General features: G+C 33.0%; 5 protein-coding genes across 5 annotated transcripts in view; 3 read left to right on the forward strand and 2 right to left on the reverse strand.

The window, feature by feature from the left end:
• Positions 1-1,180: 1,180 nt before the first annotated feature.
• Positions 1,181-95,416, forward strand: LOC140452307 (uncharacterized). The gene is made up of 10 exons (XM_072546475.1): positions 1,181-1,397; positions 74,584-74,854; positions 78,851-78,988; positions 79,044-79,166; positions 79,282-80,153; positions 81,999-82,134; positions 82,215-82,996; positions 83,528-83,624; positions 91,450-91,732; positions 91,813-95,416. The coding sequence occupies exons 2-10, from the start codon at positions 74,615-74,617 to the stop codon at positions 91,980-91,982; spliced, it is 2,841 nt and encodes a 946-aa protein (XP_072402576.1). The 5' UTR covers positions 1,181-1,397; positions 74,584-74,614; the 3' UTR covers positions 91,983-95,416.
• Positions 95,417-103,746: 8,330 nt separating this feature from the next.
• Positions 103,747-141,602, reverse strand: Nup188 (nuclear pore complex protein Nup188). Its single transcript, XM_072546483.1, has 13 exons — positions 141,357-141,602; positions 138,274-138,502; positions 130,159-130,748; positions 129,869-130,100; positions 127,871-128,134; positions 124,862-125,548; positions 120,572-121,096; positions 118,083-118,367; positions 115,158-115,747; positions 110,615-111,182; positions 107,046-107,330; positions 106,846-106,988; positions 103,747-104,654 (listed from the first exon to the last, which is right to left on the reverse strand). The coding sequence occupies exons 1-13, from the start codon at positions 141,365-141,367 to the stop codon at positions 103,913-103,915; spliced, it is 5,151 nt and encodes a 1,716-aa protein (XP_072402584.1). The 5' UTR covers positions 141,368-141,602; the 3' UTR covers positions 103,747-103,912.
• A 6,416-nt stretch (positions 141,603-148,018) lies between these two features.
• LOC140451965 (protein immune deficiency-like) lies at positions 148,019-152,098 on the reverse strand. The gene is made up of 3 exons (XM_072545952.1): positions 151,743-152,098; positions 150,972-151,255; positions 148,019-148,266 (listed from the first exon to the last, which is right to left on the reverse strand). The coding sequence occupies exons 1-3, from the start codon at positions 151,963-151,965 to the stop codon at positions 148,135-148,137; spliced, it is 639 nt and encodes a 212-aa protein (XP_072402053.1). The 5' UTR covers positions 151,966-152,098; the 3' UTR covers positions 148,019-148,134.
• A 2,969-nt stretch (positions 152,099-155,067) lies between these two features.
• Positions 155,068-195,652, forward strand: LOC140452313 (ras-related protein Rap1). The gene is made up of 5 exons (XM_072546490.1): positions 155,068-155,238; positions 155,976-156,167; positions 156,422-156,550; positions 186,365-186,517; positions 191,290-195,652. The coding sequence occupies exons 2-5, from the start codon at positions 155,985-155,987 to the stop codon at positions 191,374-191,376; spliced, it is 552 nt and encodes a 183-aa protein (XP_072402591.1). The 5' UTR covers positions 155,068-155,238; positions 155,976-155,984; the 3' UTR covers positions 191,377-195,652.
• Positions 195,653-208,409: 12,757 nt separating this feature from the next.
• Ca-alpha1D (Ca[2+]-channel protein alpha[[1]] subunit D) overlaps positions 208,410-288,358 on the forward strand; it is a 960,824-nt gene continuing 880,875 nt past the window's right edge. The window contains exon 1 of the mRNA XM_072546534.1: positions 208,410-208,556. The gene's annotated coding sequence lies outside the window, so the exon portion shown is untranslated. The remainder of the gene's footprint in view (positions 208,557-288,358) is intronic.

The raw sequence follows: 288,358 nt of genomic DNA on the forward strand, positions 1-288,358 counted from the left end.
ATATAAATATAAATAGAATATAAATATATTCTAAATTTATTAACTTACTTCTCTTAAAGCATTTTAAGGTAAAAAAAGGCCTGACATTATCTCGTTCTTGTCCAAAATAATCTATTAAAGAAGGAACTAGCTCTTTTAACAATTTATATAAGTAGAATTATATAAATATTGCAAATCAAATTGATGAACAAATCAAACCAAAAATATAAACAGAATTATTACTATAAGATTGTACGAAACATACGAAATATAATAATAATTTTTAATTGTTTACTTACAAATAATTGAAACAGAATGAAGTACCATTAAGATTATATTGGCAGCGCAGCATATTTTGTTTTCCAGTGATTTGGTTGGGTCCTTGTTTAGTTTAGTGTAAGGTCTATTTGTGATCAATTCTTGTATTTCGTATCCTGATATTCACTCTTGTCCATAACTACAATTGCATTGCCCTTGGCGACTGGTATTGTTATTATTGACTCATCTTCTTTTAGAGCTTTAATAGCTCTGAGTTTCTCTTTACTGACATTTGATTTTGATTTTGTGCTTTTCTCCAGTCGTTTTTTGCGTAGTACTCTATATTCTTTGATTCCGTGTGTTGGTAGTACTTGACAGATTTTTTCAACTGCACTGATTATGTCAAGTTTAGGAACTGATGGGAATGTTACAGCATAATTTAGACATTTTGATAGCATCAGGATCGTTGCGTTCAAGGTTCAACTGTCTTTTAGATAGATTGACAACTGTTGTGTTGTTTGCATTGTGTCTTGTTAAGATATTGTATTTGTTGTTCGTGATGCTTTCGAAAAGGTTGTTGAATTTGTTAACGTGCGTGGTTCTTTGTCAGTTGTATGTGTTCAACAATCTATTTACGTCTAATTATTAGATATTTCTAATATATAATTAGTATGGTATTATCTCCATGTAACAAATAGATATTGTAAAATAAACTATACGGGTAAAATTAAACTGTTAACATCGGAAGACGTGCAGATAATTGTTAACAAACTTCTTCAACTTAGATGTCTTCTGTAAAGAGAAGTGTAAAAGTATGTTTCTCAGTGTAGATGAGGAACGGATTCAGTGGGTACTACTACTATACGTATGAAAAGAGAATGCCTATTCTCCCATCCCACCATTGCGTTACTAGGAATACCGAAATTCAATATACCGCTAGCAAGGTGTACTGTTTTAACTGTTGTAGTGTAGTGTAGTTGTCAGTACCAAAGAAAAGTGCACGGAGAAAGTACTTCTTTTACCAATCGATTTCGGTACCACCGTCGACCGACGTAATTGACGATATTCGGTGTATTATAGTGTATAGTTATATGAACTCGTCTTTTCACACTCTAAGGAATTTCGCTCTGTTTGTTCAACTGAATAGGAACAAAATTCAGGTAATTTTAAATGCTACGGTATGTTAGTATCGTACTATTTCTATTTAATGCCCACGTATAAACAGGTGTAATGTCAGCAATGCTATTTTAGACAATTTAAAACAACATTTATCAAAACTTTAATTGATATATTGAGATCAAATATTAATATAAGTACGTGATTCTTGTTTACTTCAAATCTTTAAAGTAATCTTGATTCTGCACAAAAATCAATTAACTTTTATATTAACATGAAAGTTACTTTATGATAAAAATAGTTTTATTTATTCTTTCCACTTCATAGTACATCTTCGATCTAACTTGTGTTTCTTGAAATTGGAATATAGTTTATATATTTACTCTTTTCAGATGATTGCATCGCATGATATGTTTATTAATATCATTTTACCAACTATAAAGAACAGTAAATGAACTCATAACTCTTAAAGAAAATGTAGCTAGTTTATACTTTTATGGATAAAGAGTTTAATTCCTTTGAATGCAAACATATAACAATTGAATTAAAGTAAATAGATATGTCAAGTAAGGTGAGATTTACATTTCTACATAAAAAAAGAGTAAACGTAGATGTACACTATTTCAATAGTTAATCCAATATCTCCGCTTCTAGAGCTCTTCTAGGTTTCTTCATTTTGTTGTATGTATATTCTTCTACTATAAAAGTATATAATTGATATCTTTCTATTTATATGTATATACATATAGTGTGCTTTTAAAATCGATTATATTATTCTTCATTATTGTTGTCCTCTCTAATATCGTCTGTTGATACATTCGTATATTTCGTATTTTTTATTTCTTCTTTATAATCTGTTTATGTCATAATTGATTTTTCTACGTCTATACACATAATAGGTATTCTGTTATAGCAATAAAAATAGCCAAATATAACTTTTTTTCCCGTATTTCAAGCAATATGCTGTCTTAATCAGCTGATGTATCTGTTTGTACTTGTTTCGGTGTTTAGGGTTTGCTGTCCATTTAAATTTTATATAAACGACGAACAATTATTCTCTGTAATATTATTATATTTTTACACTGTTGTCCCTGACTCGATTTAAATATATTTGTTATATCATTCTTAAATTTTATATGAAATTCATTCCATTTCTAGGCTCGTTTCAGAGTCCTTTGTGATCTCATTGACTCTATAGCTAATTCGTTTCCTTCGTTTCTTCTTCGTTGACCATGAAGATTGGCTCTTTATGTGAAAAATAGTTCCAAATGCTTAACTTAAATCAGATAAATAAAAGTTTTCATCGAATCTATAATTTTTATTTACGATAATATGAATCGTTCTTTAACATAAATATATTTGTAATATATTAATGCTCAAGTGGTACCTAATAACACAGGAATCTTACCTTTCGATAAAGATGAATTAGACCGTAGCGCGCAAATAGTTGATATACTTCCTCGACTAAGTTTCTATTCCGTAAATTCGTATTTCCTTCCTATTATAAGATATTATTATGTTAATTATGCAAAGCAGCTTCATATATATATATATATATATATATATATATATATATATATATATATATATATATATATATATATACATATATATATATATATATATATATATATATATATATATATATATGTATATATATATATATACTATGATATTGAAATTTGATCTTAATTTAAATATAGTAGTTAAATTAATCTGTATTCCATTTAAAATATATCACCATGGTCTTAATTACAAACGCCAACTTTAAATCAAATGCGTTAGGCTTTCACGGCCATCGTCCAACTTGTTAAACTGTTTGTTCGGGCTGCTAGGCCGTTGTCTTCTGAGATTAGTTCTCGACGTTTCTCCAACACTAGGGGCTGGCATCTTCTGGAGATGTTACTGCTTCGCTTGTAACCTGAAAATGTCATGTTAACATGGGATGTCGGTAGGAATGCGAGACCTTCCTTTTTTGCGCCCCTTAGAAATATTCCCTTTGCGCGGCAAAGCTTTTGGAATGGGACGAACCTCATATGGTGAAATAAAACTTGACATAACAGGAATTGGTTCTTGAAAATCCAACTTAGCTTCTGGTGTGGAAGATGACGTTAAACCAGAACATTAAGGCTTAGGGTCTGTTTCGGAAGCATCACAATGCGGTGGATCGGGGTCAGAATAAACAGGAAGGTTTGATGAAGAGTTGTGTAAATATGGATCCTCTCGATCGTTTATTTTAGATCGCAAAAAGTCTTGTTCAATAAAAATATCACTGTTTAAGGGGTATAGACCTGATACTTGAAAGCCCTTGGTTATATTGTTTGGACTAAATGCCTTCAAGTATGCCGTATTTGCCAACTCTGCTACGTCGTAAATGGTAACTGGTTTCCCTGCGTTATCAGGAGAACTCATCCAATTAGTCATTGCATTATTGTAGAAAGACTTAAAGGGTCCAAAAACAGATAAATCAAGAGGTTGTAATCGGTGTGATGTATGGGCATGAAAAGTAACTAAAATGACTCCCGAACGTGTTGCCAAGTTAATAGTGGGTATGGAAACATGGCTTTGATGGTTATCTAACAATAAAATAACCTTATCCTGCAAAGTAAGTTTAACATGTGATATGAAATGTTCTAGTAATTTAAAAAATACATCTTCATTGGACCATCCACTCGGATTTGTAGCTCCTATTGCTCCAGGTGGTGCCCCTTTCAACATGTGACTTAAAATTTACTCTCGGAAACACAAATAAAGGCGGCACAGTATTTCCAGCTGCATTAATAGAACTTATCACAGTAACTAGAACACCTCTTTGTCCAGATGTCATTCCTCCTATTTGCCTTTGTCCTTTTGGTGCTAAAATTTTAGGAGGTTGCTGCACAGTAGTAATACCCGTCTCATCGACGTTAAAAATTTTTGATGGTTCAAAGTTTCCTTTACTCAACGCCTTTTTATATGATTGAAAGAAAATAGCAACTGTGTCTTTATTGAATGCAGTTGCTCTGGCCAAACGTGTACCCTCGGGTTTTGTGACAGAGATGCAGAATGTCTATTTCGGAAACCTCTAAGCCAATTATTTCCTGCTTCTTTTGTATCGTCCCAGCAAACAGGATATTTTTTTTTATTTTGCTTTGCATATTCATATGCCAGTTTTTTAACGTTCATCAAACTTAGGCCATAATGCATTCTAGCAGCTGTTTTTAAATAGTTTACCAGCTCCGTTTCCTCGGCTTCATTAAAAACTTGCTTGACTTTATAATTCGGACTGTATATAAAATTGTTTTGACCTGACGTTTTAAAATTTTTAATGTGTCTTGCTAATGCAGACTTTGCAATTCCAAATTGGCTCTCTGCGGCACGAATTGAAAGACTTAAATTTAAAACTTCACGAACAGCATTCTCTACATTGACTTTTAAAGATCCCGGTCTTCTCTTCTTTTCTTTACTTCTTGGCATAATGAGCTCCTGAAACAAAACATTGTTTGTTACTAATACTTTTAATAATGTACCTGGGACTCACCCAATTCCATAGAGAGGGACACTGTTGCCGATATGTTTTGTAAATCTAAGGTTAGTCTGATATTTTGTTTGCCGTTAATTTAGCCTGTCCCTAGGTACAACCGTCCCTAGGTATAGCATGTTCCCCTAAGGGTTCCTTTTTGAGTTCTGAAATACCTATGCTTTATAATAGTGTGAAAATACACTACACACATATAACACAAGCAGAAGGAAGTAAAAGAAATGTAAATGAACTTTGAGAAATGTTTATTACACAAACAAAAACATAAGCAAATATAGATATCGCTTGGTCCCTATTCTGACAATTGAGAAACTGCGCAGCACAAATTCAATCCGCTTTTCTAAATGACCTATAAACTTTGTTCATTGAATTTGTTTACACACAAATTTGTACCCTAAAATACCTTTTAATATTTACTGATATCCATCAAAATAAACCGGCTGCGGTGGTTAGGTCACATAAAGAGAATGAATGAGATGGAGCCGCCAAAACATATTTATAATCAAAGAATAGATGGAGTGAGAAGGAGAGGCAGACCCAGAGCACGATTTAAGGATCAGGTGGAAGAAGACTTAGAATGTTGGGAGTACGAAACTGGAAAGCCAAGGCGAAGAATAGGAGAGAATGGAGACTTGGCCTGCTCCTTGAGCAGGCCAAGACCCACCATGGGTTGTGGAGCCAATGATGATGATGATTTACTGATATCACATGCTTATATCTAGAAATAACAACAGTCTGTCAATTTTCTTTGCATTTTAAAACCTCGTGTATATTTCCGAAACAGATTTCAGCAAATTGATAAATTGAACAAGAGCTCTTTGAAGATGGCTCCTTGTAATTAGTTTTTTTTAATATCTAAAAAATTTTTCAACTTAATCTTTTTCGACGTTAAATAAACCTTCCGGCAAGCAGAACTCTTTCTACTTTCGATGTTATTCTTTCTATGGCCAGGACCAGACCATCCTCCATTCTACTTTCAAAAACACACCAAACATACCACTTTCCTTTCTACTATCTCTTTCTAAACCAATCATATCTTGGCATTTTTAAACACACATATCAATTTTTCAATTTCAATGAAATGCATCACATATGAAATGTTTATACTTCCTGCATCTCCGATAGGTAATACTGAAACAAACATACTTTGCATAAAATAATTTTCTCTGTCCACCGGCTTCCGAAACAATGGGTCGTTAGTCGGTTTTGGATATTCCAAACGTTTTTAAAAACCCTAATCGTTTTGTTCAAATCTATGAAACGAAAATATATTCTATTCATACCTAATTTCTACCTTCTTCCTAAGCCCTGGTCTGCCTCAAAATATTCTTCCATCCTTCCTTGTCGAGTATCTATCTTCTTCATCTCCTTATTACAATCTCTCTTAAATCGTTCTGCACATAATCAGAATACAAAAATCAAAAACGACGGTTTCAAATCACCACTCGGCGGTATAGTAAAACGTGGTACTAATTGTGGATTTGATCACAACTTAATTGAATTCAAAGTATGAATAGGTACTGCTTATATAGATACTTTCAGAGGTTCTGTAACTGTTTTGTTGTGGATCCATGTTCATTCATGGATTTTGTTGTAACCATTTTTTAATTCTTAATTACCCTTTCTAGAAATTTATAATGTCTCATCGGTTTTACTAGAAGCTTCATCGATTTTACGGGACATTTCAGAGTACTAATACTAGGAAGTATTTTCAGAGTACTAGTGTGCTGACTGGAATTTGAATGCTTTTGGGTCGCGATAGTCTCCATTCTTAATTAGATCGTTCTTGATATTTTTAAAACCACTAGAAACTTCATCACAGTCATCAAGCTATTCGTGCAACCGCTTCACGATAAACTATTTTAGCAGCATTGTTGATCGGACAGTGTCAAATTTTAAAAATATAATAAATAGTCTGTACCAAAAACCTGATATATTTTTTTAAAAAAGACAAGGTTTTTTATCTTGGTTGAAGTGCTAATCTCGCCCAAGAACCTTCCTTCTTTATCCGGACCGGCAACAAGGGCATTGGGGTAGTAAATCTACTCAATGATCTGGTAGGCGGAGTTAAAAAACTTTGACTTACCGAGATGTAAAACTACTAAGCTAAAATTAATATTTCAACAAAAAATAAGAGCATTACGTTTTCAGAAAATTAACTAAAAGTCAACAAAGTCTTAATCAAATAAAAAAAAACCAATATTACACTTTTTTACCAACACCAACTTTATTAACATTATAAAGAATGTTCTACGACATAACACTAAGTGAAATTAAAGGCCTCTATAAAAAACGAAAGACAAAAGTTTTGAAATTTCTAACTCCCTGATAAATTAACTTTCATATATTATATCCAACTTAACTACGCGTTTAAAACACGAATGATATCACAAAAGATATATCAAAGAGATAAGATAACAGTAAAACTAAGAAATTACAAAAAAAAAAGAAATTCACGTACTTAGAAGACTCCATAACTTTGTGAAATTGCTAAAATGTTTAGAAGATTTTATTTTTCTCGAGGAATCACAAAGAGCCGAGATAACTGATATTCCAGAAGAAAGATTCAGTGTTATCTATACCACCCTTAGGTTTCCTCCGAAACATTTCGGATATCGCTGTGGAAAGAGCGCCGAAGACTGGGTTATCACTGAAAGTTTTTTCTAGAATACCATTTACCATTTGTGAGTATCTATGGGGGCAAATTTTGAATTTGGTAAGACAAATTGAACCTTGTTTTATTTAATATTATTGATGACGAAATAATTTTGCGTCTAAGATAAGGAACTACAAAAGTCGAGATAACTGATATTTCAGAAGAAAGATTCAGTGTTATCTATACCACTCTTATTAAGATGAAAACTACGAAATTACAAAAAAAAAGAAATTCACGTAATTCACGAAATTCTTATAAGAAATTGCTAAAATGTTTAAAAGATTTTATTTTTCTCGAGAAACACGCTACACAAAGAGCTGAGATAACTGATATTCCAGAAGAAAGATTCAGTGTTATCCATACCAAGAAATTAAGAAGAAAATAGTGTGATTGACTTTACAGTGGCATGGGATTTGACTGTCATTAATGCTTTCTTTAAGAAGACTAAAGACCAGTATGTTACCTATAGTAGCGGAGAAGGGAAAGTCAGGTAGATTTTGTGTTGTGTAGAAGAAGTCAGCTGAAAGAGGTTACCAACTGTAAAGTGATAAAGCCAACAGTAAAGTTGTGGCGCGAGTGGAAGTGGAAGTGCTAGAAAACACATCTGGTAAAGAGCCTCCTATAGACAAAGAAACTTGGTGGTGGAACGATGAAGTGCAACAGCAGGTTAGAGGGAAGAAAGAGGCTAGAAAGAGGTATGACAGGTCTAAAAGAGAGAAAAATAAGGATATGTACAAGGTAGCAAAGAGGGAAGCAAAGCGCGCTGAATGAAGTACGTAAGTTTTCCACTGATGGTTGGTTTGCATTAAGGCTGTTCACTAAATCCCTACCTCTTTAATCTTGTTGTGGATGTACTGACAGAAAAAGTAAGGAAGGGAGCTAATAGGTCGATGCTATTTGCGGATGATATCGTGTTGGTAGAGGAGAGCAAAGAAATATTGGAGGAGAAGTTGGGGTGGGAGAAGAACTATTTAAGATGGTGGACTTAAGTTTAGCAGGTTGAAAACGGAGTTTATGTGATTGGGAGGAAGAGGAATGGTTGGGTATATAGAATCGCTTGGAGAAAGGGAGTAGAACGACTAGAAGCATTTAAATATCTTGGCTACTACACAATGGAAATTGTGGCACTAGATCGAGAAATTGTCCGCAGGATACAGGCTGGTTGGTTTAACTGATCGCGAATGAGCGGGGTACTTTGTGATTAAAAGAGGGCTGAAAGAAAAGATATAGAAGAGTGTGCTGAGACCTGCTAAGTGTGCGGCGATGAAGTGTGGCCTGTAACTAAGATTCAGGAAAATAAGATGGAGGTAGCTGAAATAAAAATGTTACGGCGGATGTTGGGTAAGGCTAGAAGGGACAGGATCAGGAACTACTTGATTAGGGAAAGACCCGAGGTGATTAAAGTCTCAAAAAAGATTCAAGAAAAAATACTGCAATGGTTTGGTCTATTAGACGTAGGGATTAGAACTATGAATGAATACTGTGAATGTAGGGTGTTTTATTGGATAAACGTCAATCTGCATATTGCCGCTCTCTGGAACTAAGTGGTGCTGTAAAGCAGTAGTGTCAGAAGAATTTTCTTCCTTTGGGTGCTGGTTGCACCAAGCCCGCAACTAAGTAAAAGTCCTGTTGGAAAAACGGTCCTTTTCAGATTGTTGGCCTTTTTGTTTTGTTCGGTTTAAACGCGTAGACGATAGCTGTGGCTGTGTCCTATTCCTAGGATCAGGTGTCATTGTGCAATGAGATTGAGAATCCAAAGAAAACCAATCTCCGCCTGTCGTTGTAATTTTGAATGCGACTCTTAAGGAGTGTACGGGGTGCTCACTGATTAGTGTTTGGTGTGTGTGAATTGTGCGGGTTTGTGTAGTTATTGGTTGTGTGTTGTTGGCTTTTTTTTTGGTGTTTGTATGTTTATGATTCGGTTCAATATATAACAAATCTGTGCAAATTTTAGCATATGCTGATGATATCAATATTGTTGGGAGAACGGAAAACGCAGCACGAGAGGCGTACGTAGCATTAAAGGAAGCGGCTACAAAAATGGGTTTAATAATAAACAACAATAAAACAAAATACATGAAAATAGGTACGCAACCACAAACACTACGGCCACTTGTTATAGAAAATGACGTCATCGAAGCAGTTAACGAATTTGTATACCTGGGAACGCTCGTCAATACTGAAAATGACACTACCGCAGAGATAAACCGCAGAATTTGCACGGCTAATAGATGCTATTTTGGGCTTAATCTCCTTTTTAAATCTACAGTTATATCAAGAAATACAAAAGTAAAACTCTACAAAACAGTAATACGCCCAGTCCTAACATATGGTTCAGAAACCTGGACTTTAACAAAAAGCAATGAAAGCATGTTAGGATGTTTCGAAAGAAAAATACTAAGGCGCATCTATGGAGCGGTAAATGAAAATGGTGTCTGGAGAAGACGATACAACTTCGAACTCTATAGGATATACCAGGAACCAGATATCGTAAAACACATAAAGATAGGACGTCTGAGGTGGGTAGACCATGTAATGCGGATGGAGCAAACCGACCCAGCTAGAAAAACGCTCCTTGATAGACCTATTGGTCAAAGAAAAAGAGGAAGACCCAGAACAAGATTCCTAGATAACTCGATGAAGACATGAGAAATATGGAAATACGTGCTTGGCGGAGGAAGGCGATGGATAGGGACGACTGGAGAAAAATTCTTGGGGAGGCTAGGACCCACACAGGGTTGTAAAGCCAAAATGATGATGATGTTTATGATTTGTGAGCTTGGGTGGAGGTAAAGTGTACGTGTGAGTAAAGAATAAGTGTATATATGAATAATGAATGTGTGTGTTCTATTGTGTGTCTATCTGCGAAGTTAAGCAAAGGTTTGGTTAATGGAATTGTAGCGGGAGGTTGATATTGCATACCTATACAGTGCATTGGACATTTGATTTAAATAGTGGATTGTGTAACTCCTCTTTTCAGGGAAGACATTGAAGAAGATCATGGATGTAAAGTGGATTAGGGATTTCATGTCCGAGAATAGGTCGTATGAGGGGATTTGCTTGGAAATGTGTACGGGTTGTGTTTGTTTTGTGTCTTTTGGTTTGATTCTTCGGTGTGGGCATTTTTCTGAAAATGCCCGGTGACCTTCATTACAGTTCGGACATTTGGGAACATCTATCTTGGGGCATGCAGTAGAACTGTGTTGTTGTCCACAGTATGGACAGATAATTGATTTTTCTAGGCATTCTAGATTCAAGGGAACGTTCTTTCAGAGAACGATATTTTAATACCATTCGAGAGTACATCAGCGAATTTAGTTTCAGGGTGTGTAAAAACTCTAATGAACTATTTTGGTGAACGGGAATTTGTTTTCGGATAGATTATCCTCGATAATTTTTTGGCATAGGTTTTTGTCGACGCCGGCAATGACTAAATGTAAGTTTTGTTGATGATTTAGAATAAGTTGTAAATTAGCTGGGCTTTTAGATTTTAAACCTGAATTTATGAAAATATCGCTCTCTCCGGTGATTTGTCGAAGTTTTGCCGTGAGATCTTTGAGGTCTAGAAGATTTGTGGTTCATACGGAAGCTGTCTTTTGGGTTTGGACGACTTTTATTGAGTTGAAATCTGGGATTAGATTGTTGTCTTTGATAAGTCGATAGAATGGTCTTCGCTAACAGATGTCTGGCTCGATTCTCTAATTTTGGGTGATGTGTGGGGATTTTTGTGTGTTTTGTGTTCTGGGTTGTGTGGTGCTTGTTGTAGTGTAGTGAGTGAGTTTATGGGTGTGTGTATGGGTGATGGTATTGGTTGAGTGTGTGTTGATGAGAATATGTTTTGTGTTTGTAGGGGTGTGTAGGTATGGCGGTTTTAGGATAGAGGATCGTGGTAAGGAGTGGATGCTTTGTATGTAGATGAAAACTATGTGGTATGACGGATAGAGCTGTTAGAAGTTAATGGAAGGAGAGGTAGAGGAAACCCGAGGAGAAGATGGAAGGACTGTATGGCAGAGGACTTGAGAACCCCTGAAAAGGGAAAAGCTGGGGAAGAAGAAGAAGGATAGGAGTTGTAAAGCCTTGCTTTAGGCTACGTGCCTCTTCAAGGTATGGAGTTTTTGTATATGCTTGGGACGATTTTTTGTTAATGACTTAAGACCGTCGTAGGTGTCGAGGCAGGAGTTTGATCGGAACTTATCGTCGATCGTATCGATGTTCGGTGGGCAACTACGTCGTGGACTATTTGAGGTGGTCCGTTGATAAACATGCCACATGCATCCAAAAACGGAGCGATTACTTTGAGAATTGTTTGGACTTTCTTTAGTACGAAACGCGTGCAGGTTGGCTGTGGCTAGTTCCTCACCTAGTTACAGGTATCGGTATGCAATTAGATTGGGAAACCATAGAAAACCAATTTCCTTCCTGTTCTTGCGTAAATTGAATCGACTCTGAAGGAGTTATTTGAGGGGACTGACTTTCCAATTTTGGGATTTTGGGATATTTTGAAAGATCTCAATACATAGATGTTGGTAAGAGTTTTTTCAGGTAAGACGTTGAAAAAGATCATAGACATGAGGTTAATTATCGACTTTATGTCCGAGGTGAGTTTGTTTGAGGGAATTTGTCTAGGTAGTGACTGTCTGTGTCTTTTTCAGTGTTATGGAAGCGCGTTTTTTGGCTTGAAATTTGTGTGAATATGCTGGGTGTTTGCCGCGGCAGTTTGGACAGGATGGTGCATTTGCCATTCATACGATTTGTGATTTTGTCAGCAGTTTGGACAGAAAGTGGATCTTTGTTGGTATTCTGTGTTGTGTTGTTCGCTTTGGCAGCATTTAGAACAGTACTTTAAGCGCAGGGGGATGACGTTATTTGATCCAGGGATTTCACAATGTATAATCTCCCCGTTCAGCTTAATACAGTACTTCAGTGCTTCCGCGAACTTTTGTTTTGAGTTTGCAAAGACTCGAACGAATTACGTAGGGATATGATTCTAGAGGGCAATTATTCTGACGATTTTAGTGTGAGGGAAGTGTTCATTGTACCATGGGTTATAATAAAACAAATGGCGCTAACTTCACCTACATCGAAAAATGTCCATTCCAAAGGTGGCTTTGTGTTATTAGCTACATATGGAATTGAGAACTACGTTCATTGTGTACATAAATACTAATGGTTCTATATATTCTGGCGCCAATTTTTAAATTAATGCAATTCGCCACATTTGGAACAAAACTTAAAATAATTATGCGGTTAACTGTGTAAATAGCTCAAAAATGGAAAAATTGTAGTTAGGCACATTTGGAACCAAGCCATTGATATATATATATATATATATATATATATATATATATATATATATATATATATATATATATATATATATATATATATATATATATATCTTTCATACAGGCTTTTGATGTTCCAAGTCGTCATCTGATATCATTGTTTGCTTTAATTTTGTTTTGTTTTTTATTATGTTCTTGCCTAGAATTCTTAGCATCCCCTGAACGTGTAAATTCTGCCGGGGACTGGGGGCCATTAGTTTTGTTCCATTTATCATCATTACTTTCTTGGGAAAAAATAATGAGGCAGTTTCCCATTGCCTTCCTTATGTTTTCTGTCGAGATATATATATATATATATATATATATATATATATATATTTCAGAGACAATTTAATATTTGCTTAAATTAGATTAAGGTAGGGCGGCGTAATATGCATGTAAAAGGCACGAATGCCCTGCCAACCTATAAATAAAAGTTTATAAAAAATGTTAATAAGCACATCATCAATAAGTTACATTTATCATCATCATCGTTCTGGCTTTACAACCATGTGTTGGTCCTAGCCTACTCAAGAATTTTTCTTTCCTATCCATCGCCTCCCTCCGCTAGGCACATATTCCCATGTTTCTCATATTGTCATCGATGTTATCAAAGAACCTTGTTCTAGGGTTTTTTTCCTCTGACCAATGGGTTGTTTTAGCTGGGTCCGTTTGTTCCATCGCATTACATGCCGTACTCATCTCAGACGTCCGATCGTAATGTATTTTACGATATCTGGTTCCTGGTATATTCTACAAAGTTCAAAGTTGTATCGTCTTCTCCACAGTCCATTGTCATTCAAAGTTCCACAGATTCGCCTTAATACGTTTCTTTCGAAATATCCTAATATGTTTTTATTACTCTTTGTTACAGTCCACATCTCTGAACCTTATGTTAGTTTTACCTATGTATTTCTCGATATAGTTGAGGATTTAAAAACTAGATAAAGCCCAAAACAATGTCTATTGGCCATGTAAATCTGCGGTTTATCTCTGGTAGTGTTATTTTAAATGTTGACGAGCACTCCTAGGTATACAAAATCGTTAACTGCTTCGATGACGTCGTATTTGTGGATTATAAGTGGATTTGTGGTTGAGTGCTTATTTCCATGCGTGTATTTCGTTTTGTGGGTTTTTATTATTAAGCACATTAGGCAAGGATTTGCAATGATTTATTATATATTGAACTAATGGTTGTGATGTGTGATATACTTATTACTTTTTCCAAAGCCAGCCAGACTGAACAGTATACAGGAAAGAGGGTCTCCCTGGTGCAGCCAGTTATTTGTTTTAAAAGGTTAAGACAGTTTTTCAAGGGTTAGTTTTAATAAACTTACCATCTCATTTGGTACTCCTAGATCTTTCATTGCTCTTAACATTTCTCTACTATTTACAGAGTCGTAGGCTGCCTTTTAGTCTATAAATATGTGATGAGCATCTATTCCTTATTCCAATGATTTTTCTAAAATGTGTCTCTGAAACCAGCCTGGTTTTTTCAATATTCGTATATATTACAAGATACAATGAATGTGCTTGTTTTTGAATTGTTTATTTTACAATATCTTCTGTTTGCTGGGGTTTTCTTCCTATTGACGTTTTCAGTGGCTTCTGATAGGCCATCGTACTTCACTCAAATCTAGAATGTCTATATTTAGTCTGTTCATATCTTGGCATACATTTGTTAGCTTTCCAGATTCATACAGGCTTTTGATGTTCCAAGTCGTCATCTTGATATCATTGTTTGCTTTAATTTTGTTTTGTTTTTTATTATGTTCTTGCCTAGAATTCTTAGCGTCCCCTGAACATATAAGTTCTGCCGGGGACTGGGGCCATTAGTTTTGTTCCATTTACCATCATTACTTTCTTGGGAAAAAATAATGAGGCAGTTTCCCATTGCCTTTCTTATCTTTTCTGTCGAGGTTTTCTCCCTTAGCCGGAGTGTTTCAGTTTTAAGGCGCTGGAAGCTCGCCATTACCCAGGAAGTAACACGTGGAGATGGGAATCGGACTTGCTAACAGACGTACTGTTTAAGTATCATCTAGGTTTTATCGTCACATACCTTCTGGTGAGACATGTGACCGCAAAGGTCACTTAGCCATTTACTTTCCAAATAAATTGTGCTTAATTATCATTAAAGATTATAAATTATATTTGCCAAATATAACAAGGGACAAATTTTGGAAAGTTTGGCAAGATAAAACGATTGCAAACGATTTGTCTTACATATCTCTGCAATTTGTGCCATTTTATTGTAGAACTTCTTTGAGAGTCTTTTATGTACAGATATCGCGTTGTGCTGTCTCATTTAAATATGGACTCTTAATTTTTATTTTTAATTGTTCACATTCACAGCAGGTGTCTACCTGTGGACGTTTAAAAGTTCTGTTCCTGGAAAATCTTTTAATAAAATTTATACTTCACTGAATTATTATTATTAGAAAATTTGATATAAAATAGGTCATACATGATACGCACATTCAATTTTTTGTCTAAGTAATGCTGCTCTTTTCCTGTGTAATGTGCAATCTTAGTGGCAAAACTCCCAATATGTTATACTAAATTTTCAGACTTAACATTCCATGATATATTTTTCCACGTTTATCTAGTGGTGCTTTTCATTGCACAAGAAGCTTAGAAAATCTTCGAATTCGTTCATGACTCACAATATGAATTCCCATGAAAGCTTTTTGCAAACAATAATTTTGCCACCTGAGCCTGCCACGGAGTAACTAATGTTATTTGCTCTATTATTTGGATTTTCATTTCGAGGTCGTCTGAGTTTTACTTCACACTTTTCCATAAACCCTTGTAAGTATAAATTTTGTGCATTCTTGGTAAGCATGCTTCTGAATTTGGACAGTATTTCAGCTTATACATCTGCATTAACTTTTTCAAAGCACTTCAAGTGACGACTACAAAAAAATATATAATAATTTTAGTTTTTAAAACTAACGTAACCTTAAAACTTACTGACAGTCCCGTCCTGATTTTCTTGCATGTATAACATCACCTTTATAATTTTCATATTCGTCCTTACACAGCCTCGCTTTCTTAATAATTTCTGACTTATAATTGCCTTTTTTGCTCTTTCTTTTTTCACTTTTTTCCGAATTCAGATCACTATTCGCGTCTTTCATTGCAGCCATCTTGAAGGTTTTGTTTACAAATGACAATTCCGTGCCGAAACAACATCAGTCTATGACTAAGGAGGTTTTAAAATTGAATAGATATTTATATAAGCTGCAGTTTATTACAGCAAGTCGAGACTGATGTTGTTTCTGCTTCGAATGGTGCGTTGACATATAAAAAACAGATTTATGAAAAAATTTTAATATTGTCAAAAATTGACTTTAATACATAATAAATAATTTCTTTTTTAAATGTAGTGATGATAATGATGATGATGCTTTCTAATCCGAAGAGAACGACATATTTAATTAAGTATGATGTAATAAATGTATACGGTTATTGACATTTTTTTCTCTTTCTCTATGATAAAGTAAACTCTGTTCTCCGCTAGTTTACAATTCTGCCTTAATGCTTTAAAGCTTGCACATTTGCATTTTATATCTGACGTTTCCCACCTCGGAAATACTGACCAAAAATTTGTGTCTTTAAAAATTGGTTAACTTAGCAAGAATATCAGCAATATCATTACCTTTATGTCCTGGTACTCATGGTAAAGTTGATTATTTGTGCTTTGTAAGCTGCTTAAGAAATTTTTTGTAGTTCCACGCTATTACGCACGTAAAAGTTGTAGACATCAGAGACTTGCTCTTTTCTCTATGAAACACGAGTAATCTGGTCGCTCATATACGAGCGATGTTTCAACTAGATGTTCAAGGACAAATACCACGCCTACCTATAGATAATCTTTCCGATTTAAAACCTTACTGTGAATGACCTAATTATATAACTGCATTAATTTTATTACTAATAATACATTGTTATAGTATGTTTTAGAAACGTGTTTAGCAGTTCAATATTATAATCACATAAGCATTTTTATACTGATTTTTCAACGAGGCAGTATTCTCAGACGATTAGATAAAGTAAGAAAATAAATTCCTAAAAATGTTGGAATAGAGCCTATGTTGAGAAAAATAGTATATCGGGACGTACAGTATAAAAACTATTTTTTATTTTTCTCGAATCTCTACATTCAGAAGTCGATTACATTGACACTATTTACATCTTTCGATAGTTTTTGTAATAAATTGGACATTCACTAGTATCAAGCATCGATAGAATGTGCATTCCAGTAACATTCTTTATTGGTGTGAGAAAGTGACGAGGAGTTACTTGAAGTCGCCGCTTTTCCTAAATTCCTATAACGTTCAGCTTCAATATAACTTTCCGGATAAGAAATCAATATCAAGTTTATAGCCAAGGGCAATTTAATATTTTTTTCCTAATTTAATTCCAGTCAATTATATCAGAATTTATAATGAATCAGACGCTTTGAACTCGAGACTAGTTTAATGGGTGTTGGTTTCAATAATCCTTTAACTTTTAATACCATAGTAGAAGTATATAACAAAAGGCCAGTAGTGATTTTGAACTCGAGACTAGTATAATGGGTGTTGGTTTCAATATCCTTTAACTTTTAATTCCATAGTAGAAATATATAACATAAGGCCAGTAAATGTGTAGTGATTTTTTATTTTATTGAAAAAGTAATTTAAAAGTATTATTCTTTTTCTGTGTACCAATTTTATAAGCTTGCTCCAGTTTTCCCGTCAAATTCCTTTTTATGTCATATTGATATGGATGTTTTTCTGGTGATCAGTTAATTTTTTTCACTGCTTTTTGACTTCACGCTTCCAATTTCCGGTAATATTTGCGAGTTAACAGTTTTTATTTTTAGTTTAAGCTGTTTTAGTGTTTGGTACTAGAATTTCAGTAAGGCTTAGTCTTGGTTTCCCTCCGTATACTCCAGCTCCGACTCCTTCATCGATTTTAGAGCCATTTGTACACCAGCATTGATCTGCCATTCATCAGATTCGTTTTATTCGACTCCCATTCGCCCCTCTCTGGAAAGACGATGTATATGGGCTTTTCGAAATTATATTTAGGTTGCATTGCATCTGATACCATTTCCAACTCTGGATGATTTTTTATTATCAATATTTGGTCCCGGTATCCTTTTGCCTTCTGTATTCTCCCACATTCTCCTCCTTCTACATCTATATACGTAATGAAGGGAGTGAGGTCAAGTATGATCCCCATGGAGGCGGTTGGGGTAGTCAACATCGCTCCTGTGAGGATTAAGCATGCTTGTCGTTAAAACTTATTCAGATTCTCTCTAGTGGTCTTTTGTTCACATTTTAATTACCATACTAATACTTCATACGTAATTATAGGCAAAATTTGAGGAAAGCGAAATGTGTGAAGATGAAGAATATCGTGGCTTAAGAACTTGAGGGAATGGTTTGAATGCAGTAGTGCAGAACTATTTAGAGCGGCAGTCAACAGGGTCCGCATAACTATGACGATTTCCAACCTTCGAGAGAAGATGGAACTTAAATAAGAAGACATCTGTTTGGGTTTCATACCCCATGATCTCCCACATATTTTTCGACATGTCCAAAGCGAAAGCTTAGCTATGTTGTTAGCTTATCTAGTCTTACTCCTAGATATTTGAACTCCTTCGTCTCTTTGACAGTTTTACCATACAGAGTGGGTTATCATCTCTCCGTACAGATGTTATCTAGGTTCCGTCTCCTTGTAAAACTGACTACTACTATTTTTCCAGGATTGCCACAGAGTTTTTCCCTGTCACACTACCTATTAAAGATATTTAATGTTCGCTGGAGTATGCTGGAGAGAACATTTCCGTATTTTTCTTTTCCAATAATTACTAGATCATCTGAAAAGTCCTGCACGTCAAGGAGCGAGATCAGGTCATCCACTAGTAGTGGCAACAGGAGGGGAGAAAGCACTCTCCCTGTGGGTACCTCTTATTTTGGTCACAAGCTCCTCTCCTTGCAGGTTTATTAGAATCAGCCCATTTTCCAGCATGCTTTGATTTAGTTGCACACGGTAGTTGATACCACTTTTGATGCTGCTGCATCATAAAGAGAATTTGGTAGTGCATTATAAAATAATGAGTGACTAATTTTCTGAAATACTTCGTCCAGTGCGATTTCTCTTGATTTTTCTTTTTCATAGGCATGCTGGTTACCATTGAGAAGATGATCCATTAATGGTCTTTCCTTAATATATCTATCAAGAATTGTTTTTATTGCCTTTAACAGAAATGATGCAAGGGTAATCTTTATTATAATGGACAACAAAAGCTAACACCCTTTATAAACTTCCTAAAAGAAGACTCTATACGTGGCAATCTTTCCTGGGTAAAAATAGGAAAATAGTGCGAAATCAAATAAATTACATCCTAATTAACTGAGAGTTCAAAATGTAATTTTATCAGCAAAACTTATCCATGAGCTAAAAAATGTTTGTTAAAATCCTTTATAAAAGGTATATAAATTAAAAAACCCAAACGCGCTATGCTTGAAGACAAAACGTTTTCGAAATCCATATTCCATCATCAGTGTCTAGGTGTACATGTTTTGAGCCATGGTATACAGCCAGCTACAGGAATTTAGTTTCCTTGTGGATTATCCATGAGCTGTTATTGGCTCAGACCACAAGCCAGTAATAGCTTGCTTCCGAATAAAACTTTTAAAAAGTCTGAGGGTTCAGAGATAGATATAAATATCTTAAATGAAGATGAAATAGAAAAGAAACTCACAAAATTAACGAAAACTTTAAAAACATTTACGGATGATAAGCAAAAAATAGGCAACATTAAAGAAACAAGAAAATCGACAATGGAAAATAAATGAGCACCCCTAAAAATGAAATAAGGAATAGGTGTCAGAGGAACTATTAATGCTTATAAATGAAAGAGGGTCCTTTAATTCAATAGACTACAATAAATATAAATTGATAGACAGGCAAAACAAAAGAAAAATAAAGAAAACAAAGAAAGAGTGGTTGACCAATCAGTGCAAGAGGTTGACGAGCTAAAAAGAAAATATGACTCTTTGAATATGCATGAGAAAATCAAAGAAATAACAGGAATGAGTAAGGCAAAAACAATAAGTCTACTAAAAGATGCAGACTGAACATTAATAATGGATATAGAACAAAATCTGAAAAGCTGGTCAAAATCTGAAGAGAATCATAGAAGGAATAATTTCAGTCTGTGTTTGAAAAAGGTGCAAACCATATTGAAGGAGGAAATCAAACAGGCAATTAAAAATACTAAAATACCAAAGCAAGCGGACCTGATGATATCATAGTTGAGTTGATAAAACTAGTAGATAGTTAATAACATATACTTAATATTATCTCTGTCATTGGTAACTATGACCTCATCCTCTACAAATTGGAGAGTATATAAGCAGGTATTGTTTACCTTAACTGCCAATCTATGTACTTTCCTCTTCCTACCTTTAAGGACTAGTTGCAATGTAGATTTGAAAAACAGATGGTGAGACACAGCATCCTTGTCTAACTCCTTTGGCCATTTTCTTGTGGCATCTTAATGAGATTTATTATTTCTATTGGGAATAAGCCATAATGTTACTTTAAAATAAGTTTATTTGACGTTTAGATTTCCACTTCGGAAATCGTCCTCAAAGTATAAAATATTAACGTTTGACGATACTTCACACTTCCTGTCACTTCCAAGACACTCATCAACCTCTAATCATAATTTTGTTATAAGAATAAATGGTCTTAAAATAAACCTAAAGAAAACTCATGGTTATAAAGAAGACACAAAGTTGGGTAAGAGATCTGATTGTTAGTGAAACAATGATTGATAAAATATAATACTGCGACTATTTGGGATGTTGGATAAATGATAACTGTGATACAGGATATACAGATAACAGAATAAAGAAATAAAAAATAGAACAAAAGTCGCAAGTTCGGTCTTTAGCAGAGAGAAAGTGTTCTTTTGCAATCTGGACTTACATCTTGGCCTAGGGATTTGTATGTTACACCACTGTGTAGTTTCCGTTCTTTTGTATGATGTTATGGCATGTACCTTAAGCATGGACATTAAAGAGAAGAATATAAAAACCTTGAAATCTTTGAGATCCCTTAAAAATTTAAATTTTTTAGTTTATACCCATCTATAAAATATTTAGTAAACATCATTAAATATTTTAGCAAAATAAGAGAAACTTATAAGATTAAGCTGGTACTTTAAGAAAAAGATAATTATTAAATATTTATTTGCTGTCACATCGAAGATAAACCTCATTTTTATAAATGACGTGTAACACAAAGTGTCACGCTCCATATAAAGCTTATATGCACTTATTTACTAATACTTCAGTCTGTCGTTTTTGCTTACTTACTCTACATTATTAATTATTACTCATTTGTTTTCGAGAAATTGCATATTAAGCGAAAAAGTCAATGATTTCACTGGCCTACATTATTGTAGAAAAATTAATATATTTTAAGTATTTTAAAAATAATTATTCAACTATTCTCTTAGACATTCATAAATATTTTAATGCAGACAATTAAAACCCGCCACATGGTAAACTCGATAAAGATTCTTTTCATTTAATCATTAAATAAATTGGATATGAAAGGAGACAATCCAGGGGCGTATCAGAATAAAATCAAAATTACAATATTACAAAACATTTTTTAAACTACATTATTATATTCTTTTTTTAATTGCCTCAAAAATTTTATATAAACTATATATATATATATATATATATATATATATATATATATATATATATATAAGAAACTTCCAAATATTCGTAAGGTTGCGGTCAAAAGACCTAGTGATTAAAACACTAATATATGTAGACTCTTTTATTGAAAGTCGAGCTTTCGAAAACTGTTTAGTTTCTTTATCAATACAACTAAAATATATTATAATAGTTTTATGACATTCTATTCGTAAAAAGTGTTTACTAAATGTTGAGATTAGAATAGTCCGCAAGCCATCTTAAAATGAAAAATAATATAAGACATAATTGTAAAATGTTATTATGTTTTTCTTTCCTAGTTTCGATTTGGTGCATTTGAGACTTCGGTTTTTCTGCATGACTTATTCTATACGGTCTTCTTGACGTTTTTTAATTCCACTTTTGGGGAGTAATTCAAAGATGACTTTTCTTGACTGCTATTGGTTAATTAATCGTTATCTCGTTCGTATGTTCTACTAGTCTGAATTTTATGTAATTTTTCTATGATGAAATTGTTACGACGTGAGTGAAACGAACTATTTTTAGAAAAAATCAAAACAATGGGAAGATAACATATTAATCATTATTATCATCATCATCATCATAAGTCCACTGTAGGATATAGGTGTTCCCTGTTTATATCCAGAGTTCTGAAGCTATTTTCTTGTGGCATTTTAAAGTAATTACTATTTAAATGGGAATAAGCCACAATTAAAGGTTAAAGTACGTTTATTGATGTTTCAATTTCCACTTCGGAAATCCTTCTCAAAATAAGTATTTTGAGAACAATTTCCGAAGTGGACATTGAAACGTCAATAAACGTACTTAAACCTTTAATTGTGGCTTATTCCCATTTAAATAGTAATTAAGTTTTCATCATCTTTCGCAGATCATCTTGCCATCGTGTAGGTGGTCTTCGACTGTTTTGTTGATCTATTCTTGGTATCCATTAGTTTATACCTCCCCCAGAATTGTTAAATACTCATCTACCCACCTGAGGTACACATCGATATGTTTTAAAATTCGCCGTTAGAAGGTTTTGGCAGTCAAAACACTGCGCTTGCCTTGCTGGTGAGTTTGTTTTCAGCCGCCCATTCTTGGTCAGACGCTGTTTGCAATCCACTGTGGATCAGTTGCTGCATATGTTCTAGTTTTGGTTCACCCCGGGTATGATAATTCCCCGGTATTATATTATGTGTTCTAATATTATTTCTTAGTTATTTCCTATGTATACATAAGTGACCTATTTATAATGTGACATGACATGTAGTGTTTACTATGTAAAAATTGTCAATAAACGTATCTATCTATCTATATATCACCCATATCTGGGAGACATTCCCCTATCCACCACCTGGGGAGGCGCCCGATGAGGGAGTAGTACCCTATATGAGTTATATAGTACTAGTAACATATTAATACCGATCAATAAAAAAATAGATCGGACACATACATAAAACTACAGAACCATTTGCCTTTCAACAACAAGCTTTAAGGTTTATAGAAGAATACTAAAAAAAAGATTAAGTGAAATAGCACAAAATAAATTTGAAGACGAGCAAGCCTAATGTAGTGAGCCAAAAAATAATAAAATACGTATTTTGATAAATATATGAAAGAAATGTATAAAAGGAGTCTATAAATCGAAAAACAAATAATATTTTCATTTATAAACTGCGTTTGATACAAATATTTCAGATATTATAATAGAAATGTCAAGAATGACTTCGATTGTCTATCGAAGAAAATGTTATCAAAAGCCTACAAGCTGTGATATTTGTGGTGAAAAACTTATTTTTCATAAACCTACTTATTTTTATTTGATAGATAAATAACATTAATCTGATTTAAAATTAAACGCGATATCTCTACCAATCTAAATTTAATGCAATCGAGTTACTAATTTCATACGGTCCGGTATCCCATTATGAGTGTTCACTGATCGCTAACACGATTGGTAAATAATTTAGCATGCGAACTACTGAAAGATGATCTCCCAGAGATGTGTTAAATAGTTATCAACTAGTTCTCAATATGGAATTGTTTATTTTAAAAAAATAATTTAGGAACGAAGCTTGTAATACAAGGAGTGTTATTTCTTCCTTTGATCTTCCTTGTAATCCTGGGTTTCAGATCATGAGATAGAAAGCAGAAGATTTATAGGACTGATAATACACTGCATGATAACATAAATATATCAAATTGAATATTAACGAGTCGTATACATTGTAGTCCAAATCTACAAAAAATATGAAATAAAATCATTTTAAGATGTTGAAATTTTATATGACGAGATAATCAAAGTGACAATTGAAGTAAAATGTCAACAGAGATTAAAAGTTTGAGATTTCAATCTCCACCAAAGGGCAAAGAAACAGGCAGGAGGAAAATATTAACAATTTTTCTTGCACAAAACCAACAATATTATTATTAGTATACAATGATATCGAGCCTCAGACGATGTCTGAATGGGTTCTAGATGGCATTTATCTAAATAATAATCTTAATAATCTTAATAAAATGTAAGACATATTAAATTTTGTACCCTCTAAAGAGTTTTTAACACGTATTTGGTGGCTTAACTCTAAAATATTTTATATAAACTTTTGTAATTGATGGTATACAGCCAACTACAGGAATTTCATTTTCCTCGTGGAAATTAATAAATAATAACAGAAAAGATTTAATATGACGATATCGGCCGACCATCAAAAAAAAGGAGTGACAACCTTCCACAAAGGTAGCAAATCCGTTAATTAACAAGCAGAATTGCCTATGACTATACTTAGGCAAATTTGGAAAAAAAAAGTGAAAAATATGCGCATAAATATGTGCTAATTTACCCAAAAATATGCATTAAATATGCATTTCTTTTAGAAAATATGCATTAAATATGCATTTTTTTAGAAAATAAGCATATTGTCAATGGAAACATATATTAATTATGTATATTAATTAATGTTTATTTTAATAATTAAAAAACAATATAAATAAATTTAAAAACTAAGTAGATAATTGTAATGTAATAATTAATTGTAATAAAAGTAGTAAAAAAGTAAAAAACTATTCCTTTGAATTATAATGAATTATAATAGACTTATGGCTTCTATCTGTATATATATATATATAAAATGTTCGGAAAGATTTCCGCGGTTAGTACAATTAAACCTAGAGCTAAGATTAATACTATTATAAAAATTAATATTAAACTCACCAGTCTTCCGGGTTGAACCGCGTCGATATCCATTGGGCCGAGCTTTCGACATCCTCTCTGATGTCTTCTTCAGGGCTTCCGAGGTCTCTTCTCTCCGAGGTCTCTTCTGCTGAAGAACGTTGTTTTTAAAAATTTGTTTAGCATCTAGCAGAGGCCTCCAACCATGTTCCTCATCGTGTTAGAGCGGGTTCTGGTGGAAGTGAAATATTTGGAAGCATTTATTTATAAAACTGAATTCTTATATGAGATCTGAGGAATACTTTTTTATAATTTCTTCCGCAACTCTGTTCATTCCACGTGTTAAAAGTAACGTGTATTAAGTTGGTATAAACTATTTTAAATTTTGTCATGCCTGCCCATATATGGTGCAGCATCGGATAAACAAGGCAATTTATGGCTAAGAACAGTTGCACGAAGAAAAAATGTTGATATTTTTTTTTGTAGAAAACATGATATTGTTGAAATCAATATGAATATATTGAAATTAAATAGGATTTTGGTAAGATCTGGTCGCTTAGAATACCAATCGTTAAATAAGCGATATATCTTCCTGACGAATCAGTGGTTTTGTGTAAACACAAACGTAGAAGTAATTGTCACTAATATTAGTTTTTATATATTATCTATTACTGACGAGTACAACGAGTTGACATGGTTTCTCTTTAGAGTCCTTTCACTTGGAATATTCAATTTACAATATTTTGTTTCAAAGAGAAGTTTTATTGGATAATTTTAAAAGCAGTATATTTGAAGAGTTCAATGCACGGCACAGGTTTTCATTAAAAGTATCTTATTCATTTTTTCCTTCGAACTTGGCCGAAAAGACTTAGAAACCGAAGCTTAATATTTTTCTCCAGATTTAGTTTTGTATTTTTGGGTAAATTTGACGCAGTTCTGACATGTTGATATATCTGAAATTTCTTTTCGCGTGCAGCCTGTGATAAATTTTATAAATTTATAAAAAGAAAAAGACAGTTAAGATTTGATTTCGAGTACAGGGCGCCTGCGCATCCGCTTATACGTATTTCGGCCTAATAGGCCTCATCAGAACGGCTTTCGCAGTCGCTCTGAAAGTGAAAATAAATCTTTTCTGTCTTAGGAAGCAACTCTAACATGGCTTCGTATAGACGCAAATAGCGACATCTGATAATAAAATCCGTCAACTAATTTTCGAAACCAAATTCAGAATTCTGATTTAATCTGTGCCTTCTAAAAATTGCAAGGCAAAACAGACGTTGATAAAGATGTTATTAGAGACATGGGGAATCTAAAAATTGCATTCCACAACATATCTCCTCAACTAAGCAAAATTTTTAGCGAATTGGTTTCTAGTACTCGTACAGAGTATATCGGAATAAAAAGAAAAAGACAGTTTAACTTTAATCACATCTGTGACCATTTCCACACCCAAGTCTCAGTATAGGTCGCTACTTTTTCTGTACCATTTACAATGTCCCTGTAATTTATTCTGAAATTTTTGTCACATCAAGCTCACATCCCCAGAGCTGTATGCCATATTTCCATAGCGGCTTCAGTACTTGTGTTTATACATCATGAGCTTATTATGTATTTACAGCTCCGATTTTCTTCCAAGGAGCCAGTACAGTTTTCTATAATTGACGTTCAATTCTATTTCCTTAACAACCATAAAAGTTTAATCAAAAATATTATTAAACCGGCAAAAATGAAGTAATGGTGTTAAGCGAAAGGCAACAGGCATTTGTGTGATAAACCATTGAAGTAAATATACAGCGAAATTAAATGAACTGGCACTGAAACTCTTAGAAGATGTACATTCAATGAGAAAAAATATTTATAATGGCAGAAACAAGTTATTCCCAAAATTCCGAAGTGCGTGCAGGAAGTACATGACTCATTAAACTCCATGGAAGTGACAATCAATCAAAAAGAACAATTTTTTTTTAAATGATCCGGTATAGAAATTTGTTGCTTTTCCTTGTGTATCCAACTTAACATTTTTAAGTAAATTAAAAGCAATTTATGTTGGAACTTTTAAATAATGTACAAAATTTTTTACTCAACTATTTATTCACTGACTAGATAATTATCACTATGTGCCGTTGGCATTCTTTTTGCTTTCTAATAGGTTAGCAAATTCATATGTGACTGCCTTAAATTGTTTAAAGACGGAGTGTCAAAAATTGAACCTAAATTTTAGTCCTAAAATTGTGTATGCCGATCGAAGCGACCCATGCAGCTGTATGTGAAGTATTTTCATCTGCGAAAATAAAATTATTTAAGATTTCATCTCGGACAATCATGGTGGAGAAAAATTAAAAAAGTTGGACTGGCTACTGAGTATTCAAACGACTATGACGTCGAGCAATACCTTAGATATATGTTTGGTCTACCTTTCCTAGATCCATTGGACGTAGGTGAGTGTTTTGCTTTAGAGTTCAGTCAGATATTACTAGCACAACACTATTGATGACTACTTGGTGGACAACTATATTTCTGAAGAGGCAAACTTTCTTCCTGTGATGTGAGTGGAGACCAGTGCGTACAACCAATCCCTGTGAGAGTTTTCATTCTAAATTTAATTAATTATTTTACAATCGGCATCCTAATATATTTCAATTCTTAAAATTTTCAAAAGATATTTAAATTGACACTTCTGTGAAACCAAAAAAAGTGTACCGAAAAGTACTTCAAAAGCGTCAAAAATTTGTTGATTACAATATAGTGCAATTAAAGCAAAATAAAATTAGTAGATTTGATTTGGACAAATGTATTTCATTTAGATACATGTTTAGCAAAAAATGCCTTGTTTTAATTTATATTTGTCTAATTTTGTAAAGGTAGAGGATGTCCCGGATCTTTTTGCATTTGTATTGCTGTGTCTCATATATTTTCTCTCTATCCCACCCAAAATCATCGCACCGATCAAAACAAAACGTAAAATAATCAGAGAGTATAAAAGATTTCGGGACCCCCTCATCAAAACAGAGTATAACAGGCTCTCGGCATCGATAAGGTTGGAAGTTAGTTGGAAGTGAACAGGCTGAAACAATTACAGTGGATGCGTGCCACGGCCAACCTGAACTACCTTTCACATCTCACAGTCAATAACATCATTCTTAGTAATCCACAAGACAAGGCTGAAGCCTTCAAAAATACACTCCAGGATGCTCCTTTAGTTTCCCCCAATAATCCCAATTTCAATGAAAGATATATTCTATTACCCTCAGGCACATTTGGGACCTCATCCTCTCCCGATGATGGCCCCTGTGACTGAGGACACCGTCAGGCAGATGTATAACATTGGTAAAAATACATCTCCTGGCCCAGATGACAACCATAGAAAATAACCTTAAAAATCTTCCAGAGAATATAATCCCGTTATTCACCAACATAATCAATGCATGTCTCACGCTGAGCTATTTTTCAATGCCATGGAAAGTAGCTAGCACAGTTATGATTCCCAAACAAGGGAAACCCCTGACCAACCCTGAATCGTATATACCCATTTTTCTACTGAGCACCCTAGGTAAAGTCTACGAGAGAATCCTTAAGGAAAGACTTGTAGAATTCCTAGATGCTCACCTCGCCATTCCAGATTACAAATTCGGATTCAGGGCTGGACATTCCACGCAAAATGCATTGGTTGAAGCAACAACTTTCATTTCACAATCAATCAACGAAAGAAAACACGTCATAGGCATATTCCTAGACGTCCAGAAGGCATTCGATCAGGTCTGGCACACAGGCCTGATTGAAAAACTCCACCTTGCTGGATTGCCCACACCTTTCGTTAAGCTAATAAATTCCTATCTCTCCAATCGAACGATCAGGATCAAAGTTGGCGACATTTTATCCACCCCCTTTACTTCTCAAGCTGGAGTACCCCAGAGCTCAATTCTTGCTCCACTATTATACAGAGTCTACAATAGTGACAACCCCCGCCTGCAGAATAGATCGGAAATACTTCTTCTGTATGAGGATGATACTGCACTCCTCACGTCAGGGCCACACAGAGAGCGTGGACAATTGTCTGTATTCGAAAGAGCACAAAACTATTCAGATCGAGTTATTAGGTGGTGCAATAAATGGAGAGTGACCATAAACGTCTCCAAAACACAACTTATCTTATTCAAATCCTCCAATTGTCGCGATTTTCATGGCCGGATGACATTGTTAGGAGAGGACTTTATTCTCAGAAACTCGGTTTCCTATTTGGGAGTTTGTTTTAGCAGGACTCTCAACTGGAAAACCGACATTCGAGATACCCTAGACAGGGTGAGAAAGAGGTTTAAACTCCTGGCAGCGTGGTCCGGTAAAATGGGCAGGACGTCATCTAAAACATTATTGCACACCTACAAAACCTTTATAAGACCGCTATCGAATATAAGGCATGCGTCTACGCATCACTTAACAGCCGCCAAATTAACACCATCAGGACCACCGAAAGGAAAATCCTTAGATTCTGCATGAGGAACTGCAGTCATTATCCATCAGCACACATACATCAGATAGCCAATCTAACACCGATTATGGACAGAATCCTAACCCTCAGCAGGAGGTATGTCCTTCGAGTCATTACAGGCTCGAACAACCGAGCCAAACAAATATAAAGACGCCATGCAATCGCCGAAGGCAAATACTCACTAGGGTTCCAAAAAGAAAAGTTCCATTCCCTCCAGCTAAACTTCTACACAACACTGGACACGAACTTCCTGATGAGTATTTTGATATTCTAGAATCATTCCCCATTAAATAGCGCAGCTAACAACTGCCAAAAAAGCTGATTAAGAGCCGTTCCTAGTATGGCTGGTAACCCCTGAAGTACCTCCTTCGAGTTGTTTGGCCTTCTTCACCAACAATTCTTCTTGTGCGCTTCATCATATATCGTCCATATCACACACGCCACCTTCTGAACCCCAGCTTTTTAGCAATCCACCTACATCTCCACAAGCATTGGTCATCACGTTTAGCACACCCCCCTTACTCAGAAAAAAAAGGAGTACCCCTTCCTTGAAAAAGCGAAAGCCTAAACAAGGTAAAAAAGTTGGATCGATCATATATTTTCGAATTAGCACAAATTAATTCAGTAATTTTTAAAAACAGAATTAATATCAAAATAGCTAACAAAATTTTTAAACCAGATCAAAATTTCTAAATCAATCACCAATATTTTTTAAATAGGGACAAAACTGACGTGAATATAATCTAAAAAATAGTCTAATTTTACTGTCTCGTATATAAATATGTAACAACCAATATTTTATATAATTTCTATATAAAATACAAAAGTCAAAGTACCAATGTTGCCGATATTAATTAGGGTACCAGGGGAATTAAAGCGAACTAGTCTTTGCTTTATAGTGGAAGGTGTGGAGGTTGCACCGGTTAAATCTATTAAGTATCTGGCAGTCTGGTTGTCGGAAGGACTAAGGTCTGAAGTACACATCCAAAAGACGGTAGAGAGGCGAACCGAAATTTGGAGGCGTTGATACGGCTGATGCCAAACATTGGAGGCCCAGGTAGCACCAAAAGAAAGGTGTTAAATGGAGTTTTTCAGTCGGTGGTAACCTACGCTGCCCCCGTGTGGAGTAGCGTACTATACACTGCGAAATACGCTAAGCGGATGGAGACTTCGCAAAGGCGAATGCTCCTCAGGGTATCTAGCGCATATAGGACAGTTTCAAATGAGGCTCTATATGTCATTGGAGTGGTGATACCGATCGTTTTGTTATGCAAAGAGCGACCGAAGGTGTATGCGAGGATGATGGATGTAAATATAAATGAAAATGAGAGAGAAAGGATGATAGTAAAGTGGCAGAGAGAACGGGCGAATGATAGCGGAAAGGCAAGGTGGACGAAGGAGCTTATTCCCGATCTGAGGCCGTGGTGGGAATGTAAGTTCAGGAAACTAGACTACTTCCTGATGCAGTTTCTGACTGGACATGGTAGTTTTGGCACCTTCACAAATAGAATAGACAAATCTGCCTCGGCAGACTGCACTGTTTGTGGGGTACCGGACGCTCCCGCCCACATTTTTAACTGCCAGAGATGGGCAAATGAGAGGGGAGATTTCGAGAGGCGAATGGGTTTCGGGCTGGATGAAAGAAACGTTGTAAAAATAATGTTGAGAGGAGAGAAAGAATGGAGAGAAGTACACTGTCTGATTTCTGGGGTGATGAAGAAAAAGGAGCAGGAGGACAGAGGAGGAAATTGAGTCAGGTATCTGAAATTTATGGTTAATATTATTTATTAGTTTATGGCCTAACGTCTGAAACATTTTCTGATTTACAGTAACAGGTATGGTTATTTATAAATTTTTAGTTTTTTATTTTAGTTGTTCATTGAGTGGCAAGACCTTCTCTCTGGAACGGTGGTTAAGGTTTTAACCGGAACACGGCTAATCCGGCACTACCCTGGCTGGTACACAAGATGCCAGGGTGTCTTGTTCCGTGACGTAGATGTCCAAAAAAGATTTCCGCCACCGTTGCCTGTCAGAATTAAGGATACCTCCTTAGGCTCTTACTGGAATCTGGCAATACGGTAATTAAAAAAAAAGTATAGGGTCTTCGGAGCAAACTAGTATATAATTAAAAGGGTTTTTTAATCTCGGGAGCAAGTTAGTGTGCTCCGAAAATTTGTATTAAGCCCATATTTTAGAGGCTTCTTGCATTTATTATTTTTTGTTCAAATACACAATATATTAATAAATATATATATATACTCCTACCGTTCTTATGCTAATTTTTTTTACTAGAAAATACCATTTCATCATAAAGTGAAGTTTTCTTAAATATTTCTACGCGTGTCATGTGGAATTATAAAACATTTGGTGAATGAATTTAATCTGGGGTTATCACTCTTTTGCATGATATTCATATTTATCACTTGTTTCGTGTAATTTATGTTAATTTGCCTAACGTGTCTGATGCATAATAATTACATATTAAAGATCGTGTCACTTTCATTTTTCAATACCCGAATGCCAGCCACGCCACTGAAAGACGGCATGGTAAAACAGCGGTTTCACAATAGGAAACAAACTTTCCTTTTCAACAGATGATGGGCATTTCTTGTGATGATAGTATTAGTTCACCAAATGGTGCTTTTATTATAGCATATAATTTATAAAAAAATAATTTGCATGCGGTTGGGGCAAGAAGGATTAAAACTTTCGTAAAAAATAAAAATTTGTTTTTAATTGCGCTATTTATCGATCCGCTCGTTCGTAATTTTCGATTGCTGGTATATTAGAAATAAAATTGGTTTGGCACACTAAATAAAATTGCTATGAAACGATGATTGCCCAACGCAAAAATTCTTATAGAATAATGATTATGAAGACTTATGGTAATTTACTAATGATATCTCTAGAAAACAAATAGGAGATATGGCGCAATTTTCTTTTATTTACCCAAGGATCTTACCATCTTTCTCTCATTTTTCACAGCTCATTGTGGATATTCTTCAATTTTTTTTACTCATCTATAAATTTAAGTGGAATATATTTTGCATTTTTAATGATCTTCTTCTTCTTGTTTTTGTATAGAGATGACTCTGACTGTTTTTCAATGTGCCTCCCAGTAATTTGTCGTTCCATCGTTTTCATGGTCTTCCTATTAAACGTCTTCCTATTGGGTAACCGTCTTTACTACACTATTTGTTGTCATTCAGCTTATATGATCGTTTCATTCTACTCTTCTATTTCTTACCCAGTCCTTGATGTTCTCCACCTTGTATCTTCGTCAATATTTGTACTTCTAGCTCTGTCTCATAGTGTCTTACCTTAGATTTTTCTAAGGGTTTTTATCTCTGCTGTTTCTAGCCTTCTTTTTGTTCTCTCTGTCAGGTCGTGTTTCGTGTCATTATTAGTCTGATGGTTGTTTTGTAAATTCTGCCTTTCATTTCTTTCCCCATATTTGTATTTCTCCATATTATTTCATTCAGGAAACCTATCGCTTTGTTTGCTCTATTCTCTTGATCTTTCACTTCTCTTTCGAGCTTTCCATCTATCAATCAATCTCCATCATTTGTGTCTTTTTTTTTTGAGAAATTAATACGTTGTAAATTACCTTTACTTTGGGAGATTAGAATTGCGTCGTCTGCAAAGCACATTATATTAAGTAGTTTTTTTTTCCATTTGAAACTTTTTTTAGTTCTTACTTTTTTTATCATTTCATCCATCATCAGGTTGAACAATAGAGCTCTCAGGGAATCACCATATCTTATCATATTGCCAGCTTCAATTGGATCAGTTAGTTCTTCTACTTTTACTTTTGTTGTGTTGTTCTGGTAGATATTTTTTAATGATGATTCTGATAATTAATAAGGAATGGAATAATTAATAATGAAAATTATTACTAATGTATTTTGTTCAGAGATATGGTTTGAGATAAGGCTTTTACCAATAAAAAGATCTCCATGTCTCGATGTTGTCTTTATATTGGGTAGTCCTAATCATTACTTTATTAACGGATTTCCAAATTTTTCATGAATTATCGTGACCAGAAAATAGTTCTTCCAATGGTGCCATTCAGTGATAATCTTTTGATGCTATCCATTTTTCTAATTTAGATGCTCTAGTTTCTTTTTGCTCTGAGAAAACTACACCGTAATTTTATCCTACGTGGAGCCGTATGATGCCATATAGAGGGCATCCGGTTATCTCTATTATTCTCTCTTTGTAGCTGGGCGCCTTCTATTAAAGTCTCTGTGCGATTTCAGTAAAGTGGTAGATTTTATCAACAAAGTTTATTTTGGGCACTCTCTAATGAGCCTACACGTTTAATTGAGTACTACGTCTACTTTTTTGACATAAGCGGACTTAAACCAGACTGAAGTAGCCATCAGAAAAAGAGAATGTCAGTGCCCTTATTCTCAGTTATTTGTGTTGTGGACCTCAGTTCGAACCTGTAATCTAAGGCCTTTCATTTTTGTGTCGATACAGTGGTGTTTATACGTCAATGCTTTGTCCAAAGTAACACCCAAGTATTTAGTATAGTGGCAGTATTTCAGCAGCATTCCCTCTGTAGGTAATCTGTAGTCTTCTATACTTATACTTCGTTCGCCAAAGTATTGTTTGACTTTCTTTAAGGCTGTAGTTTTGGCCACTTTAATCTCTTCAAACGTATTATCCTGAACTGCCATGGCGCTGTCATCAGTGTAGATAAAGTTCGTCGTATCGTTAGGTAGTAGCTGGTCATTGGTATAAATATTGAAAAGAGTTGGTACCAGTTAACTACCTTGTAGTAGGTCGTTTTCTGTATTTGCCACCTACTTCTATCATTTCGGAATTTAACAAAGAACATTCATTTCTCAACAAGGCTTTTAATAGCCGAGGTGAGTGCATAGTCTTTCGTGATGAAGTCTTGTCTGTGTCACAGGCGACCGTTAGGTCTATGAAAGCAACACCTGCGATTGTTCGATTTTCGTAACCATTGTCAATATACTAGATTAGGTCTATTATTTATGAGGTAGTACTTCTTCCCCCACAAAGACTGGTCTGTTGCGGGATTAGAAGTGACTCTTTTGTAGTTGATACACGGTGTTGAATCAGAATCAGGTGATAAGACAGAAATACAATTTTTATAGTTTTAAAGTAGCAGTAAGCTTGGCTTTTCTCCAAATATTAGAGATATGGCCAATTCCTAGGCAGTGATAACGGGTGCCACTAGCCATTCTTTAGTTTTTACTCCAAAACGTTTAATTTGAATGATTTTAGTTTATTTGGACTTTTTCTATTGCCCTATTTAACTCTTGTATGTTAAAGGGGCTAGCAATATTGGTTAATTCTTATTCCTCCTTTCTCTGATTATTTTGGTACTTATTTTGGAAGGTTTTTGTTCAGCTCGGCCGTTTTCTAGGATCTAGCGGGTTATTTGATTGGCGGTTACAGACGCACGACCTGGAAAATATGTAGGATAATTCTTTACATGGTAAGTTTTCTGGTTACTTTTGCCCATATATAATTTCTCAACTGTCTATGTATATCCAGCTTTCTCTTTTGGCGGCTGATATTGAATTAAATAATTTTTGATCGGACTCAATCGTGTTCTTGGAGAAGGGATTGGCTTTGAATAATGTTCTGTATTTACTCCTGTTCCGATTCTCGTGAAAGATCAGTGATATATTGGCACCTATACACTCTAGAAATCGATTTTCTTGATTTTACCATTCTAACAAAGGTGTGATAGTACCTTGGTTCTGAAGCAATCTTAACTGGAAGTTGTATCTTCGTTGGAATTTATCAATGTTAGTAGTATCGGAAAGAAAAATACTTCGAATGATATTTGGCGAATAAATGATAAACGATCAGTGGGCAAAAGAGTAAGAACAATTATATAAGGAGCTTACTATTATTGCAGTAGTAAGAGCACAAAGACTTAGATAGTTAGGACATGTCCAAAGAATGACCCAAGCTAGAGTTCCAAAAATTTTGTTAGAATAGGTGATAAAAAAAGAAAGGGAAGACCTAGGACCAGATGGAATCATGAAGTTATTAACGACCTGAAGTTAATAACGATCTGAATGTAATCAGTTGGAAAGAAAAAAGCGAAGAAAAACCAGGAATGGAGATAAATTGTAAACCAAGTCATGAGCCTGTTAGGCTCGAAGTGCTATTATATTATTATAATTAATAATATTGTTATAAAAGAATTTTCTGAAACTTAATTTGAATTTAACTGATATCAGACGATACCGTCTTCTTTCGAAGGTTGATGATCATCATGACTATTTGTATTCTGTTTACAACTGCTCTAAAAAGTTGATTTGAAGAACACTTGAACCATTCTCTAAGATTGCGGAGTCTTGCTCCTACGCTACGTTTTCCAATAATCTTTCTCTGAACGATATCTTGCAGAGCTGGTATTTTGTTCCTCCCATCAAATGGCCTAGATATTGTAATTTCCATATCTTTGCCTCTCTAACCTCTTCATTGGTAACTCGGTCCAAGTAATATATTTTTAGTTTTCTTCTGTAAAGCGACATCTTACTACCACCTTTTTCATGATCGCTTTAGTCAGCGTGGGTGGTTCTACACCATATACCAAGATACTAAATATGTAACATCTCAACATGCGCATTTAAAAGTTATTACTTAAAGTTCTGTTACGAAAGAATTGTTTCATTTTCACAAGTGAACTATGTGCAATTTTAATTCGTGTTCTTAGTTCTAACAAAAAATCATTATTATCTTTTATTAGCGTTCCAAAATACTTGTATTTTTGAATGCGTTTCATATTTTGGTTAGTAATAATGAGTTGAGCATTATTATTTGGTCTCTTGGTAAATACGAGAAACTTTGTTTTGTCTAGATTCATGTTTAGCCATAGTTTAGAAAAGCCGTATATAATTTTTGGAATATTCTTTGAAGATCATCAATATTCTCCGCTAAGCACACAGTATCGTCTGTAAATCTAAGGTTGTTAATAGGGATTCTGTTTACTGTAATTCTCGTAGTCTCACGACCTCTTTAGAGTACAAGTTAAATAGTAAGTACGGAGCAAGAATGCACCATTTCCTTACCTCTGATTATTTATTACCTCTGGTTATTATATAGATTTTCTATAATTCTTATATCTCGTTTATCTATTTGTTTGTGTTTTAAGATTGCCATGAGTTGTTAACCCTATCGAACACTTTTTCATAATCTATAAAGCATGCATACACATCTTTGTTCACATGCAAGCATCGTTGCGTTAGTACGTTTAAACTGAACAATGCGTCTCTAGTTCACATTCCATTGCGACAACTGAACTGGGTCAACATGAATGAATTTTCTTATTTTTTTTGCATTTCTTCTGTTTAACCATTTTAAGTAACAAAAATCATTAAATATATTATTCAACTACATCAAAATTGTCAGTTAGGCAGGAATGTGTCTATATTTCACAAGTATTCCAAACAAAAAACAAGCAACTGCTTGCAAATTTTGTCATTTCGTTGTTGCAACTATATTTTTGTTGAGTAATAATTACTTAATTATTTATTGTTATTACTTAAAAAGAATCACACAAATTAGACAATTTAGTTTCTATTTACCAAATGAGCATAAACTTTTAATTGATGCACAAACTATTCCGAAGCTATTTTCTTGTGCCATGTTAGTACAATTCACTGTTTATTTTTACTGGGGATAAGCAAGCCACAATTTTACTTTAAAATTTTATAAATTTTAATTTAAAAAAAGTTTATTTTGATGTTTCGATTTCCACTTCAGATGTTTCATCATCTACCTCACAGAATTAACCACATCTGCTACCTTCAATGTTTTCAGGTGCTCTCGCAGTAGATAATGACCTATAAATATTTCTGTTAAAATACGAATTACTATTTTATTTAAACTAATTCAATATTTTTTATTTCGCAATATAACACGGTATCCAACTAGCGTCATTTTATCCTAGATTATCCTACTCAATTCCGACTCTCACCTTCTCATGGTGATCCCTAAGCAACCCTGTCGAATACTGGGGTAACCAATCCCAGTGGAAAACAGGATCTGAGCGCACGAGAGCGGGAGAAATGGTCTTCCGAAAAATATAAGGCTAGACTAAAGTTTAACTACGTCCTTCTAGAAAAAATTAACAGTTCAAATGAACCTGAAATGTTTAAAAAAAGAAAGCCGGACTGATTTAACGATAACTACAAAATAAGAAGCAGGATTTTGGACGTAAGAAATAAATAAACAAAATATCACAATATTAAAAATAAAAACTGGAAAAGCAAAGCGCGAAATAGATCAGAATGGAGAAGAGTTCTTGAATAGGTCAAGATCCAAAAAGGAAAAAAAATGTATGGTTAAATTTCACTAAAAATAATTTTAATCCAAATTCTTCTCTCCAAAGTCTCCCCAATGTTTAGATCTTTTGTGATCCACTTCTCTTCGAATGAATCCACTCTTCCAGAATTAATCTGTTACTACTTTTGCAAAATGGCTTCGGTAGAATAAATGGTGTCTTGTACCTCTTTTGGTTAATCAGTCGGTAATTTCATTTGTATGTACCAAAATTTATAGGACAGCAACTAAATTTTCCTTGCTTATAGTATTTCATTTGCCTCAGCATTCCCATATTACTTTGGAGCTGATCTCATCTGATTTCAGTGATTTTAGCTGCTTGACTATCGGATATATCTTATTCCCGATCTTTTTGTCCAAGTTAAATTGGAAGGATCTTCCAGCAGCGTGAGTTCTCGCTTTAATAAATGCTTAGCATTTTGTTTGGCCCATACACTCATATTCCAGTTCTTTTGGCTACTTTAGAATAGTCTATACCACTGCATATTTTTATCGTTTAGGTTAAAAATTGTGTCTTGTCTCATTCATTTTTGCAGCTTAACTTTGTAGTAAATTGATTCACAAGTTATACTTCTTTTCCATACCAAAGTTCACACTGCAAAGTAATTTATAGGACGAGAGGTGGACTGGAAGGAGATAACATGTGTGACTGTGCAATATCCAGATGGGTGCAGAATTTTCAACACAGCTCACGTAATTCAGAAGGCAGAGAAAATAGTGCCCTCAAATTATTAATTCAACTACGCAAGTTGAGGAGATGACTCCATACTAGAAGTACAAAAGAAGAAAGTAGCAAACATCATTGATTAAATTACCGTATTGTTACCGGCGAACAGAGAACACCAAGCAGAACTACGACAAAGAAATAACACAACTTTAATCAAAAGAGACAAATTAGATAGGGATTTACATTGGAAATAATTAATGACAAGAGTATTAATTAAACACAGCAACAAATACCATATGCAAAAACAAGATAAAAGCAGAATGATACAATGAATAATGTTAAAGGGTTTACAATAAAAAAAACGGGTGTGGCAGTCCAGTGGGACTGCCGGTAGAAGTTATACTTCTATACACGCGGTCGTCGTTAAAAGTTTATATAGGAGTCAGTCTGCACAATCATTACATATGTAATGCTATATGTAAGAGAGAGCATAAAGAGAAAAAGAATTAGTTATATAGGTATATGGTGCATCGTTTGCTGTATATAAACATTTGACCTGTAATAGGAGTATAGTAAATGAAGGATTGTATCAATATTTTAATGAAAATATATATATTTTTATTTAGCACAACTGGCAGATCAAACATGTTAAAAAGAAACAAGAAAATTCGAAAACACACACACACACACACGCACACACGCACACGCACACGCACACGCACACGCACACGCACACACACACACACACACACACACACACACACACACACACACACACACACACACACACACACACACACACACACACACACACATCTTACCGTCCGCTCTGTCTGCTGGATACAGCTGGCAAGATATTAGAAAGAATAGGCCATCAAAGAATCGAAGCAGCAGTCAGTATGGTTTTCTAAAAAGGGCACTCAACACTAGATGCGATTAATCTTGTCGTTAACACAGCTAAGGTGGCTATGGCAGAGACCAGGTGGAAGAGGGGTACGAAGAAGTATTGTCTGGTAACCATATTGGATATCAAATATGCTTTCAACTTCGCCAACTGGAATTGCAATAACCAAAATACGGGTACCGGCTTATCTAAGAAGGATAGTGACTAGTTACTTCATTGATCGACTTTAGAAGTATGACACAAAGTCTGGTCCAAAAGAATATAAAATTACTGGAGGAGTACCACAGGGCTCTGTGCTAGGCCCTCTTTTGTGAAATATTATTTATAATGGGTTGCTAAAGCTAGAATTACCAAGGGATGCTAGGCTCATGGCATATGCCGATGCCGTGGCTGTGGTGATCGTCACAAAGCACCTTGACGAAATAAATCTCACGTTCAACGTCATCTTCGAGAGAATCTGCCAGTGAATGAACATAGTCTAAACCTCAGAAACAGGTGGAAACCGTAACACTGAGTATTAAAGAACATGAAATCATATCACAACCATTCCTTCGGTATTTGGGAGTGCTGATTGATGCTAGACTCAGCTTCAAGCAGCAAGTGGAGCATGTCAATGCTAAAATGTCAGTAGTAAGAGCAGCCTTGCTGAATGTAGTTAGCCTAAAACAAAGTAAGAGGAAGTTATTGTCGTCATTAGTAACGTCAGTATCAACGTACGGAGTATCAATTTGGGCTGACCCCTCGGAACCCAGGAATCACAGTGAGGTCGCATCAGTATATTATCTGAGCGCTTTAAGAATTTGCCAGCACATACCGCACAATATCTCAGGGTGCAATTTATATCCCCATAGCCGGGATGCTACCCAGTGGAGTACTAGCTGAAGAGAGGAAGACCCTTTATCGGCAAAGAGAGTTAACAACAACTACTAGGTCAACTACTATCTGACGCTGATGCTCTCAGGATATGGTTGTTTTCGAGCATATCTTTATTGCTTTAAACATGACGATTCTTCAGAGTGCCCATCCTATCTCGTGGTCAGTGAAGACGCGGAACACGTGTTCTTTGCATGTTCTCGTTTCAACTTGCTACGTATTACTCTGGAAGCAGTTATCAACCAGAAAACTTTCATTGAAGGCAGCTTGGGATTCAATTAGCACATTCGCGATGGAAGTTCTCTAGGATCTTCGCTGCATTGAAAGGAGGAGTGCTGAAAATGGAGGCGGTTAGAGGAGAGAAGCAATGACTTCAAAAATATGAAAGAGCAATAGCTAGATCCCCCCCCCCGTGCCTTACGGTAGATCCGCGAGGAAACAGAGGCAAAAGAAGGTGAACGGTTTTAGTCGGTATTGTAACATAGAGTCCTAAATACCAGGCAGTACATCTAGTCCTAATGATGCAAATGTATTTTCTACCCAAAAAACACACACACATACACACACAACACACACGCGCGCGCAGACTCTAAAAAAACTTCGCTGGATTGGTTAAGTGATGAAGATGAACGATGAACGATTACCAAAAAGCCTTGAGTGTAAAATGCAGGGCAAAAGACCAAAATGGAGGCCACCGAAAATATAGGAGAACAAAGTGGTAGCGGAAATTCACAATTTGCTGAACATCGGAACTCGGTGGCGAGCAGCGTGGGACAGTCTATATTAGAGGCAGAAATTACAGGAATCCAAGGCTCAATATGGTATGTAGCGCCATTCGAAGAAGAAGAAGAAGAAGGGGGAACACCAGGGTCATATATTTACACATTCGGATTTTTTTATTGGTCTATGATTATTATTATACTCCTCATAGTACATAGGTAATTTGACTAAGATTATAAAAATACATAATTATATAAGTGTCTAATATCAGATAGTATGTAATCAACGTATTTTCTAATACCAAAAGAAACAATTTCAGGAAATTCTTTGATTATAAAAAAGTGTTTGTAAAACTTCTATAAAAGTAATACTTTTCCGCCTAGATTAGTTTTACTTTTTTCTTATTTCTATTTGTGTCTTACCTCTTGTGTAGGTCGCTAAAGAATAAATTAATATGAGAACGTTAATAGCGTTCAAACCATATATGCGACATCTTCCCCATTATTGCCTTTTAGAACTTGCTTGTTAGAGGCATAGGTGAGAGTCGTTCATTCCAATGCCCATTTATATGAGGTTTCGAATTCGGTAGTAGAAAGTGTTTCCTGATGATCTATCAAAGATTGTTATCACATGCGTATTTATTTTCCACTTTAAAATAAACATTTATTCGGACAATTGTATGATATATAAGAAGTTTATTCATGAAAAAATAATGATATATGTTTTTTAATACAAAATATTGTTACTTCATTCAAGATTTACTACGTCAGAACCCCACAGAGTTGCCAAAACATTAGAAAGGTAAATAATTGTGAGAAATTTTCAAAATGTCGACTATTTAAGAATACACTAGTCCATTGGATTTTTAAAATGAAGAAAATAATCACATTTTTAAAATTTCTTTTTCACTGTTTAATAATGTGGAAAACGGGAAAAAGATACGTTTAATCCATAATATTATGAAAGATAACACCAAAATGTATAAATTTTAAAACTCAAATATTGAGGCACTGTAAATAAATCAATAACTTTTACTATGCAATATTGCATCTAAATTAGGGAGAAATTAGACATTAGAAATTACTGGGAAAGCCAGTGTGACAAAAAGTAAATAGAAAATGGTATATTAAAGAAAGAAGGGATATTGTAAAATAAATGGACATAATTGGAAGAATGTAAAATGGAAAGAAAGCTCAACTGATTTCAGAAAATGGGTTGGATAGCATTAGGGAGAATCTAATCGAATTTCATTCTGAGGAGACCCTCCAAAATAAACTGAGAAGTGCACCAAAAGCTAATAATCGGTCTCGAGGTATAAACTACCATTTTTAAAGTTATCTCAAATATTAACTTATTCTTCAATAATATCATTAACCAGACACACCCATAAGGTAAAGAAAATCCATGCTATATGCACGCGGTGGCTTATTTCTAAAAAAGAATTATTTTGAGGTTAAATTTATCGTTTTATGTAGCAACCAGTGGCGGCTTTTGGGGGTAGGCAGGATAGGCCGGGCCTACCCAATAATTTTAAGAGCTTTAAAATTGAAAAACATATATTCAAAAATTATGTTAATGCATGTAAATAACTTTTAAATGTACTAAATCACTCAATACATTAGCGTCCGTTAAAACAACTATGTTATTATATTACCACAGAAAGCATCGAATCGTATTCAGGCATTTTAAATATCATTAATAGGCCCGATCAGAACTGGCCGACCCAGCTCACATAAGATCCCCGTACAAAAAGCGTTTGAAGTTAAGCAGCTTGCCGGACAACGATTTATATTGTCGTGTTTATGCTTGCTGTTTAGGCACCAGACGATCGGGCCTAACACCGACCATCGTTGTCACTTGTAACGTAATTATCGAATTGTAATATAAATTTTATTTTAAATTATGATAAAAAAATATGTAACATAATCTATAATTGTAACATATTTTTAAACAAACAACACAATTGCAAACAAGCGCACAGTTGCCCAAATAAATTTTAAAAAATTCATAAAATTCGAAGAAAAAAAATCTCATTTGCATGATTTCTATATCGCCTGATTGTATGCAACTTATATACGTGAGATAGTTTTATAACTGATACATAAAAATGATAGAAAAAAAATTTTTATGAATGAAAGGCCTACTCCAACATTGCGTATTTACCAATAAGATGGGAAAAAGGTGCGTACTTTTAATTGCTCTTGGTATGATGTCTACAAATGGTTTTCTGGAAGTATTATGAAAAACAGACTATATTGTTGGCCGTGTTTGTTATTTTCTAATAAGAAATGTGTATGGAATTGTGAAGGATACTTTGATTTAAAAAATATGCCTGCATCCTTAAAAAACATTCCAGTTGCAAGGAACATTTAAGTAATTTCCTGTCCTTTAATTAAGGATGTACAGAAGAGGGTGTTTTCTGTTCGCGATTTGTTAGATGAAAAATCAAAAATCGCAAAAATTAGATACAACGCAGACGTTAAAATGAACAGAGAAATCATTAAAAAATTAGTTAGAGGGGGGGGGTCATGACCCCGTGACCCCTCCCTCTGGATCCGTCACTGATTACACTATTATATCTAGTATGTAATTTGCTGGCTTGGCCTACCCAAAATTTTACCACACCAGCCGCCACTGGTAGCAACATGCTATGATATGAATCATTGTCCATAATAATTATCAAAGGATGTACTTTAACAACTGCTCTTCGAAACAGTGTAGAAAGTTATCGTTATTCTTTTTTCCATTCTAATCAGACAGATAGTTTGGTTTCTGAAAAATATTTTGCTTGTGCACCGTCAATAAATCAATCCTGACTACCAGCATTGATTATATTATAATACATCTGTAAAAAAATGAAAACTTTTATAAACTTAATAAACCCAATGCTGATATAATAATATATAATTAACCTTGTACCATTTGTTTCTGTAATTCTGACATTTCTTTTGTCATCATTTTGCCATGAACGACCTATTGTTCCATTTTGAAAGATCCATGTTTCATCAATGAAAACAAACTTATATCAAGATGCTTCCTTCTCTGCAATATAATTTCATAAACATAAAGTTCTCTTTACTGCAACGTTAGGAATTTCCATAAGTCCCCTTGATGATTTTTTTCACACAATACATATCAATAATCAGTTCATTAAAACTATATATTGTGAATCAAATTGTATAAACAAATCAAAATATACAAACAAAATTCTTACTATTAGATTATACATTGTCGGCAACACTGTAGCATTTATGCCAATCCCTGAAATGTCATTGAAGCTTGAATTATATCCCTATCATTGGAGTACGATTTTCTTTTATATTATTAATAATAAAAAATATGTTTGGTTGTTTAATCAATATGATTATAAAGTTCTCAATGTAATCATTTACACGGTTACATTCTTTTTGTTAAAATACCATGTTGACGCCTAAGTAATTGCGTAAGTGAATACTGGTCTGATTGCCATCTTGTATATTCTGATTCTAGTTTACCGGCTAATATTTTTGGATTTAAGTGGTTATTTATATCTTCCGAAAGCTTTAGTACCCTTCTTAAATCTCTCATGCATTATATCCTTAGTTATTTTTCCTATTAATACTCCTAGGTAGTTAAAGTGGACTACTTTAAATTTGTAAATTTTCATTTTAAAAAATCCTTTTTGATTTATCCCACGTATTTGGTTTTGTTTCCATTTATTAATATAATTTATTTCTTAATAATTGACAGCATGCTAAAAGTTCAGAGAAGGAATTTATTTACTATAATATAAATACTCCATCTGAAATACAGGTAACAAAAATTGAACATAGATCTCTATGAGTTAAGTAATTGTGCAAGTATATTGCCTGAATTTATAGGGACTGATACATGGCCCGTGGTACGTCGAGACTGCTCAAGTCTTGTGCTACATCGACCTGGCCCGTGGTGGTCAATCCTCAGAAGAAACACTTATAAAGCATTTACTATTCATTATCCGATAATCCCTACAATACAATTAAAATTTTCCGAAATTTGATAATGACATTTACCAAGAGGGTAGGGTTAAATGTGCATGATGCTGTTGTACAACAAGCTTACAGCTGGCTACTGTTAGAATGATGGCCCTAACATGTACCAATATCATAAGAGTGAGTGAATCTACTTTTTACAAGCTTCTTGCCAAGAGGAAAAATGCAAATATAGCACCTCCTAAAAAATCAATAGGTATAAAACCACTTGACATTGATAAAAATATGCAAAATATAATAAGACGAACACTAAGAACAGTAAATTACTTTTATTTTAACAAAGAGGCCTCCCAACACTTGACAACATTATAAGGATTTTAGAGGAAGACGAAAATTCACATAGGACGGAAAACCTTGTGGAAAATATTACACAGATTAAATTTTTTCTTGGGAGAATCAAAATCATAAGTCACTTTCTGTTTGATTTGCATTCGCAATCACATTAACTCCATGAACTTCTATGCTATTTTCATCGCTTAATTTCACATTATTATCAGATGACACGTATTCATAATGAACGTCTATAAAAAAATTAATACTTGATCAAAATGTCATCATCATCATCATCATCAATGGCGCTACAACTCTTCGTGAGTCTTTGCCGCGTTTACTATTGCCCTCCATGTTTGTCGGTCCTGTGTCAGTAATTCTCATTATCGCACTCCCATTTTCTCTAGATCTTCTTTGACTGCATTTTTCCACCTTTTTCTAGGCCGCCCTACAGGCCTTCTTCCCTCTGGCCTTTCCCAGAACACATTGTTTATAAGGCGATTGTCGTTACTGCGTATCACATGCCCTGCCCATCTGAGTCTATTGGCCTTTATATATCTGACTAGATTTTCTTTTCCGAATAGACTCTAACTCGTTATTGTATCTGCCCCTTCATTCAAATGATCAAAATGTCGGGTAACAAAAAGTATTTAACGTATAGATATCTTCATCATCTAATAAAAAAACTTACCTAAATCGTCACTATCCGAATTTTCGAAAAATTTGAGGTTATCTTTATCATTTTTATTGAATCGTTCGCAGTTTTTTGACTTCTTAATGACATTCTTCCACGATATTTTTATATTATTTCTATAGTTTTCACTTTTTTTAATAAGTAATTTTACGAACGCTGTCGCCACAAAATACGTGCTGTCACAGTAATGACACTTGTGTGATCTTTGTATAGGTTATATTTCGCGTGACAAGTGAAAGAAGGTGTTAACTGCTTTTAACGCCTTCTTCCGCTGAGTTTATGTAATGATATATACAGTTAACACCTTCATGCACCAGGAATCTGAAGCTGCTAGAAAATAGGGCCAAACGCTTAGCTATTTGATAAAAACAGATCAAGATCGCATCACAAGACCCTTACACACCAAAATCTATAATAATCGTGCCAGCCGTTTCCAAAATAATTGAGGCATTCCATACTTAAAACTCACCCGGTAGATTGTGATTAAAGATAAAAACAAAAGCATAATTTTAAAATTATAAAAAATTCTTTCATTTTTGTTTTTTACAAATTTTTGTAGGTGCTTTTGAACAGTTTCTACAGTGATTTTAATTCGCGAAAATTTTACACTCAAAAATCACAATTATTTTGTTCATTCAATATTTTAAATCTCGCAAAAAAACTTAATTACCCTAGTTTCGGGTGGTGGCTATATTTTTTCCTTCAGTTTCAATCACAAAACTATTTCTTACACACCAAAATCTATAAAAATCGTGCCAGCCGTTTTCAAGATAATTGAGGCATTCCATACTTAAAACTCACCCGGTAGATTGTGATTAAAGATAAAAACAAAAGCATTATTTTAAAATTATAAAAAAGTCTTTCATTTTTGTTTTTTACAAATTTTTGTAGGTGCTTTTGAACAGTTTCTACAGTGATTTTAATTCGCGAAAATTTTACACTCAAAAATCACTATTATTTTGTTCATCCAATATTTTAAATCTCGCAAAAAAACTTAATTACCCTAGTTTCGGGTGGTGGCACTATTTTTTCCTTCAGTTTCAATCACAAAACTATTTCTTACACACCTAAATCTATAAAATCGTGCCAGCCGTTTCCAAGATAATTGAGGCATTCCATACTTAAAACTCACCCGATAGATTGTGATTAAGGATAAAAACAAAAGCATTATTTTAAAATTATAAAACAGACTTTCATTTTTGTTTTTTACAAATTTTTGTAGGTGCTTTTGAATAGTTTCTACAGTGATTTTAATTCGCGAAAATTTTACACTCAAAAATCACTATTATTTTGTTCATCCAATATTTTAAATCTCGCAAAAATCTTAATTACCCTAGTTTCGGGTGGTGGCACTATTTTTTCCTTCAGTTTCAATCACAAAACTATTTCTTACACACCTAAATCTATAAAAATCGTGCCAGCCGTTTCCAAGATAATTGAGGCATTCCATACTTAAAACTCACCCGGTAGATTGTGAGTAAGGATAAAAACAAAAGTATTATTTTAAAATTATAAAACAGTCTTTCATTTTTGTTTTTTACAAATTTTTGTAGGTGCTTTTGAACAGTTTCTACAGTGATTTTAATTCGTGAAAATTTTACACTCAAAAATCACTATTATTTTGTTCATCCAATATTTTAAATCTCGCAAAAAAACTTAATTACCCTAGTTTCGGGTGGTGGCACTATTTTTTCCTTCAGTTTCAATCACAAAACTATTTCTTACACACCAAAATCTATAAAAATCGTGCCAGCCGTTTCCAAGATAATTGAGGCATTCCATACTTAAAACTCACCCGGTAGATTGTAATTAAAGATAAAAACAAAAGCATTATTTTAAAATTATAAAACAGACCTTCGTTTTTGTTTTTTAGAAATTTTTGTAGGTGATTTTTAAACAGTTTCTACAGTGATTTTAATTCGCGAAAATTTTACACTCAAAAATCACTATTATTTTGTTCATCCAATATTTTAAATCTCGCAAAAAAACTTAATTACCCTAGTTTCGGGTGGTGGCACTATTTTTTCCTTCAGTTTCAATCACAAAACTATTTCTTACACACCAAAATCTATAAAAATCGTGCCAGCCGTTTCCAAGATAATTGAGGCATTCCATACTTAAAACTCACCCGGTAGATTGTGATTAAAGATAAAAACAAAAGCATTATTTTAAAATTATAAAACAGACCTTCGTTTTTGTTTTTTAGAAATTTTTGTAGGTGATTTTGAACAGTTTCTACAGTGATTTTAATTCGCGAAAATGTTACACTCAAAAATCACTATTATTTTGTTCATCCAATATTTTAAATCTCGCAAAAAACTTAATTACCCTAGTTTCGGGTGGTGGCACTATTTTTTCCTTCAGTTTTAATCACAAAACTATTTCTTACACACCAAAATCTATAAAAAAAATCGTGCCAGCCGTTTCCAAGATAATTGGGCATTCCATACTTAAAACTCACCCGGTAGATTGTGATTAAAGATAAAAACAAAAGCATTATTTTAAAATTATAAAACAGACTTTCATTTTTGTTTTTTACAAATTTTTGTAGGTGCTTTTGAACAGTTTCTACAGTGATTTTAATTCGCGAAAATTTTACACTCAAAAATCACTATTATTTTGTTCATCCAATATTTTAAATCTCGCAAAAAAACTTAATTACCCTAGTTTCGGGTGGTGGCACTATTTTTTCCTTCAGTTTCAATCACAAAACTATTTCTTACACACCAAAATCTATAAAAATCGTGCCAGCCGTTTCCAAGATAATTGAGGCATTCCATACTTAAAACTCACCCGGTAGATTGTAATTAAAGATAAAAACAAAAGCATTATTTTAAAATTATAAAACAGACCTTCGTTTTTGTTTTTTAGAAATTTTTGTAGGTGATTTTTAAACAGTTTCTACAGTGATTTTAATTCGCGAAAATTTTACACTCAAAAATCACTATTATTTTGTTCATCCAATATTTTAAATCTCGCAAAAAAACTTAATTACCCTAGTTTCGGGTGGTGGCACTATTTTTTCCTTCAGTTTCAATCACAAAACTATTTCTTACACACCAAAATCTATAAAAATCGTGCCAGCCGTTTCCAAGATAATTGAGGCATTCCATACTTAAAACTCACCCGGTAGATTGTGATTAAAGATAAAAACAAAAGCATTATTTTAAAATTATAAAACAGACCTTCGTTTTTGTTTTTTAGAAATTTTTGTAGGTGATTTTGAACAGTTTCTACAGTGATTTTAATTCGCGAAAATGTTACACTCAAAAATCACTATTATTTTGTTCATCCAATATTTTAAATCTCGCAAAAAACTTAATTACCCTAGTTTCGGGTGGTGGCACTATTTTTTCCTTCAGTTTTAATCACAAAACTATTTCTTACACACCAAAATCTATAAAAAAAATCGTGCCAGCCGTTTCCAAGATAATTGGGCATTCCATACTTAAAACTCACCCGGTAGATTGTGATTAAAGATAAAAACAAAAGCATTATTTTAAAATTATAAAACAGACTTTCATTTTTGTTTTTTACAAATTTTTGTAGGTGCTTTTGAACAGTTTCTACAGTGATTTTAATTCGCGAAAATTTTACACTCAAAAATCACTATTATTTTGTTCATCCAATATTTTAAATCTCGCAAAAAAACTTAATTACCCTAGTTTCCGGTGATGGCACTATTTTTTCCTTCAGTTTCAAACACAAAACTATTTCTTACACACCAAAATCTATAAAAATCGTGCAAGCCGTTTCCGAGATAATTGAGGCATTCGAGACATTGCGAATGAAGAAAAGAACTAAAGCATTATTTTAAACGTATAAAACAGATCTTCATTTTTATTTTTTAAAACTGTTGGTAGGTGCTTTTGAACAGATTCTACAGAATCTCGCAAAAAAGCACGATTATCCTCGTTTCGGGTGACAGCACTATTTTTTCTTCAGTTTTGAGTACTAAAGAATAAAAAAATTGAGTGTGCTCCCAAAAAATCAATGTTTTTTGCATCAAAAAAGTCGATATTTCCTGTGAAATTCATCATAATTCATAATATACATTTACTACTAAGAATCTATTTCCTCCTGTTTTATTCTTAGCGTCTTGCGTCTATGTAATAATTTGTTTTGTGCATGGAAACCTTTGCATCTAATTTCTTGTACTGTTGTGACATCTATATCATAACTTGTTTATCTCTTTTCCTACTTTCTCCAGCTTCTTTATTTTTGCATCCTTTTGATGTTCTCAGTGGGTATTTTTGTTTGCTTGTTTTATTTTTGTATTACTTTTTGCACCACTGTAATGGTAAACTTTACCATTTTTTCCTTTATCTTATCCCAACTTCATTCATTTTTGTTTGTAGTGACCTTATTGTTACCCATTCTTGTTTCTTTTCCTTTCTCCTTTTGTATTTTAGTAAATTTTTGCGGTATTCTTTCTTCCTTCGTTACTTCATTATTTAGAAATATTCTCTTATTCGGAATGTCTCTTATTTTGTATTTCTTTATATTATTTGTATTTCCTTTTTTTCTCCATTGATTAATGCTATTAGACAGTATCTGTCATCTATTTTGTGCACATTTTCAAACTTATTTTTAGATTGCTAAAAGTTTTTTATGCAAAGACAAAGAATAACGAAGCAATACCTCATGAGACCACTGAACCTTCAAGCATTAGGGCTTCCTTACAGTTAATAGAAGTAATACGCAAGTAACTGTACGTAACTGACGTGCCCGTTAAATCAACATACCAATAGCAACAAGTAATATCTAATTACTCTCAATAATATGATTAGTACGGTACTGAGAAATCAGTGAGATGTATTATTTTTAAAATACTCTTATTTAAGAAATAAGTTAAAAGAAACAATTGTTACGTGTGAAAGAGGTGTGGCTACATAAACGAGATTAATATTTTTATATCAGTAATATCTACAACTATAACTTGATACAAATACACAACTAAGTACTCAGATACAAAGAAAGCCACTACAATAACGAACAACCGAAATAAACCCATGAATTTAATCAAATAATTGTATGAAGAACTACATTACATTCATGTACTTATCAGATAATTATAATATTACTTCACAAAATAGAAGCCAACCAATCACTTTAATGATAGAACGGCCAGTGGCTAGAAGGCTCTTCCGGCAGGACAGTTGGAAAAAGATTATGTCCTGTCAGAAGAACTCAACGATGTTTATATGATGTGTCCTTCCAGCAGGACTTAAAAAATTTCGGCAGTACAAAGACATTTATCTTTTTGGTTGGATCTAAATTTTTATTTGTAGCAAGAGAAAGGAAAAAATAACAAAAAAATCTAATTCTGTCATGTTCTGAACTTGTCAGTATTTAATTTTTGTTTATATTTAGTGTTATTATACTGATCTATTCTTTTTTCATTACACAAATTCCAAGTTGCATCGTGCGCAATTACTTTGTTACTGTCAAAAACATTGTTACTTTGAGTCACATGTTGTGCCGTTTCAACGTCACTTGAACTTTTATCTTCACTATCGCTTGAAGACGAAAAAACTTCTTGATCAATTATGCTACACTTATCATGTCCAGAAGTATTTGACACATCGTTGTTTGTTGATTTTGTTCGTCGAGGTCTATTCGCTTTTTTCCCTTTCTGATCCACAAGAGTGCACGAAAAAAGTTAATAATGAAGCTAATCCAAGGTAATTTTAGAATGAGATTACTTATTTTTATTCTTCTTTGACAAATTTAGTTTAATTTGCATTTTACTGTTATCTATATCACATAAAACAATTACAGTGTCATCTAAAATGGACTTTATAATGCCATGGCGTACTGCAGAATTGAATTTCAGTCCAAAAACAGCAATACTCCATGAGTTATTGCTATTATTCTGCAAGACCTTCTGGACTTTTTATCGTTAAAACCATCGACCAATTAACATATAATACTAACAAAAATTATTAAAAACGGACAAATTCAAGCTCTGCCTAACTTTGGGGTAAACAACTTTTCTTAAATAATTCAGTATAATAGATAAAAAATCGAGGTAGTTCATGGTCCATGAGTGCGCCACAGGCGCTAGTCAAATGCACCTGTTCAAAGACGCTTCAAATAAACGCATTCGTCTAACATGGACCTCATTCGGGAAATTAAATAACATTCTAGGAAACTTCTTCTTCTTCTATATTTATTTTTTGTTCCACTACTTCAGTTCATTATGTGTTTAAGGAGTCTTGTTTCTGGCCTACGTGTATATGTCCATACCATTCAACTATTTTTTCTCGATATCATCGATCTTCAATACACATAATTTATTTAGTGGTATTATTTTTAATCCTATTTTTTCTTGAATTTCGGAGTAATCTTCTGATTGTATCCATTTCAACAGATTCTAATCATTTTTTATATTTCTCTGTAAGTCTCCAATTCTCAGATCCATATAATAAACTGCTTTTTATGAAAGTTTCATCTATATTAAATTTACTTTTCTTTTTAATATTTTTAATATTTTGAATGAGATTGTGCGCTGATCAAGCCAGTCAGCAATGTTACTCTTTTGGCCAAGAAACGCATAAGCGCCCAATACTCCACGAGGGATGAAACTAAAGAGAGAGAATGACATTGAGACAAGATGTTGCTTTTTTCGCTGTTATAACTCTTCTTTCTATTTGTTTGTTGTCCGTTCCAGTGTTTTTTGTAACTTCTCTGTCGAAGGACAATAAGCGTTTTTTTATGAAGAGGATTGATGACATGCAGAGTGTCACTCCACTCTCACCTTTAGAATTAATTAAATCTAAGTCTACATTTTTTTATGAATTTGTCTTAAAATCTAAACTTATCTGTCTGCTAAAGGCAGGTCGGATGGCAATAGATATTTTAGCCTTCGGACCTCATTGACATCTGACACGTTTAGTTAGGTGACTAACCAGTTTGGAAGCACTGACACTCTTTCACTGTAACTGACACTAAATTGATGAATAATATTCTTCACGGATTCTGAAAGAATGTCATACTGGATAATTTCGTTGGAGCCGTAGTAGGGCAACGATAGCTTTTCCTTCTTAGTTGTTAATGCAGGTTTCGTGATATCATGAAGATATTAGCTAATTTTCCCAATGTTCCTCCACGTCTGTCTATTTTCAATACGATAGCTAGCTACACTTTATTTTGGAATCCTTGTAAAATTGATAAGTTTGATGATTGATGATTTTATGATGGTTATGTATAATAGTATTTTGTTGTATAATAAAAGTTGTGATTTGCGGTGAATAAGCCAATACATTTTGTTCAACTTAAGGTAAAGTTGCTTGCGCTTGGCGAATATTTGTTTTCTCCATGATAAACGTCGATTCAGATACCGATGTATATGGAGCTATCAGATTATGGTTTTTTAGGCACATTTATGAATTGCTTGAAGCACAGACATTTCCTGATGCTTGGAGGACATCAAGGTTGGTACTGCTTCCCAAAAATGGGCGGAAGTATCGCCCCATATGTCTCCTCCCATACATCGGTCAGTTGTACGAGAGGATGCTGCGAGGAGAATCGACAACACGATTGAGAGATTAGGAGGCTTATCCCCGAGACAGTTCGGATTCTGCAAAGGGAAGAGCACAATTGACGCAGTCTGGAGTGGAGCGGTAGAGATACCGACCTACAAGGGGCTGATGATGCAAGTGGACAGAACGAGTTTGTTGCGAGTAGCATGCGCCTAGAGGCCTTGTGGACACCTACCGGTGGTTGCGTTCCTCTGCATGTGTTAGCAGTAGAAAGAAGACATCTCTATGAGAGAAGAAAGCATTTGACTACAGCCATAAAGAAAGAAAAAAGTGAAAGATCAATGGAAAGACGGCAAGAAGAGTGAAACAGCACGAAAGAACACCCAGTGAACTAAGATGTTGATCCCGAACCTAAGGGAGGTAAACTTTCTGAAAGGTAAATACAGACAAATCCCTATACTGCGAATACTCCTACACTTTTACACACACAATGCTGCAGACAGTATGCAGAGAAACAGAATGTATAGATAAACACGTATGAACCCTGTTCTTCAACACGATCTTGAATATTCGAATGGTCCTCAGAATGGTTACTTCCGCTTACCATTGAACAATGCGTTGTGCTACACATCGGCAAAAATAACCCATCACTATAGTACTTTATTAATGGACTTCCCTTAAACTCAGTAACCTCACACAACAATCTCGGAGTGATAATTAATAGTGACTTAAATTGGTCTGATCACATAGTATCTCAGTTGCGATAAAATCCTACTTGAAAATGTCCAGCGTAAAGCCACGAGACTGCCATACGGCCGTGTAAGACCTAATTATGAAGATAGCCTATCAATGGCTCATCTTACGACATTCGAGCAGCGATGTCTTCGAGGTGACCCAATTATGTCCTTCCGTATTTTAAAATATAATTTTGGAAACCTAAACACCATATTCACTTTAGAACCAGACGAAAGATTAAAAGGCTATCGTTGCAAATTTAAGAGGAAACAGACTGCTGCAAGGTCCAGGGTGAACTTCTTATTAAACAGAATATTTAATATCTCGAACAACTTGTATCAAGTCACCATATCGGCAACTAGTAAGTGTTAACATCTTTAAAAATAAACTTAAAAGCTCTTTATTTCATTTATAGGACTGTGTTATTTTAGGACTGCATGATTTATTTATTGTTTTGTAAGTTGTATGTACTTAAGTGTAACTTTATAATTGGTAATAGTTTTATAATGATATTTTTCTTTGTTTTATGGGCAGAATTTGGCAAATTAAGCCATAGTCTAAGAATTTTAATTCCCATGTGTCCCAAGCGAAAGATTTATAACCAATGTGATCTCCCGTACACACTTATGAAGCAAAGACTTTAATGCTGAGGCAAAGAAAAGATCCTCAAATAAACTAAGAGTTACATAACAAGCCATGGAACATGCAATGGTGGGCATGAGCCTTCCAGATCACATAATAAACCAACAATTCAGGCAAAGATCAGGCGTTCAAGATGGAGACTCAGAAACTATAAAAGGAGCTGGGAACGACCACCGACTAGATGGACCGACGACGTGCGGCCCAGTGTAGAGAGTATTGAAAGAAACTGATAAAGGCCTATGTTCAGCAGTGGACGCGATTGGCTGAATGATAATATCCTTTAACTAAACTCAATTTCTCTAAATAATAGTTTTACGGGTTTTTAAGCGCAATGCGATTATTTATATGTATGGTATATCTCAGCTTGTGGAGAATCCCTTATTACAAAAGAGATTCGATCGAAAGCAGAAATCAATATTTAATTGAAAGTATGGTATACTCGGACTTATCACAATCACTTTCTCAGATAGGTGTGTTCTTTCCGGTTAAAATAATGAAAGTTACCGAAATGCATGCCTATACTCGTACGATCGATCGTTCTTAACAGTGTAGCCTTAGGCCAATTTTCGTTTTCACTTTTTATCCACGCTTTTATCTAGAGCTGGTCAAATCGTTCCGTTTAAGATTCGATTCGTTTAAATTGACTTCTTATTCGGAATTAGTTCCTTTAATACGTGACTGTTACCACCGATTACCTTTAATTTTATTTTTAAATTTTAGAATTCCATAATAACGAATTTATTAACCTTAGTCGAAACAACGAGAACCGATTCCTTCAATCCCCACTGCAGTATCGCTCCTCCTTATCCATTCGTTCAGGTATGTCTCACCTCTACTCTATAAATGGATTGATCTCGAAATTACAACACAGCATGTTATATGATATTTATTTTTGCTTCGTTGAGAATACAGGTGCATTAACCAACACTAACACTCCTACAAGAATTTGAAGACATCTTTCACTTCCGGCTACGTTTTTTATTTATATGAATATGAATTCCTAAAAAAGAGGAAATAGTTATGTAAATTGTTATATGTACAGGGTCACTGTCAAAGCATATGTAATAGTGGTTTTATTGTTGCCACTAAATAGTACTAAAATTTATTGTGTCTACACCTGATTTTATATTCCTATGTCGAATTTATTAACGAATCAGCGAAATATTGAGTTCATAAGAAAATATAATCGTATGTGGTTTTTTGTAATTTGAAATACGATGAAACGAGTTTATATCTATATCTGTAGAGTAAAGAGAGCGAGTTAAGTCTCACAGCACTTACGCCACAATTCTCAGAAAGCTGTCGTCCTTAGCTCATTGTCCATCCTGCCATCTCTAGGAAGGCGGAAAGTCACCACGGGACATCTCCCTTATGTGGGCAGGTGTGGGTCAGAGCTCGCCGAACGCGTACTCTCATATTAACTATAACTCCGGGCATTCACATAGGACATCTTCTTCTTCTTCTTCTTCCTCTTTATAAGCAATTCTGCTTGTTTATTGGCGGATTAATTCCTCTTTGGAAGGATGTCACTACATCTTTTGCGCGGTCGTCCTATACTTCTTTTGCCGATTGGTGACTTATTTCTTGCTATTTTGACGACACGGATCTCCTTCGTCAAAATCGCAAGAGATAAGTCACCAATCGGCAAAAGAAGTATCGGACGACGGCTCAAAAGATGGACTGGATGGAGCTTAGGACATGCTCTACAGTTTCGTTTTCTCGTTCACACTTCCTTCATATCTATGATGAGCTCTAGTGTGTGGAAATGTTTGTTTAGTTAACAATGACCAGTTTAAAAACCAACAAGTCAAGAATAGGTTTCTCCTGGTCATTCCCAAATACTTCTTTGATGCTGACTTTTCAAGGTTGCTTAATGTTACCTTGGCAAGTCTACATCCTTGTCCTTCTTCCCATCTTTTCACGGTTTGCATATGGGAGTGATATTTGTCAATTTCCACGATTGTTGTAGTTAACCAACTAAAAAGATCCTCAGATCCTAAGAGTATTAGGCCTGCCGCCTTCCTAGCTAATTGGTCAGCAATGCGGTTGCCTTTATTCCTATTGTGTCCTTTAACCCACCTCACGATGATGTTATTACCATCCGAAACTTGAGTGAGTGACTCGTGACACTCCATTACTAATCCTGATGTGATACTTGATCTATTCAAGGTTAGTAGCGCTTGTCTACTATCTGTGCAGATTATTATAGTTTTCACGGCTACACATTTTTGGGATATCTCTTTTGTGGCTATGTAGATACCAGCCAGTTCTGCCTGAACTACGCTGGCATCTTTGCCCATACACTACTTTATTCTTAGGTTCAGTGATCTGGATATATCCCGCATCCTGAGCCTTCTTCCATTTTGAAACCATCAATCTATATGCAATACGCATTTTTCACGTTTGACTCGCTATTCTATCTTGTTTTGATTTTATAAGGTTTGTTAAAAACAAACTTTGGTTTAACTGAGTCACAGCCTGTCTGTAGCAGGGGTAGCGCATCCAGCTCTCCCTGCCAGAAACGAGTTCTCAATTATCCCATTCCTACATTGAGGTTTGCACCGACTGAGCGCAGTCACATCATTGTCACCAGCGTCACCTCTTTGACATATATGCCTAGAGGGGTGATGCCAATGAGCAGCTCCATTGCAGCAGTTGGTGTTGTTTTCATGATACCTGTAATATTTAGGCAAACCATCTGCTGAATATGGTTTAGTTTGTTGATCGCTGTTGCGTGTAGCACAATCAATAGCTCCGAAAGTTAGCATTGGCCTAATGACAGCAGTGTAGATCCAATATATGCTCTTTTAGCTCTACCATCGAAGTGGTAGTTCCATGTTAACTTCCTGTCAATGTATTTCACTCCGTCAGAAACGGTTAGATAGTATCCTTGGGAGTATTAAGCCCGAGATTCTTTTTTTTTTTCTGGTGAAGAAGACCATCTCTGTATGCTTAGGATTTATAGATAGTAAGTGTTCCTTGCACCATGTTTCTGTTAGTCTGAGAGCAACTTGTGATTTTATATTATAAATTTTTGTCATATTTTGGCGTTGAATGAGTTTAATAATAAACACCAACAAAACGAAGTATATGAAAATAAGCACACAACCACAAATCCTACGACCACTTGTTACAGAAAACGACGTCATCGAAGCAGTGAACGAATTTGTATACCTGGGAGCGCTCCTTAACACTGAAAATAAAACTACTGCAGAGATAAACCGCAGAATTTGCACGGCTAACAGATGCTATTTTGGGATCAATCTCCTCCTTATATCCACAAATATATCGAGAAATACAAAAATTAAACTCTACAAAACAATAATACGACAAGTCCTAACATATGGTTCAAAGACCTGGACTCTAACAAAAAGTAATGAAAACATGTTAGGATGTTTCAAAAAAAAGTACTAAGGCGAATCTATGGAGCAGTGAATAACAATGAAGTGTGGAAAAGATAATACAACTTCAAAGTTTATATATCAGGAACCAGATGTCTTAAAATATATTAAGATAGGACGTCTGAGGTGGATAGGGCGTGTAATGCGGATGAAACAAAATGACCCAACTAGAAAAACGCTCCTTAATAGACATATTGGTCAGAGAAGAAGAGGAAGACCCAGAACAAGGTTTCTTGATAACATCGATGAAGACATGAGAAATATGAGAATACGTGGTTGGCGGAGGAAGGCGACGGATAGGGACGACTGGAGATAAATTCTTGACGAGGCTAGTACCCACGCAGGGTTGTAAAGCCAGAATGATGACGTTGATGATTTTAATACCTAAAGTATCATAATTTAGCGGTAACTACTGCCTGCTGGTATAGTAGTTATTTTCTACAATACAATATATACCAATATTTATCTGTGTTTTATCTTGTTGATTTATATATTCCCGTTTTGTATATTTCTTCTAAAAACCTTGGTTTTTTCTTCTTTACAGTTCCTTATTTATTATTTTCTATATATCTTAAGATCTGCTCCTCAGACTAGAATACGCTGGTGTATCGGATTGACCTATGGATGAACAATTTGGCAAGAGATTGGAGCTTGTGTCTCGGAAGAAGCTGAAGAAGCGTGTCTGCTTAAAAGACAGGAATGTAGTTGTCGGTACTGTTGCACTTTCCAATATGTTCAAAGTTTTTTTTGTTTTTGTCCATCAATTTTTTATAGGAAATATTTTATTTCGCCACTTTTGTCCTGAAGAAGTCTGTTTTTTTATTTTATTCTGTAATTATAATGCGTATTACTCGTAAAGGGATTAATATAATAAAATATACGCCTGAAGAACAGGCACGCCCAACAAATAACCATACCTAGCCTGTTACATATTAAAAGGTAATAAAGATGTTTTACGACAAACTATTGAAATCTTTTAACTAGATATAGATACACATAATGTCATATCAGATTACAATTTAGGCGTCAAGGGTCGATTCAAATTACTTGTTTTTTTGGGGCGATTCAGTTTTTTCCTTTTTTTAGCTTGACCTAAATTAACTGACGATTCAAATATAGACAAAAAAGAAGTCTGGAGTTGCAGGTGTAGATTAAAAACAAGTTGAGAGATTTATGAGACATTTAACAAACTATTTTTCGACCATTTTTTATAGTAGAATACATTTAAAAATAAATATATTGCAAGGAACCATGGTACAGAGACGTACTATGTATTACTAATAAAGAAATATATCAGGACCATATTAAGAGAGAAATATAATTTTGAATTCAAAATAATTATGAAATTTACCAAATGGATGTAGAGGGATTAGGTACTCTAAACCTGAGTGATGCAGGGTTATACCTGGTCCACAGACGAGAATAAAACTGCAGTAGGGTGGGGTGGAGGTATATTCAGTAGTGGTGGAATTTTAAACATTTCTATTTCACTATCCACTATAATAAACCTCTGCATTCTAGGCAGAGATTCTTGCAATTAACATGAGGGCTATTGAACTTCAGTGGATGAATATATGCACAGATAGTCAAGTGACCATGGGGGCTGTTAGGAGTCCTAAGGTAGCCTAGAGGTAGACTCTAGGTTAGTGTGATAATGTCGAGAAAACCTTGATAACCTCAAGGAATATAAGAGTTTACACTGGTGTAGGTGCCAGGTCATGTCATCGGTGAATACCTACACAACAATGAAAGAGCTGATAAACTTGCCAAGAAGATCAGCTATAAAATACTTCGAACCAGTGCTTACCGGAAAAAAAGAGTGTATGCGATCATAATATATCATAATATATATATATATATATATATATATATATATATATATATATATATATATATATTATATATATATATATATATATATATATATATATATATATATATTGTTATGATATGTAAAATCGAGAAAAATATTGGTTTGTTTAAAAATATTTCAAAGTTCAAAAACATTAAAATAATTCAGATAAGTAGGATAATAAACAACAAACATTTCGAAGAAGGAAAGTTATTAAATTCTTGGATTACCTGTACTAAACAAAATGTAAGCTTTGCATAAATTATTTCTTTGTTATACTTGAGTGACCCGCATAAGTTTAAGTGAAATCCAAAGACAATTGAACCGGGTTTTACAAATACATTAATGCAGTGATTAAAGACAATAGAAGAGATTTTAGAAAGAGGTTTTTGTTAGTTTTTAAGAATTATAGAAAAATATTATTTGTAAATAAGTTTTAGGAAATTGTATAATTATAGGTAAAAATTTGTTTGTTATCGAAATGAAAAAATGGGGGAATTGTGACGAGTTTTGATTGGCGGAGATTGAAAAAGGTGGGATAGGTATGTAGGAATGAAAGTTTAGCGAGATTGAGGAGAGAGAAAAGATAATCAGTTGGTTTCCAAGTCTGTAAGACGAACAGTGATTGTTCTCTGGCGGTTCCCGAGATGTAGCAAGCAGTAGTGTTGAATGTTAGTGAGTTTTGTGGAGTTAGTGTATCTGACAGAAGCTGAAGCAGCAAAATATTGTAAGTCATATTTTCCTACTTATATTCCAAGAGTCACTGTTCAGGCCAACGAGAGATTCAGTTTATCGTAAAGAGAAGATATTCCAAGAGTCATTTTTCACTCGGGCCAACGAGAGATTCAGTTTATCGAGAGGAGGAAGGCTATCATAATTTGAATGATTTGTGCTTTTGAAGGAGATCATTAAGGACGATATACTTGCAACAATCTGTTGTAAGATTGCTGATTACATAGGGAGCGGTTGAGAGGAGATAATATAGTCTACAAGGAACAAGGATTTGGACCACTCATCATCAGAGAGAGATATTTTTGTTTTCTGCAATTTTTTCTTTTATTGATAACACAATTTTACACTTAATTTAGAAAGGATATAAATATTTTGATTAGGAGAGTTAGAATAGTTTGGGATTTTGAGATTTCAATTAATATGTTTTGTACCATTAATTTTGATTGTTCACGTACGTAGAACAAAATTTTGAGAATCATTATATGAGATTTGTTTATTGAAAACTTTTGAGTGTGAATTATTTCATTATTTTTATTTCAATATATAGTGTTAGATCATATGTGTTTTTTATTATTCCGATATTCTTTGGACCTTACCTTTCACATGTAATAGCATAGATATTGGAGCACGAATTTAACCCTGAGATAAAAGAATTAAAAATTGTGATAGAGTCATAATCATATCATTCAAATAATTTTAATTAATCAAAAAAATTAATTAGCTAATTATTGCTTGGCGCACCAAGACTTTAAATATCACAATAATATATATATATATATATATATATATATATATATATATATATATATATATATATATATATATATATATATATCATAATCTCTCACTGGGAAAGTATACTTGTCAAGCACATACCAAAATACATATTGGAGGAACATATGCGGAAAACAAACAGGAATCAGCTCAGAATTATAAGACGCTTTCTTACTGGACATGGGCCAGTTAAGGGCAGAAGTGGCTTAGTTTGGAGACCCTGTATCGGAGAATCTGAGACAGTAAATCGTATTTTAGACTAGATATTAGACAGCAAAAACTTTTTGGAAACTACTAGATGACTTAAAAACATATGGTCCCATCCACTAGACATTTACAAGCTGATACAGGGTTCCAGAATTCTAGAGTGGGTACCATTAATAAATAGAAGATCAGATGGTTTCCAAAAAAAATCTTTTACAATCGATAAGGAAAAACCTCACGATAATATTCCTAGACAGTAAGTATTCGATGTAACATTTAGTTTACTATCAATATTAACATCTTCAATTAACATAAATATATTATTTTAAATAATAAATGATTCATCAGGCCCTATTCACTACTAAACTGGCACTAGTCACCGCACTACTACAATGTAAATGTAAATTTTATAACGTATGTTACTACAATGTCCCCCGTACTATATTACGTAAGAATCTCTCTAATTACGTCGTAATTCATAACACTCTAATTACCGCATTAGCATATTCTTGTATATTTCTGGTGTTAGAAGGTTCGGCTCTTCCTGTCAGTTTCACACGTACTATTACCCATTTCCTGTAAAAGTTTCTTTCTTTTATTGTGGTATTATTAGACCGTTTTATCTTCCTATAGTTCATTTTAAAGAAATTATAGACACGGAATAGTGGTAATAACCTTTACTATAGTATGTTTCACCAATTTGCGACTATCTTTGGATTAGTGATGAAAGCTTTTAATTAAATGGTCCGCTGTGCTGAGAAAGTTAATAACAAATTCTCCCAATACAGTAGAATCCGGTTATAACGATGGCCAAGGGACCGATCACTTCGCGTCGTACTAACCGGGAGTCGTTCTAAAGGGAATGACAATTTTAATTTTTTTTTGCGACATAATATTTGCATATTAAGTTTACATGATACGTCACAGAAAAAAAGACCTTAAAACCAAAATATTTATTTATTTCACATTACCTAATAGGAATGAAAAGAAATGAAAAAATAGTTTCACATAAACTTTGCCAAATACATACATCTATACATACATTGTATAATATAACTAAAAATGAAATATCTATTGGAAAAACTCTGTAATTTTTGATTGTTTTTGATTTTTATAGTAACAAGTACGGACTGCATTATGCAAACGAGACATAAGACTTTTCATATTGTCGTCATTAAAATTAGAATGTACAAACACATTCAGCACTTCTGCAGCTTTGAGAGCTTGATTTACACTCGGAGAGGTACAATTTTCTTCCAGGCAGTCATCTGTATTATCTTGGCTGTTGACGATAATATTTTGTAGAATATTTTCGTCAGTAGGCTCCTCACACGTTGCTAGATCATCATCAATAGCAGAGTATTGTTCAAGTTCTTCATTTGCTGTAGGTAGTCTTTTATTCAGACCTCTCGCCCAGAGAGACAGCGGAACCTGATCATCATCATCGTTGTCGCCAGCCACTGGAACACTGGCACTATCTCGAACAAATCCAGCAAGTTTATACCAGTTGGAAATCCTCGCTGCCGTAAGCTTATTCCAGGCATCATAAATCATTAGAATGGCATGCAATATTGTGATCTTCGGAAACTTGGCACTGGTGTCTTCATTTGCATCACGACTGACGACAATTTTCAGAACCAGATTTTTAAGAAAGTTTGATTTTAACGCTTGAATTATTCCTTGGTCCATAGGTTGCAACACAGATGTTATGTTAGGAGGCAGGAAAGTGAGAGTTATGCTACTCAAGTCATTTATTGAGGGATGAGCTGGACAATTGTCAACCATAAGCAGGATTTTTTTCTTACTCTTAGTCAGTTCACGGCCCCAATCGCATACCCATTTGATAAAAATATCAGATGTCATTCAGGTTTTGCGATTGCTCTCATAATTTACCGGCAGAGATTGTACATTTTTAAAACATCTTGGGTTCTTTGATTTGCCGATAATTAACAACTTCATCACAGTTATTCTCTCTTTCGAAATTTTTCCTCCCGAGCATTTTCCCCTCTAAATTTTAATGTTTTATCTGGCGTTATTTTATAGAATAATCCAGTTTCGTTTGTGTTAAATATTTCGTCGTCATGGTTATAATGGTTAGCCATTCTCTAAACGTTGGTATTATAACACTTTTTTCTTCAACGTAGAAACATTTTCGTTTTCTAGAAGCTGTTTTTGTATGAGTAATCACTAATCGTCTGCAAATTACTGCCGAATAATAAACAGTCGTATTTCAATCAGCGGCGTTGGGGAAAATTAGGTGCATGGGGCGAAAACAGCTTCTTATCTATGATTTTTTACGTGTGGTATCAACGGTCATCGTTGCTGTAACCGGACAAGATCGTTTAAAATTCCGTTGTTATAAGCGGAGTCGTAATAAATGCATGTCTTTTAATATTGGCTTATGTTAAAACCAAACATTATGCCTTATTTACGTCGCTAAAAACGGTTAGTTGTAATATGCAAAGTCGTACTAAACGGACTACACTGTATTTGAAGTACCGTCGAAGACAACCAAAAATATGGATTTAACTAATAATGTATTTTACAGTTATTAAGAGAAATATACAAATTATTAGTTCTATAAAATACAAGAAAATTACAAATTCTATTGTTTCTAAATTGTAGTGATAAGTATTTACTGATAAAATAATAACAATAACACTCAACATTGGTTTTCAAAATAGTAAATGGTTTATCACCTGAATATTTTCAAGAATTCATTTGTTTCAACAAAAATATTCATTCTTATAATACCAGAGGTTTAGATGACATCTAGGTATAAGAGTACGATTAATTCGGTGTTTTTTAAAAGCTTCCTTAAGTTTAATCAATTGTTAACGATCTTATGAAGTACCTATATCTATAAGATCGTTCACAAGCCATATATTCCTGGGTAAAGTGTCATGTTGGTGTTTTTTCCTTCCAACAAAAAAAGTGATATGGTTTTTTACATATATTTTTTAACTTTGAAGATCTTAGCTTTTCAATTCTATGTATTGGTAAAACAACTGTCCAATACAAATGTCCTTTGGTCCATATGAAAATAACATCCATGTCCATTAAATTAATTTCAAAAATAATAATATCCTTAGAGATAAACTGAGACATTTTGATTGTTGGAAGTATAACTTTCCCTCAATTAAATGATTTGTTAAAATATTTAAAAAAATCAGTTTCACTAAACGCATGCAAACATATCACTTGCGGTAATTTTCTACATCTTATTTATTTTTATCATTAACAAAAATGTAGTACAAGAACATATAGATACGGAATGTTGTTTATACAATCACCTTCATTGTCGACGCAAGTTAACAATAATACTATACGAATATCATTAACATAACATAATGAAATCAACCTGTCAGTTACACTTACTATCGAAAGTGGAGATACGCATAGATGAGCAATGCTACAAAAATATTTTTGTGATAATTGCGAAATATACACCGGATGAAATGAATATTAATCTATAAATTACTATAATTGGAAGATTGTAAAAAATATTTTGAAAATTTGTACAACAAAACGTAAACACCACAAAAAAAGAAGACACCAGCTAACATAAACCCAACCATGCAGCAATATTTGGTAGTATCAGATAACCTCGTCTGGTGCTTTATTATTTTTCTTTTGAGTCAGAGCGCAACCTATTTCATCTATAGTTATTTCTGGAACCTCTTCGAGCTACGGTCAAATTTTTTCTTTAGTGTTTAACTCTATTTGGTGTATTCTATCTTTGCTCTATAGAATTTTCTGTAAAATCCTTCATTATTTTTTTTATATTTATTTGGTCGTGTTCTATTTTTCAATCTTGATCGTTCAGGGCAGTAATTTGACATTTTTCGTTTGATTCTCTATCTGATTTGTATTGAGATTTTCTTCTACGGTTTTTCCTACCAGATGCTCATGGTGAGTTTGTTATTAGTAGCCTTACTGTATTTTTGTATGTCTCTATATTCTTGTATACTTATTACCGGATTTATTTATGACTGATCTTCCAGCAAGTTCATCAGCTCGTTCTGTATTACCTGATGACCTGCCACCCATACCATGTGACATGGTTATACTTCGCCAGTCAATCGAGTTTTTTTCGGTATTTTTATACTAACCGAGAGACTGCTTTAGGGCTCCTGAGACTCCCATAGCTGCTTGAATATATGAACATTTTTATTGTTGCACTTAAGTCCAGAAGCACTCATATTAGTTTATTTTGCACAACGTGCAAGATTGCATAAATCTCTGCCCATATCTAACATTTATATCTACCAAGGACGACTGCCATAACCATACCACCAGAGAGAAGTTCTTTATAATTTCCAAAAATCGCAGCATAGGCCAGTAACAACAAATGTGGGCATTACTATACCTATTATAAACTCAATTGTTCTGCATGATGGAACTTTCGTAAGACAAAGTGAGATAAGTATCAAGTCCAATTGGAGAAGCCCAAAGACCCAAACGTAAGAGAACAACTTATAATCTCTGAATCTCAAAATTCTGTAAGAACCACCGGGTGGAGGGAGACTCTCGAAAACCTTAAGTTTACGCATACTGGAACCTACTCAGAAAACTAAAAACAGGCCCTAACATCCCGACAACTAACTCTTCATTACCAAACTCAGAAGATGTAGCTAAACTCATTGCACGGCTCTACAAACCAGCCATAGAAAAAGTTCATTAAAGAGAAATACGATATCAGCTCAAAAAGATCAAAACTGCACATCGGTAAAGCCTGCCAATCGTGAGGAAAATAGAGACCAAGGAAGTTTTCAATGCACTAGACTTAATTAAGTATCGCAAAGCTGCAGGAGTTAACAAAATATTTCCCTAGTTCATAAAACACACTGGTCCAAAAACTCGAAAGTGGCTCCTAGATTTCTTCAACCATATAATGAGAACCATCGCAATCTGCAAACCTGGCAAAGACACTTCACTACCAGAGAGTTACAGACCAATCGCTCTAAGTGTCTGCTACAAGATCTTTGAGAGGACAATCTACACAAGGCTTTTACAATCTGTCAGAGAAAGATTGCCGTAGAACAAGCTGGATTTATGCCAGGAAGGAACTGCAGTGATCCAGTTCCTTCTCTAACAACTTTTATTAATAAAAGCTTCCAAAAAGGAATCAAAACGGCAGTGACTTTCATTGATCTGAGTTCTGCTTACAACACGGTATGGAAAGAATGCCTACTACTTAAATTGTACCAGATGGTACCATGAAAATCATTTAATCACCTAGTAAATCAAATGCAGTGCAGTAGATTATTACAAGTTAGCGTTAATGTGAAAACTAGCAAATTCAAAATTTTACAGAATGGCTTACTCCAAGGGTCGATTCTATCACCGCTGTTGTTCAACATTTACACCTCAGACGCTCCTACTACAACCTCACACAAAAATTTATTTATGCAGATGACATGGTATATAAGAAAGAAACATCGCAAACGCCCAAGCTATTCTAGAAAGTGACCTAAATATTATTATCACATGTTTTAAAAAATGGCCTTCAAGAAAATCCTACAAAGACAGAAGTTACGGCTTTTCATCTAAATATCCGCGAAGTAAACCACAGACTAAACATAGAAAGCGCAGGAATTATTCTAACATAATCCAAGGCCAAAAAATTTTGGTATAATACTAGAACGCACTCTAACTTTTGAGCAACACTGCAGCTAAAGAAAAACTCGCAACAACATCATTCATAAAAAATTAATTAAAATCCTTTGTAAATGGTATATATTTAAAAACCCAAACGGGCTGTGTTAGACAAAACGTTTTCGGAATACATCATTCCATCATCGGTGTCTAGGAGTACATGAATGTAGCCACTAAATATATGGGTAAAAACCCGTTAACAAATAATTAGTTACATTTGTTCGACATTATATCTTATAAATACTTATGATGTTAAAGTTACCGTTGGATTAGGTAACATGGCGACATATGACTCCACGTTGAAGTTGCAAGACCTGAGACGGTGTGTCTACGAGGACTTTATGGAAGCAACTGATTGAAATGACCTCAATGAAAATGAAAAGTCATTTGGTGTTACTCCGAAATCTGAAGCTGGACCTAGGGCGTCAAATGTAAATGATGAATTGGAGTCCGATTTTGAACCTTACTCCCCAATCAATTCAGAATACAATCCGAGTTCATCAAGTGAATCTTCTGATAGCGATACTGACCTAATAAACCCTACACCAACAACATCTATTCAATTAGATGGAGGAAACGCCAGTAAAAACAGACAGATCGAGAAAAAGAAAAAGAATGCGTAATCCACGAGCATGGAAAAGGAGTGTTGCTAAGCTAAAAAGGCAAAGGCGAAATGTATATTTCTGCTAAGGGTAAACATATACCAGGAGTTGCAATGAAAGATCCGTGTCCAATTAGCTGTAGACGAAAATGTAGTGAATAGATCTCGCACGAGGAGAGGCTGATGGTTTTTAGAAAATACTATGGACTCGAATCGTATGAAAGAAAAAGGGATTTTATCCACGGCTATACCGAGAAGACACCAAAAAAAATGGCACACTAAGGAAAACTCAAGACGTAACAATACGATAACGTTTTTCTTACCACAAAATACTAAAAGCATTTAGGTGTGTAAAACAATGTTTGTTAACACACTTGGAATTAAAAAAGGGGTCATAGATATTGCCACGCAGCATAGAACGTACGAAAATACAAGTTTAGAGGACAAAAGGTCACACGACCCGAAACATTAAAAACTGTAAGATGTCACATTGAGAAGTTCCCAGTAATGTCTTCGCACTACTGCCGTTGCGAAAACACGGCGAAAATATTTATCTTCTGATTTAAATATAACTCTAATGTACTCGATGTATAAAAAAGAATGCGCTGAGAACAATCAAGAAGTTGCTAGTGTTTCTATTTATAGGAAAGTCTTCACTGAAGAATACAACCTTGGGTTTTACCGTCCAAGAAAAGATCAGTGCCGCATTTGTATGGCTTATAATACCCCTACAAATGACAAGACCGCCCTGGAAACTCAATAGCAAGCGCATTTAGTAGCAAAAGACAGAGCTAGAGATGAAAAAAAGATCACGAAAACAGATGGCAGAAAACTCTAATGGAAAAATTGTGAGCTGTAATTTCGACCTCCAGCAAGTTCTTCTTGTACCCAGTGATCCTACCAATAACGCATTATTTTATAAACAACGTCTGAAAACATTCAATTTTACTATTTATGATGTTGTTTCGAAACAGGGAAATTGCTTTATGTGGACAGCAGTGGCGGCTTTTGGGGGTAGGCAAGATAGGCCGGGCCTACCCAATAATTTTAAGAGCTTTAAAATTGAAAAACATATATTCAAAAATGATGTTAATGCATGTAAATAACTTTTAAATGTACTAAATCACTTAATACATTAGCGTCCGTTAAAACAACTATGTTATTATATTACCACAGAAAGCATCGAATCGTATTCAGGCATTTTAAATATCATTAATAGGCCCAATCGGAACTGGCCGACCCAGCTCACATAAGATCCTCGTACAAAAAGCGTTTGAAGTTAAGCAGCTTGCCGGACAACGATTTATATTGTCGTGTTTATGTTTGCTGTTTAGGCACCAGACGATCGGGCCTACGACGACCATCGTTGTCACTTGTAACGTAATTATCGAATTGTAATATAAATTTTCTTTTAAATTATGACAAAAAAATATGTAACATAGTCTATAATTGTAACATATTTTTAAACAAACAACACAATTAGAAACAAGTGCACGGTTGCCCAAATAAATTTAAAAAATTTCGTAAAATTCGAAGAAAAAAAATCACATTTGCATGATTTCTATATCGCCTGATTGTATGTAACTTATATATGTGAGATTGTTTTATAACTGATAGATAAAAATGAGTTTTTATGACGCTTTACTAGGTTGCAGTAATAGTAATGTTGATAATGAGTGTTTGGACATTGTTGTTTAACTATTGGAATCGCCATTACTAGAAGAACTGAAATTGATAGAAAAAAAATTATTATGAATGAAAGGCCTACTCCAACATTGCGTATTGACCAAAAAGATGGAAAAAAGGTGCGTACTTTTAATTGCTCTTGGTATGATGTCTACAAATGGTTGTCTGGAAGTATTACGAAAAACAGACTATATTGTTGGCCGTGTTTGTTATTTTCTAATAAGAAATGTGTATAGAATTGTGAAGGATACTTTAATTTAAAAAATATGTCTGCCTCCTTAAAAAACATTTCAGTTGCAAGGAACATTTAAGTAATTTCCCGTCCTTTAAGGGTGTACAGAAAAGGGCGTTTTCAGTTCGCGATTTTCTAGATGAAAAATCAAAAATCGCAAAAATTAGATACAACGCAGAAGTTAAAATAAACAGAGAAATCATTAAAAAATTAGTTAGGGGGAGTCATGACCCCGTGACCCCTCTCTCTGGATCCATTACTGATTATACATAGCTATATGTAATTTGCTGGCTTGGCCTACCCAAAATTTTACCACACCAGCCGCCACTGGTGGACAGAAGTTGAAGGTAAACGTGGCAGCTGTGAGATTGCTAGTTGTCTTTATAGCTTCTGTAAATCTTTACCTAATTCTGTTAAACAAATTTCGTGTTTTAGTGACAGATGTGGAGGACAAAACCTTAATAAGTTTGTTGCTGGGACTCTATGCACTCAGCAACAGCAAAAAGGGTTGGTAAAGCAAACTGGCCTCAAGACTGGAAAACTATTGCTAGGTGCGCTAGACGAAAGTGTGATAAACCGTATATTGTACACGACTTAACACAGGAGCAAATACTTGACTCGATAACTCATACAGAACGGAATATGATTTTTAGAAAAGAACATGAGAACCGCCAAAGAGTGCGTTGGCAGAAAATTTGTTGGATGAATGTTTCTAAATCAACCCCTTTTATTCTTAGATTTAAAGAAAACTTTGACGGCGATTTCAGAGTTCTAAACTGCATAAGGAAAACTAGAGCTACTTCACTAAATTCTCCAAGACCCTTGTATCAATCCAAAATACCGATTCAGTTAGCAAAGTATAACGACCTTACATCACTCTGTCTCATGAATCCTCCGTCACTTTCAAACGAATATAGACATTAATACGAAAACCTTCCTTTTGTGGGAGATACACGCGGAAAACCTAACGCAGATTCTGAAAGTGAAATAAGCAATAGTGAGTAACTTGTGTTTTCTATATTTATTATATTAATATGTTTATAAATGTATCTTGTACTACTTTTGAACTAATAAAAACTTATTTTTATTATTATACAATAATATTTATTAACGTATTAGAACCATATATGTCGATTTTTGTCTATTTGTCCTAGTGCTACAAGTGGATATCTCGCATTTTATCAAATTTGTTTCAAAAAATTATAATATTTTTGTTGTTACCACTAAAAAGATTTTAGCTCATTTAATATACTATGATTTTAGAACCAAAAGCACAAGTTCTGCCATCATTTTGTGATTTTTTTTTCTGCTCAAAACTTTAAATTGATATCCTGAGAAACGACTATTTTAAAGTTACCTAGTTATAGTATTCAGGGGACCATTTGGTTATCAAACTGTTATTTCCTGAAATGCTGATATGACTTAGTTTTGTGTTTGGTGTTAACGTGAGCGTGTGACAAAAAATATGGAATATTGTGTTCTGTTTACTTATATTTTTACAAAATACACAGGTACCTACATCTATTTTCTTTATTCTGTTTTTAAAACAGGAATTGTAGCTTTTAATCTAACAAAAATCAACTAGTCAGGAAGGGAATAGAATTAACAAATTGTCTTGTTAAAACCTGCATAAACACAGAAAGAAAATCTGTTTTTCTATTTTTATTTAAAAAAGATTTATGTATATGCTTTTTGTGAAATAATAATATATTGTTCTGAAGCTATTTCCTTTTGAAATCTAATGTAATTTACTATTTTATTTGAGAATAAAATAGTAAATATTAATATAGGAAAGAAGGAAAGAAAATACAGAAAAAGTTTGAATAGTTTTTTATTTTTAACTATTACAATTATATACATACTGCTTCATTTTGTTAATACTAGTAATTTTTTTTGTTAACCTGGTATATTGAAAATTGTAGCTGGCGCTGGTAATTCTCTGTAGGTCTGCCATGAACGCCTGTTCTTTTTCCAAATATTTTTCCATTTTTTGTTCTAGAGACATTTTCTTTTTCATTTTTTCACTCAATGCCTTGCTACGTATGTTAATAATTTAACTACAATTCTTTTACCTTCTGATCCTCTGCTTTTTCCAGTTGAACTTCATTTTTATAGTTAAATGTTTCGTTCAGGTCTACAGAGCCGTCGGTACTGGATTGATATTCTTCATCATCGTTATCCTTTTGTGGAAAAAGAAATTCTTGGGCGTTTTGTCGAGGTTCGTTTGTTGGTGGAATAGGCGTTTTCTCACCATCTGCCTCTGATTGTTGAACTTCATTATTAACTTCAGCATGTAGTAAATATTCTTCAATTTCTGAATCACTGGAAATTTGGTCGTCATCACCGTTATCTTCAATTTCTAGTCTTTCAGGGCTGGTGGCATCAACTTCTAGGTTGGTATCAAGTCTTTGAGGGCTGGTGATATCAATTTCTGGATCGACTGGTTCTAATTTTATTTTCGGTGTTGATGAGGCTATAGATCTTTTCATAAAGGATCCATAGCCAATAGGTTTTACGTCAGCTGGATCATCTATAAAAACTAGAGTCACTACTTACATTGAGTTTTTCTACTCGGTTTGATTTTCCCATATTTTATAGTGGGAACTCAGTTTAACTGATTTTTTGGATTTTGGAGGTAGGTACTACACAGTTTTTAGTTTTCATTACGATTTGAAATAACTTTAAAATGACAAGAAAATCAAAGTTGTTGTATTTATACTTAAGATTTACCGCTAAAATATATTAAATCTGTATCTATTCCAGAAGTTCCAAACTTTTTTTCAGTTGTATAATTTTTTTCTAACTATTCACAAAAAGAATATATGTTTAAAATATTGCCAAAAATTTTTATATTATACATTTATTTCAGTGATTTCAGAAATTTGTAGTAAACAGAGTGAAATTGACAGTTTATATTTTTTCATAGAGCGCAGCCCTGTCCCACTGTTTGAAAAACGCTAATTTAATATTCAGCTGTTTTGTTTCCATGATTTGATAATCATATTTTAATTATCTTGATTTTTGGTTACTATATTTAAAACAAATTTTTAGATAAAGCCCCAATTTATAGGATAAAAGCAATTAATTACTAATTCCTTTAGATTTCCTTTGGCTGTGTAGTAGATATTTTAATTTACTAAAAATGATATGAATGGCAATTACATTATTTTTTTTTACCTATTAGAAATAAAAACCTTAGGATAATTTTTTTGAAGATCATAGACAAATACACAATTTATAAATATAAATTGTGTATTTACACTGTTTTGGAATTGATATATTAAACTTGAGTATACCATTGAGGTTAAAAATGAAATAAACCTGTTTGTATTTCACTAAGGTTTATTATTTTCAATATTACAAAATACACATATTTCTGTGAAAGGGCCACATTTGTCACTCCACTCGTGTTTAAAATAGTTCTTTTAGCGAGGTAGATATTGGTCCAGTTCATTTCTTATTTATTTCGGAATTTTCCACCAAACAGAAGGAGTAATGTACTCCAACAAAATTGAAATGTTTTCTAATTGAAATTTTTTCTGAGATACTACTACTGAATTAACTCGTTTAGGTTCTATCATACTATTATTCTTTTTGAATCTTTGGTAATCTTGAAATACAACTCTCCACTTTACACTTTTCTGAACACATCCATTTTACACTTCACTGAAAATTGATATATCCTATTAGCCTTTCTGAATGTTATTATCGCTGATCCTTGTTCCACCGCCCGTGTGTTGTTATCGCTGATCCTTATTCCTCTGCCCGTGTGTTGTTATGTCTATAGGCGGTAGTTGGGATGACTTCCGATCTTACTGTTCTTATCAGTGATCTTTCCTGTAAGTAGGATTTTTTATCAGCGATTCGTGGGCGGACAATAGGATCTTCCTAATTCTATATAAGTGGCGGACGATGGGATCTTCCTAATCCCATATAAGTGGCGGACGATGGGATCTTCCTAAGTGGGCGGAGGATTGGATCTTTCCGGTCTTGGCCGGTCTTACAGACCGGACCGGAAGTCCGATCTTCCGCCTATTTATAACTACTTCCCTCCAAATCTCACTCTTATAAGTATAACCTTTCAAATGATACGAGGGGGGAGGGGACTTTTGGCTAGTACAGTATGTATCTAGGTGACCAAAGTATAAACCTAAAAATCAACTAAAACCTTGCGAAAATTATAATAACAGGAGGACAAATACACAGCAGTGGAAAACATCCACATGATTACCTCTAGAATAAATGCTGCTCAAAAGATCATAGAGACATTAAATTCGAGTATGTATGTAGTAAAATCTGTAAGATATAAAACAAAACTTTAAGCTCAACATAAAAGCACTTTCTCAGAAGATCAGGTCGAAAATTAAATCTAGGAAGAATTAGAAATGTAGAGATCAGAATGCTCGGAAAAGAAAGAACTGTTAATATTATAGGCCTAAAGCAACTCATATGGTAAGGACATGTAAACTGGCCAAATACCAAAACAAATAATAAACAGGAAACCAAGAGGAAAAAGAAAAATAGGACGCATAAAATAAAACTGGCAACAAGGGAATAAGATTTATAGATATACTTCTGGCAACACTATAATATATTTTACTCTATTTGGAGTTTGTCATATAGTAATCAGAAAAAAATGTAAAAAAATTGTAAAAAAAAATGTAAAAAAACTATAAAAAAACTGGTAAAACAGGTTTTACCCTGTAATAACTCCTTTCATAGAACAGCACACAAAGACTACCCTTGTCGAGGATAAGTAAAGATGTAGGTGTACTTGGTGTTAGACTTGTTTTTTAAAGACATAGTTACTTTTAGTACCAATTTATAAGTACTTCTTTATACACAATTAACATGTATTCGTTTTCAGAATATGACCCAGCTAAGGACCAAATAGTGATATGGGCAATAGTGGAAGTCAGTATCCAGCGGTTACAGAAGTACAACCAAACGAACAATGGGTCCACTCGTTCCCAAGGACGCAGCATCCGCAACCAAAACACAATTTCCAACACAAGGTACTGCCAGAAAGAAACGCTCATTTAAAACTTAGGTCGACTAATAATGGAGAGATACTACATTCCGGTGGCACCATCAGCGGAAGACATGCTAAGTTTACGGACGAAGTTAAGGAAAAATGTGTAAGTAATTTTCATTAGTTAAAATCTTCGTTTTCATTATATTTTTAGAATCAAAGATTGAGTCATTAGTTTTATTTGTTGGGTCGGTTTCCCGTATTAAAATTCGGTATAAGTTTATATCTTTGCTCATACCAAAATCAATCTTCTTCACACCCATGACCTGCTTAAACGTCTTCGATCAATTTTTCTCTTATATTACTCTCCTAATGCTTCCAGTGACTTGCAATTCGTATTGGATGATTATTATTTCTATATTGAATATGCTCTAACCATCTTAAGATATAAATTTTTCATTTTGGAATCAATTAGCCATCCCTAAACTCTATTCATTCATTCAAGCATTTTCATTTTCGTCCCATGCATTCGTTGTTCTTCTTTCCTTTTAACTGCAAAACATTCAGTTCCATACATAGTAGCTGGCATTATAGCATGTTTAAAAAGTGTGCGTTTTAATTTCATTAGAATTTTTCTGTTACACAACACAGCATGCGCCTCCTTAAATTTTGTCTATTCCGCTTTAACTATACTCCAATGCATCTCCATCTATTTTCCCATATCTCTCTAATACCGATCCTAGTTACATCAAACTATTACTTTCCATAATCATTTCACAATCCAAAATTATCATCTTATTTGTAGTAGCAACTACATATTTAAATGAACATTTTAGAGACTCCTGCTATAGATTTTTGTTTAAAAGCTTTTTCTTCAGGAACTTGTCTCAGTGGCGGATACATATGAAAGGGGAAGCAAGATGCGCCCATCCCCTTGCTGTCCCACTTTCATTACTGCCCGCACCAGTCAGCCTGCACTCTATTCATTCGTTTCTTTCTTTAGTCCATGATATTATTAACTAACATGTCACTAACATGTTAGTCATAGTATCATGTATCATGCTTCAATCGACTCTAGCGAGTCCGTGAGTCGAGTTATCAAATAGTTGTAGAGATAATGGATTTTGACAAGAGCTATGAGTCATACCGATGCAGTACACAAGTTTACCTGTTATTTACAAGGTCATAGCTCTTGTCAAAATTCATTACCTATACTATCTTATGCAGCACGCTCCTCCTCGTCATCGGACTTTAAATTTCTGTCTAACACATACCTACGAGAAAAGTCGCGGCCATTCCAGTGATCTCGATACGTTATTCTGTCTGGCATTGGTTCGAGCAAAGTCACGAATATTCTAGTGTTTTTTGTACAGAGAACCTTCGATAGTAACTTTATAAAGACGGACTATTTGCTAAATGGGAAGCTAGTTTACATTTAAAAGCAGAAATATTCAGTGCGAATAAGTGTTTATTCCAAAATAACTGGTATCTAATTTTCCTACTTTGTAACAATATATTAAAATGGATCGTTAAGTAATAAGAACAAGAAAAGTAGAAACATCTGAAGATTCCGGTAACTATTCATCCGCAAAAATATCACCAGATCTATATGTAGAACCTAGCACTTCGAAACTTCCACAAGAAAGTTCATTAACTGATTCTTTTAATCCCAGGGATATTGACAATTATTTGGATACATTAGCGTCAGAAAATATTAGTGATGATATAAAATACAAGCTTCTTACAGCTCCAAAGAAACCTGAAAAAGGTTACATCTTTCCTACTTCCGAGCACTACAAGAAACGACGGGTTCAACGCAGACAAGTGCATGAGAATCACTTTGAACAGAATCCATGTCTGGTGTTCTCACAAGTTAACAAGGGACTTTTTTGAATTAACTGTTCAATTGTTGTGAATATTAAAATGATTGAAGGAAAGAAATCCATTATCGCCAAGAAACTTGTGACTAACTTGTGACTAACAAAGTTTGCCAAACTTACTGGATAAGATGGTGACCTTGAGACCCACTCTTGTAGCGTTAACAAATGCAAAATTATTTTTGGAAAGACGAGACAACCGCGAACTTGAAGTTAAAATATAAATCAATTATCAAGACAAAGAATGGAAAGCAAAGAAAACAGAGACAATCTTGTACCTATAATCAAAACAATCATATTTGGGATGATGGGAGTCTAATAGAAAACGAAAATGATCGTGAAAGTATAGTGAGTAACGAGGGAAACTTTAGAGCTCTTCTAAGATTTAGAATTTATGCTGGAAACTTGCAACTAAAACATCACCTTAAGACCACTAACGCGAACGCCACTTACATAAGTAAAACAACGTGTAATGAACTTATTTCAGGCCGTGAAACAGTAATGTGATCGAGAATACTGGAGGAAATCAAAGATTCTCTCGTTGTTACAGGATGTGACGGGAAATTACACGAAAGACTTTTAAGGTTTCGTTGAGATTTATAACGACAATGAATGTAGTGGAAACATTAACGATGAACCTCAAGAGAGTCAAGAGCGTAACATTATTAGTGACGTATTGGGTACTACGATTCTAAGGAGAATGGTAAGCCTTTCTCGCTCACTGGAGAACTGTGTGTGTGTGTGTGTGTGTGTGTGTGTGTGTGTGTGTGTGTGTGTGTGTGTATTTCCTGTGATAGTTGCTCAGTTAATATGTCAGAATTGAAAAAGGAGCTGTGACTACAATAAAAAAGTCACTTGGTACTATTGAAGAAGTAGTATCAGTCCTTGCAGTCATATTGTCAAACGAGATGGGTTGAGCAACATGATGCTGTTATTAAACTTGCAGCTGATCTCTGAATTGTTTGCAAAGTTCTTAAAGAAATACAGTGTTTGAGAGATACAGACAACGGCTGTCAAAGCCAATATTAACCTTGGAGCTCTCTATAATTGCGAGTTTATTATTACGCTCTTTACAATGAGTGACATTATGAGCATAACATATCCAGTCAGCACAATCTTCCAAGACTCTAGCTTAAACGTCGCGATGGCAAAAGCAAAATTAGATTCGACGCCAAGGTGTACGACAGCATGAGAGCTAATGCTGATAGCCACTTCACTCGTAGACGTGGAGATAAGTGTTTCTCGTCTTACCGGCAGACAAAGACACAGGGAAAACTGCGATCATAATGATGATGCTATAACATATTGGAAAAGAACTGTTTTTATTCCAACAGTGGACGATGTTACTAATGCCATTAGAGAACGTTTTGCTAAAGAAAATATTTATCATTTAAAATTCAACATACTTTTGCCCTCACAACTACTGAAACATGAGGGTAATGATCTGGCACATAAATTGAATCGGTGCTTAACTGAACTACCATTCTTTGAAGAAGACTCACCATTTGTAGTTAAATAGTGATTAATGGGAGAGATTCTTCTATACAAGCAAACAAGCATAAACGCCCTTAATGAGCGTGATTCTATTATGCAAGCGTTGTCTGTTTGTCCTAGATCTGACTACCCTACTTTGCACACGCTGTAAAAATATTTGCTTGTCTACCTGTATATATTGCTACAGTACACAGAAGTTTTTCAACATTGCGGCAGACAAAGACATGGCTAAGGTCAACAATGAAGGAGGAACGACGCATCGTTTAACGAAGAGAACCACAATTGTAACTTTTTTATATCATAAGATGGCATTGTCTTGTATATGTGTATAATCAGTTTAAATAAAGCCTTCTTAAACTTTGCATTATCTTTTTATTATGATAAAAGCAAAGGTAGCCCAAGATATCTTTAGCGTCCTTGAGTTTTTTCTGTATCCGCCACTGGCTTGTCTCCAATATTCCAATCTTTGCTCCAAATCCTTTTCACTATATCATCAGTATACATTAAGCACGAGGGAATGTTACCTAGTAGTTTTCCTGATATCTAATACATCAAAAATGAGATTAAATAAAAACTAAGCACTGAGCCCAGATACAATCCTTTCACGTTAAATTTATCAGTCTCCTCCACATCTATCTTCACACAATCTTCACATACTCACCGGGAACCCATATCTTATTAAGAGCCCACCACAGAACCTCTCGAGAAATTTTATCATCTTCTTTGGCTAAATTAGTAAATACCATAGAAATGTTTTTTATTTTATTTTATTTACTATATTTTTCCATCAGGTGAGAGAACGTAGTGCACCTTTTGACGACAGTAGTTCCAACGATGGAAGAGAGTTGATAAGAGAGAAGGACAGTTCCCGCAAAATCGCTCACCAAGGAGTCAAACATAAGCTCAATAATAATGTTTCTAGTCAACAGGTAAATTATACAGTTGCTATTATGTATGGTAAATCATGATTCGTTGATATTTTAGATAAAATCTTTTGCATCAGAACCCGATCTAAGGTATACGCCGATGCATGGTAATCACGATTATAGAGACAAGAAATCAAAGAAAAAGTACAAAGCACCTTCTCCTCCACGAAAATATATGATGGTAAGTGATCTTCTACGTTAAAATACGTAATAGAATGTCCAAGTTTGCACTATCTTTAAATGATTGCAGTTGTGTTATTTTTTATGAATTTGTTAATTGTATCAATGAATTTTAGGGCAGCGACAAGCAATCATCCGGAAAAGAAGATTTCAATCCTGGTCTACCCATTAGAAAAGCAAGGTTATTTAAAACCAGAGCCGAAACGAAAAAAAAATCTAGTCATTTAAATGAAACCTCAGACGAATATGCCAGTCCCAATAACACTACTAAAGCCAACGAAAAATCTAAGCGACTCTCCTTGCCAGAGGTTAAGCTGATTGACTCCAATGACTTTTACAAAGAGCTTAAAGATGCAACAAATAGATTAAGACACGTAGAAATAGATGAGTGTAAACCAGAACCAAGTAGTGGTAATAGAACAAAGTTGCAGACTCTCGATCCGAATATTTCTAGTAGCAAAGATTTAAAAGAAAGATTAATGGAAAAAATTGAAAACCGGCAGTGCAAAAACCCCATGATAAACTGTACTAGAGATGAAGCGTCTGGAAAGGAGTCTACCACTCCGGATATGTCTCCATCTCCTACTTCTAAAGATCTAGTATCTAAAGATAAGCGCCCAAAACAGCTCTTTTATTTTGGTATGGATGAAAATATAGAAGAAAAACAACCGCGTAATGGAGTATTTGAAAACTTCAACACAAATATTAGAGTACAACATTCTTCTGAATCAGATATATCCAGCGACATTGAATCTGATGAACACGATATTTGTAGATCAGGGATAGACCTACAATTGCGACCTATATTACCCAAGAAACAATTGGAAATTCCTAGATTTTCTCCAGCAGCAGCTTGGAGACTTCTCTCTTTAGACGCCAACGATAATACGACAGGGACAATGATAAGTGACGATACACCTTTGCTGATGGAAGATCACATTGAAAAATATTCCAGACCACCACCACCATTAGTCAATGTTGGTCAGAGGTAATGAACACCCTTATAATTTTTAACAATAACAAAATTGTATCAATTTAGTTCTATTAAGTCCTATTCAAAATGTAGATGTTATATGTCATATTTATCAGTATTATCTCCAATTTGTCGTCGTTTCTGAAGTTATTTTTCTTCTTCTCCTTTTTCGTCCAAAATCAAACGAGACACTACTTATTTTTGGCAATTAATCGTGAAACCTTTATACCAAAACCTTTCATTAAACTCCACCAAGAAGAAGTGTCTAGGTTTTGGTTACACCAACAACTTTCTTATCGGAATTTTAAGGATAACTACTGGATCAATATTTGATTTACATCATGGTTCCTTCGTTTGACCTATATTGTAGAATATTTCCTCAGTTTACAGTAACCACTGTCGCCACCTTCAGCTTTCGTCTGCTAAGACTAATTAGAATAGTCGAAAGCGTCTTGTCAATATTGTTAAGAGACACTTTATTACCTCGTTTCAATTGATGAAGGAGATCCCAATTATTTTTACGATTTTTGATTGGTTAAATGGGTTCTTTTCCGCTAATATGGTTTCTTGACTGTCGGTAATGATATTTATCTTTTCTCCTGTGGCTCCTTTCATAATTTCATCAATGTAGTCTATCAGTGTAAATACTTTATGAACACTTGTCTTGTCTTAAACTGTAGCATTAGCTGAAAATAGTTGTCTCTCTGGTTCAGTTCCACATACAATTTTGGTCCCAGTGAACCATATTTGATCTCCATTAATGTTGAAGATTAATTTTCTTAATGTGTTTGTTCAAAAAAGATGGTGGCATTAAATAACGTACAAATATATTAAAAACTAGCTGACCCACCGAACTATGTATCGTCTTAAAACTAAATAATGTATCAAAGTTTAATAAGCTCCTCTTTAGAGTCTGTTAAGTAACAGAAATCACTGGGTAATGAAATAAATCCGATCGAGGTGTCAATAGCAACTTTTACCATTTCCAATATCTAACAACTGCTTCTAAAACACACTTGCACTTTGATTTTGTTATTTATAAAACACTCGCATGTTATTTGTCAATGAGAGCGACTTTAGATGCGCCATAAATTGGATGATGTTAGACATGCGTTTAGTACAGTCTGAAAACAGAATCATGGCTTCGCCAAAAATGTTTTTAATTGTCACGAATATCTTCTATCAAAGTTCTGTCCAGTCCCTGTAATGACCTCTTGTCTGCCAATGTACCTTCACCCCAAACGATTAATTTGCAGACCTGTAAAATCTTCGCCATTGCTCTCATCGCCAAATAATGTTTATATGTACAAAAGTGCTGAGTATACAAGGGTAACTTGAAGTGTAGCGAAAGTATTATAAAATAGGTAAAAAGAAAAATAGGTAAAAAGAAATAATAAATATAAAATAATACACACATGTTAAGAATAGATTTGTGTGCTCTAGTTTCTAATTTTATTAATTAAAGTGGGTAATCAATTTACGTAACCTATAATAAATATTCTTTCGGGACTTTTTATGAATCTTTATTTATTATTATCTCAACTTATATGGCATGAGGTCTTCTTTTTTGATATGTTAGTTTTCTTTCTTTTTTTTTACTCCAAGAGCTTATGTTGCTGCATTTATTATGTTATTTTAGCTTTCCTCCATGTTATCGTTTTCTAGCAATCAGCAATTTGATGTCCTCATATTATTTACATCATAGATAGTTTCATTCTGGATTGAAACATATGAAGTCTTATAAAGGCGTACACAAAAGTATGTCAACAGACGGTAATATGTTTGTAATGTTATAGTTATTATTATTATATAAAAGAAACTATATTTATAGTATATAATAAATTGATGGATTGTTTCTAGATTCAGTAATGATAAATCTGGAGATTCTGGTATATCTGGAGATGATGGAGATGCTGTGATACCTATTGCTTATTGCTACGACGATGTTACCTCTGCCAATGATACCAATACGGCAATGCAAAAAAACAAAATTCCCGTAAGTTAAAAAGATATAAAAATATTGTTAATTATAATCTAAATCTAAATAATTTTAAATTATCTAATTCTATATTTTAGATCAAATACTTAAACAAACCCGAGAGGATCTCCTGGACCCCTCAACAAGATTTGGGAGATGATTCTAGTATAGATGAAGATCTTCAGAATGAAAAGTTGTTACAAACAATAAGGCCACGTGATGGTCCCCATACTTTTAGTTTATCCTTACCCAGAGATAATCGTCTAGCGTCGTATATGGTTGAAAAGAACAATATACCCCATTATAGTGGTTTGCAAAAGTTTAAAAAGTCCTTAACAGGAGTCCTGGGTAATTTATCAAACAAAAAAGAATTTCTTGAATCCAGCGTGCTAGATGAAAAAAGTGCCAATTGGTTTTTGAGCAAATCTGCTCCAAATTCCTTAACTCACACGTTCCATTCTTTGGAAAGACATCGAATGCAAGACACTGAGGATCAGCCATACCCCTCCCATGCCAATGCATCAGCTAGAATCATATATTTACCTGAAATAGATCTTGATTTTAACAATGACCGATACCAACGCCCTATGAAAAACTACAAATATTCCCAATATTCAAAATCTTGTGAAGATATCGGACTAGAATTAGAAAAGCATCATCCACAGGAGCTCCAAGATCCTCCCATTAGCCACGATGACTCATCCTGGAAAATTAAAAGAAAACCTAAAAAGTATACCTTTCAAAGTACAATAAGGCAGATAGAAAAGAAACGGTTGTCAGACAAATTGTCAAGGGAAGCCGAAAAGCGAGAGAGAAAGAGAATAAGAGAATTAGAGGCCATGCAGAAAGTTGAAGAAGAATTTCAGAAGAAGAGAGCAAGGTATATATCATTATCTTTTGAATTATTTTTAGAATAGTTCTATTAAATTAACCTCTTACCTAATATTAATCATTTTTGAGCATTTTTGTGATTTCAACCTAAAGTAACTTCGCCTCAATCTTACTGAGATAATGACTAGGAGCATATTAATAACCTTGGCTAATCAAAGCATTTACCAAGGTCGTTACTCGGAAGGCAATCGCATCCACGTTAAACTGTAGATTCCGTACATCGGTGTACTCTAACTAAGGTGTCCATACCACAATTGTGCACAGGAATATGCTACTCTCAATTGTTGTATGGCACCACACGAAGATTGACTTTTTCCTCAAGGGACACGTGACATCGTGAGGAATACTGGCTGGAGAAGTTTATAGGAACAACTTTGTATATTGGCTATGCCTTCAAAAGACTGATCAGCTATTTAGAACAGGCCGAAAAGAAGTTAAGTTTAAAAATGTGGTGTAGGAGGTTCAACTAAAATTATTACTATATGACATCAGTTCTAATGGTTTTAATATTTTATTTTAGAGAGAAGGCTAACATTCGGCAACAGTTAAGGTTATTTTCGATGGATGATAATTCTGGATGGCATAGTTTACCGCCAAACTTTGAACTCGATCACAAAGTAAGTTTTTTTGCATTAAATTTTACTTTTAATTTTCTTAGTTCCATGACTTTATTACCTAGTCTGAGGTCTTTAAAATAAATACGAGATAAAAAATAAACTTCTTGATTTGAAAATTAAATTGTCACCTATGATATGTTCGGAACATGATAGACAAGAGGTAGAACTGATATATACAAAGCGAATTCAGTATTCAGTTTATTTTTGTATATCGATAACGCGACAACAACGACAACGAGAATAAAAACAGTTCCCTGTGAGAGTCCCTGGTGAATATGTAAAGATTGTGAGAGACATGTATGAGAAAGTAACTAGTGTTAGTACAGGTGTGGGAGAAACCGATAAATTTCATGTGAAAGTAGGATTGCACCAAGGCTCGGTGCTTAGTCCTTATTTATGCTCATTAGTTCTGGATTAAATAACAGCGAAACTACAGTACTAACAGAAATAGTGAAAGCGACTTAGAACAAAAACTGAAACAGTGGAGACAAGTTCTTGAGGAAAAGGTTTAAAACTTAGTAGGACAAAAACAGAGTATTTGGAATGTTCATTTAAAGATGGAGTTAGTACAAATAGAATAATATATTTGGATGGTGAAATGATTGTGAAAAGTATTAGTTTTAAGATCCTAGGATCGGTGTTACAGAGTAATGGGAGAATAGGTAGAGATGCATGTAGTAGAATTACGGTTGGATGGATGAAGTGGAAAGAAGCGAGTAATGTGTTATGTGACAGAAAAATTCTAATGAAGGAAAATTTTATAAAATAGTTATAAGACCAGCTGTAATGTACGAAACTGAAGTTAGCCAGTTAAAAAGAAAGAGGAACAACGAATGCGTGTGGCGGAAATGAGAATGCTTAGATGGATGAGTAGAGTGATATAAAAGAATAAAATTAGGAATTATAGGAAGTCTAGAGGTGGCACCAATTGTTGCCAAGTTGAGAGAATATACCTAGATTAAGATGGTTTGGTCATTTTCAACGCAAAGACGGTTATCACCCAATACAAAGAATTGCTGATCTGTCTATTCCTGAAAGTAGTAGGAGAGGAAGACCAAAAAAGACCTGAAGGGAGACGCTTAAGCAGGACATACTAGTAAAGGGTATTAATATTGTTATAACCCAAGATAAAAACTTATGGAGAAATAAAATTAGAGAAGCCGACCCCGCATATATAAAGACAAAGAGAATGATGATGATTATTGGAGAGCTGTGTTATATATGAGTCCGGCAGCGGAATAAGAGACACTGTGGAAAAGACTAGGGGTCGATAGTGAGGTTAGGTGATGGAACGCCGTGGGTCTACGGATCCATCCATAATGTATGTTTGTAACCACTGTATCTTTTAACAAATAGTTTTGTGCAATAGTCGGTGCCTCATTAAATACATAACATATTTGGCGACGACTTACAGAAAGAATCCACGCAAAAGTCGAAAAATGTCGTTAATTGGATACATTGAGCAGTTCAATCCTGCGAAAAGTGATATCACCTCTTATATAGAGAGACTTGAGCAGTTTTTTATATGTAATGTAGTGGAAAAAGACAAGGAAGTTCCATTATTGATTTCTTTAATTGGCGGAGAGACTTACAGTGTCTTAAAAGACTTATTAGCACCAGAGGTACCAAGTTCAAAAACATTTGAGGAGTTAAAAAGAGTTCTGATTGAACATTATAGTCCAAAGCGGTTAGTTATCGCTGAAAGGTATAAATTTTACAATACAAATCAAGAGCCTTAGGAGGATATTAAAAGTTTTGTGTCAAAACTGAAAAGTGTTGCTCAATATTGTAAATTTGGGCAATTTTTGAAAGAATGTCTCAGAGACAGGTTTGTATGTGGTGTACGATCAGTCCAAATAAGACGTAAACTCCTGGCAGAAGACAACATTTCCTTTGAAAGAGCTTATGAGATAGCCTTGTCGATAGAACTTACAGAAGGTCAAGTTAGAAGGATGGAACAGGAAAATGTAGCGGCAATAGAAGGGAAGTTAGATAAAGTAATGTTCAGAAAGAGGGAAGCTACAGTGAAGAAAGATGATGGCCATCAAACTGGTAGAAGTAATGTCCAACCCAAGTCATGCTTTAGATGTGGTAGAAAACCTAGTGGGAAATAGAGTAGTTATTCCAAATCAATTACAAGATAAGGAGTTAGACTTATTTCACGAACAACATAATGGTATTGTTCGTACTAAAATGTTGGTACGTTTATATTGTTGGTGGCCAAATGTGAATGAACATATTGAAAAATTCATATCATGTTGTAATGTATGTCAACAATGTCAAAATTTCACAAATTCAAGCAAGGAATTATGTCCGTGGCCGTCTGCACCACACAACTTTTACAGAGTATATATAGATTTCTTTGTTAAATTCAAAGAATCAGAAATCAAAATGGTTAGATGTAAAATTAATGTCAAATGATACAGAGGCATCAGAAACTATATCAAAATTAAGAGATATGTTTACTGTAATTGGTCTTCCTGTCGAATTAGTCTCAGACAATGGACCTCCTTTCAATTCCAGTGAATTTGTGGCATTTTGTCAAGCAAATGGAATTAAACCATTGAAGACACCTCCATATCACCCAAAGTAATGGTGCTGCGGAGCGTAGTGTTCAAATAGTAAAGAAAAATTTGGAAAAAGCCCTGTTGACTATTAAGAGAGAGGAGATTAATAAACGATTGGTTATTCAGAAAATTTAAAACTTTTTATTCTCTTATAGAACAACTCATACAATAGCTACAGGGATTTCTCCAAGTGAAAGTATTTTTAAAGTGCGTCCAAGAACTAGATTTAATATGTCGAAACCTTCTTGTCATAATAGTAAGCATGCATCTATCCCAATTAAAAATGGGCATACATGGTATAAAGTAAATGAAAGTGTCTATATTAAAAACAAACAAACAAAATTATTTCAGAAAGGAAAGATTATAAAAATTTTAAGTTACTGTACTTGTCTAGTATGTAGTAATGGTGTAATAAAATTTACACACGCAAATGATATGAGAAAAGACAGAGGTGAAGATAGAATCCCAGATTCTAACGAAGCTCAAGCAGAACCTCCTATAGTGAGTGATGATGTGCCAGTTTTACGTGACAGTGTTACAATTGAAATCCCAGTGAATCCAAATTTGAAAAACGAGCCTATTCAATTAGAACCGAAGGAGCCCATTCCAAGTTCATCACAAGAAGAAACAAACACATCTATACCGAGTGATGAAACATCCAATGATTGCAATATTAGAACGCGCTCTGGAAGACTAGTAAAAGCTCCCATTAAACTTGATCTCTAACGAGGGAGGAGATGTTATATATGAGTCCGGCAGCGGAATAAGAGACACTGTGGAAAAGACTAGGGGTCGATAGTGAGGTTAGGTGATGGAACGCCGTGGGTCTACGGATCCATCCATAATGTATGGTTGTAACCACTGTATCTTTTAATAAATAGTTTTGTACAATAGTCGGTGCCTCATTAAATACATAACAAGCTGCATAACTAAACTTCTACAATGTGTAGCGAAGAAATATTTGGATACACAAATAAATTAAGTGGGTTGTATCAGACAGTAATACAGTTGTATCAGATCAGCTACATTACGCATTGTAGGGTTAAGTATATATTATTTTGTACCATTATTCTAATATACATTCTTCTCTACCATTCTGGTATCATAGTATTCTATATCTACTATATATTAAAAAACCATGAGTCTTCAGCTAAAAATCTTCTCTACATTTATTTTTAATAAATGCGCTAAAATAAATCAAGTTTTCCGCAGTTTAAGAATTAAAATACGAAAATAAATCTTTCAAGCTCGAAAATTCCAAGCAAGCAAACTCGTCGTATGTAATATAAACCAGATTTAAAAAAGGCCGTTTCCGAATGAAATTTGATCCTGTCTTTGTGATAGCTATTGTGTTCATGCATTATAATCCTCAAACTTTTGGTATTTGCATAATGCAATAATACCTATATCCAATTATATTTCACTGCAGTATAAGTTTTACGATATTATGTATAATGGATCATAGTTGGTAGATTTACACTGCTAAAAATCAATACAAAAATTTCGGTCAAACGTCTATTTTCAATTTTTTACCTTCTAAAATAATGTATTTAAATATCTAGGTTGTTAATATATTGGAGGCAGTTTAAATGATCCTGTAACTACTACCCACATAAATATGTTACTTAACCACTGCAACTGGGTCCTCGGGACTACTTACAAAAAGAAGCAGAAAAAGTGAACTAGTTTGTAAAAATTTATTTTAAAATAAAAACAAATATTCCATAATATATTAACCCATATTAAGTTAAAAAAGTTCTTACAAATACTTTGCACAATTTTTTTGGCACATTGCAAAGATATAGGGTTTTTGCATGTCGCAATTCAAGTTTGTTTTTCGGTGTTTCTTCAATGGATATACTGAACATGTTTTTTTTAAATTTAGGAACTTTAGGAAGCAGATATTTTAACAAGACGGTCTGAATTAATTTTAAAGATATAGGAGGCTGTATCTCGGATATAGACTATGAATTATTGTCATCATCATCATTCTGGCTTTACAACCCTGCGTGGGTGCTATCCTCCTCAAGAATTTCTCTCCAGTCGACCCTATCCATCGCCTTCCTCCGTTATGGACGTATTCCCATATTTCTCATGTCTTCATCGATGTTATCAAGGAACCTTGGTTTGGGTCTTCCTTTTTCATCCGCATCATCATTTTGTTTCATCCGCATTACATGTCCTATCCACCTCAGACGTCCTATCTTTATATGTTTTACGATATCTGGTTCCTGGTATATTCTATAAAGTTCGAAATTGTATCGTCTTCTCCACACTCCATTGTCATTCACTGATCCATAGATTCGACTTAGTACTTTTCTTTCGAAACATCTTAATATGTTTTTATTACTTTTTGTTACAGTCCAGGTCTCTGATCCACATGTTAGGACTGGGCGTATTATTGTTTTGTGCAGTTTTATTTTTGTATTTCTCGACATAATTGTGGATTTAAGGAGATTCAGTCCAAAATAGGTTATTTATCTCTACGGTAGTATTATTTTCAGTGTTAAGGAGCGCTACCAGGTATACAAATTCGTTTTCTATAACAAGTGGTCGTAGGATTTGTGGTTGTGTGCTGATTTTCATATACTTCGTTTTATTGGTTACAACAATACACTTCTCGTACAGCGTTTTCCGTTCTCTCAACAATATTGATATCATTAGCATGGGCAAGGATTTGTACTGATTTATAATATATGGAACCAATGGTTGTGATTTGTGACACACGTATTACTTTTTCCAGAGCCAGAATAAACAGTATACAGGAGATAAGGTCTCTCTGGCGCAGCCCGCTATTTGTTTTAAAAGGTTCAGACAGTTCCCCCTGAATTCGTACATTCAACTTTTTCAAGAGTTAAGTTGACTTTACACCACATGATTTATCATATGATTTGTCATATGATTTGGCCATGAAGTCAAATTTCCATGTTTACACTGTATGATTTGTCATATAATTTTGTCATAAACACTGTCATGCGGCTCGTCATAGCTTGTCACAGAAGAATAGGACGTTACCTATTCCGCATGATAAAATCATATGATTTTCGGTAATAATACCGGTAAAACCAGCATATTCAAATATCCTTTATTTATTTATTTTTTGTTTGTTGCATTGATATTGAGCCTATTGTTTAATATATGCTATTGTGTCGTATTTTCGTTGTCGTTATTGTGTCGTTTTCTTTTATTATTTATTTAGTTTATTTTATTCTTAGTTTAGTGTTTTATAGTGATCTTAGTCATAATTTTAGTTTAGTTTCTTTATTAAATATTTTTAATTTGGTATAATATCATCACTAAATTTAATATACCCCGTCCACTATTTCTTCGTAAGAGCCACCTGCGAGCCTAAAGGCATCTGATCTTTTCTTCTTACAATGAGCTGTACGCAGTTGTTGCCGGCATATTATTATTAAAAGTCCGCAAGCCAATGCAAGCAAAGATTTATTTTCCATTATAATAGTTTAAAAATCTAATAGTTTTTACCTATACTGTGTCTAACATCTCTACATAAACAAAAATAAAAATCAATAAAACCTCATTGTCACTCATATCATAAGTCATAACTGATCATTCAGTGTAAACACGATTTTTTAAAACATCACAGAAACTAGGAATCATAACAAATCTCATATAATATTGTCATATGATAAAATCATGTAGTCTAAAGTCGACTTTAGTTTTGTTAAATTTACCAACTGATTTGATATTGCTAGCTCTTTGATTGCTTTAATCATTTTTCTTCTATTTACAGAGTCGTAGGCTGCTGTGTAGTCTATAAATATGTGATGAGTATCTATGCCATATTCTAAAATTGTTTTTTGTAAAATAAAAGTGTTTTTTCTAAAATTTGTCTCAAGGTTGCAATTTGATGAATTGTCGATTTACCACATCTGAAACCAGCCTCTTATTTTTCTACTATCCGTTCTGAATATGGTGCCATACTGTGACATAGTACTGTGTAAATTATTTCATTCACTGCATTTATAAGCGTAATTCCTCTATGGTTAGAGCATTCAAAGATATCTCCTTTTTTGTGTATGGTCCAAAGTATTCCAATATTCCAATCATTGGGGAGGGATTTCTGTAACCACATTTCTTTTAAAGCTGCTGTAATGCCATTATGATATCGTGGCCACCTTCTTTATATAGTTCAGCTGGGAGATTATCTATTCCGGGTGATTTGTTTCTGACTAGTTTTTAACTTCAAGAATCGTTGGTGGTTCCTCTTCCTTTTCGTCTGTTCCCTTTACCTCATCTCTTTCGTCTTGCAGGTCTTCTTCTTCCTCTTCTATATTAAGTGCCTTTCTATATTAAATTCTTTTTTGTTGATGTTAACTTTTTTATAGAATGATCTGATTTTTTTCTCTCTATTGAGGTTTTTTTATATATTTAAGTTCCTTATTTAAGTGTTTTCGTTTTTTCTTTTGTGTATCCGCTTTTCTTCTCTTTTCTTTGTCTGGTAATTCTCTACAGTTGTTCTAGTTCGTCAGTTAAGCATCTTTCTGTTGGCTTCATTTTTTTCTTTTGTTGCTTTCTTGCATTCATCGCCAAACCAATGATTTTTACGGGCACTGTTCTATTTCTGTTCCTATTTCCTCTTTTGGTACTGCTTCAATGTCTTCGTTTATTTTGGTACAGTAGGAGTATATATCTGTCTGGTCTTCTTCATTTACATTTTGATTCCTTACAATTTTTAATTGAGTCCAGTACCAGGGCTGCTAGCTATAACTTCTGAACCAGCCTCGCTTTACTCCGGTTATAGTAGCTACGCATTTCATCCAGGCCAATGGTGTTATATTATGTGTTAGGTTAGGCTTATACCACCCATGTTATGTCAGTGGCTGGGGAATAGGATAAAGGGTTAGGGCAGTAGGAGTGCTGCTCTATTTAGTCTTGCCTTTTACGACAAGCATGACAAACTGTGGGGATATTCTTTTTTGGTGGCCCGTGCCCCACACGGGTATAAAGGTAACATACAATACCGCTTTTTAATTTAAATTAAAATTCTTTTAAAAGGAGTAGTACGTGACGGCTACTAGGAGCGTGAATTAAGTAAAGACTTCCGCATTGAATATTTTCTATTTACCGGTAGAACTAGATTCAGCTGCCTAGGTGCTAAGTTCAAAAACATACGTCCTCGTTTAAAATTCTAACTTGCGTGTATCTGACAGAGATGTAACTCTAAATGTGCCTCGAATATGATTTCACTGATGTGAAATGAAATATATATTTTAAAAAGAAACATATTTTTGTAGGAGCGGCGATCGGAACCAGATGGGGCATTTTCTTCAGTGTGTACTTCGTCGTGTTCAACTAACAACAACACATACAATCAAGGGTGCCAAGATATGAGCTATCATAAATCTTCTAATACGGAAACGAAACCGACATCTTACACACGTGAATTATCTGAATATAGACAAACACAACGAGACTATAGAGACTATAATAGCAATTTGAAGTATACTCACGACAAAGTACATTCAAGGCAAACCACAGTTCATCCTCAAGTCAGCTGTAATATGCCGAAAGTGAAAGGTAAGCCCAGTTTACTACAATTATTAAAATAAGAGAATTTTAATAAAAAACACATTTTAATTTGTTTTTTTTTTATATAGGTTTAAAAGTAAAGGACGATCACAATTATCGAAAAGAATTTGTAGCAGGAGTTAGAAGTTTGTTATCTACAGGAAGCAGTCACTCTGAGGATTCTCAAAACTATTCAAATAAAAATCCGCACAGAAACAAATCAGTTGCTCCAGGTTATAACAGTTACTTACCAAGTTAAGACATATATTTAGTAATCGAATGCTTCTCTATGTACCTAATTTTGTAATTAATATTGTTAGTCGACGTGAAATAGCATACAACGTCAATATTAAATTAATGATATTTTGATAAACTTGACTGACTTCAAGAACAGATGCTCTTAAAATATACCTACTATACTAAAGATTACCTAAATTACTTCTAACTTATATTTACCAAATAAGATTTTAGTTTTTCCAAAGATCTGCTGTAGAAAAAAGGATCGACTTCATTTTGTAATATTAGAATATGACTTGTGTAGAATATAAAGAGACTGATCATTTTTATTTCTATACAATATTAACGGTAAACATTCTTTTTTATCTTTTTCTCTAATTACGGTTTTGCTTATGTTTCTTCTTGGATCAAATCAATATTAATCCCCTTCTCAAACATGTATCATTTTGCTGTCTCCCAATATGTTTCCATTTATTCTCCATACTATCTATTTAAGTAACATATGCATTCGGTCTTTATTTGTTTAAGCACCGATATTCAGTACCATACAATCCATCTTACTAAACTCTTATAGAATTTACCTTTAAGTTTTATTGAAAATGTTCTAATGAAAATAAATAGATCTAAATATGTAAAACTATAATTTTAACAATCATTTCACCATATAAAATTAGCTTCTTATTTGTAGTAGTAACTCCATCTTCAAATGAACATTCTAGATTTCTCTTTTTGTTATTGTAAGTTTTTACAGTCCTGACCGACTTCTCTAATATTTGCTTTTAGTCTCAAAGATTCGTTGAAGTTTCCCTTAGATTATTATTTTTTTTTAATGGCATAGACATTAGTCATTCAGCCAGCTTAGATTATTATCTTCCTTTGGTCTGTTCTTCTTTCTGGTTACCATGCTTACCTTAGTATGCAGAGTTTACTAGTAGGCAGAATAGAAATCAAGCTCAAAGAAGTCAGAAGGGAGGCCAAAGAACTGAGGTTAAGAAGCTTCTAGATGAAAACACTTGAACGGTGCTTGAAAATTCACTCAATGCACGTATGGTAAATATAACAGATTCGGATGATGACCCAACGGAGAAATAGAACACAATTAAGCTGATTGTACGAAGAACAACTTAAAATAAGAAAGCAAAATCTATGTGATAAGGTTTTAATCAACATAAAATTGTACATAATAAAAAAAAACAATAGGAGAATAACTTGGCAGTGACACTGACTTATGGCAAATACTGACAAACAGGTTAAAGTTGTCTACCTATTCAAAGTCTACAGCCAATTCAATACAAAGAATATTAATATCACATAATTCTCCCACATTATCCTCTTGCAAATACCGTGGTAAACGACGAACTCTTTCAGATCTTCTAGGAGTTCCTGAAGGAGAAGCTTATTTTTCCACAGCAGAATGATTTAGCTCCCTAGAGTTGAGCGATCTTGAAAAGAAAGCAAGTCTGAAATCTTGACTCGATATAGCAGCAATTACGTGTTCTGAATCATCAGTTTCAACAACAAATGGCATATTTTCGTTGATAGCGTAAACAAATGACTTTGCGACAATAGATTTCAGATTTTCAAAACATGATAAACCACCTTCGTTCAAAGGAAAATTGTTGACATGAGGTAATTGTGGACCCTTTCGGAAAAGTTGGGAATCCACTTTGAATAATAGGCAAAGATAACCAATACCCTACTGAGATGCATTTGGCGGAGGAATTTTTAACAAAGTTTGGTTCTATAATATAACCAAGTAAGTTTATTACTGGTTGATGGAATTTACCAACAGTTATGTCATTAATGTAGGCGTATGTCCCTTCGAGGTTATCTAGGTGTATGAGCAAGTCGATTATTCTTTGGAAATTGGATTCACCATTTGTAACACCAAACGGGTGTGTAATTGTGATACTTTAGACACCATTTCCTCGATATTTGGTAGCGGATAGGCATTAAAATGAGTGAATCGATTATTTTTCTGAGAATAATCAATGACAAGGTGCTTCTTGTGAGTTTCGTTTTCGGTGATTTGCGGTCTTGGACTTGCGCTCTCCAAGGGAATTGACTTTCTTCAATAATGCTATCGTTTAAAAGCTTTTTCACCTCTTTTTTAATAAAAATCTGATCGTCAGCACTGTACCTGCGTGCTTTCACCTCGATCGGTTTACAATTCGAAGTCAGATTATAAAATAAGGGAACTGCAGGATCTGCAACTACACTACACACATATATTTCTTTAGGTCCTCCAAATTTAAACTCCAGACTTAAGTGATTAGATAGAACATCAAGACCAATTATCATATCAGCACAGAGATTTTTAACTTAAAGGAATTGACAAGGCGACTTCAAAATTGATCAAGATGAAGCTAGCAGGGACTTTTCACTGCCACTAAAAGTCAGATTGTTAAAATGTTATCTATTCCCGGATTTACTGAATGGGGTAGAAGCATGGACCACGACAGAATAACTTATGAAAAAGCTATATGGCACATAACTAATGAAGAAGTATTGCGAAGAATCGGCATGCAAAAAAAAGTTACGTTTACAGTAAAGACGAAAAAGCTGGAATACTTTGGTCATGAGATCAAAAAACAAAATCACCTCCACGAACTTATTCTTCAACGAAGAGGTCTAGTGAGAAGAAGAAACTCATGGATTCAAAACCTACGCAAGTGGTTTGGTCTGACATCTGTAGAGCTTTTTAGAAAATTTGCTAATAAAATACGAATCATTGTTTTAATAGCCAACGTCCGTAATGGATAGGGCAATATAATAAGAATGTTCTTAAAGCTTCTATAAATGTCTATCTAGTTTGTCTATCAACTACTTTTCAAACTCTATTTTTAGTTGTAGTTTTTCAAATATATTACTTTTTCTATTCCTGGCTTAGTCATTTTGGCTTCTGGCCTTTACTTACATCTTGTTTGAATGCGCAAAATTTGAACTCTTTATTTTACACATTATGGTCTCACTGAGTACGTCTCACCAGGATATCTGAAACGGGGTGGTTTTTATTTCTAAAATATTTTACCACAGCTTAATTTTGGTAACACAGTACCTAGTCAACCAATGAACAATATTACTCTGTACCAGTTTACATTTTTCTGATCGGGTTAGTATCATTACTTTAAGGACTACTGCACTCGACCCTTGCCTACCTTTTTCAAAAATGTTTTTAGTAATTGATGCTTATCGTGTTTTACTTCAAAAATCATAAGTAAATGTAGAATAACAACTTATTTGGTGAATAATTTTTTTATTCGTCGACAGTGATTACCAATTTTTTAAATATTGATCATATTTGTTTTATGTAAAAAATGAAATGAACATAATTCTGGTAGAACAATTTTCTCCTAAATATACCATAAACTAGAGATTTTTGTATATTCTATTTGAACGTGTAATATTCCATTTACATTGTTAATAAAAGTGGATATTTATATAAAAAATAAAGATATTAATTTTTTTGTATTATTAATTAATAATTTAAATACCATCCTTCCCATCGACCCATCAAAAACGAGTGATTGTTTCTCGGCTGGCATGTTTCTTGTCTAATACATGGACTTTAAAGATGCACAGGGTCTCCAAACGTTAAAATGATCCAAAGAGTGGAAAATATTTTCAATGTTCCTTGGTACTCAAAACACAAGGGTATCCACCAAAATCGTAGGAAAGTATCCGACAGGGAATATTGAAAGAACGTTGTTAAGTACCCACAAAGAGTTGTAGCGCCATTAGAAGAGGGAGAAGAAGATTTACTGGAACATAATCTATCTAATTTCGGACTGTGATGTGGATTATCTCGTGATACCTTCCATATATAAATCCTTCTTTTTTGTAGTTTAAACCAGGTATTATCGTATGTACTTAACAGAATTGGTAAAACCTAGAACCTCGTTCATTGCTCTCTCCTAGTTCGTATTTGCCTACCAGTCAGATCTTTTGATCTTTTCCAATTTTCGCGTTAAAATCGCCAAGGATATACATAACTTTATTTTCTTTTAAATGTCTGTTTTAACTGACTATAAAAATATTCTACTTCATTGTCGCATTTTTTTTTCAGTACATTAAATGGTCTGCTATTTTATTGTCACAACCAGGTGTAAACTTTTTAACGTATTTTTTAAACTGCGATGTTATAAATATACAAACTCCGTTCCTGTGTTGTGTGTCGTTTTCCTTACTCACAGTTACAGAGTAGTACAGTGTGCCTTCATCATGTTCACATATTTACCGTATGGTTACCTCATGATCTCTGGAAATGCACCAGTTGGTGAACACTGGACAATTAGATGTCAAGGATATAAATTTTAATAAAAAAAAACTATATTTAAGAAATTAAAGACTCCAGGAACTTCTTTAAGTAACTGTAAAAACAAAGTAAAGTGAAAAATTCCAGTGGTTGGCTGTATATCATAGTATAATAAACTTACATAGAAGTAAGAACTTCTTATGTATAATGGTATACACAAGAAGTATATTTATTAAAAATAATTTAAAAATTTTATCCAATTACAAATCTTCAAAACGTTTTCGGTCCAATCGAACCATCATCAGTGAAAAAACCTGAAAGTATATCTCTACTTTAAAATGACGAGAAAACATATGGTAACATTATGTTAAGGTAAAAAGTTACAATGCATGTGGAAAATACTTACATTAAAAGTAGTTCACACTAGCTACGCAAATAGATGTAGAAATCCTTTTCTTACATGAAAATCATTGTGAATTACAATATATTAATGACACTAGGTCGATGTTATAAGATTTAACATGAACAGAACATACATCTTTCCCCACGAAAGGGTGAACAACCTTGTCCAACTAATGGTAACACCGGAATGATTAGACCGGGGAGGAAGTAAAAATTTTGTGTGGAGTTGAGTGGATTTTTGGAGACCACTCAAACAATAATCCAATAATGTTTTGTGTAAAAATTGATTGTAAAGCAACATATTGCTGTAATTAAATTTTTTTATATAATTATGTTTATTTACAATCTACATTATTACTAGTATTAAGTAAACGTGTTACAGGTTTTGGGCGAGAGACATCCAATGATGTCTCACCTTATTCTAGTTTGGTTTAGTTTTGAAGGAGGTCTTGGGGCCAGGTTCTATCTAGTCTTCTTGTGGCTTAACCATTGTTGAATAATTCCCTTACTAGCTCATTTTCATGGTGAATGGTATGTTCATTTTGTGACTCCGTGGCTCGATGGATTTCTTCTCTTATGAAAGGAATCTTTCAGTCGTATTGAAGTGTGTGATTACTTACGTACCATGGTGCATTCACTATTGATCTTAGCACCTTAGCCTGGAATCTTTGGATAATATTCAGCGACGTTGGCTTTGCACAGCCCCATAGGTGTAGTCCGTAGAACCAGATAGGTTTGAGTATGGCTTTGTATAGAAGAATTTTGTTTTGGATGTTAAGTTGTGATTTACGTCCAAGCAGCCAATTAAAATTTGATTTTTTTTATTTTTAAAAAGAAAGATCAAGTTAAAAAGTTGAATTTAATAAATTTAATTATGAAGTTAAATTGTTTGATAACAAAAACCAGTAAATTGCACGAATGAAGTCAATGTGTGATCCTGCATTTGAGCCATGACGTTATCAACTTGGGTAATAGTGTATAATGTGGTATGGTTATGTTTGCATGCTAATGAATAAAGAAGATTGAAAATGAAATTCATTAGTGATATTTTTCGTGAGGTTGGTTGCCCATATGGGTGGTGGACAAATTCGTGTGTAATTATAAGTTCGAATTGTTTCTAATTCTCTTTGTCCGATTCTTCTCGATCGACGATAATAAAATAAAATATTAAAGTCGTGGAGAAAAATATAGTTTTATTGACAGCTACTGAATTATTCCACTCTAGTTGTTGTTGAGGTAAAAATTCATAATAAAATGCGTCCCAAACTAGTAACGAAGCTATATTTATAATCTCACTAAAATGCTACAATTCATCAAATAAGTGTATTGCCCTCTGCATAGAACAAAAAACTTTGACTTTTGAAAGCTGGCAAATATAATTTGAACCGAGGAAATGATTACAGACATTTCCTCAATAAAATATTAGGCAATAGTTTGCAGGAAGTTGAACAAACTGTAATTAAGCTACTAATCGATATGTTTCACAATTATACACCGTGAAACTATACAAATTCAGGAAATTAAGATTAATGGGAGATTACAAATTAATGAACTAATTTATGATTGAACATATTGGCCACTCTACAAGAACCAGACGACCAATAGAAAATATCTAAATATACATAAAATATAAAATAATATTAATAGTTTAAAATAATCACAACACTTCATAATATCATAATACTAATTTACTCGATTTTTGAATTATTATCTCACCCGAGTAGTGCTACCTATAACTTGAATATTTAGAATTTATGATTCAGTTATACTATCTAATTCAAATCTAAGTTCATTAAGTGAAACTGATCTAGGTGGGACTGACCCGAAAGTTCTACGTACATTTGGTTTTGATATTATATATCTTCGAGGCGCTGGATGAGGTTGGATCTAGGAACCTTGATGCCTTTGTTTTTTGACTCTCTTGGCAGTCTGAAGATATCTGACTACCTTCCATATAATGGTAATTAACATAACCATGAATATAGTCACTAGTCCTGTGATTAAATGAGTTTGGCAATGGTTTTCCAGGTGTGTTAGGATATGTCTTGGTCCAACTGCTCTGCCTCAAGTACTATATTTGGCAACTCACCTCCTCGAATGTCTCTATTATGTCTGAGAATGTTGATCTGATTTATTATTGGCCTCTGCATAAGCTCTTCAATGGGGCTGACGGGAGTCTTTAAGTAACTTCCAATTGCTATTTCCAACCCATTACTGGGTGGGCAGCCTTCGGCAAGCTGAACCATATTTTCAAATCGTCTGATATACCAATATGCCTTAAAAGAAAAACGTTTAATCAGTGTGTTTTGCCAGTGTTAACTTACGGTGCCGAAACGTTGACCATGACAAGGAGAACAGTTCAAAAGATCCGTGTGTGTCAAAGGGCGATGGAGCGTGCTATGTTGGGCGTTTCACTACGAGACAAGATCCCAAATCGCCAGCTACGACAAAGAACAGGAGTGGCTGATGCAGTAGAGAGAGTAGCAACACTGAAATGGAACTGGGCAGGTCACGTGGCTCGAATGACAGATAATAGATGGACAAAGCGGATACTGGAATGGAGACCAAGAGATGATGCCTACCGAAGCAGAGGTCGTCCACCAACACGTTGGACTGACGATCTAAAACGTTGTCATAGGAATTGGATGCAAGAGGCACAAGATCGAAATAGATGGAAAATTATGAGGGAGATCTATGTCCAGCAGTGGATAAGCGAAGATTGAATGATGATGATGACTGGGTGTGAGTAATGTTATGTTCCGGGTCTGAGGAGCGCATTTTGGTGACAGCTTTATAAAACTCGTTTGATTTATTATATGTTCAGATCGAGAATTATCGACCATTGTGTGTGTGTGAGAGAGAGAGATGGCATTAGACAAAAAATCTTTTTGCCACAGAAAACTGTTATAAGGATGTTTAAATTTTTATTTTAGAATCGTTTATAAACTTGATTAGAATATTATATATAGATTTGTCAGAATAAGATAACAGATTGCTGATGTTAACTGGTAGGCTAATATTGAGATCAATTAAATCTAGATATAGGCTTCGAGTCTGTTCCCTATGATTAGGACAATCGAAAAATAAGTGGTTCAAATCTCCGACAGATTTACCATCACAAGGACAGAAAGGGGTTTCATAGATTCCAATCCTATGCAGATGCTCTGGAAAGAGGCCATGGTTAAGTTTTAACCGGGTTATTAACGAAGAATGTACTTTATTATAGTTAAAATTAAAATGGGGAATATTTTTTGGTAGGCATGGATGAATAGAAAAGTAATGGTTTCTTGAAGACTTCTGAACCTCTTTATATTTTGACATCCATCTTTCCCTGCCAATACTCCTGATAATAGAAAAAAGATCTTTAAAGTAGTAAAAATTTGTAATTTCTGATATCTCAGATGTATTTTTTGCCATACCATCCACTAATTCGTTTCCAATTACTCCATTATGTCCTTTAACCCAGAGTAAAGTAACTGTTTTTTTTGTGAATTTTAGATCATGTAATAATTTTTTGATATCAAGTATAATGGAGTTTTGAAAACTATCCAATGGATGGCTACGAATAGCTTGTAATACTGCCTGAGAATCTGATACTATTACGATGTTCTCACAATAATTAGTGACACACCAAGTTAGTGCTTTCTGTATAGCAGCAGCCTCGGCTGTAAAAATAGAACAACATTCAGGAATTCGATATTTCTCAACATAATTGCTGTTTGAAACAAAAAAAGCGAAACCAGTACTTTCAACAGTTTTTGAACCATCTGTATAAATTATTGTTAAATCTTCCCCTAATTTGCTTAGTATGGATTTGAATATAATATTAGTTAAAATTGGCAAATCTGAATAAGAGGGCATTATAATGGTTGGTTTGTCTATCAGAACTTCAAAGTCTTGTATGTAAGAAGGAAATTTTGGGAGCTGTAATATATAAGATTGAAATGAATTCGTATCGATAAAAGATTCTACAAGAGGAGGAGAATTTTTTATTCTCCCATAAGAATTTGTTAAATTTTCTGTCAAAAGTAAACCTATTTTGTGAACCATAGTTGTATTAAACGATCTGTATGTTATTAGACGTTTGTTGGCTAACATTTGCCTACGTATGTGTAAAGGTGGTTCCTGGGCTTCTGCTAGAACTGCTTGGTTTGGTGAAGACATCATAGCTCCTAGACAAATTTTTATTGATTTAAATTGTATTCTGTCAAGAGTTAATAGATTTGTTTTGCATGTTGAACCGTAAAGAACACAGCCGTAATCCAGAATGGATCGTATGTAGGATCTATAAAACATTAAAGAGATATTTTGATCTGCACCCCATCTTTTTTTAGAAACGAAACGCAGAAGGTTAATTCCACGCTCGCACTTTTGTTTTACGTACTTTATATGGCTGGACCACAAGAGTTTTTTATCTAGGATCATGCCTAGATACTTATACTCTTCTGCTAAGGGGAAATTATAATCACCTATCTGGCATTTGCCTGTGACTCTTTGTCTACGTCTAGTGAAACATACAATCGAAGATTTTTCTTGTGATATACTAAAACCCATTTGTTTCACCCACTTATCTAAGTTACTAAAGCTAAGTTTTAGATTCAACATACAATCTTCATAGGATTTATGGCTGGTATATAAACATATATCGTCTGCATATTGAATTATTTTGCATTTTTCATCCATCAAACCATGCAGATCTGCAGTATAAACATTAAATAATAAAGGACTTAGAATTGAGCCTTGTGGGAGACCGTTATATAATATTCTTGGACCGTGTAATACATTTCTATGGTCCCGTAAGTATATTTTTCTATTCACATACAAATTTATTATATTTACAGATAATCTTTTATCAATACCACACCCCACCATTTTTGAATATAATATATCCAAATCAACCACGTCATATGCACCCTTTATCGACCATTATAGCTAAATTTATAGCGTACGGTGGAATCCCTAGTCAAAGGTTCGGTGTGCTCATTTTCAACCAACTGGCTTTCTTTATCATGTACTCTACTATATTGCAGGTGGTGTTGGGAATTCTATAATATAATTCATTTAAGATATAGTTGGGTTGGGTATCCATATTAATGATTGCCATAGGTAAACATGCCAACTCTCCTTTGTTTAATGCTATACGCCTTTCTTTATCTTCATATGTCACTTCAAAATAGTGTAAATTATTATGATCTACTGCAGGTAGATTCCTTGGGACGAACAACGTCACTTGTCAGCGACAACGGAAGAGCTGTGACTCAGTAGGTTGTATCTAGTGTTGTCAATTATTAGGAAATAGCCAATAATGACGATGTCTCCTTCATTTTGTACAACCGTATCTATTATTGGCTGCCTTCTTATATTTACTCCTTGTGGAAGGAACTTTGTAGCATTCAACATAATTGACTCTATTTGTCCGGGTTTTATAATATCTAAGAAGTGTCCATGATTGTAATGAAGGTTTAATATTTTTTCGTATATGTTCGTATATTTTCTTGCATATTCCATTGCACGGTCATAGGTTTAGTCCCGCTAAGACTTTCAGTCGTATGTACTCTTTTTCTAATGTGTCAGCTCTATATGAGACATCACTTAGGCCTTTAGAAATTTCCTTGGTTCCTTTTATCAGTGCTTCTCGGAAATGTCCATTTATTCTTTTTTCTGTAGAATTAATCGAAGCTATTGTTTGTAACATCATCTTTGTCTGATGTTTTGAATTTTTTATTATTTCCTTCTGATTTTCGTCCAAGGAATCGATGTCCCTGTATACTTCATCATTTACTCCAAATAATGGAAACCAGACTGATTGAGAATCAATGTACTGTTTTGAAAAATTGATACAACTAAGATGGTGTGCAGATTGAAATTTATTTTTAATGAGAGTGGAATTAAGTGTGAAATAATTAATTTTGAATATTGGAACAAAAAATATACTAACTGAATAGGCACAAATATAAGTGACTCAAAAGCACCATTAGGTTCAAACACTTAGATGTATCTAAATATGTCGGTAAAATTGTAGTACCTTATAGGTGATGGTTGAAATTGTGTGTGGAATGAACGAATTGGCAGTGTCTGTAAGGGTGGGTTTTGGGAATAAAGGTTTTGTTGATGATGTATGTAAAAACCTCAATTGGAGACCGAAAAATTGGAATTGAGTCCAAAGTATGAGTTAAATTGACAACTAAGTTAAAGTAAACTTCAAGATGTGTGATTCAGTAATATTCTTGTTTGAGAATCTAAGGTTATAAAGCTATTGATTAACGATAAAGTTGAATAGTTGGAGAATTAAAATGTTTAAAAATTCGAAACACTGAAGGTGAGAAATGGACATTGTCAGAGAGCGAAGACTATTAGGGAAGCTTGAGAAAATGAATGAAAATATTTTTAAAAATTATGGATACAAATAAAAGAAATGTTACTTGTATTGAAAAGGATAAAAATGAGGGTTGGAATTGGGGTGTCAAAAGTTAGGAAGGATAAATTAAATTGATGTAGAATAAAATGGTGGGCTAGATAATTAAAGATTTATAATTTTAATTGTTATGTGAGGAAATTGGTAGAAAGGTGAAAATTGGGAAAAATATGCAATGAAACAAATTTAAAGGTGGTGTCAGTGGGTAATTAGTGAGCCTACCCGGCTAATCAGTCGGCTGTTACCATTAGTTGGACACATTTGTCGACCCTTTCGAGCGGGGAAGATGTATGCTATGTTAAATCTTATAACATCGACCAAGTGTCATTAATATATTATAATTCATAATGATTTTCATGTAAGAAAAGGGTTTCTACATCTATTTACGTAGATACTTTTAATATAAGTATTTTCCACGTGTTTTTTTCAGTTAAAATTTTACAGTATGTTTTTTATTATTTTAAAGTGGAAATATACTTTCAGGTTTTTTCACTTATGATGGTTCGACAGGACCAAAAACGTTTTGAAGATTTGTAATCCTTTTGCATAAATTTTTTAAATTATTTTTAATAAATAATATACCATTATACACAAGAAGTTCTTCCTTTTATGTGAGTTTTTTTACTGTGGGGCCTCTGGTGAATATTCTGATAAATTAAACTTGCCCTACCATACATATTGCAGTGCTTAAGTGTCAGTAGAATAATGAGAAACTTGAAAGTTTACAAGTTATTTATTTACAAATTTTATACAAACAGAAACATTATCACTTTACATATATCAACCAATATATTCATTGGAACGTATAGTTCACAAATTCAAGTCAAACAATAATTTATGAGGTTTAAAAATTTTATACAGAATATCATACAGAACTTTATCACTTCAACTTACTTATACCAATGAACCAATTGGAAAGTACAACACAGAAATTAGTGTCAACAATTTTATCGTATTGTCCCGTCTCTCTGTAATACAACAAAAACTTTTTAAGAACATCCATTTCGAACTGCCCTATAGGTGTTGCGTTAGATTCGGTCAATATCAAGGAGGTTATTTTTTTAACATGTTCGTAGAAGAACTGTAATTCTGAATGAAGGTTCTTTCTGAATTTGAAGAAACTTTCGTTATCAAAGGGAGCAATATTGATAGTTAAAAATATTTGTTGTCCTAAAAACATCATCAAAGATTCCAAGGAAGTTTTCACTCGATTGTAATCGAGATTAAGAGTCCAGGGATCTGCTAGTCCTGTATACTCATACATAGCATATCGTAAAAAAGCACTCAGCTGCTGGGTTGGGTAGCTATCTTCAAATCCTTCATGTTGTACCATTCCATACACTCTCGTAAATAACGATATAGGTGTATCTTCGGCTCCCTGTAGATCTTTTGGGGCACCCTGCTGCCTTATGGCTTCCAATGTCTTGCACATAAAATGTGCTAGACATAATAGCATGCCGTAAGTCAGATTATTTGTTACTGGCAGTTCGAACTTGGGCACACTGAAGTCGTTCTCGATCATTACATCAATTTTAATTTGAGGTATTTCGGTCATAAGATCCACTAATCCTGCATTAACTCCGTAGAGAATTGAGCATCCCAGCCCAACGGCCGTCATCAATCTATAAAATATAAAATAAATAAACAAAAGAAAAAATTCACACAACAATTTTTGACTAAATACAAATATTGCACAAATTTAAATTGTAACAGAATAATATGGTAGTTTATGGATAGATAATTGATATATTTGATAATCATATATTTATATATACATACAGTAGAGCGTCGATTATCCGAACTAACTGGGGGTTCGGAAAATCGTTTTTTTTTTCAGATAATCGGACCGTACTGATCATACATATTTATCTAAGGGTGAATGAAAACCATATTTACATAATGTATTTATATCTTTAATGACAAATAGGAATTAAACAAAAAAGTGTTGTATTTTCAAAAAAAAACATAGTCTAGGTACAATATTGACGAAAATTGAAAATTGTTTAAGCGTTAATTACTAACGCTTGAAAATCTTCAGTTCTCGTCTGCCGAAGCACGTCTACCCGTTTACGAGCGGCTAGATCACGTAGTTTTTGAATGACAGGTCTGTTTTATTTCAACATCGATGATGTAACATCGATGAGTTGGGAGTTATCGAGAAGCAATAATGTTTTTTGTCTCTTTTGCCGTTTTTGAATTGATGGACTTTAGCAGAGAATATAAAGGTTTCTTTAAACCATTCCATGAAAATTATACTATCCATCCATTAAGGATTTTTAATCTATTCTTCAGTTGTATTATAGATCGGAAGAGAGTGAATACAGGACATATTTTTTGTGATTTGTTTTGATATTTTTTGAGTTTTGTGGAAAAAATGGAGTAGTCAAAGACGCAACTATGCATTTAATTGATCTATTTAGAGACAATAGCGTGTTGTAGTATTGCCGTCACAAAGATTATAAAAATCGACAAATTAAGAGTGATGCATTTGCCCAGATAACGACAACGATGGAAATACAAAAAGATGCAGCAGAAAAAAGATTAAAAGCGTAATTGGACAATTTCAAAGGGAAGTTAAGAAAAGTAAATCTCATTCAGGAGATAGTTTGATGTTTTTAAAAGATGAGAACAAGCCGCGACCCACTCTTGAAAATTCGTATTAAGGTAACAACTTTCTTTATTAAAAAACTGAAATAATTGAAAACCTAGAACTACGCAAGCGGTACCCGCGAGAAATACATAATTTTCGTCGGACATGTTGAAGTAGATTGGACTATAAAAATATTACTTACTGCTTGCAATCCCAATGAGGACGTTCAATACAAAAGTTATCAACATGTTATTAGAAACATGTTGCCAACAAGTTTCGTTAACATGGGTTGAGTTTACCGAAAGTACAAGCTGATTATAGCCGCAAATGTCAAACATGGAATAAAAAATTTCGGTGCAGAAGTGTTGGCATGTTTTAATGTAGATGCTGTATGCTTCAAATATAAATAGATAAAGCTTTAGAAAAGTACATTTTGTTTATATTATGTTATGAATTCGGCAATTTTTGATTTATATAAAACAACAATGAGTAACTATTTGTTTCTTTGGAGATTAATTGCAGTTAATTATTAGAAATTTTTTTAGCAATTACCCCTTGATATATTAGGAGATATATTTGGCAATCGTCAAATCAGCAGTTGCCAGATTACAACAGATGTTTGCAATTAATATCGAAAGAGACAAATATTTACTCGTTATTGCTTCATATAAATTAAAAATTGCAGAATTCATAAAACAGTATAATCAAAATGTACTTTTTAAAAGCTTTCTCTGTTTATATTTGAAGCATACAACATATGCGTTATACAAACATGCCAACACTGCCAAACCGAAATATTTTTTACATTTGCGGCTATATTCAGCTTGTACTTTCGGTAAACTCAACCTTAACATGTTACTAAGTGAGGACGGTCCTTTATTGTCGTCTTTTGTCGAGAGTCGGGAGTTCGAAAAAGTGGTCGTTCGATTGATCGACGTTAAAAGCCAAGGACATCTATGGCCTTCGGCGCATTATATTATGTTCGAGGAATGGTCTAGTCAATAGAAAAGAATACTCATATTTCCGACAAAAGTCAGACAATCATACAAAAAGATTTTCTGGGAGTGTTAATTATCGACAGACATTTGACGGTTGACATCTATGTACAGACACACATGTTACTTTTCTAATTATTCTTGAAACTGTCTCGGCAAGAAAATTTTTAAGAATCATTAAAAATACTATGTTATAAATAAAGAGAATATATGTGAATTAATTATTACCTGTTTACAATAGCTATCATTAGTTCCATGGGAAAGTAGTCGCACATGCAAGCATGGTTCGTATTATCTATTACATATACCATTATATTTTTGGGTCTCAAAATTGCATAAAGGCATCCGTTAATAACTTTCTTAACACCATTCTAAAATAAAACGATCAATTTTAAAATACCGTACAAAAAAGAAATAGTTATACACACCATCAGATATACGTAAGACCCATTAGACTTGTAGTACCAGTCGGAACTCCAATTTACTTGCAAAGTATCAAATAGCATCAACATGCTGATAACAAGATCTAATGCTCTTAAAGCCACCGTAGTTCCTACCATTCCGAAGACATACTCAAAAAGTTTCTCAGCCAAGTTGAGGAAAATATGAACCTTAGAGATAGCCAAATCTTGCATATTTTTGCAACATGCTGTGATTACTTGAATCAATGATGAAGTTATTGACCATGCTTCTTCAATTATTAGTGGATTAACCTATAACAAAAGGATAATTTAAAGCAGTTATTAACAATATTTTATTTTAAGGTTGCAGTCATTATTAGGGCAGGATAAGTAAAACTCTTTGTTCTTTTATCAAGCTTTGCAAAAATTATTCGCTTATTCAGGATATCCTAAAATATGGTTATAATTATTTTATCAGTAAATACAATGAAATTAGAATTAAAATCATTGTATAAAACTAGCACAAAAACTTACAATATGAGGTTAATCCATTAAATTTTAAAATTCACAAAACATTAAACTTAACTTATTTCAAGTATATATATATATATATATATATATATATATATATATATATATATATATATATATATATATATAGTATACTCTCTCTATAACGAACACGGTTATTACGAGGTTTCGCTTATAACGAGGTATATTAGATGTCCCGTGAAATTTCTATTGAACTATAACTCTCAATAGCGAGACAAATTTGGTTATAACGAGAGGTTAGATTGAAAAACGTGTTTTTTTTTAAGTTTTTGGCCCGGCCGTGGCTATAAATAAATATCTTTTTTAAGTGTCCCATAATAAACTTAACTGCCGCCCGCAATAAACTTCTTTATAATAAATACAACTGTTTCACATCTTTAGAAAATAGATAGTAGATGATAGATAGAATGATACTGGACAATTAAAAGCAGTCAAAAATGACAGACTTCTTACAATTGCAGAAGCCATAGTTTATGTGATTTAAAATACGCTTTATACATTATATAGTTGGAAAAAAATGTAAGTACAGATTTGTTTGTTTTAACGTATATCATTGACAATAAAAGGAAACAACTCTTTTTTGTTTTAATGTATTTAATTGAAAATAAAAGTAAACAACTTTTTTTCAAAAACGCCATTCAAACAATATTTATTAGCATCTTATATTGCTCCGAACGTCTTCACTATAGGAAGTTAATGTTTTAGGAAACTACATATTTATAAGTAAGCACAGTATTATTGTTGTCTGATATAACGAGATCGGCTTATAACGAGGTAATTAGTCTGCCATTTCAGTTCTCGTTATAGAGGGAGTCTACTGTATATATATAATTACAATATTTTAATTTTATTTAATTTTGTAGGAATCATGATTGACAATAATTATTATTTACCCTACAGTGGTAAATGTAAATGGTAATCTTAACCACCTTTTCCTTTCATTGTTTGGTTTTTTAACGACAAGTTGTCAACCAAATTTATCACATTCTTTGAATATACCGCCCTATTATATAGAGGTTGGTAGTTTGCCTTGCTGTTTTTGTCATTTTGACCTCAAGGCCATATCTATTCACGTTGTGTGCGTGGGTGTTAAACCTGTAAATTCATTTACCGGCGAGATTCAGTAAGCTTAAGACTGGTAACTTCATTTTATCTTTATTACTATATTAATCTTAAATAACTTATAATGTTACCTAAAGTTAAAATTAAAATCTAATTGATTAAATAAATTGTGGGAAGTGCATTCTCATGATCTTTCTAGTTCTTTACACTTTAAAATAAACCTTAATGTTTTTTACTTAAGTTTTTATAATAACTTTTTTATATACATGTATGTTTATCACATGTTCTTTTGCTGTGCTAATTTTTTTAAATTGCAAACTATACCTAGTTTCAATTAATTGTTTTATACAACTTTAACTCTAAATGTCCAGTTTCGTAAGCTTTTTCATATATTTTTAACATCATTGACTGCTACATGTCTTTGTAAGGTAACACACTTTTATTGTAACTTCTCTATGGATGTTTGGTTTCATATTGTTCTTTTTAGATGAACTGATGATGCTTTCTGAGCAGAAAGCGAAACGTCTTCAATAAATAGATGAAGTAGCCACCTTCTTTGTCTTTTATTTCTCCACTTTGACCGAAAAACCCACCACTTTCCCCTCGAGTGTACCTTAGTTTATTTTGGATTGACGGTCGTACTCCTTTTCTCGATATATATATATATATATATATATATATATATATATGTGTGTGTGTGTGTGTGTATGTGTGTGTGTGTGTTAGCTGCCGTGTATGTGATAGAACGCCATGTTGTTTTCTACTTGGAAGAGAAATGCTCGAGTCTTTGAGCGATTGTAAGTAGTATAATTCAAGAAAGAATAAATGCTGATAACAATGCACGTAGTATTCCAACTTTGGTATTGGAATACTACAATATAACATTGGAGACCTTACGAAAGTAAACGACCAAGAGGAAGACCACAGATGAGATGGGTTGATGACATGTTAACAGGTCAATAAAGATGGTGACCAAGCACCGCAATTTAGTCAAAACGCAATCGCATAGCAAATAGAACAGTTTTTCGGTGTATGTTTGTTTATGTCAGTGTATGGTTTACCCTCAACTAGAATGTACTGGAAAGCGTCTACTTGAATTTCAGTTTTTGTAGAAACTATGAGTCGCTGGAAACAAATAAAAAACAATATCCACTTCAATGACAATAGTCAAATAATTCCCGGAGAAAAACCAAAAAAGTGGGGCTATAAAGCGTTTCTCCTATGTGATATACCAACGGAATTGTATATAGGTTTGATCTGTATACTGGTAAAGAAGAGCATCCAGAATATTCACCAAATGTTGGAGTCAGCGGAAATGTGGCGATTGGCCACAATAATTCCAAGGAATGCTTAGCATAAGATATATTTTAGAGATTTTTAAGATAAAGATATGAAAAAGAAAGGAAGGGGAAGTTTTAAAGAACTTGTCTACAAGAAAGAAGTAATAACCCTTAGGGCAGACAAATAGTACGATAACAAGCCGGTGCATTTACTCATTTCGTTTGTAGACACGTATCCTACAAGTCAAGTTCAAAGGTTAGACAAAGCAAAGGGAGAAACCATTCCTGTGGATTGTAACGTTCTATAATAAATTTATGGGCGGAGTGGACTTAATGGACTCGTTGATGGCTTTATATAGACCTATGATTAGTTCTAAAACGTGGTACCTCCGCATTGAGTTCCATATATTTGATTTAGCAGTTGTGAATGCTTGGTTACTTTATAGAAGAGACACCTTTATCAATTATTTCGGTGAAACCAGGCTTTTCCAGGAAATTTAGAAGAACTGTAGTTTAGATGTTCATAAATATTAATTGGACAATATTTAATGTAGTTTTCTTTATCCATTGTAAGGTAACTGTGTATTCTAGTAATGCAATGTGATAAAATTCTATCTGTAATAGTGTAGATACGTAAATTTCAATAAAAATAAATAAATAAAACTTTTACACATCTGTTTCAAGTACAGAGATGTGTCTTACCTTTTGATTTTCTCCGTAAAGTAATTTATATATATAAACTTCAATTTGCATGAAGAATCGATTAAAATCAAAATTCAAAAAATCGAATCCGATTTTGGAATTTGCATAAAGGGCCAAACCATGGAACAGAAGTTTGACTAAAGGTATAGCACAAGGATGTTTTAAAAATTCGCTTATACAATTTGTATATTTTGGTATTATCCCCACATAAGAAAACCAGTAAGCTACTTCTGGAATATTCTGAAAGAGAAAAATGTCATTCACGATGGTAACACATAACATCCACGGTAATAACGGCTCTCTAGTTTCGATATCAAATGCCCAATATTCGTTATTCCAACTATATTCGTGTACTACTGTATACTCGACCTCTATAATGGGTCCTAGGAGTTCTAATACTCTCTCAAGTTCAGTTGATGATACTTCAAAATGTTTGCGAAGTATTTCTAATATTTTTTGAATGACTGAGAGAATGGATAGCCTTGTAGCATGGGATTCATATCTATAACGAATAGTTATTGTAGCTAAAACTTCCATAGCTTTTCCTGCCACAATGGGAACATCTTCTCTAAAAATTAAATAAAATTTGCATAATTCAAAATTAATTAAATCAACAAAGCTAAGAGTAATAAAAAGATATTTCTGCTTTACAAATTTTCCGAAACTCCTATAACTACTTCATATTAGCAATAAAATCTATATGTTAATGACATTCGGAATAAGTGGCAACGTAGCGCAGAATACGATTAAGCTATTTCTTACCAACATGTTCAACTCGCAATACATGACAAATAGTGGAGAATAAATTTATAAAAGTATACAGAATGTGAAATTTTGGTTGAAAACTTTTTGGACCTAAATAGCTGATTTTTACGTGCTAAAACCAAATCTGGTCGTAATTTTTTTACCCGTAGTTTTTGAGCAACCTGCTTATTGTTATATAGTTTAAGATCCGTATACGGTATATAGTAAAATTAATGTTAAATCGCAATCTTGGTTTTTATTTACAGCAGGTTACTTGAAATAATGGTACAGCGTAGTAATGTAGGTTTCACTAGTCAGATGGAATTAATTTATACTGTTGTTTTTAAGCTTCTTGTGTAGCTTTTTCTGCGATGAGTTGCTTGTAGAGCTTCTAGGTGAAGTGACGAACAGTAGTCCCAAATCGTCTTAGTGTTCCAGCGGCCCCGGTATCGTTTGTCAAAAAGTGTACTTTCAGGCTAATCAAAAATACTAATTTTTTTAAACTTCTTTAAAATGTTAGCTACAATAGTACCTTATTCTGGGTCTTTTGCATTTCCTAAGAATTTGCCTCTTTAAATTTAGCTTCTGAAAGGTTTGGGAACTTTTGGTAGAGATTCTTGAAATAAGGTCCATCTTTAGGCAAAGCCTTTAGAAACTGTTTTATGAGGTTTAACTTTATATGTAGATGTGGTAGGAGATTGTTTTTAGGATCTACAAGGTTTTTGAGGAGAAATTTCATATTGCCGGGTTTTAAAGACCCTCACAGACCAGTTCTTTGACCAGATCCCTACCACTACTGTCCCATTCACACAAGAAATATGGAAATTTGGTAAAACCACCTTGCTGGTCAAGTATCATGCATGTTACTTTTAAATCGCCATATATGAACCATGAGTAGAATAGCCAATTTTATTTAACACTATTATTTCTATGTTGTCATTGTTATCTTTCATATGTACAGAATAACCAACAGGTATAGATGCATAAGTGTTACCTTTGTGAATTAACTAGCTTTGGATAAATCAATCAACAGTCTTGTGTCTTCTTTTTTTATTCAACACCGAACTCGTTCCTCAGACCTGGAATGTCTGAGCAGTACACTAAATTACCTTCTTGTTCAAATAAATGTTAAAAACTGCTGTTCTCTCTTCCCATGCGCATATATGCTGGTTCTAACTGCAAACAAGTTCTTTTCTTTTAGTCTAGAACCAAACAATCCAGGTTTTTCTTTTGTTAACCCAAGATCCCTAACTAAGTCGTTAAGCTCGATTTGCGTAAACAGGTTAGGCTCTATATTTTCTGCAGTACATTGGAACTCTTCATCATCTTGCTCATCTAGCTCTGACTGTATATTAGAAAACGCTTCAGTTTGAACATAATTCAAATCATTTTGAGGTTCTGGGATCGGAATATCTATATAGTGTCCTACTGGTCGGATGGAGGACATTAGGTTAGGGTATTAGTATATTGGCATATGACGGGGTTATGCACTGTGAATACGGAGAGGGTACAACCCCCTTCGCATTCGCGGATGACCTCGATGTACTGGTAGTGGCCCGGGATGAGCCAGATCTCAAATATCGGGTTCGAAACGCAGGCGGCGTCGTAAAGAAATGGATGACGCAGCACGGACTGAAACTTGGGACAGAGAAAACCGAAGCCATCATTCTGAAGGGGACAAGGAACAGGCAAAATATTGAATTAAAATGTGCGGGAGCATGTCTAACACCCAAGAAACAAGTAAAGTATCTAGGAGTGACATTGCACCAGAATGGAAAATGGGGGGAGCACGTGCGGGAGGTGGTCCGGAAGGCTGCGAATAGTGCGGCTGCGTCCTCTACGCGGCACCAGTCTGGAGCGAGGCGGTAGAGATAACGGCCTATAGGAGTCTCATGACACGAGTAGACAGAACAAGTCTGTTGCAAGTGGCATGCGCCTACAGGACTGTGTCTGCGGCAGCCTTATGGACCATCACTGGATGTGTTCTGTTGCATGTTTTGGCGGTGGAAAGAAAAGAGCTTTATGAGAGACGAGGTCCAAACCTTACTGTGGCCGAGAGAAGACAGGAAAGGGAAAGGTCAGTTGAAAGATGGCAAGAAGAATGGAACAACACGGAAGATGTGGCACAGTGGACGAAAATGCTGATCCCGAACATAAGAGATTGGGTGGACTGTGGCCACAGGCGACTGGATTATTTCCTAACGCAGGTGCTCACAGCACACATACGATTTTAGTTTGCAGCAGATGGATAGTGGAAAGGAACAGAATGGAGACAGAGACAGGTGTGAATTTTGTTACAGTGAGAGAAATGATTGAGAGAATGATTGAAAATAAATTAGTTTGGACTAACATTGCTAAGGCTTTGTGCCCTCCAATTATAAAATTGGCAGGACCCTGGTCTACCTGGCCTTTCGGCATACGACCGTTAACGACTAACATACAAAGCTATATCCGTGCAGTGATCAAGAAAAAGGAAGAGGAAGAAAGACTGCTGGACCAACGCTAAAGGTAAGAGTGAATGATGCTGAAAGGTGAAGCTAGAAAAGTGGGTCACACTGTATGAGTTAGAATGCGTGAGTCAGACTGTGGGGAAAGAGGAAATGCCCATCTGGGAATGATGCCGAACTAGGAGCGATGAGTGTCTTCTACGCGCTACCTGGAACGAGACAGGGAGCCTCCTTGCTGATGAATAGAGTGTGGATGTGTATGAATGGAGAATGAATGAATAAAGGTAGTTATTCGGAAGTGATGCCGGCCGTACAGCGGCCATTCCGCTTCCGGATCGCTGGATGACAGAGGAGGGTCTGGTTTAGCAGGTAGACGTTCGGCGTAGACTCGGCGACGAGAGGGCATTTTAAAGTACCTCGGGAACTATCCATTTTTTTAACCATTTTCTAAGATCTTTAACACAAACATAACATACCTTCTGATCACCAAGTTTAGTTCGAAAATATGAGCAATAAACTTTTTTCAAAAAGTCTGTAATGTTTCTTTGATGTTTTTTAATAACAAACTCACCACAAATATAACAAGAACTGTCGACTAGTCCTTACAACCACGATTAGACATTTTACTAAGAACATGTATTGAAAATCAGAAAGTGAGATTAAGTTGACAAAAAACAAAACATGAACTGGGAATAGATAGTAAATGTGTTTCAGCAGTGTTGCCAACTCTTCTATGTCCAGTACAAGTTATATTAAAATTCCATTTGAACGATATAAAAGCTGTTAAATTCAATAAAAAATCACAAAATTTAATAAAACTAAGTGTAAATGTGAAGAAATTGTAGGTGATACAGCTTAATAAGTGTAATATTTGGGTTTACCACCCTAAAAACATAAGAATATGGTGTTTTAAGTTAAAAAGTTTTTTCATCGTTGGCCTGTGTTCTGTAAGGTACAACTGTTCACTGATACTGATAGATACAACGGATAGACACCATAAGAAGAACTCCTGTCATATTGAAGTGTTGAGACTATACTTTATTAACTTTATTAGCAGTATTCTCGGCTGTGGGAGCATAAATGTTAATGATATTTCAATCTAAGTGATGGTCACTTATTTGGATCAACATGCGGTGTACTGAATGTGGAATAATTTTTTAATTTTTCAATCTCTTGAAGTTTGTCACTAAATTGAGTCACAATTTGGTACAATCGAATAAGCAACTAAAAGTTACAAATAAATATTGTATATAAATCGAACCACGCATTTTAAATTACCGTTACAACATAATAAAAAATAATTAGGGACAGAAAATATTAGTAAAAAGTAATAATTAAGCTGTACAACTTACAGTTCAGTTTGTTTCCAAAAGGCAAATTGAAGAAGTAACAGGTCCATCCATAGTCTTAAGCAGTGATTGTTAACCATAGGAAACTGTACTGCATCCAAACTCTTACAAAGAAAGACTTGTCTATGAGCTTTATCCAGCTTCGGCAATTCTTCTTTACGTTCTAATACCACAAAGAACTCCATCCAAGATTTTAAGAAGTAATGTCTTTCTTCAATGTCTTCTAAATTCATAGAACAATTTTGAAAAGTGTCAAAGAAAAAGGTTGTCCACTTCTGGACTTGATGTTTGGTTTTCAAAAATCTTTCTACGCATTGAAAGAGCTTTTGATCCGCGTCATATTGCTCGTTCTCCTCTTTAGGTTCTTGTGCACGAGCTAGAGACTGTAGAAGTTGGACTGCGAGAATTCTAAAGATGTACCCATATACTCTAAACGACTGAACAAATTCTTTAAAAAGAGGATAACACAGCAGTTGCCAAAATTGTGGTAATTTTATCGCTTCTGTGACCAACTTCAGGCTACGGGTAACCCATAAATTTGCCATTATATGAAGTATACCTATTTGTAATGGACTCTTCAGTACTCTCGGATCCTGAAAACACAGATGAAACAAATCATTTAATTATGTGAAAACATTTATAAATTCCTGCAAAATTAAGAGTTTTTGAAAATATCTTGGTGAATTCTTTATGTATTTTAATTTAGAAACACGAAAATTTTAAAAACATTTTAAGATCTACAATTTTTATTTGAACCATTTTTCTTTAAAGTGCATAATAGATGTTTTCTGAGCAAAAAAATGACTTTTACTTTTTCAGATTGTTTAATACACAAACAAAGTAAATTCAGATGTACCCTCTCACGGATTTTTCATCAGCTACCCCTCATATACATTTTAGAACCTTCAAATATCTGTAAAGGATTTTTACGTAATATTTTAATGCTTTTTCCCAGATAGACTGGTGCACATCCGCACACGAGAGGGATGATGTAGAAGGAACATGCAAACCAGGCAGCAGGCACGCAATCTGGTATACAGATGGTTCTAAGGTATTTGTAGTAGTTATGGAAATGTAAGCGTTTCTATTCCAATACGAGAATACTCCAGGAAAAGAGGTAAACATTTAGGATGTTTTCTCTCTCAGGGGGACTCTTAGAAAAGAGCTTGAATCCGAACACAACATAACACCTTTTGGAAAAATATACCCGGTTAAGTACGTGGTAAAATATACAGTGATGAGTGCGTTAAGACCCGGCAAAATAACGCAACGTATTTACAAAAAATGTTCAAATAAGCCTCCATTAGTACCAGAACAATAACCCAACCTATAATAAAAGTTGCGTCTAACATTAGATAATGTTTCCGGACTAATACCTCTCATTGAATCAGATCTTTTCTCTTAATTCTTGGAGAGTATTAGGCCTATCGTCCGTAATTCCATATAGTTTGGACTTGATATATCTCCACACAAAAAAATCACAAAGTGCAAGATCAGGTGATCTTACAGGCCAAAAAATATCTCCGTGGTCACTAATCAATCGATTAGGAAAAGTCGCACTGGGATATTCACTGAGGATGCGACAATTATGTGCGGGACAACCAACATATAGGATCGAAAGGTATTGGTAAATTATGAAAGGCCGGCACAATTTTATTGTGCAGAAGTTCCAAGTATTCCCGCCTAATTAACAATTTCATGATTCCCTATTATGCCTCCCCAAACATTTACTTTTTGAGGACGTTGGGTATGAACGATATAAATCTGACGAGGATTTCCTTGAGGCCAATACCGAGCGTTTATTGAATTGTGACGTATATGCAATGAAAACTTACATTCATCGGGAACAAAACATTCTCTAAAAAATTGTCATCTTGATGTGACATTTCCATTGCATTTTGACAGAATTCTAAATGTGGATATAGATCCCCAGGGAATCCCCAGTTCGTTGGATTTATGTAAGTTCTAGGGACGGTATCCATGTCTTTTCAAAATTTTTCCTACTCTAAATCTTGAAAATCCATACTGTTCTCAGAGACGAGATGTTGATTGGGTAGGATTTTGCTCAATACTTGCACAAATCAAAGTGTTCCTTAGTTCCAAATCTGATTTACCTCCCGTCGTCTACGAACTCCTCTTGGAGGATCTATAATTTAAAAAATTACGTACAATAGACTGAACTGTTGATCGTGCAGGTGTCGGCCTCTTTGGAAACATTGTTGTTTAATCATGTTGTTTGATAATTCATTCACATGCCAGACAACAATTTGCATTTCTTCTACCGTTAAAACCATTTTCACGAATTGTTTTTTCAACAAAAAGTTTCTGTTTACCATACAAAAACACTTCTCGATGTGTTATTGTTTGACCGCTTGATGTTTTGCTGTCACAGCTGGTAGGCTGTTCGTACGAAGCCCACTTCATAAACGAGTCGCTAAGTAATTTTTATTAGTAGTTTGATTTATAATTAAATTGGCTACTAATTAATGTTTTTTACTAGCATCTGTCAATTTATTCAATCATTTTTTCTAACATGGAAAATTAAAATAAAAATATTTATCGATCTCATACGCATAATAATTATGACTGAAGTCAAATAGCCCTGAATAAGAACTAGATTTATCTCGTACTATCTCACAATTGAATATGTCTTCCATATTTTGCGTCATTTTGCCGGGTGTTAACGGCACTCATCACTGTATATTAGATTAGACGGACATGTGCTATCTGTAATAGGTCTGTAAAAGAAAAAATCCGAAAATACGAAGTACATTCCCCTTGTATAAAAGTGGTCATGTTTCAACCAATCATAATCAAGCAGTCAGACAAGACAATTCAAATTTACTCTTTTTAGGTTTTAAACAATCCATACTGCACTTTGTTTATGAAGTTTAAAGACCACATAAAGTTTACAGTAAGTACACTTACCTTAGAATTCTTTAAGTTGAACAAACTTTCTATCATAAAATCCGTCACACAAGGCCCTAGGGTAATCTCATCGCCGCTACTCTCGGTATACCATTTCTTAAATCGTTTAAAGTTAAAAAAAGCTGCCGTCATGGCACCTTGGTTAAAAAGGCAGGTACCAATTAGATCTAACAGCAAGCATTTGAAACCGTCATCTTCCGTTGGATCTCGAAGTCTCTCCAGAAATATTCGTTGAACTTGGTCCATATCCAATCCCAACACTGACAATAAAGGGACAGAAGGATCCTAAAGAGCAAGTAAGACAAGACAATACATTTGATATTATTTTTTAGTTTAAAAAGCATAGTCATCAAAACAAATTGTAATTGAAATAGGTCATGGAATCACATTAATTTACGGCTCGGTGGTAGCCAAAAGGAACATCCATAAACTACGTCGTAAAAGTTGGATTGTTTAATACACAACCCCCCTTCGTCATAAAGCGTCGTTTACAGTCGAGGCCCTCCCCCATGTCGTCGTCGTAATTGCAACTCATGACCCCCTTTTCAGTGATTTTTCAAAAAATTTCCATAGCAAGAATAATTAATTACACTAATGTACACTAATTTCCCCCACTCTCCTGTCGTTTACCGTCGTACTAAGCAAAAGCCCCCCTCTATCTTCTCTACGGAGTAGTTTATGGATGTTCCCCTAGTCATCATGCAGGATGACGTTACAATTGGGTTGGGGTACAAAGAAGGAGCCTCCAGGAAGACTGCAGTATTAATGAGATAACCGCAATCAGGCGTAACCTGGCCAAAGATTAATTAATTAATCGGCTAATCTTTTAATCACCAGCTCTACATGTTTTCTTCAAATTGGCCCTTTTAGGACCAACTATTCTAATAATGTCAATAAATATTCAAGGCAATTTTACTATTCGACATAAATGTGCAAAACAAAAACGAGATGTGACAATCCGGGAGTTACCTAGAAGGAGAAGCATAGCTTTCTTATCGTGGCCTATGCACGATACAATTGATGGCCTACTATTTATACACAAGTGTTTCATTTTAATAACTAACAAATAAAATTAGGGGAAAGTCCATAAAAAAGAAAACATATAATCTTAGTCCTGTCTTATATTGATAAAAAGAATAATAAAAAAACTGCATTATTTTTCTCTCGATTCGATACATCACTATCACTATTTACCATTTACTATTCCAGGTAGTGTGTGTGCGTGAAAGAGAGATGGAATGAAAGAGAGTGAGTGGGAGGTGAGGGGACTGATTCTACAATATATAACGTATATACCTACAGGTATACAATCTGTAGTTCGCGTGATCTGTCGTTACAGTAGTTCGTCTTTAGCCCGCGAAAAGAAAGCTATGCTTCCAAAAATGTGACATGCTTCTAGTACAGGAAACACATAGAGAGCTGAATTCTCCCAAACTTAGAATATTCGGTATGAATCTAGTCGCTGAAAGTCCAAATGATAAATTTGGAAGTGCTATCTTTGCCCGATCTGGGTGGAACATAACATCATCTGCTATCAGCGAGCTCAACAACGTAGGAATTGTTACTATCTGCATACCAAGATTCTCTGTGACTTCTATATACAAGACCCCTGGGGAAGAATTCATTTTCACTGAACTTGACCATTTTAACTACCATAACACCAACTTCATCCTTGGCCATTTCTAATTATCAAATTACTGCATGGGGATACAGAGAGGCTGATGACAATGGTAATATGACAGGGTAAAAATAATATAGGGGATGCAATTACTCGCACCCAACACAAACCAATAATTAGAAACGTCATTTAAAGAGAGATTTAATTTTCAAAAAGCAAATTGGGAATAATTCGCCTCGGATCTCGATAACGACATTACTAAAATCCGCCCAACAACAGAAAACTATGAAAAATGAATAACATTGTGAAAACTGTTTCTAGAAGAAACATATTTCGCGAGGATGCCCGACTCACTATGTTCAACGGTTACCTCCAACTCTATTCCATTGCTCAACCGGTATCAAAAACTATATAATTAATACCCTTTCAGTGATAATACTCACCGAACTGTAGAAATATTACTTACTGCCATTTCAGACGAACGAAGATCCAAATGGTACAATCTCATGGAAAATATGAACATGACACAGAATATTAGGCCTGCTTGGAAATAACTGATAAAACTGCCAGGTCCCTACTAAAAGAGCAAACAATTTCAAATATGACACAGCAAAACAAGTGGCCTCACAACTTCTTAAAAATGGCATAGCGTCTGCAAAAAGAAGCAGACGAAAACTTAAAATGGGGGAGAACTAAACCAGTCAGCTAAGCCAACCTTTCAACGATGCTGAGCTAAGATCCGTCATCTACAGAATGAAAAATTCATTAGATTAGACATTAGATTTTTTTAATGGCTTTTATAACTAGAAAGCGCATTGTGTGTTCACTGATTCATATAAGGATAATAAAAAATGTATAAATTAATACATACCTTCGCAATTAGTTCCAAAAATTTGCACGACAACGATCTCAAAGATAGAGAAAAGGGATTAACAATATATGCAATGACTGCCTTTGCAAAATCTCCCACATTCTCATCTAAATAATTTTTCTTATGCTCTACTGCAGCTTTATGTTTGTACAACAGAAATGCGAGGAGTATGTGTAGCTTTAAACATTCTAAATATTCCTCACCAGGCCCATCATTCCAGTTGATTTCTTGAAGCATTGCGTTTTGAATATTGGATCTTTCTTTTGTAATAGTCCTCAACAAACGGGAAGCAACGCTATTGTCGCTGAAAAAGATATCTAGTACGTAATCGAAAATGATATCTGACTCTCTGTCCTTCGCAATAAGCTGTTTTTGTAAAACTTCTACCAATACAGAGCAAGACAATCTACTGATAGTTACATTTTCTCTGCGGTCTCTGTAGTTCCACCGTTCATGAAATAGAAAAGGCGAATATATAATAAACCATACTCCGGGTAACTGTACTTCCATGGCATATCGACCATTCTGAAAAAAAAAAGACATTTTCATAAAATGATTGTTAATAATTTTCTGATTGTTACTCATTACTGAATACCGATTTAAATGCTTGATGTTTATGAAAATTCTTTCAATTTACAGTCTTACTTAGCTTAACAGGAGGGTGAAAGCACGGGCTGTAGATCTTGGGATACTCACTGTTGCCGATGGTATAAAAAATACTAACAGCCATCTCAAAGTATAGAATACCTAACACATACTCAGAATGACAAGGGTAAGGGGGCATCCCTAGGAGCCAGGGATGTTTCATGGCCGATCAAAGTCCACGGAGTTTCAGAGTAAATTCTTATGTATTTTGACTCGCTTAATTCGAATTTCAAACTTACTTTTGCGTCGGAGTGTCGGGAATTTGTTATAAACAATTTAATTTTTTAAATGATTATATTTAAATGATTTTTTAAATCATTTTTACAAAATGCAATTTGTTCCTTTAAAAAAAACCTACACAATGATGTTTGGTAAACATTGATCCAGTAATTAGAACCGGAGATACTGCAAAATTAGTGCAAAAACATTGCAAAATTACGGCATTTAGCCAATTTTCACTTCTAACTCTAGATACTAGGTATTTTGATTATTGAATGAGTTTCGATTTACGATTGATCTGCATTTTCGATTTCAAATCTTTATTGATAGTTCGTCAAAAAAATTTATTTATTGTAAATATTCAATTAGGAATTCTTTTTCTTAGTCAAAATTATTGACCTAGTATAAGAATAATAATTTTATTTTCAAAAAATGCACATTTGTAGAAGATGCAACTTTTATGGTCCACTTTCTGAATATTGCAATGATTGAAACTTCTCCTGACGCATTGCTGTCCGTTTCTACTACTTTTTCTATAAGTACTGACATTACAATTAGTCCATTACAATGGTGGAAAAACCATCGCCATGTATATCCTAAATTAACCACTATATTCATAAAATATTGTAAATGTGAACACATGTTCAAAATCTGGTTTAATTTTAAATAAAAGAAGAACACGGTTAACAAGAAATAAAGTAGAAAAACTTATGTTTTTAAATGTCAATTTAGACGATTCGCGATTTAATAATAATGTGTAATGTAAATGTAAGTACGTTTACGATAAAAACGTCAACGACCCACCTATACTCGTTACTTCTGTCCCTACTTTGATTCGGTGCTTTGACCACGGGAGACGAGACGTTGCCAAATAATTTTGTATGAAGGTTTTTTTTGGGGCGTCATATGCAGTTTATTATTTTTATTAGGAATAAGGCACATTGTGACTTTAAAATAAGCTTATTTTGATGTTTAGATTTTTAATTCGGAAATCGTACTTAAAATACGAAACATTAATAAATGTTATTTATATAAAACGATTTCCGAAGTGGAAATCAAAATGTTATATTACACTTATTGTAAAGTAAAATTGTGGCATATTCCCAATAAAAAACAGTAAGCTGCCATTTAAATCCATTTCGCCCAAATTTGATTATCTTAGAACATGGTTCAAATGCTAAAAAGACAAGTCAAATAAAACCGATAAGTTTGGCAACGTTGAACTTCCCCTTTTTTATTATTTCAACTCATGCATTTTCGGCGATATAAAGGGCGGACCTAATATACCTCTCTCTTTTTAAACAGGTGTTTCTCACTCCATCTCACGTAAGGTACATACCGACCATAAACTTTTACCTATACTGTATATTGAACCAATGGTTGTGATTTGTGACAATATATCACACGAAAAAAAATTTAATTGTGTGATGTCGAATAAAGCCTGCCATAACGTAGATCATTTTTTTTTGGTAACGCAAGAAGTCAAGAAGCCTGAAAACTAATTACAGGTAGTAGAACACATAGAAAAGAATACAATAGGTTAAGTATAATTTTCCCAGATATATGGGTAGAACATTATGGAAAAATGCTGACAGAAGATTAAGCAGAATTTCAAGATAATAGCTACGGAAAATACAATATTTCCTACCGCGAAGAAACTGAAATAACAACAAAATAAATTAAAAAACACACCAAAGGTTTGAACAATGGGAAATGGGAAGGCTCCAGGCCATGGGGAAGTACCCATGGAATTTATTAAATATGGCCCCGATAAACTGTTTCAGCTATTCATTATTTAATTATATCCACGCTGCTTTGGATCGAAAAAGGTATGTGGGTGCACTCGTTTTTGACTTAACTAAGGCTTTTGACTCTATTGACATTGAAATTATACTGCATAAATTAGAAGCCCTTGGTTTTCGGGGTCATTTCTTGAACTGGTTAAGGTCATACTTACAACATCGTAAATTCCTAGTAAAAGTCGATAATAAGAAGTCATCTATTTTTAATCTTGATCAAGGTGTACCGCAAGGCTCCGTATTGGGACCCTTAATATTTCTTTTATATGTCAATGATTTGATAATTTTTTTAACTGAAGACCATACAGTTTTTTATGCAGATGATTCAACAATTGTAGTTGACGAGTCAACTGAAGTCGAACTAATTTCAAAAATGAACTTAGTAGCACAGGAATTTACAACCTGGTGTAAAAGGAACTCTTTAATGGTAAATGCAAAGAAAACTATTTGTATGCAGTTCTACTCGCGCTGTAAGCCATCCCATGGTTATAAAATCACAGTCAGTTCTGAGGAAATACCCTTTAGTGATACAACACTATTTCTTGGTAGCATTCTAGAAAGTAATATGACATGGGATGAAAATGTCACTAAAGTCTGCAAAACAATGAATAAGGGTTACTATGCGATCCTTCAGTTGAAAACTCTATTTAACACCAATCAATTGATAAGTGTGTATTATGCATTGGTTTATTCATATATGGCCTATAATGTTGTCTTGTGGGGAAACTCTAGAAACTCTTCTAGAGTTTTTATAACTCAAAACAGAATTCTTAGATTGATATTCAATATTGATAATAGACAATCATGTCGTAAATATTTTATTGAACACAGACTGTTGACTTTTCATGCTTTATATATTTATAAGTGTATTATTTACGTCAAAACTAAATTTCAAAATTTTACCCTCAACTCTTTCATAATTACCCGACAAGACACGGGAGGTTGATAAGCGTGTGTAAACACTCCACAACTCTCTTTGAAACTAGCCCTGATTTTGCAGGATCTAAATTTTACAATTGTTTGCCACTTAATATAAGAAATGAAAATAATATTCAAAAATTCAAAAATAAATTAAAAGCATGCTTGATCCAATTATGCGTTTACAACCTAAATGATTATTTTGACTTAATAAAAGACTACAGGGAATGAGGACCGACGGGTTCAGGGACGCTCTATATCGCATATCTTTTTTTTTATTTATTTTGTTTTATGTAATTGTCCTATATAACTTGTTGATCATGCTTTATGTACTATATGACTTGTCCTATCACAATGTGATCTGATGGGATTAATAAAGAATATTCTATTCTATTCTATTGGCTTATACTTTTAATTTATTCTTGATAGGCGAAGAACTACCCCAGAATAGAAACGACATTTATCAGCAGTCTATGCAAGAATAAATGCTTGTACGGAAGGATTGTACGAATCACCAAGGAGTTAGTGTAACCAACTCAAAATTATTTTGCAATAAAAATATTGTGAACAATATAAAAATTCCACAATAATAGTTTCAGAACCAAGTAAAAAAATGTGTGAAAACTATCAAAATAATGGACACAGGTACTGGAGAAAAGAGGTAAAATATCAAATATTATTACTAAAAATTGTAGAGAATAACACTTACTTTAACCATATAATTCAGGAGCTCCAAATACTCCACCAATAATTGATGCGTATCTTTAAATTCTTCTTCTTTTAAGGCTTGAATGAGGTAGCTTTTGGTTGAAAGTTGCCAGAACAAAGCATCCTTGTGTTCCCTATTATAATGTGTCACCACTGGCATAAACTTCTTCCTGTGATCAATTGGAAACGCTTCCATAAAGTCGAGAAAACCCATTTTGACCAATGTTGAGTTTATCGAAAAATATAGTAAAAGAAGTTCAAAATCCATCTTCTCTCCTTCACAAAATTTAGCAGGAACTAGATTTAATCTAGATACAAGAGTTTTAAGTTCAACATCTTTTTTATATTCACCCTTATAATTCTTTATGTAATGATGTATGAACTGATAACCTGCTACAACAAGCTTTTTGAGATTTGTAAAAACTATAGGTGGTGTAAGGCCAAAACGGGAAGAATGTAACGATTTTATATATTGTTCTAAAAGTAGGAAAAAACTAAAAGGGTACTTGATTTGTACCAAATCAATATCTCTACATCTGAATCTCTGGATAACGGTACCAAAGGGTATCATAAACAATTTACTGTCTGTGAATAATGGTAGTTCTTCATTCAATGTGGAAATATCTTCGTGTCTTTTCCAAACGTTTTCAGACAGAAACGTTGGAAGATGTTTCAATAATGCCACAATCTGAAAATAAAAAGGATATAGTGAATTATTTCTTTCAAAATATAAAACGAAATATTTATTAAAGATTAGTTGTAAAGAGAAGTTTTCCATATGGGAAAATATAAAACGAAATATTTATTAAAGATTAGTTGTAAAGAGAAAGTTTTCCATATGCCTTGGAATAATAATTCATTATTTCTATTTCGAGGGAATATTATTGCTGGACGAAGTAATTGAACCTCAGCATTTACACAGAGAACACGGGATAAATCTGATAAAATGGTCCTCTAATATATTTCTCATAATTTTCATAAAACCGCCGTTTAGCTTTCTTTATTATATGCAGTACTACTAGCGCCACCTATTTAGGAAGCTGTAAAGATGTGCGAAGCATCATATGCTAGTTTTAATATAACCTATAAAAACACATGTAATTGATTGCCTAGTCTAATTAGCCAAAGCATACAGATTAACTTTCAGTAAAGAAATCAAAATACTCTTAGGTTTATAAACGTTTAAACGTTTAAACTAAATATAAATTTGGTGTCAATTTAAAGCTAATTTTTAAAGCGAGAGGCTTTAATAAAGACGCAGTCGCTAAGTTTTCATTCCTTTTAGATGAAATACAAAATAAAATAACATGAATCCTATAAGAATATATAACATGGATGAGTCTGGTAGCCAGACGGTGCCTAGCAAACTGTCCAAAATTTTAGCACATAAAGGGCGAAAACAGGTCAGTTTTCTAACAAGCACTGAAAGGGGACAAAAGTTACAGTTGTTCTCTGTGTAAATGCTGCGGATCAATTCATTCCTCCAGCAACAATATTCCCTCTCAAAAGTAATAATGAATTATTTTAAGGCACCCAATACGGAACCCTTTCTCTTTACAACGAATCTGTATACATGAAATCTGACATCTACATTCTGTTCTTAAAGCAGTTTCAACAACAACAGTGTTAAGTTGAAAATAAGGGCCTATTATTTCTTGATGTTCATTCAAGCCACAAGTCCAACGAAACTATAGAATACTATAGAGAAAATAGCATTATAATGCAGTCGTTTCCTCCACATTGCACGCACAAGATGCAGTCATTGGATGTGGCAGTATTTTGACCACTAATGGCGCATTTTATTGAGAATGTTATTTTATAGGTTAAAATTAACCCTGGAAAAGTCGTATCTCTGTATAATATAGCTAGCTTGTTTGGAAAAGCATGTCGAAGAGCTGCCATACTTAACAACGGACTCAGTGGATTTGAGATAACAAGCATCTCTCCCTTTAATCCGAACATAGTCCAAGATTGGAAATTTAAACCATCGTGTACAACTGATCGATCTATAGTGTAAAATTAAATCGCTGATCTCATGCATGAACAAAGAACTCCTTCTCCACAAAGAGATACTTCTTCGCTTCCAAGTACTTAACCTATAAGGAAAAGAAAAATTGTTAATATATTTTCATCAGACGAGTTAGAGGAATGACGATGTTCAGATGATATCAGTCTTTTTGGAAACAGTCTGGAGAATTATCAGGAAATGAAACTTTATTCACTGCAGCTTCAAATTCGAAAGTTGTTGCTTCAAACCATAAAATTGACATATAGAAGTTAGCACTTCAGAACAGAAAAGTGGCATTGAAAGAAATGAAATTCCATCATCGCTGGAGAATACTTTTGTAACTCCATATGATATATCTCCACTACCTCAGACACCTCCTCAGGCAAGGAGTTCAAGACCTTCGCCAGGATCAACTGTTTTCATCTCCACACCAAATTATCTTTTGAAGAAGCAAAAACACCAAAGCCAACTTCACAAGCAGCTAGGAAAGCTGTAAGCAGAAAGGTGTTTAGAAAAAAGAATGAAAAGAGATATGGTGATGATGAAGACGACGCTGCCCGTATATTTTGCTCTGAATTATTCAGTAAATTGCAGGCGAAGGAGGTTTGGATTAAGTGCAATGAGAACAATAAATGGTCTCATTTATTTTGTGCGAGTGTAAATGGAAAGGAGAAATTTTATATTTGGGATTTTTGTAAATAGAAATGTTTTGGGGTCATTTTACCATATGGGTGGGGTCATTATACCATAACCATGGCGTAGAACGGTCCATTTAGAGCTTTCCAAAAATAATGGCATTTTTCTTTTAGCTGCATACGTAGATACAATTGTTTCAAAGAAATACATTTTGTTATATCCCTCTTATTGTTTAATTAAACTGTACTTTTTGCCCCACTTTCTCCTAATAAATTTCTAATCTCTGGAATGAAGAAGTTATTTTTACTCCTCAGCATGGGCAAATTTTTAAAATAATGATTCTATTTACTTGTTAAAATTACTTACCGATGCACATTTCTCTGGAATAGATAATAAAGACTTGGAAAGCTCCAAAAATGGTTCATACATATATGGAAAACATTCCAACGCAGCCGCATAAATTGGTTCAAATATTTCTACATTATCTGCTCCTTTTATTTGTACAATTACTGACAGTATTTCGGGAATTCCTTCTTGTTCATAAATAGTCTGGTAATCACTATAGATGTCTGTACTCTGGGTCAGCAAAAAGTTTACAGCATCCGCCATTATAATTTCAGCTTTAGTTCCCTGCAACAAAGAAATATTTATATTTCATATCTACAAATAAGCCTATCAATGTAAGCTAAAAATGTATATGCTTTTATATTTTTTTTATTTGTTACATTTATGCTAGTCAGTTTTGATATTACCAGCCTTTTCACAAACGTGCCTTTGGAAAAAACTTTAAAAATAATAAGGGCCAAATTAGAAAGGGGTGATACAATGATAGTCCAGGCGGTATCTGTTTAAAATAATCATTTTTGGGTGTGAAGCATATAACGCAGTTTTTTTATAAATCTCTTCAAAATATTACTAAGAATGATAATTTCACTATGCGTGAGTTGTAAAATATGGGCTTAACTTTGTATTAACCCATTAATGCCCAAGGGTTCATTAAAGACCCACGAACTAAAAATAAATCTAGTATAGGCTGTGATTTACAGATGTGTAGATATTGTTACGTAAAAATATGAGTCATATTAAAAACCTGTAAACATGTTTTATTCACTAGTATGTTCTAGATTCTACGACCCTTCAACCAGCTGGTAGAAATTCCAAGTAATAAAAAACCCGTCCATTCGAAAGTTCCGGAAATACGCCTGTGCATTCGAGGCAAAACCAGGTCAATTGAGATCAACATCCATGGGGTTCGAGAAACAACTGTTTTCGTATAAATATGACGGAACTTTCATTGTGAAGACAGTTAATTAGGAAGACTCGCGCCCGCGGTTTAATTGTAAAAATTAAAATAAGAACAATATAATAAATTAGTAAAGAATTCATAAATAAAATAGAATAAATATAAATTAATAAAGACATAACAATATTTCTAAGTCTTTATTAGGTGTTCTTGTAAATATCTGGTTTGATGTTTATTGTTTTTCCCATAATATTTAGAAATGATAAGCTACTGTTTGTTGCTGGATCGTTAACGACACCTTGGGCACTCGTAGAACTATTTTACAATTTTGATATTTTTTAGGAAAAATCAACTTTAAGTCGCTGAACTGTTTAGAGGCAACCGAGAATATTAACGATGATAATATTCCAATATTGCCAGAAGGCATATATATCTTTCCTCCCGACAATGAAGGCGGAAATACCGACTGTGACTCAGAAGACGACGAAAATAATGATGTAAACCATCTAAGTATCCGCCAACTTTGAGGGAAGGTTGTATCGGGAACCGGTGGAAATATATAAGCACCCAAATAATTATAATCGGATAGAAGGACTGAAAATTAACAAGACATGGATACCAATATTAAAATCCACAAACACCTTTCCCGCCAAATATGAAGAAAGAGAAGCTACTACAAACGAAGACACGCCCCCTCAAGCCGAAACCAGTGGAGGGGAGGCGAGTGGGAAATATAAATCTTTCCTCCGTAGTACAACGCGGCGTCATTTTCAGGTTGCAAGCGAAGCAGTAACATCTCCAGAAGATGCCAACCCCTAGTGTTGGCGAAACGTCGAGAACTAATTTCAGAAGACAACGGCCTAAAAGCCCGAACAAACAGTTTAACAAGTTAGCTCTACCTTCCTTAGAGAGCATTTTCGGACTAGGTGAATTGAGTTAACTTGTCTTAAAATTATCTGAGGAATCTCCGGTCTTCGTTTGTCAGGAGAATTTCTGGACACCCTGTATAATGTAAAATTTATGAAATATAATAATGTAAAACACGGACCATACACCCTAGTCCTATATGGCCTGTTAAAATAAATATTTTTATAGATATCGTATAACAAATATGTCCTTACCTGAAACATATTATGTTTCATGACCTTATAGAGAGATTTAAAAATCCGTTTCTTCAAAACAACCTCAATATCTACAAAAATTCCCCTTTTTTCATTATCTGTATTTTCTCTAGAAGTAAGTTTGAATAATGACCAAGTATAAAAAACAATATCATCGTTTCCTGGTCTTTTGAGAAAGTCCAGCATTTCTTCCAGAGCTGGTTCAAATTTTTTCAATAGTTCCGGTATTTTCCTAAAAATTGAGTATATTGTATACTGGAAAATAGTAAAATTATGATAACTGTACTTACCAAACCTTCTGAAACAGGGCTAAAACCAAAACAATTTCAGCATTTTTTATTTCCACTAAATCATCCTTTCTAGATATTTTTGAAGCACCTGAATACAAAGGAGCTCTACCAAAAAAATGTCTGATACAAATAGAAAGAACTTTTTCGATATCTCCCGACACTGGTTTATAATGAGGTAACATATCCATCAATATAAACGCCATTTCTACTTGTTCCCTGTTATTTCTATGAATCCATTCTTTCAAAAGATCTTCCGTAACTAAATGACTTGATTGCTTACTGATTTCTTTCGTCACTTCTTGAAATGATTCAACAGACATCTTCCACAATTTAGACATATCAACAGCATTTATAAATGCCTGAAACTTTTTATGGTGCCTATCAGACTTATTGTCGGCATTTTCTAAAATATGCCTCAAGGTTTTTAACAGGAACAATCTTTCTAACGAGTAAAAATCCCATATACGCTCAATTAAGATATCAAGTTTTGAATTAAACCTAATTATATTCTTCAATTCATCTCGTTTCCCATGGTATTCATATACTAGAAAGTTGCAAATCGTATCCCAAGTCTGATTTGAAGACAAATTCTAAAAAAAGAACACATATTATAAATAATATAAATATAAAAAATATTTAAATTTATTCGAATTATAAGCTGCTTTTGAGCAAACTTCATGTTTTCGTTTTAGAAAAAACTCAAAAAAACTATTTTTTTCCAAGTATAAAGCGAAAAAACCGAATATACAATTTCGTTAATTTTCGTACAGCATAAAGATATAATCCTAAGAAATACTTATGCATTTTTTGAAAATTTTTGAATGTACAATTTTGCCACAATAGGAAAAATAATATGTTCCGGCTTATAATAAAGCTACCGGTAAGAAACCGGACCAAATTTTAATAACAACATACATAAAACTATAAAAGTGGAAAATATTTGTAATAAAACATTGAATATTTTTTCCTAAACATATGAAAAATCTCGTTAAACAAGAATTATATCTTGAACAGCCGTCATCAAATTGTGTTGTGGAGAGGTGGAACCTACTCATATTTGTTAATTTAGCTGGATCACCACCAGCAATAGAGACTGATATACTTATTGAATGTTTTTTTTTTAAGTGAAAGCATGCAAAACCTTCAATATGCAACCTTCATTGGTGTGGAATAAAACAAAATACTTAATAAGTACAAGAGATTGACCAACAGAAATAATAATAGGTGAAAACAAATCCCAGAGGGTTAATTACTTTAAATACTTGGGGGTGTAAGTGGAGGGTGAAAATGGAAGGAGTGCAGAAATAAGCGAAAGAATTAAAGCGGGAAGCGGGGTATTTTGGAAATATCACCCACTAAAAACCTGAGCAAAAAAACAAAGACAAAAATATATTGAGCAGCAATTAGACCGATGATAGCTTACGGAGCGGAAGTAATGTATCTTACGAAAAAATATGAAGAAAAACTAAGAATTATTGAAAGAAAAATTATGAGAATAGACGGCCCAATAAAGACAGTACTAGGAGAATATAGAAGACTAATAAACCATGAAATAAGAAATATAACCGAAAACGAAGACAGTAAAATTTATTACTGCACAAAGACTGATATGGTTTGGACACATACAAAGAAGAGAAGAAGGCGGCACTAATTGGGAAGATAAAAAACCAGAAACAAGTAATAAACAGACCAAAAGGAAGACATTTTCGCATGTTTTAAATAACATTTTTGACGATTGAACATTTACCTAAATGTAATTCCCAGTAAGATATTAAATAATACCAGATCATTTAATTTCTAACCATCAACAAAAATGTAATATATGATGACAATTATGAATTTGATTGTAACACGATCTTCACAGATATCGCCGACTTAGTACATAAATATTTCTTTATCGATTACAGTATTTAGATAACATGAGTCATTTATCAAAGGTAAGTGTAGATGGAACCTTATTTTTCTAATAACAATATATTCTTGCAAAGGCATTACTTCGATTGTTTGGTAAACCTATATTATACGTCACAAAAATCATTAAAACATGCTCGTTAATAAATTCACTGTATAAATACGATATATTATATTTCTATTTCAATAAAATAAATCGAAAACTTGTTGACCACGGCTGATTGACACAGCATAGCAGTAAAATATTATACATAAAGATATTGTAAAAGATATCTTCGCTTACTTGGTCTACTAGCAATAAAGTTATCATTACATTCTTTAGGTATTTGATAAAATTACTGTCTGCACAATTTGGCAACTCAGCCAATGGATGTAAAGATAGAAAACTGTAATTTATATTAGGTCATCATGTAGAAATCTACAATTAAATTGAAAATTTTACCACAGCAGCATGCCGCAGTAGAGCCATCTTTAGGATAGGAAACAAATTAAGGGTACAGATCAACCTTCATATCTATGAAACCAACTTTTTAAATTCAGTTCCTATTGCATTCAGCATATATATATATATATATATATATATATATATATATATATATATATATATATATATATATATATATATATATGATTGTTAAAGTTTTATAAGTAGTGCCATAGGGTGGACATTGTTCACCATTCAATTGGTTCATAAATGACATGTGATAGTCATGAATCGCTTGTTTTGATTTTTGATGATGATATCAAATTATATAGATATACAGGAAGATTTATCGTGATAAAAATACTTCACGGGGATACTTCAACAGACTGTGGTACTGGTACCAAGTTAATAATTTAAAGTTAAATAGACATAAATGATGTCACAAAGTTTTTTTACAGGCAATAAAACATATTAATCGAACTATACTATAAATAATATTCCTTTAAACTATAACGGTCAAGTTAGAGACCTTGGTGGGACTTTTAATCAGAATCTTAACACTCTATGGGGCGCGCACGTGTATTTTTTACACGTTTAATAGAAAAACTCTAACTCTAGTCTAAAAATTGAACCGTCATCAATCTAACGATATCTTCGCGTCCACGATATGCAGATAGAAGAGATACGATATTGCGTATGTGACGCATACCGGGCTAAGTCAATTAAGTCAGCAACAGAGTCATCTCAAATTCCTAATCTATCTCTTTCTTTCGTGTCTTCAATGTCAAACGTGGTTTTCTTTCAAAGACTTTCAAATTTGCAGATGTCAAAATCCTTTTAAATGATGCCCTTAACAACATTACTAGGAAAGAGAGAGAGAAATGGATAAACTGTGTGAAGCATGTGCACAATACAGTAAAAAAAAAGTTCTGGGAACTTGATAATATTATTGAGGTCATGGTTGAACCGTTGATTATGTAAGTTGGTTGTAATAGTGACAGTTCCAGTTTTTCCTAATTGTTTTTAACATCAAGGTAAGCCATCTTGGTAGCCACTTTTTTTCCTTAGCTATAAAACAAAAGTCGAACGATTTTTTTGGCATATGAGCCTCGTTTGTTTGTATTTATTTTCATAATTATCCCACTAATCTCAATTATTATTTGTAAACCGTTTTTATAAAAAATAATGCGTAACATACATTTGCCTCAAGTTTGATTTATTATTTTGATCTAACTTCACCAGACTGATTAACGAAAATAGAAACACAAAATATAAAGTGTTTGAAAAAAAAAAGGTATTTTAATTGTCATTGTCATGGATTTAAAACTTACGTAGCAGAATAAAACACTATAACACCGGCTGAGGCCGTGGATGCATCTTTATCGTTCGAAATCTCTTCCAATACTAATTTCATGCTGTACAGCTGTGTACAGTGTTGTCAGTTGATTTAATATTAGTATTTGCTTTAAAAATACAAACAAAAAATTGTATAATGAATATCTGTTCCCAAGCTTATGACATATGGGATGAGAAAAACATTTATTTCCGTCTTTGTAAGTGCATTAAAGCGCTCAACAGAAGCGTTAAGAAAAATATTCGAAAAGACCTCAGAGGTTATAGAACAAACCAGATTCTTGAAACCATAGAGAACAATAAGAACATGAAAGTACTAAAAACATGTAAATCCACTGACAGGAATAAAATCATAAAGATAAAAGACGACCGTGGAACATTGTGCTCGCATAAGGAAGAGATCGTTAGAGAAATCCGAAAATTTTATGAGAAGCTGTATACTTCTACTATTCCGACCCCGGTATACCAACAAAACATATCTTAAATGTGGGCTCAGAGGATCTCCCTGAAATAATAACATCGGAAATTAGAGCCGCCCTAAAACAAATGAAAAATGGGAAAACACCAGAAGATAAAATTACTTCAGAGATGCTAAAAATGGGAGGCACTGCATTAGAAGAGGCAATGGGAGCATTACTGAATAAATGCCTATTGGAAGAACAAATACCAAAAGCATGGGAAAATGCGGAAGTCATTCTACTCCACAAAAAAAGGGACGCCGCAAATATAGAAAACTACCGACCAATAAGCTTATTGTCACATCTGTACAAACTACTAACCCGAATAATAACAAATAGATTGACAGCTAAGCTAGATGCATACCAACCAGTGAAGCAAGCAGGCTTTCGTAAGGGTTTTAGCACTATCAATCAATTGCAAACAATCCGGACAGTTATTGAAAAAAACAATAGAGTACAACATACCACTACATATGGCATTTGTCGATTATCACAAAGCATTCGACAGTATCGAGAAATGGACTTTCTTAACAGCATTGGACGACGCCAGAGTAGATTCAAGATATGCTGCCCTCCTTAAGAATATATACGATGATGCTACTTTTCGCGTAAAAATAGATGATGATCTGGAAACTATAGAGTATAGACCTTGGCAAAGATGTGAGACAAGGCGACACCATCTCACCCAAGTTATTTACTTTGGCATTAGAAAATGTCTTCAAAAAACTAAATTGGGCCAAAAAGGGATTAAAAATAAATGGAGTATATCTTAACCATTTGCGTTTCGTAGACGACATAGTACTAATAAGCACAGATATCCATGAACTAAAATCAATGCTACAAGATTTAAATCACAAATCGAATCAAATAGGATTAAAAATGAATCTCGACAAAACAAAGATATTAAGCAGCAGCCTAGAAAACATCACGATAGATAACATCAATATAGAAAAGGTAGAACAATACATATATCTAGGACATGCAATCAACAACGAAAAGGAAAATCAAACCCTAGAAATTAAAAGAAGGACACAATTGTAATGGGCTGCTTTTGGTAAGTTGAGCTTCATTTTAAAAGACAGAAAAATCCCAATACACTTAAAACGAAAAACCTATGACACTTGTATACTACCAGTTGCAACTTATGGATTGGAAACTATGGCAATAACAAGAAAAATGGCAGAACAATTAAGAGTAACTCAACGGGCCATGGAGAGGGCCATGTTAAATATAAGCCTCAGAGACAAAATTCCTAACACCGAAATACGTCGAAGAACTAAAGTAACCGACATCATGGAAAAAATAGCGACATTGAGATGGCAATGGGTAGCACATGTAGCAAGACAAGACACCAACAGATGGTCTCATAAAGTGACATTCTGGAGACCTCGAGAAACAAAAAGAAGCGTGGGAAGACCCAAAAAGAGATGGATAGACGATATAACAGCTGTAGCTGGAAAGCAGTGGATGAGAATTTCAAAATATAGAAAAGCGTGGAAGCAATTGGAGGAGGCCTATGTCCAACAAAGGATAAATGAAGGCTGAAGAAGAATAAGAAGAAGAAGTGCATTAAATAAAAACGACCTATTATTTAAAAATATATATTCATAAATAAATCACTTAATTTTCGTAATACATATCCGAAGAAGGCGGAGAAAGCACTAAACCGCAGCCAATTAAAATATTTATAACCCCATACGCGTAAGTTTCGTTGTTTACTGGCACTATCACTTCTCGTTGGATAGATCTTAGGAAATTTTTCGTTTTCCCACAATTAGTCTACATTGGTAGGTGTTGCTTCTTCTTCTGATACGCCAAGTAACCTTCTAATAGTGATCACGTGATGTCTCACCTAGAGCATTTTATTTATGAACCACCTTTTCATTTGATCCTACACTAATTGTTTCGCTACTTCTAATCCAAACATATTGTTTTCGTTTATTTCTTTATTACCTTTAAAACATCGGTGTAGGATGTACAAATTCAACATTCACACAAACATTCAGTTTCATTACAGAAACTACTACTGTAGCTTTGACAACTTTCGCAATATAAGAAATCATTCACAATGTAGGAAATAAATCAGGGGATAAATGAGTTGATAGCCAATGTATGTGTATATTAAACTGTTTGCAAGATGATTGAATTAACTGGTTCTGGTTCCTGGTTTCAAAAACTTATAGTGAATCTCTTAAATATGAGTAAATTTTATAATTTTATACAAAAATAGCTATTAGCTTTTCTGTATAGTAAAATGCTGAGGTGATCGTCACAAAATTAGCTACACTAATAGTTGGAAGAGTTCCAATTACTCAAAGAGGTGAGTCCGTTATACAACATGTGAACTTTTCCACTTTTATTATAGTATTAATTCCTTGTGATTTTGAAAATTTCTAATAAACCACATTTATCACATGTGAAAGATAAATAGAGTAATGATGATAGTGCTGGAAAAATATGTGAAGAATCGATTGATAATTCAAATAAACATGAGTCTAAAATGCAAGTATCTTTGAATATTTTAAATAATTTTAATGAAGTCATAATTTGTTATTTTGAGTTTCTGTATTGAATCTAAAAAACAATAATTATTTGTGGCAACTTTACTGTTAATAAACTTATATTGAAGCGAAGCTTCTTTACTGGCGTTGTATTAATTTCTCTCTATAGTAAAATGCTGAGGCGAGCGTTACGAAATAGTTGGAAGAATTCATTTACTCGACGAGGAGAGATATACCTACTTTTTTTCAATTCTATTAGAATCTATAACAAAAACATTAACTAGCAGCGGTTTATGTACTTTCGAATGTACCAAAAATTGTTAGAATAATTAAACTTTGTAAATCGTTGATTGTAAAAAAATTGTAAAATAAAAAAAAAATTTAAAATTTAAAATACAGAAAATATGGTATAAAGCTTTGTGCTGGTCTACAGTACTGCATACAGTACAACTATTTATTTATAAGCTTTTTTAAAGTCCGGTAGATAGCGATCTATATATTAAATCACTAGGATCCATTTTAAAATTAATAAAACTATACTTTAAGTATTCAGATCTGTATTTAACTCTAAATTCAGAAAATTGCACTTAGACCCCTTTTATTCTATTAGTGTTGTTTGATTTAAGTATAAAAAATGTGACTTGGCAACATTGTGCGCAAGCTGTCAAAAATCATGAATGGTAGTGAAAAAATAACATGCAATTTGTGTGTATAAATAAACCCAAGCAGTTAGTTATTGCAGTGAACATTTTATGGTACAAATCTAACTTTGTTTAAGAATGTGTTAAAGATTAATGATCAAAGTGAGGATATCTGCATCCCAGAAAGAAGAATTGTAACATTGTAAGCTGTACAAATATATCTCATAATTGAGATATGAATAGGATAAAAAAGATGAAGTAAAAGATGAAATTTATGAAGAAGTAGAGACTTTGATGGAAGAGATCCCCACACAAAAGTGGGAAATAAGGGCATGTATAACAGGGGTGAAAGTAAGCATATGAATACAAATGATAAAAGATTGATTAGACTCGCAATGGAACAAAAGATAAAACTAATGCGAAAGGAACATAGAAAATTCCAGACTCAAACAGGGCAAATCAAATAGTCCATATATTAATTGAAGAAAAGTTCTCCAGTTTAATAATGAATATGAAAACGAAGTGACATGCTGAATGGACTCACTTTTTTGGGAGCCATAAACTAGTCATACCGCAGTAAATTGGCTTATTGTACATTTTACATGTAATTATCGTGCTCATTCCAGGTCTAGTGAAAGATCTTGTACAGGTCTAGTGAAAGGATACCAATTACCAAAGTTGCATAATGAAGCAAAATATATTTGCATTTATGTAATGTAACCATGTAATTACACTGTACTTAATTATACTTAATACTATTTACTTAATACAAAAATTAATATCTTAAAATAATATACTATACTATGAATATATTTATGACTTTATACCATTCTTCTACTCAAAGTATGAATGAAACTGCACATCTCATCATCAGACACTATTTCCTTGCATGAATAAGTGTCTTTCCAGTGTATAAAACTCTCTCTAGTATAGGGTTTGTATATTTGTAGAACATCTGTAATATTTTGCTTACAGATATCCATTACTTCTCTGACTACATATTCTGATACATGTTGTTCCTTTGGACCAATGATGGGATACACCCTCATCCATATCCTGCAAATATCAAGAAAAGTAAAAAATTGCACATTTTATTTTATGTTACATATAATGAATAGAAAATTAAAAACCTTACAAGTGAAAACTTATTTGCAAATATTAATTCCCTAGAAATAAAATGTAGGATAGAGAAAGCAAGATCTGCATTTCAAAAAATGGCTAAGTCATTCAAATGCCATGATTTATCAGTACCAATAAAAATCAGGTTACTATGATGTTATATCTTTCCTCTACTGTTGTATGGAGTTGAGTCGAGGACTCTCACAGATGCTACCTCCAAGAAAATTTAGGCTTTCGAAATGTGGCTTTATTGTGAATCCTGAAGATATTCTATACCAACCACATTACTAACCATAACTTTTATTTATTTATTTAGACACCTTACAAACACTATAGACTAATAGTAATTACATGTAAAGTGTTTAAGACAAAAAAAATACAATAAATGAATAAAAAAAAACAAACAATAATACAATACGAAAAAAATACAATAAACCCCTTACACCCAGTGCTGATGAGCAAGCAATGTCTTAAGTTCCCAGCTTTTTACATTAAATATATCCACATGAGTCAGTCTATTAGATACTTCATTACAAATTTTTAACATAGTGTTTATTGGTGATATGTTTCTATAGTAATTTGTAAAGAATAGATCTAGGTTAGTTATCCTTAACCTACTCTTGGGTACTCTAAAGTAAATAAACTCAATTAAACCACAGTTTGTGTACTTAATACTGTTAACAATCAAGTGTATGAACATAATGGCCTGACTGTTTCTTCTAGTGGCAAGTGACTGCAACTGAAATGAGTCTAACATTACCCTGTATGAGACCACATATGGATATTTCTTATTTTTCCTTATATATAGAAATCTTAAAAATCGTTTTTGCACTTTTTCAATCATTTCTGAGTTTTAAAATGCAGTAGGAGACCAGATGATTGAAGCATATTCCATATGGGATCTCACCAGGGCATTATAGAGTTTTATAATTGTTGACTTGTTGCAAAAAGGAAAATAGTTGTTAACGACAATAAAAACGGCCAAAATCAAATACCTTGGTCACATCATGAAGTACAGCAAAAGATATGGGTTGCTGCAATTAATTCTATAAGGAAAACGAGGACCAGGAAGGCGAAGGATTTCCTGGCTGAAAAGTCTATGTATGTCATCATTTTGGCTTTACAACCCTGTGTGGGTCCTAGCCTCCCCAAGAATTTTTCTCCAGTCGTCCCTATCCATCGCCTTCCTCCGCCAAGCACGTATTTCCATATTTCTCATGTCTTCATCGATGTTATCTAGGAATCTTGTTCTGGGTCTTCCTCTTCTTCTTTGACCAATAGGTCTATCAAGGAGCGTTTTTCTAGCTGGGTCGGTTTGCTCCATCCGCATAACATGGCCTACCCACCTTAGACGTCCTATCTTTATGTGTTTTACAGTCTATGTATGTGGTTTAACAAAAAACCACAAATCTTTTCAGAGCAGCAGTTCGCAAAATACAGATTGCCATGAAGTTGCCTGTATCCAAAATTGATAAGCACTACATGAAGAAGAAGAAATATTAATTCAGAAAGGTCTATCAACATATCATCTGACAGTTTATTTCAACATCATCATTCTAGGTTTACAAACCTACATGTGTCCTAGCCTCCTCAAGAATTTCTCTCTAGTTGTCCCCATCCATCACCTTCCTCCGCCAAGTACATATTCCCATATTTATCATGTCTTCATCTAAGTTATCAAGGAACTTTGTTCTGAGTCTTCCTCTTCTTCTTTGACCATTGAGTCTATCAAGGAACATTTTTCTAATTGGGTCATTTTGTTGTCCTACCCACCTCAGATGTCATATCTTAATATATTTCATGATATCTAGTTCCCGGTATATTCTATAAAATTTGAAGTTGTATAATCTTCTCCACACTCCATTGTCATTCACCTCTCCATAGATTCGTCTTAGATGGTGTGGTTCACAAATTACAAAAAAGTTTTTGGTGTCATTGATGAAATATTAATAAAATCAAAATATTATTGTTATGTTCAAGTATAAAATGTATCCATAGGAATCTCAAAAATGTGTGATACGGAATAAATTATTAAAAAATTCTAAAATATACCAAAGACCTATATAATTAATATTATTTTCACATAAAAACACTTCATTTTTACCACGAAATGCTAAAGAGTATAAAGAAATAAATCTGATTGTTGCTACCACACGCCATGGCTTAAGTACTACACTCCAATATTATTTATCATTTATCATTTGTTTTTCCAGTTCAGTATCAATGCTCAGGTAATTGTAGATCTTGTTATAAAAATTACAATGGAGTTAATGTGGTCACTGGAGATTTCATGCACTGACAATTTTTTATGTACATTTTTCCAATAATTATTTATCATTAGTGTTGTTTGCTTGGAAAATAATTTACAGACGTAACAGTACAATACATTGTTGGTTTCGGTATAAGCCAACCAATCTCTTTAAACTCGCTAATAATTGTTCTGAATGAGGCAATAGTTAAATTTCTTGTGAAATGTTTTGATCCTTAGTTCAATCGAATAGAAGATATATCAATTTCTTCCTATCAGTCTAATATGAAAGGTAAATATTCATTAAATGTAGTGTCCCGTAGCGTAAATCCATTACTTTTGAGTTATACCAGACTAATTATTTCTGTAGTTTTAATAGAGCTTATACTATAAGAGAGAACTGACCACAGTTTGAGTGTGTGAATTTATTATTCAAATAATGTTTAGTTAATATGTTTAAATCTACAATATCTACTAAAAGTTAATTTTCTTAAAGCTAGTTTTGTTAGTAGATCGGCGATATTAGTAAATAATTTTACTTACGTGAGGCTCATTCTGAAATATTTTATAAACTTTAAACCTAAAACATCTAATATGAGTTAAAGAACCAAATGAAACCAAACATTAAAACTAATGCCAATTACAGGAATAAATTACGACTTTGATTGTTGAAAACTTTGACCGTTTTTATTTATATAATTCGATAAAAAAACTAAATAATATTCAATGAAAACATAAATTAACCCCCTAACTAACTACAAAACTTGAGGTTGAGGTTAAGAAAATTTCAACCGCTTTTCCATTCTACGGTTTTGTGTAGTAATTGGTAGTAGGTAGTAAGTGTCTGTCTCTCTTTAAATCACTATTGTAGATAGAGACAGCCTGGGAAGGCACAGACAATAATAATGCCCAAGAAGACAAATCAATTCGTTTGGTTGCATATATTCTGGCGTTAAAGATTTTTATTGTAAGATTAAAATTTTAAAATAACGTAAACTTTGTAAATTAAAAGGGTATAATTTTGTTTCAAAATGCCGTGAAAGTGGCTATGGCGGTGTATGAATTTTCATACTAAATGGCATTTATTATCAAATAATTAACGTTAACTATAATTTTGATACCGGAATAGAATAGTGTGCAGTCTTACTTAATAAAGTTAATATATCTTTTGTGTCTATATATAATCCATCTGGTATCAGAACGAAAAAGGCTGATTAGATACATTTATTTGAATAATGTGATTATAATGAAACAGTTTTTTGTGGTGATTTTATTGCCCACCATTATATGTGGGGTCCGATCCCCGATAACTGTAATGGTAGAATATTAGTCAAAAGCATGGATTTTTTCGAATTAGTTTCTCTAAATGACGGAAAACCTACTAGAATCGCCCCGAGTGGGAATTATTCTGCCGTTAATTTGACTATCACCTAAGCTACATTAATAAATCGTATACACTGGTCAGTATACTTATCCCGACACATTGGGAACTGATCATTTTCCTATTAAAATAGAATTTAAAATTAAGCATTCGATTCATCATTCCTAATTAATCCATCAACAAAATGGAACAATTGCCGCGCTGACTGGAAGCTATTTCAGAGTTTCAGAGAGATTTAGAAAAACAATTATCTATATTTTTATCAACTGGTAATCTTTCTAACGATGGGAAGACCCTTCACCCTTTCAGACTATATCTCTAGTTGCTTCCAAATCCATCCCATAAAAAACTTTTTACTCCTTCAACACCAAAGCCTTATTGGTGGGATGAGGAATGTACAATATAAAATAAAAAACGATCAAAAGCCTTGAAAGCAAATTGAATGCAAAGCATAATAATTACATAAACTATAAAAATGTATAATCAGACGATTATTTAAAATAAAGAAAAAAAGTAGTTGGATAATTTTTTTAAATAGTCTGAAGAAAAGCACTCCTCTCTCAAAAACAGAGATATGGAAGTGACATCTCTCTTCCGTATCACGGACAACCGTAAGATCAATTTCCAATAGAAATTTTTCATTTTAATACTAAAATAGATTCCATGTCAAAACCTTTCACTTTTTGCAAAAAAAAAGAGAAATAAAGCTCCAGGTTTAGACGGTTTTACTTATAAGATATTGGACAAATTGCCGTCAAATGCCAAAGACGTTCTCTTACAAATCTTTAATAGTTGGTGGTTGAAACAAGAGTATTGCGATACTTTAAAAATATTATAATATGCCCTTTACGCAAATTCAACTTAAACCCAGAACTTCCATGATACTATAGTTCAATTTCTTTATTATCATGTGTGACAAAATTCCTTGAAAGGCTAATAAAATTTAGATAAGAACATCTTATTGAAGGTAGTTCAGTTTTTCCCTACTCACAGTATGGATTTCGTAAAGGTCGAGGTACCATTGATGTTTTCATACATTTAGTTACGGATATTCAACTCTGTTTCTCAAAAAACCAATTTATGCTATGTTTGTTTCTAGATTTGAAGGGTGCATATGACGTGGTTGATTTGGAAAGATGATCTGTAAATATAATAAATTTGTATGTAAACAGAAAAATATACTTACAGGACCATAGAAATGTATTTCACGGTCCAAGAATATTATATAACGGTCTCACACAAGGCTCACTTCTAAGCCCTTTATTATTTAATGTTTATACTGTAGATCTGTATGGTTTGATGGATGACAAATGCAAAATAATTCAATATACAGACAACATATGTTTATATAGGCAGGTCTCAGACAGCTGAGACGAGAAGAAAAACGAATATTTAAAAAAAAAGAAGAAAGAGCATATAAAGAGTCAACTAAAAGAACTAGAGAACTATAAGGCACAAGCAGAAACGGCGAAAGTTCTACAAGAGGATTAACCAGAACAGGAAAGAATTCAAACCTAGATTATCACTCGTTAAAAATATAACAGGGGAGATCATTGGTGATCAGAACCAGATACTAGAAAGATGGGCAGAAAACTTCGAGGAAAGGCTAAATAGAAGAGGTGCAACAGGGCTCCACTGATCAGACATTAAACTCGAGGACATTGACGACGAAAGAGAGAAAGATAACATCCCAACAGAGGTAGAAGTCATCCAAGCTATACAAAAATTGAAAGAAAACAAAGCTCCTGGGGCAGATGGCATTCCTTCAGAACTTTTAAAGCATGGCAAAAAAACCTGACACACTGTATATGTAGACTGGTAGAACTGATCTGGAAGCAAATAAAGTTGCCAGAAGACTGAAATGTAGGTATAATTGTACCTATCCACAAGAAAGGAGATCAAACAATATGTGACTACAGAGGAATAACCCTCCTAAACGTAACATAAAAAATATTGGCATATATTCTTTACGACCGACTATCGGGATATTGTGAAGACATAATAGGTAAATATCAGTGTGGGTTTCGTAAAGAAAGATCAACGACCGATCAAATATTCCTTCTAAGGCAAGCTCTGGAAAAAACATATGAGTATGGCATTGATACTCATCACCTGTTTGTTGATTTTAGATGTGCCTATGATAGTGTTGAAAGAAACGCACTGTACAAGGCCATGATAGAATTCAGCATACCAGTACACTTAATAAAATTGGTGAAAGCGACCCTCTCAAGACTCGAGTGTAAAGTTAGAGTGCAGAACGGAGTTTCCAGAACGTTCCAGTCTCAGATAGGACTTAGACAAGGAGACACCCTATCATGCCTTCTATTCAATATTGCACTAGAGAAAGCGATAAGAGAATCTGGAATAACAACCAGAGGAACTATTATTAATCGCAGCGTACAATTACTAGCGTACGCCGATGACATCGACATTATTGCAAGAAGAAAGGCGGCGTGGTCGAATCATTCAAGGCGCTTGAAGTAGCAACAAAAAGAATGGGACTAGAGGTTAACACTAGTAAGACGAAGTATATGAAAGTATCAAATTATATACAAGCGGCACAACCCGAAAATCTAACGATCGGAACATATACTTTCGAAGGAGTAAGAGAGTCTATATACCTTCTTCTTCTTCAGTGCCCTATCCGGTCCGGATGTTGGCGATCATCAAGGCTATCATGGTTTTGTTGACTGCTCTGCGAAACAGCTCCGCTGAGGTCATCCCAAACCATTGTCGGAGATTTTTCAACCACGAGATACGACGGCGTCCCGGTCCTCTTCTGCCAAATACTTTACCCTGCATAACAAGTTGAAGAATTCGATATTTTTCTTCGTTCCGCATCACGTGGCCGAGGTACTCAAGCTTGCGTTGTTTAATTAAATTAAGCACTTCTTTTTCTTTTGTCATGCGCTGTAGGACCTCAACGTTGGTGACATGGTCCACATAAGATATTTTTAGTATCCTTCTGTATATCCACATCTCGAAGGCTTCGATTCGTTTTTCAGTGGCTTGCGTCAGTGTCCAGGCTTCAACTCCATACAGTAACACTGGAAGAACGTAGCACCTCACTATTCGCATCTTGGTTCCCAAACTGAGATCACTGCAGCACAGCAAGGATCTCAACTTAATAAATGTAGACCGTGCCATTTCAATTCTGGATCTAATCTCTTGAGCGTAGTCCCATTGTACGTTGAGGGTAGTTCCGAGGTAAGTGAATCTATATACCTAGGCTCACAAATTAATCAGAATAATGCAGTAAGTGCAGAAATTAACAGACGGATATATCTGGCAAATAGAGCCTATTATGGATTAAAAAATTTTTTAACAACAAGCCTAGTTACAAAAAGAACGAAACTAGTGATATACAGAACTCTTATCAAGCCCATCCTCACCTACGCGTCGGAAACATGGACGATGAAGAACGTTTCAAATGCTTTGAACGTAAAATCCTCCGGCATATCTATGGAGGAGTACAGGAGGGCGGATTATGGCGTAGACGCTATAATTTTGAACTTTACCGCCTGTATGACAAACCTGATTATTAGGTCCATCAAAATAAACCGGCTGCGGTGGTTAGGTCACATAGAGAGAATGAATGAGATGGAGCCGCCAAAACATATTTATAACCAAAGAATAGATGGAGTGAGAAGGAGAGGCAGACCCAGAGCACGATTTAAGGATCAGGTGGAGGAAGACTTGAGAATGTTGGGAGTACGAAACTGGAAAGCCAAGGACAAAAATAGGAGAGAATGGAGATTTATCCTTGAGCAGGCCAAGACCCACCTTGGGTTGTGGAGCCAATGACGATATGTTTATATACCAGCCATAAATCCTATGAAGATTGTGTGAAATTTTAAACTTAGCTTTAGTATCATAGATAAGTAGGTAAAAATGGGTTTTAGTATATCACAAGAAAAATATTCGATTATATATTTCACTAGACGTAGATAAAAATCACAGGCAAATGTCAGACAGGTGATTATGTTTTCCCCTTAGCAGAAGAGTCTAGGCATGATCCTATATAAAAACTCTCGTGGTCCAGCCATATAAGGTACGTAAAACAAAAGTGCGAGCTTGGAATTAACCTTCTGCGTTTCGTTTCCAAAAAAAGATTGGGTGCAGACTCTTTAAATGTTTTATAAATCCTACATACGATCCATTCTGGGTTATGGTTGTATTCTTTATGGTTCAACATGCAAAACAAATCTTTTAACACTCGATAGAATACAATTTAAATCAATAAAAATTTGTCTAGGAGCTATGATGTCTTTACCAAACCAAGAAGTTCTAGCAGAAGCTCAAGAACCACCTTGTAGACATACGTAGGCAAATGTTAACCAACAAACGTCTAATAACATCCGGATCGTTTAATACAACTATAGTTCACAAAATAGGTTTACTTTTGATAAAAAATTTAACAAATTCTTACTGGAGAATAAAAAATTCACCTCTTGCAGAGTCTTTTATTGATACGAATTCATTCCAATCTTATAATATATTACAACTACCACAATTTCCTTTTTACGAACAAGACCTTGAAGTTCTGATGACAAACCAACCATTACATTGCCCTCTTATCCAGACATGCCAATTTTAACTAATCTGATATTTAAATCCATGCTAAGCAAATTAGGGGAAGATTTAACAATAATTTATACAGATGGATCAAAAACTGATAAGTGCTAGTTTCGCATTTTTTGTTGCAAACAACAATTATGTTGAGAAATACCGAATTCCTGAATGTTGTTCTATTTTTACAGCCGAGTCTGCTGCCATACAGAAAGCACTACAGAACTTGGTGTGTCACTAATTATTGTGTGAACATCGTAATAGTATCAAATTCTCAGGCATTATTACAAGCTATCTGTAGCCATCCATTCGATAGTTTTTAAGACTGCATTATCCTTGTTATCAAAAATGATTACATGAACTAAAATTCCCCAAAAAAAAAAACAGTTACTTTACTCTGGGTTAAAGGACACATTGGAGTAATTACAAACGAATTAGTGGATAGTATGGCAAAAATACACCTGAGATATCCGAAATTACAAACATTTTCTACTTTAAAGATCTTTTTTATATTATCAGGATATTGGCAGGAAAGATTGAGGTCAAAATATAAAGAGGTCCTGAAGACTTCTAGAAACCATTACTTTTCTATTCATCCATGCTTACCAAAAAATATTTCCCATTTTAATTTTAACTATAATAAAGTACATTCCTCATTTAAAAGTTACTCCTTGCCTCCAATCTGGAATAAAACGTGAGAATCAGGTTGAGACTTAAATTAAACACATACCAAAGAGAGTCCTGCAAGGTTTTCACTAGCAAATGTAACCTGGACACAAACTGGCTACATATAATACAAACATTGTAAGGAAATTTTCAACTGAGAAAGTGTGTACTAAAACTCTAAAACTAATCAAAAGCAGTAGCGCACCTAGAATTTTTCTGTGGGGGTGTTTTGGTTGGGCACCAAATTTTTTTTATGATGTCCACCTACCTCCTACCTCCATTTTGCGTCCTTAAAATTTGTGAGTAACAGTGTCGGAATAGGGTCCTGGAGGGGGGGGGGTTTAACCCTCCCTGAGTGCGACACTGATCAAAGGGGCAGAATACTTGAAATTAAAATGGAATAGATGCTTCCAACTTGTGGCAACAATAATCAAAGAGAACTAACTAGAATACCTATTAATGTTAGTACATACATTACAATATAGAGAAATCAAGAGCTATACAGTCAAAATCCAAAAAACATTATTAATAATTAAATGTGTTTTGTGAATTTTCATAGAAAAATATACAAAAACAAAAGTTATGTTAAAAATTGTTTATTTATTATTTAGGTGTATAGAAAAATGATCTCAATAGAAAATATATTTTATGCTTCAAGGATAAAATGTAGTTATATTTATATGTATACACAAAATATTGTTTCCCCTAATCTCTTCTACGAGTCCATCTTAAGACAACATCTTTTTGGTTATTGTCCCACAAAATAGTACACAGTGTACCAACTGTTCCTGATTTAGGATCATTCTGAAACCAATCCAGCAATACTTGATATATAACCTGAAAATTAAACAGAAATATGAGTGTTACTAACCAGATAGATATTTAAATATTAGTGGATATAGGAAACTAACACATAAATAAAGCATTTGATACAGTTACATAAGAGGGAAAATTGGTTTAATTCTTGTTTGGTATTAATCCAATATCTGTTACTCCAGTTACTCGGGCTATTCACCTCCCACCTTTGTCGGACTGAACCAATTCACTTGTGTACATGAATATCTCGGCACCAACAAATAATAGTGAGTGCTTTGTACTGTTATTAGCTTAGTCGGTAGTTTCTAAGGGGTAAAAAAGTTGCAACCAAAGAAATAATGTTTCATAAGCAAAGAACAAATTTTTATTGATTTAAATACAGAAGTTTAGTGTACAAAACTATTTTTAACATTAGAGTTGTCTTTAGGGGTGATTTTTAAAAGTTGAGGAGTTTAAACTAAAGAAATTTTATTTCATAAGCAAGGAATGAACTTTTAGTTATCTAAATGGAAAATTTTTACATTTTAAACTATAAACTTTTTAAATACTTAAAAACTTGAAACCAATGAAACATCATTTCACAACAGATGAATGAATTGTTATTAACTTTAATTCTTAAGTTATTCTTAAGTTATTAAGCATTTTACATCATAAATGATTATTGTTTAACGTTATTTACATCATAAGCGGTGGTTTCTAAGAGTTGAAAATTTGTACTAAAGTACAAATTATCATTGAATATGTTTATTTTACTTAATTCAAACAGATTTTAATGCATAAAAAGCTTAAATACATGTTTTCCTATTTTTTCCACTTGGGGTAATTTTGACCCCTTAAAAACAACAAGCACATTTCGCCCATACATATCTTTTGCATAGGAGGCTAAGACAAGCTTAAATCCAAATTTTCAGCAAAATTCATGCAGCCCGACAGAATTAGGTAGTAGGGTCCTATTTTCTGGAGTTATTGGACCATGTGTTTCTTATACGGCTTTGTTTTCTGTAATTCATTACCCACTCTCTATGGTATAGTTTCCAGCACTATATAGTAGAGTTATTTGTGAATTTTAGTTACTTTATATAAGGCAGGCAGGCAGGTGTTGTGTACATCTTCAGTATTCAAATCTGTAGCTGCAATATCATTGAAGAACTACAAGTAGAACATACTGAGAAACAACAGGAGTTTTGTGAAACAATTCCAAATTTGCCCAGAAGAGACCCCAAAGTAAAAAACTGTATCTTGTTTTCTAAAGAAGCAGCATTTTGTTTATATGGCACCATTGATAAACAAAATACACTCTTTCGGAATCCGGAAAATCCACATTGGTTTCAAGAAGGTTATAGACTGATGCTACAAAAAGTTAATGTTTGGTAATAGCAATGGTAATGGCAGTTTGAATGCAGATGTTTACTTAGACTGTTTACTGACAGATTATCATTGGTAAATATTTAAATATAATAGTTCCTCTTGTCGACACTGACATATATCAGTTATACCTAACATTTAAAATAAAAACTGAAAATTTTGTTATTGGCTGTGTATATATACCTTCTCCAGCACCTTCTCAGCTTTATTTAAGACACTGTGAAACTGTTGAATATGTTTATTTAATTTTCTTGTCTCTGGTCGAATTAATACAAAAAATCAAAAATTGTACTGTTCTTATATTTGCTGACGATATAAAACTGTTTAAACAAATTCAATCCTGGAATGATGCTGTTCTATTACAGGAAGATCTTAAATCGTTTTATGATTGATGCAGTTTAAACAAAATATCGCTTAACATAAACAAATGTCATAAAATGACATTTTTGAGGCAAAGAAAACCAATTACATTTGTTTATTCTATAAATAACTTGCCATTGGCCTCTAAAAATAAAGTATCAGACTTGGGAATCGGGTTAGACACCAAACTGTCATTCTCAAGCCACATCAATCAAGTAGACACATCTGTAGACCTGTCTTTGTTCACATTTAGAAGACTTTATTGAAGTCTTGTTAGGCCCATTCTAGAGTATGGATCAGTTGTATGGTCCTCATCATACAACCGTTACATTGAACAGATTGAAAGGGTCCAAAATAAATTTTTGAGGATAGAGGCTTTTAGGAGTGGATACCGGAGAGAGGAATATGACTGTCAGTAGGTAAGAGATAGTATTGATTTACTAACACTTGAGTCAAGGAGGATATTGTTAGATTTATGTTTCCTGCACAAAGTCATTAATGCTATTATAGATTGTCCTCAATTGTTATCACTCATTAGTCTCAAAGTACCCAGTAGAAACAATAGAAATATTTTCAGTGCCACTTCACCACACTAATTATGGTATCAATGAACAAACTACACCATTGATCCATAGTGCTAATAGCCTACCAAGACAAATAAATATTTTGACTCCAAAATTAGTTTATTTAAAAAACAACAAAAAGGTATCTTATAATAAGTGATCTCTTTTACATGTTAATCTTATTCTACCCTTGGTAGCTTGGTAGCTGTATTAAAGATTGTTATAGTTTATTATTCTGAGATGTTTGATATTTTAAAAATTTATTGTTTTTAAGGTGTAGCTTTGTTAAAACTTTTGTAAATAGATTCAGTTAATAAATAAATATCTTATTGTGGTCTTGTAAATTCTGTTTTTGTTTCTCAAAAATTAAAAACAGTGAATACTTAATTATTATTTGTTTCTACAAAATTGCATGCAACTATGATTTACCATACTTACTTCTTTAATACCATATACTTGATGATCGGCTATAAATTGAGAAATTTGCCCTTCTCCAATATCACAAGCTCTTGCTACATCTTTCCATTCAGAGTCCATATGAGTGGCAGCAAACTGTAAATCATCTCTTGATAAAGATTGTGTACTAGCCTTCAAAGATCTAATGGCAGAAGTCTCAGGGATGTCAGTCTTTTTATTTTTTTCATTCCCACTGAAATTGTATGTATTTTTGTTTCCTACGTGTATGTCTTTCGAGTGTGATATGTTTATTACTGTAGCTGAAGCTAAAAAAAACTTGCTTAAAATCAAAACATGAAAAAAACTAAGACTTTCCCAATGACTTCATTGTAAGAACATCAATGTATAATTATTTAAAAAGTCAATAAAATCATTTATATTATTTATATTTATTTAAAAATATAAGTATTTAAATTGTTAGAAAATTATAAAATAGAGTAATTAATTTGTTCAAAAGAGACAAGATTACTATCTTTTATATAAACAACCATAAGATTATTATGGTTTATGAATAAATGTTTTTTAACTAATGGGAAAATCATATAATTTTTAAATATCTATTTTGGTATGGTACTAAATGCTACTTAAAAAAGTGGCGCAATTAGGGTATCCCTAAAGTGATATCATGGTCTTATAAATCCATAATGTGATAGCATTAGATACATTACAAAATTTTTTATCTGAGTTTACATGACAAAAATGGGATTTCACAACTAAAGATTTTAAAATCTGTAAAGAGTTTTAAAAACTAACCTGTTGATGGACTAAATTTTTTTCCTCCGTTATTTCTTTTCGTTCTTGTATTAAAACTAGTGAAATTATTTTTACGAACTTCTTGATATTCAGGATTATCATCCTCTAGATCTACCGTGTAAGTAATTTCCTCCTCTATTTTCTTATCTTTCGGACCATGTCTAGGATTTGGCAAAGCATCAGTTGTAATGTCATCTTGATGTTTTTCTTCTGAACTGGACATTTTATTACGCTTACTAAGTTAGACTAAAATTTATCACAATCACAGTTTTCCTTGCAAAAAACAACAAACCTTAACAATAACAAAGAATAAATTTGTCATCTCAAGGTGTCAAGTACGCTTAAACATCAATGCACTGTTGCCACGATTTACTTATTAATATACATTTTTAAAGTATTTAAAATAAATAGATCCATAAAAAAATATCACAACTCGATAACTCATAAGAGTAGTAGAAATAACTAGTATCTCCGACGGGGTAGCTAGCTTAACCTTCCAACTATCAAAGAGATACAATATACAAATTATACAAGTAAACGCCCCAACGATTACTCACATTAACGAGGAAATAGAGAAATTCTACAGTAGGTAACATAACTAAAGCATTATATAGCAATAAAAGTCACTTTAAGTATTTAATTGGTGACTTTAATGCCAAAGTGGGAAAGAGAAACGGAAAGGAACTAGTTATGGGAAATTATGGAGTCGGTGAGAGAAATGAAAGGGGAGAAAGACTGGTCCAGTTTGCACACTTACTATGATATTCCTATACTAAAACATGCCTATTGCAAATACATTCTTTAAGAAAAATTGAACAGAAAATGGACTATGGACAGAAATATAATAATACAAGTCTGAAGGTGTGACTAAATTTTACAGCTAACTATACAAAGCCCCTGAAACACACGAAGAAGCAATCAGTAACCAAGAAGATGTACCAGAAGTCCCTCCGGAAGAAGTAGAATCGACAATTGCAAAAAGGAAAAGCGGTAAAGCAGCTGGAATAGATGGCATAACGATGAAACTGCTTAAATGTGCTGGCAAAAAACCTGCAAAATCTTAGCAGGCATATTTACGAATTGAAAGAGGATATCAAAAACTACAGACCTATAAATCTACTACCAATCATATCACAAGATATTCACAAAGATTATCAGTAACAGATTAACAAATGCGTTAGATGCTATACAGCCAAGAGAGCAAGCTGGCTTCAGAGGTGGATTCAGTACCCTGGATCATATGCATACGCTTTGAGAACTAAATAGTAGAGCTAAAGAATATTAAATACAGCTAGCATTAGCCCTCATAGATTTGATTTAGTTATGGTAAAAATTTATGAAAACACTCTAGAATTTCCCACTAACGAGGCGTCCCACAAGGAGACGTAATATCACACAAGCTCTTCACTGCAACTCTAGAAAATATATTCAGTAAATGAACTGAGAGAACAAAGACCTATCCATTTATGGAGAATACCTGAGCCATCTAAGATTTACAGACGACATCGTTATGATTGCTAATAATTCTGCAGAACTACAAGTACTTATAAGCGACCTAAATGCAGCTATCAATTAAGCTGGACTAAAAATGAACTTTCCAAAAACAAAAACCATCTACAACGAGCTAGTGGATGTCAAAGATGTAATAATAAGCAACACTGCACTTGAGACAGTAGATGAGTATGTATACCTACCTGGGACAATTAATACATAAATCTGGCTTCTTACACCCAGAAATCAACAGAAGAATGAAACTGACTTGGGCATATTTTGGTAGAAATACAGTTATATTCAAATCGAAGATGCCACTCCACCTGAAGAAAAAAGCATTTGATATACGATAAAATAAAGTATACTACTAATGATGACATACGGCTGTGCAACTTGGACACTAAAGAAAGAGTTAATAGTGAAACTCAAAGTCACTCAAAGGTCAATGGAACAATCCTTAGTATAACAAAGAGAAATCGAAAAATAATAGAATGGACCAGACAGAAAACCAAGGTCACTGATGTAATCTACAGAATTAAATCTTGACAATGGCAGTGGGCGGCACATTTAGCGAGAATAACTGATGATCCACTAGAATCCGTCAAGAAGACGTCCAAATTTAAGATTGGACTATGACATAGGAAACAAGCCAATTCAACATAGCACAGAAAAGCGAATATTAGTATTAGACAGTCATGGGCAGAAATAAAGAACGACTATGTAAAGACCATGATCGGTAGAATACGCTGATAATGATATTATCAAGCTAAATAATATTCATAATAAACTAGGATTAATTATGGTTAACCAAGCAAACTGCTGAATGTAGTATGTAGTAAGATTTTGGAAGGATATGATAAAAAATAAATGAGCTATACTGAGCTGTTTTATAAATACAATCAGTACAAATCATATCAATAATAAATATATCTACTGATAAATTGGCAAACGCGGCGACACTGCATATTTCAGCAATGTCACGTCAATCCAATAAATCTGGGCCCTTGTGCGTTATTATTATTAAGCCCGCATTTCACGTACGGCGCTGCGATGAGAAACGGATTATTTTCTCATTCTTGTAATAAAAAGTTGAAATTGATTAATTTTATGTCGCGTTATTGTTATCCTATGTAGAGTCATTTATGTATTTAGGTATTAATAAATACAGTACAAAATATTTTATTAAAGAGATAAAGTAAGATGAAAATATGTAGTTTGACTACAGGAAGATCGTTATAGAGACAGTCTGGAAATCTGAAAAATGGTTAATACTAGCTCTTATACAAAATTATTTAAGAATTTTCAATTTATTCTTTGATTAAATAAAAAATTAACAAACAAGGAAGTGTCTTCTTGTACCTTTTTTTATCTTCAAAAACAATTCTTAAATATGTGTTGGAACATCCGTTAAAGAAATATAAATATGTTCAAAAGAGGTTTGAATATCTAATGAGCTTTAGGGATAAAGAATACCGAATATATTCTTCCGAATTAGTTTCTAGTAGAAAAAATTCTTAACCGGAAGAATGAAATTTAAATCGTGTATGCATTATATAATAATATCTCCAAGAAACACTCAGATGGTATCCAATTCATCTATTCAAAATCGTTTTCGCTCTAACAGAAATATTTAACAAATATTCCGACAAAACGTACCTCTGTATTAAAGCTTAGATGCTTTAAAAATTGATAAAGTTATTTATTTTTCGCAATAAATTGTAGAATAGTTTACACGATTTGTGCTGCATAATATGAACGTAGCCACCGCAGAATGAATGAAATGCGGAACGTACTTTGACACTAACAGATTGAAGTGATCTGTGAATTGTGATTCTAATCGCTTATTCGGTTGTCGGGTGCGGCATGCGCTGCTACAAGTGAGCATAGTTGGTGGAAGAATAGTGACAATTTTTACAGTATCTGAAATGTTTTACATATAAAGGTATCAGCAATAAATTTGTTTAGTTTATCCTTTTGAGCAGTAATAGAAAACGGTAGTTGAAAGGTAAGTTATTAGATTTTATACTAATTCGTACATAATCATGATTATACCAATCTGAAGTGAGTGCCAAACAAATCTCCAATGTACTGGATTGTTAGTAGGATGACACATTCAAATAAACTGTTTTTAATCTCAATTTGTTGTTAGAGGGGTAGTCATAATTGATCGTGAAATAAGAGAATCTTACAGCACGTCTGGAGCAGTGGAGAGGATATTTAATTAAAAGCATTAACCTATGTACCCATTCTACAATTTGTTGTAGTCAATTTGAGATGTAGGGCATTAATATTCGCTGGACCCCCCCGGTAGTGCATGCAGTAAATATTAATTTTATTATGAAGCAGTACTCGATTGGTAAATAGTTAGTAGTGTTAATATTCTTCCATTTCATCAAAATTATTAAACTTCCTCTCTATTATTCACAATTTTCACTACCCATAGCTTCCTGTTGCATTGTGGTTAGGTTAACCACTAACGGTGTGGCTTTATCTCTTACCATATACCTAAATAGATCACAGTATACTAAGCAATTATTGATGACAAAATATATGCAGATATACGAGATGCCACAGCAAAATTAGTCCTGTAGAATGGGAGATATCAATGATAACAAGGAATAAAAGATAGGAAGAAAAGAACACTGAAGTTTTGTAAATCAATGCTTATGAAATATCTAACTGACTTTCAAATACCCAGAATTAATAGTATGTGACAAAATCATTATTTCTTTCTGTTTTTAGGTAGTAAAAATGCGTGAGTACAAGATTGTTGTATTAGGATCTGGGGGTGTAGGTAAATCAGCTTTAACAGTACAATTTGTACAAGGAATATTTGTAGAAAAATATGATCCAACAATAGAGGATAGTTATAGGAAACAAGTGGAGGTAGACGGACAACAATGTATGCTGGAAATACTGGACACAGCTGGAACTGTAAGTATTACTTCAATTAAAGAAATATCTTGGCCTTCAAATACTTCCAAAATTGCCTATATTCAAAATTCTCATGCCAAAGTTTTATTATGGAAAATGAACAAAGGATGAGTCATCTGGTTGAGTGATTTGTCAGCACAGTTTCATAGCCTTCTTGAATAGTCCATACAAAAGGCATTACTTTTGGTAATATTTGACAGTGAAGGAAAATTTGCATGATATACAGTATCAAAAATTATTCTGAAATATTTTAGGAACAATTTACTGCAATGAGAGATTTATACATGAAAAATGGCCAAGGATTTGTTTTGGTTTATTCTATAACTGCACAGTCTACATTTAATGATCTCCAGGATTTAAGAGAGCAAATTCTACGAGTAAAGGTAAGTGATTTTTAAATTCAAATCTAATATGTGAAAATATGTAGATTTTCCTACTATCCTTATATCCATATCAGTGTGATACTGTTATATTCCACCAGTTTATTGAGTTCTAATTGGCATTTCCACACTACTCGAGAGGCTGCCTTAAGGTTCCTACGAGCCTTATAGCTGCTTGCTGTATATATATTGATCTACTAAGTTCGAAAGCCCTTCTTAAGATTTTTTTCATTCATGAAAGCAATGCAGTTAAGGAACACTCTAGCTTGAGAGATCCCTCGATTTAAATCAGATGTATTCATAAGGATCTCACCATGTTGTATAATCTTTTACACACAACTAGATTCCTTGTAAGATAGACAAATCTTGTTTCTTCTAGATAAAGAAGAGTAGGCAAATTATTCCTTCTAATTAAAACATTATAGAACTAATTATGATTATAATTCATATTCATCTAGATTGGCTATATTTGCTAATCAGTTTTCTAATAGGTTGGGCTGTTTTGGAAAACGTAAATGTTTTTAAATCTCAACAATGGTGCATATGTGATATTCTGATGGTGCTATAACTGTTTTTATTTAAAAATTGTATTTTATGAAATATATATTTTTTGTTATGCCTAAATGCTATGGTATATTTGTCTGCAGCTTTGCTACTCTGTATTTAAATAAATAAATATAATGTAAAAATTTAAAACTTAACCTGTCACCAACAAATATTCAATAGTATTTAGACATAACATAAAATATATTGTTATAAGCTTTTCAAAATTAAACACCAGTTGAAAGGTATTACAAAAATTTAAAACAGCCATTTAGTAGACTTGTTATCATGTATGACTCATTTACCAATTCTTTTATCACCAACAGTGATTATTACTTACAATTGGTTGATAGTATTGCTGACAATTAATATGGTGTACAAGGTTGCCAAATGTAACACACAATACTTTCTACTTACAACTTTGCTGTCCAATGAATCTTATATGATTGAAAGAACATAAATGTGTCCATACTATGTACATCCATAAATCACATGTGATTCTATGGTATATTATGTTATTTTAATATTAAAATTACATTGGGTGTGCTATTATTTTTCATTAAAAAAAACTTTTAAGGGTTTTTAAAATAACGGTTCCTTTTAAATCTGTTTTATTATTTATAATATTACTTGAAAATGAGGGAAAACCATGCTGTATAAATAAAAAATTTAATGAAATTCATAAATTTATTGAAAAAATATTCCAAATAAAATAATATCAATTCAATATCATTTTTTTGATCATTCAAGTATATGATTTATCTTTTCGGGATATTGTTTAACACAAATACTAATGATCACACCAAGTTTTGAAGGTGTTCATATGATATGCATGGTGTACTTAAAAAAATGTAATTGTAACGTAATGTAATAAACGTAACAAAAGTAATCACAAATACAGCTGCAACAACATTATTACCTAGGGTTTATTTTTGATGGCACAGATTTCTACAGACCACAGATTTTTTTGTTTTCCAACAAAGAATTTAGGAAAACTTAAGAATTTTGAAATTGATAAAATGTTAGATATGCTTATTAGTTTTATTATACATCTGTTATCCTTAGTGGCACATCTTCTATACTCATAGAAATGCTGAAAAAATTATGTAGGGAAATTAACGATTCATTGTCTTACAAACTATTAATTAATTTAAAGGACATTTTAATATACTTGAAAATATTATATTTATTGAAAACAACTTTGAAAAATTATTTAGAAGTCATCTAAAGGATAATAAGTTGAGGCATCGATGAAGCTAAAAATAATGGGGATTTGCCTGTATTACCATTGGGGCAGTGAATTTGTTAAAAGTGTTAAGTCATCATAATCATTGTATAATCTAAAGTATTTAGTGACTATTCTCTATTCTAAAAGGATTAGGGTAAGTAATTATTAAATTATAGAAATAGCAGTTTAATAATTTTAAATAATCATATTAAGGAACCTTACATTAAAACAATGTGTAAAAAATAATTATGTTGGATCAGTATTAAGAGAAGTTACTTTACTATTTGTCTATATACTCCAGTCGTCAGAGACGAAAATGCTACTGAACCTTTAAAAATGATATGAACAAGCTGAATTGATTCAGATGCAAAAAAGTTTAGCACTTTTACCCCCGGGCTTTCTTATAAAACCACCCACATACGGGGGAAAACGGAAAAAAATCGATTTACCAAGAATCTGTATCTCATAGAAAAAAATGTTTTAAATAAAAAATGTAGCTAAGATAATTTTGAACAAAAACGTTATTAGCATTTTTTGAGTAGAATTAACTGTTCTCTCAGAAATAACGATTGAAGTGATCGGTAATTTTGAATGTCAATGTTTAATATAATTTATATCAACTCGACGGTAAAAATTTAATATCTTTTGATCCGAGTGTCCTATTGACAAAAATTTGAAAAGTAAAAGAGCGTAGCTTTTGTATGCAATTTTTGTATTTTGCTGCAAATGAACTCAGTTTTTATAAAGGTGTTAAATAAATAAACTTCGAGCGATTTTTCATATTTTTTATGATTCTCATGAGATCAATAAAATGTATCACTTTCATTGACCTGCCTCTACAGAATTTCTATAACTAGAACCTAATCTTCAAAACCTATAGCATGAAATTTTAGTTTTGAGTTTTGGTAACAAATTTGAGGCAATTGAAATATGTTTAAAAAACGCTGAGTTTAAACTTTCACATTACAAACGATCTAAAACATTAAAACACTGCCCTTTTTTAATTACACTAGTACGTTTTTCAAAATTACTTAAATTCTGCTATAAAGTACACCCAAAACCGTCTTCTTGGAGGCATTTCTCGTGACGTACGATGGTTTGTACTGTAAAAGTTTAAATTCTGTGTTTGCAGTCATATTTCAAATGCCTCATATTTTTTGCCAAAAATCAAAATCGTATTTTCTTGTTATAAGGTTTTGAAGACTGGTCTCCAACAATGGAAATTTTACTACGGGCGGTCTATTAAAATAATAAATTTTATTGGTCTCACGAGAATCATCAAAACTGACAAAAATCGCGCAAGGTTTATTTATTGAACAGCTTTAAAGAATCTTACTTTATTTACGTCATACATATTTACAAAACTTGCATACAAAAGCTGCACTTTTTACCTTTCAAACGCATTTTGATTGTTGTCGATAGGACACTCTGATCGAAAGATATCGATTTTTTGCCGTCGAGTTGATACAAATTTCATTTAACAGTGATTTAAAATGCGCGCGGAACTGACATTCAAAATCGCCGGTTACTTCAAGCGTTGTTTCTGAGAGAACAGTTCATTCTACGCAAAAAGTGCTAATAAACATTTTTGTTAAATTAACTTCGCTACATTTTTTATTTAAAAATTTTTTTTCTACAGCGTACAGATTCTTGGTAAATCGATTTAATGCGTTTTTATCCCCCTGCGAGTGGATTTTAGGGGGAGGCCCGGGGGTTAAAGTGGTAAACTTTGGGGGGTTCCAAAATTAATATTCTCAGCAAAATTCAGCTTGTTCATATGATTTTTACGGGTCAAGTCAAGACGACTGGACTAATACTGAATATTTCCTATTTTTTGTCCCAATTAGGTGTACCTAGAAATAATCAATAAATCTTCTGCTCTTCATGGATTATACTTGCAGCCTGTTCCATCTTCTTCTGGGCCTGCCCATGTCTCTTCTTCCATGTAGTCTTTAGTTAACTTGTTTGACTGTCTTTGTTCATTCTTTCAACGTTTTCTCTCCATTTTAAATTCTTATGTATTCTGTTGTTCATTGAGATGTTCAATTCAGCCCTTATGTCATCATTTCTGTGATCCCTGAAAATGCAATCTTTTGTCCTTCTTAAAAACTTCATAGTACAGATTGTATACATTAACTGTCTTGTTTTCAAAGTTTCACTTCCTTATTTACAATATTGGTGCTGCCATTACTTTGTAGAATTTCATTTTTGCTTGTTTTTGTAGTGTTCTTTTAAAGTGCCACACATCCTTTCATATTTATTCAGTAGAATCACAAAATCCAAGAAAAAATAATAAAACATATGGACTATTTTCAGACACAATGCATGTTATTCATGTGTGCATGTAGTTTGATATTTTTCCTTTGGGAGCTAGCCCATTTGCCACATTTTCTGTTTTCCTTTTACTATATTTGTACATAAAATATGTTCCAATCATTTAATATTATTGATTTCTTTTTTTTTTCTTTAAACTTTTCGTTTTTTTATTTCTGTTTACTTTCATGTTTTTTTCCATAATTTTTTAATAGACAGGCACACTTACACTCAGGGGTCTTTCAGAGCAATTTAAAAATAGCACAGACCACAGAACACATGTATATTGGGGAAACATGAGAATATACATGAAGGATTATTACTTTTATATTCAATATGTGTCCAAACAATGCATTGTAAATCCTCAGTCATTAAAATTTGTAGTAGATTTTATTGTATATTCCATTTTATAACTAGTATTTTTTTTCATGATATGATACTATATCTTTGTTGATAGATTTGTAATCTGCTTTCATCTGTTTCTGTGTTCCTTGCGAGTATATCTGCCTTTTTTGTTTTATACCACAAGGTGCTTTTACATAGGTGAATTTTATTTTTGTCATGATCTTTTAACTTCTGTAAGATTGTACTATTTATTTTATTAGTTTAGTATATATTTAAGAGCTTCCAATATTGCTATTAATTCTTCAGTGTAAACAGATATCTTATTATTTAAAGGAACAATATTATAAATACTATTTGTTGCAAGACAATTCAGATGGAATTACCCAGATTATTTTGTGCTTGATATCGACCCAGTCTCTTAATCTGGGGAATTTCATCCGAATTATCTTGCAACAGATAGTACATATTAATTACATATATATCATGTGCCACAGATTGGTCGTCTTAAGACACCAAGCAATATCGCCTGTAGTTTTGGAGGCATCTGACAATGTAAAAATGTGTGGGAATCAATTATCATATTGTCATCAAATACTTTCTGCCCAATTTGACTAGGGATTAACAAGTAATTTTTTAATAAATGACACTGTTTTATGCAATTTGTGTAGAACTGTCATATACAGCAGGTTGACATTACTTGCAAATGTTTCATCTATTGAAGGTTGGATGATTGAATATGCTTCAATTAAAGCATAAGAGTTAAATTAATTACATGTAACATTTGGATCTTTCCTATTAGAGTTTTAAAGCCAGAATTAATCTTTGGTTAATTGTAGGTTTTCTGCAACTTCAGCATATAAGCACTCAATTGGAGTTTATCTTAGATGTCTTAGATATAGCCTTAGAGTAGTAAATCTTAGTAAAAATTTGTTTACTGTGATATCTATTTTATCCAATACCATATTTGAAGCTTGATGATAAAAAATAGCTCCATAATCTAATATCAGTCTTATACAGGGTGCAGCAGATAAACGGTCAATTAGAAATATCTCGAGAATTAAAAGTATTAGAATCATGAAAATTGGAATAAAGGGGTTTTGAAGAGTGACCTATTTAATGAAAATATTTTCATCTATTTGCTACTTCCGGTTATACCGGAAGTTGCTTATAACTTCGTTTTTTATTGGAACACCCAAATTATTGCTATTTTTTAAACAATAAACATTAAATTTTCAATTTCTAGCTAGCCATATATTACGTAAAATTATAAAACGAAACTTTTACTTTGTATAATTTTTATGTATGAGCAATATCTCTCGAGTTATGGGCGAAAATATGGACGCAACAAGCAAAAATTTTCGTTATTTTTCAAATTTTGTTAAATACAAAATTAAGCACAAGGTTTACGACTGGCGCGTATCGTGATTATATATACAAGGTACATCCTGAAATGATTCCAGTAAAAAAATAGACTCCTGTGGAAAATGTCCATTATGGTCTGAAAACTTATGTTTTCAACACTTGAGATCATTTGAGAAAGGCACTCTGGCAAAACAGCTGTAGTGATAATAATTTAAAATAAATTTTGTGGAAATGTTGAAAACAAAAATTTTCAGTGTTTCATTGTTAGATTTTGCTAATATTTTGTAAGAAAATATATCTAAAAATGAATGTAGACGTTGTCACAGAAAGTGAACGAAAAAATACTCTATGGACATTGTCAACGATCTGACAACCATGTTTTAAACAGATGCTGCTATTCTTTTTATTAGATTTCCTATTAGATTAGGTTTGTTAGGGAAACAATATTGATAAGGGACATATTATAAAATAGAATACAGATCTAATCATTGAAAAATGTTTTTTTATTTAACTCTTCTACAGGAAACACGTAAATGATACTAAATTTATCATAACGTTTTATTATAATTATAACACTCCCAACGACAGTGTTGCTTCCAGAATAATGTGAAACAATTGATTGTTTGGCTTTTCGCACGTTATTGGCTAATTAAAAATATTCACACCGTGAATAACGCGGTGCTAATGTTACAAATATGTTAAATATAGAGGGCGGAAGCTTTTCTATTATAAAATAAATGAAACAATGCCAAGGTTGGTACCTACTGCCGTATATACGAGGACTGCTCTGTAAATTCTTAGTCCAACGGAAACCGTATACTAACTTATTGCTCGGTAAAGTCTATCTTACACACTTTATTAAACAATGAGAAGTTAGATTTTAGGCGGTCATCAAATATACGACGAAATTCTTCGCACCAGGAAATATCTTAAATGTTAAAAGTTTGTTGTCGAAAAAAAAAACAATGCAAACAATTTTCTTAATTCTTAAGTCAAACATAAATGTAAAATGTAATTTTCATTAAAATCAATTATTGTGGTTGAATCCCATTAAGGTTTAAGTAGTTTTACAGGAATTCCAGTAATTAATTCCAGTATCAAGTAGTTCCACAGGTCTTAATGCTTTATTGCTCTTTGCATGTTGTATGGATAGCTTTTCCATTTATGATATTAATATACAGGGTGCTTTCTTTGTCTTCATCTATAGAACTGGTCTGCTCACGGATTTTACTACCCTCATCCTGAATAAAATCACATTTATAATTTTCCAATTGTTTACAACGTGTTCCACGTCACCCAATGTGTTACTGTTTGATCTCCGAGTAGGTTTTTCCCACTCAACTTTCGGATATCCGCTTTTTAAATTTTTTTTTATGGAGATTAAAGTCGTCTTGTTTAGAGAACCTTTGAAGGTTTTTAAGTTCTTGACAAAATTGTTCAAGACTTGATTCTTTAACCTGACTAATGGCTTCCGCCGTTTCGGAACAGTTTAAAAAAATTTTCAATACAAATTAAAACTTCCGATTGTTAGAATTAAAGTATTTATTTGATTTTCTTATACAAAGGTTAAAAGCAGACTGACTAAAGAACGATGCCTTCCATTCAAAAAGCTGATGTTGTTTAAATACGAGCCAGAGGCGTAGTTAGGCCAATATATATTACTCCTCCACCCCTAGAATCAGACATTATTTTTTTGCATAATAACATGTAATATAACTATTGAAAATTTTGTAAATCGCAATCGATTCTTTGAGCCTTAGCTTTTAAGGTACCTGTATTAAAAAAAATCTCAAAATTTTATTAAATATGTTATTAAATAACAATTTGATAAAAGGGATGACTTTTTAGCTTATAAACATTTATAATAACCTTGACATTTTTTGTCTCATACACTTGTATGTAGGCTCAATGAAAAAATGGCGAAAAACGCACTTTTCAAAAAAAAAGCTTTGAAAGATTTTCAAAAACTTTCAATGCAAATAAGAAACCAGATAGCATTATTTTTTCTTAAAACCATATTTCTATTATTTATTAACATTAAGAGCTAAAGCTTGAACAAACTGTAAAAGAAGATCTAATTTTATGATCTAACTGATAGATGGCATACACACTACACAGTGAAGAAGCAAAAAGTTATAACCCGTTAAAATAATGGTGTTCGTAAAATACCGCCCCTGGAAAGGAAAAAAAAAAGAGAAAACGAAAAAAAAAAACAATGCAAACAATTTTCTTAATTCTTAAGAGCATAGGCGCAAAATTTCGGGCCAATGCTGTTTAAATGCATTCATTTTTTTTCGAATCCTGAGGAAACTAAGAAGTATTTTTGAAAAATTTAAACGCAGAATGAAAGATTACATTATTACTGAGGGCCGAAAGTCCCTGAAAACTTCTATAATGTTTATTTTAGTTACAGGGGTGACAAAGAAGAGAAAATTAAGTGTAATTTTTAATTTCAAATTTCTTATTCAAAAGAAACATTTTGTTTATTCGAAGGGACTTTCGGCCCTTGGTAATAATGTAATCTTTCATTCTGCGTTAAAATCTTTCAAAAATATTTATTAGTTTTCTCAGGATTCGAAAAAAATAAATGCATTTAAAAAGCATTGGTCCGAAATTTTGCGCCTACACTCTAAGTCAAAAATAAATGTAAAATGTAATTTTCATTAAAATCAATTATTGTGGTTGAATTCCATTAAGGTTTAAGTAGTTCCACAGGAATTCCAGTAATTAATTCTAGTATTAAGTAGTTCCACAGGTCTTACTGCTTTATTGCTCTTTGCCTGTATGGATAGCTTTTCCATTTATGATGTTAATATACATGGTGCTTCCTTTGTATCATCTATAGAAATAGTCTGCTCACGGATTTTACTACCATGATCCTGAATAAAATCACATTTATAATTTGCCAATTGTTTACAACGTGTTCCACGTCACCCAAGGTGTTACTGTTTGATTTCCGAGTAGGTTTTTCCCATTTAACTTTCGGATACCCGCTTTTTGTGGAGAAGTGAAGAGAACTGTCGGCTGCACTATCTCATCTTTTTTCTTGTTATTGGTCATAGAAGGTTCTATTTTTTTGGATAGTGTGCTTTTTCACCATCTTTTCATTGAGCCGGTTACAATCGTGTGACATGAAAAATATCAAAGTTATTACAAATGTTTAGAAGCTAATAAGTCAGCACTTTTTGAAACTGTTTTTTAATATAAAATTTAATAAAATGTTGAAGTTTTTTTAATATACCCTAAAACTGATGCTTCAAATAATCGATTGCTATTTATAAAATACCTCTAGAGTAACTGTTTGCACAAGCACAAGTGTTTAAATAATTGCTCTACGGGATAAACAAATTGAATAACTTTAAACTATTTGGTCGATCTGTTTGAAATTTGGGATATTTTAAATAATGTATTAACTGCAACAATTTTAAGTAGTTATATTACATGTGGTTATGCAAAAAACAAAGTTATTAACATTTATAAATTACTACAATAATAAGTGTTTTTATAATGATCTTGGTCAATTTTTTATGTATTTTATTTTGGAAACTCTCAGAAGTTTTTGTGATCTACAGCTTTTATTTGAAATAATCTTATCTAGAATCTACACTACGCGTCATTAAAAAGAGGTCACCTAAAATTTTATAAGAATTTTTCAATAATTTTAAGTCTATGCAATTTATTCTATTGTAAATAAACTCCCCATAAACACTTTTAAGACACCGCCACTGGGTACCGACAGGTCAATTAAGAGTAATAAGTTCGCAAAATTGATATCAGTTTTACGAATTCAGAGAATGCACGTGTTATTTGTACATTGTTTTTTTGGAATATGGCTGTTCGGTTTTTCAAAAATCCTTCATTAATGCATAGTTGTTCAAAGAGTGAACTTGTGCAATTTTTAAATTTAAAACTATGGCTAAGAGGCTTGCTAGATCTGTTCAAATTGTTACTTTGATTGATAATTGAATGAGTCAAAGAGAAGTGGCCAGACAGCTGGGAGTTTGTAATTGTATGGTCCAAAAAACATACCAACGATTTGTAGAGACTGGATCTCACGAACGACGACCAGGATTAGACGCGAGAAGAATCACGACGGCCAGAGAAGACCGGTTTTTACAACGCACTTTGCAAAATCGGTTCTTTACGACTAGAGCAATCTAAAAGCGTTTTCAAAATGCTCCCGGGTGGACATCAAGCACTTCTACAGCGAGAAGAAGGTTGAAGGAATTTGGTCTAAGGGCTAGCTGACTTGGGTTTGCTATAGACCACGAGCATTGGACGGTAGAAGATTGGAAAAATGTTTTGTTTAGTAATGAGTCCAGGATGGTTTTTTATGGCTCAGGCATTTCATTCGAATGCCGTACTGATCTCGTCTTTATTAATAGAGGAGCGTTGAATGTTCACCGATACATTACCGCAATTCTAGACGAGCACGCAATGCCTTTGCTGGGTTTCTGGGCGAAAGCTTTATTTTCATGGAAGACAACGCGCGGCCACACGTAGCCAGGATGGTAATACAATACTTGGAAACCGTCGGTGTTCCAAAAATGAATTGGCAGGATCAAAGCCCAGATTTTAACCCGATTGAGCATGTTTGGGACCAACTCAAACGAAGAGTAAGAAACAGAATACCTGCTCCAATAAATCGTAAGCAGTTTCGATTGACGTTCATGGAAGAATGGGAAGCTTTTCCTCAAGACAACATTCAGAATTTGATCAATTCAATGCCAAGCTGTATAAGGAGTGTAATTCAAAATAGAGGTGATAATACAGAATATTAAAAATAACGATTTCTACTATTCTAATTTTTATAAAGAAAATAAAAAAAATTTACAATGTTAATTTTTAAAATTTTACATTAAAATCATCATTTTGGGAGAAGTTTCTATATAATTTAATACCAAAATTTTATTTTCGGTAGATAATCTTATCAATTATTATTATACATAAATTTCGCCATGTATCAACAGTTGTCAGTCAGCAAGTAGCCTCAAGGGAAAGTGAGCCGGGGCTCCAGACACGTTGACACAAGCTAATTAAATCAGAGAGACTTAAATATTAAATATATTTGTAACAGAAACATTCCTATACACAATACATCTGTTAATATAAACAAACCATTAAATTCCAGAATATAAAATATACATTGATTTGGTTACATGCTTGTTTAATTAAGATATTCTTAATTTTAGGATACGTGATTTAAAAAACTAATACACTGTTTTCAAAGATTTGAATATAGTAACACTCCAAGTATAGTGATTTTTTTTTAAATGTACCCCCTAGATTAGTTATAATTAAAACAATTATCCTTGAATACCTTGTCTCCACTGATTTGCATGGAAATTTGGATTTATGTTATATTTACCTTCCACTTCAAAATTTGACTTATACCTTTGGTTGTTTTTTATTTTTTAGGGGTGAAAACGACCCCTATTAGAAAAAATCATAATTGTCAATTCAAGTAATTTGGAAATATTTAATTATACAGTAAAATTTAATTTAGATTTCTTTACTGTTTTAATTTTTTACCACAAAATTATTACCCTTATAAAAACCACCCCTTGCTAAGAAATTCGAATAGTTGTAGTATTTTTTTTTTCATTAAATATACAGGGTGCTTCAAAACAAGGTAACCCCGTCTCTAGGGTAGGTAAAAAACTGAAAAATAATTGGGGTTTGTTTAGTAAAAAATTTTTGTAACGCCATCCGTTTTCAAGATACAGGGCGTTGAAGAAAAAAAAATTTACGCATTTTTTACGATTTTGCCGAAACTACTGGCAACATTGTAATTAAATTTTATACGAATATGTTTTTGAAGCTGATACATCCCATGAATTTGTTTTTATATCTGATTCTCATAGAGGGCGATAGTTACACGGATCGTACTAAGTATTAGTCAATATAACTTTTTTAAGAGTATAATTATTAATCAAAATTTCAAGTAAACTAAAACATCATTCAATTTTACACGAAAAAGGTACTCTTGGTAAAATTCGATACTGTGTACCGTTTTCGGAATATTTTGATTTGAAAATTATTAAGTAATAATTGATGCTGGTATAAAATAGTTAGTAATTAAACAAAACTCACAAGAAGAAAATTAAATTAATGACTAAGAACATAAAATAAAATTCAATTACAGTAAGTGTTCAAAATGCCCTCTGTTTTCGCGAATACACAAGTCTATTCTTTTTTCTAAAGATTCCATTAACCTTCTAAACGGTAGGGGATCAGCTATGATGTCATTAAATTGACGTTGAATTCTTTCTTCCAATTCTTGGCGTGAATTTACCTCTGTAGCATTGACTTTTTCCTTAATATACGACCAAACTGCGTAGTCCAAAGGGTTAAAATCGCATGACCGAGGAGGCCAATGAATCGGAGCTTCTGCACCTCTACCAATCCATAGATTCGGAAAATGATTACTCAACCAATTACGACACCTTCTATCAAAGTGTGGTGGAGCTCCATCGTGCATAAAAAATAAAGATCTTCGCTCGTTTAGCATTAAATCTTCTAATATCTCGAATAAGGAATTGTATAAAAAATCAAGATACATATCACCATTTAAATTTCCAGGTAGAATATGATAACCTATTAATTTGTTACCTAAAGTTGCTGCCCAAACATTAACTTTAAATGAGTGTTGGTAATGTGATACCCTTTTGACTCGTGGATTCTCATCACACCAGTAGTGTGCATTATGGGAGTTAAACATACCTTGTCGCGTAAAGGTGGCCTCGTCCGTAAAAAGAATGTATTTTAAAAAATTTGGATTGTGGGCTGTCATTTGTTGCAATGTTTCACAAAAATCCACTCTAACCGGTAGATCATCTGGCAAGAGCTCTTGGACTTGTCTGTAATGATAAGGATGTAATTGCTGTTCTTTCAGTATCCGCCAAGTACTTGAAGAAGAAGTATTTGTTTGTCTTGCTATATTCCTTACGCTAACTGTTGGATCTTGATCAAGTAAATTTAAAATATTATTTTCTTTATTAATTGTTCTTGTTGTTCTTGGTCTACCAGAATTTATTTTATTTGGTCTCACATTCCCAGTTTCTCGACAACGTCGTTCAACGGCTCTAAATGTTTTTTTACTTGGAAAGTTTCTTCTAGGAAACTTTTTTGCATAACGTGTCACAGTTGCACTAGAACATCCTAAACATTCGCCTAAGGTTAATAACATGTCAGTGTATTCAACATTTGAGTACATTTTGATTTGATTTTACAAATAACAAGGTTTCAAAACTCTAATTATTGTTGATTTATCGTCATAACAATTCGTCATAACAATCAATAAATGTCAGATTTCCATGGCACACTTAGAGAAAGTAGAGGTATACCTATTAGAACTTTATCATTACTACCAGCATCAATTATTACTTCATAATTTTCAAATCAAAATATTCCGAAAACGGTACACAGTATAGAGTATTACCAAGAGTACCTTTTTCGTGTAAAATTGAATGATGTATAAGTTTACTTTTGAAATTTTGATTAATAATTATACTCTTAAAAAAGTTATATTGACTAATACTCGCAACTCCACCAGAAGAATAATTACAATTGCGTATTATGTCATTTCTAAAACAATTAAACTGCTTAGGATTGTAATTTTTGTTTGGACTAAGGTTAGTTTCTTGGATACATATTATATCTGGGCAATGGTCAGAGATGAGTTTCTGTAAAAAGGCAAGTCGATGGAAGAGTCCATCGATATTCCATTGGAGTAGTGTTGTGAATTTAATTATTTAGAAAAGAAAAAGGAAAAGAAATGAATTGTTTAGGCACTGAATTGAGACGTATCACTATCGAACTCTAAATTGCTGTTATTACTAATTTTTCTTTTTAGTGTGGTAATGCTTCGTTTAGCAGATCTTCCTTTTAAATGGGGGTAAATTGTGTTTAGCATATGAATAAGTGCTGGGATATCTGTAGTAAAGTCCTGAATTATATTAATGGGATTTTGTACACCACTAACATTACTTAAGAGTAAACAAAATTGATCGAAATTGAGGATAAATGGTTGGGATTGATTTTCAATAAAGTGTTTTACTGGTTCGAAAAGAGTTTGACTGGATGGTATGGTTTCTGTGCAATCTTTACTGGTCTTAGTTTTCTTCATTTTAGAAGCTGGTGTCGAAAAATGGTTTCTTTTAGATCCGTGTCTGGCGGTGTAAGAATATCATGAATATTCCGTTTTGGTTTACTATTTATACCTATTGTGTCTATTGTGATATCAATATTGTTGGTGATAGATTTTTGGTTAGGTGTTTTATCGGATTTTTGTTTGATTGATTCTGTTTTATCTGTAGAAGATAAAGTTGGAGTTGGCATGACATTGTTCAGTTTGGGATAAATTATCATTATTGGTTTCCATAGAACATTCTTCAACATGAACTTGTGAGTTTTCATTGCAGCGATGGGCAGTATGTCCGGCCATTTTGCAGTTGTAACATACCATACTATCTTGAGACAGAAAGATTCGATATGTTGTTTCGTCATGATTTATAGTAAACGAATCAGGTAGTTCTATACTATGAGGACTTACATAGACCTGTCTTCTGAAACTGAGAATATGACTATACTCAGGTGATGTAGCGCTGATTTTTAAAAATGTAGTCCGATATTTTGTAGGTAGTTGATTAAGAAACTATGTGGTATGGTGGGACACACATTTGAAAGAACAATCCGTTCCGCAGGGGTGATTAATCTTCTAGCCTGTACAGTTACATTTTGAATTTTTATATGACCGTGGTTTGTCATGAAGTCATCAACAACTTTTTTTATTTGCTAGATACATGCAAATACGGTTATTTGATAATCTGAATATTATATTCTTAGGTTGAATTATCTTGCCCAATGGAATTAAATAGTCCTGCAATTTAGTATTATCCAAGGCACTGAAGACAATCGCTTGTTCTTTCGATGGGAACTGCATATTTGCTACTGCTGATGAGTACGTTGAGCTATTAGAGTTTATTTCAGACATTAGTAGTGAGGTAGGTGAGATGCTGCTGTTAGTAGCCATATTTAATTTTCCTCCAACGTATTAAAATTATTGAAGGATTTAATACGTCCGTGGCCAGCTTTACAGCTGGCCGGTGAAACTGGATTTACAACGAAAAAGTAATAAACTATTTTGTAGTTGATGATAGTTTTTTTAAAACACTACTAGTTGAAATTTTATATAGACGATAGATAGTCCAACATTAATTATTAATTATCCAATATGTAGAATAAAAAACTTACTGACTGTTAATCACTTCATATGCAAACATAACAAATATTATTTCACATTTTTTAAATTATATTAAACACTGATATTAAATATCAATTAACAATATAATTGATTCAAAGCGATAACGTGTTCACTGTTCGAAGGTTCGAAATCAACTTCCAATTGATTATATTAATAAACTTGATGTTTGTTTGTAACTATTTAAAGTTTGTCTTATACCTATATTATTAGTGTTTGTAATTTTGTTCTAAAGGGGTTGTAATTGCCATACGATAAATAAATAACAACACAAATAATAGTAGTAATCTTTTGTGCATATTTATTGAATAAAAACAAAGTAAATTATTACAATATTTGAAGGGTCTCGGGTGAAAACCATGAATGTCACAAAATATTTTATTGAAAAAAAAATGAATTTTACAGTTAAATACCGTGTAAAAACTAAAATATGCGCCTAATATATTATATTCCAAAACATTTATCATTAACATTTACTACTAAAAACTAGTACTTAAAACTAAACCAATGAAACAAACAGTTTTTGTAAAACATAGGAAAACATCAGTCAGTGTCAATCTTTTATGGAAAAAATCATGAAAGTCCATGTGCGTTTCTTTTCTGAGCCCTTTCATTATAACAGGCTGCAATTCCTTAAGATTTGAATTATTGACAGTTCCTTTGTTGTTTTTTTTTATCTTCATTTCATGAGGTATACTCATGTACATTTCTTTTGCTTGTTCGGATTCGCGAAACTTTGACAAAAACATTATGTCTTTGATCTTGTCTTCGTTAATAGCAATAAAATTGAAGTATGATTGCATGGGTAGTTCAAATTACGGAGGTGACAATTTATGCGACTTTTTAGCTTGAACGGAAGAACGGATGGGGTCCTCAAGTTTGCTACCATTATATGAATCACGGTGAAATACAGTGCGAACATGAGTATTAACACACATCACGTCTTTAATTTTTTGCATAGGAAAAGGAGCTTTTTTGACATATCTATCGTTAAAAAATTCAGTCCATCCCTTGATGAAACACTGAGATACTGAAATTGCATTAAATGGGGCAGGCTTTGTGCGAGAAGCTATAATATTTTCCTCCCAATCAGCAGGCGTTTCCATTCTTTTTTTAAGGTTAATAAGGCCCATATTTTTGTCGCACTCAAGATATGAATGGCCTCTAACGGGATATGTTATTGTAATGGATTGAAGTCGTTTTACTACTACTGATACCAATAAACCTTACCACTGTATAGTTTTTGTTTTGTCCACCTGCTCTGTCACAGAAAATGTGTAGATGTTGAACAATTGGAGACAAATGATGCATAATAAAATCGAAAAGAAACGAACACACTTCATCTGATCCCTTTTTAGCAATAAACTATGGATATGTATAAAAATAAGAATCAGCGTTTGATAACACATGGATGTTAAAAGAGTAAATCGAGAGCTGTCGGCGGTAATATACATCATTGGTGAATATATTCGGCAAGGAAACATTTTTTTGGAAGTCCATAGCTGTAGCTTCATAATTCTTTTCTATTCGTGCCCTTCTTTTGCTTTCCTTTTTCCTGTCATAAAACGCTTGAGCCCTACGAAGATGGAGCTCTCTAAGTGCTTTTAATTTGGTTATTTCAGTACGTCCACTTTTCTGGGTCTGTTTCAGCTGCTTCCATTTTTGCAGTAATTTCGTCACATTGACTGCAGGTATCCGATCGCGGATAACCGAAACTAATGTTATATTTTTGTCTAAAAATTTCTCTAACTTTGATAAGAAATTTTAACTTCCGGATATTTTTCTTTAAACAGAGAAAACATTTTCATTATATTTAAAGCTTCAGGCAAGTAGGTTTTATCTTTATTATCATGTAAGCTATAGTGACTACTTCTTGATTTAAATGACTGGATATGCTCGTGAACACTATTAACACTACTCGGCTTCAGTTTGTTATAATTTATTCCGTCCCTTTCATCTTTAGGAGCGGTGCCAGACTGCTTTAACTCTTTTTAGATGTTGAAGTTTTGGCGCTGTTATACCATGAACGGCACGAAAAAACTTGGCACAAACTTGCACTTCGTCGTAATGTTTTTTCTCATCCTCAGCATTAGCAGTTGACCTTGGCTGAACTCTGACTCTGTACATATAGGCTGCATCATGATATATTGCATCATGTACATTTTTGGCCATAGGTCGCCGCCTCTGTATGTTTATTAATGATATAAGAGAACACAAATACGCATTTTGTTCATTATGAGATATCAATGAATTAAAATGATTTAAACTTATTTGTCTATTCATTTCATTTACTGTGTGATAACACTTCAAGCGTTTGCATTTGCAGAATTCACCAAACTCATGTGACTGAAGTTTCATTTTTTTCATGACTTCGTATAACCTGCCCATTTTCACTCTCTTTTTAGTGGATATGTTTCCACTCTCTGCCATAATTGTTTTAAATAAATTAACTAACCAAACAGAACTGCACAAGCACGTAGTTATAACGATGTATTTACTACACTGACACGACCGTTTGCAAGACAAGGATGCCAATTACATTTTCTGGTGCTGCTGAGTGGACATTCAGCGTTCTAGCCGTTTACGCGCGGACATGCACGGTTTTCTACCGATATAGGGTATTTAAAAACTGTAATAACTCGTGACACGCACTGTTTTCCTCCTTATTTGAAATGTCCAAACATAGATATTAACAAAACTTACTAGATGGCGTACTTAACTCAATTTTAGTTAATTTGTGACATTCATAGTTTTCTCCCGAGACCCTTCATTTTATTATAACATTAATATTTTGTTAAGCCACTCTTGGCTTTAACCCTTTCGCTGCGTCAAATAAATACATACCGCTGACCAGTGCGACCGTAGTTTTTTAACACCAAATGCGATATTTGTTCAACAATTGTTTTTTGTACATTTATTAAAACGGATTATAATAATTTTTCTTCGGAAGTTTTGCAAGACGCACATGTGCGCTGTACGTAGTTTTCAAGGAATTCCTTTTAAAAATGCGGAGGACGCACTTGTGCGCTTTGATATAAATTTTTGTATTTAGTAAATTAAATCGACTTTTTTTGATCCAAACTATAATTTTATTCATAAAAACAGTATGTAAAATAAACAAATAACATAACAATGTAAAATAAAAGTATATAAAATATTAATTTTTTGGTAATGTCTTTCTATATTGATACATGATATTCTCTGAAACATTTGCTTAAGCAGAAGCCAGGTTTATCGGGACCTATGTTAAATAGTATCCTTATTTATCTTATTTTTATTGCATGTGACATTTTTTTCCATGCTCATTATGTAACTCAATTTTTGAAGGTGTGTGGGTTATATCCGAAGTAACTGCTATTTCTTGACATTTTTCTGGTAACAACTTTTCAAGTATTGACAATTGAAACTTATAAAATGACATTTTGTTATTTCCATGGTGCTTATTATACAATCTATGAGCATTTTGCAAATATAGCTGAAACAGATGTATGGCAATTTTTTTGTACTAACGTAAAGTTTTGCGTGTCGGCGGATAATAAGAAGACTTTTGGTCTTGAAGATCTACTCCGCCCATATATATTTATTATATTGAACGATTGGCAGTGGTTTAATTTTCTCATCCCCTCGTCTATTTCTTACTGTTGCCATCTCATTTTTATATTCAGTTGATATGTAAATGATATCTCTCTTGTCTCGCCATTTTCCAATCATTACGTTGTTGAGGTACCAGATTTTCACAGATGCCACCTCATATTCCATTCTGGATTCTTCGTTCAAACTTTCTGGCCTAAGTTTCTACTTTTCATATGTTAACGCAGCACAAAACATGAATTTGTTTGTCAGAATTATTCTCCGTTTGATTTATTTAGAAAAGATAAAAGCGAGGGAGTTGTAAAGATGTATATATTTTGTTTTAGGTATATATATATTCTTCTGATAATGAATATGTCTCCTTTTGATGAAAAATATGTTTCCAATATTGATAAATACCATTTTTATTGTTATATAAAACGAACATAAGTTCTACCATTGCTATATCTATAGTTCGTTCAATAGACTCATTATTTCCTCTCCATTTCTTATAGTGGAAAAGGCGAAAAGGAATTTTAACATAGTTAAATATACTACGAAGTGACTTCGGATTATATAACGAAATTAAATTACCAATGTGATGCATCGAGCAAGAACTAAAATGAAAGTTTACTTCAGCCTTTTACAGTTTACCTTATAAGCAGCGAGATGTATCTAGAACCGTATCACTAATAAATTTAATCATAATGCCACTTCTTATTTAGTTTCTATATAAAGATATATCTAATATTAATTTATTCACAGTTTTTAACATATTTATCTGAGTATCGACCACATATTGAAAGATATCTGGCGGTCTCATAAAACCTTCTTCGCCGATTAGGGAGGTGCGATCTTAAAAAAAAACATTAATTCTAGAAACTCTAGTTTTTTAGACATACGTATCAAGTGTCAAATTTTAGCGCGATGCAGCCATTAGTATATTTTTTACAGCTGCATAAAGTTGACGTGTTTGGAAAAATGGCGCATATTATGGAGAACAATTATTTTTGATGTCTCATTAACCATTATTATTTGGAAAAAAAGGGCGAAGGAAACGAAAGAAAAGCTGGATAAATATGGGACTAATGCTCCTTCAGACTACACTGTCAAATTTTGGTTCCGTGAATTTTAGACCAATCAAGTTAAAAATAAGCTTTTTTTCTGTATAGACAGCTTTGACAGTTGAAATGTGTAATATGGGATACTACAAAAATACTCTCATCTAGGGATTCATTAACATAAACAATCACAAACTCATTATTTTGTTCATAATTTAAAAACTTGTCTATTTAGACATTTGACGTCAAAAGACAACTTTTTCACAAATAAAAGATTCACAAAATGAGATACTAAATAAAATCGGATAAGTGCTTTTATGCATACAAAAACTTAATGTTACAAAACAGTAATTAGACCAGTTGTCACATATGGATGTGAAACGTGGACCCTCTCAACCACTGATGAAAATCAACTCAGAATATTTGAGCGCAAAATAGTAAGGAAGATATTTGGACCAACCCAATGCAGCGATGGTTCGTGGAGAATTAAAATGAACCACGAGCTGGATGAACTAATGCAGAGCGCAGATATTGTTAGATTTGTAAAGCCACAAAGACTAAACTGGCTTGGTCACCTAGAAAGAATGCCAGATAATCGAGCTGTAAAAGTAGTCCAGAGATGGAAGCCCCAAGGAAACAGAACAAGAGGAAGGCCCCTTAAAAGAAGGATAGACGACGTAGAGAGGGATCTTAAAACCATGAACATCAGGCAGTGGCGAAGGAAAGTATCCGACAGGGCAGAATGGAAGAACATTGTTAAGCAGGCTAAGACTCACAAAGGGTTGTAGCGCCATTAAAAGAAGAAGAAAATAAAATCGGATGATAAACAAAAAAGTTATTGCAAAATGAACAAACAAAATGGCTGTTTTTGAATATTGTTAATAACTTTTTATTATTTATTAAAATGTGTTTAAATATACCCGAAATTGAAGTACATATCGAAAACCCACCCATACCAATCGTTACTTGCATGCCAACTCTCATCATCAACCTTCACAAATTAATTCCGTCAATAATACTCTTGTCTCCAGATTAATACGCTTTTGCGATGATGCAAATAGATCCGACTTCCTATTGGGGAACCGTCTCTTGCCGTCTTTACTACTCTATTTGTTGTTATTCGGCTTATATGATCGTTCAATTCTACTCTTCTATTTCTTACCCAGTTCTTGATGTTCTTCACCTTGCATCTACGTCGTATACCTGTACTTTTAGTTCTGTCCCATAGTGTTTTACCATAAATTTTTCTGTTTTCATTTCTGCTGTTTCTAACATCCTTTTTGTTCTCTCTGTGTCAAGTCGTGTTTCTTTCGAGTATGTTATTATTGGTCTGATGACTGATTTGTAAATTCTGCCTTTCATTTCTTTCTCGATATTTTTATTTCTCTAAATTTCTGTTTTTATTTTTCCTGTTTGCTCTATTCGCTTGATCTTCCACTTCAGCTTCGAACTTTCCGTAGCTAGATAATGTGATTCCTAGATATTTAAACTCCATCACTTGTTCTATTATCTGACCTTCCAACTTCAATTTATATCTTGGTCAATTTGCTGTTATAACAATTCATTTTGTCTTTTTAGTGGAAATTAACATGTTAAATTGTCTAGCGGTTATATTAAATTGGTGCAGCATACGTTGTAAATCATCTTCACTTTGAGAGAGAGTAGTATTGCGTCGTCTGCATAGCAGATTATTTTAAGTTGTTTTTCTTCCATTTGGTATCCTTTTTTAGTTCTTACTTTATTGCCAGCTTCAATAGGGTCGGTTAGTTCTTCTTCTACTTTTATTGTGTTGTTTTGGTAGATATTTTCGATTGTTTTGATTATTCTTGGAGGTATCTCTCTTGCGTACAATAAGTGGATAACGTCCTTCAATTTAACCCGGTCAAATGCCTTCTTAAGATCCACGAAACATAGATATGTCGGTTTGTTCTATTCTAATAATTTCTCTTACACTTTCCTCATCATAAATATAGCGTCGGTGCATGATCTTCCCAACCTAAAACCTTGTTGTTTTTCTGTTAGTGTTTTAATTTCATTCAGTTTATTTTTCTATCACTTTGGTTGTTAATTTTAGTGTTGTGTTTAATAAATTAATTCCTCTGTAATTTTCTGGGTCTGATTTTTCTCCCTTTTTGAAGATGGGTATTAGGATGCTTGATCTCCATTCTTGAGGAATTCTGTTTTGTTGTATTGTTGTATTGTTTTGTGGATTAGTTTTAATAGTTGTTTGGTCAGATCTGGTCCTCCGTACTTTAGGTCTTCGTTCGGTATTCTGTCCTCTCTTATCTTAGTTATTTAACAAGAACAATAATTATGTAATACATTAAACATACATAACTTTAAATGTTGGTAACAAAACAACTTCCAAATCATAAAAAAACTAAAAGAACATTAACAGGATGGCCCGACGTGTTTGTAGTTTGATTTTTTAACCAGAACTACTGGAGATAGCAGTATTTCCGTTATAAATTATAAATATGTGGAGTTAGCAGGAATTATTGAGGCGAATTAATTAGCTTATTTGAATTTTAATGGAAATGGCATTTTCTATGATTAGGTAGTATTTTTTTCTCTTTTTAATTACATCAAAATCACAAAAAAGTGGAGTTAGTATAGTAGGTTTACACTTTTCACCGACGAAATGTCGGGTTATACTGCACCAAATTTGTTTTTTCTTTCTTTCATTAAAAATTTATCCAAAAAAGCAGCTAATCACTACGAGGTGTACAAATTTTTTCTTAAGTCACCTGTTTATTGTTTTTTTTTTATTTATTTATTTAAAATATAATTATTAAATAAATGTTATTTATAAATATTATTAAATTGTTATTTATAAACAATTTTCCATATACTCTGATTAAATTTTATTAAATCAAATTTTTAGTATTAAATAAATTATTTTTAAAACAAAAAATCGTATAGATAATTCTATATTATGAGAAATTATAACTTCATTGCAAGATTATCCAAAACAAAACAGCTTATAACTACGGCATGTACAAATCTTTTCTTAAGTCGCCTGTTTATAGTTGTTTTTTTTATTTAATTATTTAAAATATAATTATATTAAATAAATGATATTTATAAACAATTTTTTCATATACTCTGACTAAATTAGAACAAATCAGTTTTTTATTATTAAAAAAATTATTTTTAGAACAAAAAATCTTATAAAACCATTTTGTGTACATTCTTTATTGCTATATTTTTCAATCAACTGCCTTATATTGAAAATTGCATCTGTTTTTGATCTGCCCTGCATAAAGCTAAACTGATTTATCGGATATTTCGGTTTCTTCACGTATCTGGTTCATACAGCTTGTCAAATTTAAGGTGATACTTGACAAATTTGTCCACTTGTGTAGAAAATTAAGTGAGAACGCATTCGGAGGTAAAGAGATACATAATGCGCTCGGTCTCTTCGCCTCGTTGGTACACTCCATACTACAAGTTTACAGAGAGTGACCTTATTTATTAATGGAACTTCTATGATGTCTATATTGTATGTTATTTTGACGTTTTAATTTTTGCTTCGGAAATTTTTCTCAAAATACAAAATATTTTGTTTTTGTTACTTGGTAAAAAAATTCTTCTAATAATTATATTTTATTTGACTCATTAATATTGACCATTCAGTCATGTTTAAGCGGCAGTTTTTTCGAACACTTCTATAAATGTCTCGTTCTGTAATTTTATAAGAGGAATATTGGCAGAGATGAAAGCTTTACATTTGCGTTACAGTAAACTTAATAAGAATAAAAGAACAGTAGTTCTAAATTTTAGTAAGTCATTAATATTTTAATCTGTTGTTTATTTCTTTACAATAGAATAATATCAGCCCCTTTGGGATGGCTGTCAACATCCGGTATTTAGGTACTAAACTATATAACTTTATTAACTTTCCCGAATATTTTATTTTTGTAAGGAGATTTTGTAGAAATATATCGTATAAAATATATCTCAAATAGTGACTGAGTTGTTTAATATGAATAAGTCAGATAAAATAAAATTATTAGAAGAATTTTTTTACCAAGTAACAAGAACAAAATTTGTTTAATTTATTGGTATTTCGTATTTTGAGTTAACGATTTCCAAAGTGGAACTCGAAACTTCAAAATAAACTTATTTTAAACTAAAATTATGGCTTATTCCCAATAAAAATAGTAAATTACATTAATATGCCACAAGAAAATAGCCTAAGGATAATTTTTAGTTTAAATAAAAACACACACACACACACACACACAAGCGTACAACCCAGCTCCTACAGAGATATGTGTGTTCCAATGGAATAGTCGGACCCACATGTCTGAAGATCAAAGCGGTCACACTTCCCTCGAGTGGTACCTATCTGACCCACAAGCTATCCTTCCACCCCTCCCCCTCGCAGCACATAACGAAAGAGGAGACTGTACTCATTTTTTAATTTGGAGACCCTGTTTAATAGAACTGTTTAAATGTGTTGTCCAGACAGTGGGCCATCGACCTGGGTCGATGTCTCGCTGTCCAAACTGTGTGTGTTCGGTCACTCAGTCGTCGAATTGGCAAAATGAATTTTGTTTTCCTCGGCGACTGGGTGCCCAAAAGGCCTGTCCATCCGCCCACGTCTGTCGGCACGTGACCTCAATGCTCAGTTTACGCGTCCTTCAGAAAGGTGTTTCGGTGTCGCTGGCGCTCAAACTCACTGATCAGTCTGATGTCTAATACTACTTTTAGATACAAATTACTTGACTACACAAGACACTTGAGATAATTTAATTTATAACTGACCACAAAAGACACGATTAAAATTAAAGTTCGTCTTCTGTCTCCGAACTACTATTTTCTAGAGAATCCACACTATCAGTGTCACTATCTTCCTGCAAATGTATTATTAAATCGTCTACAATTAAGTCTAGAGCTGGTTCCTTTTCCATATAATAACGCTCATTAGAAATAGCATGCTTGCAATATTTTTTCCACTCATCTTGGGAAAATTTGAAGAAAACTCATCACAATATGTATCAACATTTTTAAATTTAAAATCTACATTTTTATTTGCCACATATTGTTTTAGAGCAGCCCACACTAACTCAATTGGATTTAAGTCCGGGTGGTAGGGAGGTAGTCTTAACACAGAGTGACCTGCATTGTTCATAATTTGATCTATTTCATAAGTTTTATTTCTGGGTTTGTGAATTTTTATCAGATTATATAATTCTGCTTTTATCATTTCGTCTGAAAAGGAAATGTTCTTTTGTCTTAACCGTTCCTTCATTTCGTCTTTTCTACACCCCATAGTGGGACATTTTTTTGCACTTGGACATTGTGGTATGATGCATTGTCTATAACCAATACTCTACGGGCTGGTATATTAGGAATAAGTTTTTCATGAATCCATTTTTTATAATTATAGTTCATTTCGCTATGATAATATCCAGACTTCGTACCAGATTTAAATGCCAAACATGCGTTTTTTATGAACCCCATTTGGCCGCCGGCGTGAACAATAATCAGCCTTTGCCCTTTGGACACTGGCTTGTGCAAACCTTCGGTGGTATTGTCTCCCCAGTATCTGTCATGGGTATGAGAGAAATGAATATAAGTTTCATCCATGTAAATTATGGGCCGATTTTCTTCCCTATATTGTTTAATATTTCTGAGAAACTTCCTGCGGAGCCGTTGTATATCGGGTTTTTCCATTAGGATTTTCCTGTTATTCTTCGCCTTCTTCCATCGAAATCCCATATCTCTCATCACTTTTCTCAAAGTTTCATGCGACCCTGTATAAATATTGTCTTCATTAATTTTTTTTGTTATATGTCGCAATGTAGGAACTCGTTTTTCCGTGACAATAATTTATTATTATACGCAGAAGTAAACCTTTGTCAAAATCGCCCAAGTTGGATTTTGGGGCAGATCTCATTCTTTTGTTAGGCGTGGAAAATGATGTAGGAGCACCTTCTTCTATATTTTTCATTTCACGAGAGATCCGTTTTATAGTGGCTATACTTATTCCCGTTGCTAAAGAAGCACGCTCTTGAACTTTTTTACAATCTTTAACATGCGGATTTTGCATCGCTTCTCTCTGCATAAAAATAATTACATTTGCTATTACCTACCTCGTTTGTCCAGACAAGACTTTGCCTTCTAATTTTGAATGAAAATCCATGTTTATAATTTAAAATACTTAACAATAATTATTTAAAAAGTCAAATCTATTGTAATACGATATTTCTTCAACACACAGTAACTTTAAACATAATAAGTAAAATAAAAAAAACTTTGTCGCAGACTATACAAGTAACTAGTCCCATATATTGATTATTCTTTGTTCTGGTGTTCTAGGATAATTATGTTTTAATCTGCTTAATACTTTTGAATATATCATGTCTGCCCTCCTTACAAAATACAAAATTTTTAAAATTCTGACAATCATTTTAAAGGTACACTATACAACAGTGAAGTTAAAAATTGACCAGCAATAAAGTAACACTCCACCACCCAGGTACAGGTATTTATATCCCAACGGTAATAAAACGGGAATTTAATATTTGTTCTCAGGTAGTAACAAATCTGGATTAGCACTTTCGTAATCTTTAATAAACTGTCGTTTAATCAAAATTCTTGGAAAATTCCAACACTGAACTCAATCTGTTTTTATAGATTTTAGTTATTTCCATCGCATCTGCACGAGCTATTTTAAAATGGATTACTGACTATTGCACAATCAAATGCGCTTGAGTAGGAGTGTGTAAAATTGAAATTGATTATGATTGTAAATATATTTTTTATTATTTCTTTGTTATCGATTACTATTGATCTTCAATTCTCCTTCTCCAAAGACTAAATAATCTGTGTAATGTTTCCAACAAATTTTTTTCGTCCTATGTCAGGAGAATTCACGTTTTCTTTCACAACCGTTGAATGAATTTTCGTAGTTCTGCTATTCAACTAATTGATTCGTATCTATCAAATAGTAATCAGTATGTGCACTTCCACCAGTGTGATTCTTAAAAACAATCTCTATGTATGGTGTCCCTCAAGGCTCGGTTTTGGGTCCGACAGTATTTCATATTTATGTTAATGGCCTAGTATAGTCCCAAAGGCAGTTAACAATGTTTTATTTGCTGATAACATTATTTTCTATGTAAGCTTATCACCTTCTGAATTTAACTCACTGTCTCTTTAAACAACTCTAAATCACAAAGTGGTAATTTCACTTTAAGAAATAAAACTGATATTGGATATATTGCTCTACTACAATGTGCAACCGAGGCAAAGTTTCTGGATGCAGGATTATCATGGGAACAAAATATAGTTAATTGATCGAAAAAGCTTTCCCGACAACTTTTCCTTTTTAGGAATATTGTACAAGTGACTTCCAGGGAAACTATATCAGCTGATCATAGTAACTTTCATTCTCATCTAACTTATGCTGTTCTCTCCTGGGAGTCCCGGGGTCATTTTTGTCATATTGATAAAGTGTTTGGACAACAAAGAAAGTATGTTCATATTATCTCTGGGCTCGGTTATAGAGCAGACTGCAGAAACTCCTTACGATATTTTAAAATTTTATTTTAACCTTGTGTATCTATTATGCAATGTCTGTTGCACATTAAACAAAATCTTAGCCAATACAGTGTGCATGTGGATTTTCACAATTATCCCACTAGAAACAACAGTAATCTTGTACCAGAATTCGGCCGTCTGGAGAGATCCAGAAATGGTTCAAGATATTTTACCATTAAGTTTTATAACATAGTGCCACATAGTGACTTTTATTAATTCAAAGCAAAAATTAAGAGATACCTTATAGTGAATGACTTTTTTTCATTTGAGGAGTATTTCTATTCCAATTTTAATCTGTTGTGATTTTTATCTGCCAGTTATCTTTCACAAATCCCTATTCCTCATCTAATTCAAGAGTAAATTTACCTTTGTCGTCGTCATAAATGTACCCTTTTCTTAATTACGGAAATACTAAAGTTAGTGCACCTGTAAAATTAGGATTTTTTAACTCATTGGGATTTAAGACCGTAGGCGCAAAATTTCGGGCCAATGCTTTTTAAATGCATTCATTTTTTTCGAATCCTGAAAAAACTAATAAATATTTCTGAAAAATTTAAACGGAGAATGAAAAGTTACATTATTACCGGGGGCCGAAAGTTACTTAGAATAAAGAAAAAGTTTTAGTGTGTGAGATATTTGAAATTAAAAATTACAATAAATTTTCTCTTTTTTGTCACCCCTGTAACTTATTAAAATAAACATTATAGAAGTTCTCAGGGACTTTTGACCCTCGGCAATAATGTAATCTTTAATTTTGCGTTTAAATTTTTCAAAAATACTTATTAATTTTCTCAGCATTCGAAAAAAATTAATGCATTTAAAAAGCATTGGCCCGAAATTTTGCGCCTACGCTCTTAAGGTAAATTTTTATTATACAGTACACCCTTGATACTCCGACGTTTTGCAATCCGACACGCTCGGTAGTTCGACGCACCTCAAAGCACAAAACGCTGACTTTAACAGATAAATGGGATATAATTAAGAGATACGAGTGTGGTAAAACTCCGACTGCGATATCTAGATCAGACGAAAAGGTAGTTTTTGGTAGAAAACTTCAGAAAAACGTCGCACTCTCATGGTATTCGCGAATGCATCACAAATTGAAATTGCTAATCGTGGGTAAGCCCAAAAAACCTCGCGCCTTCAAAAATGTTAAAATTAAGAATCTACCAATTACATACATGTGGCAAAGCCGTGCCTGGGTGACAAAAGAAGTTTTACTGGATTGGTACAAGAACAGCTTTGTCCCACAAGTTGAAGATGGTCTAAGAAAAAAGAAACTGCCAGCGAAAGCCCTTCTCTTGTTAGACAATGCTCCAGGACAACTTAATAAGAACGAATTAAAAATCGAAACTGCCGATGGATATATCGAGGCAATGTACTTACCGAAAAATACTACTGCATTGATTCAGTCCATGGATCAAAACGGTATTAAAACTCTTAAGGCACACTACAAGAAATACCTCCTTGTGGATATTGTAAGTCAACCTAATGCTGACATCACTTCAATTTTGAAAAACTGTAACATCAAAGATGCGATTTTCAATGCTGCGTTTACCTGGTCAAGCCTACTACACGCATTAAATCGTGGAAGAATATTTGGCTCAACAACCAACTCCTTCCAATTGCCCTTCAAATTTTGATTTTAGATGACAATCTCAATGCTGACTTAACAGATGAAGAAATAATTAAAGAAATGACAGTATCTGATGAGCACGTGACCCAGGAAGCACAGAATGAAAAATTTTTCACTGTCAATTAGCCGTAAATTTATTAGCTTCCATATTTCTTTTAATAAACATCTTTTAGTTAGCTGAAATGGACGTTTCATTTGAATATTAATCTGGGTAGCATTTTACTCATTATATTTAAGAATATTGTAGGCTACTGCTAGCAAAACAATGCCAAATATATAACCACTTTCGGTAATCCTTTACAATTTTGGTAATCCCGACACCCTTTTGGTCCCATACCTGTCGGATTATCAAGGGACAACTGTATTTCAGATCGAGTAGGTACTTTGTGTAAATAAATTCCTTTGAAGTGCATACACTTATTTATGCTCTACTACCTGCTTCTTACGTTTACCCCTTAAGTTTTACATAAGAAACACTTAGTGCATTTTAGCACATTTGCAATGTAGTTCTTTAGGTTTGTTTTAAGGATATGTTGTATGAGATAAAACCATTTACTATTATCTTATTTTTTAATTTAATTATTTTGTTAACCTATTACAAGCTCTCTCTTAAGTTAAATAGGTTCTGGAGGCTTTATTCCTTTTCTTAATGCGCCAAAAATCTTACAGAAACAAAAAAAAAATTGCCAAAACTTGTTGGTAAAAACATTAATTGTTGTCACATTTCTGTATTGTTACTACGCAAGCGACAATCTTCACGGCTTGCTAGATAAATATATTTAATATTTTTACTCATTTAGAGATGTCATTTGGACAAATTAGGATTGATGTTCTTGTGTGTTAAACAACTGAGACTCCCATCATCCGGTCGTTCCCCTTAATAATAAATATGTTGTTTTGCAACTTGCTCTGTGTAATAAACTAAATATTTTTTTAATTTTTACAGGACACTGATGATGTTCCGATGGTTCTAGTTGGTAATAAGTGTGATTTGGAAGATGAGAGAGTTGTCGGCAAAGAACAAGGGATGAGTCTATCCCGTCAGTTTAGCTGTGTTTTTATGGAAACGTCTGCCAAATCAAAAATAAATGTTTATGATGTGAGTATACACGATTTAATTTTATATCTATTATATTATATTGATTGGCCGATTGCTAATGGAGGAAGCAAACAGCTTTGGACCATGTCTGCGATAGCCGCAGATGCAAGACATAATTCCAGACCACGGCCTATAAGCTAGAAAAACCATAGGTGGTTTGTGTGATGTTTCCTCTTAAAAAATGAAAAGCATTTAAAATTTTAATTCTAACTTTTATTATTATAATAAAGTAAACACAAACGAAACAAACTGTTTTAAATAATTTCTAATAAAACTTATTTCTTATTTCTAACAAATGCTTATCGCAAAAAAATGCGTAAAAAATCAGAAATAAAAATACACTATTCTTATCACTTTTAAAAGTGCAAAGGTAGCTGTTGGTATTCTATTGTTATTCCTTTCGAAACACAATTTGAATTTGAATTGCGTTGATTTAATCTCAAGAATTATGGTTGTAAATCCAGAAACAGCGGCTGCTATTGTTGCGTTGCTTCAAGACGGAAGAAGTGAGCAATATGTTGCTCAAAAGTATCAAATATCCAATAGTACTGTGCACCGTACTTTTGCACGTTTCTTGAGGTTTTCACTAGACGACCTAGACCCGGTCTCCAACGAAGAACTAGTGCCAGTGATGATCGCTTTAACTTCAGTATGTCCGGAATGCTGACGTAAGTAAACGAACAATTAGACGAAGGCTTGGAGGCACGTTTTATTTACCGATGCGTCCAGGTTTACCTTGCGGTCTCCATATGGCCGTGAGAGAGTATGGCGAAGACCACATGAGCGTTTTGCAGAACGTACCTTCAGTCCTAGGGTAGGCTATCAAGGGGGCTCAATTATGTTGTGGGCTGGAATTTCTCTAGAGGCACGTACAGAATTGTACATCGTTCCGAGAGGCTCCATAACAGCTGCCAGATACATTGATGAAATTCTCCAAGATTTTGTTGTACCTGATGTTTTGTTGGAAATTACTTTATTCTGATTCATGATAATGCCAAGCCTCACAGTGCGAGAATCACTCAACAGTTTTTAAATGGAGTAAACATTCCTGTAATGGATTGTCCAGCATTGAGTCCAGACGCAAACCCAATCGAACATGTTTGGGACATGATTGGGCGAAGGATACGAAGTCGTGTTCCTGTCCCTTTAACCTTAAATCAGTTACAAGAAGACCTTTTAGAGGAATGGGAACTTATTCCTCAACAGGACATTTCTCATTTTAGTTTAGGCATGCCAAGGAGAACTCAGGCAATAATTCGAGCACGTGGAGGAAACATTCGTTATTAAAATCAGTTTCTCCGGACACATGATTTAAGTTTTCAATAATTAAATGTCATTTTGTTACACATTTACTTTTACGTTTTTTCCTTAATTTTTTAATTGTTATCTACTGAAACAGTTCTTTGTACAAAAGTTAAATTTTTGTTAGAAATTACTAAAAATAGTTTGTTTCGTTTGTGTTTACATTATAATAATAAAAGTTAAAAGGGAATTAAAATTTTAAGTTTTTATTTTAAAAATGCAAGTACTCCGTTTTTCCTGCCGGTGAGTGTATATGGTTTTGTATATAGAGTGTCCCTATAAGTAATGGACAATGGAGCAAACTTATATGTATATATTCAGGGATTCTACAGTATTCACTGCCTTCCCTCGCTCAACCGTTTCCATCTCTCTCTGTTGTCCCATTCTCCATCGTTTAGGCCTCTCTTACTCATGGCGTCGTCTACTTCGTTCCTCCAGGATTTTCGGGGTCGTCCTTTTTTCCTCCTTCCTATGGGGCTCCATTCGGTTATTCTCTTTATCCATCTGCTGTGGCTACTTCTTCTTACATGTCCATACCACTTTAGTCTTTTTTATTTTATATATGTTAGTATGTCTGTTTCTACTGATGTTCTTTGCTTAATTTCGTCATTACCTCTCCTATCCATTCTTATTACTCTGCATCATCTTTACAGTCATTCCATCTCTGTTGCTACTATCTTACTGCTGTTTTTCTTGTTTATGATCCAATTTTCAGCCCCATATGTCATAATACTTCGCACTAATGTTTTACAAATCTGTGTTTTCGTCTTGATATTTAGGTGTCTATCCCACCATACTGAGTTAAGTTGTCGGATTGCTGTTCTTGTTTGTCCTAATCTATGTGTAATTTCTCTGTGGTTGCCTTTTTCGTGATTATAAACCCCAAGTATTTGAATTTATCCTTTCCTTTGATTGTTACTTTGTCATCAATCTGTAGATCTTCTATGTCTTCTTCACTTGTAGTGAAGTGTACTCTGTTTTCGCGAGGTTAATATCTAATCCAGCCTTGGTATATTCTTGTAGTTTCTTCATCATGTATCTGAGGTCGCCTTGGTCTTGTGCAATCACTACTTGATCGTCTGCAAAACTTCTTACAACTTACTTCAAACTTACCTTAATAAAATGTATATTGTAGTGATGGTGCACGTGGTGATTTTTAAATCACGTCGTGATCAGTGATCGTGACTTTTTAATAGCGGTGATTTTAACCTATGAGCATGATTACCATTCTTTTATATACATTAACAGCTGGTAACAGTAATTATACTCTAAACATGATCGTGATCACTCCGTAGTAGGTGGTTTTAAATTGTAAAACAAAACAAATTTTAACAATTATAGATATAGATATTTAAAAATTGGCATTGAAAATTACAGTTTTGCATTCTTCTCGCTCAACCTATTCCTTCTTTCACTGACAAATGGTCTTGCTTTAAAAAAGTTTTCACAAGGGATTGATTATCCTGCAGCACATAATTTTTATCTGGCTATAGCAGATAAATACGGATATCTGTATTTGTGATTTCGCCATCAGTTAAGCTGATCCCCAGGTTTAGGTAATATTTCGTCTTATCTGTGGAATTCATTATTGCTCTGGATATAGCTGTTCCAGTTGGACGGACACAAAAAATATAACAATCAAAAGAAACTCCTTATGTACCAGTTGGAAGAACAGGAGAAACATGACAATCAAAAGAGCGCCATATTGACAATTTCTCAGGGTACTTTTCTGGAGATGCTTGCGGATTTCTTATAGAGTGATTGAAGATGATAATTCCTTAGTTTTTTCATTAATCTCGGTCAATCGTATGTATTTTAATTTATCAACTAGCTAAATTAAAGAACTTTTTAAGATCTACAACTTTTATTTGAACCATTTTTCTCTAAAATGTATAAGAAACGTTTTATAGGCAATTTATGATTGTTTAATTAGCTGTACATCTTCAAGGATGTGTCATCATCCATCTCTCATATACCGTTTAGAACCTTCAAAAACCTGTAATAAGATTTTTTTCAGCTGTTTTTTCTTTACGGGCATATCACTGACATTATTAATAAAATACATAACTTTCACAAACGGAGAACTATTTATTCAAGCATTTCTTTAAATGCAAGTATATAGACGTTTTTTTTTTGTTTTAAGATAAATTGTTATTTAACATGGAACCAGTTATTGTTTCACCTTATTAGGACTATTTATAAATATTTTTTTATTATCTTATATATTTAGATATTTGCAAATTATTACAAATTTTTAATACCAGGTATTTTGTATACAATAAACATTTTACTAAAATATTTTAATCTCTTATTTCTTCAATTGCCGTATGGTCGATTATTTGTGGGACACTCTGTATAATGTTTGATAATTAACTAATATATACTCGAAATTCAGTAGTCAGGAATATCATTTTAAGGACTCATACGCTAGGAAAATTATGCAATATATTTTTTAATTACAAATTTGATCAAGAAATTAATTGTCCTTTTTTTGGCTGAAAGGATTTTTTATAATAATGTGTATGTTTCACATTATATAAACAGCTTCTTTCTTGATATTAATCAATTATTTAGAAACTTATTCCTGGCTCCAAGATATTTTAAACTTTTATTTTTATTGTATAACAAAATAGGAAGACAAATAAACCACACACTGTGAACAAAAAAAAATGAATTTCATCACGATATATCTGTCATCACTGTCTGTATATCACAACTGCTGATTGTCATTTGGCTTTAGATATTTTGCGACCAATCAAAATTAAAGTGTGTTCGAACTGACCTTGAACATTACAGGATCTTCTATTTTTAGAGGATTAGATCAAATCCCGGATATGATATTTTGTACTAAGGTTTCTCCAGTTACTACATATATGGACAATTCTCAATAAAACATCCTGTATAATATTGGTCTAATTATTGTGTTCACCTCAGTTTTCTTAGTCAGTATTTTTCTTTTGCAAAATATGATTTAATTGCTTTAAAATAATATTTTTTTTCTTTTATTTCTGGCCTTATTTCCCTGGTTTTGCTTATTGTCACCCCTAGGTCTTTGAAGTGTTCCAATTCAAATTCTGAACTCCCTATTTTGGGTTTTTCGTTAAGACCTATGCAAAATTCAAAAGAAAATATAAAAATAAAAAAATATGAAAATGCGTATGCATGTTCGCTTTTGCATATTTGCCTGACTCTGGTTATAAGTATTTTATTACTCTCGATAAAGATAATGCTCCCACTGTCCATTTCGTGACATTTAAGTGCCTCTTGACTTCCTGATACAATAAATCTTCAATACTCAAAGGTAGATTCACCATAGAAATTGAGGGGCTAATTTGTGTGGTGGTAAATACATCAGTATTCAGTCGCTTCCTAACAAGTGTTTAGGACTTAGAAAATGATTCATTTGTAATATTATTGAATTTCGAGTTAATCTAATTTAATCTGTGTTTAAACTTCTTTATTATTTTCAGATATTTTATGATCTAGTTCGACAAGTCAATAAGAAATCTCCAGTGAAGATGATAAAGAAATCCAAACCCAAATGTGTACTTCTATAATTTTAGAAAATCTCTTGGAACCAAAAAGTACATTAAAGATTCAAAGACTATTATATATATGTAGAGTGTAAAAGAGGCAAGTGTGGACTTAAAGTCTCTTGCAGTGAAGTTTTTTAAAACTCTGTATATCATTCTTTTTAACACTAATTTAAATATTTGTAATAAAGTTGTCGGTTAATTTTTCCACAATCAAGGTTGTTATTACATGGTTATCTAGATGCAATCTTAGTGATAGAGTATTTTGAAATACTGCCAATATGTGGTGTCAAATAGAGATATAGATTTTGTGAATTAGTAGTATTTGCTACTTCTGATTCAAGACTATCCACAGGACAATACTTCACTAAAACAAAATTTTAACTGAAATCTCTAAGGCCCATGTCCAACAATATTAACATGAACTGCAACTTCTTATTCCGTTGGAATTTCTCACTTTAACCAACGCCCATTTGCCCCATAAACTTTTCTTTGATCAATTTGAACATATTAACTTGTGGTGAGATGTGATAATAATCCTATGGTGCTTTTCTAGTAGGTAGTGATGTCCTTGGCGAGATCAAATATTCTATTCTCAAAAGGGTGCACCCTTACGAATCACCAAATTTTATTTTACAAATTAAAACAAATCACCGAAACATTACACAGGCTGACATAGGTCGACCAATTATTACCCATTTATAACAAATTTGTGATCGTTTGCAGCATAAATACGTTTATTCCAAATCAGTAAACACTTCCATTGTATGAAATACAATAGAAATCTTCACTCACAAGTTTACTTACAATCTTACATTTTTCAATCGTAACGGCTGATTTAATTAATTCCTTCTAGGGAAACTTCTTCGCTCTTTTACCATTATACAATTTAATGTACTAATTTACTAATATACTATACCAATTTATTTTGTTTACAACTTTACATATATTACCAACAACCTCATGGGAAGGTAAAAGATTTTATCATTTTTCTTTGAACTCCACGCAGTAACGTGTTTCTTTTATTATTACTACTGTATCGTGTTAAAATGCTCCTTCTTCTAAGCCGTGACCTACTTCTTTCGTCTATTTTGCCTTAAATTATTAAATGGAGTATATTATACCTCTCTGGGTGCATCTCTCTCACTTCCATAGCTTTTCCCATCTGCTGCAAAACAAATTTTATTTTTAGGATTCTCTGATACACCCAGATTTCAAAGCTCCCAGTTTTATGAGCAGAGTATCATCTTGTATGTCCCACTTCTCATTTAGATTTACAACCAGGTATTTGCACCTCTTCAGCAACACTCTTCAGTATGTTTTACTCGATCAAAGCATTCTTAAAATCAATAAAACACATATAAACCGGATCTTCCGGTTTATAAAGAGGGGTTTTCTTAGCAAAACTAGCATTGTCGATAGTATCAACGTGGGTTGTATCCTGAGTGGCTGGCTGTTGTGATGGTACTATAAAAACAGTAGTACTTTTGGACAGGATACTTTTTTATCTAAAATTGTTAACATGGAATCATTATTTTCGAATATAAAAAGCAAGAAAAACTGCTCTCTTCTAAAGTCAGGATATCTCTCAAAACCTTACCATCTTCTCAAGAACTTGCCTATAATTCTGATAACATTTGCCAGGATTCGTAGTTTGTTTGGTAGAGTTTTAATAGTGTCAAGCAAGATAAAGATCTTGCTGTTAAAAGAAACAGCAATTTTTTTTCAGAGTAGTGGAATGTGATCCAACATACTCTATTATTCGACAAATTCAAATTTAGTACATAAGAATTATCGAAATCTCCAAATGGTTTACTGATTATTAGTAGCATCACTTAAACTAGCACGAATAAGGCTATAAACTCTGGTTGTTAGTATCAACCATGTTAGTATTACCAAGCAATCACGACTGTTAAGTTCCTCACCACAAGAAAACAGTCTACAAGTTAAAAAAAAATCAAATACACAATAAAATTCCTTAGCCAGAAGTTTCACATTGCCAAGACAAAATTCCGCTAAACAACCATTAATTTTTACAACAGAAAGAGAACTTAAAGAGGTAAAGAATTCATTAGACCCTTTTGATACTGAAATTATTCCCAAACTATATATGAATACTAATCAATTCTCGGAAAGTAATCAAGAGTGTCGGGGGCACAATAATCTGTATCAGTATTCATGTTTCAGTTTCACTATAGGCGAATGTTCTCACCCTTGATCATTAATTTTACATTTGATATCATTAATGCAAATTTTGACTGAAATTTTCATCGATTTATTCGAATGTTATATTCTTAATAAAAACATATCAATGGTGGGAGCATCATCTATAGTTAGCCTCCTTCTATCAATTATAGTTCTTCTCTAGGTGTTTCCAGGTTCTAATATTTGATTTACTTCGTTTTTGTCAGAATACGGAGCTTTTTTATTACTGCTAATAACATAGCTATCGATACTTCATTATGAGATTGTGCTTGAATGAATTGTTACAGTAAAATTAATTCAGTCGTTAGTATTTTTTTACCATTGCTATCGTCTTGACTAGTATCTCTAGCCCCAAAATTGATAGTGATATAGTTAACTGTGTTAAAGTTCAGGAATAGGTTCGACATTAAAAGGCGCTAATGTATTTATTAGCTCTTTAAATTCTCTTTCGGCACTAAAAGTTTATGGTTGTCTAGCAGGATCTTGTCTTGACAAATTCAGATTTAAAGGACCTTCTGGCGAAGGAACTTTATAGTCATTCTGATTGTTTTGATCTTGCATGGGCCTTTCTTATGGTAAGAAACTTATTGAAACTGCCATGATTGATACTAACATCGAGAGTACATTCGTGGTACTGGTTTTTGTGAATTTTTTATCGAACATTAGCATATCTACCAATTTCGCTAAACAATAACGTGTTTGTCATTTTCACATTCAACAGAATTAAACTCTCCTGCGAAACAAATTTCGAACCCTGTCACGTGTTTTATCAGAAATCTAAGCAAAAAACTATCTTAAAACAAGTCTAAAAGGTGTTTTTGCTGAATGTAATTCTAAATAAAAAATGTGTTTACCTTGTGAGTTTTGAGTTTCTTTCGTATTAGGTCTGTTTAGATCAGAAGGGTTGTACAATTTCATGACAATCTAACGCGCTTTCACAGATTTCTATAAATGGGTAATAAGATCGTATGTCTAGCCACCTCGTTTTTATAAATACCACCTAAATAAGTATATTGTCTTCTATGACCAACATTTCCCAATCTATTGTAATGTCAGTATAGCATTAAGAATATTAAGCGTCTCTTATATGAATTAATAAATGTGCGATATGATGTAACTATCTTTAAAATTTTAAATATAATTGTTGCACTTTATGAATATTCCTATATTTATCTTTTAGCAGTATTTATTTTAATAAATAGTAAAAGAATCCACCATTTACTTATTTTTCCTAACTATAAAGAGGTTGTCAGGTCATTATGTAAACCATTGCTTATCTGAATTGATACGTCCATTCTAAAACTCATTTATACAAATAAATAGTAACTTAAAACTATATATTGAAAAAAATTGACAGTAAATTAGAGTTAAAATGTAAAACAAGAATATAATCAATGTTTTCGAATATAAATTAGCGAATTCTCAGCTTAACGGACAAAATAATGCTTTCTATTATATAAAAAATTCACACATGTTTATTTTCACAAATGGATTTTTGAATAAAATGAGTTTTGGAATGGATTGTCTCAATTATAGCAATGTGGAATATATAACATAATATTGTTTCAAAAATGCACAAGTAGAGGTCAGTTTTTTTAATGTTAGATTTAATTAAATTGTAATTCTCTTTTGGTGGTCTTGTCCTTTTCAGCGAAGTTATTCATTAGCGTCTTTGGTGACAGGTTTTTCAATTTTGTGTATCCAATTTAAAAGAATTTTGACAGGAAATACTAATAAAAAGAGGGAAACGTTTATATAAAGATGTAAGTTAGCCACAATATTTGTTTGGCGTGGCAAGAGAAAACGTTTAGTAGGATAATAAAAAATGAAAATAATGTTCAATAAATAAAATAACCACATAGTGCAGTTAACAGTGATAACAAATAATTTGATAAAAAGTCAATTAATGACTTCTGCAATTAGTAAAGGCAGTAGATCAAAATATATTAAGCATTGATTTTTTTTATAAAACTAATGATTTTTCATTTTGTACTTTTAAATTTATGGGACTATTTAGAAAAATATGCTAAACATTTTTTGTTTCCAAATCTATTATAAAACTGAAAATGCATTATATTAAAGATATCCATACGGACTACTGCTTTCTTTTCTTCTGTGCTATGCTTTCACCTTATTCCTGTTTATAACTTCGCTAGTTGTGGATTTGCCTTCTTTTAATATATTTCGCTAGGCTATTTTTATTCTTTTGATTTAAATTCCCAAAGAAGCTTATTTTGTGAGCTTTTGATTGCTTGACGTATACTGGCCCAAGATAGCGATGAGCCGCGAGTTACACAGATGATAGAAAAGGAAGTACATGACGAAGATGCACGTCTTTAGCAAATTCAGAACATTGTTGCCAAGTCTTGTCCGACAGTTTGTTAATAAAAAAAAAATTAATATGGACGTTAAAAAAAAATATGCAGTCTCTAAGAACAATAAAGATGAGTGTTGTATTTTAATTATAATTTGTTTGCTTAGATATTCTGTTCTTTATTTCAGTGGCATTTCTAATGCTTCAAGATGTAAAACATTAATTTGAGTTGATTTCATATCACCTAAACAAACTAATAGAACTCTATTTCGTATGACGTCTATTCTGCATAGAATAAAATCAGATGCAGAACCATATAGTATACAACCATAATCTATGATTGAACTAATATAAGCTTTATAGAAAAGTAAAGATGTTTCAACTCCTCCCCCCAGGTTTTTGAAATTGCTTTCAGAAAATTTAATCCTTTATTACATTTGTTCAGCTTAAACTCAATATGTGATTTCCACGTTAGTTTGCGATCAAGTTTCATCCCCAAGTATTTGATAGAAGATTGGAAACGTAGTTCCTCTTAGTGTTACAGTAAAAAAACAGAAGGCTCATACACTTAGCAGTTGTTAATTTTAGATAAAATACAATAATAATTTAAAACTCTTACAATAACCTAGCGGTTGAAAGTAGGAATCTAGGAAAAAAGCCTACAGTAACTGGACTAATTAAGCAAGTACCTCGCCCACCAAATTCCACAACAAATACAAATATTAATTTCAATTAAGTAACTCCTTAATTGCACTTAGTGATAAGGATATTGACTTTTGGATCAGGTGATGATAAAATAATACTTTAATAGAAAGCTTTTATTAAATCATAGAAAGTGAGTAAAAAATTTTGTACATATCAAGTTCTTCATCTGTAGTTTTATTGCAAGATTCATCATCTGCATCATATTATGCGTAATATTCATAACTGTTCCACAGTTCAAAGCGTTCATGAATTGGTGTAAGTTTATCCAATGATCTTTTTCTGCTTCGCACATCTGCATCATCAAATAAACCGGTTTCTACTGATCAACAAATTAATCGTTTGCACTCTAACGCTGGCAAATGTCTTCATTTTTAGATTTGTATACCCCGATAAGTATTAGAATCCCTATAAATCTAATTAACTCCAGTTGCTTCCATTTACTCAGCAATATTTTTCTTAAGGAGAGGATAAAGGAAGATTCTGTGCTATCCACCTCGCGTTTTGAAAAATTAGTAAGCCCGGCTTTTCCACACAAAAGGTTATGTACAGACATCCGGCCTTGCAATGTTGGCTCACTCACCGGCCAAATTTGCGTATATGTTAACAAATTCTATTTCGGTTCTGCGTGAAGAGCTGAAGTCGCAGAGGAAGTAACAGTCTCAGATGAATAAGTCTGAAATTTACTCCACGCAACAGCAAGTGACAGAAACTGGCTACTGCTGCGATCACGGATTATATTATAAAATTTGGCGTTATCAAATAAATAGAATGTAAAATATTAGTTTTGCTTTAAAATTTTGGTGCAGAATTACAGCTACATTTGAAGTAGCTTAAGGTGGTATGTCACTTTTTAGGTACAGTTATCGTCACTAACAAATCTTCAACTTAGGTACGTGAACTGTCAACCTTCTATTGTGGATTGAATCGAATAACATACATTAAATCTTCATACTTTTTCCGGCAATTGGAATTTGATTCTGATAGACTCTATCAATTTTAATGTCTTTAAAAGAATAAATTTTGTTGGGATTTCTGGTACGTATTTCTTTGAATAAGTTGAAGGTTTTAAAATTAGTTTTATAGAGGAAAATGTTTTTCCTCTATGAAAAGGATTATGCTTTTCGACTTTCAGTATTGAAACAATACTTAACTTTAAAGACTTCTTCTGTAGTATTAGTATTTAAATTGAAAGCAGCTTTTTCTGTAAATTTTTTTCAAATCAAGGAAATCTTCATCCGTATATTCGATTACTTTGGTGTTCACTTTTCTTAGATGTTTTAATCACTGCTGAATATGGACCCGACTTTAGGGCCCTCTTAATATTTTTTTCGACGAGCGAATGAACATTGTAACTAAATATTTATGCGTTATTGATTTTATTTTATAATTTGTCACAGCATACAAGAAAGCAGTCGGAATAAATTTATTTTTTTGCTGCCCAGCACAATTGTTTGAGTAAAACACTATTTCAAGTTTTTCAGAATTATCATTTTCGGCTGTTTCTCTTAAAAAATTGAGCAGACAGGTTCCTATTTCAGTCGCTCCTCGTTTTCCTTCGCCTTCGTGTCACACAAAATGACGTACATTACCTTGTCCCTTCTTGTGAAGGTGGCATACAGTGAAGTTATAAGTCGATAATTTGGACTTATAGTAAAAGGATGAGACTTGACCATTTGGTGTTGGCAACGCTGCTTGTAAGTCAATGCACGCTACTTGGTAATCTGGCGAAATCATGCCCTTATCTCTTAGTTTTTCTTCTCCGCTTAAGGTTTTTTCTTCTATATGTTTCGCATGGCTCTCTTGTATTTTTTTTTCTTTCATCGTCGCTGCAGTTCTGAAAGAATACGCAAATATGGTATTAATCTTTTTTACTGACAAAAATGCAATATTAAATTCATGATTGAAAATTTCTCTGTACACTGAATATTTAGCAATAGGCTTATTTTCTTTCTGACAATCTTCTGTATAATCTGTATATAACTGTGCACTGTTTTTTACTGTGCGCTCAAATGTAGGAATATAGTAGGAATTGAGGAAATGTGTTTTCTTATATCATTTTTTTTATTTCTTCTGATACCTGTGTCAGCTTTTTGTGTTTTTTAAGATCATGTCCTAATAAACCTTCTTGTTTTTTAGAAATTATGGTGCGAATACACCTACTGGTAATAGCTAAAGTCAAAGTGAAAAAAACTTTGCACACTCTTACTTTTGTACCTTGTTTAAAAAAATTAAAAGCATTGTTATTGGTTCGCCCACCACTCTTTGCTACATTAACCTGTTCCATCAATGCCATTATGTAGTTTCGCTGCTTGGAAATGTCTCCCAAATCCCAGTATAACTTATGCTAATTTTCCCCTTCTTCTCTTAATTTTCCGGTACATTTTTGCCTGCATTTTGTTATGTCACACGGCTGTTTGATTGATCTGGCTGGAACATCTATCTTCCTGTTGTACGTTTGATAAGATTGTCCAGAGATTGGGAGGCATTTATTTCGGTTTTTTTGTACACTGAGTAGCTTGGGCTTTCTTTTTCTCGTTTTCTTCTTACATTCTTGATTCTTTGTTTCATCGAGCTGAACATTATGTTTAACGTTCATTCTGTCTGTATTTGTTCCTCGAATTTCCCTTTGTGAATCAGAGGACGAAGATGAGTTATTATAGTTTGGATCTTTGACAGAATCATCCGACGAAAAGTCGGAATCTGAGGAATCAGCTGATGAAGTACTGCTGGAATTAGATGTACTATTCGATTGGTAAACACATTCCACTGTGGATCCACAAGTATCCAACTGATTTACACGGTCTACATTGAGTTTAGGTAAATCTAAAAAAAAGATTATGTCAATAAAAAAGAATAAAGAAAACATCCAAAATACTCACTTTCCTTATCCATTTTATCTTGATTTAATTTACTTGCTATAATAGTAAGGTCATTTTTCGTGTTCTTGACTGGTTCGTCTGAAAATAATTTATTTTTTATGTTATCTAACTTGTTTATTTTTTAGATTTATTTTGTAATGAATTAAAGCTCAGCAAAAAAATCCCAAGGGCACACCTACCTTCCGTTGATATTGTATAATTTTCTTGACTTGTGGGCAATTTCCTTGTGGGGCCATTTGTCTGTAATCTACAAGTAAACTCGTGATTGTTATAAAGTAAACAATTTAAAAAACTAATATTACCTAATATATTAAAAACAGTTTTTATACTTTTTTATTGGATTTTGTTCTATTTGTTTCCGTGGCACAATAATCAAGTTATTACACACGCATCAAACACACAAAAACGGAACCTAATATCGTATAAAAGTAATTCCGACGATAGATTCATTTAAGCGAAATATAAGATAAAGTAAACCTATACTGCCACAACTTTGTTCTTTCATGGCATAAAGTGAAGTATTTCAAGTAAATTAAATTTTATACCGACGTAACCTTATATTTTGGTGACATAAATAATATGTTTTTGTCAAAAAATGAATTCCATAATGGCACTTTTAATGTGCCGGTATAGACTAAAAATAAGATATTTTTATTGAAAGTTGTTAAAGTTCTTAAGTGGCATAACTTTAGTTGTGCCAATATTTACTAAAATAATCGGAAAAAATATTCAAACTTTTGCTTCGCACTGGCCTAACTTAAAAATATGTCAGTATTGCTTTAACAAATCTTACTTGGATCAATAGCACAGTCACAATTAAAATATGCTGGTTTTCCACGTACAAGCAACAAAAACACACTGAAAGTCAACGGCATACTAATTATGTGCCGGTATAGAAATATGCACGTGGCACAATGCTATCTACGGGATTCTATGAAGACTACCTTTATGCCGGTTTAGTTCAATTATAAAGTGAAATTTTGTGATTTTTAAGGAGTGGTTATTACAAAACACCATTTTCTGAAAATGTGCTAGTATAGAGCACTCAGTGAGCGATAAGCTCTAGCATGTCACGTGGGGCTTATCTAAAAACAATTCCAGTTTTATTCACTTTCTGCCAAATTTAATTTTCATATACAAAACAATATTATGTAATCATCGATTAATTTTTATCAGTACATTTAAATATTTCCCCTAAAAAAATATTGAAATTTACTTGAGTAATACTTAGAAATGAGATGAAAATGTGAAATTTTCTGAGGAAAAAATGTACCCTGTTAACATTCAATATGAAAAAAATTGTTATTGTAGTGACGCTGTTTTTCAACTGACTTACATATTTTAGATTTATTAGAAGTACTGTGATTATAAATAAATAGTAGCTCAATCTTCATTCACTCGAGAATTAGCATAATCACTTTTTTTGATAATTATTTACTTGTATTTCAAACAGTTTGCAAATTTCTTTATCAGTTTGAAATAAATATTTGTGAGCAGGTAAAGGATTAAGAATTGTCATCTGAATGCTGTTTAAATACAATAAGTAATAAAACAGTTCCAAATAAATCAACATATTGTATCTATTAGTGAGAATTTACCCTTAGATACATTATCAAAACGCCTCTTTTGTTGAAGTATCAGAATTGTTAAAAAATATTCAGTCAATCAATGTTAGGAAGCAAGACTGGTATACACTAATTAAAATGTTTATAAAACTAAAAAACAACACTCAAAATCAAAACAGCAACTTATCCTCCAAGGTAAATAAACAACAATACGATACAAAAATTATATCGAATTATCCAATCCCAAATTAGAACTTTTGCAACTTCCAACTAATAATTTACATTGAAAAATACTGCCGATTGAGAGCGAACTGTACCGAACGTAAGTTCAAGTACTTGGCATCGCTGGCAACAATTTCGCTGTTCAGAGAATTAAATTTCGGGAAAATTAAAATATTAGAATATGATTTTTATTATTTTAACTGCGGCGTGAACATACCCCCTTAATAACTTGTTTTAATATCATTAGTGATATTTAAAAAATAAATAAACAATTTATAAATAAAAATTAAATATACAATAATATTTACAGTGTGTTAATGTCATAGGTAACAGTAAAATTATTTAAAGAATGAAACGTTATTTAGCTCAAATAATATTGTTGCAAAATTTTGATGTTTTTCGTCTCTCATATTTAATTTTCATCACCTTCAAAATCTGAACTGTTATCCCCAGTGTTAATTATTACAGGTTCGATATTACTATTACACATATTTTCTTCTCTAATAAACCACTGTTCATCTCTAATAAACTACCGGTAAACATTTGAAAAATATGCCAGTTTCATCAGTATTAAAAATGTCTCGGGCATCATAGTTTTCAATCAAGGTCTTCAATTTACCGTGCCAACCTAAGTAAACTGAATCATCAACACTACCACTTTACCCACAATTTTTTTTTAAACAACTCAATTTCTCTTTTTGAAATTTGTAAGCCACCCTTTACTTGCCGCAAAGTTTTTTATGCTTAGAGTAGACGCGAACTCTTTTGCTTTTTTCTTCAACAAGTTTCCGCTAATAGACACTTTTTGTCCTCTACACTGTCTTAGCGAAAAGACCAGACTTTCTTCCAGACGAGGAAATTCACCTTAGTTCTTTTCCATACTCCAGCAGTTTGAGCAACATTAATTTTCTCCTTGTACTTTATTATGGCTGAGAGAGTACTCAGAGTAATCTTAAATTCTTTTGCAACATCACTTTTCTTCTCACCTTCCTCTACTTTTTGGATTAACTTCTTCTTTTCAGCAATCGTCAAACATTTATACTATATAAGGCTCATAACTTGCTTAATCTGTATACCAACGAAAGAGTAACAGTAACTAATAACTAAACAAACCAATTCGTGAGAAGTGTGTGTCAAATATGTAGTCAAATTAATCATAACAAAAACAAAGGCGCGTTGATACAAGCTTGAACTGTACTTACTACAATCTTTCCGCCTCTTTCTCTCTGCAACTTTGAATTGTCGAGTGTTGGACGCCGATGAGTTCGAATTAACGCATCGTTTTGTTATATAGCGATGATTTTTTTTCGTTCAAATTAGCAAGTGCATAAAAATGTATTGATTTAGTTCGAAATATAGAGATTTTGTAGGGAACTCATGATAACTTTGAATTATAGAGAGGTTCGAATTAACGCGAGTCGACTGCAGTTGCTACACAAACTCCAAAAATATAATACTATTAATATCGCTTATTGGTCTGTTGACCCAGTCGGTAGACGTAGGGTTAAAATGGCAGGTACTTGTACATTAGTACATTTAAAAATATTTTACTGATATGTACAGCGCTAATATTGTATTTACAATTTAGATCTGAGTCTGCTAGTTTAACTAGTGAGGCAAAATTATCGTGTTTTTCCTTTATTAGTAAAATACATAACTGTTCATAATATGGACGGTTGCTTTGGTCGATGTAAGGCATCAAGTCCCTAAGATGTAGTTTGTTCGCTGGAATTCCCAACGGCTTCGTAAAAAGTGGTCTCAATGTCGATTGTGATGGATGCCTAGATTTCTTAACTAAGTCAACAGTCATAAAGCCAGATTCCGCCTCGTATGATGTTTTGTAAAAAAATATCCTTGGACTTTCACAGCTGTAACGCAGCATACTTATCTTGTTCCATGGTACTGGGTCTCCATTGGTATTGACTTTTCTATGTTGATAGTAGTTTGTCAGCATTGCTTTGAAGTTCAAAAACCGGTTCTGCTCCATTTAGTTGACAATAATAGGAGACTTTCTTGGAATCAATCTTATCAAGTTTACCCAGTCTCTAGGGATATCAATATTGGCAGTAGTTACTCTCTTCGTTTTTTCTATCGCTGCATGAATCGAATCAGCTTCCATATATGTGTGTCCTGGAAGCAAAAACTTATGTGTTATAGTCACATGTCGTCCTTTATTCCGGAAGTGTTCAATACTAAGTAGGAACATTACAGCAAGATATATGTTTTTGTTTTGGCCTGGGCAATAGTCACTATAAAATATAATTTCTCTTATGCTCTCGGGAAGATTTTTCAAGTAAGCAAATATACAAGATGCGATTTCTTGACCACCAGGGTTTGCAAGAGTTTCATTCCATAAGTAACAAATGGCTGAGTTACTTGTAGCATTCGATTCAAAAAGAGTTAAGTTCAACGTCCATAGTGTCCTTTTGTAGAAGGAGTAGTTGTTTTTTAGTAACGGTGTAGGGAGACATTTTTGGAGGTCAAAGCTAACCACAACTAAACCTGGGTTATCCTTACATCTGTTCCGGTCTCACTTTTTTTCTTCATATGCCATGCTAGCTACATGCAAATGTCGCTTTTGTTCCTCTTCTACCTTACACCTTTCTATTTCACAAGCAGTCTTAATGAGGTGGGTATATTTGTCACATTTACCGCATTTATCGTTGCTTGGGTTGTGAAAAGATAAATTAAATTCCCCCACAAGAATCTTTCTGTAAATTGATGAACTTTGGGCTCAATTTTATCATGAATACAGTTTTGTACATAAAGGCGATACATCTGTGATATTGAAAGATCAGATGATAGATAAAGCTTTTTAGTATGAGAGCGTGAGTAGTAACTCTGATATGTCGGGAACATATTGATGTGGGCCTTTAGTCGTTCTTTGTCTTCAGATGATATTACATATTGGGTGGTTCGTATGCTTTCCTCGTTGATCCACCGCACGTATTCCTGACTCACTATTTCTTTTTTCTCAATACGTACCCGTACCTTCTTTTCAGTTAAATCGAGAGTGCTTAGATACATTGTTTTACATACTTCTATCCTGCTCTTATGGCCTTTGGTGAAAAAATACCTTCTACAGTACTTTCTTCTACTCTCTTCTGTTGATTTTCTTAACCACTCAACCTTCTTTATTACTTCCTCGATATTATTTGCAATATATTGGTTTTGCGCTTCAGCTGAGAGTTCATAGAAACTCAAAAATACATAATCTTTCTTGCTCAGTAAACTTTTCATTATATTTTCGCCGACGTTTGCAAGATTCTCTTATATGCTTGGCAGGAACAAGATTACCTTTTGATGAATAATAATGTTTTCCTGCAGCTTTAAGACTCTTCCTTATATGTTTTTCCCACTTTTCTGGTTTTCTTTTTCGTTTTCTCATTAATTGGCCTTCATCTTGCTCTTTCATTCTTCTACATTTCCTGGTCAAGGTATGTACCCCAATAACGTCTGCAGTCACATGGACTTCTGTTCGTTTACTGTACTTCTTTTTTCTCACCAAATGATCAGAACTCATATCCGAGTCAGATGAGTCGGAACTGGGAATGAATTCATCCGAGCTGCTTTGATTCACGTCATCATGCTCTTCTTGTGCGATATCAGAAACAGCTGTTGAACTGTGCGCTTCCATTACTTGAGGCTGCGTTGTACTGCATACTTCCCCAAAATTAGATGGTAAATGCAGAATGGTGTCAGAGCCAGAGCAAGATGTGCCAGGTAACGAGCAACTTGGATTTCAAAGATTAGAGCTGTTTGTCTCAGATTTACCTGAAAAGAAAGTTAACAAAAATCAATCTCGAGTTCTAACAGATGGACTTAAGTGGGTCTGATGACACCAGTTAGCGAAAGCTGATATACATGTATCTGTATACCCTGACTAAATGATATGAATTAATACATAATGTATCTTCTCCGCAAAATGATGGTATATAGAAACTGTATCGCGAAACTATTCATAACAATTAAGTTTTAATTAAATACACTAAACAGTAACAGGTTAGTTGTAACAATAACATGTGTTAAAAATAATTGTAACAGCTCGTTAACACATATTCGTCAGTCCTGCATTTCTAGTAATACTAACTAAAATGAATAAAAAAATTACATAACGTAGTTTTGCCAAGTCGATCGATGCGGATAAGGAGACATAACCTCGAAACGTTATCTTAAAGAAAGTCATTAATAAACTTACCTTTTTCTTGAATATTCAGCTCTACCGAGTTGGACAATTCAGACATAGTTTTAAACACTTAACACACGTCAATTGATGAGTTCAGCTACAGTAAATTTTGGGCGAATCACATGTTGCTCACTCGATTACTTGGCCGGTGTCAACAGAGTAGGAAACTATTTTTCGTTAGAAGGGCCGATGTAGACTTAGGCCTCTCTACAATGAAACAACCTCTTTAACCCTGGGCCTATGTCTACTGTGGCCGTTTTTATAAAATATGAAACATTCTAGTAATTTACATTGGCCTTGGTGGAATTTCCATACAGTGCTTATGACAGTCCATAGACTTACGACCTTTCTACACAATAAAGTATTAATCTTTCTCAGTAAGAATCAGGGCCAAACTCAATTTCGAATAATTTTGAATTTTGACATTTGATATTTTTCTAATCGGGGTCGTTTACTCCCTAAAAAATAAAAAGCAACTAAGGGCACAAATCCAATTTTGAATTGGAGGGTAAGTATAACCTAAATTTAAATTTCCATGCATATCAGAGGAATTAAAGTATTCAATGACATTGTTTCAATTATAACTAATCTAGGGGGCGAGATTTAAGGGTTAAACTCAGATAAAGATAAAATCTTGAATTATGTTGTTAAACGTTAATTTTCATTTACTTTGTTAAAAGACAATTTGAATTAATTACCCGCTTTAATTTACAATTATACGATTTTTTGTAATAGGGGTAGCTTTCAGCCAAAAACAAAAGCAACCAATGGCATAAGTCCAAAAGTGAAGTAGTAAATACAAATTTTCATGCAATTCGATGGTGATTGATGGTATTCGATGGTATTTCACGTTCATTTACTGGACAATTTGCATTTTTCGCAAAACAGAAATTCCAAGACAGAACGTGTATTTCGGTAGTATGTGAGTATAAAAGCCTATTACTTTTAACTCTGCCTACCATCTTCAATATTATGAATTGAAATGACATCCTATCACCATCACCCTCTAAAAGTGGCAGCCGTAGCGCTGTGGCTATGTTACTGGCTTTAGAAGCCAGTAGGTTTATCCCTAAAAAGACGCTTAAAAACGGAATATACTATTTTTTTTTGCATTTCTACCGCACCAAAAAATTTTTTAGACGTATTTCAGTGACGTAAATACTTTTTCTCTCTTGATCATATTTCGAAAAAATGCTGTCTTTTCAAGTTATTTGCAATTTTTATTGAGAAAATGTCTTAATTACCTAGTAATTTTTGGGATTTTTTTCTAAAAAACTACTTAATGAATTACACTTCTACAAAAAGCTTTATGTTTAAACCTTCACGTATAAGTAAGAATATTTTTACAAGAGTAAGTGGTTTCTATCTTGCTAAAAACATAGGTTTAAATTTAAACAAGGATTTCTAAGAGCAGTGCGCCTGAATCGCCGAAACCTTACACGCTTTCTATCGTATACAGCGATAGATTGCTCGAAATAAATATTCAATATTTATCTTTCTCAAAATATTCTTACGTGTGCTTAAAGGTTTAAATACTAAAAAGCTTTTTATAGAATTGCAATTCATTTAGACGTTTTTAAAACCAAAAACTCAAAAATCACTAATTTTTCTACAATAACTTATATACAACTTATATACAACAATAACAAATAACTCGAAAAAGAAGCATTTTTTGAAGAATTACCCAGATAGAAAAAGTATTTATTTCGATGAAATACTCCTAAAAAAAATTACTTGTAGCGATTCGAGAAATTGTATAAGATATTTGTTAATAACAAATAAAAATCGAATAAAAAAGAAGGTGAGGGTGAAGAAGGAAAAGAATATTCTTTGAAGATAATGAAATAGAAACTGACATAGATCTGCTTCCGGAAGAGTTGAACATTATGTTGGTAGGAGATAAGAAATCTAAATTAAAGTATTTTAACGTATTTTATATAATTGAATTTATTATTACGAAAATACGAAAAACCCACAATCCGATCAGTCTTATGCTTCTGTTGGGGAATTAAGCAGGTTTGTATATTTAAAAAATAATGCTGGGTTAGTTTACCCACCATTATTTTGGTGAATACAAAAGACACTTTTCAGGTTGCAGAAAACACAAAAAAACTTTATGTGTGAATGATAGTCAATTAGTCAGTTCTGTCTGTAGTAAATATTCTTTTCTCATTTCTCAAGCAACGTTTTCTCTTTATACACTCTGAAGTAGTAGACTTCAGTTGTCACCATAGAGCTCATTAAGATGGTTAGCCATGCATACCGCAGGGTTAGAATCTATGCACTGGGAAAACAGAGGACTGAAAAAGTAAACACTACTTCAAAAAGGCATGACTAAATAAATATATCTTATTTAACCATTTTGAACTCTGTATAAAAAATGTAAGTTATTTGTTAATATACCTCCATTTTTGTAATATATAATACTAATAATAAATATCCAAATTCAACAATCAACAATCCTTTCCCTTAAAATTTATTCACTAAATCGTGTTTTAAAAAAGCTGGTTGATGAAAGCTTGGAAACTTAAAAGAGTACTGCCGTAGTCTATCTATCTAATGACAATGTTTTTTTAATTGCTACTAGTCACTGCATTCCAACGTCCAACTTCATTATTCCATGATAAAAATCTTAAATAATGCTAACATAAGCTAAATCTTTCAATTTTTTCTTATATTCAATCAAATTTAATTTTCAAATTCCTGCCTCCTTATTTTTTGTCGACAAATAGCGCCCTCTAGTCGATTCGATCTCTAGGTCATTTAATAGAATTCTGTAGGTGAAATAGTCGAACCAGCACCTGACAGCATAGGCAACCATTTCATCATACTGTCGTACGTTTCGGAGCATAACTTCGGACAAGATAATGATAAAAATATACCTATCTCTTTGATTAGAACATCTCCCCCACCTAAAAGGAGATCTTGAATTCATTGAGGTTATATTTAGGATGCGCTTATGCTATTACCAGGTCAAATTCGTTCTTTTTAAATTGCTTATTGAACTACCAACAACATTTACAACCACTCTCTCAAAATTTTTATTGTTTATATTTCAATTCGGGTGTTTGATTTAGTTTCGCGGGTTTTGTAATTAAAAAAAAAAGAAACATGGTTTCCACAACGTGGTAAGATGGACTAGTGTTTGTGGCTTTTTCTGTACAACTAATTATTTGAGTGTTGCTGGTTTTGTAATAATACCTACTATATAAATTTCTTGTGTGACACATTTGTTTTTGCTTCTATTTTAAGCCTTTTTCGATTTTTATTTATATTAGTGATTACTTGTTAATTGGAAATTATTTTTTAAACATGAATCATTGTGAACATTCCCAAAATTTTCTATAAATATCAGTATAAGTCATTTAAACACTAATTTTAAAATATTTTAAAGGTAACAAAAAAATTAAATATACGGTTTTGAAAGCCTTCCTAGCGACTGCTGCTTTAAAGCTTTGTCGTGATTAAATCCTGCTTAGAAGATTAGATGTTGGCCCAATTTTCAATGATTATTAATTTCTCTTCAGCATCTTATTATTATTGCAGTAATGCAGTAGAAATTTAACTGAACCTTAACTAAAACTTGGATCTCCATCGTTGGGGGTCAGAAATCTAATTCATTTAATAAAAGAATACTGCATCTACAATATAGATATTTGTATGTATATTGTAGATTAGAAGTTTTTTATATTGTGGCCACCTTCATTGTTATTTTCCAGGATACTTACTTTATATCATTTTTCAGAAAGTTTGGTTTTGGATAAGTTCTTCTAATTCACGTACCTTGACATGTCAGCTAAGTGCAGAAAATCTCTTTTTTTAATTATGGAACTCTATTTCAGGGACATTGTACCCTCATATAAACGTTTGTTAAAATATTTTATAATCAATTAAGTACCTACATTTGGTGTCATACTTTACCAACTCATATGGGAATGTGTCTTGGTCTTGTTACTTTGCTGTTTTCTACTTTTAATATTTCTGTAAGCGAGTATGAAGCTTTGCGAGGGGGCCTCAATACATCTGGGGCTCCATATTGTCGTCTAATATATATAAAAGTGTGTTATAGTTGTATTATTTTACACATGCACACGTAACGTTTTTTAAGCAGTGCCTAGAAATCTTCAAAAACTTCCCTCGATTTCTCCGTTCTCGTAATACTAGGAGATCGTCATAGAATACAATACATACCTGTAAGTTTAAACTTAAAAATGCAAATTTCTAAGTGCATCATCTTATATCTACTCCTATAAACAGGAACTTAATCCTTTCCGGTCTCCCGAAATTTTATGATGACGACTATAAACTATAATATTGTACGTGACTATTGAAAGGTTTGAAAATTGCAATTTTGCGAATTTTAAAACAGTATTTCTAGATCTAGAAATGCGTTTTCTGTTTACGCTTAGTATTTCGATACGATATTCGGCAGTAGTTTCTTATATCCTTACATTGTTTGGTTGTTTGCATTTTGTGTTGTTTTGGGGCTATAGTTGCATCAATTTTGTACGCACTTATTTATCAGTTATTGACGAATTTTCTTGTGGAATCATTGGAAAATCTCTTGACAGATAAACGGTAAGATAAGGAAATTATAACAGTTACGCTTAAATGAGTCCTAAGAGGGAATAAAAAAGTGGTTTAGAAAAGCGAAATTTACGTGATCAAAAATCCAAACAAACAAAAAATTACCAAAAATTTCTTCATTTTTTGTGACAACTGGTGAATTAAAACAGCAGCCTAGTAAAGCTGGTGAAGCATTAATAGATCCAGTTTGTCTTAGTTAGGAATTAATAATTACTAATCCTACTCAAAATGAAAATGTCAACCCAGAAGTAGAGTTGGACGTCGAGCAGATTATTTACGCTCATTGTAATTCCAAGTAACGTTTCATTTTTATTTGGTAGATACACTAATTAAAAAAATGCCTTTTAGTTCCCATGAAGTTTATCATTGTTCTGATAAGGGATTGTATAATGACAATATATTGAAGATTTTGCTAGAAAAAACCAAATACTACAGCAAGAGGCATCTAAACCTCAAGGGACATTCCCAAAAGACGCCAGTAACCGTTCTTTTTCGGAAAACTTTTATTGTTTTAAATCTTAAGAAGAAAAAATTTTTGGAGAAAAATTCTAATTAGGATAGTAGATATAATTTTAAATTTAGCGCTTATGAATATACCATTTACAGGACAAAAGGAAATAGTGATGCAAATAGTGGCAATTTTTTAGGAATAGTTAATTTATTGGCTAAATACGACAATTTTTTAGGCGAATTAATACAAAAACCGAAACATATTAAACAAGATATGTAAGTCCAAAAATTCAAAAAGAATTATTAACTTTATGAAAAAATTCAATTAGAGATTCTCTTATAAATACCTAATATTCAAAAAAGTTTATTTTTTTCTATATTATTGGATACAGCATAGGACATTTCTAAAACAGACCAATTATCAGTCATAGTTAGGTACGTATCTATTGAAAGACAAGGTATGACACATAATGTTCCAAAATCGGTTCGCTTCGAGATGACGTTGTCAAGAACGCTTCTTTACGCAACATCTGAATGTAGTTGTAAGAAAGACTTAATTCTAATTTTTTTTATATAATTTGGCTAATTTAATTCTAGTAATTATAAAGATATAATAAAAATATGTTATTATAATATTTAATAATAAATAGTATTTTGAATTTAATTTAATTTTATTGATTTTTGCTACAGTTATTTTGTTCACATAGATATCCTTTATCAAACAAATTTTAAATATCTTTTATTACACATAGGTACAGGTTGATCAACTTATACTCCAGAGTTCGATATTTCAGATGTTTAAAAAGTTACAAAAAAGTGGTATCTACATAAAAATGTGTCTAGTACTGCTAAAAATTTTAAAATTATTTTCAAATATATACCTACAAGGTATTCCCACTTCTTAATTTGTTAATGATCAGTTTGTAATGTAGGTACACAAAATTTGTACGTATATACTGAACTAAACACAAAATCAAAATAAATAATGATAAAGTCAACTTAATTTAGATTGGATGAGCTAGCTGGCCATCGAATATGAGTGATGTGAGGTCACACAATATTGCACAATATTTTAAATGACATCTTTTGTAATTTTCACACATAAAATTATCTTGGTATTGTTTAATAATGGTAATAATATATAAGGAATACGAGCCTATTAGGCCCATGACTGATGTACTATTCTTTGTCACTTCCTTTTCTTTCCCAGTTCGTTACGTTGTCTTCTCATATCTTCTTTAATTTCGTTGCTCCATCTTGACCTCGGTCTTCCTCTTCGCCTTTTGCCTGCCAATGCACTAGGTAGTACCATTTTGGGAATTCTAGATAGAATCATTCTCTGCACATGGCCCAACCATCTAAGTCTTTGAACCTTAATTACTGCTAATATGTTGCCACAAGATTTTGCGCTCCCAAACTAATAAAAATCCTGGTGTTTTTTTGTTGTGACCCATTTTTCAGAAGCATACATCACTATTGGCCTTATTACGGTCTTGTATGTCCTTAGTTTTGCTCTTCGAGATATATTTTTGCTTCTTAACAACTCATTGAGAGCATATACAGCGCGGTTGCCAGACATAATTCTTTTCTGTATTTTTTCCTCACAGTTAGGTTCTCTTGTGAAGACATTTCCTAAGTACTCAAATCTTTTAACTTCTTCGAATTTATATTGGGTTACCTTTGCTGTTATTATTGTTATGTACTGCCCCCGAACGAAGTCCTTATTTGTGCATTCCATATACTTCGTTTTTGCTTCATTTATATACATTAGCTTGGTTTCTGCCCTCTCTTTCAGTTTCATGACTGTTTCCATCAGCTCTATTTTCCTTCTAGCCAAGATTACCAAGTCGTTCACAAATTCTAAGCAGTGATGTTTTTTTGTGGTAGATCAGACCTGTTACTATTAGTAAACCTTAAACCTATTAATGTTTGCTTCATGTATAACCTTTTCTAATATTATGCTAAACATTTTAGATGATAATGGACCTCAAAGATTTCTGTTATACTATTGTTTATCTTGACTTTATTCGGTGTCCTTTAAAGAGTTAATGGTGTTTTTGTAATATGTTAATAGAAAAAGAGTGGGAAATTTAAAAAGTATAAGATAGATTTATTTATGTAAATTTCTAAATTAATACATTCGTCAAACATAAAAAGTACAATACAATACATGAGACAGATACTCATCAATAGAATAGAAACTGAGGTAAATCAAGAGTTCTTTAACACTATGTTTAAAAGACTTAGAAGATAACTCTTTATATCGTATGGGTATAGAATAGAATAAACTAGAAATATGTTTTATTGTCAGAGAAAATTGTACAATTTTATGGACAAAGCTTACAAAAGTAAGAAAATAACAATAATTAAGATTTACTGAAATTACAAAAATCGCCAATATCACAAAATAAAAGATAATAAAATAAACAATAAACAATAAACAAAATAAACTAATAAGTTGAAGTTGCTGCGTATGATACCCAAATATAAACATACTTAAGTTACGTGTACATAAAGGTACTGTAATTTCTTAGTTATTCGTTAACAAACTCTCCTACTGAATATGGTCTTTCAGATGATAGCATCATTTTCAGAATGATCACTTGTATATGACGAATTCTTACTACCAGGCAAATAATATGATTTATTTGCAATTGGGACAAAGCTCACCTTCTCGCCTAACTTTAAAATATTATCATAGGCTTTTTTAGGAGTTAGATTTGAAATACTATCATAGAAGTACTCAAACTCTTTTTATGCATATCACAAGAGTCATGTTCTACAATACTATCTTCAGAAGATTCAATTAATGGAACTGGTTCTCTTGTTGTATGTGTTCATTGTACCATTTGTTCGAGCGTTCTTGACTACGTCACACTCCTGGGTCAGCTGTCAAATGTCATGCGTAATATCATGCCTATTGAAAGAGATCCAATTACTGATCTTCCTAGTAATATAAAAATTAATGAATCATTCTTAGGTTACTGTGATATACATAGCCAAACTGGAGAAGATATTTCAAATTTAATTTTATCTTTCTTAAAAGAACATAGTATATCAGTTGTATAGTGCCGCGGACAGGGTTAAGGCGGTGCAGAAGTATGAGTGAGCATTATTCCGGAGAGCAAAAGAAAATTAAAGTCGTCCAAGCCCAAGTTTTATGCATCCACTGTGCATCTTAATATATTAGAAGTCCTAGATTACTACGATATGATACGAAGTATTTATTATTTTTTCGGCAAAAGCATTAAAAGATGGGATCATTTGCTAACAATGCAGAAAAACGTCCAACCAAAATCGCGTACTCTAAAAACGTTATCGGTGACTAGGTGGTCATCCAGATTTCAAACTGTAATTGGTGTAAAGCAGAACGACATGAAAATTAAAAAAAAATATCTATTAATATTAACTACCACAGATCGTGAGGAGAGAAAACAGCTGATAATAAAAGTAAAATGGAACAGTTTGAATTTTTCTTCCTAACTATTTTACAATCTAAAGTTTTGGAATCTATAAATCTAGCTGTGAGTCTTGTAGTCGAAAAATATGGATCCTTCACGCGAAACAGTACTTTTACATAACTGTAAAAAAATTTTATCAAATCTTAGGCTAAACTATACTTCATTTTTACAAGAATCCAAAGATTTTGCTACTAAGTGTGGCCTGTAGTTTTAAAATCAAAAGGTTTGGTAGAGATATCAAGCATTTTGATGAATTATTACAAGATCAACGCATCTCAAACCCTGAAGAAAGATATACAGTAGGTGTATTTTTCGGAAATCTCGATGTAGTATCCAATAAATTCGAGCTAGATTTATAAGTATTTACAAAGTGAACGACAATTTTAAAGTCTTAGATCCTAGAAGTGGACATCTTTTTAAATCGGATGCAGTACTTTTTGCAGAAGCCAGTAAATTAGTTGCTGCGTACCCGTCAGATTTAAGAAATGAGTTTTGAGCAACTGCAATTTGTTAGAAAATCATTAAAGACACAGTTGGAATCAACGAACTCTATTTATGATTCAGCCAAAATTATTCTTGTAGATTTTCATTGCACTAGTGGTTGCATACCAGAAATGTGTCATGCGTAGATCTTGTTTTTAACTTTACACATCACGACTGCTAGTTCAGAGAGATCTTTTTCTAAACTTAAATTAATAAAATCATATGTTCTTAGTACAATGTCAGAAGCACGGTCATCTTCTCCAGAGCTTATGAGTATTGAAAAGGAATTTGCCCATTATACAGCTATTAATAAAATTATAGCTATCTTCGCTAATATTAGTGCACAAGGAACAGATGAAAACTGTAAGTTGTTATAAACAGTGCATGAATACACTAACACATATAAGTTTTTGTTACACAAGACGCATTTAGTAATTTTTTAAAGCCTTAACATCTTTTACAATTATTTTTCTGGGGCCCCTACGGCGTTTGTTACGTCACTGTACTCTTCCGCCATATTTTTATCCTACCGGTACTCTGGCTGATACAGTTTCTAGGAGAAAACGGCTTGTATACTATTTACTATCTTTAATGTTAATTAACCGCAATTTCAGTCAGTTGGAAAATGTTTATTTTAAGATTTCGATTTCCATTTTGCAAGTCGTTCTCAATACATATTTATAAAAGAATAAACCAATACATATTACAAAAACTATGTCTTATCTAATTACGATTTAAAAACACATTCGTCTATATCATTATTTCTCGGCTAGATTATCTTACTTAAAACCAATAACATAAAATTCCATATTTATTACGGGAAAAAAGTTGAAATTTCAAAGAATGTTTACATTTTTTGCTACCTTATTTGTGTCCACCTAGCGGAAAACGCGCGCATTACAGTTTAAAAATCGGCTTCACTTATTGTCATCCAGTTTATTATTACTACATTTATGCATTAAATAAAACGGTAAACATGAAAGTGTTTGACCTCTTGGTATAGGTAATCTCGATAGATAGAGAAGTGAGACATGCTATTTCTGTTGTTAGTTAAAATAGATATCTTCGCATAAGTAGTGGAAGAACAAGAGCAAGCCGTATTAGTCAACGGACTGCATTTAAATAACAGATAATTTTTGCAATCAGTTTAGATAGTTTATATACCATAATTCCACGCATATCAGATGTCAGTAAAGATTATTTACTGGATTTTAATAAAACAAAATAGATGGCAGTCAGTACCTAAACGCCATATACTAAATACACAGCTTTTGGTTAACCAATAGCCAATTGACAAGCTCTATAGCTACACATAGATACCTTGGTACCAACCACGGTTCCTAGACTTACAACGGTTGCCTACTTCGACTAACCAATGAACATTAAGTCCGAAATTATGTCACGAGAGTACAGTAATTTGAATCGTAACATTGTTAATTGGCGTTTTTATGTCTTTGATGTTTGGAAAATAGTAAAGATAGTTATGAAATAAACATGTTTAGTGGATTATAATACCTAATTATTATGGAAAACTGTTGATATGTAGGTAGTTTGGTACTTAAAATTAATAAAGATTTACGTAAATCTAATACTTCAATCTCCATTTTACACTGAAAATTTGTCGCATATACTGAATTACCATCAATACTGAATTAACTATTGAATGAATTCGGCCTTAGAGGTAAGCTAGGATTATCCGAGTTAGAATTACTTGTATAATTTAATGTAAAAATTTAAATAATAGGTAATAAATTTTAGTTGGTAAAAACGTAACTAGTTTATTATAATTCCAATAGATATAAATATACACTACATAATTATTTTTTTCATTTTTTTTAATATTTTTCTTTGATTGATCATTAATGTCTTCATCTTGTTTTCTTTTAGCACTGGTAACCTGGCTATTGAAGCATTTATTAAAATAATTGATCCGCATGAATATCCTTTGTCTGCAGTATGTTTTTACGAAACAAAGGGGTGTATTTGAACAATGACTGGAAACATACTCTGCAGTTCGATGTATAATTTTCTTACCCCGATTTAGGTTTTCACCATGAAAATTTTGGAAATATTTTTCCATCGTCATTACTTGGTCTACCGATTCCGATGATGTATTTATGAGTCCACCAAATGATAAATGTTGTACCCAGAATGGTACAGAATAATTGTGAACATTTATATTTTGTTCCTCATAGGTATGTCTTCCTAAATTTGGGAATTGATTTTTATATTAAAATGCTACCAGCAATATATATCAGCCCATCTGTTTCGGTTTCATTTGTTATATTAGCTATTTGTGATATGTCTGAACTACTGCTACTTTTGCACACCATTTTAGTGACAGTATCAATTACTAGAGCAATAACCTATTTTGTTCTTCCAAAATGTTCATTTCATAAGGTCGTTTAAATGTAGTTGAAGCAGATGTAAAGGAATTCATTAAATCAAACCAACTATTAATAAGCTCTATAAACTCCCCAAGTTTTTGTGCTGAGATTTTTTTATCTCTGGCTGCATCTTGAAAATAATGTTTTAAGGCTGTTGCAGTTGTGAGATAGTAATTCTGCAGCAAGTGCAACGTTTTGTCTCCGCATTTTTTTTACCTCTAAACGATCTGCAGTCAGCTTATTATAGAAACTTTTTTCTGTTGTTGCAGCTTCAATTAGTTCTTTTAACAAATCTTTTTTCAATACACTTCCATCTTCAGGTTCAAATCCTGTGTCGATTAACTAGTTTCTTGTTAATTTTAGGAGATCAGGGAGCATCAGCAAATATGTAAATATTTGCTTTTATGACTGGATCTGTAAAATGTGTCATGTGAACTGAAATATTAAATTTTTTCCAAACTCGGATTTTCAATGTGCTGCTCCGCAGCTCCGCCGTAAAATATATTGTCTCGTTTTTGTAATTTTTTGTTTCTCTGTTAGTAGTTCTCCGTCCTTGTCTTTGTATATTGTCAATTTTGGTCTAAATGACTGTGTGCTTTCTTTTATTCTTTTATAGAATTTTTTGCTCTCATGTCTCTTGTTATGTTCTAGGATTTCTTGTACTTATTTTTTCAAAGCCTCTCGTTTTTCCTTCTGTATATTCTAGTCGCTTGTATTCTCTTTTCGTTATAAATTTCTCTGCTATTTCTTGTGTTTCTTTGAAATTGGTTAAGCCTAGCTTGCCTTTTTTCCTTTACCGCAGTTCTGCATTAATCATCATACCATTCCGCATTTCTTTGCCTTTTGGCTTTTCCGAAGCCTTTTGAAGCCTTCAACATTCCATTTTTTAATTTGGCTATTTTTCTTTTTGCCACTGTCGCGATTTTCTGCCGCAATTTTGTCCCCACAAGATAGTGATCTTAGTCAGAGTAGTTCGCCCCGCGATACGTTCTGACATTAGGTATGTCTGTTGCCCATCTTTTTGAAATGAGGATGTGGTCAATTTGATTGGCTTCATTGATTCCTGGTATTTTCCATGTTGCTTTATGGATATCTTGTCTCTGGAAGTTAGTGCTGACAACTCCATAATTATTTGCTGTTGCAAATTGTGTAACCCTAAGTCCATTTTGACTGGTTAATGTTATAACAGCATCGTGTACTTGGATTTTATTACATACTTCCTGAAGTTCTCCATAGAATCTTTCAACTTCGTCTTCATCAGCCTCTTCCGTCAGTGCATAAACATTAACCATTGTCACGTTATGCAGTTTACCTTTGAGTCTTATGGTGCAAATTCTGTCTGATATTGGTGTAAATGCGATAATGGCTTTTGGTTACTATAAACCCTACTCCTCTTTCACCTTGTCTCATTTCATTTCCGCAGTAGTATAGTTGGAACTCATTTTTACGAATTTCTCCCTGGTTCTTCCATCTGATTTCCTGCAGTGCCAATATTTCAACCCCGTATTTTTCAATTTCTTCTGCCATACTTATCATAGATCCTGCCTTTAAGAGGGTTCGCACATTTCAGGTTCCAAATTTTAAATCCATAATCTTGTCCATTTTTCTTTGCTATGTTCGTCGTTGTGAGATCCGTCCGTTTGTTTCATTAGCCATTGTATTCGCAACAATTGAGTTTTACAGGGAAGGGTTGTTAGCCCTTCGCTTAACCCCCTATTCATCGGAGGACCAAGGCTGCCTTCTTCGTGAGCCCTGACCCCACCTTCCACTGGGGTTGGTTACCCAATCTCCAGTGGGGTTGCTCAGGTTACTGCTGTGTACCAACTTGAAGGTGAAGATAGGAATTGAGTAGGAGAGGCTGAGTGATGCCAACAGGATACGGCATCAAGTATTTCGCTTCACTACCCATTTACATATCAAATTGCCTTTCTTAGCCAATATTTTAATTAAATGTATGGTTTGTTGTAATATTTCAGCTGCTTGTATGGGATCTGGGTTTTTGACAACAATTGCAGTGTCATCTGCTAATTTTGCGATTGTGGATTCTTCTTCAGTTGAGAAATCAGCTGAAAGATTGTGTAGAGAATTGGTCCCAAAACACTGCCTTGTGGGACCCCTGCATTTATATTGTGGACGCTAGAAACATTTTCTTCGTATCTTGCATAAAATAGTCCTTCTTAGAGGTATGATTTAAGTATCACATATAGCGACTGAGATATTACTTTCTTCAGTTTGAATAGTAATCCTGGATGCCAGACCTTCTCAGATGCTTGGAAAATGGCATTGCAAAATCTCTTTTCCTGGAAGGCTGATTGACCCTATTCACTTGTTAAGTTATGCCGTGTTTTGGCGAAAACTGAACTGATGATTAGGTATAATATTGTTGTTCTGTATTTTAATTAATAAGTCTACTTGCAATGACTTTCTCTGCGACTTTGGCCATAACTAGTAATATACTGATGAGTCGGTAGGATGTAATCTCATGTGAAAGTTTTCCTGGATTTGGAATCGTAATGATTTCTGCTAACTTTCATTCTGCAGGAAGGTAGCCTATTCTTAGAATCGAGTTTATGATCTGTGTTAGACTTACTATTCCTTTTCTGGGTAATTAATTTAATATGTTGGCTGTTATCAGATCATGTCTAGGCGACTTTTTTTTATTGAGGTTGTTTATTAGACTTTACTTCGTTAGGAGTTGCCCATTTGGGTAAATGGTCATTTGATTAGGACTGTCTAAATTTTCATAGATGTCTTCATCTTCATTTGCCATGTTTGTTAGCGGCTGAAATACTTTTTCTGTGTTTTGCGAAAGAGTCTGCTTTTTCCTGATCTATCTTTAACAATTTTAAATCTTTTGTTCTGTTAGGTGGAATTTGGTTTTGTGATCGTTTCAGCTTATTTGTGACCTTCCATAATAAGTAATCACTATCTGGGTTCGGTGTCAGTTTTTCTAAGTAATGTTGGAAATTGGCGTTGCTATGTTTTAGTAGTTCTTTTATTTCTTTACACATTTTGTTCAATTTGGTTTTGTCTTGAAGTGAACCAGTTTGATGCCAATTTTTACGAAGTTTTTGTTTTTCTAATATTTTTTTTTCCTATTACTATTGGACAATCCTTATAGAACCGTTTTCGCTCAAAGTTATATTTTGTAGATTCTCATGCAGCTTCGTGTATTTGTTTTGTTAATTTTTTTATTGCTATTTCTATTTCTTGTCGTTGTGTTAGTGGGATTTTTAGGTCTTTTGTTTCTTGTAGGATTTCTTTGAAAATATTCCAGTCAGTTGTTTTATTCGTTAGTCTTGGAGATAGACAGTTTTCTGATGGATTTGTCATTAATGCTGCAATGATTGGTGAATTATCTTACGATAGGTCTTAATTAGATTCTATGTGCATATATTCATTTGGTATTCTTTTATAGATAAAAAGTCAATTAAATCGGGTAGTCTATTTCGATAGGGTTGGCCAGTAAGTTGGCTTGTAGGTAGATATTTTAGTTGAATTTATTCCACCACATAGTATAGGACTCTACATCTCTACATCTACATCTCTACAATAAAAGATTCGATTCGTAACGATTGTCAAAATTTAAAAGTTATAATGTCATCCAATAAATAAATAATAAAATTACTTTATTAAATTTTAAAAATACAGTAAACATAGCTAGTCTACTGTACAGATTGATCATATCGTTTCTGATCATATCGTTAAATCTGTCCTACTCTGAGGTAGGTTTCTGGTATTGTGAGTATTTTTAATGTAACCTAATCGATTATAGGAAACAGGAATTTCATTTCGCAAGTTTATTGAGACAGCCAGTTAAATTTAACGTTTAGGTAATATATCATAGCTTTCTAAAATGTTAATGCTCTGTAATTATCTCATCAACGGTTTATTTTTTAATAATACTAACAGTATAATATCTTGAATGTAAAGCTGTAAATATAAATTTTATTAGTTGCAGTTAGTTTTTTAGCAACCCAGTAAATAAGCAGCTTTTTTGGTTTTGAGATGACCATCACATCTGTTGGTATATTTCTAAAAAGTATGTTGAATCATATTAAATTTAATCGAATAATATTTTCTTTTGCATATAAAGCTTTAATGTATGGTTTTTCCTGACGTACACGTTATAACACTAACATTCCTCGTTGATTCTTAACTATTTTCTTTCTATCCTTAGTTTCAGGTCAGCTCTTTTTCTCCTGTATTGTCTTTGCTATTCAAATATTCTTTTTAGCTATCTACACTAAAGATAAAAACTTTTAAGATAACGAAACACTCACCAAATACCTTTTATTTAATGTAAACTTATATCAAATGATATAGGTTTCAGCATACCAATTAAATAAACTAATTTATATAAGAACAAAAACTTGTTTTAGAAATAATAGCCTGTTCAATAAGTTTTGCGGTTCGATAAGAGAGGGCATTGATACTGGCCTAATTTTTTTTGTTATGTTAATACAGTCTTCATATGAACTTATGTGAAGTTTAATTCAATCTGTCAATTCATTCTTTGTTTACAAGCCATTTAATATCGACGCTTCACAGTATTTTTTTACAATGGAAAAAATCAAGTATCGCGCAGTCATTGAATTTTTATTTTTGGTTTAAAGGTTTAAAAGCAAAGAAAATTTATGAACGAATGTTGAAAGTGTATAAGGATTCTTGGCCTTTAATTAGTATAGTGGAAAGATGGATTGCTGAATTTAAACGTGGTCATACCAACCTTGAAGACGATCCACGTCAAAGACGTCCAAAATAGCAACAACACTAGAAATCGTAGAAAAAATACACGATACCGTATTGGAAAATCATCGAGTGACCAAAATAGATTTAGTAGAAGCACTAGGCTTCTCATTCAGCAGTATAAGCAATATTTTGACTCAAGTATTGGGTTTCAGAAAGCTGTGTTCATAATGGGTGCTGCATTCGCTAACAATTGAACAAAAACACATTCGAATTCAACGTTCTCAGCAACATTTAGAGAGTTTTCGAAAGAATAAAGTATATTTTGTGCATTGACTCATCATTATAGATAAGACTTGGTCTATTACTATGATCCCGAATCAAAACAAGAGGCTAAAGAGTGGTGTGAACCTGTTTCTTCAGCGTCGAAATGAGTTCGTGTCCAGAAATCGGCTAAGCAGGTGTTAGCATCAGTTTTTTTGGATGTGAAAGGAATTTTGTTTGTGGATTACTTCCAAAGTGATAAAATAATATTCTGATTATAATAATAATAATAATTATTATTGTAGTCTTTTAGACTAACTTAAGGAAAAAATCGTGAAAAAAACCCGGTCCCTAACAACTTGCATTTTTGTTTCAAAACCTAAAAAAATTCATAAGTGGAAAGCGTTTTTCATCAAATGAAGTCATAACAGCTGTGGAAGCGTATTTTGCATCCTTTCCAGTTTCTCACTCCAGGGATGGAATTCATAAAAAAAAAGTGTATTACAAACCCTAAGACTGTATTTGTCCTGGGGCAAATTCCAATAAATTTTTTAGTATCTGAGGTAGCATCCAATCTCGATCTGAATTGGTAAGCTAAAAGACCTGTTTCACAACAATATGCTGCGAAAAATATGTTATGTTATTCTTATGTTATGTTATGTTTTCTTGTTTGTTTCTTTTCAGTTGTAGTGTTTTTTTATATGCTTCGCCCACCTCATATAAGTCTTTTTTGTGCACAAACAGGAAATATTAAAATCTTGTGTGAATATACATAGGTTGCAAAAGAAACGTTTTTGACGTGACAACGTCTTAAATTAGGTTGTGGCTCGGAGTCACTCATGAAAAAGTGTAACGCCCGCTCACGTCTGTTACGATGAGTCACCGAACGAGAGAGAGGCCCGGCGGACCGGCGAATGCCTTGCGTCTCTCTCCCACTCAAACATGATCGGTCCGCTGCGCGCGCAGCACTAGAGAATTAGGCGCGTTGAATCGGTGCGTGCTTGTGTCTCTGTCTTTCTCGAGCGTTCTTGGTGTTGGAAAACCGAGAAAGCGTCATAATACAAGTTCACTTTCATTTCATATTTCTCCTATCATCGTCCTATCCTCAACAAAATCACTCAAATAGAAATTAGTTAAGTTTAAGTTTACATGTACAATGTTTTAGTAAACAAAATATATTTCTATAGTTAAAATTTGTGCAATTCTTATTTTCATTCAATTCCTTGTTCCGATTGTGCAATTTAATAATATTCATATCAATAAATATTCTACCGAGAAAAAGATGTTGTCACGTAAAATCTTCGCCCGTAAAACCGACTTTACAGGCAACCGATTTTTTCTTCTTACATTCTTTTACGTAATCCCTGTGCAGATTACTGTAACCTTCTTACTTCCATCAATTAAATATCTATTTAAATGAGCTCAAATGTAATGGGATTCTACTTTCGGTATTGCTTTTATGAACTCTCTTACTCCAATCTTTATGTTTCCATCTAACTTGCTATGATTTCCATGGCACCCACGTTTGTTTCCTTTGAATATTTTCTATCCTTCCATAGTCCCTGTCAGAGTCTAAATAACTGTGGCCCACTTCAGGAAATTTTTGCTCCATTATTGTAAAATATCCATTTAAAATGAAATATTGATATAGACCTGCAATTATAATCTTTTTGTTCTGCCTAGAACATGAATATGACCATATAACCAACTGATTGATTTACGGAAGTTCTTCTTTTAAAAACTTATAAAGTCGGCACTGACAACTCGCTATTTCAGTACTACCTCGGTTAGCTACATCTTCAGACCACATAAAAAGGTAAGCTTTTGATCCTGATTAAGTTATGTGCTTTGATGTTGGTGCTGAGGCACTGCCTCATCATGTTGTTTATGGGCGAGCAGTCTGTTTCACAAATAAAAAGGAAGCCCTTTATGTATTAACCTTAAGTTAATCTTAGGTACCAAGAACTTCATATAGTTGATCAAGAATAAGTCTTTATATTTTAAGTTATTTACAATATAATATACAAGCAGCATTGCTTGCATTTTCCGTCTCTGTTCCAGTGTTACAAATTTGAAAGTTTCAACATACTCCGGTAAGACACCAAGTATGGATAAGAATTATATTTTCTAACATATAGATATCTTAATAACCTTTTTTGTACCTTTTTAATTAAATCTATATTTACTTCTGCATGAGGTGCCCAAACTACAGAAACATACTCAAGATGTGGTCTTACCAAGGAATTATATAGTTTAATTATGCTATCTACCATCTTAAAATGTTTGGTGTTTCTAATTATAAATCCTAACATCCTAAAAGTCTTATTAGTAACAATGTGATAGTGATCATTGAAGTGCAAGCTTTGCTGAAAATTCACACCAAGATCTTTACACACGGATTTTATGGGCAATTCTCTATTATTGATATAATAAACAATTTTAATAAAGTTACTGTTACGTGTGAAGGTCATCACTTAACACTTTTCAACATTTAGATCCATTATGTTTATCTGCAACCAATTAGATACCGCATTCAAATCTAGTTGTAATAGTTGGCAATCACATTGATCTTCTACAATTCTAAACATCTTAAAATCATCTGCAAACATTAAACAAGTGGAAAATTTGAGACAACTAGAAAGATCATTTATAAAGCAAGCAAATAAGAGTTGTCCCAGGTTGCTGCCTTGAGGAACTCCAGAAGTTACGGAATATTCCTCTGAGAAAAAATTACCAACTCTAACTTGCTGACTTCTATCTGCTAGGTACGAATTCAAAAATGTTAATGCATTAATTGAGAGGCCAAAGGTGCCCAGTTTGTCTAGTCTCTATCTATTCTAATCTAACCATGATCAACCCTATCAAATGCCTTTGTACAATCATTGAAGATTACATCCATTTGCCTCTTAGTATTTATGGCATCTGCAGCAGATTTTGTGAAAATACATAAATTTGTAAGTGTTGATCTATCCAGTAGAAAAAGATTTGATAAAATGTTGTAATAAGTTGTTAAATAAAATAGATTCAAATATTTTTGCCAAAGAATTTAAAATACTAATTGGTGTATAATTTTTTACATCATTAATATTACCAGATTTAAAAATAGGAACTGTAATGGTATCTTTTCATATATGTTGAGAACAGGCTTCACAGATCTTGTGAGGCCTGTTTGTATGTTGGCCTTGTTTACTTGGACTTGGAGCTGATTGACCTTGTTTAAATTGTTTTTGAAGATTTAATATTTTCTTTGAGCCAACTTGGTACAGCGAATAAATTGCATCCTTACAGACAGATATTTTTTCCCTTTCGTAAGTTACTAACTATTTAAAAGAATATTCTCTTCACTTCTGCTTTTAACCTCCAGTACGATTTCTGTGTCTTGAAACTTGACTTATGTCAATGCTTTTAAACCAAAGACAGATTTTTGCATTATTTTCTAATTTATAAAACCTTTTCAATATAGATTTTCTAGCTTCTAGGCTAAATTTGGTTCCACACTTTAATCTGCGTGTTGATGTGCATAATATTAAATCTTCGTCAATTTTTTTTGTTGGTATAATTTTCCATTTTGAGAAACATATTTTAACCCTTTTTCTTTTTGAATTGCTGCCTTTCTTTTCTTTCATTCAACAGGGTTGCGTTCTCCTTTACGAGCTTTCTTCTCTTTAAGCTCAAACATTTTTTCGTCGTCCTTTGTGGTTGGGAAACAGCAGCTTCTTGTCCTTCTGCGGTAATATGTACCGCGCTTTAACTGTCTTCAATATTGGTTTTTATTTAAAATTCTTCGGTCTGCTTTTCGGCATTCACTCCTGCTTGGTTGTTTTTATTCTGCATATTTTGTTCTTTTTCTTCATTTAACATATTTTTGTTAGGAAGTTTTTCAGAAAAGACGTTTCATTTAGCGTCATGTATTTTTTTGGAAAACATTTTGTTTGTGGTTTCTTCATAGTAGTCTGATTCATCCGAATAGCCCGTAACTTAGGAACGAATTCATCACTGGATGACACATATCCGTCTAGTTTGCTTCCCGATTCAGTGTTTTCTAAAAAATATAAAACTATGTAGTAAATTTTTTTTTTTTTTTATTATTAAATTTGTAAATTTACAATCTGCTATTACAAGCTATTAGTAAATGTGAGTATTGCAAATACATGAGAGGAGAAATTATCCACTGATAACACTCCCAATACTAACACTAACAAATAAAATCAGTGTAGGATTATAATTTGAAACTAGAATTGAAATGGAAATTAAAATTAAAATTAGTGAATAAAGTCTGTTGGCCACTGTCTCTTCAATCTTCGTCTGACTTCTGGTTGTAGGTGTAGTTGTCTTGCTTCCTCGTTGGGGTGGGCTGGCAGATGTTCTAAATAATTTCTTGTTAGTCTGCTGATTTCGTCTTCAACGAACGGTATTCCAGAGTCATCATGTAGTGTTTTATTACTAACGTACCACGGCGCATTGAAAATCATTCTGAGTATTTTGGATTGGATCCTCTGAATGATTTTGGTATTAGAAGGCTTTGCACAGCCCCATAGTTGCACCCTATATGTCCATATAGGCTTTATTATGCACTTATACAAGAGAAGTTTATTATCTGTGGATAACTGTGATTTTCGGCCTATTAACCAATTCATTTGACGTATTTTCATGTTGATTTGGATTTTTTTTTGCCAAGATGTGTGCTTTCCAAGTGAGCTTTTGATCAAGTGTCATTCCCAGGTATTTGACTTCTGTTTTTACTGGTAGTAATATGTTGTTCAGTCTAATTCTTGGACATATGATGTTCCTGTTGGTGAATGTAATTTGATTAGACTTAGTATGGTTAACTTTGATTTTCCATCTATTCATCCAGTCTTGTAGTAGGTTCATGTGTATTTGAAGGTTTCCTGATGCTACTTGGGGGTCATGTACGATGGATATTATGGCGGTGTCATCTGCGAACATGGCTACTGTGGTCGTATTTGTTGTTGGAATATCAGCAGTGTATATGAGGTACAGGAGGGGACCCAGGACACTTCCTTGAGGGACACCGGATTTTATGGGATAGTAATGAGAGGTTTCTGTAAGGAATCTGACTTGAAAGTGACGTTCTGTGAGGTATGATTTTAAGAGTAGATAGTGAGGAGTGGGAAAGGATGACTTAAGTTTATACAGGAGACCATCATGCCAAACACGGTCGAAGGCTTGTTCTATATCCAGGAAGGCAGCAGTGCAAATTTTTTTCTCTTCGAGGCATACATTAATGTTTTTAACAATCCTATGACACTGTTGTAGAGTTGAATGGGCTTCGCGGAAACCAAACTGGTGTGTGGGGATCACTGAATTAATTCCGATGTCTTCTGAGAATCTTTGGAGCAGAAGTCTTTCTAAGATTTTTGACATTATTGGAAGTAAGCTGATTGGTCTATATGAAGTAGTAATATTTGGTGGTTTATTTGGTTTACTAATCATAATTATTTGTGCGAACTTCCAATTAATCAGGTAGTAGGCTAATCTTATGATACTATTATATATCATTGTTAGTAGGACAATTGCTTTTCTCGGTAATTTTTTTAATATTAGCCCAGTGATCATGTCAAAGCCTGGTGCTTTGTAGTTATTGCATCTAGAAATTTGTTCTTTGACATTATTAGGAGTAAAGTATTTGATTGGTAGCATCATTGGGCATGGAGCGTCTAAGAAGTTTTTAACTTGTTCTTCGTTATTATTGTTATTAAGTTCAGGTGCACCAAAAACGTGTGAGAGATGTTCAGCAAATATTGATGCCTTTTCTTGTTCAGTTTTTCCCCAGCTTCCATCGGCTTTCCTTAGAGGTGGTATGTGCTGTATAGGTCTCTTGAATGATTTCGTTGCTTTCCAGATGCTGTGGTCTTCTTTTGACAGGCTGTTGATGAATAGTTCAAATGTATCATTCCTCGCGTCTTGTAGAGCAGTTTTAAGTTGCCGTGTTAATCTATTGTATTCATTTTTATCTATAGGATTGCGACTTCTTTGCCATATGCGCCTGGCTCTTCTTTTTTGTGCAACAAGACGTTTTATATATACGGGTATGTTGGTGTCACTTGGTTCTTTGTCATTCTGAGGGGGTGTAGCTATTTCAGCGGCTGCATGTATAGTTTGGGTGAGAAGAAGCACAGCATTATCGATATCGTCTGGTTGCTTTAATCTTATATTTAAATGTAAATTTTCATTTATGTAAGACTCGAATATATTCCAGTTGGTTTTTGATGTTGTCAACTTAGGGATATTCGGACGTTTTATAATTTGCGTAGATAGTGTCACAATTATGGGAGTATGGTCGGCGGACAGATCCCAGGATGCTTGTATGTCAAAATAATTTAAGGCCATGTTATGGAGGATAAAGAAGTCGAGTAGATCTGGGATTTTGTTTGGATCTGATGGCCAGTAGGTGGGTTGCCCTGTAGATAAGTAAGAGCTGTTTGTGTTAGCTATGGCTTGTCTGAGATTTTTTCCCTTTGTCGTACATAGTCTTGATCCCCAGTCTGTATGCTTGGCATTCCAGTCACCCCCAATTACGAATTTGTTTGATAGATGTTTGAAGAAGTCTTCATATTCTGCTGTGGTGATATTATGCCTTGGAGGGCTGTACATTGCCGCAATGTCAAAAGACCATGGTTGAGAACTGATACAGATTACTGCAGCTTGTATTTTTTCCGTCTGATACATTATTTCCTCATAGTGTGGTATAGTGTTACGTACAATAATAGCAGCGCCACCGTGTGCTGTTCCATCAGGATGGTTGGTGTTGTAAATAGAATAATGAGGGATCTTGAACATCGTTCTGTCAGTGAAATGGGTTTCCGATATGAGTAGAACATCAATTTTGTTATGTTTAAGAAAGTTAGTAACTTCTGTGTTATGGTTGACGGCCGTTGGCATTCCATTGTGCAATTCGTAGTGACTTAAGTTCCATTACTAATTTTATTTATTACTGTGGAAAGCATGTTTAAGATCACGCTATTTTGATTAATTAGTTGTGAAAACATAGCTTTGAATTCGTTAAGGAAACTCTTCATCATCTCTCCAATGTCACTGTTTGTATTACTTACATGTGTTCCATTTGTTATTTGAGCGTAAGTTGCATGATTCTGGTTGTATGAGTTCGTATTTTTATGGACATTATTTACATTTGTTCCACCCGTTGCTTGTGTGTAAGTCGCGTGATTTTGATTGTTTAAGTGCGGATTATTCTGTACTGTATTTCTGTTATATTGTAGTTGATTGTTCGCTGGAGTGTGCGATGATACTCCTCTTGCTCTGTTTCTACTGCTAATTAACTCTTTATATACCATGTATCCTTTGTAATTTGCGGTGTGTGCTCCATTGCAGAGAGCACATATGGCGGGTGTGTCTCTAGGTTTTTTACAATCAGCTGACATATGGTTGCCTCCACATTTGACACAGTAATAAGGTCTATTACAGTATGTCTTAGAGTGTCCATACAATTGGCATCTGGTACACTGGACAATGTTATTCTTTTTATACGGTGGCTCAATAACTATTTTCGCATTGTTTATAAATTGAATTTCATATATTTTTTTATTATTTCGATTAGGTTCTATATCGACGTAGAACATCATTAGAGGGTCCTTACTTACTCTGTGTTTTATATTTACAATATTGCGTACTAAATGCCCATGTTTTTCTATTTCGCTTTTTATTATATTAATGGGCACTGTATGATGTAGATTACGAATTACAACTCTGTATGCTCTATCCTCTTTCATTTGGTACGTATGATGCATGTAGTAAAATTAAAATAAATTTACTACTAAGGAATGATAAACCTTTCCAGCCAGGCTTACGTATGATATCCATGTGTTTTTTCATTTTATACCAAATATCTCGAAACCACAAAATCAAATTTTTATTTATTAAAAGCTCTTGGAGAATAATTTTATTAAATTTAGGACAATGCATAGTGTCTATGAGATCTTGAAACAGCCCAAATAACCGATATTACAATAAAATAGTTTATATACAGATTAGAATATATTTAAATAACTTTGATATTATCTTAAAAAGAAAATTATTATTATATTACCTTGTCAACGAGGCTGGAAAGGTAAAATAAATAAATATTCCCTTACTGACAGAATTTCAGAAAGTCGATGGTATCTGAATGTCTGTACAATGCTGTTTATTGCATAGCTCGTCAACTTAACGGGTATTTAAATCAGACGAATATCTAGGAGGAAGTACACCTAAAAGCAACAATATAGTAGGTGATAAAAACTGCAGTAAAAAGCATTAATTGGTACTTTGCATAGAACAAGTATTATATATACTTTTATAAACCTTTATATACATAATAATTTAATATTACCTTGTTTAACAGTATTTTCTTCTTTCTGTTTAAGATATAGTCTGTAAATTTTTCTTCCTCTACTCTCCATAATTTTTTGTAGCTTTCTGACTCAAAAACTGTAAAAATGTTTGCATAAAATAAATTGCACAGTGACACTGATTTCCTTAACATAACCTATAAAGTGTCAGAAAACCAACTGCTCAGCGACTAAACATTTGGGTGGATAAAGGTAATATGTTCGCGATTTTGGACATAATACTTTTATCTACTACAATTCGAAAATCTAGTGCGACATATTGCTTTAATACCTTCCTGTTGTTTTTAATTAGCTAAAAATGGGCAATTTTAAAAGGTTAAACAGCATATTAGAAGAACAAAAACCTATAAAACAATTTTCGCAAAAATTGTGACATATAACCTTTATCCACTTATGTCTTCAATTGTGCAAACTGTACATAAGTATCTATATAACCGAATATTTTAAGAACAATTTTAAAATTGAGATACTCACCTCAAAAAAACGTTTTTATATCACAACTTAACTCACGTAATTAGCTCTTCAGTGAGCGCGTTTTATAACATGCAAGATCGCGCGCGGACTCTGAGTCCACACTTATTTATGACCTTTTTGAACCAAAAATAATTACCTGAAAAAATATTGTGTTTCTTTTAATTAAAATTAAAGAAAATGTGTCAATAACAGAAACTAAAGAGGAAAGATATATTTCATATAGAAAATGAACAAACGTTTCACACATGTAAATTTCAACAAAAAAATTCTAAAAAACAGTAATTTTTATAAACAACTTGGCAATATAAAAGTGGCATATTCCATACACATAAATTTGTGGCGACTTTTACAAAAATATTTCGTGGCCTATTTTTCTTACGGTCGCAATATTTACATCTGCCTTTTTGGGGAAAAGATATATTTGGCTGTTGTTCTTCTTCTTAAAAACCACAAATTTCCCTAATTCTTAGTTTCAAAGTCTTCTTCTCTTCAGTATTATTTGCATAATAAACAACTTGACTGTTGATTACAGAAACATTCAGACAAGCATAAAAAACTACCATTCGCCAACTTCTTGTAGTTCTTGCGTAATTATATGTTGCACATAACTTGTCGACAACATGTCGACCACGCCGCCGTTGGTCTAATTATATGTTATCAATATTTCAGGTTTGTGGAAATCTCTGGTTTCAGCATTTATTGTGTCGTCAAAATGCATATTTGAAGCCAGCAGCACAGCTTTATTCTACAATAAGAAACATTATACTCAAATATTCATTATACAATAAGAAACAAGGGTACAATTTTTTCAAAAATCAAAAATACTAGACTTTTCAGGGCGACTTCCTTGTACAAATAAAGGAGGCAATTCTCTTTTATTCTTACGTAGAGTTCGGTAAATTCGGAATGGACATTTTCCACGAAAACTCACGAGTTGCTCATCAATTGTACAGTTCTCATAGGGCGTGTAGTATAGCTTGCAATTATTTGTAAATATGTCCCATATTTGGCAAATATAAGTAAACTTGTCAACCAATTTTCTAGCATTTCTGTCTGTTTTGTCGTCGAACCTCAAGCAAAGAGCTAAACACTGAAATCTTTGTTGGGGCATGGTTGCCCGAAATAGCCTATTGCCATATTTTATTGACCAAAGCTCATCTAAATTACAATTTGAGACTCGTAATGCACCAGCGAGATACAGCAAACCAATAAATGCTTTGACTTCTGCGTTGATGGTTATTTTTTTGTAACTCTGCGGCAAGCCACTCTGACACTTCCTAAGAATTTCTTGATTTGTATGTAGCACAATAATGTCTACAATCTCTTGATAAAATAGTAAATTCCAAGTTTCAACAGGGCTACTAACATTTCTTGCTTCATTTTTTAGACCAAGCAAATGTAAAACGATGTTATCCTTTCTTGGGTATCCTTGTCGTGCTGGTGCCTGTGTGGTCCAACGATGACCATTTTTTCCCAGTATACTGGCGATATTTCTTTGCGAGGTATTGGGTTCTTCTTCATTATCGTCTATCACTTTGTTGTTCGTTATCAGTGTCAGACTAATGTTTAAGTACATAATCATTGTCTTCATCTGATGAGTCTCCAAAATCATCTTCGATGGTCTCCGGTTCATCTTCATTCGCCCACAGGTTTTCAGCTTCCCATCTTTTGTTGTCAGTGGACGCTGATATTTTCTCTTAGAATCTGCCATACTAGTAAATAACAAAAACCACCTCAAAATTTTAACACCCTTTAACTGCACACTGGGGTCCGAAGTACCCATAGCTCCACTAAAAGAGTCACAGCAAACTATACAACAAACTTACGCGACGCAGCTACTGTCTCTAAACGTAGTCGGCTCTTAACTGAATTTACGTGCAAGGGATCGCCAAAAGACGCAGACATGCGCAAGTTACATTGAACGATTCATGCGCCTGGGTTTTCCAGACCCCAGTGTGCAGTTCCAGGGTTAAAAACGATAATTTCAATCGTCTTCGAGAAAAACTGAGAGTTTTTGTAAGAGAATTTATATTTGCTGTAGCAGTCTAGTGTATGGTTGAATTTTTTTAAAGAGGTCACTCGGCAGCCGGATGTTATAGTACGAGATCCCACTACAAAGGCACTACGTTCATCAAACTCAAATGTTTGCATACATTTAAGAATAGGAGAATACATTGATAACAGGTTGCTAGTCGAAAAGTGGCCGCAAATATTTTTAATCCAATTAATGATAATTAATTTTTGAACAGAAATTTTGTTCATTTATTTTTTAAATCAAATAGGTTACTCATGACGTATATGCATGTTTTTTATATCAAATTAAAGCTAATTTTTTTAATATGATGATTATAAGGTTGCCTATAAAAGAGAGCTAGCGCGCAACGCCACTGGTTTAACACGGCTAGTGTAAGTTGTGTGAGTTTTTAAACATGCGTTGATAGATAGTGGTAATTTGCTATAAAAAAATTGATATAAAAAAACATGTATTGCATGTTTTTTTACAACGTCATGAGTACCGTATTTAATTTGAAAAATAAATGAATAGAATAAAATTTTTCAACTTAATTAATTAACAATTAATTGGTAATTAATTACCAATTATTAAACTAAAGTTCTTTGCAGCCAATTTGTAACTAGCGACCTGTTATCAATGTACCTACTATTATTCTTAAATGTATGTAAAATGGGAGTTTGATTAACTACTTTATGAACGTAGTGATCTTGCAGTGGGATTGTAGACTATTATGGATTGCTATATGCAGACAGGAGACAGCCTAATCACAATCCAATTTTAGTTAGAGTTAATAAAAATACGGATGTAAGTTCACGCCAACTATTAACAGAATTAAGTCGTTCATCTATTATTCAAATTCTAAAACCAGAAAACTTTTACCCGTATCACTTCACTCCTATCAAAATTTGTTTCCAAGTACAATACGATATTTTCTGCCACTTATTCTGAACAAAAATAATCTTAATAGATAATTTATTCACAATATTATGTTCATCGATGAAGCTACTTTTGCAGACAAAGGATTATTAATTGGCGAAGCAATCATTATTGGCAAGATATGTTATTAAAGAGAGACATTTTCCAAATTTAAACGAAGATTTTTAATTGTTTTTTAAATATAGTTAATGCTCATCTTCATTATCCAACCTTCTGCGTCTAAAGTTGAACATATTCCTCCAATAATTTCTTCCAGTTTTGTCTGTCTTGAGCTTCCCAGCAGCCAATTCCCAACGATTCTTTTAACGTCGTCTATTCATCGTGTAGGTGATCTACCTCTGCTTCTTCTGTCTGCTCGTGGTCTCCACACTATATTTTTTTAGGTCCACCGCCCATCATTAAGTAAGTGATAACTGGACACATACATTGCTCGAACGTCTTTTTTTGTGGGCTTTCAGTGGAGGTGGTCTCTAGTGACAAAGTTTTTCCTAAAACCAGTCTGTTAACTAGGTTGGTAAAAATCTAATTTTGTTTCCAGTCTAACAGGACAGTGGTTTAACAGGCTTATGGATCGGTAATTAAAACTATTATCAGACCAATAGTATGTTATGCATGCGAGACATGGGTGATGACAGAAGAGATAAAAAGAAAACTGGAAGTCTTCGAAAGAAAAGTCCTAAGAAAAATATTTGGACCTATTAACGAAAACGGAATATGGAGATCCAGGTATAACCTTGAACTCTATCAACTGTTCAAAGAGACACCGATCTCAGAATTCGTTAAACTTCAGAGACTTCGTTGGGCTGGTCATGTAGTAAGAATGGAGACAGAAAGATTGCCGAAAAGACCCCAAAATAATAAAATGCAGGGCGCAAGGCCAAAAGGAAGGCCACGGAAAAGATGGGAGGATGAAGTAGCAGCAGACGCGCAAAATTTGCTAGACGTGAGAACCTGGAGAAGATCAGCGCGGGACCGAAAAGGTTGGAGGCATAGAGGATCGGTAATTCTCGTCGGTCGGATTGCTCTTTTTGTGCAATAAAAGTGCACTGTGCTATCTTGTAGGGGTTTCATATTGGTGCAGACATAAGTCGAACAATTCCTTTATATTCTCTAAAAGTCTGACTCCTCCATTCTTTGCGGCTTCTATAACGATATTATCTTCTCGCGAATCTTTATTTCTATTCGTTTTCTTCAGTGTGTTCCTTATTTCGTTTGTTAATACATCAGGCATCAATTAGGATCCTCTTTTTCCTGATTTTCTAACTTTTCTGTTAGTTGCTCATCATGCTTTTTTTGACTTCTCGTATATAATTCTGTATAGAAATCTTCTGGCTATGCTTAGTAGATCATCTCTGTTGGTGATGATTTTTTCATCTTTATTCGTTAATTTCAATATTTCTTTTTTACCATTTGTCAATTTTACCCTTAGAACTTTGATGCTTTTGTTATTTTCACTGTTACTGACAGTTCTGGTTTAAATATCACTGATGTAAGAAGACAAATGAGGTTTACGCAGGATGGAGCTCCACTCAATTTTTCATTAATTATTAGAAATCATCTTAATGTCACTTCCTGAAAAGTATATTGTCAGAGCCTAATAAGAGTAAAAATATTACGTAGAAATAATGTTTACGTCATGTTTCCTAATTGAATCGGTTATTTCGAAAAGGCCACATCTCCATTAATTTCACAAAAGAGTTAACTTCGCCATTTTGTTCAGAATATCCTGTAAGCTTTATTACACGTGAAAACGCCACATCTCCGCTGTTCGTTACTATTAATCTTGACAGGCGTACTTCTCTGTTTATTTCGAAAAGGCGTTTTCGAAACAAACTGCGCGCGCCGGACATGTGATTTAGTGGTTACGGTCGCGGACCTTCCTAGTTTCCTATAGAAAATGTCACACCGAGAGTGCAGTACGGCTAATATAGGAATGTACAATTGCCGGATTTCACGCCTTGTGCTTGGCGATACAAACAGGTCCAAGTGGTAGTCACAAAACCGTACCCAGATCTCTACGTTGGGCTCTGTTATTTATTATAAAATAATATATTGATAAAATAATTGCCTTCAAGTAGCCAAATAAGAGGCATGAATTTGAATAAAAAGACCTTAAGTTTTTAGCGAGAATTTTATTATAAAACTGTATACTTTATTAAACTAACAAATGTATTTTAAATTACATTTCTTGATAGCTATAAATATACCGGGTGGAACCTCCGGTAACTCGATTTCCGTGCACCCAGCCCAATATCCAAGAAAAACTTTTTCTTTTGTAAATACGTGAAAAATTATCAGGAACGGAAATATCGAAAAAGCTTTGCACATTTTTTAATCCTGGCGATGTTATTAAAAAAACAAGTTGCGCACTTGAATCACTGCGAAATTTTAACACCTACTATGAAATTTTTTTTTTGTGGAAATCTGAAGTGCAGTTTTTGTCCTTGTTAAAACATAATGCAGTCTCGCATTTTTTACACACAGCATAAGTTTACCTAGTTCCTTGGCATAGCAACCTGGTAGTTTTCAGCGAAACCTTGTGTTATTCCATATGGGATAATGGTTTTCCTTGCCCACACTTGACCAGGTGAGCAGGTATAAGGTTTATAGTGTAAGTTATTTAACATTATATTATATTTATACTTTATTAAACTACAAAATATATTTTAAATTACATTTCTTGATAGCTATAAATATACAGGGTGGAACCTCCGGGAACTCGACTTCCGTGCACCCAGCCCAATATCCGAAAAGCCCATACTCTGATTGGACTGGTAAATGCATTTTATTGGTTATACAGTGTAAAATAATCGAGGTTACTCACAGATATTCAATTAATTATACTAAAGTCGTCCTCTACATCCGAGATGTCGGATTCGCTTTCGCTACTCTTTCAGAAGTCTGTATAAAGTAGAAAGAGACAACGGCTGTATATTCTCATTACCTTGTATGAAGTTATGTATATGCTTTAAGAATGGCGGCGGCAAATTTTTCATGAAAAATTCACAATGAACAATTCTCCGTAGAATACTTCTTACACCCTCGTCATATGTGAATATTCTAGAATTTGATTGACACACTCGTTTTTTACTTTTTTTTGGAGATTTCAACGTTCCACTCTGTTCTTTTTCTTTTTTGAAATTGTAAATGCTTCTTTCGCTAACACCAGTCATCAACGAAGTACGTCTTACAGCAGCACTTACATTAAGGTGTTCCGTATTTTGTAAAAAACACAACACATTTAACACTACGAGTTTAGCGCAACCGTTAAATAATTCACCGGATTTAAACTTATGGGACTCCATGCTCTCTGTTGAAACTCGGACTAAATTTTAAAGTGTAGTTTCGTTTTCCAAAAGCACTTTCACCCTAAGGATGGGTAGGGGGTGAAATAGGGAAAGCTTGGAGTTTATCAAATACTAATTATGACTAATTATTATAAGTTTATGGCCATATTTAGGTGATTATGTTAATGATGGTAATTTTTAGCAGAAGTTTTACAAAAGAAATGAAGACTTGGAAATTTGAATATTATATGTAATATCTATAAATAATATCATTTCCAAGTTTCCAAATTCTTTCCTAGAAATTATGTAGGTTTTTTCTATTTTATGTAAAACATTTTAAAACTACAGTTATTGTATGTTGTTCTTGTAAAGAGGTGTTCAAATGTTACTCTTATGAATATGATTCAATTGTATATCTCATGTTGACGTTTTATATGCGAAATTCATAGTTTTCGTTGTCAATAACTCATCAATGTCTTTTTATTCTACTGTATACGTATACATGATATAAAATATTTTACTCGTACTGCCGGCAGATACATTTTATCCAAGCCGGTCCTGTGAGACAATGAGCAATCAACAGCTGGAGAAAACCGACAACCCTGCGCGTTTATTCTCCATAAGAAAAGCATTGTCGTATCTTACCCATACTGCACTCTCAGTGTGACATTTTCTATAGACCAGTTGACGATTATCTTTAGTACGATTAGGTTCCATTGTGTATTGTTTATACAAAAATGAGTAGCTCTGATAGTGAAACCAGTGTCATTATTGAAAATGAACAAAGGAAAAGAAAGAAAGGTATTATTAATCGGGCCCTGTATAAAAGTGCAGTTATAAAGAAGGCTAAAGTTAAGGGCCAAGCCCATACTAATTACGTGGGAAAACAAGTTATGGCTCGAAAAACTGGAATCGACTGTACTTGTCGCAAGAAGTGTTGTAAACATTTTTCAGAAATGGACAAGAATGCGTTGTTTACGTCGTTACATGACTTTGATGACAAAAACTCACAAGACTCATACTTACAAAATATGATCGAAGTAACTCTCATTAAGAGAATGAGAAAATCTCAGAATGCCATTAAACGTATTGAGAGACCCAATAATTTTTTGTTTCATGTTTGTTTAAAAGGAGTACGTAAGCAAGTATGTAAGAAAGCTTTCTTAAGTTTATATGGTGTTGGCGAAAAGCATGTCAGAAAATTATGCCACCTACTAGTGACTGGATCCATTCCAAGAGATAATAGAGGTAAATCTGTTAAATCTAGGCATAATTTAATACCAGATGAATTGTGCTTTCAAATACGTAAGCACATACAATCGTTTGATGTAAAGGAAGTCCGTTATGCTAATATATTAAAAAAGTATTTACCTGCTACTTTGGATGTCAAAAAAATGCATAAAATGTTTATCGAAAAATTTCCTGAATCTAAAGTGAAATACAATTTTTATTTGAAGTATTTTCATGAAAATTTTACATACTCTTTTGGTCGTCCTCAAGTTGATGTATGTTCTGCTTGTGAAGAACTTGGCCAAAAAATTAAAAGTACCACTCTCAACGACATTGCAAAACTAGTTGCTGTTGCAGAACTATTAGTTCACAAAAATAGGGCTAAGAAATTTTATAAAAAACTGGAGCAGATTAAAAAACTTTCTTCAGAGACGGACGAGATACTAGGAATCTCCATGGATTATATGCAAAATTTGCCGATACCTGACATACCTGTACAGGAAATTTTTTATTATCGACAGTTATGGGTTTTTGCTTCACGAGGGCGAGGCCCACAAAGGACCCAATGAAGTGTGCACCTTCCTAAAAAATTATTTTGAAAATGAGGTTTCTGAAAATGTAAAAGAGGTCCATATATTTTCAGATGGTTGAGCAGGCCAAAATAAGAACCACACGGTAATAAGATTCCTTCTAGCTCTTGCTTCGTCAGGAAAATTCAATTACATTTTTCATTATTTTCCAATCAGAGGCCACTCATTTCTCACGTGCGATAGAGACTTCGGGTAGCAAAAAGACTCATTCGCAAGCAGGACCGAATTTTTCTTCCTGAAGTATATTACGAATTGATAAAAAAATCGTCAAGAAAATCTCTTTTTTCTATAGAACTGGTAAAAAATGAAACAATTTTGGAATTTCAAAAATGGTGGCCCACGCATTATAAAAAAACCGTACTCTCCATTGACTCCTATGGGAAAAAAACCAAATATGAGAAAACAACTTTTCAAATTTCTCAATATAATGAGTTCGAATATGACAACAAAAAACCGGGAATTGTTAAAGTACGTCCATTTATCGATGGGCTTGTGTTTCATGAATTTTCCTTGGGAAAACCAGCTGGAGTTTGTCCTAGTTTGCCCACAGAGTCTGCTTACACAGAAAAAATCCCTATTAATTCGAAAATAATGGACAATATCAAGAAACTTGTACAATATGTGCCAGAAGACAAAATGTTTTTTTATAATGAGCTGATTTTATGCCCTACCACTAATAGTGATGAACCACCAGAGGAAGATTACAAAAAGACTATTTCCTAACCTTCAACATGTTTTTTTTGCCACCTAACAAATGTTTTCCTTAGTAATAGTGGAGTTTTCTATTATTAATCATAAAATCATCAGTGTTTGTTTGGAAAAGGCCACAACTCCAAAAACTAAATTATTTTTTACAGTGTACCTATGCCTTTTTTATGTTGGATTTGTTAATGAAACTTCGTCATGCATCACATTTTGAGACTTTACTCCGAAAAGAGAAAGATATCTTCATTAATACCAAAATGAAACGTTTTTTTCGTTTCCTGTAAAATTAACATTTCTGGAGTTTAGATTAACATTTAGTTGAAAATATTTTCATCTCAATTTCAACATTAGTAATTATCCAAGAGACTTTCCTTATAAAAAAAAATGTAAAAGAATAAATAAAATAATATTCATTGTTCACATTTATGTCATTGTGTGGATTTTGATAAATATACCATTAAATTATTAGTCAAAAACAAAAAAGATTTCATAATATTCAACACACATCTTTTTCAAAAGCAACAATTACATTAATTAGTTGATACATTTCTCGTAATTTCTAAATATTCACCACGCGATTGGGCAAGTCCGGTCCTCGCCTATGCGGTGCGGCAAATTTTTGAGAGTCACGTTAGGGTAAATTCGTAGGCGGTCCTGATTCTGTGTCCATATCCCAAAAGTAAAGCCTGATTTCTGTAAAGAACAATTCCTGATCCTTCCACTGGATGGCGTGTCGCCCCAGACAGTGAGACGTCGCGTCGAGACGGAATCAGGCACCAGCTTATGGTTTTGTTAGCGCGTAATGTCAACCAAAGGGGTGAGGCAACAGAAATATAAACGGCAATCAAAATGTTCTAATCGTTAGAACTCGGGTGTCGGTGTGTTTACGAAAAGTTGTAATGTTAGTGAAAAAATGGAGGGACCGCTTAAAATTTTCGTTCACATGAAAGTAACCTCATTACATTGTTATGGATCCAGCAATCTACTGTCCCGGTAAGAATATAATAACAAAAACCCTACTTATTGATAGTGAGCAGAGTGCAACGTTCTTTACAAAAAGATTTTTTACTTTTGATAAGTGTTGTTTATTTCGTACTACCCGCCCGTTTTTCTAATTTACCGGTGCTTTACGTCATATCCCTTTTCAAATCGACTGCGCTCAAAACACAAACCCCGCAAGAGCTGAACGCAAAATAAACAAAATAATAAAATACGCTTGCATCAAGACGGAATGATGTCATTGGCAGTGAACATATGATTGATCAGGATATTCTGAACAAAATGCAAACATTAGGACACGCCCAACTAGAGACCGATCAATATTTTGGCCACACAGGTTACTAGACCATTGATAATAGCGATAAAGGATCATTCAACCGTGTACACACGTCATTAAGTGATAAAGAGAAACCAACTGATGTATCTTAATTATTCACAAAGTTATTGCATAAGGGTTCTCTTCCCGTTTCCCCTTTTCCCAATTTTCATCGGAAATTATTCAGCCAAGTTAAACTCCCATCTTAAAGCAAATATCTATTCTAGCGTAGATATTTATCCCTGGTATAATTTTATCTGATGAATTTACGTTAATTCCAAGAATACAAGGAGCTCTCCAAAAATAATAATAATAATATAATAAATATAAAAAAATAGTTAATTTTTTCAATTTCCATTCATGGACATCTGTGTTCCGATTTTCGCGGGAGAAATTGTCTCTGCTTTCTGTTCGTCTCTAGCACAGAATATTAAATGATTTCGTGCAAATTGTAATTGAGTTCTATTGCTTACTAATTTCTATCTTTTTCCTCCAGTTAATAATGTTCACCCTTTCCCCTGACCTAATCTTGTTCTTCCCTTCTGTACTTTCTTGAAGCCTTGAACTTGTTGTTCACCACTTTATTATATTTGCTATGAGTTCAACTTCCTCTCTTCTTTGAATATGACCGAACCATTTCAGTCTTTTGGGCCTTTTTGCAAATAAGCCAATAAAAAGCATTTTTCATGACACTCTTTGATACAAGTATCTAACAGCTGCTTTTGATAAATTTGGTGATAACAATATATAGTAATCAAAATATGCAAAATATTTAACGTCATTTTTAACTTATGAACAATGTAAGATCGCTATGCCAAAGTGACACAATTTTAATGAAAAAGCGTAGAAAAGCCTTTTAAATAAGAGTTTGTAAAGTTATTTTTGTTAATTTGTTGCTTAATTATTGCCAAAATAGCTTCAAATGTCGATTTTTTTAAAATTAATAATAATTTTTCTAAAAATGCACAAACAATTTTAATTTCGCGTGATAATAAATCAAAAACTGAATTCATAACTTCAAATTTATAAAAGTCGTCATATTTCCAGTTCTAATCAACGAAAATTGATGTTTTTTTAAATTTGGGGTATCTCCTTTCATAAATTAGAAATAAACAATTATGTGAAAGGTTGATTTAACCGAGTAATTTATTTAAACAAATTATTAGTAGAAAAGGTTATGCAATTATGGGTAACTTTAATATTTATTTATTATCATTATAATTAATATCTTTTAACAATACATTTTACATAAAAATAATTTTTTCATTTGAAAATCAAATCTATACATGTTAATTTTTCTTGAATTATGCTTATTATTTTTACAATTAGTTTTCTAAAACTGAAAAAATTGTAAATACATTGTAAACAGATTAATTGTTATAAACTTTGTATAATTATAAATAAAAATAGTAAGATTACGTATGTAAATTGTGATATGTTAATTACATATACAGATTAATTTCATAATGTTTATTTATGATTATACAAAGTTTATAATAATTAATTTGTTAAAATAAATTTGTAATGTTTTTGAGAAAAAGTAATTGTAAAAATAATAAGCATAATTCAAGAATAATTAACACGTATAGACAGTGGTGTAACTACAATTCAGAATTCCCGGGGCGGTAAGTAACCGAAGAGTACTTAATAATTAGTATTGAAGAGAGTAACCTCTCTCCAATATGAGGAAAAGCTAAGACTTACCTATATATAGGAACTATAAATACAACCTGTTTGGAATATAAAGATAAAATATAATAAAATTCATAGCGATGCTATGCTAAAAATTACTTTCAATTTAATTAATTTGGTTTGGTTTTATTCATTATCCAAACATTTTCATCCAAAACAAGACTATTTTGTTAATATTTATACTTTAATTTATTTCAGAGTTTTTACTTACAAACATTTTTTTCTTAATTTTATTGCTGAAAATTGTTTGATTACGTTGTTGAAGTTTATGTTGTTTGCTACTTCACGATTAATGGAGAGCATTGCCAAACTATTTAGCTGGGTCTGGCTCATCGTGGATCGTAAATAGCTTTTTATGAGTTTTAACTTTGAAAAGCTCCTTTCATTAGAAGCAATAGAGACACATACTATTCCAAAGACATTTGTAACAGATTCCATCAGGTCCATATCAAGAATAAACTGTCTCATCTTTAATGTAGTCCAATATCTGGCCTCTTCACTTATTCTTGCAGATTTTATATGGTGGCGAAATCTTTTGATTTCATTAACAATTTTTTGCGTATCGAATTCTGTGTCACAATCATTGAGTAAATACTCGATCTGAACGATTTTGAATTTTTCGAATAAAGTCTCCATTCTTTACATTCTAGTTGAACCTCTTGCTGTAGCTTGCCTAAACATTCAAGTATACATCTTTTAGTTTCATCTTCGAGCGATAGTCCGGCATCTTCGGCTGTTTCTCCAAGCATTAACTTTTTTAAACGTCTCTTACTTTTTTCTTCAAGGGAGATTTCCATTTCATCACATTTCTCCGAAGCAAACTGGAGACCCTTCGAGACCAACTCATATCGACTGTCTTCCAAAAAGACTTTCAAACTTTAGAGTTTTATTACGTCGTTTTCAAGGCTTTTATACTCCGTCTGTAAATACCTCTCTGGACTGTTTATTTTTTGCAAAATGTACCCCCATAAATGAAGGAATTCAAGAAATTGAAAAAGAAAGTTACAAATATTCGAGAGTAAAATTTCTGCAGAGCCCCGTGTGTTAATATTTTCCTTGGCGTCACACAATTTTTCTGTAACTTGAACTAATTTATCAAAATGTTTCAAAATAGGTTTCACAGCATCGTGATTGGCACTGCATCTAGTGTCAGATGGCTGTTTTACAGATACACCTTTAACTTCCATTAAAATCCCCCATCTATGTGGAGAGGACGAAAAGAAATTACATACACTTTCTAAAGTTGCAAAAATTATTACACAGCTAGGGTTGATCGCAAATATATGAATTCCACACAAATTGAGAGAATGGTTTGCACAAGGCACTAACATGATTTTTCTACTTTTTCCTTGATCCTTTCTTGGACACACGTATGGATGCTTGACATAGTGAACTTCATTATCATAGCCTTGACTCCTACACAATTGTAGATCCAATCCATTATTTTTATAGTGCATTTATAATATCATTGGTTTTGTCTAGTGATTTTTCCCAGTAAGAATAAACAATTCTAAATATCGTATTTGAATAAGCTTTTTATGTGACTGCAACGTTTATTACAATTCCTACTAATTTTTTATAAAAGAAAACATAAAGAAAAAATTAAAACTATTTTATGTTATGTACCAGATTGTAAAACATAATTTTTTGTAAAATTTATTGTTAAAAGATACTATTTATAAGTATAATCCATGGATATTTTTAGTTGATTATCATTCCATAACCTTTTCTACTAATAATATTAAGAGAAAAGTAAAATTTTGCAAAATAAATATATATTTTTTATCTTTTAAACAAATTACTCGGTTAAATAAAGAATTCACAAATTAACTAAATGCATTTTTATGATCTATGCCACGATGTACCTTAAATTAAAAAAAAGCATAAATTTTCGTTGATTAGAAACGAATTAGAGTTATTGCAACTTTTATAAATTTGAAATAATTTATTCAGTTTTTGAAATAGTAAAATCGCTTCGTTTTTAAATCCTTTATCTTATCATGGACGACTCATTGTTAAAGGAATTATTTTGAAAAATATCACTTTTCTATATAACTTATCGGTCTTCACTTTTAGTATTTAAAGTCAAATAGCGATCTTACATTGTTTATAAATAATAAATGACGTTAAATATTTTGCAGATTTTGTTTATTACATATTATTATCACCAAATTTAATAAAGCAGTTGTTAGATACCTGTATTAAAGAGTGTCTTGGGAAAATTGTTCCCTGGTCTAGTTATGTAGCGAATAATATCTTATCAAATTGTCTAGGTTGTAATTTGATTCTTGAATAATCGACTTAATTCTCCTTCTTAACTTTACTTTGGTTGAAAAATGCAAGAATCCTTCTTTCTTAATTCTTAACTCCAATTTCTTCATTTCTATTAGTTAGGTATATTGTTTCTGCTTCATTTACTACCAATATTCTTATCTTTTACTAATTTCTCGTACCTTCTATTGCCAGCGTTTACTCCTTTCCTTTATTTCTGTGGTCTTGTTCTTTGAGCTGTCGAAAAGTACTCTTATAAATTCTTCGTTGCTTTTCTTTTGTGACTCTACCTAAAACTTCGTTTTTTATTCATTTATTTTAGTCCTTTAATTTTTATTTCGTTTGTAAGAGTTTTTAGTACCTGTCCTAAACTTTTTATTTCTTGTTGCTACTACTAAATGTCATTTACTACTACTTGTATAGAAATCAATATAATTGGTCGAGTACTATATTAAAAAGTCTCGTAGACACACTATCTACTTGTCGTACTCCTAGTTCTATATTATCATGATCTTTTATAGTTGCCAACAAATAATTGCAGAAAACCTTATCTTAAGCTTATTACACAGTCATTTGTATTTGAGTGGTGTCCTTAAGTTTCGAGAGATGTCTACCATAAACAAATAGATCAAAACAAATGACGATTTATTTACAGTTATATCTGCTACCTGCTTTTGTTAGTAATCGCATCAAATAAAAACGACTTCATAATGACATGTAGATAATAAATTCTACAAGAATTTGGTGGCGACTGTATGTCTTTCCTACCTCTATTATGACCTACGCTACAAAGTTGTCTATTTAAATTTCGTTAGTCTGATTATTTTTCCACTAATAATGGAAATGGATGGTGTCGATTTATCGAGACGCAAGCTTGAAAATTCATAGATAGTAGGTGCAGCCCTATATCATATTCACTTCAGTGGAACTTTTTGATCGATTGCGTTAATATATGTTATATATTCTTGATTTTACTTTAATAAGTCCTGTTGGTGGTGTCCTAATGTACTTGTGTGTGTTTCTCTAGCTTGTTTCTCATGATAGTCGACAATATTTTATATGTGGTATTTAGAAGGATAATCCCTCTATAATTGATAGTGTTTGTTGGGTTTCTTTTTTATAAACGTCTATTATTGGTTCTTTTCTCCAATTGATAGGCATGTTTTCTGTCTTCCAAAGATCTTTGATACGTTCGTAAGTCCATCACATTAGTTCTTCTTCGCCGTTCCTAATTATATTTTAGATTTCAAAGGTGTCGATTGGCCCCATAGACCTTTTCACACTACGACCTGGCAGATGTTTTGTGCATACTCTACATCTATGTTTAGTCCAGCAGATGCAGGTTTGTTATTTTTCTTGTTAGGTTGCATCAAAGCTATTCTCACCTTACTTGCAGCTACCAAACCACTCTCTTACGTTGCTTATCGACGATATTCTTTTGTGATCCTGATTCCTTTTTTTCTTCGATCTTTCCTTGCATTATATTTTGTAGTGTGTGTTTTTGTCCCCTCATTAGATAGTACTTCTTCATTTGTGATTCTGTAATGTTTTTAGTATTTCATTGTTTGTTTACTTAATTAAATAGTTTTTGAATGTATTTTATTTGGTTTTCTCAGCCTTTTCTTTTCCCATTTTGTTGAACTGGGTATTTTTATATTTATTTTTATTACTAATATGTGATCTGAATCGGCGTTTTTATTATTAGTGACCTCATCTCTTATATTATCTTTTGCATTTTTTGATACTGTAATAATGACCGAAAGTTTTCCAGTGATGGTTGGTCAGTCTTCACTGAGTCCCTACCTGTTTAAGCTTGTTATTGATGTACTGACAGAAAAGGTAAGGGGGGCTTTGTGCTCAATGCTCTTTGCTGATAATATCGTGTTAGTACAGAAGAACAAACAAATATTGGAGGAGAAGGAGGGTTGTTACTTTTTTATTTCTCAGCCTTAGCGTTAAACTCTCTTACTATCATCAGTATGTCATCTGTGGGTATGTTTTTATGTCTCTTGACAATGTTCATAAAAGTCTAACTTATTTTTGTCACTTGCGTCCTCTATTAGAGAGGATTGGGTGTTGACGGTTGGTCCCCCGCACAAGCTTGGAATAAACCCTCACAACCACCCAGCACAAAACTTCCCAGGCTCTCCACCAGCCGTTGTGGGGAGAACTACTGTCATTTCTTAGTCTTGGGAAATGAGACGCTCACTTGACTTCTTGTTCGAGTAAAGTCCATGATACCACGTGGCGCTTTGGTCTCGAGAGTGCAGGTATGGAGAGTGTAATTAACGCCAACTATAGATCAATTGAACCTGAGTAAGCTAGTTTTGTAAATTGTTGAAGAATACAATAGTAATGTTGATCAAAGTATGAAATTAATAAATTCTTAATGGGTATACTCAGTGCAGGGAGTCTAAACAGCCGAGCTGGGTCCACTACGAGGTGAAGCTGCAATAAAGTTTTCAAAAATAGGTTTAAACTTAGTACAATTTAAATTAATTTGAGTATTAAGACAATGAGAGTTTTCATTTGTTTCCTTTTGTTTCCGAGATTTGATTATTAAAATTGTGCTCGATATTTGCCTTTAATTTTTTCAAAGTTCATTTATTCGAGCATTCAATCTTATATCAATAATACTCATTTCTACATAATAAGATAATTTCTGTGTGATTACCGATTAGGTATTATTATAAATAAAGTAATAATAAATAAGTAATTTTAAGGACCAATCGGAATCTTCTAGTAAGTTTTCCGAAATGTGCATATCAATCCAGTTAAAAATATTTTGTGATAAAAATATGCAAAAGACATTGCTCTTCTTTTCAGTTTTTTTTAATATAAAAGGAGAAAAATAACTAATTACTTATCCAAGGCGAATTCTAAAAAATTTTCTACAACATTTTTGAATACGATTTTAATGATAGCTTAGTTAATTTGTACTAAAGGCAGTATTGGTTTGACATCAATATCGATGTCTACAAGTGATACATATCTGATTTAACGATTTTTCATCAACAATTAATAATACCGAGTCTCTTAGTTTGTTGGTTTTATATTAGTATAGACATACTTTTTAAGCAAACTTTACTACAGCGTTATTTTTATCTTTTTCTTGGGTAATTATACATCTATGTATATATAATAAATTTACTCAATTTTATAAACATTTGTTCCGCAAAAATGATTGCTTATTTATTTGCATTTCCAGTAAGGTCTAACTTCTTATAACACCATTTAAATCATCTTGTTTTTGATAGAAGATACTGCTAATAACCGTGTATCATCTCCATGTGATTAAACAGAGTATGAAAATTACATGTAACATACCTACCATGTGCAAACAAATAGATAATAAATTTATGCCTGTTTAAATATAAATGTGTATATATATATATATATATATATATATATATATATATATATATAAAGTAGTTAGGTATTATTGACTGACACGTTATGTAAAATAAAGTTTTATATTGAGGTTGCAGTCATTAATAGGGCAGGAAAGTAAAACTCTTTGTTCTTTAATCAAGCTTTCGCAAAATTTATTTGCTTCTTCAGGATATGCTAAAATATGGTATCAGTAAATACAACGAAATTAGAACTAAATAGCATTGTATAAAACTAGTAAAAAAACTTACAACATGAGGTTAATCCATTAAATTTTCAAATTTGCAAAACATTAAAACTTAACTTATTTTAAAAATTATACAGTTATGTAAGTACAATATTCCAATTTAATTTAATTTTGTAAAAATTCATTTTGACATTGATTATGTTGATGTTTGATTTATGTCAGAAAGACACTCGTTTCTGTTTATTATATTTTTTGTTGTTGATAACTAGCTCTTGATTGTTATTATGGTTACGTACAAAGTGGCGCCAAATATGAATATTTAAATTTTTTGAAATTCTAATATTTATAGTCAGAAAATCTAATATTGGAAAATTATAGTATTAATTTTCGTAAGACAGAATGTAATTATAGATATTGCTTAGTTTATCAATATCAGTTTTTTTATTAACGCATTGATATTTATTTATGCATACCATTTCTAAGAATTCTCTTTTATTTAATTGGTTTTCGCGTCTTAATATATTAGTTTCATTGAAATTAAATGAATGATTTTTATTAATTGCACGATCTATTAATGCACACGTATTTTTATTATTTCTAAGGTCACTTTTATGTGACGTTAGTCTGCCTATTAGATTTCTAGATGTGTGTCCGATGTATGACTTATCACAATTTTCGCATGGTATTATATAAACTACATTTGAGCTTTCCATAATGCTAATAGGTGATTTAGTTTTTGTATACAATGATGCTAATGTTTTAACATTTTTAGTTGCAATTTTAATATCAGAATAGTTAGCAAAGACTTTAGTTAGTTTGGGTGTTAATGTTGGTATGTAAGGTAGTGGTGTGAAAGTAAATTGAGATTGCACGATTTGTTGATTTGGTTCTCTTGTTTGATTCATGTCAATCATTCTATTATTAGGATTATTAAATAAAAATTTGTTAATTATTTTAATTGGGTACGAATTCTCTAATAAAATGTCTTTAAGTTCTAATAACCCTTTGTTGATGTTATTGATGTGTGATAATTTGACTATTCTGTTTTTTAAAGCCAATATCAAATTTATTTTCATATGAGGTGGATGTTGTGAATGATAATTAATAAATCTGTTACTAAATATAGGTTTTCTGTACCATTCAGTGCTTAATACATTTTGTGCATTACGTTTAAACATTATTATTATTATTACATTATTACCATATCTTGACATAAAAATCAAACGTAATGCACAAAATGTATTAAGCACTGAATGGTACAGAAAACCTATATTTAGTAACAGATTTATTAATTATCATTCACAACATCCACCTCATATGAAAATAAATTTGATATTGGCTTTAAAAAACAGAATAGTCAAATTATCACACATCAATAACATCAACAAAGGGTTATTAGAACTTAAAGACATTTTATTAGAGAATTCGTACCCAATTAAAATAATTAACAAATTTTTATTTAATAATCCTAATAATAGAATGATTGACATGAATCAAACAAGAGAACCAAATCAACAAATCGTGCAATCTCAATTTACTTTCACATCACTACCTTACATACCAACATTAACACCCAAACTAACTAAAGTCTTTGCTAACTATTCTGATATTAAAATTGCAATTAAAAATATTAAAACATTAGCATCATTGTATACAAAAACTAAATCACCTATTAGCATTATGGAAAGCTCAAATGTAGTTTATATAATACCATGCGAAAATTGTGATAAGTCATACATCGGACACACATCTAGAAATCTAATAGGCAGACTAACATCACATAAAAGTGACCTTAGAAATAATAAAAATACGTGTGCATTAATAGATCATGCAATTAATAAAAATCATTCATTTAATTTCAATGAAACTAATATATTAAGACGCGAAAACCAATTAAATAAAAGAGAATTCTTAGAAATGGTATGAATAAATAAATATCAATGCGTTAATAAAAAAACTGATATTGATAAACTAAGCAATATCTATAATTACATTCTGTCTTACGAAAATTAATACTATAATTTTCCAATATTAGATTTTCTGACTATAAATATTAGAATTTCAAAAAATTTAAATATTCATATTTGGCGCCACTTTGTACGTAACCATAATAACAATCAAGAGCTAGTTATCAACAACAAAAAATATAATAAACAGAAACGAGTGTCTTTCTGACATAAATCAAACATCAACATAATCAATGTCAAAATGAACTTTTACAAAATTAAATTAAATTGGAATATTGTACTTACATAACTGTATAATTTTTAAAATAAGTTAAGTTTTAATGTTTTGCAAATTTGAAAATTTAATGGATTAACCTCATGTTGTAAGTTTTTTTACTAGTTTTATACAATGCTATTTAGTTCTAATTTCGTTGTATTTACTGATACCATATTTTAGCATATCCTGAAGAAGCAAATAAATTTTGCGAAAGCTTGATTAAAGAACAAAGAGTTTTACTTTCCTGCCCTATTAATGACTGCAACCTCAATATAAAACTTTATTTTATATATATATATATATATATATATATATATATATATATATATATATATATATATATATATTTGGATAAGTTTCCGCGGTCAGGTAAATGAAAATTATCGCTAAATGCCGATTACAATATATGCCAATTTTTAGATGTTCATCTATATGAATAACGTACATTTCACAAAGTCTACTTAAGTTAACACTTTAATAAAGAAAAAGAAAGTTGTAAATGGTTATATCAAACACTATTAACTTGTCAGCGTTTCGTAAACTTGCAGAATATGTTGAAAATTCTTTCCGCTTGTACTCGCTTTCTTGACGCTTTTCTGATAAATCATCTTGTAAATTTAACATAGTTCAGATACGCTTTCCGCTCTTGTATGTATATTTTACATCAAAGTCCAACTCTAAGACGTTTTTCTGTAAGTTACGTCACAAAATGGATATGAACTATACCTTTTCGTTCATGTAGATATGAAAATAAGATTTACTTTTACATATTTGATATAGAATTGGAAGAGAGATAGGATTGTATATTCTATCATTTTAAATAGGGATTTTTAAATAACGGTAACATATTTAGTTACTTACTGACTATGTTAGAACTTATGTGTGTGTGGAAGAAATGAATGGCCTTAGACGTAGTTTATTGATCACAGAATATATTATTAAAAAAATAATATATATTATTTTAACTGTAGATTTCTGGGCTCAAAATATTATCTAAGGTTTAATCAAAATCAGTTTTTTATTTAAAAAGTTAAAAACTATTTGTACCCAGTAAAAATAGTTAAAACTATTTGACATCCTTGTCACAGGGTTCAATTGAATGATTCAAGTATAGCTCTAAAAGAAACGGATGGTAAAAAGAGAAAAATCAAAGAAACGGCTCTAATTATGCTAAATGACACCAACTGTGTCACAAATTCCTCGGCAGAATGTAGTAGGATCTGGTTACCCATATTAAAAGAGGAAGTTAATAAAAGGAAAATACCAGTATTAGTAAATCTAGGATACATCATTTATGATTTTTTTTTAAATAACAAACATATAAAATCAGAATTTGGTGTTTATTGAAAGTAAACACTTTAAAACACATAAAACTTACCATGTCGGGATAGTATTGTGAGGTTTCTCTCCTGTTTTTTTCCTCATAATTTACTATGGAACCACTAACAGGAGAATTTTACTGTCATCATGGCATGTGTTTATCTTTTTAAAGACCAATTACATGTTATGATTTTTTGTGATGGATATTCTCAAGAAGTTGATTTCATGTAATCGAATGAACTATTTTACAGGTAAAGTCGTCCCAGGAACGCAACTCAACAATATTGGCAATATCATTTTAAAGTCGTCATGTATAATGTATGTCTGAATTGTCAATATAAATGATTTAGATAAAATTAAATTATTAGAAGAATTTTCCACCAAGTAACAAAAAAAAATTTGTTTAATTTACTAATGTTTGTATTTTGAGAACAATTTCCGAAGTGGAAATTGAAACGTCAATAAACTTACTTTAACCTTTAATTGTGGCTTATTCCCATTTAAATAGTAATTACTTTAATAACACGAAAATATCCAAAAACACATTTTAACCCTCCATCACTCGCACCTCAAAAATGCGTATAGGTCAAATAAATGAGTCATTAGTACTTATTGGTTAAGTTTATTGGCTATTAACTCACAAAAAACGATAAACTTATATGTTTTTAAAACAAAACTACAAAAAAAAACTACTAGGTAAACTAAAAAAATATATACATTACCCTATAACAATACAAATAAGGGGATTTATTCCAAAAAAATGTACGCATTGCACATAAAACTAAATTTTTTCCTCTTCTAGGCGGTGGTGACACGTAAAATTTGTTAAACCAGTGGGCTCTTTACATGTCGGCAACTTACAGTTAGCACAATAATGTTGGGTAAACCTGTTCTTCTTTACAGGGCAAAAAGAACATCTTGGTTTTATAGTTAGAGTTGCCCCTTGAGAAACTGATGGCTTTTCTCCGGTTATATTTCGGATCCTGTGTCTCAACTGAAAAGGCACATTTGGAGCTGCTGTTCAAAATATGGAGAGCGATCTTTCAAGAAGCAGTAGAGGATGCTGAAGCGGAATTCGCTGAAAGTAATGAAGCCCTTCACGAGTTATTGCATAGGATCACAAAAGTAAGTCAGAGATGTGGACTTGTCTAAGTCTAAGAAAACAATGAAGACTAATATTTGGAATTCATTAAGAAAATAAAATGTATAATGATCTTTAAGAAGAAACAACAATTTGGACGAATCAGTGTGAACGGTCAACGAAAAGAAAGAGTTAAAACATACACCTATACTTGGTACGAACGTCAATGAAAATTGGAACCACTCCCTAAAAATCAAATATAGGAATCTGTATTTCAAAAAATGACTTAGCTATTCAAATGTCATGATTGATCAATACCCATAAAAATCAAGTTATTACGATGCTATATCTTTCCTATACGAAGAGTTGAGTTGTGGACTCTTCACGTTACTAATCAGTGCGTTTTATTAAGAATACAAGAAGAACAAAATCTGTTAATGACAATAAAAACAACCAAAATCGAATCTCGGTCATATCATGAGGAACAACGAACGATATGGACTGCCGCAACTAGTTTTACAAGGAAAAATGAAAGGAAAACGACACCCAAGAAGTCGAAGGATTTTCTGGCTGAAGAATCTACGTAGGTGGTTCTGCTCTTTTTAGAGCAGCAGTGTGCAAAATACAGATTGCTATCATGGTCGCCAACATCTGAAACAGATAGGCACTATAAGAAGAAGAGCATTAAGGTGACCTATTAAGAGACCTTGATCTCCATCCAAAAGACTCGATCTGTTGTTCCTGCACATTAGCGCGAATGTGAAGCTGCTATTTGTGCAGCTAGTCTGTTCTTGCAGAAACCTTAATTGTTATAAGTATAGACTTTTTTAAAGTCTCTCTTTTAAACCACTCGCCCAACTTTATAAATTAATATTATAGTATACTATTTTAAACAAACCATGATGACCGAGGTAAAAATTTCAGGCACTTTCTTAAAAACATCTTAGCTCATAACCTATGGTACTTTTTGTTAAACCTAATCCATGCTGCATGTCACGAACATTCCCTTGAAAAAGCTATTATTTTTGACACCTCTTCTAAATATTAAATTTAAAATTTCATTTAAATATTAATTTCATTCAATTTCCAAAGTGTCTGAATGTTTTTTCACGAGCAATGTAAAAGTCTTAGTTTATATTAAATATTTCTATAAATACAGTTTCCACAAACTAATTTGCTGCAAAATGTTTGTATACTCGTAATAAACTATTGAATAAAGTTCAGCGTTATCGAAAATATTTATACCTAACCTCATATCTAACAATGACTGATTTATCTATTCTAAATTCTCTGTACTCTATTTTAATGCAAAGCTCTGCATTGAGTGCTCGAACTGCTCTGTAAACTGTAAAAAACAGCATAAAGAAGGGAAACAATACCTCTCTCATATAGCCATCAATATGCTCACATACTTTTCAGCTCCAACAATATGTTTTATACGATATGAATTCATATTAATCAGCTTTAAGCAAAACGTCAAGTAATTATCGATTTATCGATTAAATATTAAGTAACTACAAAATATTTGACAATATTGAGAATAATCTCCTTCTATTTTATACGTTCGCGAAGTACCTCGTAAGCATTGTAAAACATTGATTTTGAAATTTGAGAGCACACTCTTTTGATCAATTTTTTTTATTCTTTAGTGCTCAAAACTAAAGAAAAAAAATAGTGCCGCCACCCGGAACGAAGGTAATCGTGTCCTTTTTGCGAGATTTCAAAAATTGAATGAGAGAAATAATACTTAGTGATTTTGTTGTGCAAAAATACCGCGACTTAAAATCACTGTAGAATCTGATCAAAAGCACATGCAGACCTTTCTAAAAAACAAAAATGAAGGATTTTTTTATACTTTTAAAATAATGCTTTTGGCTTTCTCTTCATTTGCACACGGTGAGTTTTAAATATGGAACGACTCAATTATCTCGGAAACCGCACCATGCAAAAGTACTTTCCTCGTTTACAACTTCGAAAAAACTGTCATAACACAAAAACAACAGTATTTTACTTATTGCAATAATCAGATATAACTAATAATTCACACAAAAACTGTTACAATTCTAAATGTGACTCTTTTCAGGATTAAGCACTACGTGTAGACTGTTATAAAGTCAAATGTGACACTGTAGAGGAATGCATGCTGAGCTAACCTGTAAAAAACAAAAGTGTCACATCGCCATATCGCAGTAAATAGTTCAAATATAAGAGTGACGCTTTTATGGAAGAAAGTTCGACTTATTTTAATACTTGTAGCATGGTCATCTCAATAATTTCGATTTTTGAGTTGTGACTCTTTTTAGCGGAGGTGCGATATATATAAGTGTATATATATAGGTGTACATATATATATATATATACATATATATATATATATACATATATATATATATATATATATATATATATATATATATATATATATATATATATATAGACATCTTTATATATACAGACATAAACAAAAAACCAATTATAATTTAAATAATAATTATAACATAATTATATTTAAAACATAATTAGATTTTAAATTACCACAGTATACTAACTTTAATATTAGATTGGATGTTTCCCCTTGAGACCTCGTGAACAAAATAAACATAAATATGAAAATCACGATTCGCCTCTGTACTTTTAATATAGTTATTTAGTTTTTATGGATTTACTGCATTTGGACATTGCCGTACTCTTCTATCTTTTGTCCACCTAAAAAGATTAATAGCTCGTGGGTCTTATTAAGAAATGGACTTTATTCTTTTTAATTTAATTTAATAATGGGCTACCGCCTGCAAGTCATGATGCTGATAGACAATTTATTAAGGCATCAGAAGTCCAAAATCTTTTCTGGGTATGATAGTGAAAAGATCTTCTTCAATGTAACAAACATTTGCTGAAATGATCTCCTGGGTTGAAATGTTCCGGAAGAAAAATGAGTCTTCGCTTGGATTTCCGGATGAGGACTATTTCTGTAAATTTCTATAAAAAAAAAAAAAAATAAAAATGGCCATGGTTCGTTCCGGCATCTGTAAATGAATCGTGTTTGGCCTCTAACTCTTCTATATCGCTGCATTGTCACACTAACCATTCTTCCTTCGTTTATCGAACTTTAGACCTGATTCATTTTTGTATCTCTTTGTGGTGCCTGGTAGGATTTTTATTTTTATCTGATACGCGAAGGTCCATTAATTTTGGAATTTCGTCGGTTATTTAGCCTTTGTATGTAACCTTACCCCTTTTGAACATTTTGATCTGTCCACAAGGAATCTACGTTCCTGTAGTTGGCTGTATACCATATATTAAAAAATTTATTAAAATCCTTTGTAAAAGGTATATATTTAAAAACCCAAACGGGCTATGTTAGACAAAACGTTTTCGGAATCCCTAATTCCATCATCAGTGTCCTAGAAAATATATAACCACTTAATTAAAAAGAACATGAAGTTTAAATTTTGACCAAGGTTAATGCAAAGTGTGGTTAATACTTACTAGGAGTACATGAATGTAGCCACTAAATATATGGGTAAAAACCCGGACGGTAGTGTCCACTACCAGAGAAGTAAACATAATTGCCATTATGTATTCGAAAATGGCCCTTTCCTAACCAATACTTTTTAGCTAGTCCAGAGATTTCAATATTATACCTTGCCAGTTCTTCTTAAATAACTGACAGCTTACCTGTAATTGTTAGTCCTTGTACGTTCCATGTACCGACATGGACCTGCAGCTTAATTTACAGCCTGATAACTAATATTTGCGTGGAGGGTGGCCAATTTCGCACTCCTTGACCTGGACTCAAGGTAGCACCGGTCGTCACCCGAACTGCGTGACAACATCCAAGGCATTCTCTTAGACATCACGTATAAATTTCTTGGGAACGGTAATGCAATGGATTCTCCGACCCTATTACATCGCAGTATCACAATCATTCTGCTGATACAGCTCCGCTTGACAAAATCCAATGATAAGCCGGTCCAGGATCATTTCCTACGTGCCTTATGTTGTAACGATATATATTGCCTACCTCAGGGTAAGAACATAGGGGTAGAAAAGTGGGGACAGAAACTATGGGGGCGAAGATAGGGCAAACAAAACAATCGTTACTTATGCGAACGGCACTCAGAGGGTTGCTGGAGAGCTGGGGTCGTGGATAAGTGAACGAAAAGGGTGTCAGATTGGGGTAGCTACCAAAATATGAAACAAAGGGGTTACTTACGTAAATCTCGTGGACAACTGGACAATTAGTACAACAAGAAAGGGCTTCTAGCTATTTTACAGGAAAGGACGCCGCTTCGAAGAATCCTAAACTTGCTGGATTTAGGAAAAATATCCTAAAATAAAAAAATACATAAAGGGTTAGGAGATTTCTAAAATAAATAAAAAAATGGATCAGAGAAACAAATCAAAACGTTTATTTTTGTCTCATACAAACAGTTATCAACACATAAATGGCATAAAAAATATACTATATAAATAGTTGCCAAATACAGAATAAAAAAATTTATATGTGTTCGTTTACAAACTCCAGGTGTTGGAGATACTACAAAAACTTACAAATGTTACCGCACAGAGATTAACCTTTTTTTAAAACAAAACAAATAAATATCAAAAAAAAGCTAGGTGTCATATGTTAACATTAAATTAAAAAAAAAAAAACAATTAAAATGACAGCTAAGTTAAACCATAAAATTTACAATTTATTAATTATTACAAATCCTTTTAAATTTTAATGAAAGCAAATTATTAAAAATGTCTTTATAACTTGGGAGAATTAATATATTAAATTGTTACCTTAATTCACATACTCACTTAACTTTGTAAAGGAAAAACTTGCTACATCTCTGGGAAGCTACTTGGACAGATTTTCAAAATGGAAAACAGGAAACCATTTCCGTACTCAGGCAGGAACGATTGAAACAGGAACTTGCTGGAGGAATCAAGCTGTCGACGGGGACATTCTATATAATACTTTTCAAAAATTTCCAGTATCTGTTCAAATATTCCAGTGACCACTCTGACAGAACTGCCTATGCAAAGAGTATCATCACGTCCACTGGTATGAGAACATTACAAAAAAGTTGAATCGCTTGTTCGATTCAAAAATTACCCCAGATTTTACATTTCAAATCTTTTGTTAGACTTCCTTAGCTCGACTCCATTGTAGCACGTCTGCCCTGCTTGAAACTTAAATGTCGACTCCTATTTGCGTTAAATTTTACAAATTCCACGCCATAAAATAACTCTTCCCCCTGTGTTTACAAAACCTAAATAAACAAATATACCTCGGACTCTCGTTCTAAGCGACAAAAACAACTTTTTAAATATTCCAGTTTATTGCGTTTTAACGACGAAAGACAAATAAAAACTCTTTTTTATATTAGGGGGGCATCATGAAATATAATCCTCTAGGCGACAAAAACTTGTCGAAATAGATATAACATAATACAAACTAACAAAATAGCACGTAGTTTTTAAACCGGAGTTCTACCTGACTTTGTAACAAAAGGTTATGGGATTTGAAAGTACACATAGACAAAAAAAATATCCAGCGTTATTGACGTTGCGTACTGACGAGATAAACGAACAGGGACGTATTATAAAATTTAAAACGCTACAATGTTGGTACTGACGGTCGCTGATGCCCTCGGTCAGGAATATTTAACGACCTTCCAGTCGAGCTGTGGGAAGGAGAAAGAACTTTGTATAAAAAACGTAACTTGTTTTGATATTTACATTATTGTAATATATAAGAGAAATAATAAATCTTCTTTATTTCTTCTTTTTCTTAAAATTTATTTGTGTTGTAAAATGAATTTTAAAAAAGAAGCTTAAAACAGTGTTGCTGTGGTCTGTTTGTCTAACGACAAAGTTTTTGTCATTGCTAAGTTTTGAATTTAGGTGTCAATCATATTAATTGTGAAACATGAAAGAATAGATGGATGGACGTACTAGTCATTGCTTAGATAAAGACGAATGAATTAATGTGAAACAGCTGTACGGAATACGATACTAACTTTGGATATCTATTACACAAATCTTGTCTACAAAAGAAATCAGGAGTTTGCTAAAATATGATACAGTAGGAACGAATAAAGTCAAAAGGCAATAGAATACCTTTGTATATAGATATAAATTTAAACAAGCCGAACAATATTATATAAAATATAGTATATATACATACAAATGGTAAAACACAACTACAATTATTATACAAAATAAACATAAAATGTTTTGTTAAAGGTTAAAGTTAAATGTTTTAAATGAAGGTTAAAATGTCTCTTTCGAGGCACAAGATTCAATAGAGTTCAGCACAGAAAAACATGAATTTGTAGCAAATAAACGTATTTAAATATAACAGCAACAAAATGCATATACTAGTAAACAGCACTCGATATAGAAGCAATATAATTTTGTCAACTAAATAGTATAGGTGGTTGTACGTTGTCCCAATGGAAATTGGCAGTACCAGCTACCGAAAACAATGTCTTCTTTTACATACAGCAGTTGCAAAAGAATCGTGGATAGCGCAGAGGACCGCTACCCCTTAACTACGACACTACCGTCTTATTTGGCAGACGAAACTTGTCTCTCTGAGAAAGGCAGTTGATTCAAAAGTTGTTTTTTACAAGTTAGGGCAACGCGTGGGTGTATAATTATCCAAGAGATCTGCAACTTTTACGAAATACACTAATTTTTCTGTGATTCTTTGTTAACAACAATATATGAATGAACACTCTTTTATTTACAACATTGTATAATAACCGTTTATTTTTTAATAGTGCCTGCGTTTTTGGAAGCGAAATCTTGGCTAACTATACGGGGAGAATCAAAACTAACAAATAATCTGTTAATATTTTAGCAATGTTTTTATACAGTTGCGAAACTGTAACATATCCATTTTTTCAACTTTAATACGTGAGGATCGAATTTTCACATTACATAGAAGTGCTGATAAAATCATTATGATGTATTCACAGGAAAATAAACAGATAGGAATGTGTACTCGAAATTGCACTCATGGGTACAAAGCACTCACAATTCTTGATAATTCACGCGATATATGGATAAAACTCTTTCAAGTGGCTCATGTTTGCTTAAAATAAATATTTAGTGGTCCCGGAAACATTTTAGATAGGAATGCGGTGTTTTTTATCTTTTGATAAAACAATGAATCGATCAATATTAAAAAGCGTATATTATAACAAATTACTGTCATGAACTATATAAGATTATACACATAAAATGTAGAACTTTGTTTAGAAAACAACAAATCGTTACAAGAAAATAAAAAACGATACTTCAAGGTTAAATAAAATTACATTCAAATCGATACATCATTCATATATATCTACCTACAGCAAATTATTATTTACTTAGATTATGAATATATGTTAATAATGCTAATCAAATATGACTCAATTGTCTTCATTGATCTCTGTGTTCCGTTTACCTTTTCATATTGGATTTTTATTTCGCTTATTTCATTTGTGTTGGACCTCTAGTGGTGTATGATATTTTTCATCAAAAAAATATATTTGTTACATCTTACATCTTCATATCCTTTATTAAGTCCATCTCCATTTTAATTTTATGGCGTCTGTTGTTTTGGTTTTGCTTCTTACTCAATTATTTTGATTTTGTTCCGCAATTATATCGTCGGCATATTTGTCTTTTCATTACTCTTAGTTTTCCTTATATTCTATCTAGGTTGTTCTGGTACGTGTATATTTCTCGCCTACTTAGATTAGAACGGGTACGAGACATGCATTTAATACTTTGATGGTAATATCAAAGGTGCTTTTTGGTTTTTAATGGTAAAATTCTTCTATTCCTTTCTCTAGTTTGGATATTTTTGTCTGTCCTGTAAGCAATATATTCTTGATCTTGTTTTATACATGTTTTTTATTATTTCCGACATGACTTCTACATTAGCCATAATTTTTTCCCTTTAGGTTTATTGTATATTTTTTTCTTCCATATTAGAATTATGATGGATAATAATGTTTTCTTTGCTTTTTCTCTTATATATTTCAACATCTCTGGACTAACTTCATCGCTCCCAGGAGCATTCCAAGTCTTTATCTTTCCTATTGCTTCCTCTAGTTCTTCGTCCTGTATAGCTTCTGTTTCCTCCATGTTTTTCTCTGATCCGCCAATTACGTTGTTTTCTCTTTCCTTTGCTTTTCTTTGCTCTCCGGTCAATGGTTGTTACAAAATGTTCTCTTCATCTTTCGATTATATCTTTGTCATCGGTTAATATTGTTCCGTTCTTGGTCATTATTTGTTTTAGTTTTATTTCTTTGTTGCTTCGTAGGTTTTTCAGTGTTCTATAAAACAGTTTGACATGATTTTTTATTGTTTTCTTTTATTTTATGTATATATATATATATATATATATATATATATATATATATCCTCTAAAATATATATTATATATATATATATATATATATATATATATATATATATATATATATATATATATATATATATATATATATATATGTATATAATATTATGGTAAACTTCTGTAAGACGTAGGCAAAATATAATTTTTTTTAACATTTTTAAAAAAATTGTACGGTTAAATAAATAATTTACTAAAAAAAATTACATATTCGTATAGTACGTGAAAAGTAGATACAAATTAAAAAAGGAAACATTAAAACCCATCGAGTTGTTTCGGAGATATACGTGACTGAAGATTTTATATTATTTTTGGAACGCACGAATCAAATACTTCCCTCTCTACCCTCCAAGAGGTCAGCGTTTTTACTTCATTTTTGAAGTTTTACCGACGACTCTCTTGAATTACAAATTGAACCAAAATTTTTTTATGTAAATTTTGAAAATTTAAAATTAAAATGACGTAAATTACATTTCTGAATTGTTACAAACAAATAAGCTGTGAATTTAAAAAAAAAAGTTGGCTAACTTTGGTTCTAATTGACATAGGTTAAATTTTTTTCTTTTTAAATTCGTGAAAAGTATACGCTTTCTGAATAGATAAAAACAATTATTTTAAAAACAATAACAAAAAAGTTATTCTATTTGTTTACAAGTAAAAAACTAGCAAGTAAATTTTTTCACAATAATTTGTTTATAAATAAAAATTATCAAAAAATCTCACGAAGGGAATGGTTAGAATATATTTGTATAAGTATTATACAGGGTGAGTCATAACTATTGGGACATAGACTAGGGACAGGTTATTTGGACCAAAATATGGCTATTGGGCCAAATATGCCTTAATAAAATGTTGCTGAGAAAAAAGATAAAGGGTGTTAAAGTTAATTTTTGTTTTTCGTTTTTTGCTAATAGTTTCCCTGTATATTTATAAATTGCTATCAAAATTGGCACAGAGGCATAATCTTAGACAAGAAATAGTATTTTGTTTACAATTTTACGTTTTGTCATAGAAGGCGCCACGTGGATCATTCCTAATGATCAAATTGAGTCTAAACTTTTTCTGATGAAACTTTTTAGTAATTTTTATTAGAAAATATGACGTAAACATCATTTTTACGTAAAATTGGTACTCTTGTTTAAACATGATTATTTCAACCTTTTTCGATAAAAACGCAGTCGAACTGCTTAGAGTCTTAAAAAAGGATTTCAAATATTATTTCACTTATGAAAAGTATGCTTTGGACTGTCAGATAATTGTTGTTGGTAAATGTCATTTGTTCAGAGTAAATTATTTTTGATGCGACAGTGTAGTGTAATATTGCATTTTTTAAAAGTAATCATTACTTTTTTTGATTGAAATGCCTCGTCACAATCATTTTACTAATGAAGAAATGCGAGATATGATTTGCGTATACGCACAAGAAAATTTTTGCGGTCGCTCGGCAGAAGGTATGGAATGTTATACGCAAACAGAAGGCAACCAAATCACAAAACTTTTGCAAGATTATATCGTAGTTTAGGTGAAACTGGGTCATTTCACACTAAAAATCGGGGTGGTCGACCGAAACAAATCACACCTAATCAAGAAGATGAACTTTTGGTTCGAGTAGATGAAAATCCTGAAATAAGTTCACGACATCTATCAGCAGCAACAGGAGTAAGTCAGTCGTCTATTGTTAGAATTCTAAAAAAAGAGAACCTTTATCCTTATCACTTCACTCCTGTTCAAAATTTACTTATAACAGATCTTCCACGACAGTTACAGTTTTGTCAACGTATTCTGAATAAACATCGCAATGACAGACACTTTATTAAGAATATTATGTTCACCGACGAAGCAACTTTTACCAGAGGTTTTTAATTGGCGAAATTGTCATTATTGGGAAGAAGAAAACCCGCATGCTATTAAAGCTAGACATTTTCAGCATGAGTTTAAATTGAATATTTGGTGTGGCATTATAGGCGACCAAAGGGCCTTATGTTCTTCCTCCGAATTTAAATGGAGATTTTTATTTATTCTTTTTGGAAAATACTCTTAGTGATATTTTAGATGATCTGTCACTGGATGTAAGAAGAAAAATAATGTAGTTTATGCAGGATGGAGCGCCACCTCATTTTTCATTAGCTGTTAGAAATCATCTTAATGACGTATTTCCTCAACGATGGATTGACAGAGGCAGTGATTTTCAATGGCCACCAAGAAGTCCTGAGTACAACCCGCTAGATTTTTATTTTTGGGGACATATGAAGTCCTTAGTTTATGCCAATGAAATTAATACACGAGACGAACTTTGGAAATACATTCAAAATGCAGCTAATCTTATAAGAGGACAGAATAATATTTTTTTTAACTTCCGAAAATCATTTATAAAAAGAATTAGAAAAGGCATAGAGATCGGAGGAGACCATGTAGAACATTTAGTTTGAGTTTTTGTGAGTTCTTTTAAGTTAAAGTGTATTTAGTTTTGATTTATCGTCAAAATGGAAAAAATACGTTAGTTGCAACTTTGTTTATTAGTTTGGTATTTGATAGTGGAATTGTAAATAAAATACTATTTCTTGTCTAAGATTATGCCTCTGTGCCAATTTTGATAGCAATTTATAAATATACAGGGAAACTATTAGCAAAAAACGAAAAACAAAAATTAACTTTAACACCCTGTATCTTTTTTCTCAGCAACATTTTATTAAGGCATATTTGGCCCAATAGCCATATTTTGGTCCAAATAACCTGTCCTTAGTCTATGTCCCAATAGTTATGACTCACCCTGTACATCAAAAAACCTTTCAGTGCCCTAACTTTTTGAGTGTCACGAACAGGGTATATTTTTGCCTTATTACCCTGGTCTAATAGACCAGACTTTGTCACACTGGTCACCTACCTCGATATGGTACATAGGAAGAGGAAACTTTTGAAAAATATATTCAGTTAGTCTTAGTATTTGGAATTCGTGGCTCTGAAGTCGTATTATTTAGATAAGAGTACGCAATTTTTTAAAAAGTAATATAATTTCGGAGAACATGGACTAAATTTGTTGTCGGTTTGAATGTTTATGTTATGTCGGTATGTATGTATTTGTGAAATAAAAAATTATTGTATTAGTGTAATAAAGAACATATTTTTTACTAAATATAGATCAATAAAGTTTTGTTTTTTGCAACAACCAGCTTTTTAAAACTCTATTTGCACCACAAACCATTATAATTGTCAGAAAAACCAATTTTCGCATCGTCTAGATTAGCTCTTAACTAGAACAAACAAAGTGAAAGAACATTTAATAATGGAAAAATACATTTATACATAAAACCTGTTAACAAACAAAACTTTCGAGAAGTCATTACAGTGTCGCGGTGTAAAGAAATAATTTAATTTAAAACATCAAAGTTTTACGAATAAGTTTTCTAGAAATATGTGATTATGGAAAGAAACCATTCGAAGCTTAAAATCGGCTAGCCAAACAAGAAGCAAAAAGACAAACACAAACAAAATACAAATAGCAGAACAAATTCGCTAAATTAACGATTTCAGCCAAAGGAAGTTCTTAACTTTGAATCTTATATAAACGAATACAAATAAGAATAAAGAGAGCGGGAATTGTGTTTCTGGCGAAAAATCGTTTTCAGGTATCATCGTCCTCTACAAAAACCGTATGAAATCTTCTGTTTATTTTCGTAGACTGGAGGTGGATGGAATTGAGTGTATAAAATGCGAGGACCCTATTTTATTAATTGTTATAAGCTCAGAAAACCTTACAGATTAATAATCTGGATGTTCTGAGAAACTTTATTAACAGTAAAAAGGGGACACTTAAGCCATCACAAAAATCCTATATTTAACGGGTCTTTCTTCATCAATAACAAAGATATTGGGTGTTTTATTTATTTTGCCAACTTCTCATTTGGTTTATCACTTTTTAACCACACTGTATATTTTCTTTATAATTACACGCGAATATTCTTTAGGGTGTCCAGTAGATTAATTTATGTATAGCTACATACAGTAAAACCTCCGTTAACCGAAATAATTGGGGGGAGGCCGTTTCGGATAACAAGAATTTCGTTTAAAAATAACATTGTTTTTTATAATATTCTTGATCAAAGTATTGGTATTAAAAAATACTATGAGTTGATTTCGTAATGTTTTCTAATAAGTAGATCCAGTTTAAAGTAATAAAATTAAGGAAAATGAACAAGTTTAACATGCTTTTTTGAAGAAATCTTCTATTTTCTTTTGCGTTTTCGTTTGACAACGATGTTTTTCTCTCTCCATCGTTCATTTGCAGAACGTCATGAGTTTGCCTCATTCGATTGTTTGATGAAACGTAAAGTAATCTGAAAAGGACAAAACCTTATGCAATGACAACAAAAATTAAGAACCTAGTCGTGTCCCTAACTAATTAGGCCTACTGTATAAAATTCTTACGTCTAAGGCATTGAAAATCTCGTCGGCATATCAATGATGTCCTGGTCGATGAATTCACTTTCTGAGTCATCGGCTGCTAACCACTCACGTATCTCTTCTTGGTTAATTTCGTCACATACCGGCAAATTTTTTATGAAAGGTTTAATTTTTTGTCGTTTCCTTATCATTTTCTTCTTCAGGATCGTCAATCAAAATTCCAGTTCGGGGACATCCCATCAAAATCCCATCAAAAAGTTTGTTCCAGAATTTTTCCAAAGATGAAGATTTGATCTTGGTCCACGACTCAGCTCACCAATAAATATGTTTCATTGTTAAAGATTTGAGAATTTCGGGAACACAGATTTCGGGAATTAATAACAGATGTCTTAAGAATGCTCTATAATGTCTCTTGAATGTCTCTATGACTCCCTGGTCTAACGGCTGAGTTAAGCTTGTGACATTCGGTGGCAAAAATCTGACAATTGTCACCATTTTGTAGATTTTGAGGGTGAGTTGGCGCATTGTCAACAAGCAACAATGCTTTGATGGGAAGGTTTTTTGATTTTAAAAAGGATTTTACACTTGAGACGAATTCATTTTCGAACCATTCTAAAAATAAAGTGGTCGACATCCATGAACTTTTTTGGCTTCTATAACTGAAAGTGCTTTTTCGCAAATATCTTTTAGAGCTCTTGGTTTTTGTGATTTCCCAACATACATAGACATCAATCGGTTAGTGAAATTAACGGAATTGTTTACGTTTTGCGACAAACATTTACTTTTTATTGACGAAATTATCAAAACAGTTAGCCATTTCGGTTAAACGATGTTTCGGTTAAAAAGGATTCGGTTAAGGGAGGTTTTATTGTATAAGTAATCCAGGTACGGATTAAAAAATATTGGAACAATTTTCCGACCCAAAAACAACACTGTACATTAGATTTTTAAAAATGGATTCTATACTACTTGAACAGAAGATGAAAAATTAAATTTATTGGTATACTTTGAATTTTCGGCGAAATGTTTTTTCTAGAAAAAATTTTCAATTTGAATTAGATTTTTCAAAGTAGAAAATTTTTTTACATGCGGATTAATTTGAATTAGTACCAGTATTTAATCTAAATTGGTAAAATATTAACATTTGAGTATTTTTGCGAAAAGTAATTCATAACAAACGTTTTTCTTGAAATAATAAATAAATAATAAAGGGTCCACCAAAAATATATAACTTTAATCAACGAAATAACTTAAAAATAAAAAAAAATCAGCGAAAATTTGCTGAAAACTAACTATTATCAAAACTAAAGTAATTGTTCAAAATATCCACCACCTTGTTAAAGGCAAAGTCTTGCTCGTTTTGTATATATATGACTGACTTCCTAATCTCGTTTGGATTATTTTTCATTTCTTGAAAGTAGTCGTGAATCCGTTCAAGAAGTTCTTCCCTACTATTTATTTAATCGTTATAAATATTGGATTTTAAATATCTCTAAACATAACAATCGACACAATTAAAACCATATAATTGTGAAGGCCAGACATGAGGAGTGCCTCTACTAATCCATCTATTGGGAAAATTGTGCTATAAAACATCTCTAATTATGCACCCCCAATGTGGTGTAATTTTAAAAGTATTTTTCACCTGTATTGATACTTTCATTATCTAGCAGTACTGGCAAATGGATTTTTAGATCCTAACACCTTGACTGCGTCACGTATCCCCAGCGGCATGTGCGTAATTTTTCAACTGTGATGTAGTAAAATTAGTCAAACCATCGCATTTTGCGGGAGCGGTAAAAATGGTATTTTAAGTGTAACAAATAGCTATCGATAGGAAACTTTTAATTCTCGCTACTGATGTCGATAATATGAGACATGCCCCCGGAGACACGTGCTGCACATAAACAAAAATTTATTGTTACTATGCGTCAGAGACCTCGGGAGGCATGTGTCATTGCCATTCGCTTCAACTTGTTGGTGCTTGTCGCTGTACGAGGTCTGGCTATTAAATAATGAGACTGCGCGCGCAGAAGGCGTCCTAGAGGGGAAGAGTGTGAAACGAATGCAGCATTGGATAGCTGAAAGTGTCTACTCTTTCAGTACGAAAACACGTTTTTGTCGCTGTAGTAGTATTTTTTCTGTAGAGGTTAGAAAAGAACGTGTTTTTTCTCGTGCCGATAACAATGTGTCACGAAAAACATGATCAACGGATTAATGTGAAATTACTCGTTAAATTAAAAAAAACTCCGACTGAGTGCTATAATTTGTTGAAAGAGGCCTATGGTGAGAATTCTCTATCTCGTGCGAGTGTTTTCGAATGGTATAAACGGTTTTCTGAAGACCGAGAGAGCACCGAAGATGATCAACCTCCAGATCGACCTGTCTCTGTTTCAACTCCGCAAACAGTGACCAAAATAAATAAAATTGTGCGCGGAGATCGTCGTATGAGTATTCGGATGATTGATGTGACTGTAAACGCCGATAAAGAAACTGTCAGAAAAATTTTACATGACGAATTGAACATGAAGAAAGTCTGTGCGAAGTTGGTCCCAAAAAATTTGACCCCTGACCAAAAGTTCGTCCGTCAACAGATCTGCTCAGATTTTCTTGAGAGGTTACATGAAGAGCCTGAATTAATGGAAAACATCATCACTTGCGATGAAATCTGGATATTCAAATACGATGTTGAAACTAAGCGACAATCCATGCACTGGAAAACTCCTGCATCGCCAAGAATGAAAAAAGCAATGATGTCGAAATCAAAATTTAAAGCCATGCTAATCGTTTTTTTCGACATTAACGGCATCGTGATGAATGGGTTCCAGAGGGTCAAACTGTAAACCAAACTTACTATTTGAGTTGTGGAAAAACAAGCCGTTTATCTTGCATCAGGACAACGCACCTGCCCATAACGCGCTGTCTGTGAAGCATTATTTAGCCGCTAGAGGCATTCCAGCGCTCGAACACCTGCCGTACTCTCCTGATTTAGCGCCCTGTGACTTTTTCCTGTTTCCGAAGATCAAGTCTGCCTTAAAAGGAATCCGGTTCGAGTCGATGGAAGAGGTGAAGCGAAAAACGGCGGAGCTCCTAAAAGCTCTAACAAAAGAAGACTTCCAGCATTGCTTTGACCAATGGAAAAACGCATGGAACGGTGTGTGGCGAGGGAAGGAAAATATATTGAAGGAGAGCATTCGATTGTTGAATAATTTTTAAAGTAAAACTCTTTTTCATAAACAGTCTCGTTATTTAATAGCCAGACCTCGTATATATTCAGATTCAGTTTATTTTAGTTCATTGAAGTGTGAGCAGTACTTATTAAAATGTCAAAAAGGGCAAGGTATATGGTTGATATAGGGAAACAAAAGGTGATAGAAGTTGCAAATGAGCAAACAATCAGTGATCGTAAAAACTTTGGAGAGAGTTCTGAAACAAATACTATTTTAAATGAATTACATGATAATACAGGGTTGATTGAATGCCATGAAAATTTTAATAATGAAAACGAACAACAGTTTATACGAAGAGAAATAGAAAATACGTAGAAAATTTGATAAATGGTAAAAAGCATGGAATTTAAAAAACTACTCAGATTGGATAAAACTATGCCTTGTTGGATGTCTATAGATCTATTTGCGTTTTCAAGAGACCGCCCAAAAACCAAGGCAAATCTTTTACACCTCCTCCAACTTTAAAATGTGATTATAACAGTAAATCTTACATTTTAGTTAAAGTGGCTCAATAACGAAAAATATAAGCAACATGGATAAACAGTTTATAAATATAGTACAATAGGTTCGTTTAAAGCCGTTTGGACCTTTCGACGACTCTAAATGATGACGACTGTCTAAAATTTTAAGAACATTTGATAAATGGTAAAAAGCATACAATTTAAAAAATACTCAGATTGGATATGACTATGTCTTGTTGGATATCTATGGGCTCGTCTTTTTCCCCTCTTTTATCTCTCGTGAATTTTACTTCATCCGTGAATTCTGTTTACAACCCCTGGATTTCGGGTAAACCATCTCATCATCATCTGTGACAACTGAGAGCCCATGGTCGCCCGATGGGTTTTCTAGGCTCTAAATTTTTACATGGTATTGACGATATATGGACTATAGTTGAACATGTGTTACTTTCCTTTGCTTTTTTCCCATTCTCGTATTTCTAGTTTTTTTAAATCCTGGTTTATACCATCAATTCATCTCTTTCTGGGCCTACCTCCCGGTATCTTCCCGTTTAATTCTTTTCCAAGTACTTTTTTTTGTATTTCTCTTATCATCTATTCTTTGTACGTGTCCCAACCAACTCAGTCGTTTACTTTGTATATCTTTTGTAATAGTCGGTCTATTAAATATTCTATTTATTTAGTAGTTTATTCTTAAATGCCATTCACCATTCTCTTGTCCATATATTTTCCTTCAAATTGTTTGTTCCTCTTGTTAACTAGTCAAAGTCCATGTTACCTAATCACTGTTTTTATTTCCTTCTATTCCTTATTTCCTTCTGATCCTAAATATTTGAAATGGCCTAACCTTTCAAATTTTTGCCACCTTAAATATATATGAGTGCTTTTCATTTGTACTTTTTTCCGAGTTGTTTTAAAATAGGTGTAAATCTTCTAGGTCTTTTAATGTCCAGCTAATTACGTATGTAGTATCTGCGTAAGCTATGACTTGGTTGATCTTTGTAAATATTGTACATTCTCTATCTATAGGGGTTTTCCTGATAACTTGTTTCAACGCAAGGTTAAAAAGTGTTGTGGATAGTGCATCTCCTTGTGTTAGACCTTCGTTGATATTAAATTCATCAGACAGTTGATTTTGGATTCTTACTTTTGTTTTGGTATTGGTTAGGCATAGTTTTACTAATCTTATTGATTTTTTGGCACATTTAACTCTTTTATTGCGCTATATACCTTTCTAAATTATTGAGTCATACGCTTGATTGAAATCTACAAATCTACAAAAAGTTCGGTATTTCCTTCGTAAAAATTTTCCAGCGTTTGCCTTATTGTAAATATTTGGGCTATAGTTGACCTACTTTTTCTTAATTTTCCTTGATAATACCCCATTGTTTGTTCCATTATATTGTTTAGCCTTCCTTCTAATATTTTGCTAAATATTTTGTATCCAACGTTTAGTAGTAAAATTTCCGGTGATTGATTATTTCAGTCTTAATTATCTCCCTTCTTATGTATAGGGCATATTACTGCAATTTTCCATTGTTCCGGCATTATTTCTGTATTCCATATGTACAGTATTAACTTTGATATTCCACTCTGTAATCCATGGCCTCCATATTTTAACATTTCTATGGTTATTGCATCGCATCCTGGAGTCTTGTTATTTTTATTTGTTTATTACATCTTTAATTCTTGCTCTGTTAGTACATATAAGTCTGCATCAGCCTCGCCGACTAATCTTAGCTCTTCTATTTCATATCATTGATTTTGTTTATTTAACAGATCTTCGAAATATTTTCTCCACCGTTTTAGCACGGCTTTTTCGTCTGCTATTAGCTCATCATTTTTGTCTTTGCATAATTTTGTTCTTGGTTGAACACTTGGTCTCAAAATTTATTTCCTTGTAGAATTGTTTTATGTCATTTTTCTGTTCATGCTCTTCTAGCCTTTCAATCATTTCTTTATTTTGTTTCCTCTTTTTAAATCTTAAATTTTTTTTTAATTGTTTTCTATTTGCAATATAATCCTCTTTGGTTTCTTCCGTAGTGTTGATCAGCCTAGCTTATTTTTTTTGTTCCATTAGCCTCCGACAGTCTTTGTTAGACCATCTTTATTGACTAGGTTCTTTGCTTTCACCCACCACTTCTTTTGGAGCTGTTATAACTGCTTCTTTTAAAACCCTCCACTTATCTTCGATATTTCTAACCTGATTTTCATTTACTTTATTACATTCTTTAAGTAAGTTTCTGTTTTTATTTCATATCTTGCTCTTTTCATCAGTAGAGGGCTAGAGGCCAATATATCTAAAGCAAATTTGATCTTTTTTCCACCTATTTCTGTTTCCTTGGCGTTAATTTTTTGTTTATATTTAATTAGCACACTGACAAGGTGCTGATCGGAATTGCTATTTGCCCCTCTGGGACTTATCACATTGAAAAGACCTGAGATCTGAGTTCTTGTTTTCATATCTGGAGAAATCCATGTTTCTTTGTGGATATTTTTGTGTAGAAATTTTGTAGTGCTGATCACCATTTTTTTGTCTGCTGCGAAATCTATAATTCTTTCTTTGTACTTTGTCGTTATTTATTTCATGCAGGCTATGTATACCTATTGTTCCCTGATATAATTTCTCTCTTCCTATTTTTGTTTAAATCTCCTAAAATTATTTTAACGCTATAATTGTTTATCTTTTACAGTTCTTGGTCTAATCTGACATAAAAATTTTCCTTTTATTCTGTTTTTTTCTTTTCTCCCTTGTCATCTCCCTTGTCCACTTCTTGTTGTATTTATTCATATTTTTATTTTTTTTATCCTGTTCACTAGTTTCTGCAGTACATTTACCCATTCTGTTTCAGCGTTATTTGTTGTACTTTGCTTTCTAGAGTAAATTTGACTAGAGCTTGGAAAATTCTCCGATGTGCCTTCAGCGGTCAACAGATGATAACGGTTGATGACATGTTCAATCTCTTAGCTCTGTTATTGCCTTGTTTTTTCCTAACATTACAATTATGAGGAATTTATTATTGCAGTTTAATCCTTTTTCTGACCTACCTTGGTAACTCTATTATCTTTATCCTTATCCTTAAGATTAAAGTCAACATGAATAACAAAATCAAAATTATCAAAACTTCTCATAAACAAAAATCACCATTAATTCTCTTAATACAACTATAACTATCTTCATTATAAAAGAAGTTCAGTCCATGCTCTCCGCAATATTTTGTCTATTTTTGACAATAACTTTTACGTTTGTTTAAATTTTTATTTTATTTCCGTGTATTTTTTTGACTGAAGCATTTTGTCGGAGGTCAAGTGTACCTTTTATTTTTTAAATAGATTTTAAATTATTTAGTGAATGTTTATGTTCTTAAAACACCTCAAAGATTACCTTTAAACCGATATGCACGCAACTAATAAATATCTTACTGACGGAATCTTTTAAGTCCTGCTGGAAGGACAGATCATATAAAAATCGTTGAGTTCTTCTAGCAGGCTTTTGGCAGGACAAACCACTGGACGTTCTATATTAAACGTTCAGGCTAATTCGATTTTCTTTCGAAATAAATATATTAACATCAGTAGTATCGCATCATAGTATTTGAATTGCAATGTAGATGACCACCAATAAATTCAGACAAACAACGTGCGGATCTAAAAAACATTCAATTTATAATGTCTATCTTTTATTTGACTTAATTTGGTAGATTATACGACTCAAAAAGATGTCCCCTTGCTTCTAACTGTTAGTAACGTAAATATTATTCTATTTAAAAACTTTTCTTCACTAAAAATGACTAATAAGCCAAATATGATAGTAGGTACTTGCGTGAGCAGCAGTTCAGCGCTCCAGATTTCATATTTATTTTGGCAAATGCCATTGCGCTAGTTGACTTTTTTATTAAACGAAATAAATATATTGAAGTGAAATTATTTGCTGGCAATGAATGTAATATTTTCTATACAAAAATTCACAGCGAACGGAAAATAAGGAACGCCACTGTACACTTTCCTAGATAAATGTAGGTTTTCTTTATGCTCTAAAACTAATTACTGCGGGATATCATTTAACAGATAACGAAATGTTGACGGAGAAATAGAAACTGAGGGACACTCTTAAAGAAGCCAATAAATCTATTTGCTAGAAAAACACGGGAAAAGAAACCATTTTAAAAATTTAACCGTTTTATTGCAAATATCATAGGCTTTTAAGTGGTAAACGTTGTTGAAAATTTTGAAAGGGATATAAAACGTGTTCTTTTATCCCATCCGTTTTACATTTGGGTCGAAGTTTTATTGGTTTTTGCTGACAAAGTATGCTCCAGATTTACGATTTGAATACTGACGTAATCTACTTTAAAAGGAAAATGACACGTTGACGACAAAATACGGGACGATCCATAACATCTGTTACAATTAAAAGTAACAATCTTAGACACTAAGAAGTGTAGGCTTTATAGGCCGTGGTTTGGAATTATTTATTTCCGACATTTCCTTTGCAACAGTGGAAGAAAGAAGGTTACAGCATTTCCGCACAGACTTTTATAATGTTCTCATAAACCCCGAAAACAATGGCCTCTGGAGGATACTTTGGTTTTAGATTAGGACTGGTACGGTCCAAGAAAAAAATAAAAAGGTATGACATCAAAACTTCGAGTGAAAATAATAAAACAGAAAACAAAACTGAAATAGAGAAAAGCTTAGAAACATATAAACCTGAGGAGCAAACTGTAGAAGAAAATGGGAAAATATCATAAAATAACAGAACGTGGAACAAGCAATTGAAAAAGTTATTGGGTTCGGCAAGCCAGAAGCAAAGAAATCTTTGATGACAGAAGAGATCCTCGATAAAATGGACGATCGGCTTATAACTAATTAAAAAAAAAAGTGGTACAGTAGGTGGTATTGTAGACTAGCGAGGTGTATACTTCTCTGTATTTTTAAAATTTAAATAATATATTTAAAATTGAAAGTAATTTTATTATTTATTTATTAGTTTTATTTTTATTTAATGCTTCAGTTATGTTACTGTAGATATCCTGTATTTCTTCGTCAGTGTGAGTAATCGTTGGAGCGTATATTTTTATAATTTATATATTGTATCTCTTTGGTAGTTGTAAGGTTAAGCTAGCTACTATATCCGAGATACTAGTTATTTCTACTACTCTTCGTTTCCATTTTTTTTTTAATAGGAATCCAATACCGCCTGTTCTACCCGTTGGTGTTTCTCGATAGTAGAATGTGTTTCGTGACGCTAATTCCGATAGTTCTTTATATTTTTTTGCTTGCTCACGGTGGTGGAAACACTTTATGTCCAAACTGCAGAGCTGACGGCTCCACAGAACAGTGCCGGACTCGAGCCAAAAGGGCTCGCTACCAGCTAAAACCACCATCGCCAGACTATCCAGAGAATGCCAAATGGAACCATCCTGTGTGGATATAACATCTCTTTGGCGCCTCCCAGACTTATTCGCTCACCTCTTTGCAGGAATTTCCTCGCTCTATCAAACAATCTGCAAGGTATCAATAAGGTGTACCTCTGACGGGTACATATACAAGTCTTGATTGATTTGGTTGCTAGCTGCAGTTATATGTCACTATATAAAGCGTTGTTTTATTTAGGTAGCGGTTTGGACTGCGCAGATTGTTAGCATCCTCTGCCCTCCTGGCTTAATTCCAAAAGCTTCCCAGTTCAAGACCGTTTGGGCCTACGGAGAATGAGGGCCATGATTTGAGTGTCTTTCGTGTTAGGGGTTGCGAGGCCTCAGTGCGGGTTGGTAAGGGTTCACTGGTGTGTTCCGATCATAAGTTCACCTTCCTAATTCTGCTATATAACTTACTTATCTGTTTGTGGACGTAGAAAGTAGGATTCGTTGGCAGAGCTGGCTGACTTTTTAGATCAGCTGTGACCCACTCGTCACTATCAGTTAGGTACTTACCTGAGATTTTAATGGCTGATTTACATTATATTATGTTTAAGTATTTTAAAGTTTTATACAGTTCCGATCTGTTTATTATGTCATATTTATTATTAATAAAGCTATTCCTATTCTACAGTGCTAGTCAAAAGTCTGTTCCCCTCCTCGTATATTTTGAACGGTTATTGTTATAATAGTGAAATTTGGAGAGAGGTAATAAGCGGACGTAGGCTTCTTAACTAGTCATAACAAGTGACGTAATAGTGACAGATGACGTTACAGCGCCACTGAGACAGACAATTTCAAATAGGACCTTATGATAAGTGATACCTCGTTTGAAAAATATTATAAATACCTATTTAGTAATAATAATTTTGTTTGAGTTTAAGCTCATTTTGATGAATAAATTAAATGAATACTAAAATTGTAGCTTCTCGTTTAATTAATAAATATTTAACAACCAGTTCTTATAGTAATTGTTCAAAATGTACTCCATCTAGTTCCTGATGCATCCCATTTCTAAACTCTTGCCATACTCGTTTAAATGTGTCAGAGGAAATTGCACTACATTCTTCAACAATTCGTTGTTTTAAAATTTCAATATTGTCGGGTGCTGTAGCGGTAACTTTAGATTTCAAGTATCCCCACAGAAAAAAATCTAATGGTGTGAGGTCCCGTGACCGAGCTGGCCATTCTATCATACCTTGTCATCCAATCCATCTACCCCGATATTCCTCATCTAGGTAACGTCTTACTGCACCATAATGGTGTACAGGAGCACCATCTTGTTGAAACATTATTTCCAAGTTGCCGAATTCATCTGGATTATCCTCCAGATTTTCAAGTAACGGTTCAATTGCATTTTGTAACATCTCCAGATACACTTCACCAATTAAGTTGGTATTGACAAAAACAGGCCCAACTATGTGGTTTTCCAAAATACCTGCCCAAACATTTATTTTTCTTGGAAATTGAGTATGTGTTTCACGAAAGACGTAAGGATTTGTGTCACTCCAATACCTCACATTATGTGTGTTAACATTCTATTGGGAGAAAAAGTACTTTGGTCACTAAAACAAATTGTTTTTATGTAATCGGGCTGTTACTTAATTTTATTGGACATATTTTCACAGAATTCTATTCTTAAGTCCGGGTCATCATCTGAAAGTTGGTGCACAATTTTTAATTTGTATGGATGAAATTTGTTTTCAGCCGATAGTCGGTGTACTGTCTTTTGACTGATTCCATAGATAGATGCAACTTGGGTTGTAGAAGAAGAAGGGTTCACTACTATTTCTGAAATTATGTAAATTTTTTTGTCATCACTAATTGTTGTTGGTCGACCAGATCGTTTGACATCGTGAACAGTATCTGTTTGTTTAAACTTCCGAAGAAGCTTCCTTAAATACGCTCTCGATGTAGGGCGATCGGGGTACCTCTCATTAAAAAGACGTTTAATGAGAGGTACCCCCGAGGCAATTATTAACACAGCTGCTACTTTGTCGGCTACAGTACGTACAATTCGGTCTTTCTAAAAATTTAAAGGTCTTGTTAAACAATAATTAAACTAAATATTATCTAAGAACAACTAACTAAAAACAACTTGACTAAACTTGAATTGACTAAACTAAGAAGAAATAGAAATTAAATATTCAGGTAAAAACGCGTTTGCAAACTAAAAATAACTAGAGAATTGACTAAACTAAGCCGAAACAGAAACTAAATATTGAGCTATAAACGTTTTTGCAAACTAAAAACAACTAGATTTTTTGACAAATAACCAAAGGGGAACGTTAGAATTTTTATTAATTAAATGTCAAAGTAAAATTTTAATTTATTCGACAATTAGGTATTCGAATATTTATATTAAGATAATTGTAGTTTCGCATTTAATTAATTATTATTCTAACGTTCACGTCTGGTTAATTGTCAAAAAAGTTTACATTGACGTAAAAACAATTACATAATTGAAAAACGTCAACTTTTTGACAAGTAACCAGAAGTGAAGGTTTTAATATTTATTAATTAAATGCGAAACTACAATTTTAGGGTCCTATTTAAAATTATAACTAGTTAAGGCTACGTCTGTTTATTACCTTCCTCCAAATTTCACTATTATAAGTATAACCGTTCAAAAGATACGACGGGGGGGAACGGACTTTTGACTAGCACTGTATATTATTGAACAAAAATTTCAGGTACTATCTAAAAGATTACCAACATAAAGATTGCAGACAGAGCCACAAAATCTATTGAGAACTTGAGAAACTAATTATATTCTCAAAATGGACGTAATTAAAATGAAAATAATTACCAACAAATAAATAAAGAAATTATTGATTAAAACTGTAATAAATATTGCATTAACATATAAATGTGACCCTATAAGTGAGTTAATTTTGTCTAGAGTTTATAGCCATACCCTTCAATTTTTGATGGGCAGGAGAAGTGCGGTTTAATAGTCAATAAACAACCATATGAGCTTAATCTTATATGAGCAATAATTTTTACTCTGGGAAATGAGAATCTTGGATGTCGTGGAAAGCTTTCAAACTAATATGGTGTATTATTTTAAAGAAGAATTTCAGTAAGAAAAATGAATATTTTATCTACAAGTATAAAGGTGCTGTCTGATTGAATACTGTACCGCAAGATAATGTTTTGCTTGTCGCGTCTTCTTATGACCAAAATTCTACAACGTATTATGAAATTTTGAGGCGCGCTATTAAAAACTAACAGCGTAGTATACTGAGTAGCGGAAAACTCTTATTCTATAATATCTCATGGGATCATTTGGATATTACTCTGGAAAAATATTTAATCACTCTTCATACAAACACGATTCTGGGTCAGGTAAACTACAGAGTCACAATAACTACAGAGTCACAATAAAAGCAGAAAGATTCTATGCGGTGACTTGAATATTAATTACGCTGTTGCTTGTGCTACCCAATTATCCTTGGTCAATATATTCAAATCGGATGGTTTTACAATGCACGTTAATTCTCCTACAAGAATTACTAAAACAACATCTACCATAATTGATTATATTGTCTCAGATTTCTCACCCCTTGATGTACGCTCTACAATTATTAATGCAGACCTATCTGATCATGAAGCAGTATATACTAAGTTTACCACTCTTAACAAACAATCCTCGAAAACCCAATGTTTAGGTAGGATTTTGTCCGCTCAGAACTTTCGTAAATTCCAAAATTTGTGCTTGACTTCTGGGTGGCACTTTCCCCCTGTGGACTTGGACTATAATTTCAGTGATTTTTTAGATATTCCTGTCTATATTGTCAATAAGGCATTCCCTTTAATTACAATTAAGTCAAAACATCATAAACCCTGGACTACCAAAGTATATGCATATCAGCCAAGAATATGCGTTCACTACTGTACATCAAGAAATTTACTACCAACGTCTTTGTCACTGAATATATCTCCAAGAACAGAGGAACCTATCTAAAACTTATCAAAACAGCTAGAAAAATGTACTATCAGCATCGTCTATGAAGGTCTTAAAATGATGAAAGAGAAACTGGGTCCATAATAAACGATCTTCGAAATAAAACTAACTCAGCTTAAACATTTTCTCTTCCAAACCCTGAAAATCTAAATGAATACTTCGTTAATGTGAGTAAAAATATAACATCAACTATTTTGCCACAACAAGATCCTATTTCCTATCTCCCCAATTCAAACGAGGTCTCGAATTCATTATTTATAAGACCAGTTGATAAATCTGAACTAATCCAAACAATCAGTAGTATCAAAAGCAAATCTTCCTGTAGTACTGATGGACTATCCATAAAAATTTTCTTAAATCTTCCAAGAAATGTGTTGGAAGTCCTGGTATATTTCCAGAGTGCCTAAAGACTGGTGTCTTTAGACTTTAGGAGATATATCTGTTAAATTACACTTTTGTGTGTCATTCTTAACTGTTTGTAATTCTGTTTCTCTATGCTCTTTTTTGGTGGCAATACTGCTGCACAAATTCTTTTTCTATATCTATCACTTCTCCCAGAGTTCTTCACTGGAGTCTCCAACTTTCTTTTTGGTAAATTTACTGAAGGTACTTCATCTTTTTTAAGGATCCTCTATTGTCCTAAAAAAACAAGACAATGATAATGCAAGAAATTAGGATAAGTATTTTTTAACTTACCCAAACTTGTAACGGTATTAATATTATCTGAAAAGTGCCTGGATCAGATTTTTGTGTGCTTGCTGATACTTTTTTCAAACCTGATAGCGATCAACTATCGTTTTTGTAAAGCTTTATTCAAGGGGAATTTATGAAACGTAACATTGTCAGTTTTATTGGAAACTGAATTGCTTGTGACACACAACAATTGTAAGGCATACTGTAAAGTTTTAGTAAAAGTGTCCAAACAATTAAAATGCCCTAAATAACGTATTAAAACAAATCACTCATACAATTTCATAACAACTAGGAAACGAGTACCAAACAATGTAAATAAATGGCAGAATATAATAAGGTTATGTTTTAATACCAAACCCTGACGCCAGCGCCACCTACATGCATGTGATCTATTAGGTTAACAGTTCTGAACCCAAGAAAATACTGCTACATGAGCTAACATAAGAAACTAACTACTTTAGAATCGAAAATTGCAGTGATTCCATGGATGATAGCGATGATGAAACGGTGACTATTTCTGAGAATTAATATATTTAAATTACTTTTAATACAGCCTAGAACTTAAATTCAACAATTAAATTGTAAAATGTATGTCTACTAGCATTAATAAAAACACCATGGATATATTTATTAGAACATGAATAAGATAATCTTAGACCAAAGAAATTACCAAATAAAAAGGATTTTCGTGGAATCCTTTGATACAGGTATCTAATAACTGTTTCTTAATATTATTCTGAAGCTATTTTCTTGTGGCATGTTAAAGTAATTACTATTTAAATGGGAATAAGCCACAATTAAAGGTTAAAGTACGTTTGTTGACGTTTCAATTTCCACTTCGGAAATCGTTCTCAAAATATAAACATTAGTAAATTAAACGAATTTTGTTTTTTTGTTACTCGGTGAAAAATTCTTCTAATAATTTTATTTTATCTGACTCATTTATATTGACAATTCAGACATACATTATACATTTTAAAGTAGACGACTTTAAAATGATATTGCCAATATTGTTGAGTTGCGTTCCTGGGACGACTTTACTTGTAAGATAGTTCATTCGATTACATGAAATTTTGATAAAGTCTGGCATAAGGGTTTGATACATAAACTTAAATGATTCATGCCTAAACAATATTCAAATATATTACAATCATATCTAGCGAACAGACATTTTAGAGTTAAACAAGAAGATGCATACACTGATTTCAAGGATATTGAAGCAGGTTTTCCACAAGGGAGTGTATTGGGTCCAGTCCTATATCTAATATACACGTGTGATATACCTGAGCTAGAAGACGACACCATAGCTACCTTCGCAGATGACACTGCTGTCTTAGCGGTAAGTGACACCGTCGAAGAAGCTACAGAAAAACTACAAAATTCAATAAATAAAATCCATGAATGGACCAAAAAATGGAAAATTAAACTGAATAAGAATAAATCAGTCCATATAAATTTTACCAATAAGAGAATTAATAATATTCCTATTAGAATAAATTATGTCCAAGTGCCTATTGCAACATCAGCAAAGTACTTGGGGATCACTCTTGATGCGAAACTTCGCTGGAAAGCTCACGTGAAGAAGAAAAGAGAAGAACAAGGCATCCGCTACAAGAAAATGTATTGGTTAATGGGAAGACATTCCTTTCTATCCATAAATAATAAACTCCTAATCTATAAACAAATACTGAGACCAGTATGGACCTATGGCTGCCAACTCTGGAGCTGTGCCAAGCCTAGTAACATCAAAGTAATCCAGATATTCCAGAATAAAGTACTGAGGAACATCGTAGATGCGCCTTGGTACGTTAGGAACAACGACCTTCACCGGGACCTCAAGATGGAAGACGTCAATCAGATAATCAAGAAATTTGCAGGGAGCCATGAACAACGACTTCATCATCATGTAAACGTTGAGGCTATCCAGCTCCTCGACAATACGAACCTAGAAAGAAGGCTCAAAAGAACAAAGCCTTTTGAACTGGTATAATGAGTGAGTGAAAAGCAGAGTAAAGTGTTCTGCGAGTATGCATGCTAAATTTAATGCTAGTTATTAGAAATAATAAGAAAGATACTAGTGAGTAGACACCTAATTTTAAGATTTCATTAGTAATTTAAGTTAGAACCAAATTGATAATTGGTCTTACTGACCATTTTAATGTAAGTACACTTCTGTGTCTTTAGTAAAAAAAAAAATGAAATTAACTTTAACTTGAGAATACCCGTCAGAAAAAAATCATAGCATGTAATTCGTCTTTAAAAAGACAAACACATGCAATGATGACAGTAAAAATCTCCTGTTAGTGATTCCATAGCAAATGTTTGGGATGTTTCCCATGGATTTTTAAACACAAAATATTTTTATCGTGTTTATTCAACTATACAACTGCGATTGCTTTCGATGGCGTTCTCGCACAGGAATTATTTATCTGGATTCAACTTTCTCCTCTCTTTACTATGCCATGCGTCCAAATGATCATGAAATGAACTGTATAATGTATCAACAACAAGATACAAATAGCTTTATTTTATACAAAAGTGAATAACAAACCAAAATACGATACACAACATGAAAATTATTAATTTGTCAAAATTGACATTAGTTACATTGGCATACTTATTTTAATTACATTTTTCTTATGTATTCGTGTTGAAACCTGAAATGTGTGACTATTTTTTTACCCCTGTATGTTTTTACCTCAAAAACCTATAAACAGCTGTTGTAATTATATTCTGATATTAATTAGCCACAGTAAAATGATCGTATTAAAACCTTAAAATGACTGTTTTTCTTTTAAATACCGAAACTGACGTGAAATAGCTCTTTTTTTGTTTAAAATGCCCTAATAATATTGTTAAATAATCGTACTTTGTCTTAATTGCGCTTATAATAAATTCAACACAGCAAAAACACAGAAAGTCAGGTAAGGAAATGTATGTAATTACTAGAAAATTGAGGTACTTACGATTTTTGCGATGTATTTGCCCATGTTTGCGTAAAATTCAACTGTGTTTCCTCATGTATGTGTTACGAGCAATGTCCGAAATTGGACAATCCTAGCATTGTACAGAAAATCTTGTCCACTTCTAGCATTGTACCCCTTTACTGTACAATCTCCGAAATATATATATATAATCGTCGGATTTTGTATAAAAGAATTGCTGTACAATGTTCGAATTTCAATAAGTAGCTATGCGTCAAAGTTTGAGATAATATATCAGATATCGATTCATATCGATTTTTACGATTATTCCCCATTTGTTATTAACGACAAACAAACATCAATTGAGGTTATAAATCCATAATTAACCAGCGTTTTTGACTCTTGGATTCGTAGAATTAAATTATTTTAAATTATCATACATATCTCTTGAAAATCTAAGATGTTTTACAAACATCTTCCCTATATTATAGTGATGTATCTATCTCTTGAAGCTTTGAAATGTTTCACTAACAATATCTATTGTAGAACAATTTCTTCTTCGATTCGATTTTTCAATTTTTGATTTGGTGTGTCGCTTGTCAATGATAATCGATTCGAACCGATGAGCGTGTCGACAATTATTTTGATTATTTCGGACATTGTACAGTTTGGGGGTACAATGCTAGAAGTGGACAATAATTTGTGTACAATGTTAGGATTGTCCAATTTCGGGCTTTGCTCGTAACATATGCATAAAATTCAACATAACCAATATAACCACGCTCTACTAGCAAATAATAATAACTGCTTTTGATAAATTCGGTAATATCAATACGTACTAAACAAAATACGCAAAATAATAAACGTCATTTTTTATTTATAAACAATATATAAACAATGTAAGATCGCTATTTGATTTTAAATACTAAAGGTGAAGACCGGTCAAATATATGGAATAGTCACACAATTTTACTAAAAAAGCATAGAAAATCCTTTAAAATGAGAGTTTGTAAAGTTATTTTGTTAACTTGTTACTTAATTATTGCTAAATTAGCTTCAAGAGTCGATCTTTTGAAAATTATTAATAACTTTTCTAAAAATGCACAAAAAACTTTAATTACCTACCTAAAAATTGTGTATACCAGAAAGCTTTTATCTATAAAGTTATTATGCGTAAACTATTAAACCTACATGAATTATGAAAGCAGCAATTTAAATAGAGAGGTTTATTTTATCAAGTTAAATCATTTTACGTTTTAAAAAAATTATGTTAAATATTGTAAAATAGGTTTACAAAAGTACCATGATTTTAAGCTTATAAACATTTAAAATAACTCAGATGCATCCACATATTGTTATTTTTACAGGAATTTAAAAAAAATACTATGTGCTACTGTCACCTCGGTGGAACAAATAAGGGTCTAACCACCTTCTGAAATCCCCGGGTGCTCTGTAGAGGGCTTCGGAGTTAACGTCGAGAGCTCCTCTACTTTAAGTCCATTTTCGGGTTATGGACTTGTAAATATTTCGGTGTCTTGCCTTGAAAAAGGCAAGATATTTCTTACATGACAATTTCTTCGTCGAAATAAAACACCAAGTTAAGTTGAAACAATTCTCAGCCACAGAGTATGGAAAATAAATGCAGGAAGCAGAGCCCCGAGAGCACTAAGCTCTCGGAGAGCCCGTGAGGGACTGACTTGGCTGACCTGAAAATCGCCAATATTTATATGCGCTGTTCGAGCGATAAATAGGGATTTCCAGGTCAAGAGCCAATGGGAAAATTCGAGGCGGGGCGATGCGCATCGAAATGCGCACTAGTCCACAGAATATGGCATTCGATGACAAACCCTTAGAACCCGAGTTAGCCCTTTTTTATTTCTCGATATAGTAAACTCGAAATAGTACACTATTTCAAAAACCAAACTCATAAATTCAAATTTCTAAAAGTCGCAATATCTCTGGTTCTAATCAACGAAAATTGATGTTTTATAATGTGGGGTACCTCATTGTATAGATTATCAAAATTCAATTAGCTAATTTGTGAATTGTTTATTAAACCGAGTAACTAGTCTGATCTATACTGATGATATTTTAAGCTTTTTAAGACTATAAGTACTCAAAATGATTGTCAGTTACTACAGGATGATCTCACCTCAGTTGTAGAATGGTTCAGGGACAATAATATGGTCTTGAATATTAAAAAATGTTGAGTCATATCTCTTACCCACAAAATAGGCTACAGTTAAAGTAATAGAAGTGACAATTGTGTAGTATCTAGGAAAACCAAATGTAAAGATCTGGGAATATATCTACAGACTAACATGAAATTTAATGAACACCATATAAATATTGTTAATAAGGCCTCCAAAATACTGAGATTTGTAATAAGAAATTATAAACATTTTAGTATAAACACAACCATTAGACTATATAACGCTTTAGTCAGACCAAATTTGCAATATGCATCAGTGGTATGGGTTTCTGAAGCCAAAGTTAATATTGATATAGAAAAGATACAAAAATATTTCTATTTTTAAAAGTATTGCTATCTTATGGCATCAAAACAATTGCTTCAAATATTTGGTTTGCAAGTATTAGAGCACAGAAGAAATATGCATTGTCTTGTGTTTATTTATAATATTATTAACAATGTTAAATATAAAATATGGTTTGATCAACTTTATTAGGTTTCATGCTTCATATCAATCTAAGAGTGAATAGTAGTGACCTATTCAAATTAAAAAAATTTTAAGCTGTTTGTCCTTTGGCTAGTGTTGTGTAAATAGTATTATTTAATCTTTATGACATTCATAAAAGTGATGGATAGCCTACAATTTGTACGAAATGCCCCTGAAGATGCTTTGAGAGCGAAAGTACTTGGGCAGGATTGAATAAAAAAATTGTGCCCGATATCTGCCTATTTGATTAAAAAAAATTAAATTTTGCAATGACAACTATTAAGTGAAACTTCTTGAAATTTTTAAAAATAGATATTTGTGATATTGTCCTTATTCCCACGCGAAATCAAAGTGTTTTTGTGCATTTTTAGAAAAATTAATAATAATCTTCAAACAATCGACTTTTAAAGCTATTTTTGCATAAAATTAAGCAATAAATTAACAAAAATAACTTTACAAACCCTTATTTTTAAGGATTTTCTATACATTTGTAAAATTCGTAATTTGTAAAATTGAAAAACGGGCTAACAGCTTAAACATGCGCGGTGACGCAAAAAGACTTCCGGCAATATGGCGACCACTGTTTCAAAGACCCTTGCCTCAAACCATACCTCTCAAACCGTTTTGCGCATACCGTTCTCTTGTAAGACCGTTCGTTACTCGACACTGAGGAACTCCACAGAACAAGATACTGGTACGTCACGAGTGAGGGGAGTAGGCAGATATATATATCAGCCAATCGCGTCCACTGCTGGACATAGGCCTCCCTTAGTTCTTTCCAGTGTTCTCTACACTGGGCCGCTTGTAGCCAGTTTCCCGCTACACGTTTTATATCATCGGTCCATTTAGTCGGTGGTCGTCCTCGGCTTCTTTTATAATTTCTGAGCCTCCATTCCATAATACGTCTTGTCCACCGTCCATCTTGTGTTCTGGCTAAGTGCCCTGCCCAGTTCCACTTAAGCGTCGTGGTTCTTTCGATAAGGTCCTGAACTCCTGATCTTTGCCTGATTTGTTGGTTTGTTATGTGGTCTTGAAGGCTCACGTTCAGCATTGCACGTTCCATGGCTCGTTGTGTAACTCTGAGTTTATTCGCAGATTTTTGCGTGAGTGTTAAAGTCTCTGCTCCATAAGTTTGTACAGGCAAAACACATTGGTTATTAACCTTTCGCTTGAGACACATGGGAATTGAACTTTTTAGAATATGACTTAATTTGCCAAATGCTGCCCATGTCAGGCCTATTCGCCTTTGTATTTAAAGTGTTTGATTGTCACTGCTTATTTTGATCTCGTGTCCCAGATATTTGTAAGTGTCTGTTTGTTGTATGGTATTATTGTCTATAGTTATATTTCCACTCATTACGAGATTTGTCATAAGTTTAGTTTTCTCAAAGTTTATCTTTAGTCCTGCTCTTTCAGACAGATTTTTAAGCGAATGTATCATATAAACTATATCCTGTAAGTTATCTGCGATTAAAACAACATCATCTGCAAACCTTAGATGATTTAATCTTTCTCCATCTATATTGATGCCCATATGTTGCCATTGAGTGTTCTTAAATATTAACTTTAGAGCTGCCGTGAACAATTTTGGTGAAATATTGTCTCCTTGTCTAACTCCTCGACCTAAGCTGAGTTTTTCTGTGTCTTCGTGTAGTCGTATACTTGATGTAGCATTCTCGTAGATGTTTTTGATTAGTGCCGTGTACCTGTAATCTATTCGGCTCTGATTTAGGGCTTCCAGTACTGTTTCAAACTCTACAGAATCAAAAGCCTTCTCGTAATCGACAAATGCAAGAACCAGTGGTATGTTGTACTCGATGCACTTTTTTATTAAGATCTTTATGGTATGCAAATGGTCATTTGTACCATATCCTGCCCTGAAGCCTGCCTGTTCCTTGAGTTTTTAGAAATCAAGTTTAGGTGTTAGTCTCTTTGTTAAGATTTTCATAAAGAGTTTGTACATATGTGTCAAGATGCTGATGGGTCTATAATTTTCTAATTTAGTAATATCGCCTTTTTTGTGTAACAAGACTATCACTGCATTGTTCCAGTCTTTTGGAATCGTACCCGCATGTAAGCATTTATTAGACAGTTCGCATACTGATTTTAATAGAATTTCTCCTCCAGCTTTTATTGCCTTAATAACGAGTCCATCATCACCAGGCGATCGATGGTTCTTCATTTCCTTTAAAGCTGCTCTTACTTCTGACACAGTAATGGGTAAAAGTATTTCCGATCCCTGATTTATGAGAGTATTTACTCGTGTCGGCCTGTCTTGTGGCCTTTGGCTGGTATAGAAGTCTTTATAAAACTCTCTGGTTATTTTCAGAATGTTTTGTTTATCTGTTGTTGCCTTTCCGTCTTTATCTCTCAGCTTGTATATTTCTTTTTTACTTTGTGTGAGTTTTCTTTACATTATCTTTAAACCTTTGTTCTCTTCTACTGTTTGAGTAATTACATTAGTATTATATCTTCTTACATCTTTTCTAATTTCCGCTGAAATTCTTTTATTTAGTTTTCTATATTCTTCTTTGTTTCCCTTTTCGTTCTCGCTTAGGTTTCGTCGTATTTCCGTGAGGCTTTTGTATCTTTGTTAATCTTTTCACCTTTGGTGTCATTTTTCTTGCAAAATTTGAGTTGTGCGTTTCTAACCGAGTCTGTTATTAATTTATTGTGATCGTCGATACTTAGAGGTTTGAGATTATTACTCTGTAAAGTTGAGGCTATATTTTTTATGTATGCTTCTGGCTGATTTGGTGAATTCCAAACTATGCGTTTGCAACTGTTTATCATCTTTGCTCTTTATTTTTGTAGGTTTATCATTACTCTAGCTCTTACTGGTCTGTGGTCGCTTCCTACTGATAGTTTATTGAGTACAGTGACATCTTGAATAATTTGCTTTTTGTCTGTTATTATATAATCATATTCGCTCTTAGTTCTTCCGTCTATTTTGGACTAGTCCACGTCCATTTTCTATTGTGTTTCTTCTTAAAAAAAGTGTTCATTGCATATAATTTGTGTTGCAGTAGAAAGTTGGTAAGCATTTCGCCTCTTTCGTTTCTTACTCCGATTCCAAAATCTTCGATTGCCACTTCTTGTTCAACCTTCTTCCTTCCGAATTTCCCATTAAAATCTCCCATTATCAGATTGTAATGAGCCGGTTCCAGCTTTTTTGCTCTTTCGATTTCCTCATAAAAGGCTTCAGCAATTTCATCTTCTTAATCGCTGGTGGGGGCGTATACCTGGATTATTTTCAGATTGTATCTCTTATTTAGTCTTAGATTTATATACATAACTCTTGGGAAAATGCAGTCAATGCTCTGTATATTTTTCTGTAATTTTTTGTGTAC

The sequence above is a fragment of the Diabrotica undecimpunctata genome, chromosome 10 (assembly GCF_040954645.1).
Source record: "Diabrotica undecimpunctata isolate CICGRU chromosome 10, icDiaUnde3, whole genome shotgun sequence".
Lineage (NCBI taxonomy): Eukaryota > Metazoa > Arthropoda > Insecta > Coleoptera > Chrysomelidae > Diabrotica > Diabrotica undecimpunctata.

Excerpts from the sequence above, each read along its gene's own strand:
- Nup188 (XM_072546483.1), bottom strand. Across the intron at positions 130,101-130,158 it reads GCCCTGTTTCAGAAGGTTTG|GAAAATACCGGAACTATTGA; the intron begins GTAAGTACAGTT and ends CTCAATTTTTAG. Across the intron at positions 115,748-118,082 it reads TCAACTTAAAGAATTCTAAG|GATCCGAGAGTACTGAAGAG; the intron begins GTAAGTGTACTT and ends CTGTGTTTTCAG.
- LOC140452307 (XM_072546475.1), top strand. The coding sequence starts at position 74,615 with ATGGGCAATAGTGGAAGTCAGTATCCAGCGGTTACAGAAGTACAACCA. Across the intron at positions 78,989-79,043 it reads ATAATGTTTCTAGTCAACAG|ATAAAATCTTTTGCATCAGA; the intron begins GTAAATTATACA and ends TTGATATTTTAG. Across the intron at positions 80,154-81,998 it reads TTAGTCAATGTTGGTCAGAG|ATTCAGTAATGATAAATCTG; the intron begins GTAATGAACACC and ends GATTGTTTCTAG.
- LOC140451965 (XM_072545952.1), bottom strand. The coding sequence starts at position 151,965 with ATGTCCAGTTCAGAAGAAAAACATCAAGATGACATTACAACTGATGCT. Across the intron at positions 151,256-151,742 it reads AAAATTTAGTCCATCAACAG|CTTCAGCTACAGTAATAAAC; the intron begins GTTAGTTTTTAA and ends AGTTTTTTTTAG. Across the intron at positions 148,267-150,971 it reads AAGTATATGGTATTAAAGAA|GTTATATATCAAGTATTGCT; the intron begins GTAAGTATGGTA and ends TTTAATTTTCAG.
- LOC140452313 (XM_072546490.1), top strand. The coding sequence starts at position 155,985 with ATGCGTGAGTACAAGATTGTTGTATTAGGATCTGGGGGTGTAGGTAAA. Across the intron at positions 156,168-156,421 it reads TACTGGACACAGCTGGAACT|GAACAATTTACTGCAATGAG; the intron begins GTAAGTATTACT and ends GAAATATTTTAG. Across the intron at positions 186,518-191,289 it reads CAAAAATAAATGTTTATGAT|ATATTTTATGATCTAGTTCG; the intron begins GTGAGTATACAC and ends TATTATTTTCAG.